We start from the raw sequence: 250,304 nt of genomic DNA, 5'->3' as shown, positions 1-250,304 counted from the left end.
AAAGATTCAAGCAAAATGTTTACAGATTTAAAAATCAAAGGACTAAAGAACTAGTAAATTCATATTTTTTTTGTAGAGCTTTAGTGGTTTTTTTTTAAATTTATATAAACTATATCTTTTTGGTCTTCTATATTCCATATGACTGAAGATCAAAGAATTTAAATTTGATTAGAAAACTTGCAAACATATGGCGGCAAAATAATTTCACGTTGAATCTGGAATATAATAAATATGAATATTGGAAAACTAACACCTATCTTAGAGATGAATATATATTTCGCACATTATATTGCTCATTTTATATCCGTATATATGTTGACATTTGCATTGTGCCCTAAACTAAATTTTCGGAGAACTCACCAGCCAACTGGCCAACTAACTTGGCATGACCCTCAGCAAATGTAAATGTTTAATATATCTATCACATCTATCTATATAAATGCTGCTAATTTAAACACCAAAAATTCCCAATAACTTGTATATGTACATATAGACAGCCGAAAACTAAGGTCAGATCTGACTGGCTCTTGTTGGCTGTTGGCTACCGTTTGTGCATTGTTGTTGGACGCTGCCAATAAAGTTATTAACTCAATTTTTCTCTGGTTGCCGTTATTCCATCAATATATTTTTCTCTTTCTGCTTTTGGTCATTTAAATAAACAAAAACAACAAAATATTGGCTGCATTAATATCTGGCTGTTAACATGGCAAATCGTTCAGAAATATTTCATCATTGTATGCACATATTTTGTATAATTTATTTTCTGTTTATGCCGCAGCGCATTGAACTAAAAACATCAAGTATACGCAGCGTGGGCCTCGCCAAAAAAAAATTCTCAAAATTTTGCGAACGCTAATTAGCGCAGCAGAATGCATCAATGCATGGGTCGGATTGGATGAATTGTGCCTAAAACTATTGTAAGCATATATATTATATAAGTATACAACAATTTATCTATCTATGTGCATATTTTCATTTGGTTATAAAACAAAAGGCTGAAAATTCATAAAGATTGGCTATACAATAGATTGAGATATTAAAGTCTTGTAGTTTTTGTTGAATAAATGTATAAACAAGAGGTGGAACCTTTTAACTTTTGATTTAAAAAATTTGCTTGAATTATATAGTTTAAATTTTATACTTGGAGAAACACAAGAAATAAAGTTGTATTGGAAAAACCAAATATTTTCATATTTTGAATTTGGTTGGGAAAAAATAATTTAGTTTGGGAAATAATATTGACAAAAATTCTGTATATTCAAACAAGTTCTCTTTTTCTAAATTGTTATCCTAATTCTTGTGAATTCCCAATACGTGAATGAGAAAGTTTTTATTATAAGCCCCGATACGCAAATGTTTGAAATTGATGCATTGTTTTATGCCAAATACGTTGATAAATAAAATCTCTGACGCAATAAAAAAATATTTGCCACTTTGAATTCGTATATCAAATGGGGCTTATGTTAGTGCTGGGTCAAACCGCTCAATCTGATGAACCAGTTTACACACTCACTTCTTTTCCAAGAGTGAACCAGTTCACTTACCTATCTGTTAACTTGTTCACTGAATTGTTCATTTACTATTACTATTTCTCAATCAGTTGTTTAGTAATGATATCGTCTTAGAATCTATGTATGTATATATTTTATCCAGTTGCGGAGAGCTCTCTGTCCTTTCACTTTTGAGTGGTTTATACAGAACAAGAACATACAAAAAAGCCAAGGAGAATAGACAGGAAACTATTAAACTATTGAGTAATTAACCCAGTGAATAATTGAACAAGTGAATAAAAGAACAAAAGACGATTCCTTGCCATCAACTGAAAATCGAGTTAGTAAAAAACAACTGAACAATTAAACTAATAACTGACTGACCCGGTGGGTAAATGAACCAGTGAGTATGTGAACAAATGAGTCAACGAACAGTTTAACAATCGAGTCAGTGCAGAAGAAATAAGTAAATGAGTTAAACTGAACAAGTTTAGTGACCATTTCACTTATTCATTTAAAGGAGTTGCTCATTTTTGGCCACTCACTCCCTCACTGACCCAACCTAGAGTTAGTTTAAGCTTTCAAGTGTATTAAATATCCAATACTCTTTTGGTTTTAAGTGAAAATTTTTATTGGTTAATATTGGTATTAAGTGAAAATGCTTTTATTTCGGTAATCCAATATGCCGAATAAAGTGAACTTTGTTGGCGTTGTAGCCTAACCAATATCAGTTTACGAGTTGGTTGCCATGAAGACTACTTTTTCTGTTGTCTACCCCGGTTGTTGGGCCTTTCTGTAAATTACACAGAACGTGTGCATCCGTTCCACGTCGTCACAATCAAACCGTTCGACTAAAATTCAATCCCATTATCTGCAATTCTTCTTTTTTTTTTCTGGCACATGTGCCAGTCAAGGTCACACGCGTAAGAGAGCCAACCGAAAGCAAAAAACAAAAAACAACGAAACACAAAAAAACAAGCTAAAAGCCAAGCCTTAAAATCCAGAAATGACGATTGTGCCGAGAGAGCACTTCAATGACGATGACGAAGACAACACAGCCAAGATGATGATAATGTTGATGATGATGAAGACGAATGAAGATTATCAAGTTGCTGATGCTGAATGCCGTGAAGAGGAGAGCAAGTGGGCAAAGTGGTAGCAATTGAGCGCATAGTTGGCCAACCACTTGTTGTTGTTGTTATTAGTACATTTTGGTGTCTCTTTGTGTTTGTGTCACTGGTGTTTTTTTTTTTATTATTGTAAAGGCCATTGTTTGTGGCCAAAATGTACATGCAATGAAAGAGTCACGCCAAAGGTCGCCGCCGATTCCCTTAAAATAATAATAAATAAACAGAAATTTTTAGACAGTTTTGGCGTGGCGAAGTTTAATTACCCTTGTGAATTTTATTACCTCTAATTGTATGGAGAATTGGCCACAAAGTTTCTTTAAGTTTACGCCAAAACTACCTTAGACATTTTATCTTATTCTCTGATTGACCATTTCATTTTGTAAAATTTATTTTAAAAAATAGAACGGTAATGAATAGTTTAAAATTTTGATATCAATACAAAACCTTTAAATTTTAATACTGATTTTAGGTTTTTTCAAAAGACTTGTGATCAATAATTTGGAAGTACATAAATTATAATCATCATCTAAGTGTCTTGCATTGAGTACAAATAAATTTTTATATTTTGGAAATCAAAGAACTATTTGATTCCCAATATCTAGAGCAGCAAACATATATTTTCGTACATATGTAGATCAACAAATAGATCATTCCACTTTTTTTGTGTCTTTTTTCGATGAACATATTATATAGCATTTATATCTGTTTCGGTTAGTCTCCCAAATCAGTCGTTTATTATTTCGAAAAATTAATACAAATAACCCAAATATTGTATTATAATCTGCGTTATATGGATAATATAGTAATAGGTAGTTGATTTTTATAAAAAATAAATAATAAATAATCTAAAACTTAAATAATTTTAACATGTAGGTAGGTAATGTCAAAAATTCTTGAATTTATCTCGGCCAACAACGATAAAGGCTGATTTCAAGTCAATATACCCTTTACGATAAGCAAAACAGGGTATAACAACAAACAATAAAAGAGGCACAGACAACGAGGGAGTGGGAGAGAGAGAGAGAGAAAGAGAGTAAGAGAGAAGTAGAGCGAGTGAAAAGAAAGAGCGAGAGAGTTCAAGACATTAAAATTCAAGACAAGTCAACAACAAGAGACCAAAAGACCCAAGAGTAGGAGTATCGATAACAAGAAAGAAACAAAAGCAAAAAAAATATATACAAATCAAAAACAAAATGGAAAAAAAAAAACAAAAGACCCAAGATAAGCGAATTACAAATGAACATTGCAAATGCTGATAAGACGAATATCAAAAAAAGTTTACATATTGGACCAAAAGTTTGAGAATGCGAAAGATCTGGAAAGGGAATTGGCATTGATTGGATTGATTATACCAAAGGGGAGCATTTATAATTGGCTGCTTTCAAGTCAAATCACGCATTTCGCACCACGTTTTCTTAGAATATTGCAAAGATTTTGTACTGTTCAAAAGTTAAAAGTACTTTTTTATCACAAATCATACTAAAAATAAAAAAAATTGTGTTTGTCTGTGTGTGTGTGTGTGTTAATATTTTAACAAGCTTATGCTACATTTTGCTAGTGGCTAAAAAAAACCTGTCCGTCTGGCTTGTTTGCAGCATTTTATTGGTTTCGGATTCCCCGAATTTTGTATGAATCATCATCATGATTGTGGCTCTACAAGTCAATTATATCTCACAGATACAAATATAACTATGTGATACCATTTCGTGAGGTGTGCGCCCATGCGGAAATTCGCTACTAAATATGGAGCTTATGATCCATGAGAGCAAGAGAGAGAGAGAGAGATAACAAAGGGGTAAGAGACAGTGTTACACATGGAGAACGACGGAGCGGGAGAGCCAGTCCATACCATTTCCAGTCACTTTTCATTACATCACAATTTCCCTCATGCCGCAACTGAACCAAAATGCAGATGCCGAGTTCCGCATGCAACATTCAAGTTGTCCAGTTGATCAACAAGTTGAACTGTCTTCCAAGGTTGCCCACAGCCTCTCCCCCATATGCAATTGCACAACTAATTGTAAGAGAGCTAGAGAAAAAGGAGAGAGAGAGATACTGAATAAAGTTTTATGGCTAGAAACTTTAGCCACATACAAGTGAAATTAAACAAGTGTGTCTATAAAGAGCTGACAATTAATTAATTAATATGCCAGCGATTTGTCATTGTCGTTGTCGTCGTCTCAGTCTTGGTTGTGGCTGTCATCATCGTCACTATCGACGCCATTGCCTGGAAATTGCATACAATTTTTCCAGTTTCTGCTGGCAGCCTCTGAGATATTTAGTTGAATCTACATGTTGTATGTAGATGTGCATGGGATGAGTAAAGCTGTAAAGCTGGCACGAACGACTGACTAATTGTTGTTGTGCTGCGTATGTATGTATGCCATATTTCAAAACCCACTCACATTATATAAAGCACACAAATACTTACCTACATACGCATACAAACTAATACTTAAATATTTTAAGAACAAAATATTTCTATCTTAATGTTTAGTTCTTATATGTATAAAGCTGTAATTCAGAGAAACAAAACTAATTAATATTTCAAGAGTTTAAGGAGCTTTATAAGTGTGACAATTGAATTATTGAGGTGTGTAAGCAATTTGATGACTTGGCCATAAAGTGTTTGAAGGAAATATTTTAAACGTCATTTACTTTAAGCTTTAATCTTAGATTCATATTATTTGTCTCTGTAAAGGCCGCTAAGTAGGTAAAAGGGACAATAAATCAGAAGACGCAGTAGGTAAAAAATATTTAAATCTTGAAATAGTTTTTATTGAAAAAAAAAAACCTTTTACCAAAAGAAAGAGAGGGAAATAGTTGGGCTGTTGAGAACACCTCTTTAAAAAAAAAAACACCTTAATTGCAGGGCAATTTAATTCACTATCTTTCATAGTTCAAATGTAGTTATACTTTAGTGTGAGTTAGTGGGGTAAAGTAACGTCAAGCAGAGAGACCAAAAAAATACATACAAAATTTAATTTTTCAATTGGACCCTGGGGCCAAATTGAAAATTTGTGGTATGCAGTTAATCTAAGTTTTACTAGATCTAAAACTTGTTCTTTGAGTGCAAAAGTTTACGATCAATTTTACAAATTTTGAAAATGTGTCTTCTTTTTTTTGCCGGGTCCGAATTTGGGGGCTTTTTATTAAAACCCATTTAAAAAAAACCCATTAGAGATATGCCCACGAAATTTACAGAACATCATCTCAATAGAGTAACCAATTAAACGTTATAAATTAACATATCAAAACTTTTCACTAACATTAAAAAACAATCGAATGAATTCAGAAGTTAAGGTCAAAAAAAAATGTATTCAAATTTTTTGATATATCAAAACTTTTCACTAACATTAAAAAACAATCGAATGAAATCAGAATTTAAGGTCAAAAAACAATGTATACAAATTTTTTGCCGCCACTGTATGTATAAGTATAGCATTTTTGTACTTTGGACAATTCGTATATGTTTTATATATTCCGATCGGCTGAGTTTTAACAAATGTTGTGGGTACAGTTAGAAGATTCAATACAAAGTTTCGTATCAATAGTTCAAAAACTAAAAGAATAACTTTGGATAGAAACAGACAGATAAATAGACAAAATTGACTCTAATCAATTCCATTAAACGCTTAGCAAAAGTACGAAATAGAGAAAATAATAGTTTATAACAATAGTATTTCAAATCTAGCAAATTTAAGTTTGTTTTATGGGTTTAAAATGTTTTTAACCTATAAGGGAAGTACCCCAGGGATATAACAATCGAAAGGGATTGCCGAGTACCTTGTGTTTAACATTTTGAATTTTAAAGTATCAGAAGACCTATATTGGCTTTAGAACTTAAAAGAGAATAAAGGAGGCTACAGCAAGTCCAATTTGCTATCGTCAATTGCCGCCGCGTTAATATCAGATTGGACCCAAATTCAGGGATGAGCTGAAACCTGACTTTGGTTGATGCGGGCGAAAAAGTAAGAAGAGTAAAAGAAAACATCCAAAGATACTCATGAGATAATAACTAACGCCTACAAGGGATTCTTCCAGCATGCAAAACCTTTCCTGAATCTGATGCCTCAATTTCTATTTTTTCTAGTCGTTTTATTTCTAAGCTCATATTCACCTTAATGTAAGACAAATTTTGTTCAATTATAATTACAAAGAACTACTGCAAATAGACTTCTCTGTAACTTGAACCCACTGTCATTATTACATTACACTAAGGTAAATAGCCAAAGGCCTTAATAACTGGCGCCATAATATGCCAAATTTTAGTTAAATTTTCTTGTGAAATTAAATGAACAGCTAGAAGGAGAAATTTGCCCAATATTTACACTTTGGCAGTTTTGATGAACCCACAGGGCGTATTAAAATATTTATTTTTCTACAGGACTTGCACTTTATCATCGCCCCGAGTCGAAAAACATATTTCCAAGTGCCTAACAAACCACGCAACTTGAATTTACATTAGTCTGATGAATTATTATATCAATTAATTTGAAATTACTTGACACAGGGCGTTATTTTGGGTGGGTTATGGAACCACACGAAGAGGGTGGACCTATTGGACCCAATCGCTTTCAATCGCTTCTTAAACCCATTTGGTTTAGCTTCTGCGCAGAGTCCTGAAAGTTGACTACGATTCAATACAAAGTTCATGTGCAAAACTAATTAGTCCATTATGTAGCTACTAAATTGTTTTCATTTTGTGTGGTAACAACAGATTAGGTAAATGGCATGCAGCTATAAATAAACCAAAGTTTGAAAAGTAATTACAAACCGGTTCATGGGAAATCATTTTAGAATTAATCACTCTAAGCTTTTGTTAATAATCCAGTTAACGTAAGATATCTTCTTTGGGGGTTTTAAAGTTTGAAGCTTTAATATAGATGGAATGCAATTTTTTTATCGTTCTATTAAAAATAAAGTAAGTAAGTCGTCTCGCCGACTTGGGTATACCATACACCAGTAAAGCAAATATTTCAACTTTATTAAACAAATGCATTTTCACATGCTTCTTACAAGCATATCTTAGTATCTCGCTCACTCAATCATTTTATTTTGCTAGATATTAGTATTAAATTTAAGTGTGCCAAATTTGATTGCATAAGGTAAAAAAATACGGGAGATAATCAAGTTTTTCAATGTACGGGGGCGGAAAAGGGCGTGGCAAAATTTGTATACATACAAAATGTGTGCATTTACCAAGCGAATATACATACCAAATATGGTGTCTCTAGCTGGAATAGTTTTTGAGATAAACGCTTTTTTTTAATTGCGGGGGCGGAAAGGGGCGTGGCAAAAATTTGAAATAAACTTGATCACTCTACATACTACACGAGTCTACATACCAAATTTGGTGACTCTAGCTCTTACAGTCTCCGAGATCTAGGTGTTCATACGGACAGACGGACAGACGGACAGACGGACGGACGGACGGACAGACGGACATGGCTAGATCGACTCGGTTGTTGGTCCTGATCAAGAATATATATACTTTGTGGGGACAAAAATTCGCCAACAGGCAATAAATCAGAAGACGCAGTAGGTAAAAAATATTTAAATCTTGAAATAGTTTTTATTGAAAAAAAAAACCCTTTTACCAAAAGAAAGAGAGGGAAATAGTTGGGCTGTTGAGAACACCTCTTTAAAAAAAAACACCTTATTTGCAGGGCAATTTAATTCCACTAACTTTCATAGTTCAAATGTAGTTATACTTTAGTGTGAGTTAGTGGGGTAAAGTAACGTCAGAGCAGAGAGACCAAAAAAATACATACAAAATTGAATTTTTCAATTGGCTCCAAAATGGACCCTGGGGCCAAATTGAAAATTTGTGGTATGCAGTTTATCTAAGTTTTACTAGATCTAAAACTTGTTCTTTGAGTGCAAAGGTGTACGATGAATTTTACAAATTTTGAAAATGTGTCTTTTTTTTTTTTGCCGGGTCCGAATTTGGGGGCTTTTTATCAAAACCCATTTTAAAAGAAACCCATTAGAGATATGCCCACGAAATTTACAGAACATCATCTCAATAGAATAACCAATTAAACGTTATAAATTAACATATCAAAACTTTTCACTAACATTAAAAAACATTTCTTTTTTGTGGGTATAGAATCTTTTTTGGACCAAAAATGTTTCAACTCATTCGAAAATTTTTGGAAAATTTAGTAAAGGAAGTATTATAGCCAAAGTTAAAGTTTATTTCTGTTTATTTCTTTGAAATGTATTGGTCCTTTTTATTCATTGTTTTTAACTTTATAAATTAAGGAAATTTCACCCAATAAAAATGCTATTAAAGTCTTATTTCCTGAAAAAACATTGAGCAAATAATACTTATGAATTTCTAAGAATGCTCATGCCTTCGGACTGGATTGTGGTTCATTCAATATTTTAAAATTCAACCCTTTTAGTTCCGGGTAAAAATACTCAAATGCCTTCCACACCACTGCCTATTCCTAATACTGTTTAATTATATATCTAAAATTGTTTTAAATGTTTCGATTTTTTCCATATTATTGCATTCTATATTTGTAATGAATTTTTCTGCTGGCATTCAAGAGAATACGTGGAAAAATACATTCTAAGAATATAGAACTTAGAACTGATTGCAAAGAGTTAAAGGTTCTTAGAAGTTAAGGCGCACGCCTTAATTTTATGACAGATTCAATCTGACATATCAAATTTTATTAAAAATGTAAATCTTAAAACCGCAAAGCGAGTCGTCATCGTTTTGTATGACGCTAACTTCGATGAGATTTATTCAAATGAGCGATTAATTACTTTTTCCCAAGACGTAAGCATTATGTTGATCATAGTATGTATAATTAGGTTGGATTGATCCATTTTGGGAAAAGCCCATTTCGCCGATCAATGTAATAAAAATATATTTCAAATACTATTCAATGGAGATGGAATGGCCCAATTATTTATGCCTCTGGGGTGTTTGGAGTTTTGTAATAAACAAACACAAAACATACACAAATCACACGGCAAAGAGTCGTCATTATTTATAGATGTCTATATTCCAGAACTCACCCGAAACTAAAATTTCTTCTTTTTTTCTTTTCTGGCCGCAAGTATTGCTACAATATTTATTGAATAGTATGTGTTTGTTCGTTTAAATATTTTTTTTTTTCGATTTCGTAATATTTTCTCTCGTACCGCAGCACACAGCACAATAAATAAACACACTTCAATTTCGATACGATTTCAAATTTCCAATTGCATTTTCGAATATTTTTTCATTCAATTTGCCAACGTTTCGTTACGAAGCCTCCTGTTTGTTTCAGTTTCCTTTCTTTAGCCGAGGAAAGAACCGCTTGCCCACAGCGTCTAACCGTTAATGAAGTCGTATCAATCCGTTTGCCCACAACAATTTTGGCAAAGGCTCCCAACAAACAACATTGTCGTAGGGCAAGAAGCTTTCACTTGTTTTGTTCACTGCGCAAACTCAGTAAGGAAAACTGTGTGTTTTCCTCGTCTATGGTGAAAAGCTCAAATTCAAAAATAATAATGAAAATCAAACAAGAAAAAACACTAAACATTTGGCGCCCAATGTGGCGTGAAGAGTTCACTAGCCGCAAGCATTTTTCTTAGCAATTGAGCCGTATGTATATAATCAAATGGATCCTTTTCTGCCTCTCTGTCTATCTCTGTGTGTGTGTGTGTGTGTATGGGAACACACCGGATGTGAATGAGCAAAGGCCATTCATATGATGAAGGGATGGGAGGGATATGAGCTAAATGACAACGACAGGATATTGTTGCTGTTGCTTTGAACTCTTATTGCCAATTTGATTTCATGGGCTTTAAATTTTTTCTTTTTACGTCCACAGTAATCATAACCAATTAGACTATTTCCATAAAAAATTATGTCATTTGTATGCCCTAAAAATGGGTTATTTGGATTCCAATTGATTTCCAATACTATATACAGTGGCGGTCACGTATTTAAGACGTTTTTTTTTTTTTTTAGTTCTAATTTTCTCGGCTCCTAAATAACTTAATCGAATAATTTTTTCTGTAATTTGTTGGTTATTGTGTTCAGATTATGAACCGTAAAAATGGTCTTCATAGTTTAATCCGTTTTTTTCACAGGTGCATTTGAACAAAGAGAAGTCCTTTTTTTGGGGGGCATTTATTTAAGACGTTTTTTCCAAAATCTTAAATATTGAAGATAGACGTTTGAAATCTTCGAAGAAGTTGAAGATCTAGCAAAACTAAGATAAACTGCATACCACTAATTTTGGATTTAGCCCCAACTTTCAATTTGGGGCCAATTGAAAATCTGAATTTTGTATGAAAATTTTTGGTCCTTTGGGCGAGTCCATTTTACGACACTAATTCATACTAAAGTACTTTTTTCTTGAACTACGAAAGAAAGTAAATTGAATTTCCCGTCGAATGACATATTTTTCATTAAAATCGAATAAAAATTAGATAGTTTTTTTTGCCTATCAATATGAGACATTTTATGCAAAACTGCCCTTCTATTCTCCGTCTCTTTCTTTTTATGGGTATGACCTTTTCCGCTGTTTAGGTAAAAGGAATTTTGACTGCAATTGAACTCACAGGTAGTAACAACTCGGGCAAATATTAAAAACACTTAAATTTTTTTCATACTTGTTTAATAGTAAGTAGTAATCTTTGCCCGAGTGGTTACTACCTGTGAGTTCAATATTATTCGATTAAGTTATTTAGGAGCCGAGAAAATTAGAACTAAAAAAAAAAAACGTCTTAAATTCATGACCGCCACTGTATATGTAAGTATAATAAAAGCGCACTTTAAGAAAAGGGGTACAAGTTTTAAAAAAATGTTGAAAACTGCTGAAACAAAAATTAATATTCATAATTAATTAATTATAATTAACAGAGCTTTCTAATTTCCTATAGAATTATAATTTAGAAATATAGAATAATTTACTATTATATTATTATAGAATAACCAAATCTGTAGGAAATAAGGAATTATTGTTAATCGTCGTTCTATAATCGGTCAAGTAGATTTTTATTCGATCATTTTCAAATCGCAACTTAATATCCAATTAGTTTTTTATATCTCACACCCAGAGTGAGAAGTTTCTCAAAATAACAATTACATTACTTTTAAAGGATTTGGCAAATTCTTTCCCCATTTTCAAGGGTACACCTTTACTTACTTAATAAAGAGTCATTTTTTTTTGCGATAAAAAATTGCCAAACATACATTGGTAAATTCTCAAAAATTCTTAAAAACCATGAAATTTGTGAATTTGTTTGTAACAATTTTCGAGAGTTATGTCTTCTCTTAATGTTTTGATTATCACTCGATTTTAAATTGAAATGTATGTTCGACAAATTGTGAAGTTTAACTCAAAAATCTATAAAAGCAGCAAAGTAATACCCATAAATCTTTATATCATCATGCTCCTATCTAGTTAATTCTTGGAGTAGTTTAAAAATGTATGTCTTTACTTCCAAGTTAAAAAAGATTATACGGCTCTGATTAAAATTTTAAAAACTTAATTTTTGATCTTTTTTGAATGTTTTTTTTCCAAAAATCGTATAATTTGCAAGCGTTATATAACGTTTTTAAATATGCTAAATTGCAATTTAATCGAAATATAACTTTTTTTTTGAAATGGATAAGAAATTGACCAACAGTTTGACAGATTTCATAAATATTCATCTCGGTAAATTAGAGAATTAAAAGAAATCTTTATAAATTAAATGATGAAATAAAAGTCAAATTTTTGCTGGTCAGTTTAACAATTTAATAGTGTAACAAATTATTCAAATTTACGCCAATAAAACTAAACAAAACAATAATTCAAATATAGAAACGAAAAATGAGTACAGAGACATCATCTATAGCAGGGGGAGCGCTCTTGGTGGGACGGGGGGGTTTCCTGCTGACCAGCAAATGTGTCACAAATCACAAAAGATTGAAATGGTTTTGAAGGGTTATATTATCTCCGTGGTACAAGGTGCCTATCGGAAACGTCGTGGAGTCCCTGGAAGAATTAGGTGAGCAACAAAGTATAACATATCCATTATGTGAACCTGATACGTTTGACTCTCGTTCAAGTAGCGTCGAATCCTTTGACCCACAGTGGCAGCAAAGCAGCTCTGAACTGTTCTCAATGCTTGGGTCCTTTGCTTTAAATCGGCATCAATAACGGCAATTTTTCCCAAATACTTCTTTTTCTGCTGTTGCAATGCAAGTTTGCCACGTTCTACATCTTTTTCTAACATCGATATTCTTTCTGATAGGTTTTCATTATGGTCGGTCACTATATCCAAATTACCCCTTACGATTCTCAACTCAAGTTTGTGCTGTTCTACCAGTTCTAACAAATCGGCATTCTCATTTAAAACATCCTTATAATCACGTTTGACTCGGGTCATTTGCTCCAACAGGACACGCTGCTGACTGTTGGCTAGGACCAGATCCTTTTGTGTGGTCTCCAGAACTTGTTGTAAATTTTCATTTTCAATTTTTACGGAAGCCAAATCTTCAATTAATTGTGTCTTCTCTTTCTTGGTTAGTTGAAATAGACTATTAAGATCATCATATAAAGCTTTTTGGTTGGCATTGTCCTTTTGGGCTTGCAATAATTGATTGTTAAGCATTTCATTGGAACGCTCGTTCATAGCGAACATCACATTGGTCAAATGCAATTTGTTTCGGGTCTTAACGAACTGAAATAGGCGAATGAAAATGTAAAACAATTCTTTTAAATGGTATTAGGGTTTTAAGGGAAAGAGAGGTCAGGTCATCTTCGACTATAAATGTTTACCCTTAGGCATGGCTTATTTATATAAATTTTCCAATAATAGAGAAGAGTTAACTACAAATACTCACGCCACGTTTTTGAATTTCCACTTGCTCAGAAAGTAGACGCACTTGATCTCGTTGACGACGACAATAGTACAACAATAGAGTATTAAAGATGCGCAAGTTGCCCGGACGCATGAAACGATCACGCCCAATCTTATGAAGCGTTTGCACTTCACAAACCTCACGGGCCTGACAGATCAAATCTGCTTCCTTTAGCAGCATAATGGTTAACGAATTCGATGACCCACCATTACCATCCCCAGCATGGGAATTGGGTAAACGTGAAACCATCTGACCATTGTAACTACGAAGTGCCTCCTTAAAATCTATCTGAGAGAGAGATTTACGCGAACGATAACACACAGATAGACATGGTATTGCGTTATCTTTAATGGCATTGTTAGCCACAGGCTTGCCCTTTGTATCATCATTGGTTGGTAAAAGAGTATAGCTTACAGACCCTCCATCAGATGAGAAATTGGTGGTCAGTGAATTATCAGATGAAGATGGCGTTAGTAGAATGGCCTTGGGTTTGTTTCTGGCCAACTGCAACTGCTTGTTCTTGTTCTCGTTCTCCTTGCCGGCAGAACTAGAAAAAAGTATATTATCGAATATGCTCTTACCAAACCTCATGGGAAAAACCTCACCTCAGGACTGTCTTCTTCTGAACACGCTGACTGAAACTAGACGGCTTCTTCAGTTGCTGTCCGACAATCAGTGGCTTGTTATAGGCAGCACGTGGCGAATTGTTTTTATGTGAAAGTACTCCACTGGACTTGAAGTCCTTTTGGCGTATACGTGGACTTTTTAACGGCATTTTTTGTTCACTGTTTTTATAAACCAAATTTTTTATGAAAGTAAAATGTTGAAAAAAAAGGAATTACAAATAACTGATTTTTGGATTTCTTTTTATTTTATTTTTTTTTTTTATTCTTTTACGTTTTGATCAGAGAAATAAGATTTTAAGACTGAAATCTAGTCGACAATTTTTACTGATGTGGGAAAACTAAAATGTAAAGGTTAAAGCACAGCCTACTAAAAGTTCAATAAATGGAAATCTTTGGATACCATTTTTTTGTTTAGAGAATTTCGAAACAATCGCTCAGTTTTAGATATGACAATGAAATATTTAAAATATTCTTTATAAGTAAAAAAGGCTTAAAAATGCCTCATTTTTTGTTTCTAAATGAAATATATTACTGTGTTGAAAGTAATTGTTAGCACTTTCAAATAGTAAAATTTAAATATTTAGTTAAGGATTTAAAAGTTTACATTTTAAAGCTTCTTATGTATATTTGTAACAAAATCTCAGGGCTGCAAGCCATTCATTGAAATCACGGATGCAATCAAAAGCAAACAGACGTTATTTGTTTTGAAAATTAATAAAGTATTAACGTGTATCGCAAATCTGAGTCCTTAAAGTCTATAATGTAGAGTCCAGCACGTAGAGATTATTGATAATTCAACTCGAGGTCAAAAGCTTTACCTAAAATATCTCAACTAAGTATGGATTTTAAAGTGCGATCTTTAATCAATTAAAAAATATTTCGAAAATAGCCATAGAAATTGTTAAATGGTCAAACACTGAAGATAATAAAAGATCAGAAACTTACACTTAGCAAATTATCTTTTGCAGCTGAAATTGATTTTGAATCCTACGATTTTTTTATTATGTACATATTTTCAGTACCCGACTAGCAAACTCGACGGGCCCCGCCTATTTATGTGCCCCGCGCTGTGTGAGCAAAAAAGCTGTAAAAATGAGTTTCGATCACTGAATGGTTAGTGTATTGTTTTTTTATTTACCAAAATACGGCCTGGACAAAATTTAGCTTAACAAAATTCTGAAAAAATCTTTAAAACTTTTAAGTTTGTAAATCTGTAGTTTTACAATATTTTAAACGAGTTTCAAAAGTCATATCTTTTTTCAATGCTTTTTAATTCAATTTTTAATCAAAGTGTAATCCAATAAATTCCTTTTATTTTAAATGTAAATACCAATAAACTCTAATTTCATAAAGCCCAAATTTAATCAATTTGTTTGAAATTTAAAAAATGCATGTCTTTATTTTAAACTTAGTGGTTTCAATGTGCAATAAGATCAGGAAGACTAAATTTTTGACAATTTCGGGAAAAAAATATTTTTTTTTTGAAGTCGAGTCGAAAATCTGCAAGTTTGTTTTTGAGTATATTTTAAAGTGTACTAAATTCTGATTTAATTGATGTACAACTTTTTGAAATTAGGGCTGAACAAAAACAAGATTGACCAAAAATTGATGTTTGAAATTTTAAAAATCGAAATATTTTCAACTCATTTTTGGCCAACTTACATTCGTGTCTTGACTGAAAAGTAAATTTTATAATTCATATTAAAGTCACGAAAATATATGTATATTTTTGTGTGTTTTTTTTTATAGCTACAGGCGCCGCGCTGACTTAATCCGGCACTGTATATTTTCTCAATTATCTGAAAAAATATCTTTAACAAAATCATGGTAAACATGCATACTTCTAAAACGATTAATTTATTTATAGTTAAACCTAAAAACACACATATTACAATTTGCATAAAACAGAATTAAAATCAAACTAACAACCATTTGTTTTATTTTTTTGTTTTGTTTTTTGCTGACGACCAAGTCCGAGATAAGATTTAAGTTTTCAGTTTTATGTCGATATTGATAGATTTGATATTTGCAGATCTTCAGAATTGAGTCGCAACATTTGCTGATCCTCGGAATTGATGCGTACCAATTGCTCGCTGTCAAAGCTAAGCAAATTACTGATCGTTGGACCATTCTCTGTGTTGTTATTGACATTATTGGTGTTGCTGCTGTCGTATTGCTGCATGGGCGTGGGATGTTGCTGCTGCTGTTGTAGCTGTTGCTGTTGCTGCTGCTGCAGATTTTGTTGAGTTTGCTGTGGGTAAACAAGGTATTTGAGCATTAGAAGAATTAGTTTCAATTGAAATGTTAAAGTCAAAGTCTTACCAAATGATTTGTGGTTAAATTCCATTGCAAATTATTAGCAGCACCTGCACCAGAAGTTAACAGATTGTGCATTGTAAAGGGGTTATTGAGATTGCTTATATTGTTGCCATTATTGCTGCTGACAGCATTGTTGGGAGCTGCCGTTGTACCAGTAGCAACAGCAACAGCAGCCGCAGCAGCAGCAGGTGAGAATTTAGTCTCCCAATGGGCAGGATTACCAGCATTGGCAAAAGGATTGGCATGGAATTGCAGAGACTGTTGCTGTTGTTGGTGTTGATGCTGCTGCTGCTGTTGTTGTTGCTGCTGCTGTTGATGTTGCTGCTGCTGCTGTTGTTGTTGTTGTTGCTGCTGCTGCTGTTGATGTTGCTGTTGTTGAGCCATCACTTGCTGGGCAAATGGATTGTAGTTCTGTCCCATTTCCAGATTGCCTCCAGCAGCATATTGTTGTCGTTGTTGTTGTTGCTGCTGCTGCTGCTGTTGTTGTTGCTGCTGCTGTTGTGTATGATTTGGCGACATGAGCTGGGGATTTGTGGGCGTTGGTGCTGCTCCTGCTACCTGCATGTTGTAGGGCGATGGTGTGCTATTCTGATTATAGTTGCTCGATGGCGACAACGGCTGAGGTGAAGGTGTCAGCTCCGGCGGAGCTCTATATAAGCCAAATGGCTGAGGTGAGGTATCTGTGTAAGAAGAAACGTTCACAAATCCCTTAACTCCACGACAACTTTGTAAACTGATGGCCAGTACTTACCTCTGGGTTCGGTTTTAATGGGCGGAATATTTTGCGCATTCCAACAATTCATGTTATTCTGTCCTAGTTAGGCAAACAAACAAAATATTTGGTTAATAAGCAGTAAAAAATAATAATGAATGCAAATTAAATATTAATATTAAAGAACAAGCCCACAGCAATAACAAATAACAAAAACACAAAAACAAAATAGGGTTTAAAAGATAAAACTTCAAAAAACAAGCAAATACATAAATAAAGAAATTATTCAAAAATTATTTTAGTCATGCCATAATTTTTTTTTTTTTTCAAACTTACGTTTTTAAAATCTAACACCTTAATAGAAAACAAAAACTCTTCTGCAAATAATTTTTTACTTTTTTCTTTTTATTGTACTACATTTTTTTAAATATATATATGTATATATTTGTTTTTTATAAAATTTTATCAACAATTTAATTGAGATTGCTTGTTTGTTTTTTTCTTTGGTTTGTTGTTTTATAAAAATATCAAATTTTTCGCATTTTATAAATTTTTTTAGTAGAAAAGACGACATTTTTTTTTCTTTTTTGGTGGACAACAATTTTTAATACATACATATATTGTATGTATGTATTTATACTAATTTATATAAGTTTTGTGCATATTATTTCGTTATTTATTTTTATTCGTTTGCATTGGCTCTAACATTTTCTAATAGTCTATTCGATACGAGTATTCGTATTTAGGTATATTTACGAATATAAATATTATGTATGTATGTATGTATTTATTTATGTATATATAGGTAGGTAGATCAGCTGATTTGTAATTGTTGTGCAAGTACAAATATAAGTTGATGTCTTCAAATGTGGGTTTAAAACGGCTGCTGGAAAAAAACCCTAAATAGCAGCAGCAGTTTGACAAAGTTTCTTTTGGAGGGATTTGGGCCCTTGGGTGTTAAACCCAAAAAAAAACAAAACAAAAACCTTTAATAAGGTTTTTTAAGGGGCAGCAAAAAGAGTTCATAATACAAAATTTTCAATGATTGAATCCTCTTAATAAACCACCACCACCATCATATAAAACACTTGACGCCAGACACACACACACACAGAGAGAGAAAAACAACAGTAGAACCATCACCATTTAGATAATATATAAAAGTCCAAGTCTAGAAATGCAAAATGAGGGAAAAAATGTCCCCCAAAAGTATGTAATAGGCAATTGAAAAACCAAATTGTCCTAAGTCCTGTGAATAAAAAATGCCATTTAAAGACAAATTTTTATCGAAAGGACACTTGGGCATTTCCTGTACAACAAATTGCATACTTTAGGGGTATTATTTACCTCATTTTATATCCCTAGATTCGCCATTTATATAGGTAGGTAAACCAGGAAAAAAATCAATGAAAACTTACTACTATCCTGATGATCATTCTGTAATTGTTGTTTCTGCTGTTGTTGCAGTAATAAGTGCATGGGATCACCGCCAGTCTTTTGACGTTTTCGCCTCAAATGTGCTGGATCTATAAAAAACAAATTTGTTTCGATCAAATAGTTTGCTTGGTATTTTATTACCCAAACGTTAGCGCAAAAGTCTTGCCAATACAACAATTAAATAAAAAAAAATATTTGATTCAGCATAGACTTTTCCACTTTTAAGTACACAAATTTCGAGAGTGTCCTTTAATGTTTTTAATGGACCTCATGACAAATTTCAGCAAAATGCTGTATAGAAAAACAATTTCTTATTTTTTTCCTTTTTTAAGTTTTTGCGATGGTTACAACTTTGATTTACACCGCTTACAAATTACCAAATACCAATATGTTTGGATCTAAAATCAAATACAAATACAATTGATTGTGAGGAGAGCCTCCACTCTAAAAAGGACTCTCCCAGGTCTGGGACTCTTTTGGTTCCAGGATGGAGATTTTCTACTCCAAATATTACAACAAATTCCATTTGGTTTCCTAATGCAGTCGTTGGATTACTCGTAACAAAAATTTAAAAGTAATAGGGAGTTAATCAAATTCGATGGCCTTTTCGTTGCGAGGGCCTAGTTAATTTTGTTGGCCGCCGCTAAACGCTTGGCCACCTCATCGGGTGTTAAAATCTCTCCAGCATCTACTGGAGCATAATACGCAGAGTTCTCATCAAATTCACTGGCCGTTGCCTGGGGTGGAACACTTGTGTACAGGGCAAAGTGTTCCGCTTCGGTAAGATCTAAATTGGGATCCAATTTAACATTGAAATGCGCTTCAATGGAGTTAACCAAATTGTGTAAACTCTGACGATCGGCAATGGCCACCAGTTCCATGCCGCCCTCGCTAATGGGTATATCAGCGAGCTGGAGAGCCGATGCAGTGCGTCTATCTAGATTCCCACCCAAGGTAATCGTACTTGAATTCGAATATGCCTCGTTTGGTTGATGATGCGGCAAACTGTTGGCACTGTCACCCTTCAATGGTATGTGAACAACATCGGCATTCAGATAGCCGGGTCTTTTGCCTGACACACTGCTAACACTCCGACCAACAGGTTTGCCTGTCTTTACGGAGCCAGGTTTTTTGCCACTTTTAACAGGACTGGTATTGAGAGATTTATTGGATTGCTGCAAGGCTTGAGCTCCTGAAGACTTGGTTGAGCGGACTGAGGAACGTAATGGATCTTGCGAGTTAAAAGAGCGTACACTGGCCTCAGTGCCAGGGGCATCCAATTGTACACAACTTTTACTGTTTTGACTCAAATCGGGTTTACTCTTTCTCCGATTAAAGATTTTCGAAAAGAAACCAGGTTTCTTCTGTCGTGGTAGAGTATTAAAATTTGGATTCTTCTCTTTGGTGGCACTCGGAGCAGGTGGCAGACGCTTTGTTGGCGCCGTCAGTTCCGACAACCGAGGATGTATTACGGGCGGCGGCAGGCGAGATTTCTCACGTGGTGGCGGGACAATGACCTCATCATTGCCATTTGCCTCAATGGAACGATTCTCGGCATTGCTATCCTGCTTACGCAATCTTTTCGGAGGCAAAGGAGGCACCTTCTCTCCCTCGGAACGAGTGGAGTTTAACAAGTTCTCATTGACCTTTTGGGAATTAATCTCAACAGGATCATAGTGCTGAGCATCTTCCGGAGCACATTGTGACATTGGTGGCGTTGGTGGCATAATATCATCCATTGGTATAATAACAGGATTCTTAAAAGCAATTTGCAAACTTGTATAGGTTGCGGCATCATCAAAACTCTCCTCCACTTGAAGTGGTGGACGTTTATCCAAACTATCCAATTCATTTTGTATGGTATTTCTATAGGTATCTCTTTGGATTTTGTAATCTGTATAGATTTCATCCAATTCGGCCACTTGTTCGAGAAGTTCATTTAATGTTTTATCCTCATCCGTAATCTCCAGTTGAGATTCCTCGACAACAGCATCCACAGCATCGTTTTGACCATCCACAGCGGGAGGGCTTGGCTCATGTGGTTGCTGTTCGAATTCACTGGATTTCATCCATTCGTTGATTTTATCATTTGCCGACAAGGGACGTGGTTCCAGCTGTTGCTCCAAATCAAGTTGCTCCAACTCACGCACTTTTTCATCAATTATAATGTCAATTTCTTTCTCTTGCTCTGAACGCACTCGTTCTGCTTCCGCTTCTTCCTCGGCATCGGCATCGGCATCGGCTGCCTCCATATCGGCAGGAATATGATCAACTACGGACATTTCCTCTTGCTCTTGCAACTCTAATCCCTGGAATTCCTTTTCTTGCAGCTCCAGTTCTTTCTCTATTTCTGTGACCGGCAACTCTGGCAATTGGTGATCATAGTTCTCCACAAGTTGCGGTGTATCTAAATCAATGACCTCAATTCTTGGCGCCTCTCGCTTAGTATCCAATGAAAGTATTTGCTGAAATATATCTTCATCCGGCTTACGCTTCAGATGACGATGCAGATTCCAGAACGTATGTTTACCTGAATCCAATGGCACATATTCAAAGGGTAATGCCTCGCTGGTAACACCATCCGATGGCCGACGCAGCTGAATGAACACCTATATTATACAAATAAAGAAATGGTTCACTCTAACATGTTGTAAAGAAATATGTAAAGTAAATATATACCTTGGCCGGTTCCGTAATCTCAATCGAATGATATCGCGGGGTCTTGAATGTTATGGCAGTCTGCTTATGGACATCTGTGTGTTGAAAATCACCGAAAGCCTCCCAAACGCTCTGTCCGTTCTTCTCCTCAAAGAAACGCACTGAGATATCCTCTTTGGCCACCTTTTCGCATAGCAAAATGATTTGTGTATTGCCCAAAACACTTGCCGAGCAACTGCACAAACGGCAAATGACCAGATCGGACATGGCCTTCTTATCGAAGATGGGTTCAGATACAACCGGAGGCAGGGGCGATGTGAAACGACCCTTCTGTTCGCTCTCCATAAATACTTGAAAGCACAAGCGAACCGAGTTCAAATCAATACTTGAGGGCTGGAAACGATGCGAGAAGCCAGCTAAAAGAAACGAAGTCCAAAATTAGAATAGAAATGAATTATAAAATTTCCTACTTACTCTTAAACGGATCGACTCGTATCTCTTCTCGTGCCTTGAGCGCTGCTTCAATATCCTTTTTCTTAACACATTGTATACCCAAATTACTGAATACAGCTCGCATTGTCTCGCTATTTATCTCCAGTGTGCAGACTCCCTTCTTACAGCCTTCCTTGCCAACAAGATTGTGCGGATGAGGACTAAATTAATCAAAAAATTAGAAAAAGTATTAAATTAATCTTTCAATAGTTTGTTTAAAAAAAATCTCACCGATATGGCGTGTCCTTTGTGACACAAGAGACCACCACAACGGCGCGTCCCTTGTAGCCGACAATTTCTATGGTTGGATAAGTTTTGTTCTCGGGAGTGGAATTAACACCGGGTATGGAACCAGCCGAACGTCCCTCGCACTCATAACGAAAACGCAAAGCCTTGCCAGCTGGCTGCTCTGTGATCTTTACATAGGGTTTCTTTCGCACATTCTTGGCAGACTGTGATAATTGCTGCGATTGCTGTGATTGCTGCTGCTGCTGCTGCGGGGGCTGGGGCAGACCATTATAGTTAAGGGTCTGGCCATCAGGTCCAGGGCCAGCAGCGCCCACATTACTTTGATTTGGAAACATTTCGAGAGCAAAATATCAACTGAAAAATATAGAAAAAGAAAATCGTTTTTGAAATGGATATGACAATTTCAATTATATCTTTTATATTATTATTTTCTCTTTTAGTATTCACCCTATTAATATATAATTTAATTTATATAATTTTTACTTGATTTGCATTTTTAGATATTGAAGGTTTTTTATTGTAATATTTTTAAAATACATTGATGATATTTGTTTGCTGAAACGAAAAATGACTGAATTGTGATTGAAAGTTTCTTTCAATTTTTTTCACTTGCTTAAATTCTTGACAATCTATTTATGACGAAAAGTCTTTTTAGTTGCTCGCCAAATGATGACGATGACTGCATTATACCAAAAATAATACCACAAAGTATTTACACAAATATATCTATATATGTATATGTATGTACATACATGTGCTGTACTTTGATTTAATTTCTGCAAAATATAGTCTCGTTAGTTTAGGCATAACAAAAAATATACGTATGCATATGCTTACAGTAAAGGCTCGCCAAATAGAACCGCTTTGTATTAAACATTTAAAAAAAGGTTTTCACTTTTGAACCTTTTTTGATTCAAAAATAAATGGATAAGCAATAGGTTTTAGTGACGAATCCTGGAGAAAGTAGTTGAGGGAAATTTCCTTTCACAATAGAATCAATATATTGCCGCTTAAACTGCTGAAATTTCAATATTTCAGTTCTATTTTTGACATAACTGCTTTGAACCTCTAAAATCTATTTTAATTTTATACAATTTTGATTTCATAAATTCTTTTAATTGATAACAAAATCACCTGAAAAAAACTCTAAAACATGACTTCTTTAAATTGGTAACAAATTCGTTATATTTATCTTAATCGGAATATACATCTCTATATGTTTAGATGATTGGTTTTTCCTTTTTACATTTCTTTCCATATATTGATTTCGCCTTTTCTTCCAGTACAGATCCTTACAAACTTATGTAGAATTTCCGCAATTCTGGATATAAAATGATTTCATCTGACGATTCCATATAATGTCACATCTAAACCTAAAGGTATTCGCTTTATATTTTCTTTTTATATTTTTATATGTACATACATACATATATAGCGGAGGATGATGCACGAATTGCACGAGACTATGACTAAATCAACGCACCGATCCGTCACAAGTCCAGCGATCAAATAAAACAAAATAATGAAAAGCACTCTCTTCTCTTGGGCGCATCAGACACGATGATGGCCACCCAACTTGTGATGAGTGGGAAGGGGAGAAACAATTTTTGCCCATTTCGGGGGTAATTAAAAGTATATATCAAAAGTCCATTGCAATCGATGGATGCATTTGGAACACATGTTAGCTGCGTCTGGCCAGGTCTAGTCCGGTCGAGCCACAATACCTCCGGACGCGCATTTAAAAATAACATTTTGCGTAACTCGCAACAGCTCTGGGAGTATGTTTTTCTCTATGGTCCATCAGTTAATACATATATGCATACATATAGACACAAAAGTACATATGTACAACATATATATGTATATATATGTAGTTCGTTTCTCGACAAAACTGGCCACCTCAAAGCTTTTATTTTATATCAACGATTCCATACGCCACAAAATTGGCGTTTTATCAATGATCGAGCAACAATTCTGGTCCGCTTTTTGTTGGAAGACTAAGTAGCTCTATGACCTCAGACTTTCAATTTTTGTCAACGTCTAGACATTGGTCTGCCATTAAAATAATATACGTCAATGGCTGCCGAAAGACAACAAAAATGACCAAGACCATGTCTTGGTCTGCAATAGTCTACTACGGCATGGGGTAGAAAATACATATAAATAAAAAAAAAAACAAGCAAGAGTATCAGACTTTGCCAATGTTTGGAAATTATATTGAGAAGAGCTAGCAAAATAAAAATAAAATTTTGATACATAATTGATCCTTTAGAATCTTTCAAAAGATTGAATTCGTTGAGCCCAAAATATGGAATTTTATCAAACTGTCAAAATTACATCTCTTAACAGTTACCAAAATACAAAATTTTTCGAATTTTGATTAGCAACCAATACATAACTTCGTGAATTAGCTATAATACTTTATTTTTCATTTTGATTAGGTTAAGTAAATGTACTTTTTCTACTATTCTACTATTTTCAATATCTAAACATAAACTATTTTAATATCTAAGAAAAAGAACTTATATTTTCTCTGATTTTTTATATAGATCCAGTATATGTACTGAAATATATCCAAATATTTATATATGTATAATTTTGCTTCAAATTCCATTTCTTTTAACTTTGCAAATTTTTGTTAAACCTATGAATATATGTACATATATGAGATGTCTATATAAAATTAATATACATATGAGTCATACACTTAAACAAATTTTAAAAAAATGACGTGGATCTTGTTTAAATAAGATTACTAATCGAAACGGAAACTTATATCCTCTTATATGCATATTATTTGGAATATATTTTCTCCAGTACCTAGACTAAAAACCCGATGGATATTTAAAATTCTAATTAGTTTTGTTAAACTGAACAAAGTTAAACGAATATTATTCTTTTTAAACGGATTTGAAGACTTCAGAAATAAATATTTGATTATAATTCAAGTGCAAATTCAAAAAAAGAAAATGCTTGGGATTTTTCCAAAATCAACTTTGGGATAAATGAGATCGTGTTTTATATTTTTAGGGTATTTCCTTGAATGTTTGGCTGACGAATTAATTATCAAACAGATTTGCATATTGCAAAGATCGCAATGAATAAATAAACATTCAAGGGAATACCCTTTTATTGCCAAGTTTATGTAGTAACTAAATATATTAATCTGCAATCTGAAATAAGTACAACACTAAATGTATAGAAATATATATGGAAATATATAAGAATATTGAAATAGATAAATCATCATATATTGAAATTACTGTCAGATGTCAGTTGATGTTGTCTTTTTCATTTTTTGATCATCAATTAGAAATAAAATCACAATATTTGAACATTGCGTGTGTTGTTTTTAATCATATCAAACAGTTTTAAGGCTCATATATGTGTATAACAAGCAGACTTTATAAATTAATCAACTGAAAACAAGACTATTTTTGGCAAAACTTTTCGAACAAACACACACACATACACATACACAGATAAGTCAAGTTGGTGCCACTACCAATAATTCATTTTCATTTCACAGTTTTTGGCAAAAAAAAACAGCAGCTAGCAGGTTAGAACCACAAAATTTTGCACGTCATACCAAATGTGCCTGTCATTTTTCGAAAAATGTTGGGCAAAAAGAAATTTCAATTTCAAAATCATTGAACGAAAGTATTACATCACTGTATAAAATATATATTACTTTAATTTTATTAAAAAGTGAAATTGAATTGTTTATAGAATTTATAAGAAATAAATTATTTGTTTTCTACAAAAAGTTGTTATCAACTTTCTTTCGAAATGACTTTTTTTGACCCACAGCGATCTCTTTCAAAGAAATTTTGTTTTTATATATGTATAAATTATTCCATTTTAGTTTTAAAATAATTACCAGAGAATTTATATTTTATTTTGTCAATTATTATTGCCACTAACAAATACACAATAAATATTACACACACACATACACATGCAAAGACAATGTGTCAGTTTTCACCGGTTCACACAGGTCCGGAAAAAAATATATATATTCTATATATAGGGTTTAATGTATTGGTATTTGTATAATATGTATATTTATATATATGTATATATATTTTCACTATATTAACGCGTTGTCTGATAATTTTTCTTGATCGTACGCACACGTCTAGAGCTCTCGCCTAACGGCTGAACACTGAATCGGATATATATTTTCATTTTCGAAAATAAAAGTTTTTATCAACGCTAAAGCGAAAAAGTTTTGTCATCGAATGAATATAAAGAAGCTTTCTTCTATTTTTGTTTTTCACATTTTTCACATTATTTTATTATTCTTTTATAATTTTTATTTCTTAAATATATATCTTTTATGCAAAATAATACAAACTTGTGTATATATAATATAAACATATATACGAGAACCTATCTCGTATATATTTATTGCTTGCTTTCAAAGAATTTGCTCAATTTTTGCAGTTGTCCCAATTTTTCAGGGAAAATTGAAAAAAAAAACCTATATGTAGTCTGTACACTGAAAGAAATGGAGACTTAATAAAACTAATTTTTACACTAACTTATGTTTTATAACATATTTAAAATTATTTTTAAGTCAAATCGTAAGTTTTAAATATTGTTTATTTGAATATAATTAAAAAAAAAATAAAATATTTATTTACTATTTCACCTAGTTAGTTCCTCTTTAACATTTTCTTGTGTATTCGTAAACTAAACGAGTGTTATACCATATAAAAGAAAATGAAAATTTAATTATTGATGTCAATAAACTTTGTACAGAAACTTGTGTAAATAGCCAAATGTTAGATCGATATAAAAGATCTTGGCACGTGGTTCACCAAAAATCAATAAAACTATATCGTAAAAAAAAAGTATTCATCAAAAATGGTAAAGGGTTAAAGAACTTTCTGCAAGTCAACATATTAAAGCAAACATATAAGCACTTAAATACACAATATCTGTAAAGATTTTTCAAAACAATCAATGCGAATATATATACATATGTATATACACAGAGAGCAAGTATATAATCACATACATACGTATATAAATTCCAAATGTTGACTCACAATGCTTCAGAAATAATTCACAAATTCATTCAACAAAATCAAGAAAACACAAAACAATAATTTGTCTAAGCCAATTCTATACGAAATATGTATATCCAAACAAACAAGAATAAAAAGAGATATTAAGGTAAAAATTGCAGGCAAAGGTAAACGTTAGATGAATGCATTTAATTGAAGGTTGTTTATTTTCAAAGCATCTGGCTTATAATGGCATTTCCGTTCAACATTTTCCGAACAATAACACGACATTTGTCAATCTTTTCTTTGCCTTCAGGTTGTTGGTTCTTTTCGCACTGAGTTTTCTTTTAATTTTCTTGGCGCCAGTTCATAATTGTACGAATGTGCAAAGACGATAAAAATGTATAAACAAAAATGTATATTATGAAAACATATTTCCAAGAAATTCATGAGTCATTTTCAGATATTTGGATATGCTAGGAATGCGCTCGTGTGCCCAAAAATGAAAAGCAAAAACGAATCATTCACAAAACGCGTGTTTCCTGTGGTTCTTGAATGAAAAATTATTCAGCAGATATAATCTTAAGTTAATGCAGTAATCATAATAAATGATCTCCGATGGCAATATTTATCAATCAAGTTATGTATGTAGGTCAGTTATCCCAAGTGATCTAATTATCAAATCGAAAAAAAAAGTTTTCTTTTTCCTAATGAAATTTTCGATATAAATTTTAAGAACCTTTTCATGCAGTTTTTTGCTTTAAACTTAAGAATTTTGAAATCAATTCGACTACAAGACATTGCGATAGGTAGAAATATGCCCCCTGAAGTATGCAAAATGAATTCAACAAATCGATTAAAACAATTTGATTTAAGTTTTAACACAATTTAAAAATTAAAAAATCATTTGATGCACTTTGTAAACTGTAATTAAAATTTAAATTGTTTTGTTTGGCATTCCAGGAGGACAAATATCGTTCTTTTGGGAAAAAATTTACCTCATTCCCTTTCCCTTAAAACTTTAAAAGTGCATACTTTTGGGAACACATTTTTCCATTTTAATCTCCAATCTTTGTCAAATTTTAAGTAAAATCCATAAATTTGAAATCTATTTTTATAAAATTTACAGAAGTTTACTGAATTTAGTCGGTTAGCAACATACAGTTTGAGAATTATGGGAATAGAGTATGATAAATATAGAAATATGTGGGAAATTTACAGTTTCTTTGCTTGACACATAAAATTAAATATTTTCCGTTTGAATTCCAATTGGTGTTTTTTCAAACACTTGGTCAACTTGGTCATTCAGTGGGGATTCTATTAATAGTAATTGCTTTTACGTATATAGATATAAAGCCTAGTAGATAAGCTACCGTATAACTAGATATGGTTCTAAATGCGTATAACATTTTGACTGATAGTACAAACCTACATATATAGTAGATATATATACATATATGTAAATACTAAATCGATGATAAGAAATTGGGCAATGATAACGTCAATTGAAATGCAATCGCCAAAAATTATAAAGACAAATATTTGATAAATTGTTACCTAAAATATCAAAAAATTAATAATAATAATAAAAATGCAAACCATAAAATTGATTAATGAAAGTATTCACTTCAGATAGTTATCGGCTGTTGAAGAGCTCTTTCAGGCCAAAACATTTCATTTAAACATTTAATAGTATGCAAATTTTATACAATTTCCACTCTAACTAGTTATTTCTTCTCTCCTCTTCTCCAATTTTATTTATTTTTTTTCTTTTTTGGCGCCAGCACAACAAATTAAGATTAAGATCAACATCAAAGTGGAAGCAAATTCTTGAAAGATTTTGCCTAGAATGAAAACAAGTTCTAACTAGTCGAGGAGTTGGTTAAAACAACAACAAAAGATCGAGACGGCGCCAATGGATGAAATTTTTTTTAACGATTATTGGCGTCAAACAATTTACAGCTTAAATAAAACACAATAAAAATTTTATGCTGACAAATCGATGGAACTAGCTCCAAATTGATAAAGCAATGACTACTAGTCTCAAGAAATCGAAATACCATTTCGATTATACTAAAAATGCAATTGAGATCATTTTTGAGTAACTGGAAAATCACTTGAGATATAAGTTGAAATTTGTCACTAGCCAAACGGATTGAGTAAGCGATAAAAGGATAACGAATTAATCACAAAATATCTGAACATTATATCACTCATGATTCATAGTTATATGCATAACATTATGAATACATAATGTTTGTAGACCAACGAAAAAAAAAAAACACATTTTTATCAATTAGAGTTCAATCTATAAATTACATGAACACGTACTTCATATCTTATCTATAAGATCCCAATTCTATATACAAAGCACTATATAGTGTAGATATTTTATTTTTGCTATCACCTTAAGTACTGCCATTTCACATGCGCGACTGGGTATTAAATACAATTTAATATTATATATAGGTATATATCTGATGATTGATGTTTTCCAATGGCTAGAGAAGGGGGCTGGCGAATGTGTCTATCAGACCTTGATTTTAGCATATTGGGAAAGTTCCAAGAATGTTGGTTCCCCTATTGACTTGGCCTTTAGATCTCCCTCTCTCTCTCTCTCTCTCTCTCTAATGTTAACTATTTTTTTTTATTATTTATTTATATAAATACGTATGTATGTATATAACTTGCACACACTTATAGTTTTGATGACTTGCGAAATTTGCACATTTTTACGTTATTCTTGTTGTTGCTACTTTTTAACACAAAGTTTAAATATTGAATATGAGTCAGCAGCAAAAGTAGCAGCCGGTTTTTGCATTTTACAGGCACCTCGAATTAGCCTTAAAAAAGCCTGTTCATAATTACCTGCAATTTAAACTCAAGCACCAGACTAAGCCATGACTAAATAGTTTTATATAATTTATTTAATTTCATTATTATTTTTCAACTTTGTTTTCACAAAATACCAAAACAAAATATTTATTAATATGCTTTATATATACTTTTATTTATTAATTAAGTTTGTTCGTTGGTTCGCACATAAAATAAACCGCACTCGCGAATAAAATAATAATACATTTAAATGAAAGTTTTCCCGACGACAACACAACCGTTAGCACATCGAGTCGATCTTAGAATGAATTGAAATTGGGAATTCTAGACATATTTTTGACTAGCCCAACGAACTGCAAGTATTTGCCGACCGCGTATTGAAGAAGCTAGAGCTTTTTATACCCAGTAGTCGAAGACACTAAACACTGGGTATATTGGATAACACGCAAAAATTTGCAACATTCATATCAACGTACATATCATACACTCAACAGGGTTTGGTTCATCAATTCAAAACAACAACTGGGAATAATGAATATTTTGTAGAGTATACCTAACACATTAACTTTCTAATGGGCATCTCAAAGTCGGCTATTTTTGGTTAATCTGTCAAAACAAATAAAAAAAAAAAATGTTGTTACTTTCTTCTTTTCCCCAACTCTTGTCTGGGCTCTCGTGCCGAGAACTTACAGAACAGGCACAAGTTGAACAACAACAAACCACACTCAGCCCATGTACACAGGTGTTTTAGTTATTGTTTCAGTTTATCGTTTAATGCAAACGGTAGATTATTTAATACGCATTTATAGAGGGTGGGGGGTAAAAAAGGCGGCAAATACTCACCATATACAAATGCTACAGGCCCACATGTACACGATATATAGTAAGCTTTTTACCCGGCTATTACACTGCAATCAATTTTATGGTAAAAACACCACAAGATAACTAAGAATCGATACTGACTTTTGGGTTTTCCATATTAAATGCAGAATTTGATTAAGTTTTGAGTAAGCCCAACATATACATACATACATATGGAAAATGACTCACACAATCATCAATGAATATTTAAATTCAGACAAGTCAAATAGAAACAATGCAAATTACACTGACATTGTTATAGTAATGTCGAATATTCTCCTCCGAAAGATTAAGATTTATAATATACTTTTTTAATTCACAAAACTTATGAATTACAAATTCAAAAATAAATTTCAATTATTTTTAACTCACAAGGAAAGAAAAACAATAACAACATTTTTAATTATTTAACACCAAAGTGAACTCATATTTTTGAATTACTTTTACGAACAAATTTAAAATTTTAGAGAAGTAAAACCCTAAATTTAGTGGTGAATCGTGCTGAATAGTGGTGCAAATGTGGTTAGTAGAGGTGAAAATGGTTATTTTGGCTCCTTGGTTTTAGGTAAATTGGAAAATCTATTATAGATATTCAAAATCTAGCAATGTTTATTATAAAGAAAAATTAAAAACGATTTTAAGAATCGTTTTTAGCAGAAGATTTCCCTAAATTTTGTTTACTTAATCGTATACAAATAAAAGAGTTTATTTTTTTCAAGAAGTAAGTTTTCAAAACAAACAAAAAATTATGTATCACTAAATAATACATTAAATTAAACAATTTAATGCGGCACTTGAAAATTTTCTGCAAATTTTAAAACTATTTATGTGAAATCTTAGTTACTTATGAATGTATTTTCAACTCACCTTAATCAAAGAGTTTATTAAACTATTTTTGTGTAGGCATCGAGTGTTGTATATTTTTGTATTTAAATATTTTTCAAATCACCTAAAAATAGCACTTGGTATTAAATTTTTGTATTTTTCACGTTTTTCACTAAACAATTTTTTTTAGTTGATAAACCAGTAAGTAAGAAAAAAAAATTGTGGGCCGTTATGTAAATAAGTTGAACAATAATAATAATATAAGCAACAGCAACAAACTAACGATTAAATAAAATAATCAATTTATATATATATATATATACATATATATAGGATATAATAGTACAACACAAGTATTACAGAAACTGGTTTTGTTAATTATTTATTATTATTTACTATATATTTTAAGAAATGTTTTAATAGTTTAGCTCAATTTTCTTTGATTTTCGCGCAGACGCGTGGTGCTTAGAAGGAATAATGCGATAATCGAAATTCCATAAATTGTTATGTGGATTATGCTGGAGGAGGGGGAGGAGATGAAGGGGCTGGCAAGTAAGTAAGGTAAGAAACCGAGTTGTTGTTGGTTTATATTTCTATGTTGTTTTATTTTTTTTTTCTAGACGAAAGCGAGAGCCAGATAATACAGAGAGTATGTGTTAGTGTGTGGGAGCATAAGAAAGAAATAGAGGGAGAGAGAGAGAAAGAGATAAATAACGTAAGTGAGATAGAAAGAGGGAGAGAGGTGGCCAAAAGTGAGCGCGCGCGCTTTTATAATGACGTCTGGATTTCTTATGGGGAATTCCGGGCTTTATAAGCTATACATATATGCGATCATCAACATCATCATTGAGGCGTTCCAGCGTTTTGTTTTTATTGAAACAGTGGCGGCGGACTTAATTTATTATAATGGCATTTTCTAACTCTTTCTCCTCGAACTCCACTCCACTACACTTCACCTAGCAAAACCAACAACCACATGGCTAAATTACAAAATACTCAATGCCTTTTTGGTGTAATCTAATCGAACAAAAATTGTGAGCATTGTAAAAATAATTTCGTTGGTTGTGTGTGTGTGTGTGTGTGTGTGTCTGGTGAAACCTTTGAGCCAATGACAATTTCAATTTTTTATGCACCTTTTTTTTTACTTTTCCATTTTATTTTTATTTTTTATCTAGCATGCACAAGACACAGGTTTTGCACTTGAGAGAGTCTGTTTGGGGAAGGAGAGAAAAGAGGCAGATAGAGAGAGAGAGAGAGCTTTTTATTCACGCGCGTATGATTATATATTATACTTTTTTTTCAAGAAAAAAAGGTTAAATAAAACTAAAAAACACAAACACACACATACGAATAAAGTTAACGACTTTCGTTAGCGATCGACCCGATCACGATGCCAGCATATAGAAGACTAAACGATACCGACTAACAAATAACAAAAAAAAAACAAAAAAAAAACAACAAAAACAACAAAACACGTTCATATCGTAGACGCCATTTCAGAAAAAAGATTACCGCAGAAAATAAAAAGAGCTTTTCAGCTTGAAGTTTTAACCAAAAGCACTTGAAGCGAGGCTTAAGAGACCGAGAGAGAGCGAGAGAGAGATCGACAAAATCTTAAGAGCGACTTAATGACGTCACAAAACTCATGAATCTGAGCTGAGTCACGTCCTCAAGACAATGAACGCCATTGTTTAAGTAAAGTCATACATAATTTCTTACAGTGTGACAATTGTAAGTGACTCATATTGGGGAAAAGCTCTTTTTCCGCCGCTTTTATGAATGAAAATGTTGAATTGTTGTTGTTTTTTTTATTGTGACCCCACTACGACTACTACCACACAATACACCCCACACCACCCGCTGCGGATTTCTACTAGTGGCGAGGCCTGATTCAGCACAAGAATTCCTGGAAAAGGATACCATCATGCAACGGCATTTGTTGTGGCATTAATTTCCACTTTTGACATAACCCCGGAGGAGCATGTAACTTGTGACTCACATGGCTCCCGCAATTTGCTTTCACTTTTTTCGCCTGAACTCTGACATTAAGGATGCCAAAATTTCACGGAATTGAAAAGTGAAATTATCTAACAGACAAGCTGCTGATTCATATACATAGCCCAGAGCTATTTGATAAGGGGGGAATTAGTTGGAATAACTTAATTGATAGATAAATTATGATTTTCATTGAATATTCCAAATTTACTAGTGAAAAATCATTGACCAAGTGGAAATTATAGAAGGACTATATTGTAAACGAATTTGCTAGAAGTTTAGCTTATTATAATATATAAATAATAAATTACCCATTTTTGTGACAATCCCAAATAAAAATAAAGGGATTCTTCAATTGATTTCTAGGATCAATAGTTTTTATGGAAAATATATTATGATGAAATTTGTCACAATCATAACCAAATATATTAAATCGAAATAACATTAATCAATAAAAATATCAAAGAAGCTAACATCGGCTATGCCGAAGTTTATATACCCTTGCAGTCCTTGGTAATAATAATTTTACATGTTCAAAATTGGGTATCTGCAACTCAATTCATCAATATACAAACAAAACAATTTTACTCTATATTTTACAATTTGTTCTTCTTCTTCACTTATTCCCAAAGCAAAGCAACGCACGCATACACATACAGTTCATGTAGCGTTGCGTCTGTGTGTGTTATATTTATCCGATCACATTCATATTTTGGGATCTGGGGTTTTATATCCAATATTATCACATATGTAAATTTCATAGCATACTCCGATTTTTATGAAAATGTTTCTTCTAGTTCTTCGTGAGCTATATGATATAGTGGTCCGATCCTGATGGTTTTCATACTTTATTTTTCCCGGGTAATAAAAAACCCCGAAAAACGGCTGAGTAAAACGCATTCGCACAGACGGACAGACGGACATGGCTATATCAACTCAGCTTCTCGTGCTGATCAAGAATATATATACTTTATGAGGTCGGAAACGTCTCCTTCTGTACGTTACAAACATCTGACCAATTTTATAATACCCTCTAGAAGGGTATAAAAATATTACAAAGATGTCCCAATACTTTGAAAAATTCGTTTGGTATACCAATTCCAGGAAAAAAAATATAAAATTTATCTTCTTCAAGGAAGCCAATAAAATAAGTTATAAAAAATTTTCCAATATGTGTGTACAATGTACATGGATACTTTTGGGAAATCTTTACCAAATAAATAGAAATTATGTCAACAGAAATTCCGAAAACAATATGAAATCCAAAATGCCCCAATAACACGAATTAAACATTGCTTAAACGATAACAGCAAAAACAACATGAAATTATAGTCGAGACATCGATCAAACAGGGCAAACCATATCCAAACCATCACACAAGAACTAAAGAATTAGCCAATCGGATTGGACTTGCTGGTGAAATCACGCGATATTCGTCCAGTACTTACTTTCCTGGTTTTCCATAATGACTAAGTCTTTAAGTTTGACCCTGATGGGTAGAAGGATGCCACCCTAAGCACATATACAAAAAGCCGACACGTGCTGGGCATGTTCATATACATACATATACAAACAAACAGAAGACTACTACCTTATATACATATGTACATATGTACATACTACCTGCCGACATATCGATTTTCCGGTTTTGTTTTTGTTTTTACCTGTCGTGCTTAAACTCTTTGAACTTCCTGTGACACGTGTCCTTGACGTTGGCAAATCGTTTCTTTTGGTGGGCGTTCAATGTGAAGGTGAAAATCCCTGTAAATGTAAAATGAATGGACGGACTCCTTTCGACAGGGAATCATTAAAACTTAATTTTCAGAAATAGTACCTTATTCACTTTTTTCTATATGTTAAAAATCTTAAAAAAGTAAAAATATAATAAAATAGAAAAACATACACAACTACTTAAGTATTTACATGGATTGTAAAGGGTTTGGCTGCAGTCGACCAAAAAGAATCTTTTTCGCTTTCTTCGAAAACCTTGATTCCTTTTGCAATGGTTAACCAGTCGTTTGGTGGTGCGTGCAATTTTCTACTTAACCCCGAATGACCTTGGTAAGTTCTTCGTATTTGTTGTTGTTGAAATAGCAATCATTTGATCCTTGACATAATGAAAACAATAGTGTACATTGATTTAAATTTCACACAACGATTTGATAAAGTCATGAACGTTAGCTAAGAAATTTCACTGTTTTTTTAAGCACACAAACTTAATAACAAGTACATTATATTTCTGGCTCTAATATCTAAAAATTGCAGGTTTTCTTTTTTTTTTTTTTACTAACATTCTACAAAAAACAAAAGACGTTTGGTATACAGACCCTAGGACAATATGGAGCCGTTCCATGGTAATGGATTGTGCCCACAAAATGAGGGTTACACACCACAGCAACAACAACAACAAGAACAGGTAATGGTTGTTGGAAACTGTCTACTGAAGCCGCAGATACGCCCAGTGGTATGGCAATCTACGCCAGAGACAGCGGCCAGCATGAAGGTCTTCACATCGGTCATGTTACGTGCTTGGCGCCAAAGACGAGAGGATGTTAGGCAATTACGGGAAGTGGTAGAAGGTCTTCAGAGAAAAGTAAGTAGGATTCTTTTCAATTTGTATTTCTAATATGAATTGATATTTTATTTTAGTCAATGGAATCTAAAAATCAACTTCATGTTTATGCCACATTAATGCGCGTCGAACAAAAACGTAATAGTGAACTGCAATTGCAATTAAGACAGTCCCACTTGAGTATCACTGAAGTGCGTGCGTCCTGTGCGAGCCTAACAACATCTGTTTTAACTCTGACAGCTGATAAAATGCATCTACAGCAAGAACTAGATATACGCCAAAAGGAGGTGAGTACTTTTAGGAAGGAATGTTGTTTTTTGCAGTCGCTTACAGGGGGATTTATGGAATAGGTCCATGTCCGGCTGTCCATCTGCCTGTTTCTTAGCAAATCTGTTCGAATTGTTAAACCATTATTAAAAAAGTATTTAAGCATTAAGTATAGGTGAAGGTAGAAAGAAGGTTTTTTATATTTCTTTGTATTTTGTATTTGGTCTAAGGGGCGTGGTTAAGACGTCTGATTTGACCAAGAAGATAGATAGAAAATTAATATTTTCAATGTAAATTTTTTGTTTTGTAGCACGACCAAATGCAAAAAGTTGCAAATCAAACAAAAAACAATCTTTTTGATTCTCTTATGGAGCAACGCAATCTTCACAATGAATTGGCCAAGGAACAACGAAATAGTCACCGTTTACAGTACGAGAACAAACAACTTTTAGATGAAGTTATGAAAATACCAAATATGAATAATGAATTTAAACAATTAGAGGATAAATATAAACTGGATTTGCAGCAAAAAGACGAAATGCTGAACACACTGCAACAAAATCTTGAGGAGAGACTGCAAGAAGTCATTAGGTAATGAAGATCATAATTACTTTGTATTGTCAGCTAATTCAATTTGATATCTTTTAGCAAAAACAATGAGCTGGACCAGCTACGCGATAAAGAGCGCGAGTTGACCGCAAAAATCGCTGAGCTCCTCCAACAAATTGAGGGTCTTCAGTCCTCGAATTGCAATTTTATGAGTGTTGCAACAAACACCAGCAGCAGCATCATACAGTTCTTTCCATTTGAACAGTATCGACTCGTTTGGGGACAATTCCGCAATTATACATCAAACGTTTGGTGTTTGTGCTCCATTTACTTGTTTCCCAAAATGCATAAAAATGCTATAAAGCAGTGAGAAAACCCCACAGAAAAACAGACATACATACTAACATACGTAAATATGTATATGCTAGCTATCATTTGTATAAAATATTAGTAAATTTTTTTCTAAAAATGTGTAATAATAATAAAAAATTTTTGCAAAAGAATGGGCAAATTGCTCGGCAATGCCGCGTACATGGAAGTGTTCTGAACAGCAAATATATTACGAAAATCCGAAGCTAAGCTACAAAGTTACTTAACCAAGAAATTTTGAAAATGGCTGACTTGGGCAACTGCCGTTGGCTTCAACATCTAGCGGCGCCCCCGCGGCCCTCCGCCCCCAACTCCAATCTATACGCATTCCAATCAGAGATTGATCGAAATTCGCGAGACGGAGCCGGAAGTAGTGGGTTTGTGGGTGGGAAAGCTATTTGCATGACCGTGCGTCTCTTGCCCATACGACCCGTCGTCGATGGGCAAAGGCATCGGAAAGCCAATCGGAAAGCATGTCGCCACAGCAATGCCAGGCAAATTACTGGGAAACAACAGGTGTGTGTGACGGAGGGTCGGCACTGAGCAGATCTGATAAACAGACAGATAGAACTATCCGCATATCGATCAAATGCACAGAGCAATCACAGAATACACTTCCGAGATACAAGCAAATGCGGCCCGCATATAAATGCACCATCTGCTGAATAGCAACTTGAGAATCATAAGCGCAAGTGGACGAGCAAGCGAAGCAAAATACATACAACGCAATAGCAACGGCATCAGCAACATCAACGGGGGTAGGTTTTCTTGTTGTTGTTTGTACTTTGCTGCGATTCGCCTGTGTTTAAAGTTGCAGTTAAAGTCGGAAACCAAAAAAAACCAACAAAGAAACATAAAATATTGAAAAAAAATTAAATAAAAAATTTAATTTAAAAAATTAATGTAAAAAAACTTTTCTTTTTTTTCGCCTGCCTGCCGTGGGATTTGAACCACTGCACAAATTCGTTAAAGCAACTGGCAAAATGTATAAGTTTCTTACCAACTCAATCATCTTTATTAAACTAAAATTATATCTTTTCAATACTTAAAGAAATGTTTGGTTTCTACAAAAAAGAGGGCGTGGTGTAAAAAAATATGTAAATGTATCTGTAGACATTAATTTTCACTATCATGAATAATTTTCCATTTCAATTACATATATAACTTACCTATTATTATTTGAATTATATAAGTTATATAAGTATAGTTAGGTAAGTACCTATTATTGAAAAAAAATATAACAATAAGTTACAACAAAAGAATGGGCGCGGTTAAAAAAAGGGTGCGTAAATTTTATTTATAAAACAAAAATTTTAAAATTGTATTTTAAAATTTAGTAATAAATATTTTAAAATATAAAATCTAATAATAAAAACTTAAATTAAAATGATTTTAATATTTTAATACGATATACAAATTTAAAAAAAAAAACTACAAAAATAAAATATATAAAAATATTTTTTTTATTTACAACATTTTATTTCTTAAAGTCAACTGAATTTATTTTCTTTCATATATTTTATTTCTTGCAAATTGCATGTTAATTTATTGTTAGAATGGGATTTCAAAATAATATTTAATATTATTTTTTTTTGTCTAGTTTTCTTTTGAAGTGAATTAAAACTTGGTTTTATATTTTATTTGAAATTTATATTTTTAAACAAATTTGTAAATATGTATATGCACTAAAATATAAATAAAAACAAAAAAAATATTGCGATATATTTAAATACATATGTATGTATGTATGTATATGCATATGATATTAATTAAATAAGGATTTGATTTAAAATTTAAATATTAAAACTGGTTAATATTTATATCTTTGCAGAGGGTCAGATGTCTGTAAGGCACACAAGGATTCGTTCCCACCTTTTAAAGTATATATGTTCTTTGTCAGCATGAGAATCTAAATCGATGTCAGTCTGTGCAAATCAATTTTACTCCTATCATCTTAATAGCTATTGGGATGAAACTTGATATTTAAGCTACCTGTGACCCGGGTAAGACAAAGTTAGAAAAGCGTCAAGATCGGACCACTATATCATAAAGGTTTTTAGGAAAAAGTTAGAGTATCCCCATGAAATTTACTAATTTGAGGGATGGTTTGGAACGTTTTGTCTGTGCATTGATGTATTGAGTTACAGAAAAAGAACATGTACAAATATTATGGTCAAGGACTGCAAAGCTGTAAAAACTTCGGCACACCCGAAGTTATCATCTTTTGTATTTTTAAGATTAATTTCATGTAAAATTTTATTGAATTTAAAAGATAGTTTTGTTTGAGATGATACTTTAAAAATCGTTTTTTTTTTGCGACTTTTACATTTATTTTGTTATTAAAAAATTTATGTTTCTCAACGATTTTTGGATGGTTTTGAAATTTTATTGACTTTTAGCGCCCACTTCTTCAAAGCAAGGGAATCGACTCTATACTATACAATACACCTATACCTCGCCTAATTATTTTTTACACGTATTCGTTCTAACTCGGTTTCCAAAATAAAAAATTAATAAATTAAATTTGATGATGTACATAGATCTGTCAATACTACATGGTATTCTGTCCTAATGTAAATCCGCGATGAAGAGAATTTTTACCAAAACATCCAAAACTCTGTTAATGCAGAGGAAAAGCCAATGTACACATTTTTTTTTAATGGACAACATTTTTTGTTTTACTTATTTCGATATGTTTTATGACTTAAATGATTCTTTTATTAGCTTCTTATTAACTGTATTAAGAAATTATCAATTTTGTTGACACTTTACACGGTTTTTCCACATTAAAATTTTTTTCACTTTACACGGTTTTGTCAAGAACGGATCTACCGTGTAAAGCGAGGTGCAGGTGTATATAGTGTACTATAAATCAACCGTATCTGTTCTGCATCAGCAATTAACATTAAGCCTTAACAAACTGTGAGAAAATTAAATTGACAACCATTTATAAATTATTATTTTAAACCAAATAAAAACATTTTTGTCAATTTGTAATGCAAAATAATATATTTATAGATATAAATTGTTGGCAATTCAATTCTTTTTAGTCTCTCTTAAGGGCATAGAGTGGATGCATACAAATAAATCCATATTTAGCGGTACAATACTGATCGTACCATAAATAATTTCCTGTATGGATAGCAAGACAACTGACATTATCTTTATGAGGTCTTTTGGGGTGCCAATTGGAATATGTAAACGCTTCACCACTGTCGACCCAGTAAAAAAAATATGGATTATGGTCTTTCATGGCCAGGTCAGAACCACCCAACCATAACCATGTATTTGCATCTGTAATAACAGCAAATCCATTCATTTAATTTCATTAAAGGATGAAGAATTTATAATCCTACTTACTGGCATTTGACTTTTTAATGAAATTGATCAGTTGTGTTTGCTGCGATGCATCGTGAATGGTCGCCAAAATTAGACCATGTTTCTTGCATTGCCGGTCAGCCTCAAAGAATAACTTTTTGTGGTTGGATAATAAATAAAGTTCGCTATATGAACTAAAAACTTTAGGTTCAGCCCCATAAGTGTCTTCCTTTCCAAACACAATAAAAATCGGGGAAAAAAGTAACACAACTCGAAATATCATTGTATGTACGTATTAAATTCAACTTTGTAATGAATACTTTAAGTTCGATCGGTGCATCTTAAATACTTCTTCAAGTTAGGTACTTAAAGAACGAATTGTGTGAATAATTCGATTTTACGGAATGCCTTTTTATTATTTAGAATTAACATTAAAACTTAACGAAGTGTGACAAAATTAAATTGCCAATTTATAAATTATTATTATTTTTATTTTGTATTATTATTTTAAACCAAATAAAGACATTTTTGTCAATTCGTAATGCAAAATAATAATTTATAAATTGTTGGCAATTCAATTCTTTTTAGTCTCTCTTAAGGGCATAGAGTGGACACCACTTTGTGGGTCCCAATTGGAATAAGAATGTATTTGCATCTGTTATAACAGCAAATCCATTCATTACTCAATTCATCTCACTGGCCTTTGACTTTTTAATGAAATTAATCATGTGTTTTTGCTGCGAAACATTGTTAATAGTGCACAAAATTAGACCATGCCTTTTGCATTCCCGTTTTGCATTAAAGAAATATTTACGGTTGTTGGAAAATAAGTACCAAAAATCCTAAGTTACACGGTAGATCCTGACAAAAAAGTATGAAGAAAACAAATTTAATGTGGAAAACCCGTGTAAAGCGAAAAAGAGTATAAATACGATTTTTAAGACATTCATTGAACTTGAAAATATTAACTGTATAAAGAGTTAATAAGATAAAATATCAAAGAAGCTAACATCGGCTATGCCGACGTTTATATACCCTTGCCTTCGTTGGTAATAATAATTTTACATGTTCAAAATTTGTTTTCTGCAACTCAATTCATCAATATACAAACAAAACAATTTTACTCTCTATTTTACAATTTGTTCTTCTTCTTCACTTATTCCCAAAGCAAAGCAACGCACGCATACACATACAGTTCATGTAGCGTTGCGTCTGTGTGTGTTATATTTATCCGATCACATTCATATTTTGGGATCTGGGGTTTTATATCCAATATTATCACATATGTAAATTTCATAGCATACTCCGATTTTTATGAAAATGTTTCTTCTAGTTCTTCTAGAGCTATATGATATAGTGGTCCGATCCTTATGGTTTTCATACTTTATTTTTCCCGGGTAATAAAAAACCCCGAAAAAAAATTTCAGCCCGATAGCTCTTAAGACGGCTGAGTAAAACGCATACGCACAGACGGACGGACAGACGGACATGGCTATATCGACTCAGCTTCTCATGCTGATCAAGAATATATATACTTTATGGGGTCGGAAACGTCTCCTTTTGTGCGTTACAAACATCTGACCAATTTTATAATACCCTCTGCAAGGGTATAAAAACAATTTTTAAATTTATATCTATATAATGTTTATAAATGAAACCTCTTTTTCATCTTTATATATGTATAATTTATCCAAAATTTTCAACAATATTATAAAACGTGAAAAACAAGTTAAGCCCTTTATAAGTAAATACATATAAAACTTAAAATTTTCTTTTTACAACGATGGAATAAGGTTGGAAAGTCTAAATGACAAACATATTAAAAAAAAACTAAACACGCCTAAAAGTACGCCAAGTATTTATACTTTGTCAAGTTAATGCATTTAAATTTGGGTTAGTTCAACGTTTAGAGACTACCAGCCTGCAAGCCAAAGACATTTTTCATAGGGCCGAATTTAAAAAACTGTATACCCAGGCCTAGCTACTTTTAAAAATGTGTTTGCTAAAAAGTTTTTGCTTAAAAGTAACCACAATTCGCTAAACTGATTTTGCTTTTGTGTGGCCCTTCTTCTATGTAGGAAAATCCAGCCCTGCTTCGACATAAAAATATATGCTTGATCATTCTCAAACGACTCTTGTGGAAAAAAAAAAAAAACTGAAATAATAATTATTTGAAAAAAATTAGACCAAAACATGGCATTTATAGTAATTGATCGCATAGTCTTTCCGCTCATCTAGTTTATTGAAATCATTTAATCCCACATGTCCATTCGCTTCAAAACAATGCTATTCAAATGATCAAATCCAAAAAAAAAACAAAAAAAAAAAAAAAAAAACTGGTTGGTTAAGCGTCTCTCTAGCACAAATTCGGTCAAAACTAGTCAAAGCCAACACATAAGAAAGTCTATGCTTGTCTATGATTTAGCTTTTCTACAATTTCTGCGGTCACGATTTTGGACTCTTGGCTCTTTTATTGTTTGTGAATCTTTTGACCAGGCGCCCACAAAGAAATCAAGCAAAATAGAAAGAGTTCCCCGTAGAGCCAAAACGCTGAGGTTCATTTCAGTCTCTGTTGTGACTTCAGCCCAATCGGACGTCGAGACTCGCGGCAAACAAAAAAAATTAATAAATAAAGTTTCTATAAATACATGTGTACATGGCGAAAAGTATAGAGAAATCCAAGTGAATTACATTTCAAATACAGAGAGTGAAGAGTTAAGTGAACAATATCATTATTTTCTTATGCAAATCACATAGCCTTCCATAAAAGGTATAAAATTTGTGCCAAGTGTCTTAAACAGCAATTCCATTCTACGCATGCGCATTTTAAAATATAAAATCTAATAATAAAAACTTAAATTAAAATGATTTTAATATTTTAATACGATATACAAATTTAAAAAAAAAAACTACAAAAATAAAATATATAAAAATATTTTTTTTATTTACAACATTTTATTTCTTAAAGTCAACTGAATTTATTTTCTTTCATATATTTTATTTCTTGCAAATTGCATGTTAATTTATTGTTAGAATGGGATTTCAAAATAATATTTAATATTATTTTTTTTTGTCTAGTTTTCTTTTGAAGTGAATTAAAACTTGGTTTTATATTTTATTTGAAATTTATATTTTTAAACAAATTTGTAAATATGTATATGCACTAAAATATAAATAAAAACAAAAAAAATATTGCGATATATTTAAATACATATGTATGTATGTATGTATATGCATATGATATTAATTAAATAAGGATTTGATTTAAAATTTAAATATTAAAACTGGTTAATATTTATATCTTTGCAGAGGGTCAGATGTCTGTAAGGCACACAAGGATTCGTTCCCACCTTTTAAAGTATATATGTTCTTTGTCAGCATGAGAATCTAAATCGATGTCAGTCTGTGCAAATCAATTTTACTCCTATCATCTTAATAGCTATTGGGATGAAACTTGATATTTAAGCTACCTGTGACCCGGGTAAGACAAAGTTAGAAAAGCGTCAAGATCGGACCACTATATCATAAAGGTTTTTAGGAAAAAGTTAGAGTATCCCCATGAAATTTACTAATTTGAGGGATGGTTTGGAACGTTTTGTCTGTGCATTGATGTATTGAGTTACAGAAAAAGAACATGTACAAATATTATGGTCAAGGACTGCAAAGCTGTAAAAACTTCGGCACACCCGAAGTTATCATCTTTTGTATTTTTAAGATTAATTTCATGTAAAATTTTATTGAATTTAAAAGATAGTTTTGTTTGAGATGATACTTTAAAAATCGTTTTTTTTTGCGACTTTTACATTTATTTTGTTATTAAAAAATTTATGTTTCTCAACGATTTTTGGATGGTTTTGAAATTTTATTGACTTTTAGCGCCCACTTCTTCAAAGCAAGGGAATCGACTCTATACTATACAATACACCTATACCTCGCCTAATTATTTTTTACACGTATTCGTTCTAACTCGGTTTCCAAAATAAAAAATTAATAAATTAAATTTGATGATGTACATAGATCTGTCAATACTACATGGTATTCTGTCCTAATGTAAATCCGCGATGAAGAGAATTTTTACCAAAACATCCAAAACTCTGTTAATGCAGAGGAAAAGCCAATGTACACATTTTTTTTTAATGGACAACATTTTTTGTTTTACTTATTTCGATATGTTTTATGACTTAAATGATTCTTTTATTAGCTTCTTATTAACTGTATTAAGAAATTATCAATTTTGTTGACACTTTACACGGTTTTTCCACATTAAAATTTTTTTCACTTTACACGGTTTTGTCAAGAACGGATCTACCGTGTAAAGCGAGGTGCAGGTGTATATAGTGTACTATAAATCAACCGTATCTGTTCTGCATCAGCAATTAACATTAAGCCTTAACAAACTGTGAGAAAATTAAATTGACAACCATTTATAAATTATTATTTTAAACCAAATAAAAACATTTTTGTCAATTTGTAATGCAAAATAATATATTTATAGATATAAATTGTTGGCAATTCAATTCTTTTTAGTCTCTCTTAAGGGCATAGAGTGGATGCATACAAATAAATCCATATTTAGCGGTACAATACTGATCGTACCATAAATAATTTCCTGTATGGATAGCAAGACAACTGACATTATCTTTATGAGGTCTTTTGGGGTGCCAATTGGAATATGTAAACGCTTCACCACTGTCGACCCAGTAAAAAAAATATGGATTATGGTCTTTCATGGCCAGGTCAGAACCACCCAACCATAACCATGTATTTGCATCTGTAATAACAGCAAATCCATTCATTTAATTTCATTAAAGGATGAAGAATTTATAATCCTACTTACTGGCATTTGACTTTTTAATGAAATTGATCAGTTGTGTTTGCTGCGATGCATCGTGAATGGTCGCCAAAATTAGACCATGTTTCTTGCATTGCCGGTCAGCCTCAAAGAATAACTTTTTGTGGTTGGATAATAAATAAAGTTCGCTATATGAACTAAAAACTTTAGGTTCAGCCCCATAAGTGTCTTCCTTTCCAAACACAATAAAAATCGGGGAAAAAAGTAACACAACTCGAAATATCATTGTATGTACGTATTAAATTCAACTTTGTAATGAATACTTTAAGTTCGATCGGTGCATCTTAAATACTTCTTCAAGTTAGGTACTTAAAGAACGAATTGTGTGAATAATTCGATTTTACGGAATGCCTTTTTATTATTTAGAATTAACATTAAAACTTAACGAAGTGTGACAAAATTAAATTGCCAATTTATAAATTATTATTATTTTTATTTTGTATTATTATTTTAAACCAAATAAAGACATTTTTGTCAATTCGTAATGCAAAATAATAATTTATAAATTGTTGGCAATTCAATTCTTTTTAGTCTCTCTTAAGGGCATAGAGTGGACACCACTTTGTGGGTCCCAATTGGAATAAGAATGTATTTGCATCTGTTATAACAGCAAATCCATTCATTACTCAATTCATCTCACTGGCCTTTGACTTTTTAATGAAATTAATCATGTGTTTTTGCTGCGAAACATTGTTAATAGTGCACAAAATTAGACCATGCCTTTTGCATTCCCGTTTTGCATTAAAGAAATATTTACGGTTGTTGGAAAATAAGTACCAAAAATCCTAAGTTACACGGTAGATCCTGACAAAAAAGTATGAAGAAAACAAATTTAATGTGGAAAACCCGTGTAAAGCGAAAAAGAGTATAAATACGATTTTTAAGACATTCATTGAACTTGAAAATATTAACTGTATAAAGAGTTAATAAGATAAAATATCAAAGAAGCTAACATCGGCTATGCCGACGTTTATATACCCTTGCCTTCGTTGGTAATAATAATTTTACATGTTCAAAATTTGTTTTCTGCAACTCAATTCATCAATATACAAACAAAACAATTTTACTCTCTATTTTACAATTTGTTCTTCTTCTTCACTTATTCCCAAAGCAAAGCAACGCACGCATACACATACAGTTCATGTAGCGTTGCGTCTGTGTGTGTTATATTTATCCGATCACATTCATATTTTGGGATCTGGGGTTTTATATCCAATATTATCACATATGTAAATTTCATAGCATACTCCGATTTTTATGAAAATGTTTCTTCTAGTTCTTCTAGAGCTATATGATATAGTGGTCCGATCCTTATGGTTTTCATACTTTATTTTTCCCGGGTAATAAAAAACCCCGAAAAAAAATTTCAGCCCGATAGCTCTTAAGACGGCTGAGTAAAACGCATACGCACAGACGGACGGACAGACGGACATGGCTATATCGACTCAGCTTCTCATGCTGATCAAGAATATATATACTTTATGGGGTCGGAAACGTCTCCTTTTGTGCGTTACAAACATCTGACCAATTTTATAATACCCTCTGCAAGGGTATAAAAACAATTTTTAAATTTATATCTATATAATGTTTATAAATGAAACCTCTTTTTCATCTTTATATATGTATAATTTATCCAAAATTTTCAACAATATTATAAAACGTGAAAAACAAGTTAAGCCCTTTATAAGTAAATACATATAAAACTTAAAATTTTCTTTTTACAACGATGGAATAAGGTTGGAAAGTCTAAATGACAAACATATTAAAAAAAAACTAAACACGCCTAAAAGTACGCCAAGTATTTATACTTTGTCAAGTTAATGCATTTAAATTTGGGTTAGTTCAACGTTTAGAGACTACCAGCCTGCAAGCCAAAGACATTTTTCATAGGGCCGAATTTAAAAAACTGTATACCCAGGCCTAGCTACTTTTAAAAATGTGTTTGCTAAAAAGTTTTTGCTTAAAAGTAACCACAATTCGCTAAACTGATTTTGCTTTTGTGTGGCCCTTCTTCTATGTAGGAAAATCCAGCCCTGCTTCGACATAAAAATATATGCTTGATCATTCTCAAACGACTCTTGTGGAAAAAAAAAAAAAACTGAAATAATAATTATTTGAAAAAAATTAGACCAAAACATGGCATTTATAGTAATTGATCGCATAGTCTTTCCGCTCATCTAGTTTATTGAAATCATTTAATCCCACATGTCCATTCGCTTCAAAACAATGCTATTCAAATGATCAAATCCAAAAAAAAAACAAAAAAAAAAAAAAAAAAACTGGTTGGTTAAGCGTCTCTCTAGCACAAATTCGGTCAAAACTAGTCAAAGCCAACACATAAGAAAGTCTATGCTTGTCTATGATTTAGCTTTTCTACAATTTCTGCGGTCACGATTTTGGACTCTTGGCTCTTTTATTGTTTGTGAATCTTTTGACCAGGCGCCCACAAAGAAATCAAGCAAAATAGAAAGAGTTCCCCGTAGAGCCAAAACGCTGAGGTTCATTTCAGTCTCTGTTGTGACTTCAGCCCAATCGGACGTCGAGACTCGCGGCAAACAAAAAAAATTAATAAATAAAGTTTCTATAAATACATGTGTACATGGCGAAAAGTATAGAGAAATCCAAGTGAATTACATTTCAAATACAGAGAGTGAAGAGTTAAGTGAACAATATCATTATTTTCTTATGCAAATCACATAGCCTTCCATAAAAGGTATAAAATTTGTGCCAAGTGTCTTAAACAGCAATTCCATTCTACGCATGCGCATTTTAAAATATAAAATCTAATAATAAAAACTTAAATTAAAATGATTTTAATATTTTAATACGATATACAAATTTAAAAAAAAAAACTACAAAAATAAAATATATAAAAATATTTTTTTTATTTACAACATTTTATTTCTTAAAGTCAACTGAATTTATTTTCTTTCATATATTTTATTTCTTGCAAATTGCATGTTAATTTATTGTTAGAATGGGATTTCAAAATAATATTTAATATTATTTTTTTTTGTCTAGTTTTCTTTTGAAGTGAATTAAAACTTGGTTTTATATTTTATTTGAAATTTATATTTTTAAACAAATTTGTAAATATGTATATGCACTAAAATATAAATAAAAACAAAAAAAATATTGCGATATATTTAAATACATATGTATGTATGTATGTATATGCATATGATATTAATTAAATAAGGATTTGATTTAAAATTTAAATATTAAAACTGGTTAATATTTATATCTTTGCAGAGGGTCAGATGTCTGTAAGGCACACAAGGATTCGTTCCCACCTTTTAAAGTATATATGTTCTTTGTCAGCATGAGAATCTAAATCGATGTCAGTCTGTGCAAATCAATTTTACTCCTATCATCTTAATAGCTATTGGGATGAAACTTGATATTTAAGCTACCTGTGACCCGGGTAAGACAAAGTTAGAAAAGCGTCAAGATCGGACCACTATATCATAAAGGTTTTTAGGAAAAAGTTAGAGTATCCCCATGAAATTTACTAATTTGAGGGATGGTTTGGAACGTTTTGTCTGTGCATTGATGTATTGAGTTACAGAAAAAGAACATGTACAAATATTATGGTCAAGGACTGCAAAGCTGTAAAAACTTCGGCACACCCGAAGTTATCATCTTTTGTATTTTTAAGATTAATTTCATGTAAAATTTTATTGAATTTAAAAGATAGTTTTGTTTGAGATGATACTTTAAAAATCGTTTTTTTTTGCGACTTTTACATTTATTTTGTTATTAAAAAATTTATGTTTCTCAACGATTTTTGGATGGTTTTGAAATTTTATTGACTTTTAGCGCCCACTTCTTCAAAGCAAGGGAATCGACTCTATACTATACAATACACCTATACCTCGCCTAATTATTTTTTACACGTATTCGTTCTAACTCGGTTTCCAAAATAAAAAATTAATAAATTAAATTTGATGATGTACATAGATCTGTCAATACTACATGGTATTCTGTCCTAATGTAAATCCGCGATGAAGAGAATTTTTACCAAAACATCCAAAACTCTGTTAATGCAGAGGAAAAGCCAATGTACACATTTTTTTTTAATGGACAACATTTTTTGTTTTACTTATTTCGATATGTTTTATGACTTAAATGATTCTTTTATTAGCTTCTTATTAACTGTATTAAGAAATTATCAATTTTGTTGACACTTTACACGGTTTTTCCACATTAAAATTTTTTTCACTTTACACGGTTTTGTCAAGAACGGATCTACCGTGTAAAGCGAGGTGCAGGTGTATATAGTGTACTATAAATCAACCGTATCTGTTCTGCATCAGCAATTAACATTAAGCCTTAACAAACTGTGAGAAAATTAAATTGACAACCATTTATAAATTATTATTTTAAACCAAATAAAAACATTTTTGTCAATTTGTAATGCAAAATAATATATTTATAGATATAAATTGTTGGCAATTCAATTCTTTTTAGTCTCTCTTAAGGGCATAGAGTGGATGCATACAAATAAATCCATATTTAGCGGTACAATACTGATCGTACCATAAATAATTTCCTGTATGGATAGCAAGACAACTGACATTATCTTTATGAGGTCTTTTGGGGTGCCAATTGGAATATGTAAACGCTTCACCACTGTCGACCCAGTAAAAAAAATATGGATTATGGTCTTTCATGGCCAGGTCAGAACCACCCAACCATAACCATGTATTTGCATCTGTAATAACAGCAAATCCATTCATTTAATTTCATTAAAGGATGAAGAATTTATAATCCTACTTACTGGCATTTGACTTTTTAATGAAATTGATCAGTTGTGTTTGCTGCGATGCATCGTGAATGGTCGCCAAAATTAGACCATGTTTCTTGCATTGCCGGTCAGCCTCAAAGAATAACTTTTTGTGGTTGGATAATAAATAAAGTTCGCTATATGAACTAAAAACTTTAGGTTCAGCCCCATAAGTGTCTTCCTTTCCAAACACAATAAAAATCGGGGAAAAAAGTAACACAACTCGAAATATCATTGTATGTACGTATTAAATTCAACTTTGTAATGAATACTTTAAGTTCGATCGGTGCATCTTAAATACTTCTTCAAGTTAGGTACTTAAAGAACGAATTGTGTGAATAATTCGATTTTACGGAATGCCTTTTTATTATTTAGAATTAACATTAAAACTTAACGAAGTGTGACAAAATTAAATTGCCAATTTATAAATTATTATTATTTTTATTTTGTATTATTATTTTAAACCAAATAAAGACATTTTTGTCAATTCGTAATGCAAAATAATAATTTATAAATTGTTGGCAATTCAATTCTTTTTAGTCTCTCTTAAGGGCATAGAGTGGACACCACTTTGTGGGTCCCAATTGGAATAAGAATGTATTTGCATCTGTTATAACAGCAAATCCATTCATTACTCAATTCATCTCACTGGCCTTTGACTTTTTAATGAAATTAATCATGTGTTTTTGCTGCGAAACATTGTTAATAGTGCACAAAATTAGACCATGCCTTTTGCATTCCCGTTTTGCATTAAAGAAATATTTACGGTTGTTGGAAAATAAGTACCAAAAATCCTAAGTTACACGGTAGATCCTGACAAAAAAGTATGAAGAAAACAAATTTAATGTGGAAAACCCGTGTAAAGCGAAAAAGAGTATAAATACGATTTTTAAGACATTCATTGAACTTGAAAATATTAACTGTATAAAGAGTTAATAAGATAAAATATCAAAGAAGCTAACATCGGCTATGCCGACGTTTATATACCCTTGCCTTCGTTGGTAATAATAATTTTACATGTTCAAAATTTGTTTTCTGCAACTCAATTCATCAATATACAAACAAAACAATTTTACTCTCTATTTTACAATTTGTTCTTCTTCTTCACTTATTCCCAAAGCAAAGCAACGCACGCATACACATACAGTTCATGTAGCGTTGCGTCTGTGTGTGTTATATTTATCCGATCACATTCATATTTTGGGATCTGGGGTTTTATATCCAATATTATCACATATGTAAATTTCATAGCATACTCCGATTTTTATGAAAATGTTTCTTCTAGTTCTTCTAGAGCTATATGATATAGTGGTCCGATCCTTATGGTTTTCATACTTTATTTTTCCCGGGTAATAAAAAACCCCGAAAAAAAATTTCAGCCCGATAGCTCTTAAGACGGCTGAGTAAAACGCATACGCACAGACGGACGGACAGACGGACATGGCTATATCGACTCAGCTTCTCATGCTGATCAAGAATATATATACTTTATGGGGTCGGAAACGTCTCCTTTTGTGCGTTACAAACATCTGACCAATTTTATAATACCCTCTGCAAGGGTATAAAAACAATTTTTAAATTTATATCTATATAATGTTTATAAATGAAACCTCTTTTTCATCTTTATATATGTATAATTTATCCAAAATTTTCAACAATATTATAAAACGTGAAAAACAAGTTAAGCCCTTTATAAGTAAATACATATAAAACTTAAAATTTTCTTTTTACAACGATGGAATAAGGTTGGAAAGTCTAAATGACAAACATATTAAAAAAAAACTAAACACGCCTAAAAGTACGCCAAGTATTTATACTTTGTCAAGTTAATGCATTTAAATTTGGGTTAGTTCAACGTTTAGAGACTACCAGCCTGCAAGCCAAAGACATTTTTCATAGGGCCGAATTTAAACCAGAGGGCCGGGGCTAACTTCGACCGCGTCAAAGTTTGTATACCCTTGCAACTTTTTTGGTAACTCTTTCCTTACCTATAGCCATCAAAGTGGAAAAACGTTTTATCTAAAAAGGCTAATGTTTGCGACCAGCAATCGTAGCATAGGAAATAACGAAGTTATTGGACAAAGTCACTGTTTTCCACCGATCGTTCCTATGGGAGCTATATGATATAGTTACCCGATCCTTATCAAATTTGGCACAGTCATTAACAGATATATTAAACTAACAAATGTTTAATTTGAAAGCAATCGCGTCAAAAGTAACGAAGTTATTCACCAAAGTCACTGTTTTCGAAAGATCGTTCCTATGGAAGCTATATGATATAGTCACCCGATCTTGATCAAATTTGGCATAGTCGTTTATATGTGTAATTAACTTACCAATATTAAATTCCATGACAATAGCTCAGAAAATAACGAAGTTATTAAGAAAAGTCACTGTTCGTGACTTTGCCATTTGTATGGGAGCTATATGATATAGTGATCCGATCCGGCTGAATCCGAGATATACAACGCCTGCAGTATATACAAGCCTACATGCAAAATTTCAGCTCTGTAGCTCTTACGGTCTAGGAGGAGTTTGCGTTGATCCAGACGGACGGACAGACGGACGGACGGACGGACGGACGGACGGACGGACGGACGGACGGACATGGCTCTTTGAACTCGTCTCGTCGTGCTGACCAAGAATATATATACTTTATATGGTCGGAAATGCTTCCTTCTATGCGTTGCACACTTCTGACCAAAATTAATATACCCTTTTTGCAAGGGTATAAAAACTGTATACCCAGGCCTAGCTACTTTTAAAAATGTGTTTGCTAAAAAGTTTTTGCTTAAAAGTAACCACAATTCGCTAAACTGATTTTGCTTTTGTGTGGCCCTTCTTCTATGTAGGAAAATCCAGCCCTGCTTCGACATAAAAATATATGCTTGATCATTCTCAAACGACTCTTGTGGAAAAAAAAAAAAAACTGAAATAATAATTATTTGAAAAAAATTAGACCAAAACATGGCATTTATAGTAATTGATCGCATAGTCTTTCCGCTCATCTAGTTTATTGAAATCATTTAATCCCACATGTCCATTCGCTTCAAAACAATGCTATTCAAATGATCAAATCCAAAAAAAAAACAAAAAAAAAAAAAAAAAAACTGGTTGGTTAAGCGTCTCTCTAGCACAAATTCGGTCAAAACTAGTCAAAGCCAACACATAAGAAAGTCTATGCTTGTCTATGATTTAGCTTTTCTACAATTTCTGCGGTCACGATTTTGGACTCTTGGCTCTTTTATTGTTTGTGAATCTTTTGACCAGGCGCCCACAAAGAAATCAAGCAAAATAGAAAGAGTTCCCCGTAGAGCCAAAACGCTGAGGTTCATTTCAGTCTCTGTTGTGACTTCAGCCCAATCGGACGTCGAGACTCGCGGCAAACAAAAAAAATTAATAAATAAAGTTTCTATAAATACATGTGTACATGGCGAAAAGTATAGAGAAATCCAAGTGAATTACATTTCAAATACAGAGAGTGAAGAGTTAAGTGAACAATATCATTATTTTCTTATGCAAATCACATAGCCTTCCATAAAAGGTATAAAATTTGTGCCAAGTGTCTTAAACAGCAATTCCATTCTACGCATGCGCAGAGCATACAAAATAGAAACCGCCTCTCGAGTCTCGCACGTGTGTCTTAACGATCTACAATTATGACCGCCTCACCTGGACTTCTCCACATGGATCAGCCTCTGCGTGCTTTCTATCAATTTTTCTTGGATTTGCTAATATTCACATTTAAATCACTGTTTTACATACTGGAATCGTTATACCACACAATATTACCACAGCGCTTTAGAAAGTTGAAGGTAAAATAAAAAAAAAATATACATATATATATAAAACAAAGAAAACTCACTCAGATGTGGAAAATATTTTCAGCACAATAAGAAAACAAATTGATGTATCTATATAATTATAAATTAGGGCTTAAATTGATCATGAACTGTTTGACTTTCAAGATCTGATGATGTTGTGCCATTTTTTTTTCAACTACCTTGTCACCCCATCCATCAAAAAAAACAAACTCTGGCTTTAATTTTTTATTGTGTAATCAAGGAGAAAAAACTATGACAACCAGCGCTAAAATCACAAGTATCTTTATGTGGGCTACTGCCAGAAGGCCTCTTTTTTACCCGTTTCAGTTGAGTTTTGTTTTTGCATTTTTGGCAATAATTTAAAAAACTTTAATGAGCCACACGAGCTTGAGTTTGACTTTTGTTTTGTTTTCTTTTTTTTTCTCATTTTTTTTTTTTATGGTTATAAAAACACAAAAAAGAAAAAAACATTGAAAATCAGCAATCAACCTATGAAAACAAAAAACTTTAATGAATTGAAAACCAACAGCAATTAAGTTTAAGAAATATAATGAAAATACAAAATGTTTGCATTTTAAATAAATCAGAAATTGCTGAAAAAAAAATTGTAAATCTTTGTTAGTAGAGGATTATATATAGATCTTTTTCAATGAACATTCGAATGATAGAAATTCTAAAAGATTAAGTAATAATTTTATGTAGCATGTATGTTTGGAAAATTTAATCATTTTTTAAATTACAAAACAGTATTTACCTTGAACCGCTTCTTATCTTATATATACAATTTTTACATACATATGTACATATCTTTTAATTTCGAACAATTTTTTCTATTACTAGTAATTCTTAGTTCAGATCCTCGTTCTACTCATCCAGAATTGCATATACATTTGTATATCCACTTATGTATGTATGTTCTGAGATATCATAACCAACAAAAGATACATATGTTTTCTAAGAGAGCCAAACAATATAAAATAGCAAAAACGCGAAATTTTTTGTATCTTAGAATAAACCAAAATATGTAGCTATTACTTTTGGTGTCCCAAATAAAACGGCGACTTAAAATCGATGTCTGTATCAAACAGTTTTAAAGCCAATATCTCTTTAATCACAAACATTTGGTCAGTAAATGATATCTTACCCAGAAGGCCTTTCAAAGAATCATAGTATATTTGGTCGAAAGTTTCATCTATATCCTAAAGCAAATGAAATTAAAAATAGTAAAAATTTTTTAGCTTTAAAAACCTAATTTTTACTGATTTTCTAGACCCGTATAATAAGTAGACGAAGCAAATATTATTTGGTATTGTACATTTTCTTTTTTTTTTTTTTTTTGGCTGTTAACTTTCCAATCCAATTTGTTTTTCTTACTACTTTTTTTTATTTCCCATGTTACAGTTGTAAACTTTTCGTGATTTTTAATGAACTTTACATAAACAATGTTGCTGACAAAAGATCAGCTTTGTTTTGATACGCCCCGATGGGTCTCACACGTTCACACGCCTGTCCGGATGGTCCATGGATGGATGGTCAATAGTTTATGAATGAGTGGAATGAATGCTGCCTTTTTTATTTGCTCTTACTGTTTGCTGTTTGTTCGAAGACGTCATTTATAATGTGGTTTATGGATAGTACTTAAGCTACCGCCCAAACACTTGAAACTCTGCAAATATTTATCAAATATTTTGGATGAAATACATTTTGAGGATTTCAATTATTCAATGAGCCCATGAGATGATTATGACATTGAAATTTAGTTAACAATAAAGTTAATGAATTTAAATGTATAACTATTTATGTATAGTGGGTTATTGATCCAAGAAATAATTTCCCTCAACTGTGACAGACAAGTTTTCCGGTATGCGTTGCTCTTTTTCATTTGTCACGCTTCGCAGGGAAAACTTAATGATCGTATCTGAATCTGGCTAACTATATACATACATACATATATTGAAGGAAATACATAAATTACACCCTGCTTAATAGCAACTCTCGATAGATTCATGAAACTAATATGCTCTCTGTTCAACACTGAAGGGGCTAAACAACTTGAACTTGATTGAACTTTATGTTATTGTGTCTTGGATCCCCATCACAGAAATGGCAAAAGTTTTGCCACATCCAAACATTTTTTATGATTGTCCAACATCATTATGTTGCAATTTGGTTTTCATTTTTGGCAGGGGAAATAATTATAAAAAGCATAAAAATGCATACAAACATACAGACATGTGTATATACATTGCCATATCTAAAGCTATTATTATGTATATGTATGCAAAATAGTTACATTTGGATTAGACCTTGTTGCAGATGTTGGATAAATGTGTGCGTCTGTGTTAACACAACGAAAAGTAAAAGCGTAATAAAAATATCTTCAACACTCAGGGCTTTACATGCGACTAGTAAAAGCTGTTTTATATAATTGTTAAAAAATAGGTATATATTATTAGATTACATTTGTTTATTATTTATTTTGTGACTGATTTATTTATGAATTAATACGCCTAGATTTGAATACGCCCATTAAGGCTCTCTACCTATGATTGGAAAATTATAAAACACTTTGGTTTTTAAATATATATTACACTCCAAAATTAATCTAGGGTTTTCGAATGAAATTGACTAGTTGGGAATTTCCCAGGAACGTAATTCAACTTCGCTTAAGTTTGTTAGATACTTCAGTTTTCAATCTTCGAATCTGAAACATTGACGAAATCATTATCAAATGAGAACCAGGAAACCTGCACAACTCTATTTCAAATTTTCTTCTATGAAGGATTTCTTAATTTTAATTGGAAGCCTTGAGAATAGATTTGAACTATGAATTATGTTTGTTTTTTTAATTTAACTGAGCTATTTTGATAGTTTTGTCCATTAAAAGTATGTTCAAAATATTTGCCAGTGGCAACAATTGGCAAAATTTTGATGAAAAAATTGAATTTTCCCTTTATCAAGAAGGTACTATATTACCTTAGGTTTATAAAGTCTCAGCTGTGTTGCTAAACATCTTTATTCATTTATAGTTTATATTTTGAATTATCAACTGCGGTGCGCCTCAAAAATGCAGACAGATTTGAAACCAGTTTAGCCCAATAAATGTCCCACATATTTCAAAATGTAAATTTTAAGCCAACAACTTTGGTTCACCACAAGTATTACAAAACGATATTTGAATATGTTTAACATAAGTTACTAGTTAAATGTATATCTATTTTAACTTTATGGAATAAAGCTTAAACCATACTTAGGATCTGTTATTTTCTATCTAAATAATATCTCTATTACATAATTTTCAGAACGTATCGGGTCAGGTGGTGCTTATAACTGGTGGCGGAGGGGGAGTTGGTCGTTTGATAGCTCTGAATTTTGCTCGGCTGGAGGCACGTATTGTCATCTGGGATATCAATCACGAAGGTAATTCACATAGTAATGCTAATTGCTAATAGGGAGTTCCTTAACCCCTATTAGCAGTAGGTGAAAGTTGTTACATTTACAATTTAATTAACCAAGCGTTGAAAATATTCCATTTGTTGTCATCAGCTATCAAGACGACGTCGGATTTGTTGGCCAAACATGGCTATAATAACTGCAAAGGTTATGTCGTGGATATATCTGACCGAGAGCAGATCTATCAGAGAGCCGCCCAGGTTATTGAAGATGTAGGTCACGTGGATATATTAATAAATAATGCTGGCATTGTTTCCTGCAAACCATTTTGGGAGCAACACGATCGTGTCGTACAGAATACGTACAACATAAATATCATTTCGCACTATTGGACAGTTAAAGCCTTTCTGCCGCATATGATGAGTGTGAATCGCGGTCATATTGTCACAGTGGGATCGGTTACGGGTATGCTGGGTACATACGGTTGCAGTGATTACGCAGCCACAAAATATGCCTGTATTGGTTTCCATGAGAGTCTGTTGACTGATCTCAAGGCCCATGGTTATGACCAAATACAGATGAGCTTAATTTGTCCATACTACATCAATACGGGCATGTTTGCTGGCGTACGGCCACGGATGATGCCCATGCTGGAACCTCAATATGTGGCCGATCGCATTGAGCAGGCGGTGCTTTGCAATGAAGTTTGGTGTGTTCTTCCCAATTCCATACGTCTGTTAACTCCACTGAAATGGTAAATAAAATTTTACCAAAGTTTAAAGACTTCATTGATTATTGATATTCGCTTTTTCAATTCCAGTTTATTGCCAGCCAAGATGTGCTGGGAGCTGATGTCACGTGTAATACGTGGCCCAGAGTCCATGATGTTATTCCAGGGACGAGGACGTGTAGCTGCTGGCTAAACCCGCCTCCCAGGATTTACATTTTTCATTTGAAAATTAGTTTTTAAGTTAATTTTTAAGTCTTTTAACTATGTTGATAAGAGTTAATTAAATGTTCAATTTCATGTTAATCCCTCACAGTGGTCTGTTGATAGTAATGTGGAGCCAATTCCGTTAGCCATTCCTTTTTAATTACCGTCAAAAGGTTCATAAACAACTTGGTTGTCTGCAATAGCTCGCCGTAGACCACATATTGGGCCTGGGGCAAGGTATACAATGTAGAATTGGGATGTATTGCCAATTCCGTGCCACTACTGATTTGCCTATAGACGCCCGAATGATGCAAATAGGCTACTTGGGTGAAGAATCCAGCTGTTATACATTTGCACACCATTTCCACATCTCCTTTGCAAGAGAAGATGGGTATGCCATACTTTTTCTGGGAAAGGCGAATTAGCTGATCTCTCAATTCGCAGGCACGTTTCAGATTGCGATAAATCAAATAATATTGACCGCAGAACTCCTTGGTCATGCCATCCTCCACAAACGCCGTATAGACATTAAGCATTGTAATGAGATCTCCTTCGGCCACTTCAAAATGTCGATGGGCAATGCGTCCACTCTGTTGGGCAGCCGCCGAGGGTGGCCGCGAGAATATGGACTGAACTTGGAGCATTGCTATGATGGTTATAATCTCTTCGGAGCAACCCATTTGGCCAGATATGTATAGCATTTTTGATATCATGGCTGTGAATGGGAGTTCTGCCATAAGGTAACCCACAGGCTTGGTTAACTGACCCTGCTCATCAATTGAATCGAGGGCATACAATGTTTCTAATGACGCCAATAAATTTTTCGCCGGTGGCGGTGAAGGAAAATCAAAACGTAAGATATTTCCAATGCCTAGAGCTTTCAACTGAAGTACGACTCCACTCATTTCACTGCGTCGCATCTCAGGCGGTTGACGTGCAGCCAGGCCCTCATAATCCTCTTTTGTAAACAATCTGTAAACCTTTCCAGGTCGCATGCGGCCAGCACGTCCAGCTCGCTGCACAGCCGATGCCTTGCTAACGGGTACTACAACTAAACTATCACTGCAGGTCGTTGGATTGTACCATTTGACCTTGACATAGCCACAATCAATCACATAAACAATCCCAGGAATCGTTATAGATGTCTCTGCTATATTGGTGGCCACGACAACTTTGCGCACTCCCTTTGGAGGAGTAAAGAAAACGGCCAATTGATCTGTGCTACTCATGCTTCCATACATTGGCAAAACTTTAAGATTGTCTTGATCTGAGCTTGCTATATATTCTTTAAGTAAATCTAAAGCTTCCAAAACTTCCTCTTGACCAGTCAGAAATGCTAAAATATCTCCAGGTGGCTCTCGCTGATGCAATTTCCATATAGTTTCAACAGTTTCTTTAACATAATCTGCACAGGGCTCGTTAAGATAAAAATTGCTAACTGGATGCATGCGTCCTTCAATGGTAAGCTTAACACTTACTTCTTTGCCTGCTCCTGGCCAGTTGAAGAATTCGCTAAAGAAACTGGCATCAATTGTGGCAGAGCTTATAATCAATTTTAAATCATTGCGCTTCTTTAGAATTTTTTTCAACAAACCCAAGACCATATCAGTAAGCATGTTTCGCTCATGTGCCTCATCAACTATAATCACCCCGTATTGAGTTAGCAATGGATCTCCTAGGAGTTCACGCAGCAAAATTCCCTCGGTCATGAATTTGATTTTTGTGTCTGTGGAGACACGTTCCAGAAAGCGCACCACATAGCCCACTGTGTCACCGACAAGTTCACCACGCTCCTGAGCCACACGATTGGCTAAAGTGACCTAAAAGTTTCAGAAACATATTACAAAATCATGAGATCATTATGAGATTAGGTATAACAAAGCGATTCTCTTACCGTCGAAACTCGCCTTGGCTCCGTGATACCAATTAATCCTTTTGTGTGCCAACCAAATTCATACAAATACTGTGGTACTTGAGTGCTCTTTCCACTGCAAAATATCGTACATAAATACTTTAAATATACATTAAGGTAACCTTATGGTTTTAATTACCTGCCCGTCTCTCCGACTAATATGACTACCCGATACTGTTCTAGGCAATAAAGAATTTGATCCCGATACTGACGAATAGGCAATTTCTCACGCTGAATTAGGAATTTTAAATAGAACACGTATTTATGTATAGTTCATCCACGAATGAGAGGATTGTTTTTTTGTTTACCTGCTCCAAAATTCCCAGATTGTGATTGGAATTAAAAACAAATGTAGAGGCTTGCTGATCACCTCCTACGTTATCCGATATGGCATCATCTGTATCTGGCTTAATGAATTTGGGCTTAAATGTAGCCATTTCTAGATATAAATAAAATATTAATATAGACTGCCGGGGTTTGTTTACGTTTTCCTTTTAGTTCTGGAACTAACTTCGATAGCCAAACCACAATTTATCGATTTATTTTAAGTGTTACCATGCCATCGAACAATATTTTTAACTGAAGCGCAGTGTTTAAAATATATTGTAGAGGTACATAGATGAAATTGTATATCATTTGATTGTGAGAATCGTGACACTAAACAATATCCAGGTTTAAAAACAAAACGTTGCCTAATAAGATCAAAGAATAAAGATAATTGAAAACTTTTTAACTCTGATCAGTTTTTCTTTCTGTTATGTAAATTCTGTTTCTATATTGAAAATATTTACAAGGAGTATTCAAACAAATAACATTGTTGGGATAGGCCTATTGTTAAATCAAACAAAAAAGATCAATTTAATAATTAGCACGTATAATGAAATCATATATGCATGTCTAAATTTTGATTTATTTAGATTTTTAAACTATGATACACAACAGTTTTTTCAAGTGGCCAGCGTGATGAATTCTCTTCAAAAACCTAAATGGTTATATTTTAATAGTTTTGATTTGATAACATAAGTGCAAACACATGTAGCTTTCAAACCACAACAGGAACGATAACATAAGTGCAAACCACAGGTTATAGGCTTAATACAAAGTGACTTCTATTTTAATTTTGGCAATAATAATTAACTACCAATTAACTTTTAAGTCACCGCCACAAATATTGCTTTGAAAAATATAAGATATTAACTACAGTTTTTTTATAATTTTGTAAGTTGTATATAAATTAACTAATTTATTTTAAGGTCAAGTGATTTTAACAACTATAAAAAAATAAACATTTAAAATAAAACCAAAAATGTTTAATCTTTGAAATAAGCTAATCGAACCACTTTACGCGATAAGAGCTATCAACAATTGTAGTATAAATATTGCTATATATATAGATTAGAACCGAGTCTCGTGAGTACTGCAGTTTCTTTCGAGGGGGTGTCCACTACTGATTCTTGGAACACACAAGTTCAAGTTTAAATTAAAAAAAAAGAAACCTAAAATAAATAAAATGCTTGTGATGTATTTTATCGTGTTCATAGTCCTGCTTAGTCAGGACACAGTTTTCAATTTGTGTTCTGCCCAAACTGGGCCAGTGGTTAATACTACAATTGGCCGTATTGAAGGCACCATAATGGAAAGTTTTCAAGGCAAAAGCATATATGCGTTTCGTGGTATACCATAAGCCCAGCCACCAATTGGAAATCTAAGATTTGCTGCCCCACAACCCATTGAGCAATTTGAATATGAAATTTTTCAAGCCACCGCCGATTCAGCAATATGTCCACAACCACTTCCATATTTCAATATGGATGAGGATTGCCTAACATTAAATGTTTATACAAAGGATTTTGATGCCAAATTACCAGTTATTGTCTATATACATGGCGGGGCTAATGTTCTGGGCAGTGGCAGCAGCGTTTATGGAGCAGGACCTCAATATTTAATGGATCATGATGTTGTCTATGTGGCCTTTAATTATCGATTGGGTGCTTTGGGTTATCTAAGAACCTCTGGTGATAATGTGAAAGGCAATTTTGGTTATTTAGATCAATTGTTGGTTCTAAAATGGGTTAACGAGCATATTGCCAATTTTGGTGGTGATCCCGACAATGTTACCATTATGGGCATGAGTGCCGGCTCAATAGCTGTCAGTCTTCACTTGGCTTCGCCATTATCGAAAAATTTATTCCATCGTGCCATATTGATGAGTGGTTCGGCAACAAATCATTTTGCCAATGATAATGCATATTGGACACGAAAGTTGGCCAGAGAAATCTCGTGTCCCATGTATGATCCTGAAGATGTAGTTGAATGTTTGCGTGGTGTTACCTGGGAGAAAATAATTGAGATTTGTGGTAGATGGGAGCCATACAGTCTTGTTAATCAAAAATGGATATATGAAATTGATGATTATTTTATGCCCGAACATCCTACGGCTCTCATAGAAAAGGGAGAATTTAATCGTGTCCCGCTTTTAGTTTCATTTGCGAAAAATGAACTCGACTATTTAGTAAATTGTAAGTGCTAGATAAATAGACATTAAACAAAAAAATGTAATATTAAATATTTTATTTGTTATTTTCACTTTAGATCATTTAGATTATCCATTACTTCTTGATGATTTTAATGTTAATTTTGTTGAATATGCTCCGGAAATGTTTATCTTTGACTACAATTTGACTAGGAGTCAAAAGTTAAAGGACTTTTATTTAGGCAACAATCTGACACAATTTAATAATGAAAATATTGAAGATTTGGGAAGAATCTTTTCGGATGCCATTTTAGGACATGGTATTTATCGTCTTGTGCAATTGGCTAGAAAATATACCGATGTCTATTACACTCGGATTGATTATGTCGGCCAGCTTAGTACGATGGCTCCTTTAACGGAGGATAATGTCTACAAGGGCGTGGCACATGGCGATGATTTGCAATATGTTATGCCCAGTTTTCTTGAATTGATGCCAACAAACGGTTCCGATGTATTCATGATGGAACGTCTAACAGAATGGTTTACCAATTTCGCCAAAACTGGGTAAGATCCAATAAAAGTTAATTGTTATTATGTAAGACCTTAAAAGTTTTCTAGACATTTAAAACTAAAAGCAAATAAGGCAATTTCTTTTGGAGTTAGTTAATATAATTGTGGACCTTATTCAGGATTAGCAAATACTAAGAAGATTTTTATTCACTGAAAAATTAATTTAATATTTATTCATTCAGCAAAACTCAATTCAGAAGAAAAAAGGTAAATTAAAAAAAAAATTTTAATTAAAAATTTCCGAAAATTTTTAAAAATTTCAAACTTTGCAAATCTTGAACTTAGCCAAATTTAAAATGTTTTTCGAATAACTCATTTTAATGCTTTGAAATTCAATTTTGAATTATTATGTAATTCACGTTAATTAACAATTTTTTTTTTCAAGCAAAACGAATAACGCCAATGAAAAACAAATAATGCTGATTGTATTAAGCTCTAAAATTTAGTACATTTTTTAGAGTATTTGAAAAATTAATTAATAATTTCTTTCAATCTGGACTGAAATCTCGAGAATAACTTCTTTTTTCATTTACGCAAAAAATTTTCCTTTTTTTTTCCAATTTTCATTCATGTTCCAAATTCGACGTTGAGAATGCATTTTCTAACTTCTAAAACACCGCGTTAGCTTAATCTGTCACTGCTTATTCAATCAAATTATTATTATTATTATTTAAAACGTTTTTTCTTCCTTTAGATCACCAGTATCGAGTTCTGAGAACTGGCCACCATGCAATTCTACAGTCATGAATCTTCTTTACAATGATGTCAACACCACATTGGGTCTACCAGCCTATACGGATCGCTATGAGCTCTGGGATGAACTCTTTCCCACGCCGGGCAGTGCAAAGGGAGGTGCAACTAATTTAAGTGTCAGCCAACTTAGCGTATTTATGATTGCCATAGCAACAGGTGTGACCTCTTGGCTAATGTCAATTAATTAACCAATCTTTCCTTTACAACAGGCTTTACTTTTCTTGGGATATTGGGTTTTGACAGTTTAAAGTTTTGGGATATTAAGCTTTAATAAATGTTTATTTAAGTGGAAATAGTTTTAACATAAATATATAAATATTTATACAATTGCTTTTAAGGCCTGTTCAAAATAATCGACCATCATTGGATAGACTTCATCATATTGCTGAATATTTTTACGTCGAGCATTATCTCTATATCTTTGCAATGCTCCCGATATTAATTCTAATTTTTCCCGTTCCGCTGTATGCCCATCTAACCATTCAACAAGACGTTCATTTGACCAATTTGCTGTGGTATGTGGTGATTGCAAGTCAGACCCGGCATGACCAAAAAGTAAAAGGAGTATAATGTAACTGGGTACTAGAGAATCTTCGCCAACTGTTTGCTTGATTAACTCTTCAGGCGTTTGAACAATTAGCAAGGACATGGCACGCAAAAGTCGTGAGGGTTTGCCAAGTTCAGCAAGATTTTGGCAAATCGGTTTAAGCGCCAACTCCATGTGCTGGCAATCCTGTTTAAGGCGTTGCCTTCCTGCGCCACTCACCGGACGAATGATACAAATATTATGTAAAAAGAGTTCAATACATCGATTAGCCAACTCATGACCGCATTTGTTGATCATTTCTTTGTCATCGAACAGGTCAATGTGATGCACCCAACAGCGACTAATGAATTCCTGAAAAAAGAGATAGATTATACAACTTGTTTCAACTTTAGTATAAAAGGAAGCCCCTGTGGTGGGAGTACCTGTAGTTCTTTCATGTACATTGAGGAACCCGTTGTAGGTAATCTTTCTGTATTAAGACCCGGCTCTCTATGCATACTTAATAAAATTATACTAATGGTCGTTATAATAGATTCCATTATTTGTTGAAGTATTGTGCCAATCAATAAATCAGCCTGCTCCAGAGAACGGGCAATATTCTCTTTACTCTCTCCAGGAGTCTTTTCGAATTGCAACTGCAAATCACTTAGCATGCGACGCACTGAATCCTTGTAGTAGTATAACACATTAGCCAATTGGGTATTCTGTTGTTGCTGTAGGTTGGGCAAATCAACAACTTGCTTCGAATCTGCACCCAATTTAATTTGTGCCTCCAATTTAGTGCACAACTCTTTGCCACAGGCAATGAAAACATTGGCTATGGCATTGCTCAGACGTGTATCAATTAAGGCAGCACTTAATTCCGTCGAAGCAACGCGTATGAAATTATCCACTGTCTCATTACCAGGAAGGTCTACACCAGCTAGGCAAGCCTTCATATTTTGAGCACATTTACCCACATAGCCGACCTCCAGAGGGGCAAACAGTTCATTATCAAATTGAAATTCAAAGTTTAAACGCTGCTCCAAGCCTCGAGCTGATGTCAGGAGCTTTGATAGACCCTCCTGAAGAGTTTGCTGGACATGTTGGGGGCATTCATCGAATGATTTCCGCAAAAGTTGTTGTACACGCTGCCAAAAGCGCTGGGGAATACATTGTTCCGATGACACCGATGTATAGCCAAATTGGTTGATTTGCTCTAGAGATGCTTTTAACAAATTTATTTGAGTGCAAGTCTCAAAGAACTCATCGTAGAGAAGCCAATGCAAAGACTTCCAGAATTTAGCGCGAAAATTTTGTGTAGTCGTTAACTGAGGCGCCTTGCCCGGTCCACGGGTGGCAGACGCCTTAACAGCGGCTATTCCGCCATGTGTGGGGGACTTATTTAGCACCGAAATATCATTACCAGCAAAGCATTCTTTCAGCGATTGCTCCATATCCGTTAAAAAAGTCGTCAGCAAATTATCAAGTGATTTCTCCAAGGTATTAAAATTTATAAAGATCTGCATATAAGTAAAGGAAGGGACATCACAGTCAAGTAACCCAGAGATTAAATAAGTTAAAATTACCTTTAGAGCATTCACCACTTGATTTTGATTTCTTTCCTGCAAACCGGTAACCAATTGCATTTGCGTAAGATTTCGTATTTTCTGTCCGGAGTTGATTACATAGGTTCGCTCCTGCTGTATAAACTCAATGTCCTTTAAGTCCTTGTCCTCGATTAGTTGTCCCAGCTCAAAATGAAGCTCAGCCTGTCGCAGGACATCTTTGGTATTCTTCAATTTGGCCGTCAGGGTAAGCAGCGTGCCAGCGGAACGTAGTAAATGGCTAACATCGTGCAGACGACCTAGCACCTGAGTTTGATTCTCCACCAATTGATATTGTGTATCCACTTGATGCTTCAGCCTATGACCGGTGGCCCGAACTCTTTGAACATCCTCGGCCAGAGTGTTAATACAGGAATCAAAGCGCCCGGCATGCGTGGCCTGTTGAAGAAGCGCACCATGTTTGTCACGCACCTGTTGATGCAATTCATCTGTGGTGTTTTGCAAACGCTTTGACAGCTCCTGTATTTGCTGGCCAATAGTGAGACCCTCTGCCATGGACATGGCCAAATTGAAGTCGTCATCATCTGGTGATACTGTTTCCGAACCAGTTGCTTTTGAATCATTTGTGACCATTGCGATGCTGGAAATGTTGAAGCCTAGCTAAGAAAAAATTTCAGTAGAGATTGTATGTAGAATAGTTAATTACATGAACATTTTTTAAATTAAATTAGATCAACGAATAAAATTACCACGAATCAGAAGCCAAAACAAATGTCAGTGTTGCCAACTCTTCAGAGGGCTTGAATACGCGGAAAAGAGCCAAGCTGGCAACACTGTTCGATTATCGATAACCAAATACTACCAAAAAAAAATATGCTCATCACTTTATCAGCTGTTTAAGATTTGTTTTGTTTAAAAGTGTCTGAAAATAAGAAAGAAAAACATTTTTCATGTCGGACAATATACACAAGTATTTCAATGACTTGGTACAGAAGTAGGTTAACGTTATCCATAAACCACACCCTTATATCCAGGTTTTCAAGCTTGCTTTATCGTATCTGAAATGTTTGTTCTTTCAAGGGTCAGTGGCCTGTATGTCATCCAGATAACGGATCGTGATGGTGTGCCCATCCTACAGGCCAGCCAAGAGAATATAGATTTTGCCCTAATGCCATCAATTATACCAACATTCACCACAGCCTGTGATCAGGCCAGCAAGCTGGGTCTGGGTAGAAATAAGACAATTATCTCAATGTATTCCAAATATCAGGTGGTCCAGATGATCAAATTGCCATTGATTGTTACATTTGTGGGAGCTGAAAATTGTAATACCGGTCATATTTTGGCTTTGGAGTCTCAGATGGATGAATATCTAGAGGATATAAAAACGGCAGTTACTGAGGCATGAGGCAGCCGTCGTCTTACATAGAATGTAAAATTTATAAATTTGTATAAATTTTTTGTTTAAAAATACTAAATACGCTTTATTTAAATTGAAACTGATTCTTTTTCATTTCTTGATTTTAGTTGTTGCTTAAATGCAATTTACATACACTGTTATTATATTAACAACAAAATCTTCTGCTCCTTTCCACATACATGTGAGGGAATGATCTCGACTTTCAAAAACAAATTAGAAATTATTTTAAACAATTCTCTTTTACGACTAAGAATAAACATCAAAACTTCTCAATCCCCACAATCTTGAGTGCCGAATGATCTCAGAGTTCGTCGTGCAAATTCTCATCCTGAGCTTGCTGGAAAGCTTCGTTATCACAGGCAGCCGGAGTTTCAAATTCGAAATAATATTCACACCGATTTGGCTCACTGACGGCAGTTACTCGTGATTCCAGGGCACAAGTAATATGGATAATGGCTGAACGTTGCGGTCCATTCCAGCAACCGGCGCCATTGGCATACCTTTGAGTGGAATATTTGTTGTTACCCTCACCAATCCATTGATCCCAACGACCCAATGTGGTTTCTGCACCGCCATTGCGTGGCTTTTGGGATGCTCGATCAAATGGACAGAGAGTGTAAATATATTCACGATCCTCGAATGCATGACATTCACCATCGAGTACCGCCCACTCCTCATGTAAACCATAATCCTTACCGCTTTGCTCATCAATTTCCTTAACCTCTTGTTTAATTTCACGTATAGTCCGATCCACTTCTTCAAAGGCATTTCGCGCTTCATTGGCCTGCTCGATCAGTCGCTGGGTCTCGGGGTCATAGACTGGCGGACTAGCATTTTCAGCATCGGGTTGAGCTTCACCCACACCCACATCAGGCTCTTCGTCATCGTATTGATCTTCGTCACCTTCCTCATCGGCTTCATCACTATCAATGGCAGGCTCGTGGTCAGCATGTTCTAGATGAAGTTGAGAAATACGTAGAAGTTAGAAAAAAAATCTTCTCAATTGCTAAGATTTTTACCCTCGCTTGGTTGTGGCTCCCTTTGCTCCTCTGTTGTTGGAATTGCAACACCTTCTGTGGTTGCCTCTATGTGCTCATCCTCCTCAGGAGCTTGGGGTGGTTGGAAAAGACCTTCGGCCAGCATTTTTAGTGGTTTGATACGTGGCCAAGTCAACGTTACAAATGCATCTAGATCGACACGATCACGTTCATCCAGGAAGTATTTGGCTTCTTCCACGGTAACCACACCATTGCGATCACGATCTAGATTCATGTCAACCATTAGTTCAGTGACCTCCACAAAGCCATCTTTATTGGCATCGTATCGCACAAAACTCAACGAAGCTTCCTGTCGCATTTGCTGGGGCTCTTCCTCGGCATGCGCCGTCTCTGCGTCCAATTCTCGTTGCTGCTCTTTGAAGGTGTCAATGGCTTCGCTTTCAAGTGCTTCTGCATTGAGTTTTAGTTGTTCCTTTTCCGACTTAAGTTGCTCCTGCTCCAAGATTCGTTTCTCCAAATCGGCACGACGTGCTTCACGTTCCAACTTTAGTTTATTGCCTTGGGCAATCATCTCTTTGCGTTTCTCGGTACCACGCTTATGGAGTTCGGCGTCCTGTCTACGCTGAGCAGCCGCTGCGGCTCCCAATACGGAACAAGTGTTGGGGCAGCCACGTGCATCCAATTCATCGCTGCCATCGCAGCAATCACATATGCCATCCTGCACTCGTGAGCTTGGAATAATCATCGGCTGATGACCCTTATTGATACAATAGAACTGGCCCTTGGCGCAGGCTGATGTGCCCGGTTCATCCGAACCATCGGCGCAATCACAATAATCATCATTGATGTGTGTAAATTTGATGGTCCTACTGCCATCTAAGCATGTCCAGGAGTTATCTCCGCCGCGAGGCTGATACAAAGGCGCCATTGCCAGCGAAACTCCGCGCGGACGTGGGACATCTCCAGCTAAACATTGATTAACTATTAACGCTAATAATACTAATAAAAATGTTTGCACTTGAATCATATTTCACTTTTGGTCCTAACTGTAAACGTCTCTTCCTGCTCTGTAAGGTTTTCTTCGACAGCTTTTGGCAGTTTCTAATTACGTGGAATTTGCTAGGAATTTCATTCGTTGTCGAATGCCGGCGTAGAGATGGGCAAAAACCCCAACCGTACAACTGTAATCGTTATCGAAAACAGAGGGCCGGACTCAATTTGTCCATGCCGAAGCTTGTATTCCCTTCCAAAATATCTGCTAGGATTGGTTTTGCATTTGAGCCAAGTGCATGGTCAGGAATGACGTTTTTATATTTATTTATTTTAATCTTAAATTTTATTAAATTGTTGTATTTAATGATTTAAAGTTAAATTCCCTTAAAGAAAAAAATTATTTGTTTATATTCTTGAATCAAATCAAAATTCATTTAAAAAAAATGAAATAAAACACGGCTGCCCATCCACTAATTTGAATCCTGGCTGCCCTCTTGCATTGAGCCAAATGGACGGGCATGGCTATATGAACCCGCCTTCTGCTGTTCAAGATAATATCGGTGGGAAACTCCTCACCAAGAGAGCCATACGCCTTTTTGAAGAGTATAAAAATGTCTATCGTTCTATTATGGAACGAACATGTTGGGAAAAGAGCAGTTATTAAAAATTAAATTAAATTTTAATGGGAAAGAATGTACAAAGGAAACCATTGATTGCATTCAATGCATTTATTTTTTGTTTTACTTTTATGCAAACTTATTCTAATTAAAGCTATCCATGATCCGTGTGCATATTGCAGCTAGAGCTTCCGTTGTTGGATTTTTCATTGCCGTTATATCCTCTCCAGAATCACAGGCCTTGGCGATGAGCGGATCTAAGGGCAGGGAGCCCAAAAGTGGCACTTCCATTTCGGTACACATTGCCGCTGCACCGCCAGTTTTGGCAGGAAAGATTTCTGAGCTATTACCGCAATGGCCGCACCGAAAACTGCTCATATTTTCCACAACACCGACTATGGGAATGCCCTGCTTCTTGCAAAAGTTGATTTCTTTTCGCACATCTAACAATGCCACCTCTTGTGGTGTTGTCACAATTATGGCACGCACCGAATTGGGTATTTCGTCATTCTTTAGATATGAAACCACCGACAAATGCTCATCCGAGGTGCCTGGTGGTGTGTCCAAAAGCAACAGATCTAAGTTACCCCAATCAACTTCGCTTAAAAACTGGCGAATCATTCCATTCTTTTTGGGGCCACGCCATATAATGGCATCGTCAACAGAACCTAAAAGAAATCCAATAGACATCAGACAGACATTATCATCAATTCCAACCGGTGACCAGCCAGAGCCTGACTGATGGACATTCTCGCCAACTGCTCCCAGAAGTCGGGGCTGTGATGGACCACAAATGTCAATATCCAGAACACCAAAATTATTATCCGGACAACTTCGGGCCAGATAACGGGTCAATAGTGTGGTCACTGTGCTTTTGCCCACGCCTCCCTTGCCGGAGAGTATCAGTAATTTGTGTTTAACGTCCTTTAGAGCAGCGGCCACTAAAGCTTTGCCGGGATCCTCAAGTTTTTTATTTGGATCACTGCAAATACTTTGATTGGGGCAACCGGCACAGGCGCTAACTCGCCCAGCCTGTTCACTCTCTACGCCAGGACAATGTTCAGGTGGTGCTTCCATAGCTGATTAAATATTACGATTGTGAAATATTCGACAGAGCAGCTGATAAATGGAACGGAGATGCCAACTTGTTGTAATTCTTGCAAATTATTTATAGAGATGAAATCGTGAGCGAGGACGCATCTAGAAAATAAAACACATTCCTGACGTTTTGATTTTTGGAAATTAGTTTTAATTTTCTCTGCTCGTAAAAGGAAAGGAAAAATTTTGCTAAGGGAAAATTTTGTTTTCCGTAAATGTGATCATCTTAGCTTTGGTCATTTTTTGCCTGGCCAAATAATTATGATGGTTTTTCTAAATTCTTCAATATTACAGATAGGCCTATGAACTCTTCTTAGAAGTTGTAGATCTAGCAAAACTAAGACAAACTGGATATTAAAAATATTCAAACCCTTTTTTCCCATTAACGACTATAGAGATTCCAAGATTAACAAAAAAAAAAGCTTGCAATGATATGCAAACATCGGCGCGTCTGAAGTTAACCCCGGCCCTCTGGGTATTATTATTATTATCAGTACCTGGTATTTGAACCCGGACCCTCGTTCTTCAATTGCCTAATTGACTAGGCCACTTATTGTTAGACAATTCATCCTCCGAGGACTACATGTATCGAACATACTTTTTAATATTCAACTGGGAGATGAATGGTCTTAAATTGGGGTCACAGTGATCACTTTAATCACTATGAAAGGGGCTATTTTCAAAAGTATAAAAAAACTAAGGTTCTTATAAATAAGATTTAAATTTTATTACATTCATAAATGGCGTGCAAAATTAATTTTAATAAATGATTCATTTATACCATATACCACGTGACACGCCTAATTAACTTTTAAAAGTTGAAATTTCTGTAACGGATAAAATTAGCATTACAAAACCAACCATTTTTTTCCGAATTATATTTTTTTTTTGCTTTGTTTTTAAAGCAAACAATACTAAGGACTATTACGTTTTAACCAGGTTATCAACACTTTCTTAACATAATATATAGCTAATGATAGTCGATGCTATCCTTTAATGCATTGTATGGATGCATGCATATAAATCTTTTTTTAGCTGACATCGGCCAAGAATACCACATACCATTCCTTATGTCGATGGTTGCGCAGTGGTCCCCTAACTTATAAGGTTGGTTAGGAGGGGCCCAATTGGAAAATGTTATATTTTCGCCGGTATTCGTCCAATAGTAGTAAAACGGTGTATGCGTTTTCATTCCCAGAGCTGAACCACCAATCTAAAAATCATCACTTGGACCTGGAACAATAACACACTTTTTTTTTAAGGTGCAACAAGGAAAATATATGTTACCTACTTAGGGGTAACTTTTTTAAAAACGATGCCAGAAATGTTTGTTGCCTTGGATTTTGAATTGTGGCCAGTAGAAGGCCATGCCTTTTACATATTCTGTCCGCGTTGAAGAAGTCTCTTTCTAAGTTGGAAATCATATATAGTTTGCTGTACAGAGTGAATATTTTAGGTTCTGCTCCAAAACTGGAATAACACGATACACTAAAAATTGGCAAGCAAATTAGTAGATTTTGGAATAACATTATATGTATGTATGTATTAACTTAAATTTTTTAACTAAATACTTAGAGTTGATCGATGCATGTTATATACTAAATTTCTATTGTGTGAATAATCCGATTTTATGGTATACATATTCGATATTATTGGACTGCTAATAATTAATAGTCAAGCGTAGACAATTCTTCAAGCCTTGAAAACCTTGGGACTTTTTGCAAAGGCCTGACTTTTTTTCGATTTCGTAAATTGGAGATACCAAATACCAAATTATATATTCGTTTAAAATTTCCATAAAACAATATGATCCGGGGCATCCAGAAGTATCTCAGCAGCGGGGGTTTTACTTGTGTGGCCCTGGATGACATCAATTTTTTGGTCCCGTAATTGCGGTCCTTATTGGAATTGGAAAACTCCTAACTCCGCATTCGTTCATCACTATCACGCATTCATCACTATCATTAATCGACTATCGAAAGGTGTTGTTATTTTTACGAAAACAGCTGTGAGAGTTGTGTATCATACTGTTAAAGTTTTTTTGTTTTGTATTTTGCGTTTGGTTCAATTGAATTCGTGATGTCAGAGGCTAAAAGCGAAATGTATTACAGTTTACTGGAGTGGTTCAAGACCCTAAATCTAAGCGCAGCCCACAACAATGCCGAAGAATTGGCTGACGGCCTGGCCCTGGCTCAAGCCTTAAATCAATTTGCAGCCGATTTCTTTACTGATTCGTGGCTGGCCAAGATAAAGGCCAGCGCTGTGGGCAGCAATTGGCGCTTACGAATGAGCAATCTGAAAAAAGTTACCCAGTCGCTGTATGACTATTACAGCGAGGTTATGAATTACACTCTAAGTGATTTTGTGAGGCCTGATCTTCAGCTTATAGCCGAAAAATGCGATCAGGTGGAGCTAGAACGTTTGCTACAGCTAGTGCTGGGCTGTGCTGTAAACTGTGCCAAAAAGCAGTCCTACATTACGGAAATCATGGGCCTAGAGGAGGAGCTACAGGCGAATATAATGCGGGCTCTTCAAGAGTTGGAGTCCACTGGACTGGTGGCCGGTGAGAGGAGCCCAAGTAGCAGCGCTAGTGGTGGTGCTGGGAGTGGGGGAGCGGTCAATTCGTTATCCCGTAACTCCCTTAGTGTCAAGGCTTTGCAAGAGGAACGTGATGCAATGGCTCAGAAATGTTTTGAAACCGAGAAGAAAATGCTATTGCTTCTTGATGAGAAAACTAATCTGCAGCAGGAATTGCAAAAAATTCAGCAAGAGTTTGCTCGATTGGAAATTAATACGACGGCCATTGGAGACGATGGCGTTAGCCTAGGACCCGTTCAGGCCGGATCGGTTCGCTTTAACGAGATGCGACGTCAATTAGATCTCTTAAAGGAGGAACTGCTGCAATCGGAGGGAGCACGCGAAGATCTAAAACTGAAAGCCGTGCAACAGGAATCCGATCTAGTGCACATGCAGCAGCGCATTGATGAACTTTTAGTATGTTATTATGGATTATAGAGATTTATTTCATTTTAAGATCTGTTATTGTTTGCCTCTGTAGAAAAGCTCTGCTGAAGTGACCACGCTCAAGGACGAAGTGGACGTCTTGCGTGAATCGAATGATAAACTGAAAATCTGTGAAGCTCAATTGGATACCTATAAAAAGAAATTGGAGGACTACAATGACTTAAAGAAGCAAATAAAAATCCTAGAAGAACGCAGCGCAGACTATGTCCAGCAGAATGCCCAATTCGAGGACGATGCCAAGCGATATGCCAATACAAAGGGACAAATTGAACTTTTTAAAAAAGAAATCCAAGATTTGCATTCCAAGCTTGATATAGAGAGTGGTAAAAATGTCAAATTAGAGTTTGACAACAAGAATCTGGAGAGCAAGAATCTAGCACTGCAGAGGGCAAAGGAAAGTTTAGTCAAGGAACGCGATAATCTACGTGAAACAGTTGATGAGCTTAAATGTGGGCATTTGACAAACAATTCTGGTTTAACAGGCTGCGTCGAAGGTACAACCATGTCAAGGGAATTACAACCGACAGCCATGATGGACAAAATTCAACGACTCGAGGCAGAAAATAAAGCACTGCGTGAGGGTCAGGGCGGCCAGACAGCCTTAGCAGTGAGTTGGCAGCCACTTAATTGTGGATTAAGTTTATAATTAATTGAGATTATGTTGTTACAGCAACTTTTGGATGATGCCAACAAACGATGTGAACATTTACGCGATCAATTGAAGTCAGCGAACGAACGTATACTTTCCCTATCACATGCATCGCAAAGTGATGATCCCATTCTAAAAGAGTAAAATATTAATCATCTACAGTTTTTTTACGAGGACTCGTTTATTTAAAGCTATTCTCTTTCAGAAATGAATTTGCCAAACAAATCAAACAACTAATGGAACTGAATGAACAAAAGAGTAAGTTCCAAAATTATAATTCAAATTTAATTTTACTTAACTTCTCCAAAATTTCTACAAAATATGCATAATTTTTAATCATTTACATTAACAAATTTATTATTAATAGCACTCCAACTAGAAGAAGCTGTTACACAAAATGCATCATATCAGAGCAAAGTCATACAATTGGAAACCAGTCTATCATCACGTGAGCAAGAAATTCTGGCCTGCGATGCCAAGTATCGTAAATGTGTGCAAAAAGCCAAGGAGATAATAAAAAACATTGATCCGCATATAGCAAATGGTATGATAAATATATCTAATAAACAAAATAAAATAACAACAAAATTTTGCAGCCATTGATGCCAGCGCTTTGGAAAAAAATATGGTTGATGTTGTCGATGAGGAATCCAAACCCAAAATGAGTGTAATGGAAGAGCAATTGATGACGACGGCGTTCTATAGATTGGGTGTTAATGCTCAACGTGATGCTGTTGATTCTAAATTGGCTATACTGATGGGTTCGGGACAAACATTTCTGGCACGTCAAAGACAATCGGCGCCGCGTAAATCACTAAGTGCAATGAAATCAAAGTAAAAACCAATTCTCACAATCGAAAGTCGATAAAGAATAGAAAACAAAATTGATATTTTATCAATTGACACAATAATTTATTCGTTATATGCAATTAAACATGTATTATTTATAAGACAAATATACATATATCATTATATGTACATGTGAGTAATATAAACACTTTTTACCAAAATAAATTTAAAATTTCAGTTAATTAAATTAAATAATTATTTTGTTAAAAAAAATTATAAAAAAATATGTTGGTAAAACAAAGTCTTAGAATTGAAATGATTGAAGTAATCTTAATTAGTGAAATTGTTTCCTTTTCTTTGATATTTAAAGATCACTTCTTATTGTAAAGACTTCTTTGGTACCCAGTAGTATCAACCTATATAATGATACTCCACATATGTAGACACAAATCAGATACAAAATATTTAACATTTTTTTTTTTTTTAGTTTGGAATTTAATTCATACACATTTAACGCAGAGTTTTGTTCATGTTAGCGGGGAAAATTGTGGGGAAACGTGGGGAGATGTACAATGTCTTAGTCTTAGACAATAAATACAAATTAAATACTCTTATAATTCTAACAAAGCTAACAATTGCATTGCTTGCTGTGCTTCCATATGAACATAAGGATTGGGATTAGGATTTTAATATACCTATATATAAAAAAGTATTGCATAGGTTTTGGGGTTTTTAACTGATACCAACATTTAACATCTGACGCAGCAAATAATGCATTTGTTAGCCAGAAATTCTACCACATATAAGTACATACATATACAAATTTATTGATAAGAGTCTCTTAGGCCTTGGCACAAAATGGAAAATGCATTATAGAGAGAATTTTCCGATATTCGAATCTATATTCGATACCGAATTGTAGTCTCTAAAAAGATTTTTTTTTAAATTTATTTATTAACTTTTTTTTTCGAGGGTTTGTGTTTTGAGAATAGCGCCGGGTTTTTTCTTAGTAGACGATCAATTATAACAATTAAATATATAGTATTATACACACAAAAAACAGTTCCATCTGGCTGCCAGTTATGATGGAGTGTTTTGGGATCATTGAGGCTTACCAATAAATCTTGGCCCAGCTTTACCATGGCCGCCACATGCTCTCATCTTGGCCGACTCCGGCTGCCTGGGCTTGAGCCAGGTACTGATACTCCTCCTCCGCTTGGCGTTGGCGCAACGCCTGTCGTGCTGCACTGCTCGTCTGGGGTCTTGGCGAGGCCTCTATAATCTCATTCTCGTTTGAGCCAATGCCGCTCTCGGAGCGGGGTGATGACTGTTGTGTGGCCATGGCTGCCGTTACGGACTTCAATTCAGAGACAGAAACTCCCGAACTGGCCACCGATGCGGGACGCTCTGTCTGCTGGACAACTGTGGCAAGACCGCCAGCTCCTGCCGATGCAGCCACTGCCATACTGTTTGCATAGGCAGCGGCCGCTGCGGCTGCTACATGTGCTGCCTCCAGACCGCCGGGAAAATTGGGGCTTAGTTTGCCTGCCAAATGGGGTTGGACACGCTGCAACTCTATCAGACGCTCAAAATCTGTACGTGTGGCAATTGGATCGACCAGTGGTTGGGCACTAAGGCCAAGAGCCGCTGCCAATTGGACGTAGTGTGGCGGCAGCACCAAAACACCATTAGATCCATCCGTTTGACTTTGGACCTTAAGCTGTTGCTTATATTGTTCCAGGACATTGGCACACAATTTACTCCGATCATCCTCATAGGCAAGATCGGAAGCAACAGCAGCAGTAGCTGTAGGAGCAGTCGTAGTGGTTGGTATGGCCACAGGTGGTGATTGCGGTGGATTGTGTGCTTGTGTTTGTATGGTCTGCTGGCCACGATTGTTGTTCTCATCCTGCGGGGCTGGTGTTGTGGAGGGTAGCACACATTGGTCAGTATTGACAGTGCTAACTACTCCACCGGGACCAATAAGTTTAAGGCCTTTACTATAGTCCAAGGGATTGGAATCTTGACTACTGTAATCCAGTGAATGCTCATCCTGTTGTGTTCCCTTTCCTTTTGGTACTGGCAACTGAACTGAAACTTGGGCAGAGCTGGAATTGTTCATGTCATAGCAACTACTACTGCTGGGACTATCTGCAAAATTTGCCGTATTTGTGTGCGGGCAAATTTCCACATCGATTTCGGCTATACACTGATCCAAATGCCTTAGCAGACGTGCCTTGGACCCTGGCTCGGACAACGTTGGCATATTACCCAACGGTGGTGGCTCTGGTGTGGCTAAATAACGTGCTACTTCACGTGCACAATCCGTATATCCGGCTCGATATTTATTTACGCCTGTGACACAGAAATAACAAAAATGTGAAAAGTTAGGTACAAAGTTTCCAAATCTCTCATTATGTGACAACTTACTTGGATCATCGAGATTTCGATGCCGTTGAAAATGTCGTACGGTCAACTCTAAGATATCGGCCTTCTCCAATTTTGTATGCTTGGCCTGGCCATCGCCATTTTTGGCATTCTGATTCTTGGTCGATTCCAAAATGAGAGCCTTCAGTATGGCCAGGCTTTGATTGATGCGTGCACGTCTGCGTTTCTCCATGAGTGGTTTATTTGTACGTTTGCTGATGTCCTGCGATGATGAGGTTACATTTTGTGTGGAGCTCACCAGGCCAATGGATTTTATGCCATTACCGCTGCCATTGGTCGAGCTAGAGGCAGTAAATCCGATGCCTAATTAAAAAGAGAGTAATATCAATTAATTAATTATTGTATATTATCAGTAAGTATTTTATTGAAGTAAGATGATTTGAAAATTTTTAAATTGGTGAAAAGTTTTAAATATTTGGAATACTTTTCTTAACTTTCTTGAACTTTATCTTACTTGTAATGCAATAAATTTGAAATTGAAATTGAATGAAAATTGGGCTTAATAGAAAAATGGTAATTTCAGCTACTTCGATTTGCTATAGATGAGCAGTTTGAAACATATTGTGGCCTAGGTGTTTTTACAATTTTGACAACAATTATTATAAACATATATACGTTTAAACAAAAAAACTTTAACTCATTCTAATTCATTTATTTACTATATTTCTAAGAAATGAAACTAATTATGTAAAAAGAAACTAAAGGTGCAAGAATTTTAATAGAGACCTTTCAGATTTATATTCCTTAATTTTTTTATCTTTAAAAACTTATTCAGCCAACTTATTCCAACAGATTTACATATATGTACAATCTAGAGTCACATAATTTATAATAACTTTTATACGATGTTAACAATTTAATTTTAGCTTAATTAAACATATGTGGGTTTTTTTTTCTCTTAATGAAGAAAAATTTCTCAAGGTTATGCAAAAAAATTCTAATTCTAATTCATTTATTTACTATATTTAAAAAAAAAAAATAATAACGGAAATTTTTTTTTTTCGGGAACACAAATTATTTGTTTTTTGACATTTTTAATAGGAAAAGTATTGAAATAAATAATATATCTTGTTATTTGTTGTTAATATTTATAGTACGATTAAATCTAAGAAATATATGCTCAGAAGTTATAGAATCTTAAGTTGAGGCCTGAAAGGAAGTTCAATATTATCAGTGAGTCCAAGTGATTTTCATCCGTATCAGATCTCATTCTTAATTTTGAGCCAAATTAAGTAATTTTAAATCGCTGGCCTTTTAAAATTTTTGCAAGTTTTCTCATTCATTCTTTAAAATATTTTTATATTATTCTTGAATCAATATAATATTAGCAAAAAGATTCAGCCATAGCTCTAAACTATAAAGTATATTTTCAAAATTTAAAACTAACCCAATCGAATTAACTATAGAAAACAATAAGCTTACAAAATTTAATATTGTTATTTAATTAAAAGATATTTTTATAAATTAGCAGCCAACCATTAAATTGATTTAAGAAACCATATGACAGCAATAAAATTGATTTGACTTTTAATCATTTCGATGTTTAAAAAAAAAAAACAAAAATTTCGCAATTAACTGATGCAATAAAATCAACGCAAAGTGTTTTGAGCGAAATGTTTCAAATTTTTGAATCTTCCTCCTCATAGCCCACAAAAGCATGCTACAGTTTTAATATATTCCACTTGTAAGCATCTAACTAAACTATACACTAATTTTTTAGTCTATAGGCTTCATAATTTACAGTTTAATGCTTATGATTAAATTTAGAATGAAATTTTTTACCCGTTGTTGCTTTATTTTTGGTGTAATCCTTATCACGTTTTGCTGTCATTTTGTCATTTTTACGGAATTCACAAGAATTCGTTGCACTTGGAAGGAAAAATTCGCGTACGGCTAAGTTTACTTAATTAGACGATTTCCACACCATTCAATCGCATTGATCTGAAGAAATTACGTCTTTTTTTGTGTGTTTGCTGGTTAAAATTGTTAAAATTTCCGTACCGTGTTAAAACGTCCGTACGGTTCGAGAATGCACAGCTTACTGAAGTAAGCTCACGGTGAACGTAAATATGAAAGCAACTGCGTCTCTTTTAAGTTTAGTTTCCTCCGTTTAGTTGAATTTTTTTCCCCGTAGAGCGCTGCCGCGTCCGAATGCCTTGTGCAAATTTTTCCGACTGAATCGTTTGGCTTGGTTGGTTGCTGCTGCTGCTGCTGCTGCTGCTGCTGCTGCCAGTGGCACGAGCCACAGCCACGAGGCAAAGACAAAGTTGGCGTTCGCCTTCGCCTTTGCCCGTCATCGTCATTGCTATATGGCGCAGCAGCAACCAAAGCAGATTGGAGTCAACCGACAATAAAAACAACAACAGCAACAACAACAACAACTGTGGCAACGGCGGCAACAGCAACGCCTGGCTGACTGCCTGGCACGTTAATGGTGGTTGTGGTAATGGTTGCCACACAGACATCCACACACACACACATGGACGAACACACGCTAAAGCTTAACGACGACTACGAACAACACAACGGAGGCATGTTGCCAGTGGGTGGGTGGGCGTTGGCTGCGGCAAATGTCAGCCAGCCCAAGCGACAAGCCGACATGCCGCCAGTAGGACAGACAGATGGATGGGACGGACAGACGGACGGAAGGGCGGACGGACGGACAGAGAGACGGCGTGACCGACCATGTCTGGCTTTAGCGCGCACACAAAGTTCACACGTACGCGCGCCCCACACATACACACACACACACACACACACACACACACACACAGACAAACACACAGAGAGCACAAGGATAGTCAACAGACCCCCCTGTACACATACTGGCATACAAATCAATTCGTTTAGGCGCGAATGGCATATACCAGAAAACATTTTGTCAAACACATCAAAATGTTTGTAGATTATAAAATTTCCTGAAATAAGGAAAACCTTGGAAAGCCCATTAAAACTAAAAAGAAGAGGTATGTATCCTTTAGTAACCCTTTAAGAATCCTTAAGAAAAATCCCTTGCTTCCAAAACGATTGTGGAGCAAAATCATGTTTTCTATGAAAGGTGCATTACAAGATCTTAAGGATTATTTATAAAGTTTCGAATTCTGCCGAAGGAATCCAAATAAATAGTTTTGAGTAAGTCTTTAACTTGGAATTTCGATTAATGTTTACATAATAAAAATGCTGCAAAAATGTATTGTAAAGAAATCAATTAAATAAAAGAAAGGGCTAAAAAATATATAATTACTAACTATTTGTATAAAATTGCGGAGGGTATAATAAAATTTATCACTGTTTGTCTGTCTGTTTCTCTTTGAACAAACTTTTTAGTTTTGGAGTTATTGGCTTAGAACTTTGTATATAAGCTTCTTTTTTCTAAAATTCTATTCGTTAAAATTGGAATAATCGGGGTACTATAACGTCTAGAGTTCGGACGAACCAAAAATACTTTTGAGTGCTAACTGCTCAGAATAGAGAATAGACATTAAAAAAGTCTTATAACTCAAGTGTAATGGAAACTTTAAATTAATTTTTTTGTTAGAAATTAATTTAAAAAAATTACTTATTTGTTTGTATTTAGTTTATCTTAAGAAATATTCATTATTTCATAGTATTCTTATAGCCATTTTTGAAACTTGGCATTCATCATGGGTCTTGTTATTAACGAAATCTGTTTTAAATTAGACAAACTAAAAAGAGTTTTCTTAACTAAAGCTAAGCCTATTTTGGAATTTAGCAAAAATGTGTTCACAGATTTTTTTCCCTATAACAATAAACTAGATACATAGATTAACTTGAAAATTGTGTTAATAATTTTGTTTACGTAAACGATACTTAATTGAGTGATTTATATTGTTCACTGGGTTAACTGCGTCAATGCCATCAGCAGGCGAGTTAGCCAGCTTTTTGTTGGTGTTGTTATTGTTGTTGTTGTTGCTGCTACTGCGGGTGGTGTTGGTGGCGACGCCGAGGCTGTTGACTTGGAGTTGGAGTTGTGGGTGAATGGTAGATGGTAGAAAGGAAGGAGAAGGCCAGGAGAGACGCGGAATGGTGGTCGTCGTCAGTGACTTTGCCATTCGGCTGCCCGCATCGAAATCATAACACCAACGAGGCAAAACTTCTGCGACACAGCAGCCAGCAAATGGCAAGAGCACGGACACGGTGGATGGAGAACAAGTAGGAACAGCAGTCATGGCAAATAATAAGCCAGGCGACAGGCAAAGGGCGACGGGGATGACTGTGACCGGGCGGCAGGAGGTGGACCAGACACCAGACGAAGGAAGACAACTGTGACAGCAGCAGCAAGGACTATTAGATAAATACGTTGGGTGATGGTGGCTAAAGGAGGTCCACCATCCTGTGTGTGTGTGTAGTCTCTAGTCGGGGCAGGCAGCGGGATCAAGAGCGAGGCGAAATGGCGTAGGTTGGCAGCTATATCATGGCAACAAAGTTGATGCTAGCAAATTGCGGTGGTTGGATCCATGGCAGCCGGCAGACAAAAGGTTAACCAAGTGTAGAAGGACACATTATCGATATACTTAGCACCAGAAGAGAGTTAAGGAATAGAAAAAAAATATTTTGCAATTGAATATTTCAACAAATTTAGAATTTGGAAGGCAATGGACATACACTCAACACTGACCAAGATTATGAAAATATTGGAAAAATTGGAATGCGACGAGAGTCTCTTCTTGTTCACTTGTTCAGGTGCAATCAGAATCAAGCACGTGTGTCTCTCCGATTTCACATTCAAGCGTTATGCATAGGGCCACGACATGCCCAACAACATGCCCACCCACATCAGCCCCCTTTGGGTTTCTTTTTTTTTTTTTTGGCCCAGCTGCCGTCGCGCTGTCAGCCAAATTACTGAGCTGAACGAATGACTTGAATACTGCCATCTGGAATGGTCGGAGAGATTGCTGAGGGGAGGGGAGATGGTGGCACACACATAAATCGTTTATAGCCACACCGAGACCAGACCACAGGGCCAGGGTAGGGCCAGCGGCAGCTTCGTCATCATCATCATGGCCATCGTTGTCGACGGTAAAAAGCACCAGGCATCAGTTTTACTAAGCTCCAACAAATGGCAGCAGCAAAAACAACTAAAATTCTGCTACTGCCAATGTTTCTGGTCGACTTGATGCCACCCACTCAAGCAAACCAAAGCAACCAATGCTATATAACCATCCGCATCTCATTCAGCCGTACAATGCATACAACCGTGTGGCTACAACTCGGGCATTTAATTTTTGCCCTAGCTGAGTATTCAGTATACACTATATTAGGGGTAAAATATACTTTTTTGATCATTGAAAAACATTAGAAAACTTACTAAGGATCCAAATACTTATACTTACTAAAAACCAAATAAATTATTAATTCAATTCGATGACTTTCCAAATATGTAATTGTTTGATTATTTCATATACAAAAAGTTCTAAAACTAATCCTTCATTTCGTTCATTACTAGACTGTTTTTGGCTCAGTTGCTTATGGTGTTAATTTGAGCAAGGTTTCTGAGTTTCAGACCCAAGTCCAATCCGCCGACTCGGGATCAGGGACAGTCCCGGACAGCTGTGCGAGGTCGTGGCTATCTATTCCAACAACAACATAAGCAAAAAAGGTATTGGTGGCAAAACAGAAATGAAAATCAAACTGCAAAACAAAACAACAACTGAGGAGAAAAACAAAAAAAAAAAGAAAAAACAAGAAAAACAAAAAAACAAACGGCACAGACCTTACCAAGAAAAACCCCACAGGAAAAGCTTCGGAAGTGCGCTCACTACCGCAACGAAAATGGGTGGCATAGGCAAAATGGCAGGAGAAATAGAATGGCAGGTTGTGTGTGTGTGTGTGTGTGTGTGTTTGTTGCCAACTAGCGACGTGCGGTCGAGGGAGTGGCCCGACACGACCTGCTTCAGCTCCTATGGCTCTATGGGCACCAACTCTAACTCCAGCTCCTGACGGTTGTCGGCTAAAGAGAGAAAAATGACTAAATCAAAGGAAGTGCGCCACACTGTGCGGTGTAAAAGCACGTACAATACACATGCCATCGTCTGCCTCCTTCCTCCCACTTGCCATTGCCACTGACAGTGCCGGAGTGTGTTTCAACGTCTGTGTATATGTTTATGGGTGTGTGTGTGTCTGTGTGATTGTGTGTGTGGATCGTTCCGTTGCATGCAGCTCTGTGTGTCCTGGCGCGTGCTACGTAGACCGACAGCATAGTGGCATGTACACCCCACAAAAATAGACTAAACGAATTTGGTTTGACATCAGTAAAGGATAAAAAAAATATATATATACATATATATAAACTTAGTTAAGGATCAGGCAATAAGAAGAAAACATAGTTTCATAAGCATAGTTAGCAAGCTTTAAATGTTTTTAAATGTACCTTTTGTACTATAAAGTCAAAAGAAAACGTTGAAAAACTAATTAAAACATATTTTTGATGACTTTTGACTTTTCCTTTGTTTCTTTGTAGAGCCTCTAAAATGTTCGTCTATAAACTTTGACCTTCGGAAAAAGCGACTAATTTAAAAATCACAACTATACTCGTTTTTCGAATGCATATCAAAAATTTCAATAGATGTTTTGTTCCAAACATAATGCTACCCTGGCATCCTACTTCCATATAATCCATCCGACATTTGTAAAGATTCCAATAAACTTCTCTTTAATTTCTTCCCATCTTTCATAAACTATATACAAGTGATTTGGTTTAATTCTAACTAGGAACTAAATTTAACTCCTGAGAATATATTAGTGAATTATAAGTGTATAGTCTTATAGTTTTTCGAATGAACTTTCTGGCTTATTTTATCTCCCATTTCACCATTTCATTTATTCATTTTGTCTCTCTGGATTTTTTTTACAAATTTTTTCGTTACTATTTGTCGGGTGGGTGCCACATGGAGCACAAAACGTTGCCGAGTCAGAGTCTGAGACCCGCAATGTGGCAGAGGGCAAACAGAAGCAGTGGTGTGAAAAAAATTGAAATTTGCGTGAGTGCTCCAACTGTGGCAAAGGCAAGCCTCGTAGCGCTTGGCTGCCTTCCAATCCTTCCTCCATATCTCTTTCTCTCTCTGTATGTGTGGGTCTTTGTGTGTGTGTGTGTGTGTGTGTGTGGGCGTCGTTTGCACTTCAATGCTAATGTTGGCTTGGCAGCGACGTCGTCTGTCGTCGACATTTTGTGTTCAGAGGCAGGACCAGGGCGCGTGTCGCTTGTTCGTTTTGGGGCATTTTTCGGTAACTTGGTGAATGGAAAGGGGGCATTGAGGGGAGCGAAAAGGCAGGAAGAACTGGATTCGTTGAGTGGGTCGGTTGAGTTGCTTGTTGTTGGGTGCTTGTCAACAATGGGCCCGCTACTGCTGCTACTGCTGCTTCTGCTGCACAGTTGGCAAGTAACTTGAGTGCCATGGCCCGCAAAAGTAGGCAACGTATTTTTTGCCATGCTTTTTTTATACTTTTTGCCTTTTTCACTTTTTGTGCTGCAATTCCTGAAATTACTGCAACTTGGGGGAATAGTTGAGAATTTTTTGGCATGACTATATTTAGTTGCAAATTGCAATGATTAAAGCTCTCCAGGTTTTATCTAACAGACTGAATTTTGCAACCAATGTGAATTATGGCTTTAAAAAAAAAAGGTTGGATAACCATTTTTTTTATCCCCAAACTGTGTAAATTGTGTAATGACGACAAGTGGCAAAAGTTTTTTGCTCTGGCTTTCGTCCTTTTTCGTGTACGTGTGTTTGTGTGTGTCGGTGTGTGTGGGTGTGTGTGTTTGTGAATCATGTTTTTAAATGCTGACTGCGTTGCCATTTGACGCCTGCTGCGTCCTCGTCGACTTTTCTCCCCTTTTGCGCGTCAATGACTTCAGCCGCCTGCGGCTCTCCCCCTTTCTCTCTCTCATTCTGTCTCCCCCACATGTCAAGAGCTACCCATTCTCTACCTTTCCACAGATGACCCACCAGCCACATTTCTCATATACAACTTTTGCCGCATTAAATTTAACGCAGAAAGCACGCGCCGGTGCTGGCGGCATCGAGCCAAAGCCAAAGCCAAAAACGAAAGCCATGCCCGAAAAAAGTCTGCTGGGGCCGCGCACTTTTGGGTTTTTGGGACCAAAGTGCGGACTAAAGTCGTTGTCTGACACCCGGACCCAGCAAATCCGATCCCCCCCTCGTCAGCCAACGGCCCCGCCCGTCTACCTTTCAACTTTGGAATAAGCGTGACCTGACGCTTGAAATGCTTTTTCCGTTGCTGCCTACGCATTGGGGATCGGAGGATTGGCAATGGGGTGCTGAGTTTGAGTTGGAGTTGATGGGCGCCAGTGGCTCGTCAGTCATCAAGGCTGTTTTGTGGTCGTTGTTTGCTTGAATTGGTGTGGGGAAATTGTGGGGTCTACTTGCTGTCTGCTGCCTGTGGGTAAATACATACATAAGTATGTATGAGTGCGGGTGTGCGAATGCGTGTGTGTCTGTGTGTATGTGTCTGGATTAAATGTGCATGTATTTGTATTCGTCGTAGCAACCTAAAAAGGTATAACTGACGAGCAAAAGAAATATTTTATGGTTTCACTCTTCGCACTTCGACGTCCCGCTCTTTGTCCACACACACACACACACATTCACCTTTACTCTAGTGTTTTTATTTTCGTTTTCCCCGCTTATCCATATTGATTCTACGGTTTGTGCAACCTTGTGTTGGTATCAGCAAGTGGACTTAAATACAAATTTCAGACATCAAAGTATAAATTATTGTACAACCCACTTACTATGCATAAATATAACTAAATAACATCAACTGCTATTAGTTATAGAAAAAAAAATGTTTAAATAATCTATTTAGTTGATATCGAATGATCCGTTTCTAATGAATATCCACAAATTGTTAGTTACTTCTCAAAAACTCGGGACTTCTTATGAATTCACTTAATAGTTCGGATTAAGCACAGAGTGAATTATCACCTGTTCCTGTCTATGGGGAACGATTGCGATATACCCATGAACTATTATATATTTGTTTGACTCAAACACGCAATTTCGAAACGTCGTAGTCCCAAGATGAATATCATAAAGGATCTGCCTTTGCATGGAGAACCAATAAACTGGTTAAAAGTTTAGGATTCGTTATTCTCACAACTCGTTGGAAACTCAATCTTTTTAAGTTCAAGTCCCAACTTAGTTGGCGGTTTCCTACGAAGAAGCTATACTGAAAGGTTGTGTGTTCCATCAAGATTATTAAATTTTTCTTTTCCAGTTTGGAGTAACTCAAGTACTTTAGAAAACTCTCCACATAGTAAAATAGATATGTGTCTGTATATATATTCAAGATTCTCTAGGTATGTAGAAACTTGGTTAGTAAATTTAATGATTTCTTTCTTTTTAAATAATAAATAAAAAAGGGCACCAAATAATTTAGTGTTTTAAAAAGTCAACAAAAGTCAAAAACTCCAAGTTCAGAAAAAAAAATCATACATTTTTATTCAAATGATATATAGATAAAGATAACAAACAAAATTGAATTAATAAGTTTTATTATAAGGATTAATATTTACAAGGATATCTAAGAAGCAAAGCTTTACTCCTGTTTATTTGGGGATGTCCTGCTAATATGTAGTATATAGTATTTCTTAGTTTTATCCCCTTACATCATGTAAGTAATTTTTGACCAATCTCGAATTGTCTCTTTTTCCGTTGCTATGTTCGTTTTTCATCTATGATCGCTGCTTATTCGTTGGTCCTAGCTTAGAGAAATTGTCAATTTGCTTTACAAATATAGAAGATAAATGATCACATAAGATTTAAGACATAAACAAATTGATCAAAAAGACTTAATCTCAGGACTCGAAAAAGAAAATTGGTTTCTGCTAAATAAAATTGAATTATAGGTCCTTGTTTATAATACTCTTTTTTTCTGACTACACGGTTTATCATAATTTATTATTTAGAGATTTTTATAATTTAAAATCTTGTCAGCTAAGTCTAATTGTTTCCAAACAATAAAATGAGAGTGATTCGCAAAAGATGTCCCCATCTCTATAAAACAGAATCATTGGAATTACAATGAAGTTCAATCTCAGTGCATTGCCATCCCTTATAAATGAAGCCTTAGGAATCAACTATATTAGATACATTTTGGTTTCACAGGCTATAAAACACATTTGTTACAGCTTAAGTTGCTAAAACGGGAAATGCATTGGTCTACAACTTAAAGTTTGCCTTCAATTCGAGCACAAATCTGCAAACAGTCGCACATCCTGTGGTTGGAATGGCGGGTGACGCAGATGGCGATGAAGGAGGAGGCGGAGACGCCGTTTCGTCCTTCTTCTTTTGCCATTAATTGGTGGCGTGTTAGGAAGTTAAGCTCTTGCTGCTTTCTGCTCCTGTTGGCATTACGCCTGGAGCAAGATAAAGAGATGGAGATGGAGTGGCAAGCCTGGCGAGTGTAATACATTGGCAAACAAACACACAAGCACACACACACACACACACACACACACAGAGTCAAACTCACGCACAAACAACTGGCAAACAGCACGCTAAATGTACATTCAGCTGTCTGCCGCTGACGCCACTTAAATACATGCGCATACAAAATACAACGAAAGCAACAACAACAACAACAACTACAACGGCATTGGCAGCGGATGCACAGTGTCACAAAATACAGACAAATTTTTACAAGAAGACGATTATTTGCTCTCTAATGTATGCTATAGACAGGCGAAAAATTAAATTCGTGTCTATAATAAATAAACAACTATTGTAAAGTTTTTAAAATGCATTGTCAATTGTCATCGACATTGTTTATAGAGTATATCAATACCTAAAAGATATTTAAAAGTTTTTTTTGTTCTTATAATAATAATAACACAGGCCGACATTTTTGAGGTCATAAAAAAGTGTTTTAAGTTCAATAGCTCTCTTATAGTAATTTGGGGATGCTAATCACGGCCCTGCACTTAGTTTTTCTCCATCACGTCAGGAGTTGGAAAAAAATATGCGTTGGAATTATTCCAAATGACCTCATTTGCAATATTGCAATATAAACAAATTATTATACAAAAACATTATTATTTTAACCTATTAATATATAAGGCATGATTTAAAAGCAATTTACAAAATATCAAAGAAGTGTTTCTTTGTTATAATGTATAATACATGTCTTACACTTTGGATATAGTTGTAGAATGAGTAAAATTTGAACCATAATGTATGCTATAGGAATTCGAAGAGCTTCGCTTTTTAATTTTAAAGAATTATTGGAATGCATCTAGCAAATTGTTTCTTCGTAATCTTTCCAAACAAGAGCTGGTTTTCTTAAACAGGATATTCTAAAATTTGTTAAAAATTAAAAAAAAAAACAATTTTTAACTTTCTATAGTATACTTTTTGATGCCTAATTTTCAACACCAGATCCCCTGATTTTACAAAATCTGGATATTAAAAAAAAAACGAATTTGTAAGGAAAATCTCTTAAGTTAATTTCACCAAAAATCATGTCGGCCTGTGTAATAAATACATTAAAAATCTTATACCAAACTTAGTTCTTAATGAAGTGATACGACTTCTCTGAAAAAGTACTTCAGTACAAGAGACTGTCATTGCTTTACATCTCGCTTAGAGGCAAAAAAAAAGTATAACAACTTAAAGGTTTATAAGAAAATAATATCCTTAAAAATGGACAATGGTGTTTTTAATGATATTAATCGAAAATGGAAAATCAGCATTATTATGTTAAATTATGACTTCAATTATTTCTATTCTTAATAAAACTCAAGTTTCCATCCAGTAAACGAATTGATCTATTGTTGCCCCCATCACAAAGAAATTGTTACAATTTAACTTGCAATCTGATATATCTTACTGATAATATTTAAATGCCTGCATTAACCGAAACTACATTTACCTATAAACATATATACTATATATAATAATTTAGATATTACCCGATTTGGTCTTTAACTAATTTTTTCCTACACCATTGCAGACATCAGCTATCAGCATCATCATCCGTGGCCGTGGTCTAGAGAGTCTGGCCTCATCTGAAATTCTGCTTAATGAAGCAACGACAGCGTTTCCTGCTTCAGCCAATTTAGTGTGAGTATGTAATTCTTTAGCCATTACGGATACGACCCGGTGCTCATTCCAATAGCAACAGAAGCAGCAGGAGCACCTGTGACAAGCAGCAGTCAGGCCATGAGGCAGATGGGTTGAATGTGAAGGATGAGCACGTGGATAAAAAGTTACGCACACACACAAAAAAAAAAAAAGAAACAACAAAAAAAGAAAAGAAGGAAAAATAATGCCCAAAGAGATGCCCAATCACAAGCAGAACTCCCCACCGCATACATAAGCCACCTGCCTGCTTTCAACGTTTATCTGTGTTGCTATCGCCCTCCATCCTCCAACCTGTTTTTCCTTCTCCTCTTCTTGGCCTTCCCACACCTATTTTTCCGCATTTGCCACCAACTCCCAGTTCTGCCATCATTTCCGTCGACGCTCCAGCACTTTGGCAACAAAATGTCCCGCAATTACCACTGAGGCCACCACCACATCCACATCTAACGAAGCCGATGATGATTCCTATGACAATTTTCTATAGCTGCCAAGTGGCAACCAGAAGCAGAACCAGAATCACAACCATACCGAGAGCCACACCATCTCTTCACCATCTAAATCCAACTAACAATCAGACATTGCCACTGCCATTCGTTCGAGAGGGTAAGGGAGGTGCCGTTGGGGACTGGACGGTTGTCGGGTTGTCGGTCCGTCCCCAGATGTCCGTTGTCCAACTGTTTTGCTCCGCACCAGGCCGTTATCATGTCTCCAGTTTCAAAGTTTTCTCATGTAACCAGCCAAGCGGTCGAGGGGTGGGAGGTCTGATGGGTCTGAAGAGAACAGACGGTCGTACGTAACGGATGAATAAGCGGACGTGGCAACCCATCGCAGTGCCCCGCCACTGCGGCTAAAAAGCCATACTATGCCAGGCCACATGCCATGCCAAAGGCAACCAGAACCAGCCACATCTCCACAGCTCCAATGGAATGCCTAGTACAATAGCAACAATTTGGTATGTTTGTGCAGGGAAATCGACTTTTAGATACCTTTTATTTGTACATATTTTTTGTGAGGCGATCATCACATATATAGGAAATTTAGATCTTGAAGTTAAACAAGGATACAAAACCTGTTTCTCTTTCTTTTCTTTTCGGCATAATATCAGTATTTTTTTAACTGGGGCAGACATCAAACTAATTTTTTAAAACTTTAATTGCATTTTAAGTATCAAAATTAAAATTAGCGTGGCTAAAAAAAATATTCAATTAAATGGTCGAAAACAAATCTTCGAAACTATATTAGTTTTGAAATTGTAGAATATTAAATAGAATTTTATGCTCAAAGCCTTGGCTTAATTATTTAAACAATTGGAAAAAAAATTATAGATATAATTTTCAAATTAACACTGAATTGTTTGAATAAAAATTGATAAATTACCCAACAAAAAGTTAAAAAAAAAAACATAATAAGTAATCATAAAGCAGACTTTGACTTGAATTATTTGACTTAAACTTCTTTTTTAAAATATATTTTTTAACGTTCATAATAGGTTTACTTAAATACATAAGTTAATGTTAAATAAAGCCTTAAAAAAAAAAAATTGTACAGATTTTTCAAAATAAGCAATTTATATCAAGCAATATGACTTGTTTTTTTTTTATTGTCAATAAATTTTGTAAGCTTTAAGAGTACACAGAAAACAAAAACATATTGAAAAATAAATAAAGTTTAGTTTATAATGGCCCGGACAACTGTAAATTGAAAAGTATTAACATTTTCGTGAAATATCACGAAATTTTATTTACGCCAGCAACTATTGCTCTCGAAATGCAGGGTACAAGGGTACCAGGCAGCAACATCCAGCAATGGCAACTAGACGACACTTGCCAAACACCATGGATGGATATGGAGAGCACAAATCCCATACTTGTACACACCCACAGCCACAGCCTAGCTCATACCCATAACCATTCCCCATCCTCCACACGCCCACACCACAAACAATAAAGAGCAAGCTCAGTCGACCTCCTGCTCCACGTTTTCCTTCTCCTCCTCCTCCTCCTCCTCGTCTCCCATCTACTCCGATTCCACCGATGCCACCGACACGACCTTTGTGTGCAAAATCAGCCAACTCAAACGCAAGCTGCCGCCGCCTGTTCGTCTGGCATCCGTTTGGGTTTGGGTTTTTTGTCGGTGGTTGGAGTTGGCTGCAATTATTCCGTTAGTGTTGGGGTCGCCTGCCACACTCTGCCACTCAATGTTCCCCCATCAAACCCCGACCCCCCAACTCAACCCTTGTCTGTCCAAACTCAGCAAAAGGCGCGTCCGTCGCATCGCTCGTTACTCACACCAACAAGTGCAGCTGCTGTTTTCCTTTGGGGGTCTTGCCTGACTGACTGCCTGGCTGGCTGGTTGGCTGTCGTCCTGTTGCCATTGCTGTTTTTGTCGACACTTTTTCACGGTTTGCTCGCTTGGTTGCTCTTTCGTGCGTTGCCGTTGCCGTTGCTGTTGCTGCTGCCTCCCTACATTCCACCAGCAGCAAGTTCCACTTGCTTGTTTTTCCTTCAGGGTGCGGGCTCGTTCGTTCGTTGAGCTTTGGCTTCGTCCTTTTTCCTTTTTTCCTTTTTTTTGTTTTTTGCCAGAAAATCAAAACACACGTCTCGGCGTGTGGCGCACATCTGCATGGAATTTCTAAAGTACGTGCTATGGACGGTTACGGCTATGGATACGGCAAACGGCGAACGGCTACGGCTACATTGCCAGTTGCCATCCTCTGTTGCCGTTTCTACAACCGGCAACTTTACTGTCCTGGGCACACATATTCATGGATTACATAGCTACCATCGGTGCTACCAGCAACCAATCCCTGGCCCCTCCCCTCCCTTCCCCGCCCCACCGCACCATCACGACCATGTTGCCTTGCCGTCGTCGGTTGTCTGTTTGTATGTTTGCCGTGGCGGCATGACGGCGAGAACGTGAACCGTGAACAAGCAGAAGGTTTAGTGAAAAGCAACACTGCAAAAAAAAAAGAAAAAAATCTACAAAAAAAAAAAAATAAAAATAAAAACAAAATAGAGATGAACCAATTGTCGAAATACACTTGAAGAAATGTGTTAAGAGGCTATCGAAATTCTGCATTTATATACCTTGTACAAGTTTTCTACATAGTTGGAAAAATTAATTTGAATAACTGAGTGCTGAAATTTTTAGTTTTCTGTTATTGAAAGTTTTACTTCTTATAAATTATTAAATTTAATTTCTCTAGTTCTCTAGTGTTTGATTTAAATTTCGTTCGAAAATTTTAAAGCTTAACCTAACAGCTTTATCATTTTTCGTATATCTTAAGGAAAATTTTTTTATATTGAAACAGTTTAAGATATTTTCTTATATACCTACCAGTGCCACGATTTCCTCAATAAATACTTTTCTAAGAATAGATTGGAAATCGAAATTATAAATTTTGTAAGTAGAAATTGTATAGGTAAATAAAAATAAAAATTTTATAAGTAGGCATAATAATCAAAATTATAAAAATTTTATAAAATGTCTTATGTATCTAATAAAAGGCAAAATATGTTAACTAAAGTATTATACTTCACTTTGATATAAATTGATATATAGATTATAAACTTTTAATTTGGAAAATGACTAATCTGTTACCGTTTTAGCTTTTAAAGAAATTTAAAATGCATATCTACATGCTTTCTATTCCGTTTCTATTTAAAATTATTTTCCTAGTTTCGTTTTGAAATCGTTTGCCATTAAGTAATATCTAAACCGACTTGCGTTTGATTCCGATTTAGAAGCAGAAACGGTCCATTGAACTTTTCGAGTTTACTTATTAAAAACAAAGATTCATTTAAAATAGAAATATAATTTAAATTTATTTCAAGGGTGCCAGATTAAAATTGCTACAATTTTAATTTTTTTTACTTATTGGTATTTATAATTTTCCCTTGTACAATTTCTAAATACATTTGAAGATAAATCACAGAAATAGTTTGGCTTACTATAGTTTGGGCTGTAAAATTCAATTATTTTCTGATTGTGATTATAACTACAATTCATTTGTTCATTTTTGGATTTAAAAATTTACTTAATTTGTTCTCTATATTTAAATGATTAGTAAAGTAACTTACTTACATTTATGTAGTTACTTATTGTTTAGATGTTAAAAATTAAATGAGATTTTTTTAGTCTTTTGGTAAAAAAAAACAAATTTTTTTTAAAATAGTAGACATAACGAAATTCTATTTCAAAAATTTTGTAATTCATTTTAACTATAGATGTTGCTGTATTTACTATAATAGTCATCTAAGATATGCCTTCGCTTTATTAAATTTTTTCTTCACTGTGTACAAGTATTTTAGATTCAGACGTTCAGGCAGTGTGCGGTGCTCAAGCTTGTCGTATAATTTCTTGCTTCACACAGCAAGTCTAACACGCACACAGACACACACGCACACACACACACACACACACACACTCACACACAGGCGTGTAGATTCAGGGCGCACATTTTAACACTCTCAACAATAAACAGCATGTCACTTAGCTCAAACTTCAAAAAGTGCGCCACAGTCTGCGGCAGTGAGCGAAAGAACGAACGAACGAACGCTTGTGCTGTAGCTGGATTTAAGTATAGAGTGAGACGACGACGACGATGATGATGGTGGTGGTGGTGGTGGTGGTGGTTGGAGGACTAAAAGGACCAGGAGCTGGAGAACAGTCACCGACATCGTTATGCGAATGCCGCCAGCATGCTTCCGTGCGCTGTGCCAAACTTTTTTTTTTTTATTTGTCGTTGTCGCCGACATCGTTGTCCGTGGCGGTGGCGGTGGCGACGGTGGCAATTGTGGGGTGGTGTTGACGGTGGTGGCGTTGTTGGTGGCGGAATTTCGCCTGACAACGAGACGGCGGCAACGTCAAAGTTCTTGCTTTGCGTGGGTGTGTGGAGAGTGCCAAAACGAGTCGAGGTCGTTGATGGGTGCTGGGCGATAATAAACAGACTCAGACCCTCATCCTCAACAGCCACACAGCCACCCAACCATCCAAACCATCCAGCCACACACCAAGTTAAGTCGCTGTGAAACGGCATGAAAAAGGCGCAGCTTGAAGTGAAGTGTGTGTCTGATAGGCGGCAATGTCAGGCACAGACAGTTGCAGGACTTGCTACGCTTGTTGATATTGTCACACTGTGGAATTACCCGTAAGAGGATCGAATATAGTCATAAGACCCATGAAACTGTTAAGTCGGTACGAACCAGACTCAATAAAGCATTGAGAATCTTTGTTAGCATACTCAATAGATAAATATTTGAGGTATCGATTTGAAGTCGTTCCTTATTATAGGATGTTCTATCTGAAAATGGTGAATTTTAGCTTGACCTAAGAAGATTTAATTATCTTAGAGATAATTTTATAAAACAGCATATTTTTTTCTTAAAAATATGCTAAAAATCATTAAAATTTGTTCATCGATTTCAAACGCTACAGAATGTCCCCAAAAAGTATGCTATATTTTAACTAAACAAACATTAAAGATATGTATGTTTATTTTTTCTTTTTCTCCAACTAATTCCCACTGTACCTGTAAGCGTTTTGATTGTCATGGCAATTCGAAAGCATTTGTCGGTCTTCTTGCCCCGCGCCACTGTGGCAAGTCAAACCAGACAGAGAACTCCATCTCCATCTGCAGCTCTCTAACTCTCATTTTACAGGGGCAGCAGCCACTTGCCACATTTGGCTTTCTGCCAGGACCAGATCCAAAACTCTTATACAGCTGCCAGTGTTAGAGGGTGACGGTGCAAGGGCGGATTGCCGGTTGCCAGTTGTTGTGAGGGTTGTGGTTGTGGGTATGGGTGTGGGTGTGGCAGTCGCAACCGACAGCACACTAAAAATGCGACGTGCGAGATTATCGTGTCGCTTGCCGCCGTACCAACATACAGACACACTCTCACACACACACACACTCACACGCATATACACGGTATACACTTCACTTCGCTGTTGTTGGTGTTTTTGTGGCTGGGCACGTCCTCGGTCCCAATCCCCGTAGTTACCGACACCGTCGTCACCATCACCATCAGGCCGCACAAGTTACTGGCACTGCCACTGGCACTAAAGGCAACTGCTGACTGCTACTTATGGCGTTGATGATGGCACAACCACAACAAAAACAATAGTCATGCCAAAAAAAGACAAATGATCGAATAAGTAATATCTAAGGAAAAATCATATTCTTTTAGATTTTTAAATACTGAACAGACACACAATGCACATAAAAACCAAAATGCAGAACTAACAACAAATCAATATCTAGAATCTAGAGTTATTTTAATAGAAATCAACTTGCAGTAGGTCTCAAAATTTTATCATAGTTGCCGCGGGAAATGAGGGAAATTTTCTCCCAAAAGAATTCGATTTTACATACAATAAAGTGTAGGAAAATGCTACGAAAAAAAAAATTTTTTTGAAAATATTCAACACTTTCAGCCTATTGCCTATTGCTTATTTGCCCCATTTCTCAGTCCTATATCCGCCTATGTGATTAAAAGATTCTTAAAACACAGTTAAGAAATCGAATTTCAAGGAAATTTCAGACAAACCTTGCATTTAAGCCTTATTTGTGCTGTCTTTGAAATAATATTGTTGTAAAGAGGTTTTTTTTACCAGAATATTAATATTTTACAAAAGTATTCCAGAGAAAAAGATTCAAGATATTTATAAACGAATTTATATTTAGTTTTAATAAATTCACTTTATCAGCAAATGTCGGAGAGCGTTATTATTGCGTTTTTATTTGTTCAAAAATCGGTAGTTAATAGTTTTTAAAAAGTCCGAAGGCAATATATTTCAAATTAGATCAGAAAGAAACGATTTTTATTTCTTCTTTCTTATAAATGGGCTCTGAAAGAAATAATTTGTTTCTACCTATTATGTCCTTACATAAAGACAAAAATTTGACAAAAAGTTAACATTTTTGCAATTCCAATGAAATAAAACCCTAAGCTTTTAAATAAAAAATTGAACATTTAAATAAGAAATGAAAAAATGTGTCCCATAACATCCTGACTTCTATAAGAGATTTTGTTTTTAAGGTATCAAGATTTGATTCCATATCCCAGATTTTTGATACTTTAGGACAAAAACTTTAAAAAACCAACCAGCTATTATTTTATAAACAAATCTTTTTCAAATTCCTCTTTTTTTTAAATAGGTTCTGACAAAAGGATATATATTCTGTCAATTTAAAATCAGTGTTTTTCGAGGACATAAAGATCAAAAATTTAAAAACTAAATTAAATATAAATCAAACTAAATTAAATATAGGTATATTCCTATTCAGTTGAGGAGTCAAACAAAAAAATTTCGTGGATCGTTTTTAATGTCCTAGGAGGAGCTTCTTTTTTTGAAAAATCTTTTGTTGTAGGAAGGAAAAAAAAAGACTTACATATGTCAATAATCTTTTTAGTCTCACCATTTATAGGTTGTTTGTTATGATACTAAAGGTAATAGACGTATTTTAACATTTGGTTCGCCAAGTTTGACAAAATTGATCTTGACGCTTTTAAAATGGGTCTTCATTTCTAGTTGTGAATAAATACTTCAATTGGATGAAGAAGAAATAGTTGTCAAATGTAAGTAAAGCCTCTGAGAAACCTCTGATTCACTTTCCTTTTATATCTCTGTTTCTCCGTAGTCTAATATACTTTGTGACGTTGCCATTCTTGGTCCTAAAAGTATGCAGCGTGCGCACGCGAGGATAACGACACGACGACGGACAAGGATAAGAGAGAGAAGGTGGGCGACTATGACGGCGACGACGACAACAAGCACGACTCTATGTGTATGTGTGTGTGTTGATGCGTGGGCGTGGGGATTGGGTGAAAAACTCGAGAGTTGGAGTGGTGGTTGGGGGGGAATTTGCTGGGTTGGGGGCTTCTGTGTGTGTGTGTGTGTGCGACTAATTGGGTGAGAGAATGTGGGCGCTTAAATTGGTTTCGTGCTTTCGTGTGATGCGTGCGGAGGCGTGTAATGCTCACTGTGTGTGGTGTGTGTGTATGTGTGTGTGTGTGTGTGTGGGCATGAGTGTGTGTGCAGGCGACAGGCGGCTCTCGTGGTCGTTGTTGTTGTTGGCATGAATGCTTGATGGCGTGACGGCAGCCGGTTGTTGCCAGCAATTGGAACGAACTCAAAAAGGACGTAACGCAGGACCACGACAATGGCAACCAACGACTACGACGACAAAAAAAAAGAGAAAAAAATACGTACACAATTTGTGTCGCCTGGTCGGGAATTTTATTTTACGTTTTTTCCTTCACAATTTTTGCGTTTGTTGTATTGCTTCTGCTGATGTTTCTGTTGCTGTGTTTGGGATTTGCGCGGGAGCTCGTGCAAGGACTCTTCACCACACGGCCTCATGTCACTGCCACCCAACAGCCGACTGAGTGGATGGATGAATGCCACCACCAAGTCGACTCCATCTTCAGTCCAATTGCGCCAGCTTGTTTATGTCATATGGTTTATGTTGCCCGCATGATGTGCACTGCGCACTTTTTAACCGACCCCCGGAATGACTCTCAGTTAGTGATATGCGTTTTGTGCGATAATAGGTAGATGGCGGCAGGGGAGGTGGGAGGCGTAGTTGTTGGAATTACGAGTTCCTGGGTCTTCTAACGCCTTTTGCGACACCTAAAAACGCACTGTTCAATAAACGTTCATATATATATATATATATGTACATGTAGTTTGCATCTATTTAAATACGTATTTACGGAATCAAACTTACTTGCCTTTACTAACAAATCTATTTGATTGGGCAGACGTACGTCTGGCTTGATCTAGAAGGGCATTATTTTGTATCAATATAACCATATGATCATTCTCAGCCGCCACCATTAGTTCATTTCTGCGAGTACGCAATCTTAAGTAACTAAGATCATCACCTGGCTCCACGTCACGTATCATGCTGCGTGCCATTTTAATCAATGGCGTCATCTTGCCAGCATATTTTTGGCTAGACATAACATCCATCGAGGTGCGAATAGGTATACCCTCACCATTGACAAGTATCGCCCCTTCAGCTCCTGGTAATTTGAGTAAACGTTCAAACATGTCTTCAATATCGGACGACATTATAATTATCACAAGTAAAACAAAATGATTTCAGAAATTTTGAATTTTAATTTCTACTTAACTACTGCGTCAGTTGCCAATTTGAAGAGTTTTTCAAAGTCTGCCAAATATAATATATGCATATAAATTTAGTTACGAATAAGTTTCATATAATTTGATTCAAACAGAATCCAGTTGAATTTTGAAATGGAGGGGCTACAAATAGTTTATGTAGTCTGAAAATAAAAGTTCACAGAAGTTAAATTTAAGGTAAATTGTGCAAGGCTCAGAAAAAGAAAATCTTTCTTAAATAGATTTTTTTCTTTATCAAAAAGACACACAATACTGTGTTGATTATTATAAAATATTAAAGTTTGTCGATTCAATATTTCTTTGCTTCAATCACATATTCTTCGGTTTGGATTATCGGCCAAACATTTTTGTTTGGACTTTTCTGTTTATAATATTTGTTAAATGCAACAATTAACTAGTTTCTAAAGTAGTTTAAGACAAACAGGAATTTCCTTGTTTCTTACAAAATGATATGAAATATTAAGAGGAAATGTCCATATTATATTTACTTATTTATGTAAGATTGTGCTATAATTTGATACCAATTGGTTTAACCATTGTTGATAGGATGGGGTTCCTCTTAATCAGTGGCCAATCTAGGAAAAGTGTTATAAGGTTATACAGGTCATTATAGGCGTGGAAAAGGATGTGGTCGAAACCCAGTTTTAAATATCAAAATTATAGCAACTTAAGAAATAAGTAAGAAGTCCTTTCTTCCTCATAAGAAGTCATTTCTTCCTCATACGTATGCATTTTTTAAAGTGCAGGTAAAAATGTATTATAAAATATAATTGTTAACTATGAACCAAACTATTTCTTACAAGTTCTAGCAACTAAGGCCTTAGGTTTCGTTTATGTTTAGATTTCGGAAACAATTTAATATCTATGTATGTTTGTTTGTATTTGGAGACTATTGCTCTACTTTATATATTACCAAAAATGTATTTAAAATTATTCGAGTTTGTGTAACGTTAATAATAACAATTAGGGAAAACAGATTCATACCCATCTTTGACATTTGCTGATACTGCAAATTCAGTTCATTAACCAGAAATCAAAGGAGGTGGCAAAACAAAAATGAAATCAATATTTTGATGGGGAGAACCTCATACAGACTTTAAGAAGGAATATATCTAAGTGGGACTGCAAATTCAGCAGCAGGAACAGGCTTCTTAGGTTTCTCAACTCTAAAGCGTTTCCATAAAACTATTTCAAAAGCGTTATTCGAAGTGTGAGCACTGAAACTGGGATAAAGGCAATGCTGCTAGAGGTTTCGTTACTTTAACCCCCAATTGCAGCTGCGGGCGGATATTCACACTGAACTTACATACATTCATCGCATGCATGCATGTACAAGGATTTTCGCACTCCTTGTTGGACGTTATCCTTGTTGCCGTCACACGCTTGACTACTACATGCTATGCCCGCCCCTTAGCCACCCTAAACGGGTCGCCACCCCCACCCTCATACCCAGGCTACATGCCTACACGGCAAATATACAACTCTCACTCCCGTGTCCTGTGTATAAGTGTGTGTATGTGTGTGTGTGTGTGTGCGGCCCTGGGCAATCATTTCAGGCAGCATGCTGCGGTGTCGGCGCCAAACCCCACAGACACGACTCTTGGTGGGGGTCACGTAAATAGCGTTGAATTACAGCCTGACAAACGGAGCGTTGAAGTCTCGAACTTAAAAGTTACGTCTGCACAGCCATCGGTCTCAGCATGAGTTATCAACACACGTACATGCCCACACCCACTCCCACGCCCACGCCCACAGCACAGCATAGCAAGGCTGTTGTGCATCATTTATAAGCCGGTCTAGGCCACAGATTGTCTCGGCATCTCGATTCGAGTCGACTGTGCACGCAACGATGCTGATGATGAGCACACCATCATCAGCAAAAACTTTATGACTGTTCATGGTTTGGGTGTCACGTGCTCATCGATGCTGGCACTGGCGATTGTCCCGCCTCGTCATCCCCATTCGACTGCAGACTGATTTGGTCTTGTATAATTCATGTACCGCGCTAGCTATTCGAGTGCAGAGCAATTTATTCAATAATTTGTCGTAAAAGCTTATCATCCGATACACTTATGAGAACTGTTCCAATACTAGATTCGTTGACTTGAAAAGTTTTAGTTTTCATTTATAAATGTTAACTATATTACTACTATTAATTCAATAGGTCAATCAATTACCTATATGGTAAGAGCCTTTTTGTGTTATATTATACTATTTTATCAAAAGAAATGTTTAATTTCTATTCACAACCCTTAATTAAATGTGCCAAATATGCAATGCATCATTTCTATCATTGAAACTTTATGTTTCTTGCCTATCCCAGGGGATCCATTTCACAAGTCATATAAAGTGCCAAATGTACAATTTATGACCATGATAAAGTAGTTATTTTCAATCCATAACAATTGTATTTAGTTTGCTAATATTACTTATGTTTGTAGACTTAAACTTTATCAAATAATCACATAAACAGTCATTTGACCACATGTCTTATGGTACAAATAAAATGATCAGCATCAAAGCAGGAATAGTTATGTTCCACCGATATCATAAAGTCCAAAATGTTGCTAAAAAATGAAAATACAAGGTGAAGTCTTTAAATTTAATGAAAAGGTCTATCCTAGGGTCAAGCTTATACTAACTTCAATTCAGAGTCCCTTATGTGGAAAAATACCCTCAACGGAGAGATTAGTTTTGATGGCCTTTAGAACTGCCTGTTGCTTGGCATCCAATATCTTTGGTCTGGCTGAATACGATTTGAGTCTTTTAACCCGACTGTGTGCGTGTTCTTCCGTATACGTTTACATAACGATTTGGAATGCTATCGGGTGCTTATCCTTTAGCCAATAGTGGGCCTCAATTATTCCACTGTGATATTCCACAGGTAATTTCAGTGAAGGATGCCTTAATCTTGTTAAGAAATGCAACCACACTGGCCATTGCAAAAGCCATACTAAAAAACTCAATACACCCAATACCTTCTGGGTCTTTAAGAATCTGTTTTACCAGCAGAGGAACAATGCCCTGTAAAAAAAATGTGCAATAAGACAATCTGACATGGCTTATAAAAATTTTAAGCAAGTGTTTTGAAGAAAGTTAAGATTTAAAAAGAATAATAAAAAGATGTAGATTTAGATATGTTTACGTGTAATTTATCCGTTTATCAAAATTAACATTAATTTTAATATTTACAGGTATTTATAAACATTTTTGACTTACCTCTCTTTTTTTCTCTGCAGCCGCATGAACAGCTTTGAAAAATAATTTTTTTTAAATTTAGAACTGTTAGTGAAACTGGTAAACTTAATTAAGTTACACGAATAATTCAATTTAATATATTTAAAGTTTAATTTTCAGAAATTAATTTGGACAAACCAAAATGCAAAATTACAAAATAGCGCCAACTTGCGTGGGGTGATGCCAACTTGTTTAAAAAATCAGCTGTTGTTGCGGTAAGGTATTTTTCAGCTAAAAAATACTGCAAAATGGCTAAATCTAGCTATTTTACACATATAATGGGACCTTAGCCTATAATGGTATTTTACCGTGCACGTGTTTTTTGTAAAACGTTTTATTCGTTGAAATTCTGCCCTCAGTGAAGCAACAAGCCGAGAGGTTGCATTTAAATTTGTTCAAATAAACCCGAATAAAAAGCATTAATAATAACCAACATGGTAAGTAGATAAACCTAATTGCCGAATGCAATGAATTAACTTCTAAAATTTGGTTTAGAGCGAGGAAGTGAACCCGAAAGCATTCCCTTTGGCCGATGCACAATTGACTGGCAAGATAATGCACTTGCTGCAGCAGGCCCTCAACTACAATCAGTTGCGGAAGGGAGCCAATGAAGCCACCAAGACTCTGAATCGTGGCCTGGCTGATATTGTGGTCCTGGCAGGTGACACCGAGCCCATCGAGATTCTGCTCCACTTGCCCTTGTTGTGCGAGGACAAGAATGTGCCGTATGTTTTTGTGCGCTCGAAACAGGCTTTGGGACGCGCCTGCGGTGTCTCCCGACCCATTGTGGCTTGCTCGGTTACCACCAACGAGGGTAGCCAGCTGAAGTCGCAGATTACCTCCATACAGCAGGAAATTGAAAGGCTGTTAGTTTAAGGACAAAAGTGTGTACAAATTTATAACAAAAATATATAAGAGACGAAACTTTATACAAATACTAAATGGAGTTCCATTCTTTTGTAATTTTTATATAAAATGTAGTCATATTTGTATTAATTATGAGTCTAAACTTGATTGAAAAGTTGATTCATATCATGAGAGCTACAAGGTCGAGAATTGTATGTCAAAGACAAAATCAATCAACATTAAAAATATACCATTAAATGAAACCCCATCTAAAGCACTATTAGGATGTTCCCGATGTAAATTTCTTAATCAATCTAAGGACAACTCTAACAATAGCTCCAGTCTAAAGTTCTGTTTAGAAAATATTTTCTAAATCTCATAAAAGAGAGTGTCACATATCCAGTAAGGACACCTCTTGAACCATACTCTTTGTTTAAGACGCTCTCCAACCAACCCATGTTGCTGGGATGAGAATTTAAAGGGAAGAAGAATATTTAAGCAGACAGTTTTATTTAAATTTTTGTACGATTTAATGTAATAGAATGTAATTTACACTAATAATCAAATTATCCTTTTTAACGAGTCAAAAAGAGCCAAGGATGAGCAAAGTAATCCATCAATCTTTAATTTCATAAATTTATTTCTGTATTTTCAAGTTAGAAAAATTTAACTTAAAATCTCGAGAACTAAATTGTGATGTTTATGAAAAATCAAGTCGAAATTAAATTTTTCAAAATATCTGGCATTAAACACTGCCATTTTAATATACGATAAATTGCCTTATTATTGACATACAACTTTTTTAAATCGGTGAGAAAATACAGTCTAAAATAAAAGTCAGATTTAGGAAAAATATATCATACACACTACATATGCAAAACTACAAAACAACGTTAATCGCGAGTAGAAAATATATATATAAAAGAATTGATAATGACAATGATATTTCTTTAAACGATTCACCTTTGATGCTCTACAGGTTCAAAGTAGTAAAAAAGATAAAACCAGAGGGCCGGCGCTAACTTCGACCGCGTCAAAGTTTGTATACCCTTGCAATTTTTTTGGTAACTCTTTCCTTACCTATAGCCATCAAAGTGGAAAAACGTTTTATCTAAAAAAGCTGTTTCCGAAAGAACGGCCTACAATCTTAGCATAGCAAATAACGACGATATTGATCAAAGTCACTGTTTTCCACCGATCGTTCCTATGGGAGCTATATGATATAGTTACCCGATCTTTATCAAATTCGGCACAGACATTAATAGATATATAAAACTAACAAATATTTAATTTGAAAGCAATCACTTTAAAAATAACGAAGTTATTGACAAAAGTCACTGTTTTCGACCGATCGTTCCTATGGGAGCTATATGATATAGTCACCCGATCTTGATCAAATTTGGCATAGTCGTTTATATGTGTAATTAACTCACCAATATTAAATTTCACGACAATAGCTCAGAAAATAACGAAATATTGAGAAAAGTCACTGTTCGTGACTTTGCCATTTGTATGGGAGCTATATGATATAGTGGTCCGATCCGGCTGAATCCGAGATATACAACGCCTGCAGTATATACAAGCCTTCATGCAAAATTTCAACTCTGTAGCTCTAACGGTCTAGGAGGAGTTTGCGTTGATCCAGACGGACGGACAGACGGACAGACGGACGGACGGACGGACATGGCTATATGAACTCGTCTCGTCATGCTGATCAAGAATATATATACTTTATATGGTCGGAGATGCTTCCTTCTATGCGTTGCACACTTCTGACCAAAATTAATATACCCTTTTTGCAAGGGTATAAAAATCAAGTTCAGTACTACAAGTATTCAAAACAAATTGAAATCCGTTTTCGGTATTTCAGAACTAATAAAAATATTTAAAACAAAGATGTGTGAGTAAATAAAAAAGTGTAAAGAAAGTTTACCTCATGCACAAATAAAACACTTGCTAATTTTGAATTTGAATTTTGAAAATATAAAATAAATAAATGTTAACGGTTTTAATAATGTTATAATTTAAATTACTGCACTGTTTATTACCAAACTCATTCAAGAATTCTATAAAATCATATTTTAAAAAGTTTCTTACTATTTGGCCATTCCAGAATAGTTGAGAAAATTAAATTTTATTTTTTGTTAGGTGCTTGAGGATATGTTAATCTAATATGGACCTAGAGTACTTGAATGAAAATATATATCAATACATAGGGGGTCCAATTTTTAAAGTTTAAATTAAGATTGTTTTAAGGGGGTATTTCCTAAGACCTATTTACTTAAAGATAAGAATTAGAAACTTATTTTGTTTACCAAATTAATAGATTTAATCAATAATTGCACATTTCGAATAGATAGCTCGAGTATGTATTTGAATTTTTTCGCCCATTCAGATATTTGGCAAGTGTCTTACCTGATATGATATGATAGGAGGAGGAGCTGTGTGTGTGCCGCCTATATAAGAACCCGCATAAAGTAGAGTGAACTTTAGTAGAAATACGAAATGAAAACTTTCCTTGTACTAACTCTGGCGATTGCCGCCGTTTCTGCTGGAACAATCAAGCAGAAAACGATTCATCCCAAGGATCAGACGAGCAAAATCGAGGGAAGGATTACCAATGGCTATCCCGCCTACGAGGGTAAGGCCCCCTATACAGTTGGTTTGGGCTTCTCGAGCAATGGAGCTGGTTGGTGGTGCGGAGGTTCCATTATTGCCAGCGATTGGGTCCTAACTGCTGCCCATTGCACGAACAATGGAGAACGCGTGATTGTCTATTACGGAGCCACCTGGCGTACCGATGCCCAGTTCACTCACACTGTCAGCGGCAGCGACTTTATCCAAAGTCCCGATTGGCCCAATGTGAATGGCAATGATATTGCTCTGATTCGTACTCCTCATGTGGATTTCTATTCCATGGTCAACAAGGTGGAGTTGCCAAGCTTTAATGACCGTTACAACATGTACGCTGGCTGGTGGGCGGTGGCCTGCGGATGGGGTGGCATTTACGATGGCAGCCCACAGCCCGATTGGCTGCAGTGCGTCGACTTGCAGATCATTAGCAACGAGCAGTGCTCTCAGACTTACGGCACTCAACCTGAGGCAATTCTTTGTGTGGCCACTCCTGATGGCAAATCCACTTGCAGTGGTGATTCTGGTGGCCCATTGGTCTTGCAGGATGATGCTAAATTGGTTGGTGTCACTTCCTGGGTATCTGGTAATGGTTGCCAATCTGGTGATCCTTCTGGTTTTACCAGAGTTACTTCCCACCTTGAATGGATCCGTGATAACACTGGAATTGCTTACTATTAAATGACATTGAGATAAATAAAATAAAAGTGAATAATTAAAACTAGTAGGCCAATTTTGGGATACTAGCTGAAGTTGAAACATTTTCGAATTTCAAAATTCCGTTTAATATATATTTTCTACAAATGAACCGTTAAGCAATGAAAATAGAGAGGCAAATATCGTCCTCATGTGGCGTCTGCACCTGCCACACAAAGACAATCGACGGGCATTTGGTTGTTAAAGAGAGCCAGTCCAATGTGAAGGAAGTGGAAACCATCTACAGACGCAGGCTACGCAACGATGTGCGTCCGGTTCGTGCTGCCAAATACCAGGACTCCGGCTATTCCCTTAAGCGTCCGAATCTTGCCTATTCGAGCAATCGACCAAAATGTGGGTGAGTATGCGTCATCCTTAGATCATCCATAAATTCTATCCATACTATCAGACGTAGATTCGGTGGGGATATTCGCTGTGAAGAAATTATAGCTGCTATATTGTTTGTGATAATGGCTTTTATGGTCCCTCTGGGTCTATATTTAATTAGACGTTACAATCGTACATTTTCATATGGTGCTGGAGGATGTCTATCGACTTTTTTGACTTACGATGATTGCCAGATTCTGAGCTAAAGCGAAATCCAAAAGCTACTAACTCTTAAGGAAGAAAATATATTTAAAGCGAAGATTCCATAAATATAAGATAAAATTAATTCTACATTACAACACATTTAAAACATCCATGATCGAGGCTCTTAAGGGACTCTGCTGAATCCCAATGTGTCAGTAAAGCGTGTGGAAAGGAGTAAAGATTTTTGTATTCATCCACAATGTAATCCATTGAAGGTCGTTTGAACTTGTCTTTTTGCCAGCATTGCTCTAATAGATCCAATAAACCCTGCGGGCAGTCGGCCATCAATCCTCCATTGTCTCCCATTACGGGTCCTTCTTCTATTATTGAAAAATGAGTTAAGGTTGTTACAAATGCTTAAAGTTTATTTTTCCGATTTTCTTTTTATTGTACTCACCGCTAATAAAGATATTTGCAAATCCAATGAAGGGTTCATCATCTGGTTCTTCACGCGTCAGTATTTCGTTCATGGTGATGGCCCAGCTATAGACATCGCTTTTGTAGGTGGGATAAACCTGTTGAATGGGTCTTGACATTACTTTTGCATTCTATAAATTGTAGTATCTTACATCTGGTGCTCGATACCAATTGATACGGTCTCGTGTCGTTTCAAGTGCATAAAATGATTCAAAGTTGCCGATCTTTAAGAGTCGACAATTTGAAAATAGAAAGACATTATTGGGTCTTATGTCACCATGTCTAATGTCCATGGAATACAAGTAGTTAATGCCCTAAAAACGAAACAAGTTATAATGTATGATTTTGTAATAATTGTATATATTTACCTCAGCTAATTGAAGACCCCAATGAATGGCTAAAGATAACGAATATTCTGGCTGCCATGCTCCATGCAAGAAATTGTGCAATGATCCATTTTCGGCATATTCCATGTGTATATAAATAACATTTTCAATTGTACTATAGCCATAAATAGCAATAACATTCACATGATTAAGTTGGGACAGATTATTGATTTCGTCCATAGTTTTTGTCTTATTGTTATATCTATGACATCTTTTCACAGCTATTAGTTTGTCTTGCCAGAAATGTTTATGCACAATGTCAGAACCTACTTGAGGCATCTGAAATTCTTCGTCGTTATTTGGAATCAAAGTTTTGGTATTCAATATCATTTGGCTTATAATAGTTTTTATTGTCGGTCGCTGTGCTGCTTTTTGTTCTGAACACTTTTGAATTAAAACTTTAAGTTCCTGCGGACAGTCGATTTGATTATCAAATAATAATTTTTGATCTACAACAAATATAAATAAGCATTATGTTCTTTTTAAATAAACGGCTGAAATAATTGTTTACCTCTTAGCGGTTCTTTTCGCGACAGGACTTCCCACATAATAAATCCCCAACTATAGACGTCGCTCTTCTCTGTGCTTACATTTTCTTTAAAAACCTTTAAAAATATAAATTTAAATAAAATTATTTACATTTTAATATGCTTCAGTTAGTCGATTATAGTCTATATAGTACTAAAAATTACCTTTTCAAGAATTTCCCTTTCAGATTTTACAAATTATTATGGTACTTACTTTTTCTTAGCTTATTAATCTAACAATCATATATTTCTATAATCCAATTTATATATGATTGGATTAAATGATTAGTTATTTTTGTATATACCTCTGGTGCTATGTGGACTGAATGTAATTTTTTTGATTTCATCGGCAAACTGAGTTTCAAAAGTTGCCCTCCTCTGGATATTAGAATATTTCGTGAATTTACATTTGCATGTATTATGGAAATGGGTCTCATATCATGTAAATAGGCCATACCCTTAAAGAATAAAGTATCAGTAACATAATGTTTAATACATAAACTAATTACTTACATTCGCAATTTGAATGCCCCAGTCTAGGGCAAGTTTATTTGAATAATTGTATTGCATCGGTCCGTGCAAGAACTCATGTAACGATCCATTTTCGGCATATTCCAGAAGTAAATTAAGTGTTCCATCGTGAAGTGTAACGCCAAATAATGATGTCACATTGATATGATGTACAGATGATAGACTAATAAGCTGTTTTTTAACGCTCATTGGATCCACAGTATAATAAATTTGCTTCAAGGCTATTATTTTATCGCGGAAAAAGGCTTTGCGTACATTTCCGGTTGAACCGTAACCAAGTTTCTGAATAAAAATGTATGTTAAAGTATATACATTATGATTTTCTTGTTTACCTTGCCAAGCTGTAATTCTGTAAAGGGAACTTCTTCTAGAGTCGACAGGGTACCCAGTTTTGAAGAACTACTGGAAATGATTCTTTTAAGACTAATGGCTGCTTGTCTCATGGTAAATCTCTCGTTGATTGACCTAACTCTACATTTAGAGATCAATACTTTTACAGCTTCTGGAGTTCCTTCTAGCATACAATCCAAGGGAGGTGCAACATCTAGAAACAAACACATATTTCATTTTTGTAAATTAAATGGATGTTGTCTTACTATAGATTGGTTTTTGTAGTGTGAGAAGTTCCGAAAATGTTGTTGCCCAACTATAAACATCCATTTTCTCAGTATATACCCCATTTTCGATTGCCTCAGGTGCCGTATAACCAATTAGCATTCGATTATTATGAAAAGCCGAGTCCAGATTATCAATCTTTAGTGTGCGTCCTCCTCTCGAGATTAATATTTTTCCCGGCCTAATATGCCCATGTATTATACCCTTGGGCATCAGACCATGTAAAAAGGCAATGCCCTTATATTGATATTGTATTAATCATCTCAAAAATCATGTCTCGGATATACGTACTTCTGCTATTTGCAGACCCCAGTTAAGGGCAACTTGCCATGAATAATGCGCTGGCGTTCTTTTATTATGAAGATAATTGTGCAATGAACCATTCTCGGCGTACTCCATAATAAGGTATGCGTCTGTCTTTTGAAGTATGAAATCATAAATCTTGATTATATTATCATGATTCACATCAATTAATGTCTGAACAGATTGATTCCAAGTTGCGACATCTTGGAATCTGGAAAACTTCCTAACTGCAGCCCAGCGATCTCCATAAAACGCTTTGTAGACGATTCCAAACTTTCCGGGTCCAAGTCGCTAAAAGTGCATATTAGTTATACATTAGGTAGATATTTTAAAGACTTTTTATTTGATAAAAACTCTTTAGACTGCATTTCCTGATAATTTTACCTCGGTTAGTAAGTTCTCCTTAAAGGCTTGTGTTCTGCTTGCTCTGTCCATACTTCGATGACTGAATTGAATATAAGTACACGATCTATATATATTTAATCTTATCAATGATTACAATATTGACATTGGAAGAAATTTAGTTTATTATGAACAATGCAATTTATTTGTTCGCTTATGTTTAAGCATTGAGCGCAAAAAACACTTAATTGTTATTTGCGAGCTATGATATTAAATCTTAGCAATGATTAAAATATTGACATTGGAAGAAGTTTACATTTCTTCTCTTCTGCTATGTTTGAGCCATGCAAAATTGTGGCAATGCCCATCTCAAAAACTGATAAATTAGTTGCTGTAAGTCTTCAATCATGCCATTCTTTATTAATTTAATTTTTTTAACTTAAAAATAAGCGTAATTAATTAAAATACAGAAAACTTAATATTTTGGATTCAAATTAATTATTATATATACGTTTTAATTTAACTTTTGGTCTCAATTGAAGTTAGAGAGGTTACAGTAAAACCTGCCGTAAGAGAACACCTTTGTGCTTTACATCTATGGGTGGGTGTCCTGAAGGTTATTTTCTTGAAAAAATTAAACGTTGGAACCAAAAAAATGTTCATCTATGGTAGGTGTTCGATTATCAAAGGCGTTGGCAAGGAGAGCCAAAACAATAAGTACTAAAAAAAATAAGAAGCTAATACCAAGAAATATGGTTTCTTACATGAATTTATAGACCTCACTGTAAAGATTGGGTTTTTATAGCATAGGGTGAAATGGTGTATTAAAGTCGACAAAGTGTGTGTAACAGACAGAAGGAAGCTTTTCCGACCCCATAAAGTATATTTGCTTTACTGGTGTATGGTATACCCAAGTCGGCGAGACGACTTACTTATTTCATTTTTTTTTATACTTATGGTATATTAAAAAAAGTTAATAGATTTTTCAAAATTGAAAACATGTTTTATATGTGTTTCATCGAATTTAATCATTGTCCAAGTCTGGATAGATTTTAGATATTTATATAAAAAAAAAAAAAATTTCCAATTATTCTTGTCTCAACTCTGATTCACTTCAGTGCGGATAATTTCATTTAAATTCGCAAAATTAAGATGCAAAATAATTTATCAGTATATACGTACATATATATATCTTATAGAGCTTAGAGAAAAAAAGTGTCAACAGTTATTTAGGAGCTATGATATCTATATATCAGGTGTTTCAGAGAAATCGATAACCGACATTTCTTTTGGTAGATTTCAAAAACAATCTGCCTCAAAATCTTTACAGATTTCTGTGACACACATGTATAATTGAATCTGTAATCTTATACATATCTGTTGAATCAACTAAAATTCATACTTTCATATTAATGATTAAATTAAAAGTGTATAAATAATGAGTGACTGTTTGTTTTTGTCTTTTTTCTTAAGCATCGTTTACCATATTTTGGCAAAAAACATATTTTTGGGCACTCTTCCGGCAATTACCAAAAGTCTCAAAAGTTTTGTAACATTTGAAATTTGATCGCTTGTAACTTCATAAATATATACTTAATACACTTAATGTAGGAATCAAAAAATTCCTATTTGAATGCATCTTTATATTATTATATATACTTCGTTAGCTTCTTGTAAATTGTAAGGAAAAATGAAATGTCTTAAAGATGGTATCGAGTGACTGTTCTTGAAATGTATGTATATCATAAAAATACCTTGCGATTCTTTGAATCTGATTTTCGGAAGCATGCTTAAATTAAATTGCTAATGCTTACTATCTAATTTTTTAAGGATATCCGTTTTTTGTAATTGAGTAGTTAACAACTGTTGTATTGTTGATCGATGCAATGGAAACCATAGCGACTTAGTGGAGCCATACCCAAGGCAACTTCACTTGATATAGGATTATCACGAAATTGCTTACTGAATACTTTAGATATTTGTTGAATACTTGTTGCCATTTTGTCATTCATTAGCCGATCTAATAATTTGCTTTGTAAAATGGCCATTTTAGCTAGATAAATGACTTGGCCTGACGATAAGGGTCGGCCAGTAAAATCCTGGCGGGATAAGGTGGTCTGAAACACACAAAACCACTGTCAATCAGATATGTAAAATTACCCTTGTTACAACTTACGCCTAATAGCTCCTCGCAGAGGAGTTCATTTAATGGCAATTCAAAAACCATTGATATGGCCTCGGCTAGGGTGCAGGGCTTGTTGTCCTGTCGTGCTAAGCAAGTGGCCACAAATGTATCTGTAGTTCCATTCAATTCGAGACTGTGTCGATAATACAGTTGGTCAGCGATGCGATGACCATAGTGGACTACCTTCTTTGGGCTGTCCGCCGTCAATATGTGAGCCAAGTCTGGGAAAATGGCACCCAGGGATAAAATGTCGAAAACATATGCCTGTTGGTCGGTGGCTATAGTCAATACAGAAGCAGCTCGATGTCGGCCATAGAAACTCGGCTCCATAACTATTGAGATTCTTGTCTCATTTGATATGTCTTTCAAAGCCTTGTGGTAGGCAGCATCTGCTTGGTAAATGTACACAATCTTCTCTAGCTGTCGGTTTAATAAATTTAATTCTTGCGGCAATAATGGATATTGCAGGAGTGTCCATTCTGGCGGGTCCTCGTTTGCTGAATGAAAGGAACACTCACTATCCGTATCATCCATGGTTATGCTACATAAAATATGAAATTATTACAATAAATGAAAAAATAAACAAAACAAAAAAATTTACCGCTATGGACTTCAAATTTCGTAATAATTAAAATATTCTATTTTCTTACGTTGCTCGCAAATGATGGTCCTAAGTGTTACGTTTATTGCGTTATCTCGTCAGCTGTGATGTGGCAAACGTTTACCAACACTGTCAGTCACACTAAATTAAAGCAAATGGAGTATTTATTTGGTTAGGCGAGTTAAATCTTCGATTTTGGTTATATTTTTGCTTTTGAAACAGAGCAAAGCGTTGACCCATCCACGAATTCATAATATCTACGCTCAACCAAAACTTTTTCATTTAATCGCCGCGGTGGACCACACGATCCTTGCCCGCTACTATGGTCACCTGGCCGCCAACAACTATAAATCCTTTACATATAAAAAGCCTTGGCCTAACTATACAATTGAAGACTACTCTTGATCAAATCGGTTTAATCCATTGATCACAAAAGAGGTTCACAATCGAAACGCTTCACCACCAATGACAAAAATGCATACGAATTTTGTTGGCCAGAGAGACGAAGATCTGCTATCTCCTAGAAACAAGTGACAAAAATCGAAATTTTAAAAAGAAAATCATAATATACAACAGATAAACAAAAGGGAAAATTCATAAATCTACTAAATATTTGAAGCTGGAGAAAAATGAAATTGCTGGGAAAGTATGTGGACAAGGGGATGCAGGGGTAAGTTACATGACCTTGTAATGTAATCAATCAGCATAATGGACAATCCATTCCAGCACTGTGACCCTCATGCCCGAAGAGTCGGAGGATATGTGGCATGCTTACAATTTAATATCGGAAGGTGATAGTGTGCGAAGCACAACAATCCGTAAGGTTCAGAATGAGACGGCCACCGGATCTTCGACCAGCAGTCGAGTCCGCACCACTTTAACCATTGCCGTGGAGGGTATTGACTTTGATACTCAGGCCTGTGTGCTTCGCCTCAAGGGACGCAATATCGAGGAGAACCAGTATGTCAAAATGGGTGCCTATCACACATTGGATCTTGAGTTAAATCGCAAATTTGAATTGAGAAAACCAGAATGGGATACCATAGCGCTGGAACGCATTGAGATGGCCTGTGATCCTAGTCAATCGGCTGATGTGGCTGCTGTTGTCATGCAGGAGGGTTTGGCTCATGTTTGCCTCATAACGGCCAGCATGACATTGGTGCGAAGCAAAATTGAAGTCTCTATTCCTCGTAAACGCAAGGGCAGTGTCCAGCAGCACGAGAAGGGTTTGGCCAAGTTCTATGAGCAAGTGATGCAGAGCATTCTGCGTCATGTCAACTTTGATGTCGTTAAATGTGTGCTTATCGCATCGCCGGGATTCGTGAGGGATCAATTCTACGAGTATATGTTTCAGCAGGCCATCAAAATGGATTACAAACTATTGCTGGATAATAAAAGTAAATTTATGCTGGTACATGCTTCATCTGGCTTCAAGCACTCCCTCAAAGGTGAGTTCATAGAGAGTCTGAACATTTTTTGCAATTTTGCATTCCTCTCGAATTAGACAAAGAGTTTTGATCTTAATTAACTTGTCTTTCTTTACAGAGGTCCTACAAGAGCCTGCCGTTGTGGCCAAAATGTCCGATACCAAAGCCGCTGGCGAAGTGAAGGCCCTGGAACAATTCTATATGATGCTGCAATGTGAACCAGCTAAGGCTTTCTATGGCAAGAAGCATATCTTGCGCGCCGCCGAGTCTCAGGCCATAGAAACTTTGCTCATTTCTGATAATTTATTTAGGTAAGTTAACAACAACAACACAAAACCCCATGGAAACCAATTGGCGACCGAACATTCTATCAATTTATTAGCTATTCGCAATTGTACATCAAGTTCAATCAAGCAGAAAGATCAAGAGCACGGTCGTTGACAGTGCCAAACCTTCAACTTCAACCGAATTGCCTTTAAGTATTGCGACAGTTCTTTATATTTATTTTTTTTTGCTTTACGCTCTTTTTGTATTATTTTTTATTGCCATGTGTAGAGCATCCGTTGTGTGTGAGGGGCTATAAAGTTTGAGGTTCATTTGTTTTCAAATTCATTTAGCAACAGCGTTTCAAAGTGTTACGTATGACATTTTCAAACTCAAGGTTTATAACTGAAAGTAAATATCTATCCTAAATGTATATTGATTTAGCCAATGAGAGACGTATATATTAATTTGAATATATATTATATTCATTGCATTATTAGCATTAGACAAATATTGTAGTGGCTCAACGTTGAAAATTTAAATTGAGCCAATAGTTTTTTGCCTTACTGTATTCATTTTTTGCATGTTGAGCTTGGATTAAGTAGACTAAACCAAATAAATCCATTTCCTTTTTTGTGCTTTGTTGTAAATTAGTTAAAATTGCTAATTAGTTGAAGTTGCTTATATTATTATCTTATTGTTCAAATTAACCAAAACAATATTTAGATTAAATCGTTTCAATAAGGTAAACTCTTTTATCTTTGTTTGACCCACTTTCATATATAATTGAAGATTTTTTAATATGCTCATCTAAAAAAATCGTTCAAAACTTGTTTAATATAGGGAGAGTGTCCTTTTGTTTCTAAGAAAAGTATTTCAGGATGGAATTATCTTTTACAATAACTAGACTGTAGACTTAGCGACCCTCTAATTTGATTTCAAACCTTTTATATATTTCATTGGGTTCATTTCACATGTCCAATCCATTTTGGAATTAGCAGTATCTTATGCTGAAACAGTAATCTTAGGTGACTTTTTCTTCCGTAGTGCAGTGGGTCTTGAAACATCTTTTATATGGCTTTGAAATTTTGCATAGTTTTAGCCATTTTGCGAGAATCACGTTCAAAAGGTATTTTGATTGCCGACAAGTATGGCAGCAGATACGTGTGCGACGAGCGCCTCATGATCAAGGTTGTCTCTCTGTATCATAGGCCCCCCATTTTTGGCTGATTTATCTAGTCTGCTCTCTGATCTCCATTTTGATTCGTTTACCATTTTAATGAGCTGCTGAAATTCCAGTGAGAACATTCAGTTTATCGTCTGCTTCTGTTTTGTTTTGATTCTATTTTATTTACTTAGAGTATTAACTTAAATGCTAGAAATTGTTCTCTTCTTTCTCTTTTCCTTTTTTTGTTTTAGCACATTTAATCAGTCAGAATATGTTGTGTTTTGTTTGGAGGTTCTTGGGAGGGCTCCCTTCAATGTCGACGTCAACAATCAGAAACTATTCAGATCATGTATTGACTTTGTTGACATTGTCTTGCCTTTATCTCGACATTTTTGATTGCTGTGTTTGGGGAGGAAGAAGCAAAAAAGACAAAACATGAATAGAAGAAAAGAAACGAACAAATTTGTCTGACTTACCCTTTGATTCTTGTTTGCTCATTGTAAAGATTTTTCTGTTGTTTTTGCTGGACCAATGCGTCATGTTCATTATTATCATCAACATGATTATCATTAACATTATGTTCTCCACATCTTCTTCGTCGGTTATTGCTTTTCTCCATTTGTTCCCTTTGCCAGATACGTTTGTTGTAATCGCTTAACGTTTCTCTTAATGGCAATAAACGGCTTGGACTGCCGCAAGATGATGACGATCTGGAGGAGGAGAAGTAGGCAGAGGTAGTCCAGCATTTGCTGTAGACTTTTTGCTCAAACATTGCCACATCGGCTGCTGTATGGTCTCCACTGCGATATTGTGGATAGCCCACATCCGAAATGGTATAGTCAGGCTCTATTGTATACATCTTCTTCTCGGTGGCTCAGTGTGCGGTTAATTGGCTGGCCAACGCGGCACTTCAATAGGAACTAAAGTTGAAAGAGAGTTGACATTTAGTTAATTTTAATATTCTTGTTTTTTATTTACTTTAAATCTCTTTACTGGCATTCTTGATTGCTTTGAACACTTCAAAGAATTTGTTTTACTTCAAACAAGCTTTTTTCTTTTGTTTCTTATCAGCTTGTATATGTATTTGGTTTTTAAATCTTATAAATGAATTGTTTCACATTGATAATGAATTCTTGGTTTATATAATATGAGATTAGATAAAGAAGTTAATACTTGTATTATAATAGTGAAACGAACACAGAGATAAATTTTTAGATGAATTATAATTAATATTTGCAAAATTTTTTTACGATTTTGTTTATTTAAATACAATACATTTTAAAAATGATTTCCCACTTCAGTAGCAAAGAAATTTCTAAGAGAGTCTTAACTCAAATAAAAAACAGATAGATAATATTATATTATAAGATAATTATCATATTCAATAATCTTATAAAGTATAGAAAAAAACCCATGAAGATGAAATATTTATGCTTATTCTGTTATGCTTTATAATTTTCATCCAATTCATTTCCAACTTCGCTATATGTATAAGGAAATATAAAGAAATTACCTCAATAATTGCAAAACAATTAATTAATCTTCTAAAAAGACAAACCAATAAACAACACTCCCATAATGCTAAATATAGATAGATATATAGACCCAAGCCCTTTCACTTCTTGCTCAATTCATTGAACTGACTGAATACAAAAACAAAACTTTCACAATAATACAATACAAACAAGTAAAAAAAAAATACATTTGTATATGCAATAAACAATTGTCTTCAATAAATTTACATGCAAAGCTAGCCGGCCAGCTGCAATGGGGCAACCCGTTGAGACTAGTGAAAAACGTGTACGAATGTGCCCTAAAATTGTTGTACAAAAACAACGACAAGAAGACTAGAAAAACTGGTTGCACATGATAAATATATAGAGAGAAAGACAGAAGCATGAGGCATGAGAGAACGAACCAGTCCAGAGACGTTAAAGAAAACTATAAGTTGGCACAAAGTCGATTATGTACATGCATACATATATAAAGACATATGTATGGAACCTGGATCCAGAAAACATCAAGCGGAAAGTGGGGGGCCTGAGTGAGAGTGCTCTAAGCGTTTCCATAAACGGTGCGATTTAATAAATTAAAATTCTTTATTCTGCTGTTGTTGTTGTTGTTCGCCCACACACGCACAAACACATTAAGAATTTCTGTATATATTTTTTTGTAATTATAGCACAGAAATCTGAAAGAAATGTTCAGATAGATTCTTGTATCTGCTTTAGAGTTACCAATTCTAGGCATTCCATCAAAAGTTTCAAGTAAGGCAAAAACAGAGATCTTTCTATGTATCTTTCTATCCATTCATCGACACGCCAACTAAATGAAACGAAACCAAAAATCCAAAACAAAAAAATTGAGTATATAGTATAGTCAGAAAAAAAAGTTGCCATGAATATATGTACATTGCATGTGAACTAAATGACTGGCGGACGAATTCAAATGGCTTTGCAAATTGATAGGCGTGTGAAGGAGTCTTTGTGTATACACAAACCCAAAGATATTCAATAGACGAGGGTTACCTTTATAGTTTATCCAACGATCACTGAAATATGTTTTGCTTTTACCATATTGATTTTCTTAAACAAATCCTCTACAAACATTAATAATAGGTATACAAACAAACAATATTTTGTTTGGGTTTCTTACACTAAAATCAGTTGCCCATTTATCCAGGAAACACTATACTCGTCTATAGTGCTCTATCTATTTGGTTTGAAATTACAATATCTTTGCTTCAAACTTATTAGTTATAAAAAAGATACCCATTTGGGTTTTGGAAGAAAGTTATGTCATGTGGAATACATTTTTTATGGCTAGCCTTTAGTATTCGTGGAAAATATTTATCAGAAATTACATGTTTTAAGGTCTTTCTTAAGTTCAAAGTCTTATTTAAATAATGACAACTAATGTTATTAATTTAAGACGTGAGACTTTTCAAACTCTTCATTTAGCCCTACAAAACATAGAAAGATCTGTTGAAGAATAACAAAAAGTTCATTGACTTGCTATATCTTTCAGATACTTGGCAGTATGTATCTCTAAGGGTATATTCCACATTATTTTGAATGAGAGTATACGAATGTCGTTCAAGCATTTAAATTATATCGCTTTCTGTTGACTGTATGTATTAAGGTTGGGTTTTTGTTTGGCTTTTTAGACACATGCATATTGTATGACGATATCTGTGAATGTGTGGTTAAACGTGCTGAGTTGGCAACTTTTTGATCACAAGGTTGAAGAAATGATTCGAAAGCAATAAAAAAAAAGCAATGATAATTAAAAGAGAAATTATATATTTAAAAAGAGGAGGTTTTTATTTAAATTAGAGTGTCAGGTTTTAAGTATAAATATCAATAAAAGGAGCATTCTGGTTTTATATTTAACAGTCTGACAAATTTCTCCAGTTTTAAAAGTAACTATAATAATACAAAGTTGCCTTTTGTAATTTTTTGAAAGTTTAAGAACATATTCCCCCCATGTTTATACCGTAGTAAAATTGTTAAAATATTTTTGGCTTAATGTAATTTCAAAGGTCCTAACAATACTGGTTTGCCCTTAAGAAAAAAAGTTAAAAAACACTTATAAAATGTTCAAATGTTGAAAACTTTTTAATAATTAGTTAGTTGCTTGCTTTGAAATGAAATACTCAAAATATTCCGATATTGGCAAGAATTGTTAATTTATATAAACTATATTTAATACTAAAACCGGCTTCCTGTTTTAATAAACATTTTGTTTATATATAACAAAAGATTTAGGCTAAACATACTAATCAAATGTGCTAATCCTATTAAAGAAGAATTCTCTTCAGGAATGGTTTATTTTCCCATAGACTAACTTCTCCATAGAAGTCAAAAGTATATGGAAAATAATGCCAAATAAATCCCAAACCTCGCCAATATTTATTTTTCGCTTTATTGCTTTACACTTTGGTTATCTGCCCTTTTTCTGTAAGTTATTTCATGAAGGTGGGATTTTGGTTTTGTATATTCCCAATAAAATAAGTACAAAGTATCTGAGAGCTATTCACACAGAACCGAGATATTTGCATTGTATTGTAATTATAACTGGCATGAGAATAAAAGCTAAGAAACACAAAGTTCCCCACATTTCGCCTCTGTCTCTATCTCTCTCTCTCTCTGTCTTGGCACATTCCACATAATGTGGGACAATCGCACATTTCGCGCGACTTTTAGTATAATACATATGCATATATAATAAGCACATGTAGAAGTCAAAGTATTTGAAAGATAAGCATGTGGAGCACGGCAAGAAGAGGTTCATGTTGGGGGAACTTGAGAATAGGTTGATAGTTAATTACACATATAATATACATATACATTTCTAAGTGTATATTAACTGATATCTTTGACGGAATAAAGTTGGGGGCCCGGTGGGTCCCACTCTCATTCTTTCATTCGTCCATGACTCTGGGTCGGAGGCCTCCACAGAAAGGGGCCTCGACGTCGTCGTCGTCTACGGTTGGCAAGTGCACGCTAATTCCATTATAACAATTGATTTCATTGTGCAATCATTGCCAGACAGACGGACGGACGTCGGGTCGACTACAATGATGACAACCTTTGCGGTTAATTGATGAACAACAATAACAAAAAAAAACAGAAAAAAAACCAACACACAATATATGATACACCACAGGTAAAAGATACGGATACAGATACAGATCTGTTTTGAATTGCATTCCTCTAAGCTGAATCACAGTATCCATAGCCTTAATGCGGGATTTTCCTCTTTTTGCTATATAATTTTTGACAATTTGTCGTTCAACTTTCACTTTGTGTTTTGCCACACGCACCTTTTGGTTGTTGTTGTTATTTTGTTGTGTGCACTCTCTTTTGAGGTTTCTTGAAACCGAATTGTATGAAATTTTTGTTTTGAATTTCAATTCTTGTGCGTTTCCCCTATTCATATGATACACAAAAACGTTCGCACCGCAAGAAAGCCGCTTTGCAACTGAATTCTACACAAGCCCCCAAGACGACGACGTGGTCTCCAATCTATCTCTCTCTATGAGTAGCCCCATACGCTCTCTCTCTCTCTCTGTTTCTCTCTCTTGATAACTGCACGTGCTGTGGATCCCCATCCACATTCAATTCATACTCTTGCCCGATCGACATATTTCTCTTTTGTTTTGTTTTTTCAACTCTTTTCATCTTGTCAATAAAAATGTTAATTCAATTGCAATCTTTTGTGGCTGTACCTACCTGAATATTTTGTTGATGAAAAGGTTTTTGAACTGATTTGTACTTCACCTTACACGAATGTACCTGAAATATTCCACATCTCTTGGATATAAAGTCATAGTCATCTAACCTTTTCGTAATGCCATGATGATGAGAACCCACAATTTCCAGTTAAACACCTTGACAACTTGTGCATTATAGATTAACAATATATCAATATATAAAATGTATATATGCATATTTATTCAGTGCCATGATTAAGCACTTTGCAATTTATGAATTGTGAATCGTGTTACTTGAAATGAATCGTAATAGATATTAATTAATTCGTATATTTGTATGTACCCACTGTATGAAATGTTATATAGGTAATTGCAAAATATTTGAGTGCCTAACCGTTTTGGATTTGTCATCATTTGAAACTGTTAAATATTGTTGCGAAAGTGTTGAAAAAGAAAGATTAAAATTATTGCACAATGTAATAAAAATATTTATTAATTTATTTTAATAGATAACCATTAATTGACACACACAGTTTTTATATTAAAAAGTTATCCACAGTAATTTCCTAAAACAAGAAATAAAGTTCATATTTTTGTTTGAATTATATTAAATAAGTTGTCTTCAAGTTTAACAAGTTTTTGAAAATTCGTCTTTTGCTATTCCGTAACATGGCCAAATGTTATCCGATTTTCGAAAATAATATCACATTATAATGATTTTAATGCTTAATTTTAAATTGGAATGTTAGTTGCTCTAATTATTAAATTATCTTTTCCAGTGTAACAAAAAAATGCTTATCAACAGCAAATATTCCAATAAAACTTAATTTCATAAAGCCCCAATTTTCGCTTTATTTTGAAGTTCGAATAATGTCTTTTAATCTGCATTAAAATCTCAAAACTCTATTTCTTTTTAAATTTACGCAAAATATAATAATATTCGCAAAATATAATAATACTTTTTAAAAATAGGATAGAAATTAATTTTTTCAAATATCCAAGTGGTTGATGCCATATAAAATATGCCAAATTGCAATTTATTTTAGGTATAAATTTTTGAATAAATTGTTTGACTTTTTAATTAGAAATTAATCAAAATACTGTCTTAAAAGAAGTCGGATTAATCAAGAATTTGTTGAACTATATTTTAACTATATTTTATTTTATTAAATGATAAAGAAAATTTTGAGTTTGAAGAATGAAATCGTTCTTTTGGTCTATACTTTTTAACTTTCACGAATATCTTATAAAGCTTAGATTTTATTTATTAAAATAAATGAAAATTATTAAGTCTTATTATTGTGTATATAACTTTAAGTTTTCTTCAAACACAGACTAGATTCCTATATTTTAGCTATATTTACAAACATTTAGGTTGAAGTCTTTGTGTGTATAAACTTTGCAGTTTTTAAACAGAATCCTAAAATGGCTTCAAAGTCCTTTAGTCGAAAGATTTAAACAGTTTTCATTCATTTTTACAGCTTACAATGATAGTAATACATTTAACTTCATATTTATAATTAATTTATTTAATTTCAGATGCCAAGACGTTAATCTCAGGAAAGAATATGTTAACTTGGTTGAATCAGTGCGCGATGCTGGAGGTGAAGTAAAAATCTTTTCCAGCATGCATATCTCAGGAGAACGTGAGTAGTCCAAAAAGCCATACATATGTTCATAAAGAACCCCATTGAAATACTCGAAAATGACTCACCATGAAGTTAAGAATAGAATATTTTTATAGAAATCCTATTTGAAGTTGTGTCTACAAATGAAAAGTCAAAGATATTTTTTCTTTGCGTTGTTGCAATTTTCCTATGCTCAATTTTAATTTTAATTTTTCATTTCTCTCCTGTCGCCCCGCTGTCTAATGACCTCGTTAAATATTCTATTTTTAAATGGCTCGCACTGCATTTGCACTCACATGTGGGGGTGCCTATATAGATATATCTTTTTTGTGGAATCTCCTACCAAAATACAAAGTCCAAAATGTTGACGAAGAAAAAAAAATAAAAACAAAGATTTACAAATTTGAAAAATTGCCAAAAAAAAACACTTTCATTTTCATTTACAATTTAATGTTAATTAAAATTACATTTGCCCACTTTTTCGGAATGTTTGTATGTGTGTGTGTGTGTGTGTGTGTGTGTGTGTGTGTGTGTGTGTGTGTGATGTGTATGTTTTCCCCATTTAAATGCTTTAAATAACCATGCATTTTCTTGGCAAATGAGTCATACGAGTTTTCACTTTCAATGTTTGTAAATGGGTCGATGCAAATTTGTTGTTTCTTTTTTATTGTTAAACATTTGCAGAAAGACTATCTCAACACTTCTCAATTGATTTACTCACATTAATTGCTTTATTTGCAGTTTATATTGTTATTTTCTTAACTTCTCAAGTACCTCTTATTGTTCAATTACTTATATAAATAATTCAGCTAAAAGGGGCATAGACATCAAGTTACTACACCATAAATCACTGAATTGCCACACATACTCTCTTTAAAACCAAGAGCTGCAGGGTATAGTAATCATTTTCAACCATCTATAACCTGGCCTGACCATAAAAACATTAAGCAATTAGTATTCAAATTATTATTTTCCATTTTTCTTTTGTAAATTGAATGTGAAGTTCAAAAACTGAGTCAACGCCTAGAACAAAACCCGTGAGCCTTGGCCACTGACTCCTACGTCGCTCTAAAGCTGCCATCGCCAATCTATACTATATCTATACAAACTATACAGAAAAAAAAACACAAATCAAAGTGCATTGATTTGGCCTTGAAGTCAGCTAGAGTTCTAAGAAAAGACCGGATATTTTAATTGAGCAATGAAAACCAAAAACCAAAAGTTCACAACAAAACTCATTTCATGTTTAATTAAATAAAAAAGTTACTGAACATAACTACCAACCAATACATTTTACTCAAAAGAATAAAAATGTAGAAAATTTCTTAGAAATAATATGAATTTGTATAAAAATTTATTTCAAATTTTATATACTTTGGTGCTTAAATCTTAAAATTCTTGCAATTTTATAATTGAATTTTCTGAAATTGTAGCCAATCCTTGGTAAAAAAATACACATAAAAGTTATCTCTAATAAATCCTAATGCAAAGAGGTTATTAAACTAATTTTAATAAAGTAAAAAACTAATATTTTGTTTTTAATTTTTCTCCAGAACTTGCTCAACTCACTGGAATAGCGGCTCTTTTGCGTTTCCCCATGCCCGAACTGGAGGATAGCGATGATGAGGATGATGAAAATGGAGCAGTGGGTGGCCATCATAATGACAGCGATAGCGATTAAGTGGATTTCAATGTGTTTCTTTTTTTTTAAATAATTTTTTGGGCATTTTTTATACTACAAACGATACTTGGACTTATTAACTTAACTAGCGAACGTGCGAGACTCTGGCATTAGCAGAGCTAAAACCAATGTATAAATATATATATTAAAGTACCAACATAGATAATAAGTAGATACTTTGACAGACTTGGACTGTGGCAGGGCATATACAATAAAATATACAGAAAAGAAACTAATTTTTTTTACAATTATTCTTCATGGTGACTATACATAAATAGTTAACAAAAATGAAAAGAATCATAATAATAATGAATAAAATTAAGGAATGCATCAACTAGGTCATTTACATTAAAAGAAATTCTAAATAAATTTGTATTGCAAAAATGATTTTTAAATATTGACAGTCTAAACAATTTGCTTTTTTTGCTGTTGACAGCTAAGAGTTTTGTTGGAATTATTCATTGTTTATTCATTTAAATTGTAAATGCTACAACCATTTTTAATTGTTCATTTTTATAAAAAATAAATCTTATAATTAAACTGTCAAGATATTGTATAAAACGAATACCGTGTGCTATATTAATCTTACAAATGATGTTGCTGATGCCTTAAAATAGAAACAAAGACAGAAATGATTTAATAGTTTATACACAAATATGAATTTTTTCATCAAAGATTAGTTTGCTAGGAGGAAATTATGGGACTATGCATTTTATAAACGAAATATTACTTACTGTTTGTAGTCACAAGAGCAAGTATATCGGCAAACTCGAGAAATCAGGAAATAAATATTTTATACTGAGAAATTTTGTCTTATATGTATCTTCTCTATGAGTGAAAGAACATAACTTGATAATATTTAAATTCTGTACATTACAAGTCCAATGTAAGTTTCACAAAATAATCATTACTTCAATAACAAAATTAATAACCAACTGAAAATTACATATTGAGAAAATATTTATTTGTTTAGGTAACTATAATTAAAGATAAGCCGAACAGCACTTACTTATTTTAAATTCCCGCCACAGATTCTAACGTTAATTGCAACAGATGGCGCCACAAAAATTTGCTCAAAAAGTGAGTAAAAAGTGAGCCGGAAGTGCTAAGGTCTGAGTAAAAAGTGAGCGCCAATAAAGTTTAAAGTAGAAAGATCTTTACGAAAATTTTGTTGGCTTTATCTTTAGATATTTATTTTATTCCATTACGTAGAAAATAATACAAATACATAATACAAATTTAAGAAGATTTACATATTAAAAGGTTCGAAGGGGGAATTTTTTGGTAAGTAAAAATTCAATCATCTTTTGCTTTGAGTTAATTAACAATACCCTTCATTTATACGAACAGTTAGCTAAATCTTTGTTTCAAACTAAATCTTCGTAATCGGCAGCTTCATTTGCCAAACAATTTAAGACAAAGTTGCTAAATTTGGCTTTTTTACCTTTATGCATATAAATCTAGTATTGACTAGTTATATAAATTCAAATCGAAATCGCTTGTTTATATAAAAGTAGGGAAAACTCACCTAATTGGTTCTGCAACTGGTCTTTTCAGCCTCCTCATCCACATCATTATTATCATCATCTATATCGTTAGACAATTTCTTTTGCTGTTCCTCAAACTCGGCCAATTGATTACATTCTTTTTGATATGGACCCGGCACCAGTTTATATAACAGCGAAAGTTTTGTCTGAAACGTGTACACTTTCGAAATGGCAAAATAGCCAACTAAACTGACCTTACCTAAGGTTATCTTTTTTCACCGCTCTTCATTCATGTTTTACCTTTTGCAGTGAAAAGTGATCTTCTAATTTGCATTTTTGATTGTTACAGGCCCCGTGCTGGCCTAATCCGGCACTGAGTTCATCTCTAATATGATTGAAGAGTTCGGCTATACGTAACTTTGATAATTGGTATTAGTATTCAAAAAATAATAACAATTGTTTATGCATTCGGATAACTCATTTTTATTAAATCTGTTTTTATTGTTTTAGTTTGTTGTTGGTTTTGTTTTCATACGTAGGTATTTTTGTATTTGAGAAAATAACATACAGTCTAAGTTTTGTTGTATTATATATAATATTCGTTATATATTTTTTAGTTAGTTTGAACATTAACTTTGTGTTTGCTTTTGTTTTTTGTTTTTTTTTTTATTATTTTTTGCTGCAATTTACTGCTTATCGATAACAAAAGTTTTATTAAACGGCCATTTTGTTTACTGTTATTCGTTTGCTGCGGCTCTGCTACGACTCGGCTATGTAACGGTTCATTTTTTATTTGAATTCTTGCCGTGTTTAGAGTATATATGTTTGTATGTGGGTGTGTGTGTGTGTGTGTGTTGTAATGTGATGTAGTTTGGTGTATTGACTTTGTATATTTCACCTAAATAACTAGTTAACATTTGGTTATTTTTTCGTTCTGGTTTTATCATTAATTCGTTATTTGTTGTTTTGCCTTTTTTGATTTAACTTTTTTTGTGTTGTTCCTTTCCTTCAAAATGCTCGAGTTTTATAATATATATATATGTATGTATAATTTTATATAACATTTTTATATATGTTTGTTTGTATATATATATATTTATTGTTAGTGTGTGTGTGTGTAATGGTAGAAATTGACTATTTATTTGATTTGCTTGCAGTTTTTTTGATGATCCATGATGGGGGAACGAAATGATATTGTTTGCTTGAATTGTATAAAATCTAGATCTGTTTATAAAGTAATTTGGGTTTACTGTGTCGTTTTATATATGGTATATATATATATATATATATGTATATATAATCCATCATATTCATTTTCCATCAACAAAATGATTATATTTTTGTACAATCTTATGTGCTAAAAGCGTATCAGTTATTAAAATTAATATATCTCATTTTTATTTATTTTCATTATCCACTTTTTGTTTTTTTGTTATCATATTTCATTGTTGGTATTAACTTTTCGATATTCGTACAAAACAAAATTGAGAAAAAACCAAATGCCCTTTTTTTCCACAAAATTTAACTAAAAAACATAAGAAAACGAATTTTCCATAATTTTTCATTTGTTGGTGGGTAATGAATATTGTATTACACACGACGGCTGTCTCTATATGTATATATATAGTATAACTATATTTATATATAAGTATATATGTATGTATTTCATTTTTAAAAAAATTATAATAATAAACATTTTTCTATAAAATCTTGTTAAATTAGTCTACCAATATGTTAACTATTACTTTTTTTGTTTTTTGTTTTCTTACCGTTGTTTTTTTTTTTTTTTTTTGCTTTTATTTTATTGTGATCTTTAATAGAAAAAAAGCGAATAAAATATTTATTTCGTTTTTTTGTTTTTATATATATATTTTTTTTGTTGGAAATAAAAGCAAGCAATTATTGTTTTTTGCTTTTGCAACGGACGCAACTGGACCAATTGAAATTTTTAACAAGTTGTATTTTTGTTACTAAAGAGCATATATAATATTTTATATATATTTTTATGTATATATACTTTAATTTATACGTATGCAAGGATGTATGTGTGAATGTTTTGTTTTGAGAATTAGTAGTTTGATTTTTTTGGTACTTGTTTAAGAGTTAGTTAAAGCTGAAATTAATGTTTATGTGGTTAGTAGTTCGTTTCTTTATAGTTGCAGTTGCAGTTGTATTCGATTGTTGTTGTAGATGATTGATTGACTTGACTTCAAAGAGTTCCAGAGATCAGATATAAACTAGAACTCTAGAAAATGTTTATGTGTTTGCTAATTTCATAAATATACTAATATCTTTAACTAGTTTATATTTAGTTTTTTGTAGAACTAAAAGCTAAATAATAAGGCCAAATCATATCGAATTTTTACTTTTAATACTTACTGCACTCTGTGGGCTGTAAATTTCAATAGAATTTTGTTACTCAAATGTTCACAAGAAATCAAAAGGTCAAATGATGTCAACAATTTAATCAACTCTGATTTCTATATATAGAGAAAGGGAGATATTCTTCATTACATGAGAAAAAAATGAATTCAAGAATGGGTTTGAAATATTATAGAAAGTTATATGCCATAACCATTGAATGTTATAGTGATCCGACTAGTTAAGGACTAGTTTGTGTACTTACAGACAGATGGACAATGATTAATCCTATAAAGGTTCCAATGGTTACTTAGCATTATTGGCATAAGCTTTGAACCGTTTCGTATATCTAAATTTGAAAAACTAAACTAAGAAATGCTTTTCTGCTAGAATTCATTAAACGATTTCAAAGGATATTCTAAGAACTCTGCAAGGCAAACTTCTATACATTCGTATATAGTAAACATATATTTATAAAAAAACTGCCCAATGTCACATCGATCTAATTAAAGAAAACCACTAATTGTGAGTCATAAATAACTCAAAGCTATTGACCCCAAGCCCAGATATTGCCATAGGTTAGGGTCTGATAAAGTGAACGATGATAAACTCCTCGCGGTTTTTTTAATTCCGAATAATTCAGAAGCTTATCATTGAATTTCTTATGTAATGAATTATTATATTATTATGTGAAGAAAGTCAGAGAAAAGGTTATTGACATCAGAAGAAAGCCTTTTAATCTATGTGTGGAAAGATAAAATTAGCAGACACAAGAATTGTACGCGATGAAAATTTTGTTGTTTTGTTTTTTTTTTTAGTTGTTTTTTTTTTAAGTTTACTTTTTCACTTTAATTTGAAACAATGATTTCGTTTTTATTTTTATATTCAAGTTAAATATTTCATAAAGTATATATAGTATTACTATCTTTATTAGTTGTTGTTGTTGTTTTCATTCATTATTATTTTTATTATGTTTACGCTTCTTTGTTTTTTGTTTTGTTTGTTTGTATGTTATTCTGAAGGTTTTCGCATTTTTAAGTTTCTTTACTAATTTCTCAACAATTTTATTTTATTTTTTAATATGTTTTTTGTTTTTTTGTGTTACGCAATTATTCAACTTGTTAAAAATCTATAACCATAACAATTTCATATATATATATATATTCTTTTTTTTATTTTCTGGTATATATAATCTTATTTAGTTTTTTTGTTTTTTTATCTTTCTTTCAATTTTTTGCTTCAAAGCGAGACTTCTTTCTTCACTACGGGCCACTCGACATTTTGTTTTGTGTGCGTTTTTGAAGAGAAATAGAGACGATGTTTTGGTTTTGTTATTTTTTAAGATTTGTTGAGTATGATAATGGAAATTGTCTAGATACTTGTTCTATTATATATTTAAACTTTTGTTTTGCTGTTTTTGTTTTTGATTTTGTTTTATAAAATGTTAACAGACGCTTTACAATTTGTACTGCGCTCTAAGTACATACATATATTTTCGGTATATTGAAGTGTCTCAACTTGGATGTTCCTCTATATTTTGTCTCACTTGTTTACAATTAGATTGGATTAGAAGAGATTTTGTTTATATGTTTTGGTATTTATGGAGGATTAAAAGGTCGCGATATGTGGTGTATGATGGTGTTTGTTTGTGTATATGTTGTATGTGTGTGTATGTGTTTGTGGGTGAAGGAAAAGATACTTTTTAGTTTTTGTTAGTACGAGTGCTTGAATGCTTTTTTTTGTTAATGTTCTAAGTAATATTAGAGCTAAATTTTTTTTTGTTTTGTTTTCTTTTTTTGGTTTTTAAATAGGTATTTGGAAGAGTATTATTTTATCGTTTTAGTTTTGTTAGTTAGTTTAACATAGTACAGCTTGTATAAAAGTTTAAGCTACAATTTTCATTTTGTTTTTTTTTTTTTTTGTTTTTAGTTAGTTTCTGGTTGTTTTTTGTTGTTATTCATTTTCTGGTTGCTGCTTTTGCTTTTTGGAAGTTTTGTTTCGTTTTGTTTTGTTAAAGCCTTGGCCATTCAGAGGGGTGGCCATCTAACTATTCGTAAAGTTTGCCGAGAAAAGGAGTTTGTTTTGCTTGGATGCAGTTTGGGTTAATAGCTTGTTATTTTTTGTATGATCTACAGTCAGTTTTTGGTATTGTATTTAAACTTGAACTAAAAGTTGCTGAAATTTTAAAAAACCTTTGGAATGGAAATTTGTCAGTATTTATTTCCTTAACAAAATAGCCCTAGCTACTGTTTGTTCTGACATATTGAAATACATATTGAAATTAGAACCAAGAGCATAAAGGTCAATATTGACTTGTTTTGACAAATTCAGTTAGTTTTTGCCATGTTTTACCAATTGAAATGCACAAGTTTTCAACAATTGTTGTCATTGGCATTAACTTTTTCCACAATTCTAGCTGTCGGGGTGTGACCACCCTGCGTATACGTAATTATTGGCTGACAAGCCTGTAGTTCATTTGATTAAGAATTTGAATGACTCGCATACGTATGTATGAACCTTTGCTTCTATGTTTTTTTCTTCTAAGATTTCATTGACAATTTTCCCAGCGAGAATGGAAACAATTTGCTTAGAACATACTCGAATTTGAAGTTCAAGTTTGTTAAGAATATTAGTTAGATTTTTTATGTAAGATGTATGCAATGTTAGTATGTAGACTTCTGAAGTACGTACGTATGTATGTAGGTGTGTATGATTATTGTAGTCGTTGTTATGTAAAAATGCCTTGTGGTTAAATTTACATAATGTCGCCTTTTATTTAACTTTGCTTTGCTTCTTCTTAATGGTTTTTTTTTTGTTTGTTGTTTCTTGGTGTTTTCTGTTAATTTGTCAGCTATAGGGTTTTTGGTTTTTTTTTTGCCTTTTGGTATATCCATTTATATTTGCCTATAATATATATATATATATATGTATATAATATGTGCAATATCATGCACTGCACCCATGGGGTGTAAGAGCAGCCACTTTATATAGGTTTCATTTTCGTTCGTTCGTTTTGAATGTGTTTTGTTTTTGTATTTTTTTTTCTTTTGGATTATCTCGATCCTTTCATTAATTACATATATGTATATATATTTAAATTCCCGCCACAGATTCTAACGTTAATTGCAACAGATGGCGCCACAAAAATTTGCTCAAAAAGTGAGTAAAAAGTGAGCCGGAAGTGCTAAGGTCTGAGTAAAAAGTGAGCGCCAATAAAGTTTAAAGTAGAAAGATCTTTACGAAAATTTTGTTGGCTTTATCTTTAGATATTTATTTTATTCCATTACGTAGAAAATAATACAAATACATAATACAAATTTAAGAAGATTTACATATTAAAAGGTTCGAAGGGGGAATTTTTTGGTAAGTAAAAATTCAATCATCTTTTGCTTTGAGTTAATTAACAATACCCTTCATTTATACGAACAGTTAGCTAAATCTTTGTTTCAAACTAAATCTTCGTAATCGGCAGCTTCATTTGCCAAACAATTTAAGACAAAGTTGCTAAATTTGGCTTTTTTACCTTTATGCATATAAATCTAGTATTGACTAGTTATATAAATTCAAATCGAAATCGCTTGTTTATATAAAAGTAGGGAAAACTCACCTAATTGGTTCTGCAACTGGTCTTTTCAGCCTCCTCATCCACATCATTATTATCATCATCTATATCGTTAGACAATTTCTTTTGCTGTTCCTCAAACTCGGCCAATTGATTACATTCTTTTTGATATGGACCCGGCACCAGTTTATATAACAGCGAAAGTTTTGTCTGAAACGTGTACACTTTCGAAATGGCAAAATAGCCAACTAAACTGACCTTACCTAAGGTTATCTTTTTTCACCGCTCTTCATTCATGTTTTACCTTTTGCAGTGAAAAGTGATCTTCTAATTTGCATTTTTGATTGTTACAGGCCCCGTGCTGGCCTAATCCGGCACTGAGTTCATCTCTAATATGATTGAAGAGTTCGGCTATACGTAACTTTGATAATTGGTATTAGTATTCAAAAAATAATAACAATTGTTTATGCATTCGGATAACTCATTTTTATTAAATCTGTTTTTATTGTTTTAGTTTGTTGTTGGTTTTGTTTTCATACGTAGGTATTTTTGTATTTGAGAAAATAACATACAGTCTAAGTTTTGTTGTATTATATATAATATTCGTTATATATTTTTTAGTTAGTTTGAACATTAACTTTGTGTTTGCTTTTGTTTTTTGTTTTTTTTTTTATTATTTTTTGCTGCAATTTACTGCTTATCGATAACAAAAGTTTTATTAAACGGCCATTTTGTTTACTGTTATTCGTTTGCTGCGGCTCTGCTACGACTCGGCTATGTAACGGTTCATTTTTTATTTGAATTCTTGCCGTGTTTAGAGTATATATGTTTGTATGTGGGTGTGTGTGTGTGTGTGTGTTGTAATGTGATGTAGTTTGGTGTATTGACTTTGTATATTTCACCTAAATAACTAGTTAACATTTGGTTATTTTTTCGTTCTGGTTTTATCATTAATTCGTTATTTGTTGTTTTGCCTTTTTTGATTTAACTTTTTTTGTGTTGTTCCTTTCCTTCAAAATGCTCGAGTTTTATAATATATATATATGTATGTATAATTTTATATAACATTTTTATATATGTTTGTTTGTATATATATATATTTATTGTTAGTGTGTGTGTGTGTAATGGTAGAAATTGACTATTTATTTGATTTGCTTGCAGTTTTTTTGATGATCCATGATGGGGGAACGAAATGATATTGTTTGCTTGAATTGTATAAAATCTAGATCTGTTTATAAAGTAATTTGGGTTTACTGTGTCGTTTTATATATGGTATATATATATATATATATGTATATATAATCCATCATATTCATTTTCCATCAACAAAATGATTATATTTTTGTACAATCTTATGTGCTAAAAGCGTATCAGTTATTAAAATTAATATATCTCATTTTTATTTATTTTCATTATCCACTTTTTGTTTTTTTGTTATCATATTTCATTGTTGGTATTAACTTTTCGATATTCGTACAAAACAAAATTGAGAAAAAACCAAATGCCCTTTTTTTCCACAAAATTTAACTAAAAAACATAAGAAAACGAATTTTCCATAATTTTTCATTTGTTGGTGGGTAATGAATATTGTGTTACACACGACGGCTGTCTCTATATGTATATATATAGTATAACTATATTTATATATAAGTATATATGTATGTATTTCATTTTTAAAAAAATTATAATAATAAACATTTTTCTATAAAATCTTGTTAAATTAGTCTACCAATATGTTAACTATTACTTTTTTTGTTTTTTGTTTTCTTACCGTTGTTTTTTTTTTTTTTTTGCTTTTATTTTATTGTGATCTTTAATAGAAAAAAAGCGAATAAAATATTTATTTCGTTTTTTTGTTTTTATATATATATTTTTTTTGTTGGAAATAAAAGCAAGCAATTATTGTTTTTTGCTTTTGCAACGGACGCAACTGGACCAATTGAAATTTTTAACAAGTTGTATTTTTGTTACTAAAGAGCATATATAATATTTTATATATATTTTTATGTATATATACTTTAATTTATACGTATGCAAGGATGTATGTGTGAATGTTTTGTTTTGAGAATTAGTAGTTTGATTTTTTTGGTACTTGTTTAAGAGTTAGTTAAAGCTGAAATTAATGTTTATGTGGTTAGTAGTTCGTTTCTTTATAGTTGCAGTTGCAGTTGTATTCGATTGTTGTTGTAGATGATTGATTGACTTGACTTCAAAGAGTTCCAGAGATCAGATATAAACTAGAACTCTAGAAAATGTTTATGTGTTTGCTAATTTCATAAATATACTAATATCTTTAACTAGTTTATATTTAGTTTTTTGTAGAACTAAAAGCTAAATAATAAGGCCAAATCATATCGAATTTTTACTTTTAATACTTACTGCACTCTGTGGGCTGTAAATTTCAATAGAATTTTGTTACTCAAATGTTCACAAGAAATCAAAAGGTCAAATGATGTCAACAATTTAATCAACTCTGATTTCTATATATAGAGAAAGGGAGATATTCTTCATTACATGAGAAAAAAATGAATTCAAGAATGGGTTTGAAATATTATAGAAAGTTATATGCCATAACCATTGAATGTTATAGTGATCCGACTAGTTAAGGACTAGTTTGTGTACTTACAGACAGATGGACAATGATTAATCCTATAAAGGTTCCAATGGTTACTTAGCATTATTGGCATAAGCTTTGAACCGTTTCGTATATCTAAATTTGAAAAACTAAACTAAGAAATGCTTTTCTGCTAGAATTCATTAAACGATTTCAAAGGATATTCTAAGAACTCTGCAAGGCAAACTTCTATACATTCGTATATAGTAAACATATATTTATAAAAAAACTGCCCAATGTCACATCGATCTAATTAAAGAAAACCACTAATTGTGAGTCATAAATAACTCAAAGCTATTGACCCCAAGCCCAGATATTGCCATAGGTTAGGGTCTGATAAAGTGAACGATGATAAACTCCTCGCGGTTTTTTTAATTCCGAATAATTCAGAAGCTTATCATTGAATTTCTTATGTAATGAATTATTATATTATTATGTGAAGAAAGTCAGAGAAAAGGTTATTGACATCAGAAGAAAGCCTTTTAATCTATGTGTGGAAAGATAAAATTAGCAGACACAAGAATTGTACGCGATGAAAATTTTGTTGTTTTGTTTTTTTTTTTAGTTGTTTTTTTTTTAAGTTTACTTTTTCACTTTAATTTGAAACAATGATTTCGTTTTTATTTTTATATTCAAGTTAAATATTTCATAAAGTATATATAGTATTACTATCTTTATTAGTTGTTGTTGTTGTTTTCATTCATTATTATTTTTATTATGTTTACGCTTCTTTGTTTTTTTGTTTTGTTTGTTTGTATGTTATTCTGAAGGTTTTCGCATTTTTAAGTTTCTTTACTAATTTCTCAACAATTTTATTTTATTTTTTAATATGTTTTTTGTTTTTTTGTGTTACGCAATTATTCAACTTGTTAAAAATCTATAACCATAACAATTTCATATATATATATATATTCTTTTTTTTATTTTCTGGTATATATAATCTTATTTAGTTTTTTTGTTTTTTTATCTTTCTTTCAATTTTTTGCTTCAAAGCGAGACTTCTTTCTTCACTACGGGCCACTCGACATTTTGTTTTGTGTGCGTTTTTGAAGAGAAATAGAGACGATGTTTTGGTTTTGTTATTTTTTAAGATTTGTTGAGTATGATAATGGAAATTGTCTAGATACTTGTTCTATTATATATTTAAACTTTTGTTTTGCTGTTTTTGTTTTTGATTTTGTTTTATAAAATGTTAACAGACGCTTTACAATTTGTACTGCGCTCTAAGTACATACATATATTTTCGGTATATTGAAGTGTCTCAACTTGGATGTTCCTCTATATTTTGTCTCACTTGTTTACAATTAGATTGGATTAGAAGAGATTTTGTTTATATGTTTTGGTATTTATGGAGGATTAAAAGGTCGCGATATGTGGTGTATGATGGTGTTTGTTTGTGTATATGTTGTATGTGTGTGTATGTGTTTGTGGGTGAAGGAAAAGATACTTTTTAGTTTTTGTTAGTACGAGTGCTTGAATGCTTTTTTTTGTTAATGTTCTAAGTAATATTAGAGCTAAATTTTTTTTTGTTTTGTTTTCTTTTTTTGGTTTTTAAATAGGTATTTGGAAGAGTATTATTTTATCGTTTTAGTTTTGTTAGTTAGTTTAACATAGTACAGCTTGTATAAAAGTTTAAGCTACAATTTTCATTTTGTTTTTTTTTTTTTTGTTTTTAGTTAGTTTCTGGTTTTTTTTTGTTGTTCATTTTCTGGTTGCTGCTTTTGCTTTTTGGAAGTTTTGTTTCGTTTTGTTTTGTTAAAGCCTTGGCCATTCAGAGGGGTGGCCATCTAACTATTCGTAAAGTTTGCCGAGAAAAGGAGTTTGTTTTGCTTGGATGCAGTTTGGGTTAATAGCTTGTTATTTTTTGTATGATCTACAGTCAGTTTTTGGTATTGTATTTAAACTTGAACTAAAAGTTGCTGAAATTTTAAAAAACCTTTGGAATGGAAATTTGTCAGTATTTATTTCCTTAACAAAATAGCCCTAGCTACTGTTTGTTCTGACATATTGAAATATGTATTGAAATTAGAACCAAGAGCATAAAGGTCAATATTGACTTGTTTTGACAAATTCAGTTAGTTTTTGCCATGTTTTACCAATTGAAATGCACAAGTTTTCAACAATTGTTGTCATTGGCATTAACTTTTTCCACAAGTCTAGCTGTCGGGGTGTGACCACCCTGCGTATACGTAATTATTGGCTGACAAGCCTGTAGTTCATTTGATTAAGAATTTGAATGACTCGCATACGTATGTATGAACCTTTGCTTCTATGTTTTTTTCTTCTAAGATTTCATTGACAATTTTCCCAGCGAGAATGGAAACAATTTGCTTAGAACATACTCGAATTTGAAGTTCAAGTTTGTTAAGAATATTAGTTAGATTTTTTATGTAAGATGTATGCAATGTTAGTATGTAGACTTCTGAAGTACGTACGTATGTATGTAGGTGTGTATGTTTATTGTAGTCGTTGTTATGTAAAAATGCCTTGTGGTTAAATTTACATAATGTCGCCTTTTATTTAACTTTGCTTTGCTTCTTCTTAATGGTTTTTTTTTTGTTTGTTGTTTCTTGGTGTTTTCTGTTAATTTGTCAGCTATAGGGTTTTTGGTTTTTTTTTTGCCTTTTGGTATATCCATTTATATTTGCCTATAATATATATATATATATATGTATATAATATGTGCAATATCATGCACTGCACCCATGGGGTGTAAGAGCAGCCACTTTATATAGGTTTCATTTTCGTTCGTTCGTTTTGAATGTGTTTTGTTTTTGTATTTTTTTTTCTTTTGGATTATCTCGATCCTTTCATTAATTACATATATGTATATATATATATATATATTCGTTATATATTTGTTGTACATATAGTATATGTTTGTATGCATTTAATGGCTTCAGGACTAGACTATACAACTGCTTGGCTAACTTGACTCTCCATTATTAATTTTAGATTTTGTTTTTCACTTGTTTGGTTTTTCTTTTTGTTGCAAAACTTTTCCATCTTGGCCGTGCTTGAATATACAGTTTATATATAAAGTTTATGTCACTGCCTCTAGTTCTCATAATGTTTATGTTCTCATTTTTTCTCTCTTTTTTTATTTTTTTCGTTTGTTGTAATAAAAATTATTGCTTTCTGTTCTATGTGTTTTTGTTGTTGTTGTTGTTGTTTTTGTGTGTGTGTGTCTGTGTTATGTCGTTTCCTTAACTTGCATTTTGCGAGCCATTTGCAAACGTTTTTGTGGTTTTTTTTTTTTGGTTTCATATCCTTTTTGAATACAATTTGCCTACTTAAGTTATATATAGTTGCATACGTGGTTTATACATATATAAAATATATATATATATATATATATATAGTTGAATGTTTTGCATTTTTTTTGTTGTCTTTCTTGTTGTTGTTGCGGCCACTTTAATAGTTTTTGAAAAAATTGCATGTTCGTTTCTAAATAAAGAGTTAGTGGTGTATGTATGTGTGTGTGTGTGTGTGTGTGTGTGTGTTTGGTTATATGCTCATATTTATATAGGAAAGGGTTGGGGGATTTGGAAAAGAATTAATCATTCAGCAAAAAGTATACATATATCTGAAATTATTTGAATTTTTTCTTCATATTTGTTTGTAATATTTTGTTGTTTTTTTCTCATTTAGTAGTCTATCATAATTTTTTTCAATTGAAATAACTGCAAGAATAATCATAATCATAATTATAAAGGGTCTTCGTAATGGTGATAAAGTTTCATTTACTCCCATTTTTTTTTTCTGTAGGGCAAATGCTTTAGCAAAATGTTTTGGTTTTGGTTTTGGTTTTACATCGTATTGAGTATAATTGTAGCTTATTTGAAAGTTTGTTTTTGTTGTTAATTTAATAAGTATGCAAATTATCACTTAATCAATATATATATATATATATATATGTATATATATATATATATAGGTCGAATATATAGTTGGTATGCCATGTAAGTGTGTGCGTGTGTGTGAGGGAATTTTGGTTTTCATTTAAATATATATATATATAGGTACTATATATTTAATATAATATAAGTTGTAAAAACTAGAGATTTTAGGCTCTTAGATAAAGCTTTGGTTTGTTTTGGATATTCGTTTTCGTTTTCTTTTATTTTTTTTAAATATATATATATATATAATATAGATTAAGTTTTTTGTTCCTTTTCATTTTGGGTTTTTTTCGTTTTTCTTTTTTAGAGCAAGCAAATGAAAATACTTTTATATTTTGTTTTTGTATAGGAAAGCGAGAAAAGTAATCGAAACATTAGGTCCAAGATATGTGAGTTTAGCTCATTGAGTTAATATAATCTTAGATCTCAATAATTTTCAAAGAAATTCCATCTTTAAAATCGGATTTTTGGTATTTAATCGTACTCAAAATCAAAAGAAACTAAAAAGGTTTAGATATGAGACAAAAGTTAGAGGAAAGTTTTGAACAAATTGATTAAACACTTTTATTTTCTTTAAATTGTGGTATCAAAAAATTAAATATATTTTTTTTTTTAAATTCATGTCTAGTTTTTGAAGAAGTTTCTACACTTAATTGAAAATTGAATGAATAATTGAATTCTGAATATCCTCGAATTTTTTTTTTCGACTTTTTCTCAATGAGCTAACTCTTAATTTAACAGATTCTTCAAAAAGATATTGAAATTATTATCTTATATACAAAATGGTTAAAAGTGCTTGTCAGTGCCCAGTTAATTAAGTTGTTTAAATAAGTAAAGTAATTTAGTTTTGGGAAGCCATTTTGTTGATTTAACGCTTTTAGTTAATATAATTCATAAATAGAGTATAAGTTTCATTTGGTTTGTTAGTTTTGTTTTGTTAAAGATTCATACATAGTTCTTAGATAGGGCGAAAGTTAAAGTGAAAGTTAGGAGTTAGAGGGAGAGAAAGAGATAGAGCTTAAAAAGCTGCGGCTAAACAACAATTTCTTTTTGGTATTCAATTTTTTGTTTTTTTTTTTCTTGTAAAGTAAATGTCTTTTTTTTTAATATTTTTTTTTGGTTTTTTTTTGGTTTAGAAAAAGAAACGTTGCACTAACTAACTCGCTTTAAACGTTAAGTTTTGTTTGTTCATGTTTTGTGTGTGTGTGTTTATGTATATGTGTTTCTGGCTGTGTGTGTGTGTGTGTGTGTGTGTGTGTGTGTGTGTGTGAGAGTGTATTTACTTTAACAATTCGATTATTTAGCTTTTTTTTTAGTCCATTGTTAATTATATTGTTGTTTTTTCGCATTAGTTTTTCTCTTTTTCTTTGGGTTTTTGTTAATATAATTTTTAGCTAATTTTGGTTGGTTGAGTTTTTGCTTGATTCAAACATTTGTTTTTCGGTTTTTTTCTTTCGGTTCTTGTTAATGGCTTTTGTCTTTGGACGATCGCTTTTTACACTGGACAAGTTATCAAATCATATTCAAACATCAGCGATACGGCAACAAAGACAAAATATAACAGAAACATGGTAAAGCCCAAACCCTTGTTCATGCGCCAACGGAAACAGGCAATCGACATCACCACAAATACGAGCATCATAAACAAGATGGTAATGGAACAGACCATGCCCACCGAGTTAACCTCAACTGGAGCATCATAGATAATGCCATAGAGTAGCCAGGGTATAGGTAATCTAATATTCAAAGTAGATTAATAACTTATCAGTCAACTTCAATTTCAATTGGGTAGATTCTATAGATAACCAACTTACCCCACAGTCACATCGAAGATGTTGCTACCCACTGAACTGGATACGGCCATATCACCAAAACCTTTTCGTGCCACAATCACCGAAGTTATTAAATCCGGAATGGATGTGCCCGCTGCCAAGAATGTCAGACCCATGACCTAATGATGATGATGATGGAAGTATTCAAAAATTTAGTTATTAATCATAAAGAATGTATGATAAATTGTTTAAAATTTAGTCATTTTTCTAACGATAACCAGAAAAATCTATCCATCTAAAAGTATTTTTTCGCGTATATTTTATATGTATACTAAATACATTCGATTTTATTCTTTATAACCTTTCTTAAGTTAAGGTTTTAAATTCGAGATTAATGCATTAAAAGAGTTTTTGAAACTATTATTATCTCCTATCTACTATTATTATTTCCAGTAAATATTTTCAAGTCAGTATATTGATCGATCAAAATATTAACTACTCATTACAATAATTTTATTGTAAACAGCTCAATTAATTTGGGACAAAGTATAAAAAATAATTCATTGAAATTTTTATTCATTTAATATTTAAATTTTTCCGTTCGAAATGCAAAAAGGACTTTTATGCAAATTTTTTTCTATTTAAAGCAAGAAAAATATATTTATATATTTTGGTAATATAGATTTTTTAATTATTAAAGTTTGTGGAATCATTGAGAAAAAATCAGAAAAAATTCAGATGGATATCCAATCGCATATAGACTACTTATGATCTGATAAAGCTTTACATGATCCAATAAAAAGAACAAACTGTAAAATTGATACGGTTGAGTTGAGAAGACCGTAACCGTACTGTGTGCGGATCCTTGACAGAAGAGAACTAAGCAATGAGATAAGTATCAACGATTTTCATTGCAAAATAAATATAAAAAATACGTGCTTTTTGGAATTATTTTATTCATTAATTTTGATTTATAGAGGAGAATCTATATCTTTAAAAATGTCGAGTCTGGTTTTGGTGGTTTTCGTTGATTTAGTTCATTTAAAAATTAAAAATATTGCATTTATGTACTTACCTCTGGCGGTATGCGAGCTGTATCACCGGCCACATTGGCCCACCATACCATGAGATATGAGAAGGCAGCTATCCAAACAATGGAACCAATGAAGGTGACCGGAAAGAAACGTTTGCCACGCGGTGTACGTGTATCGGGCAATGTTAGCCACATGGGGACCAGGAGAGGTGCCACCAGGACATAAGTCAAACGCTTACGTGCCGTATCCGGCCAGGCCATGCTCAATGGCTCCGGTTCATCTTCGATTTCAGGAGCCTTTAGCATTTAGTTTAGTTGGTGGTATTGGGAGGGGGTAGAAGAGTATGCATATTAAAACTCTACAATTCGATGAAAATTTTCTTTATTTTTTTATAATTGTTTTCGATTTGAAATTTTATTATATTCTTAATTGATTTATACAATAAATATATGGTAAGCGTAATATTTTATAGAATATATATGTATTGTTTAGTTAATTAAATATATGTATATAGGAAAAATATTTAGTTAAAATGTGAGTGTTTGAAAGTGTTTTTGATTGTAATTTGTTGCTGAGTTTTTATAGTTTAGTTTGTCTCCAAAAAAAACCAACAACTGAGTGAGTGAGTGGTGATTGAGAGAAACAGATAGAGAGAGAGAGAGAGAGAGAGAGAGAGAGAGTGAAAGAGAATGTGAGAGTGAGAGTGTATGAGACTGAATTTCTGTTTCGATCTTTGCCTTAAAAATGAAATGCAATATAAAGGTAATGTGTTTATTATGTATAATCATGTTAATGATCCGATATGTAAATGATTAATATTGATTTTTGTCTCGATTCTGTTCAAGATTTGCGCACTCTCCCAAAGGCGTTTCTGTCTGTTTGGTTTAAAAAAGAATTGTGTTTTGGTTTTTTTTTTTTTGTTGCGTATTTTTGGTGGCCAGAGTAAATACATATAGTAAAAGACATAGATAACAACAAATAAAAGAATTTACGAAATAAAAATATGTTTTATTTCGAAAAAAACATCATAATGCACTTACTTTCTAGTTTTATATCATACAAATATATGGAAGTATTACTGAAGGGTGCTAGTTTTGAAACGTGCAAAGAAGAGAGAGTGATAGGTAGTAGATGGTAGATCTCTTATCATTACAAAGATATGATCAATTTATTGTACATAGTCCAACATGCTCATTTAATTATACACAACAAAAGGAGACTCGTTCAACATACATACACACACACACAAACAGACTCACACACTCACACTCAAGAGATGCGTTGGCAACTAAAATCCAAAAAAAAAAGAGATTTGAATATTGAAAGTAAAGTTAAGAAAGGTAAGAAATTTAGTTTTTAATCTATTTAGTTAATCTAAAATCTACAATTATATAGTCAGTTAAGCGGCACTAAAAGCTTTTTTTCTCAGTGTGTGTGTGTGCGTAAGTGTGGTGAGTCTGTTAGTGAGTATGATTTTGCAAAAGCTTCTTATATATAGATTAAATATATAAAAATCTTTATTTAAATGTCTTTTGCGGTTACTGTGGCTCACTTCTAGGGCAGTGGCTAATAGGTATCAGTCATCAGTAAAATGATCGTATTTCCTTTTGCTATTTCAGCGGAATTCTACATTTGTCATAGACCAAAGAAAAAGTCTTTTAAAAAATCAGATTTTTATACCCTTGCAAAAAAGGTATATTAATTTTGGTCAGAAGTGTGCAACGCATAGAAGGAAGCATCTCTGACCATATAAAGTATACATATTCTTGATCAGCATGACGAGACGAGTTCATATAGCCATATCCGTCCGTCCGTCCGTCCGTCCGTCTGTCCGTCTGACCGTCTGTCCGTCTGTCCGTCCGTCTGGATCAACGCAAACTCCTCCTAGACCGTAAGAGCTACAGAGTTGAAATTTTGCATGTAGGCTTGTATATACTGCAGGCGTTGTATATCTCGGATTCAGCCGGATCGGACCACTATATCATATAGCGCCCATACAAAGCGCAAAGTCACGAACAAAGACTTTTCTCAATAACTTCATTATTTTTTGAGCTATTGTCATGAAATTTAATATTGGTGTGTTAATTACACATAAACGACTGTGCCAAATTTGATCAAGATCGGGTGACTGTATCATATAGCTCCCATAGGAACGATCTTTCCAAAACAGTGACTTTTGTCAATAACTTCGTTACTTTTGACGCGATTGCTTTCAAATTAAACATTAAATATATCTGTTAATGACTGTGCCGAATTTGATAAAGATCGGGTGACTATATCATATAGCTCCCATAGGAACGATCGGTGGAAAACAGTGACTTTGATGAATATCTTAGTTTTTCCTATGCTAAGATTGTAGGCTGTTCTTTCGCAAACATTAGCCTTTTTAGATAAAACGTTTTTCCACTTTGATGGCTATAAGCAAGGAAAAAGTTACCAAAAAAGTTGCAAGGGTATACAAACTTTGACGCGGTCGAAGTTAGCCCCGGCCCTCTGGTTTATTTTGAATAAAGAATGGAAATTGAATTTAGAAAATTATTAAATTGTCAAAATTGCTCTGGTGAATGTTTGCTACAATAAATCCAAGATCCCTTTAGATTTACTATTAAGTAATTGGTCAATTTCAATTATGGATTAGATTAAAGGGTACAGTAATTGTAATTAATGCAATAAGTTAAGTTAATAAGCAAAAAGTTTCCATTTGTGGCTAGGCTGATACATATGTTAAGCATTATTGGAAATCGAAAACGTAAATTGCCCAATCTAATAAAATGGATTGTGTTTTTATAATTATACTTAACCTTGTAAGGCCCTTAATGAATTCTATAATTGAATGATGAGTAATTTAATCTTTAAACAATTAAGATTTTCCCGTACGTGTCTTTCAAAAGAAGAAGGTTGAATAAGATAATGTTATTTGGCGAATTATTGAGGCATCTCTGTTATTAACTGCTATATTAAGGATTAGAGTTCTCTAGCCTTTAAATACTGCACTTAAAGATATTCCTTTCAAATAGCAAATAATACAATAGGAACAATAAGTCCAAGAGTCTGTTGTTTTTTTTTTAATAATCGGCAAATACTGAGTTTGAAATCTATTTTTTATCAATTCTGCAAAAAATTATTTAGTTTGAATATTCCCATATCTAAAATATATAAGTTTTCATTTATCTCATAACATTTCCATCATTATAGGAAACATCCTAACATTATATGTATGTAATGTAATTAGTTTACCTGGTCCACCGTGCGTATACGTTATAAAAACATTGTATGTTTTTCATTTAAGAACTATAACCTAATATCTACCGAATCATATTTGTATGGAACTCTACAGTCCGCATTATCTCTGATTAAAGTGAATGGGTCGCTGACTTCTGTTAAACTTTATAGAAACTGTGCCATTTAGTTTGTCCCCAAGATCCAATGGTACCTCAAGATAAATAGATCTATCTATTAAATGTACTTCTAAACCAATTGCCACTGCCCTAAAGTTATATTTTCACAATTGAAATCAATTGTGCTCCTTTTATGCGCTATTTAACTAGATTTTTCTTTAAATGCATGAAAAGTTCGTGTATAAAGAAAGAAAAAAATTATAATAGTTTAATTTGTATGCAATATACACTATAAAAACTGAAAAAAACTGAAGATAGACAGAGAAACTGTTAGCGATAAATAGCGAGAGATCGATAGATAGATAGTTAGATGTAGAGAGTGAAAGACAGAGAGATAGACAGAGAGAGAGAGAAGAGAGAAAGCAATAAAAAAATTGTTTATGAAACTAACTTTGATGCTAAATTTGCGTGTCTGAATTTTGACCCTCTGCTCAATCCAGCTAGGACGTCGACCACTTAACGATGGCTTTTAAATTGGATTTGAATTTGAATTGAAGAGAATTAGGTATTTATATATATATATATTGATATATTGATTTGATTTGCCATAATATCCTTACAATATTTCTGCAGTAGATAGTTGAAATAAATATATATTATAGTTTTTTGGGCTTGTTAAACAAATTAAACTTTTCGAGATAATCAGAATATAGAATTATATTTATATATATATAATAGAAGAAGGATAGATAGATAGAGAGAGATAGACAGAGATTACGGTGTTGAAGAAGTGGAAGATATAGTGTTGGAGGATTCTTGGTTGTTTTTTTTTTTTTTTTTTTTTGGGAAGATCACATTACAAAACACATAGAGCGGGGAAGAGGGTATTAAAACACAAGAAACAAATTTGTTTTTTTTTTTTTGTTATTTTGAAGTAAAATTAGAAAGAAGAGAGTTTGGTTTTGATTTTGGTTTTTACTCAGGCCCAACTCGGAAATTAGTATTTTTCCTTATATATTTGAATTTCAATTTTTTTTCTTGTTTTGTGAGTCGAATTCGAAATGTTCAGATTGCGCTACGCCTTAGAATTTTGATCGTTTTGCTTTGTTAACTTTTTCCATGATTGATAAAACAAAAAGATATAACAATAAATATGTTTACACAGAGATATATGAATATATATATGAGGAGTGAAATCAAAATGCTGCTGTTGATATTTGCTGCTGCTGCTGCCGGCCAAAAGCCAATTGTGCTTGCGCCTATGCATAAAAATGTAAGTTTAAAACAAAAAAAAAAATCAACAAAAAGTACACATATAAAATGTCAACAATTACGTTATTACAATAATGCTGTTAAATGTGGGGTGTGTTTATTTAAATATTTAATTTTTTTTGCCCTATTGTTGGTGGGGCGCAGCAATTTGATGTTGTCGTTGTTGTTGTTATGGTGGAATGAAACTATGAGAAAGAACTATGAAAATGACTTCATCGCATCGCATTAGTGAAATATGAATAGAAATTATTATTCATTCGATTTTAACACTAGTTTTTGCAAAAAAGTTTAAGACACAAAGCAAATGTATTCGCCAAATGGGTCTGCAGGACAATAAACTGAGTTAACAAAAAAATAAAGAGTGTCAAATCGGTGAACCGACATTTAAAATACCCTGTACCGAATAATAAAATCATTCTTTAAAAACACAAAAATTTTAATTTTTAAAATTTTTATTTGTTTTTGAACTTCTTGTAGACGGAAGATTATCTTTCTGAAGAGTTAGGTCCACTAAATAAGTTTTTAAAACATTACATGAACAATGGAATTTTAGATATCATTATAAATTTTTGGAATTTTAAATCGAAATTGCTTCTAGCTATACCTACAAAAGTTAACTCCTTTTGGGCATATACATACATATAAAGTACTTTGGGTACAGAGCATAAAAATATTCTAAAAAAAAAACTAAAAAAAAAAGAAAAATTATACAATAATTTTTACTATTCCGAATTATCTCTTCTTATTTTTATTATTTATAATTTTTTTATTTGGTTTTTGGGGGGCAAGACAATACACACACATAGAATATGGAGAGAGAGAGAGAGAGAGAGGCAGATAGAGAGAGAAAGAGATAGAATGTGAGAGGGAATAGGAGCACAGATGAAAAGATGTGGATATGTAAAAAAGAAAACATAAAATAGAGCCTTTAGGTGGAAGTGAATGGTTTTCTTTTTCATCAGGTGGAAAATTCATATGGGTAAAGTTTGGTTTGAAAACACAAAAAAAAAAAAAAATCATCATATTAAGTCACACATAAACGTTGCATAAACACACAGAATTTTCGATTGTTTTTTGGTTTTGGTTTCGTTTCAGTTTCTTTTTTTCTTTTTTAACTGCCTACACATTGAAAAACTGAGCTGTGGTTGGGGTAGTAAACCAAAAAAAAACAAGAGAAATAAAGAATTTACAACAATTTCGGAGATAACGTTAATACATCAAAACGAAAAATAGGTTAAAACAAAGGGTAAAAGGAACATATACATACATTACGTATATTTAGTTAGTTACTTATATAGAATACACGATATTCGCTTCAGACGCTTAGATTCACAGTTCAAACGTTTTGGAAAACATATATTTATATATATAATCAATCCGTAGGTCAAATCAATCAAATTTGTTGTTGTTGTTGTTGTTGCAATGCCACAAGATACATGCCCAAAAGTAAACATAGAATATTGAAAATATTGTGTTTTGGGGGAAGGGAAAAAAATTTTTGTGAATTCAAGGCGCTTGAACTGTATGCTAAACGAGGTAAATACTTCTGAAGAACACATTGAAATCAAACCTACCATTTCTGTTTACGGTATTCAGTTAAAAACAATTTACGATATATAATTAATTTGTATTTTTTTGCTCTTTTTGCAGATGTAACAATTTTCAAACTTTCATTTATAAAAATGTTTATGAAATTTGCAAAGAGTTTGGATTAAGAGAACTCTTAGATTAAATTGGAAACTAATTTTGCAAACTAAACAACTTTTCTATTATTATTCTTTTATTAAGTTTATAAAGCAAATTTGTGATACTTCAAATCGTATTTTATCTATCTTTACTTCCACTTACATATATCTTAAGAATGATTCAAAGGAAGCTTGGAATTCATTCTTGTGAATAAAACTTATCTATTTAAAGTCAGCTTCAGTTGGATATGAATCAACTATACCAAAGGTCGATGCTTTGTATATCTTGTTTTGAAATCCGATATTTATATACTTAATTACTTACTTACAGGCTTTATTTGCCGTAATCAGTTTTGTTAAAAAGATTTAACGTTTTATAAAATTGCTAGAATTAGGATCAGTCATATATAATATTAAAAATTTTGCACAGCTGATTTTAAGTTTGCTTTAAAAAATATTTGTATACATCATGCGTTTTTGTTTTTAATATACAACATTATTATTATTTATATATCGTAAATTGATAAGGATTGGTTTTCATTTACAATTTTCAGTTTAGAAACCTGTGTGTTTACATTGAAAGTTACGACATTCAGTCAGCAGAAATCGTTAACTATATAATTTACTGAAAAACTCACAAAAAAAAAAAGAAAAAAAAAAAACCCAATGATTACTCAACGTTTACTTAAGAGTTACTCTAACCGGTAACGGTCTGGTTTCGGTTACATATTCTGTTGAATTTCGTCTATCGGTTGTATGAGAAATGCAGCGCATTGTGTGTGACATACTTATAATTTACTTTCATCAAATTTTTTAAACAATAAAAGGTAACATAAAACTTTTTTTTTTTTAGATTATAATGAAATCATGCCTAAAAAAGAAAATTTGAAATAGAAAAGAAAAACAAATCATGAGCCAATCAATCATCATTAGCAGATTTCAATCAATAGATTTTAGATATACGTATTTCAAGATAAACCCTGGCAATTATGGTAAACAAAGTAGATTTTGCAACTTACCGAATCGAGTGTTGTATCGATATTGCCATTGGGACGATCGGCCAACGTTGTCTCCTTTAGATTGATTTTGACATGATTTGCCGCTGAGGTAGTGGCTCCACCCCGCTGCGGTTTTGTGGCATCCAGTAGGACCTTAAGCGACGCAATGGCATGCAACTGAGTTGCCTTCTCGTCGACTTTGCCTGGAACATCATCTTTTGTCATTGTAATTTGTGTGTTTGTTCGTATTTTGAGGAAGGTGTTTTTTTTTCGATTTTTTTTTTTGTTATAATTTGCAATAAACAATGCAGTACACAGAAGTGTGTGTGTGTGTTTGTGTGAGTAGTTAGTTGAGTGTGTTTAAAGTAGAGTAGAGTAGCGGTGTATCGTTTTGTTATGTTGTTGTTGTTGTTGTTGTGGCACACAACGAATTGTGGGTGTTTGAGAACGCAAAATCCAAGAGTGTGTGTGTGTAGTTTTTTTATATAGATATTTTTTGTATAGTTTTTGTATTTTTTTATTGTATTTTTTTTTTTTGCGAAAAATCAAATGAAAAAAAAGTAGAAAAAAGAAAAGAATAAAATTGCATCGATTAAAAATGAGAAAAAACGAATTAACCCAGTTTTTAATTGGTTTTTTTTTCTTCATTTTTCATATTGTTTTTTTTTTTTGTTTTTTTTTTTTTTTTTACAAACAAATTATAGCAAGGTAAATGCCCTTTGTGAAAGGGGGTATTGGAATAAATATTTGAAAATATTTTATACAAAATGTTAGATGTCAGTTGCGAAATAGCATTATTTTTTTTTTGGTTTCTTGGAGGTTGTTTAAATAGTTAGAGACTAGACTAGAATAGTTAATAGAATGAATAGATCAAATTTTGGGGATGCTTAAGCATAGATAGGTTACAGACTGACAGATAGCAAGAGGCAGATAGAGATAGAGAGAGAAATAGAGATAAAGAGAGAGAGAGAGAGAGAGAGAGAGGGAGAGACAAAGGACGGTGGGAGACAGAGACAGAAATAGAGAGAGAGAGGGAGTCTTATTTTGAAGCAGCAAAGTTTTTAAGAGTGTGAGGTTTTTGGATAATTGAAGCTGAAGACGGGCATTACTAAGCTACTACAAGCTAAGTATTAACTAAATTATATAGTTAGAGTAACTAATCTAGTAATTCACTACAAATATTTACCGTGTCAGAGTCACATGGCTATTTGGTCTAACTTTTTTTTTTTTCGTTTAATTTGAGCGTGAACTTGTGTTTTGCACTTTTCAGTTTTGATTTTAATGCAATATGCTTTGGGGGAACGGACTTTTGAGGGGGTTTAATTTTTTATTTTATTGTTTTTTTCTTTGTATATTTTTTTTTTTGGTTTTTTTTTGTTGTCAATGTGGCATGAAGTACACGTTTTGAATATACATATAAGAATTTTGAATGGGCAGGGTAGTAGTCTGACTATGCAGCTATACACAGAACTATGTTTTACATATACATATATATATAGGGCCCCTTGCTAACAAATTTGTTTTCTTTTTTTTTTGGCATATACACATATATATATATACATATGTGAGTGTGTAAACATACATATAGTATATACAATACATACAGGACTTAGAATGTAACTTAGCTTAATATATATATGTATGTACATTAATGTATGTATGTGTTTATATATTTGAGATTCTTTTAAACTAAATTCAATGCTAAGAACATGCCCCTCTTATCAAAAACTGACCAAATGCGATTCAAAATAAAATTATACATACAAAGATGAGTAGATATTATGTATGAGAATGCGTTTTCTAATTTTAAAATTAATAAAGTTAATAAATATTTACCATTTTAGCAGTATATATTTAAAGCAATTTTTTACTTAAAATTTCTTGACGTTATTTTAACAATTGAAGTATTCGTGAATTCTAGTTCAAGTGAACTGAAAACAATGAAATTTAGGTAATATAAATATTGGGAGAATAAATTTCTATAATCAGAACTTAAAACAGTGTCTCTCGCCCATTAAAATAGGGCGTATCTATAAAGATGAATCATACTGTAGTTTTAAATTGTAGTACAGATGATATAATTAGATCAGTTAAACTGCACCTAAATGAGATATATTTCGCTATTCGTCGAATTCCTGAGGAGTTATGATCAGTTCAGATCGTTTTATCAATTCAGAGAGTAGAGTTGACCTAATTGATCTTTATCTGATAAATCAACTTATATTTGAGTCTCTAAGATAGTTACTTTGTACCAGTCGAAGTACGAAATTAGACGATAGTTTAAGAAGTTCTCAAGATTATAGTTTAATACATAATTTTTATCATTCAAATCATTTTATAACTCTAATGAGATTGACAAATATCAAGATTAAGAAAATTTATGAAAAGATAACGCATTTTCTTATTCTAGTGAGACGTTTTGATGAGAATTCTTGCCAAATGATTCATTCAATGTGCAAATTGAAACGAAGAAACTCGTTTCAAAGACTAGAACCAATTGATATCGATTTTTAATTAGCCAATTTTGTTTTCTTTCTCAGACAAACCAGTATCAGTTGGCATTCAAGATCATTGTAATCAAAAAACTTGCACAATCTCATGCATAAATGATTACGAGTATTTCCGTTTAGTACAGCGGATTTCCACTTCTTTTTTTTTTAAACGCACCCCAAAAACACAATTCCCACACACTAACATAATAGCAACAATAATCACAACAACAACAATTCTAATAAATAAAAAAATTGTTATTTAAACAATACATATTATAATATGTAAACATTCCAATCATATAAGCAATATCGTATATATATAAAGTTAATAGAGACCTATGCAAAAAGCAGCCTGTTCGACGAGTCTTAAGTCAACGTCAAATGCTCATGCTGGCAACCTGCAAATAACTTGTAACTATTAAGTACTATAACTACGTATAAACTGCTTAATAAGTAGTATTTTTGTATTTAGTCGCTTACGACCTAAGCTCTAGGCCAATTTTGAACAGCATTTTGTTTTTTTTTGTCTCTGTCAATTGTACTAGTTAGTTGCTAAAATAATTACAATTAACACATACAACATTTAAACGCATTGATTAATATGTATATATACATAGAGATAAATGATTGGAAGTATGTATGTACATACATACATACTCGATTTGAACATTTATCAATAATTTATCTCTATTTTGTCACGCGTCAAACTTTTGACTTGAACTTCCAAACGAATGCAATTAACAATTTTTATATACAATTATTTATAAGACTATTATATAAACTGAACTGCTCAAAGAAGAATTCTAAGAATTTATTAATAATTTGTTTTTGTTTCTTGTAAAATATATAACACATATGTATGTATATATATATATATATATATATTTAGTAAAATGTAACTCCAAACTGACATTGAACAACATAAAATATTTTCGTTATTTTTGTTTATTTTCTTTTTATTTTTTTGTTTGTTTTTTTTTCAATTTTCTTTTTCTTCCATTTGTTTTGCAAAATAAATTGAAAAAAAAAGCAAAGAAAAGCAAAATGAATTCATAATTGGCAGCAAATTAGAAACGACTAAAATAATAAGAAAAAAAACACTGTTTGAGTTGTGTGAGTTTTGTGTTGGGTTTTTTAATTGTTTGCAATAAAAGCTAAAAGAAATTATGTGACAATGTGTCAATAAACAATAAAGTAACAAAAAAAAGAAGAAAAAATTATCGGTTGACTTGATTGCAAGTTGAATACCCTATAAAATGTTACAGCCCAGCTGTGATTAATAGGTCTTATGAGTCTGTATAAATATTTGGTTTAGTTGTCAATTCAGCTCTGTCTTTAATTTTCAATAAAGTAAAGTATTTGGTTTTTAGAATTATTGATATACATTTTTTACTTATTATATTTTGTGGCTTAAAATTCGGTAATTACACTTACATTTAGAATTCTACTAGAACTCTAGTGTTGTAAGCTTTGCTTATCATTCTTTGCTCTATTTAGCTGTAATTCGCAACTAGTTCTATCGTTGCAGTTTAGGTATGGTTATTGCAATTTAAGAGTCTTTAGAAAAGTTGCTTGTTAAGTAAACTTGTCGCTTCTTTATATAGCTATACCGTAAACCTGCGTATATTTTTGACTGTTCTTTTTTGTTTTGAGTAAAACTGACCTCACGGTTACCATTTCTGAGTTATTTCAAGTTTTATTACAATTTTAAAATGGTAATGTCTAATCAAATTTATTAATTTTTTATTCTATTATCACATATTTTATTTATCCCTTATGTTAATTGTATAATCAAATTTAATAATTTTCCCCTGGACAGATCTTAAATAAAGAATAAAGAGTGATAAAAAAAAATTATTTTTTATTCGTGCTTTATTTCCTCGAATAAGGTATTTAGGTTAAAGTTAATGTTTTAAGAATTGTTTTGCTCAATTTATTTGCATTTAGATGGCAAAGAACAATTTATAAGAAATTCCTTAATGAGAGAAAGTCTTAACTTAGACTAATTGATGTGTATTAATTCATCAACTTGTAAGCATCTTCCTAAACCTAATACCACTTTTGAAGCACTGCTCTTTCTTTAAAATAGTGTATAGGTTAACAATTTTAAAAACGATTTACACGTTCGATAAAAACAAGCTCATAAAGTTCATATATGTAGATATACATATGTTAATACATATATATGATTTGTATACCAAAGAGAAAAATACTTGAATGTTATCAAGAAGCTCTGTTAAATACAATATTTTAAATATTTTATAAATAGAAAATGTTTCTGCTAGAAATTTGTAGCTGTGAATCCTAATAATATGATTTTTTTTTATATTATAGACTTTTTAACTTGAAAAGCTCAAAAATGTTGTGTTATTTTTAAACAGAACTATCTTTAACTTGTAAAGCATTTAAGGGTTCGAACATATGCATAATTATATACACATATGTAATTTTATGGACCAGAATCTCAATCTAGTTTAATGCATTGCTTCTTATCTTCCCTTAAGTAAAAAGCATAAGACTAGATATAGTCAAAGATTGCGTTAATACGGAAGAAATCTAACATGAGAATATATTGCGATTGAAACAAAACTAACAAATCTAACATAAAGTATTGAATGTTAGATATAATATATAAAGTATTGAGTGTTTGATGTAATTGATTACACAAAAACTGGAATAAAATCTTTAACATAATATACAATCTAACATGAACATTTTGGGATATACCCTTAAACTGTTGAATCGTTAAAACTTTCAAATAGTTCATTAAGCTTCATTTTTCAACCTTTTAAATACATATGTAAAGAAGTTTGACCATTCGACAGATTACGTTAATATCCAAATTGTTAAAAATATTTACAAATATATATGTACATCTTTATAATACATATATACAATTCTACACGATCACTTTTATTGAACTGAACTACCCGAAAAAAAGTTGAGGTAGTCCCCCGAGGTATGTAGTACAAGAATTTTAACACTTTGTACTTTGCAAAAAAACTAAAAACCTTGGTCATGGGTGTTTCTCGGTGTGTGTGTGTGTGTGTGTTTGAGTGTTTGAGTGTGTCGCGGTTAGCGACTAAAGTCGTTCCGTCCCTGGCTGGTTTCATTAGGTGTGTATGGGCCATTGCCGTGGCAACAGCCCCCTTGCCCATACATATTTATGTATGTACCGACTTTGGTATATAGACAACTTCTAACTATGTGCCTAATACATAATAAATCAATGCGAGCACGTCCAAAAGGCAGGCAAGTTGAGGGACGAATGAGGTGAAAAACTGGTGAACTGGCTCAACCATCAACCAAACAATACTAGCAAAAACAACAACAACAAAAAATTGAAAGCAGAGAAAAACGGAAAACCTCTGGGAGTAGGGCCGCCTGTCAATTCCCGGCTGCTCTAGACAACGTCACTCAGTCTGGGCCTAGCGTGTTAATTAGATAAGTGGCATCAAGGTCACCATTAACCAAGGAGAACAAAAAAAAAAGAAAGAAAAACAAAATGAAAATGGCAAACAAAAATAGAAATCCAAAAGGATAAAATAAAAGATAAAAAGTAAGTAACTTTTTCGGCTTGCAAGTCAAACATCCAATTTTAAATGAACACAGAATATACACAGAGTTAAATTTTTAGTTTTTTTGTTTTTTTTTTTAAATGAACGCAAAGTTAAAATTGTTTTTTTTTTTGAAACAAAGTTAGGTATATAGTTAGTTAGTAGAGTAGAGTAGTTGGTATAGTATTGTTTTTTTTTTTTTTTTTTTTTTTTTAACTTTATACATTATAGAGAGGGATATTCGGGTTTTTGTGGGATGTAAGCGTGGGATGAGGGACTTAAGTTGGAATGGAGCGGATGGTTAGATACAGGTTGGGTGGGGGGAGCAGGTTACATGGAGATTACATTTTTTTTTCATCAGTTTGTTAGTTTCTTTTTTTTTTTTGGTTCTTTTTCTTGTGCAAAACACACAGTGACAACAACTCAACGAACTTACCATCGTGTAGAGGATCTATCGTGTGTATCATTAGCTGTAATAGGCCATGACGGAATTTTGCACCGGTCTGTGTACTACCCGAAGTGCCACCACCGCTATTACCTGTAGCGCCAGCAGCATTACTCGAACCGGGCGGACCAGAGCGGGTCTCGCTGGCGGCACGCGATGTCACCGAGCCGCCCGGCTGTGTGGCCATTGATGTTTCCGATGAGTTGGCCGCATTACCCTGAAGTGGAAGGAAGAACCAAGATGGACGGGTGGTACGGTTACGGTAACGGTTACGGATACGGTTAAGACGGTTTATTATGTTGAGGGAGAATTACGGTATTTTTTTTGTTTGTTTGTTTGGAAAGAGCGGTGTTTATGTTTTTTGGGTAAGCGATGTTTACGGGTTGAGATTTTGTTTTTTTTGTTTTTTTTTTTCGAGAAAAAGGTGAAAAGAAGAAGAAGAAAAGTTTATTATTGCAATTTGTTTTGTAATTTACAGTTTTTGTGTAGTTTTTGTTGTTGTTTGTTGCTCTTTGTTGTTGTAGCTGTTATTGTTGTATTTGATGTTGTTGTATTTTGTATTGTATTAACTTAAATACTAATCGAATTGTTAAGTGCAAGTTAGTTGGGAGCCAATATTGAACAAAAAAAATATATGAAATAAAAACAAACAAAAAATTATCAAAGCTTTTCGACAAAAAACTCAAAATCTTTTATTATTCAATGCAATGTTAAGAAATAAAAAATATGCGTTTTTTTTTTTGTTTTTTTTTTTCATAATAACCACAATGACTAAGTTTTTGAATTACTAGAGACATTTACATAGATCAGTATAATACAATAGTTCTCTTTCGTTCTCAATTACCAGATGAACTGATTCAGATCATAGATCTTGAAATTGATTCTAAACTTATGTATTAGGGATATCAAAAAATTGAAACAAGCTAGATAAAGACAGAATATTGAAGTACTTGAGAGTTCCTGACATATGACCAAGAGATGTAGTATATATACTGCAGTATTATAGTGTAATATTTGTTTTGGCCTTAAAAATCAAATTCATTGTTTTTAAATCATATCAAGGATGGGTTTAAAAACCAAAACTTTCATTTGAATTACTATATCGATTCTTTCCTTAACATTTAGTTGAGAGAACATTTTCAAAAGTCAGTTAAGGTTGGAAAATTTAATTTTGGTGCAACAATTATAAACAATTCAGGTGGTGCCATTCATTTACTGGTCTATATACAATAGATAAGGATTGTTTTATGCATTTTTGAACTGAACTTTTCAAATCACACACACATTTTTCTGTGGTCTTTACAAGTAGTGAATCAAGAACTAAAAAATTGATTGATGATAAACTTAAAATCAAAATACATGAAAATATATTTTTTGTTTTGATTTAAATTTACTTTTTGTATTTTTTTTTGTTTTTCTTTTTTTTTTTTTTTGTACATACAAGCTTTATGTATAATGAATAAAATATATATATACATATATAAAAATATATATTTCATTATTTGAAATTTTTTCTTTTATGTTTATTTATTTTGTCAAAAGCGCAGTGGGAAGTTTTGTTGTATTTCATTTTTGCCTTCACTATTATTTAAAACACAAAACATATAATAAAAAAGAAAATAGAAATAAAAATAAAAACAAAATAAACGATACCAAAGAAGAAAATAAACACCAAAAAACACTAAACGATATATATTTAATTATTTGTTTCGAAAAATAATATGACAATGAATCGCTTATCAATATTATTAATACTAATAAAGCACAGGCATATCAACTGGAAGGGGCGGAGGGGGAAATAAATGCTTGAAAGTGCGTAAGAAAAACGTAGACTAAATGCAAATGCGAGTAAATGGATGACTAATATGGATATTACATATGATAGTTGTATTAAAACTTACAGTAAATATATTACGAGTATTATTATAAATAAACAAATGCGTGGAAACAAGTTTCATTCAAGAAACGCTCAACTAGGACAAGTGTAGGGCGAAGTCAAGATCAGAAAACTACATAACCGCCGCCTAACACAAAACTCGCTTATAGCGAATTAGCAATTGGCTCGTGCCCAGGTGAACTACCTCATGGCTGATTATAAATGCTAATTAATGCCCCACCACTAAACCACCGATCGCCGTGTTGCTGTTTATTTGTTATGTTTTTTCCAGATTGATCGAGTGGCTAATAGAGACTCGTAACATGGTTTTTTATAGTGATTAAGAAACTCTCATTCATAACTCACTCGTTTCGAATACCATAAATAAATATTAATAACTTCAAGTCTTAAAGAAAGAGGGGGAGAGAGAGATCTAAAAGATATGCCTACTCATTCTATTTGTCATAGGAAAAACATTTTTTTTTTTATTTATTCTTTACAATTGAATAAGTGTATAAAAAATTGTTATTCAACAGTTTTCAAATACTAACAAAATGTTTAAAAAAAAGTTCAAAAAATGTTTAAAGTTAATGGTCCAAAAGTCCAAAAGCAACAACAAGAATTATCTTTCTGATTTTTAATTTATCTCAGAGAATCTTTATTTAAATAAAATTGATCAATTGGCATTTGCTTTAAACATTTTTGTTTTTGGGCAAAGAAAGTGACAAAATTTGAAATTCGAAAGCAGTTAAAAACTTGATTTAATTTAAGTTTTTAAAAACAACTTCTGTGTCTGAAGAAATATTTGAAAAATTTTCTTAGTAAGCTAATTGGTTTTGATTTTGAATTCCAACAAAGGCAATAGCTTGTTAATTTTATACATGGAAATTAAAATTTTTAATAGGCTTAAAAATTTATAAGCTTAGAAATTTATTACTTTACTTGGGAGAGAGAGGGTAAGAAAGAGAGAGAGAGAGATTGCTTGTTAATCGAAATGTTAAAACTGTCAAGAATATCCAGGTACATTTCTTGATTGACGTTTACATTTATAATTAACCACAATTAATGTTAGACTTAAAAATCATTTTTAATGTGTATGAAATCATACGAAAAGCATTTTTTAATATCGAAAAGAGAGACCAATTTACGTTTACTTTACACAAAAAACGAAAACGCTTAAATCACATAATGAATTATTTAAGCTTGAATGAATCATTTTCTACAATTTCAACAAAAAAAAAACAGCACAAAAAAAAACAAATTTCGCCAGGTCGAGACGAGAGGTTCGAGACGTTTTACCAAATGATCTAAGACATGCAAATTGCAAAAATCAACAACAACAACAACTACAAATGAACCTGACCTGGACAGAGACTTCCACATCCACCTTACACGTTTCACTCAAACTCAATTTGTCACTCAACCTGTTTCAAAATGCAATCGACCCCAACACAATAACTGGGCAGTCCCCAACCCCCTCTCCTTTTCCATCGAAATAAAACAAAATAAAAACCAGTTCCAAGAAATAGCCCAGTTATTCCTGGGATTCGACGTCGACTACTACCGATATTACTACTACGATATTACTACTACTACTACGACTTTGTTTACACCTTTTATGCATAATGATTTGATAAAAAATATATTATACGACAAATCGAGAATTTCAAAGAGATTGAGATGCCTTTGACTCAGAGGCGAGGCAAGGCGAGACTGAAGCCAAGCTTTAGTAGAGACTGTTGAGTCGGGGCTGCAGCGAGCGACCGAATCATTGTGGTTTGAGTGTTAAGTTTCCATTTGTATGCCGATTTTTATAAATAGCAGCGGTAATGCGCTGTTTGCACATCATTTAGTTACGAATCTTGTATACGACACGACATCAGCTTGGGGCCACGGCGTGAATTGCTCCAAACATAATACCCTAATCGAACACCATAAATACAAACAAATCGACGAGCGAGAAAGACAGAAAACATGTTTCAAAAAAGGATTATCGAATTGTTTACACTACTCTTCTATTGGCTAATCATAATGCCATTTATATATAATTATTGTCAAGAAGAAAAATGGATTAAATGGGATATGAACACATTGTTTACATCAGTTTCGGATCATGCTACATTTGTGTTATTCCTAATTGCGGGCTATGTGGTATTCTATCGTATTGTCATATTCATATATATGAAAATGAAAGTGTTTGACGGCAAAATGTGGAATAATATGAAAAATGCCAAAAATCCCAAGGATCCTGAGGCAATGTATGCCGATAAAACGCATTACAAGGCTGTTTCAGTTGAGGAATTGGATACAGTGGATGGTAGGACAAAAAAGAAGATGGCCCAACCAAAGATGATCCGGACCATCAGTCATCCGTTATTGGTCGAAAAGGATTTGGCTGCCATACACATAAAGCATGAGACTCGTCCCCTGCATAGTGCCACATTACCGAGATTGCAGCAACTGAAAGCAAGTCCCAGTCCAAGTTTAAGGAGTGCCCCACCTGTACCCAAGACGCCAGGAGTGGCACGTAAACTTAGTCCCGGTGTCATAATGTCTCCCGATGTCCTTTTGCACACCAAATAGAGAATATCGCCAGCATTGCGAGTATCAAGTATTATATATAAGCTACAATCCAAAGAACTGAAACAAATTCGAAATCGGTTTCCAAGTATATTCAAAAAATATTTTGGGAAATGTATTAGATCGTAAACACAAATTCATAGTCAAATAATTCTTACATGGTTCTTTCTGTAACAGCAAGAAACCATTTAGTGAGCTAGCTAATTGTGATTAAGTTCATACTAGAAAATGTTATCTATATGTAACTATTTATTACATCTTATTATCTCAAGTATGTTATTAATACTTTGTATTTATAAAAATAAAAAACTCTGAAAAAATTAAAAAAAAAAATATTGTGTAGCTGATTTAATTTGATTTGATTTGATTTGATTTTGAAATTCTTCACAATTTCAAAAAACTATGAAATAAAGGTAAATAATTTTCAAGAAAGTACTTTCGCTTTGATTTCAAAATCGTGATCTAAGAGAAAAATTGTTTGTCGTAGGCGTCAGCACGACTAAAAAAGGCGAAACAGGTTTTCAACAGGTGTTTGAATTCCGAATACATTTACAGATTGATTTATTAAAGAATTTAAATACTAGAAACATATATGAAACGGTACTAGCTTTAAATTCACATTTATAATGATTTTTAATAAAGATAAACATATGAAATTATCTGCATTTTGATTGCATTTAGATGCAAATTAACGAAGATGCGCCAGAGTTGGACCATGAAGTCATTGAAATCCATAATGGTTAGATAATTTTTTAAAATATCTGATTATATTTCATGGCAATTAGGTCTGAAAATCTAAATTTTTTTTTATGTAGATATTGTAGAAAAGACTAGTCTTGTGAATGCTGAGACAGAATTGGAGATAATTCAAATTGAGTTAACAAAAATAATGAAGAACATTTTTGGGAATTTGTACGATTTGTCAAAATATTTTTTAAATATTTTTTACATCAATATTTCTGTAGAAGCTCCTTGAATTTAAACTAGCCATCAAATGGGAATCCTTTCTAATATTTTTGTTAATTCCAAGTATTATTTTTATCGTTTAAAACTAATATTGAAACTTCAAGTTGACTTTAAAGGAGTTGAAGTACACATAAAAAGTGAAAGATAACTTTAAAATTTATATTTAACAAGCTTTTCAGTGAGTTCTTAAATATTTTGCCCAGGGAAGTTTTCGAATTCCAATTAGCATTAGAATGAAAATCTATTTCGGTATGCTGTAATGCTAATATACCATGAGCAGATAACAAAATAAACTTTAATCTTCAACATTTCAAATATACCGTTGAAGAATTGTTTGAAATGTTGAAACAATTATTTTCGTTTAATCTATTTATATTGCATACTTAAGTTGATGCCTATAAAAAAATGCCATGGAAAAAAGCAAAATGAAAGGCAAGTATTCTCTACTTTAGTATGGAAATCACCAAAAAGGTAATCTCTACACATGCATTGGGGGCTCGTCTCATTCTCATTCAGTTTCAGATTCAGTTACATATACATACGAAAATTTAGATACAGATAAATTTTACAAGTTCTCTCCCGCTCTCAATCTCGATTCTTGTTCTCATGGCAAATGGCATGCTGACTACTTTTGGGTTCTGTTTTGTACTGGCTAAATATCGCAAAATGAAACTAAAAAAACACACTACAGATGGGTGCATTAATTTTAATTATTTAAATTTTGTTTCTTTTTATTCTCTGACTGACATGCATAGTATATAATGTGTGTGTGTGTGTTTCTGTGTGTATTTATGTGTCATTGTTTATATAATATGTATGTAGTTTTAAAAACAAGTTAAAAGACGCATAGCAAATAAAATATGTGATCAACAGATTAATCAAAGCTTAAATACTAAAAAAAAAAAAAGAAGAACCAAACAAAATAATCTGAAAAAATTAACGAAAAAAGAGAATAATGAATTGAACTAGAGAAATTGATAGGAAAAATAGCTAAATATCTTTAAAAAAAAGGTGGTAAGTTAGTAAATAGGTAAATAGGTGAGATAAAGCTATACAGACTAACCAGTTTTGAGAAATTATCGAGAAAAGTATTTAAAATTTATGTTTAGCACTATGATGAAATGTATCCAAACCAAATTGAACTTTAGTTTATCTAAAACTATTTGAAAATCCCTTATGTATTTGGTTCTTCTACAATTTATTTGAATGTTTTAGGTAGATTTTTGCCCTAAGATATATTTTCTACAAGCTAAGATTATTTTCTAAAACGTTTAAAGGTTATGAAAACCTAGAATTATATTATTTTTTTAAAAATAAAAACTTCAGAAAAGTAAGCACCCATTAAAGGTGTAACTTTTGTTTTTTTTTTCTTAACCTTTGAAACAAATATTTCATTGTATTGAAGAAATTGTTGAAAATATGTCATTGTAAGCTTCTGAAACCTGCCCAAAACACTTAAATTAAATATTTATTGTTTGCAAATTGTTGACTAAATAGCAGTTTATGTATACATTTATTATTTCTATATGCAATTAGTTAGTTAACTAGCATTCTAATTAGTCATAGGTACACATTTCTAGCATAGTATTTAAAAGTTATATCTCATTTTGAGTTACATGTTCTAAAACGAAAAACCAATATACACTTTCGTTTAAATACATGTTTAGACTGATCTTGTTAGCAATTTAATTGTAGGTATATATGAGCTGCATATATTTTAATTTTAGCTATTCAGTTTGAACTACAGGTTAGAGATCAGTCTTCTGGTTTATGCTTTAGAATCATAAATTAAAATTCCAGACTACTCAATTGAGTAGAAGAATAGTGTATATGCACATTCTTGAGTTAGTATAACAATGACATTTATTCAATACAGAGTTTTCTATATATGTATATACATATATATGACTTTTGCATATTGCCACTAACTAAGTGGTCTGCAAACTTAATTTGTAGTTCTAAAGATGTTAAACTGTGATTATATGCTAAATATGTTTAACCAAATAATAAGCTAAACTATACTATTTTATCAAATGATTTAAGCTAATACTCATCTATTAGCTAAATTAATTAATTGATAGGAATTGCAAATTATGATGAAACCTGATATGCTTTTTATGCTATATTCACCTGTTCAACACACAAGTGTGAAATTGGTCTGAAAACTTGACCTAAATAGTTAAATGACGCAAAATTAATGTCAAATTGTTTAATAGTTTGAGTGTGGCGAGGGGGGAAACTTTTTATTTACCCATTTTATAGTATTTTCCATTTGAGTAGCTTTGAGATTCCCATTGAGAACTCAATTTTATACCGGTTTGTAATATCCGGTTTAGAAAACTCAAAGATTGGAATAGAAATTATGTGTTTAAAAAGCAATTGTCAATCATATATAATATAAACTTGGCCACTAGTCACAAGTCCCGCTGGACTCGAAATATCACTCACAATCTCAGAGGTGAAATCTGAGTCGGCTTGGACCATCTCACGATCATCATCATCATCATTGTCTCGGGTTGATCGCAAGTCAATGTCAAAATGTGTTAGTCATGCAGGTTTCATCAACAAATGCAATAATAAAATCAGCATGACAGCAGGCAACCCCCTTAGTCATGCCAACTAAACACCTGCTAACTGGTTAGTCTGAAGCTTGAAAATGGTGATGGAAGTGCAAAAATGGTGGAAAAATACTGTGGTGAAGTGGGGCGGTGGTGAAAGTGAGGGCGGGGATGGATTTGATTGGTTTTTCATAAAGGATAAGAAGAAAATACAAAAACGAAAATCAAAACGAAATTTGTCCATGGCAAAGGATCTTTTTCTTTGTTTCGTTTCATTTCTTTGCAAATTTTGCTTTCTCTTTTACGATTTTCTTGATTTACGTTTTTTGTACTTGTTTTTTTTTTTTTTTTGAATTGAATTGAATTAAATTTCTTTTTGAGAGAGAGATTTTTGATTTTTTTTTTTTTTTGTTTGCAAAAAAACTTCCCAACTACTTACTGCTGGCATAAGTTGATCTGTACTTCTGACGCGAGTCACCTTGTTTTTGGTAATCATCTTCTTGACGCACTGCTCCACCTGAACGTTCCACTTCATGAAGGCCACATAGGCAATATAGATGGTGAAGAGTATGAGGGCCTCCCACCAATAGATGCGATTGTCGCGAAAAAAGTAGATCAATACCAGCAGGCTGATGCTATAGAATGAGCAATCGCGAAATAGGGGCCACCATGTCAACGAAAGCACCGTCTTTGAGAATAGCGCACACATGCCAATCACAAAAAGGATGTTGAAGACAGCCGAACCAACGATCGTACCAATGCCAACATCATCGAACGACACGAAAACGCCAATGACACTTGTGAAGAGCTCGGGGGCACTGCCACCCGCGGCCATAAAAGTTGCGCCGGCAACATCGTCAGTGATGCCGAGCTTTTCAATGATTACGTCAAGGGAAGGCACGAAGAATTCATCGCAGACAATTGCCAGCGCCACAAACATATAGATGACACCAATGATATGCAGGATGACAGCGCCGTTCTCAAGCTGTTCTTTTGTGAAAAGATCTTTTGGAAATAGCGGCGTTTTCGTGATGGTCGAATTATCGTTGTGCGTGTCTGCAAAAGAAAAAAAAACACATATGGAATTTAATTATAGATATATATTGAATGCATTTTTTAAATCATATTCAAAACTTATTTAAAAATATTGTATGTTTTAACATTTTTGATACTCAGGGATCAGTCCCTGAATCCTGATTCGAATTATATTGTATAATTTTATTTAAACCTTAATATCAAAAATTCATGTTACAAAATTTATTTTCAAAACTTTGGAAAGCTATTGCTTTTTCAAAATTCAATCTGTTATTCATAAAGTTTTAAAACGTTATTTCCATTTGAAATACGATAATTGCTTTGATCGATATATAAAGACGAAAACGGAGGAAAATAAATTTGAAAGCACATAACAATTTTCAAAATTCAATTAGATTCATTTCATTCATTCATTTTTTAATCATTTCAAAATATGTAGTTTCATAAGCTGAAGAGCCTGACTTCTTAAGATAAGCAAACAATTGTTGAAATGTTCTTATACCACTTCGTTTATATATGTGTGTTAAATCAAATAATTTTGGAATATTTTGATAATATATAATATATTTTTGCTATAACTTCACGTTTATTAAAGAATTCGAACAACAATAGCTAAGATTGATCTTAAAGGTTATCTTATTAAGCATAATCTCTTAATAGTAATTTGATTTTTGGCATCTAAAGAACGAAATAATATTTAGTTTTATTCAGTAAGTAATAATTATTATTAAATAAAGTATTGTTCCTAAAAGTTCAATTTATATTGAGATATTTCAAATTAACTATCTAAAATTTTGTAACTGGACGTTTTCAAACTGCATAAAAGGTACGGAAGCTAAATTGTCTATATGTGACATTAAGGTAGACAAATTTCTGATTATGAATATGGAAAAATATTTGTAAATCTTTATTTTTAAACCCAGTCACGTGGTTTTTAGAATCATAAAATAATTTTTTATTCCAAAGTTATAAATATTATTGCTTCTTTATGTAAGTGTTTAATATGTTTGTCATTTAAACAGTTAGAAATTTTGACCTTTATGAAAATAATTCCCCAAGCGTCATTTCTGGCAATTATAATTCCTCATCCTCAATTCTCAGTTAAGTACAGACTATGACTATTTAGCTTCGACCTTTTGTGATATTATAAACGTTGGTGAATCTCACTTATGTACGTAGTAAATACTCCTCATTGCAGGCGGCACCTTTTAGCGTTTACCGATTTTCACGACAATTATCTGCAAATTATGCAGTACACCTTGCCAGCAATTAACAAATTGCACTTATTTACAATTGCAACTCCCCATGATGATGTAGATGACGATGGTAAATGTTTATCATTAATTTGCACTATGAGCAATCATTTTGGCGCGTGTGCCAAAACAAATAATTGAAGCGGTTGTAAATCGCTAGCGGCACTTTTTGAATCAGTCTGTAAATGATTCTCATTGACTGATTCATATGAATACATATGTCTGTTGGTTCAATGAAATGTCACAATTATCGGTTGCCCAAAAGGAAAAGGAAACAGATTATGCATTATGTTGCATCATTGAACTAGGTAGCCCCAATTGATTGACTCATTTAGCGGTTCATTCTAAACCCGATATGTTAAAATCATCAAACCAATTTGCATGGAGTTAACAGAGCTCTGGGTCCGTGCTGCTGGACACACCCACTCAATGAAAATTATGTGGGTAGGTACATTTCTAAGTTCTTCCAAGGAAGGGTATTGAGGGGCAGAAGAATGAGGAGAGTAGATACTTTTATATAACAGCATGAAGCGTGTACTCAACGCCTATTATGAATCACATGTCAAATGCTTAATAAGTGACGACGCGTCGTCGACGATTGGACGAAGGTGAGTTTTGTATTGAATTTCGTTATAGACACTCAAAACACGTCCGGCTTGAACGTTCATTGAATAACCTACACCTAATACTGGATTTAAATTCTTCGCTTTGTTTGTTTGAATATCAAACTGGAACATCATTACTTATATACATAATATCTTTAAACGAAGAAAATTGCCATATGATGACTAAACATAACAAGGGGATTAGTCATGACAAGTCTATGATAATTAAAGGATATTGAACTAATAGATAGTTTTTATCTCTGGCTCTTTGTTTACCCCAAAAACCATCCTCCACTCATCTTAAAGATTTCATTGACTCATTAGACATGTGGATAATAAGTGAAAGTTAGCGTATATCTAATTAAATAGCCATAAGTACTTGATTAAATATGATTCATTTGATGCGTAGTCATTCTATTATCAACCACTTTTCTCTAAAAATAAAGCGTTAAAAGTAACACAAAACAGAAAGATTTAAAAATTCTCATTACTTATTTGTAAAATAATTTGTGTCATGGTTACAAATATAAAAATAACCTATTTAATTGCTCAAAATAGTCATATTAAAAGTAATTATTTGCCAAGACCAAGATAAGCAATAGAATTTGATGGAAGAAGGCCTTCTAATTGTTACAAATTGATAATGAAATTGTTAGAGCTGCTTTCAAGGTAGGTAACCAAAAGTAATGAGTGTACTAGTAAATATGATTTGCAACATTATTGCTTATTACTTTTATTTATTATTTATTTGTTTTTTTTTCTTCTTTTTTGTATTTCAGTTTTGTGGTAGTCCTATGTGGGCGTCTGTCTGACAGAACCACAAGGTAAACATATAGACATATGGACTGACGAAACCAGTTTTCTTTTTCGAGTGCCAATCGAAATGGCACGAGCAAATTCTACTGAGCGTTTGCAATGCATACACAAAGCCGAAGAGAACCGCCAGCTCAGAAGTCTTCTAGAGCATAACCTCGGGTTAGAGATGGCACAAAAATCAAGAGATCTTGACACAGAATATCTTACAATATATAATACTAATTTTATAGTTTTAAAAATAGCCAAGACAATCTAAACTATCTAAGTCTACAAATTTTCTGGGGCTTTATAATCAGTTTGGAAAAAAATTTGATTTTAAATACTGTATTCATAGGGAGAGAGGTTTATAATAACATATTTTTGATTAAAAAATAACGAAAGCAAAATTTGTTTTATAATAATTTGTTAATAACAAATTTCTTTACCTTCCAAGACTAACTAAACAAACATATTTATACCCTATAAAAGGGTCCGTCAGTTATCCGTCTGTGCAAACTAGACTTCCAGTTTTTGAGCTTTTAATGTGAAACTAAGTACTTAAATGTCAAAATCGGAGCAATCCGAGAAATATAATATATAAAAATTGGTCGAGCTAAACGTACTAAAATTGGGAAAGAGACAACTAATCAATATTATTTGGAGAATAAAGGCAGTAAGTAGTATAATGTTTAGACACAGAAAGAGTGCTTACAATATAAAGATATTGTCATAAAAACGTTCGTAAACTTTGTCTTTTTTTGCACTAGAAGTAAAACAATAAAGTGTATCTCAAAATAGTTCCGAAAAATTCGCAAAGAAAACTGGCAAAAGTCGTTGAAAGCCGAGATAAATTTTCTTTTACATTGACAGTTCTTTAAAAACAAAAAAAATGTTAATTCTAGACATTATGAACATTATAAACCTCATTCGTCTCATCGCTAAGAAGTGCACAAATCAGTTTCATAAAGAGACCAATCACAGCGACGTAGTCAGTGGACGGAAGACTCTCGTTTGATGCGTCATACAGCGCGTTTGTTTACGGAGCACAAACACACGTACCGTGTACATTCTACATCAGAGAACAAAAACCACTGAAACCAGAGAGAACAAAGCCACAAAATACTCGTCTGTCGCATACACAATCAGTTGCAAAGTGGAACTCAATGCGCCCAGATAGATCATGGCAGCAGCCGCAATCGCCCCAAACCAGAGCCAGGAGCTCTTCATCAGCCGTGCCAGCATTCAACTGCAATTGACGCCATCCGCCCATCAGGTTCATAATCGTTGTCAGAATCAGATATACGAGTGGCGAACACAGGTCACCACACCATCGCCAGTAGCCAACGATTTGGCAAACGAAACGGCAGTCAAATGCATTAAGACTGCTGCCACCTCCTCCGCCGCCGCCACGCCCAAATATTATACGCCTCCACGTATTCAAGGCAACGAAGCAAAGCGACGGAATTTACCCCAAACTTTGGCAAACTTCTTCGAAGTGGAGCGCCATGAAAGTGCCTGGAATCGCGTGACAAAACGAGCCCCAAATCCACCTCAACAACAACAAAAACAACCACAACAAAAAGAAGACAAAAGCAGTAAGCGAAAATAAGGAATTGGAGCATAATCGATTAATATTAACCCATCAAATGCCAAAAGTTATCAACAAATTTGCTTGGCTGACCTTATTTGATTTTCTCGTTTTAAGAAAGTGAAATCTGTTTTATATATTTTTTGTCTATTCAAATAAAAAGTATTAATATGTATATGTGTATATATAGTGACTACAATTCTGTTCTTATCTTTTTGGGGTGTGGTTACTTATGAATTCATACACTGAATCATACGAGAAGTACTAGCAATACAAACAAATTTTTAAGCTTTTATTACTATGCAATGTTTGTTTGCTTATAAGCTATAAATTTTAAAGGTTATTTTTAACTGATAATATATTAGATGGGCTTGTTAAGGGTTGTTTAAGTTAAATAAAATTCAATGGCAAAATATTAAGATACAATTCCCAACTAGTTTTAGCCTTACAGTAATGCTATGGAATTCTAAAGTGGCTAGCCTTTCACTTCTCTTGCTGTTACAATATTTAACTTTAGGACTCAATCGAAAGGATGTAAAATAATGGTTATTGTAGGCAAAAATTCATATTTTTACCACCAAATAATCCACCGATGCCCTAATTAGTCAATTACAGTCCATAATGCTTAGAAGAAGTGAAGTATTACTAAATATTTCATAAAATATATACCAAATAAATGTGGTTCATTGTTTTGCAAGTAATGACAATGCCAAGTTTAGATCAATTACGATAAATTTGACTTATCTTCTAACACTACATTCGATCAATACCATAGATGTTACAGACTCGAAGTTCAAAGACAGAAAATCTGTCACTTTAAGGACCTTCATTAAAGCTCTTTAACCTTTGAGCTTTACTAATGGGTAAAGGGTAATTAAACGCTGATAAAATATTATACGTATATATCCAAAAAAGAAAAAAAAAAGTAAAGCTTAGCGGAAAAAGAACAGAAATGTTGGTTTGCTTGTGCTATTTAGCTTTTATATTTGCCCTTTTTCTTGGTGTTTTGCGACGTCATCAATGTGCATAAATCACGGCTGAACAAACGCACAAAATTACACGGACCCTGAGGCCTACCAAGAGCGGAGCAGAGCGAGAGCAGTACAAACGTTTCGCCATGACCGGAAGTTCATTATGGGGGCTCAGCTCACAGGGCACACAAAGCGGAAACTAAAACGAACCTACCCAGCCCTAAGCAGAGACGCTATATATACTATATACATATACATATGTATGTATGTATGTATGTCGATAGTAGCCGCCGCATGCTTTCACGCTTTTTGAAAGCAGCTGCTAATTTATCAGAGAGACAGCGCGCTTTGGCACCAGCAAAAGTTTCAAGGTAGCTGCCAAATCGATTAGCTTACCAAAAAAAAAAAAGAAAAAAAAAAAAAGAACTAAATGAGAAAAAAAGAAGACTAAAAGAGAGAAAAAATAGACGATAACGAAAAAACGTGCAATGCACATGCAAGGCCTGGCCAGGGTTGTCAAGTGGCTGTTGAATCAATGCATCGACTGTCATACCCATCATCATTATCATCATCATCGTCATCATCATCAACAACTGGCGCATTGTGAATGGCAAACCCACTCAAAAGATTGCCCGTATAAAGTTTATCATGCCCATAAGTAACCATAAGAGCAGCTGTGCTCTAGTCTAGCATGAAGGTTGCTGGCAACCCTTAACCTTTTTGTCTTTTGTATTTTCCTGAGTAAAAGTTATCACTTGCCATAACTTGGCATAGTTTTTGGAGTAGGCTGCATTTTAATCAAGCCTCTCCATTCCCTGCGGGAATTTAGCAGTATTTTTGGTACTTTATGTAACTGTGGCTGTGGGTGTGGGTGTGTATGTGTGTCTGTAAGTGACTAACGTTTCCCATGTGCTTGACCCAATTACCTAAAGGCCAACACCAAAAAAAAAAAAAAACCCCTAACTAGAAAACTTCTCTGCAAAATGTTAATCAGCTAAAAACATAACCATATAAAAATATGGCCAAAATTTTAACACATTCACCTCACATTAAACTAACAAATTTTCATGGATGGTTGGAAAAAATTAAAATTACACAAAACTTTAAAGTTAATTAAATATTTATAACTTGAGAAACTTGAACGAACTTTGTGTGTTTGGCCGTAATTTAAAGAGAGACTTTTAATAAGTAATTGGGTGAAAGAAAACGAAAAAAATGTACTAAAAGTTTATAAAAAGTTTCACCGACATGCAATCATGCATCTTATGACACGTGCTGCAATTGTAATAAACAATTGTTCATAAAACGAATATTCACGTATTCCCCCCAATGATTCAGATGAGCTTTTTTCATGATTATTCTAATTAAGATTCTTCTTAAAACCGCAAAATTATGACTCTCGTTGTAGTCATAGTGAGAATATATATATCATTTGGTATTCTAGGACTATCACAAATTGAAATTGGTTGGAAATTGAAACCTTACACAGAATTTTAGAAACAAGTGTGAAATTTACACTTATGTCATGAAATATAAATGTAATTTAAAATTACATTCAAAAGTTTTATACACAATTGCAAATTGTGCTAAATTTCCTTATACTCGAGGCTATATAAGTATATATTTTACAGATTTCTCACTCGACAGACTGTTTTTAGCTGAGATTGCTCTTAGGTTTCTCTATTTATATGAATCTCTTCAAAATGGAATAAAAGAGAAAGCTAATAATTTGAAATTAAATTGAAGTTATGTGAGTTTTCAGATTCTGAATAAAATCTAGGTTCAAATCAGGTTTAAATTTCCAAGCAAAGCCGTCTTTGTTTATGTGTAAAATTAAGTTTTGAATAATGGTTTCAAAAATTACTAAAACAGATTAGTGATCATAAGAAGCAATAAAAATATTAAGAAGTGCGTTCTCGTACACACTCAGAACTTAAGAGCACCATTTGAAGAGAAACTTATTGAATGAAGTACTTATTTCATTGCTTTTGGAATTTTTAGTTACTCTTTTGCTATATTCATATACAAATAATGCCTAAAAGAAATTATATAATCGTCTAACTATCGTGAATGCCCACATTTAATGTCCAGGACTGACTAGCTGACCTTACTAAGATCAGTCATTAAAAGCCTTCAGAATCTATTTTCAAATTTCATTGGATTTTTTTTTTTTGATTGATTGTATGTAGCTTGAAATGGTATACATTTTTAAGTTTAGACTTATTAAATGTCTATTCAGCTGAGATTTAACGTAATATTAGAAATTATTTTGTACAAAAATGCAATAGAAAAATATTAAATAAGTATGCCCTTACTGGAAAACTATACAACTATATACTTATACCATACTACATATACTATGATCTCCAAAATTCTGAACCTAGAAATAAGAAACCCAACCATATCAAACGTATTCTTGGCTTACGACAAAATAAATGCTGAAGAAGCTCAAAACAATACGTCTTGACTAAAAAACTATTCAATGGTAGTGAAATTAGCATTTTAACCATGGACCATGTAGAGTCAATTGTTATGTTAATTATAAAAGAAACTTTAACTGATAAATTTAAAATAAAACGAAGCTTTTTGCAGCAGTTCAAAGTTTTTTCAACTCTAGTTTATTAATTTGAGAGTAGGTTATTTTTAGTTTCTTGAAATCTTTGTTATATTTTGAGAATACGGTTCGTGACATAACAATTAAACACAAAAGGATTAAGCCCAAAAAGGCAGCATTTGATTTATTTCGACCATTGACAAATTGCAGAATTGCATTAAAATTGATACTTGTAACCAGTTTAATTTGTCTTTATCAGAAATATTTTATAAATGTTTTGAACTCAATCCGTTAGCCACCCTCTTTTTTTAATTTTTGGAAAGCAAATAAATTTGATTCCTTTCTGTAAACAATGACAAATATTTCCACTTTTTCATTCATTCATTGAATCATTTATGGCTTGCTTTACAAGTTTGTTCAACTTTTTACAATAAATGTAAATTTTGCGTGAACGTGAACTATTTCAATAATACTCGTTTATCTGGGCTAAATTCGATAAACAAAATGAAACCTCGTCAGAAGTTGGATGTACGTGTAGAGAAATATCTAAGCTAAAGCTATTTGTGACGTCTGTCAGAAATAGAAAAAAACCAGATGCAAATGCATATATCCGATAACCGGTTATACAAATCGATCACAAACCCCCGCAAGATATTTTCATGAATCATATACACAGAAACAGGGTGACAATACAAAACAATACAGTAAAACCCAAAAAAAAAACCTCTTTATGATGAATCATATAACTGTTTAAAACACACAAAAAAAAAAATTTTAGTATTGGCTAAGAACGAGAAATCACCTGAAAGTGATTTCCTGACTGAGTCAGCTCTTTAAATCGAGGCTTTTAAATCAAAAGAAAAAAGTGAAAACGAAAATGAAAATGAATTAAAATTAATGTCAGAAAAGGGGCAATTAGTTTTGGCCACGAGGAACATGAAGCCAGAAGGCACACAGACATCGGTGGGCGGGTAAAGAATGTCAATAATTAAAAGGCGGCCAAATGTTGTCATTTTCAGGACCTAACCCTAACAGAAACGACTTCCTGCCCACACACACACACACATACTAACCGAGCACACTAGGCACACACACGAATGAGTTGTGTTGGTTTTCTCGTTTTGGTTTTTAGCATGCAAGTCACACGTCCTTGCCAGGAGTTTGTTGTTGTTGTTGTTTTTGTTCTTGTTGGCATTTTGATTTATCGATTTAAATTTTTGTGTTTAAGTCAATGTGCGTGCCGGGGTTTTCCTCTTCTCGATATTTTCTTTTTGGCTTTTCTCAATCATTTTTCAAAAAGAATAATACTACTTCATATGTGTATGTGTGTGTGTGTGTGCATTTATGTGTGTTTGTACTTTTTTCTTATTTTTTTTTTGGCCGCCTGCCGTTTAGGTCGAGGTCTTTTATATTACATTTTTTTTTTGTATTTTTTTCAGGGTCTGCTTTCACCCACTCAGAACCCACATACACAGACGAACACTCACACACACACACACACGCACACATAAAGAACGTTGAGAGCTTGAAAACTGTTAACGACGTTTGCGTGTGCCTTCTATACACACACACACACATACTCTCACACTCACACATGCTGTTATAACCCAGATGTGTGTTTTTCGTATGTTTGTGTTGCGCGCTCGCAATTTGGGTCGATGGTAAAATGGAAAAGCCAAAAGCAAAGCAAAAGTAGAAAAAAAAAAGAAAAACGTATACCCAACAACAACAAGAACAACAACAGCAGCTTTTCCAACAAAGGTCGTTGAAGAGAAGACCAGTGCACATTTATATAAATATACACACAAAAACCTGAACACAAGCTGACTCTGAATTATACGATACGATATATGTATGTACATATATATATACAAATGTATGTGTGTATATGTGTGGGTACCAACGCGGGTTCTGTCTACATTATTTGGTTTCGTTTCGTATACATATATATATATATATATATATATATTCTCTATTTTTTTCTTGTTGTTGTTCTTCCTTCCTTTTTCTCTACTTTTGCTCTGGTTTCATGTTAATTGCTCGTAGCGTCGCTTGTTCCAGCAATCTGCGTTAATTTTAAAGCTTGATTTACAGACTACAACTACTAGTCCTTGTTACTATAGTTGTCGTTGGTGGTGCTGGTGGTGGATGTGCTTCGCTTCGCTGTGGTTGTTATTGCAACTGCAATTTGCGCCCAAAAGCACACAGCACATTTTTTCCGCTGCATGTGTGTCGTGAGCTCCAATTTTTCTTGTTCTCCTTTTTATGGATGAGTGTGTGTGTGTATGAGGTAAGCGAGGTATGTTTGTACCGAAAATTGAATAATATAGCACACAGTAGACTTATGTGCTTCACGTACACCATGCAGTATAGATGCAGGTACCTTCTTAAAGAATTGCTTGATTGGAACTCTGGTAAAAGCAAATACACAGATAAAATCTGTGATGAATTTGTAGGTACTAAAATGAAACTGACGTTGCTATGAATTCCAACAAAATATCTTGGCTATAGGATTACAGACTTCCATAAACAATGTTTTTACTTACTTTCTGACTAACTATGATGTAAGAAAATGCAAAAAATCAAAGCACAACAAATCATCTTATGGTCTCTTGGATCTAACAGAATCTAACATACAATTTTCTACAAACCAATTTAAGAAATCTTTGATTCTTAGATAGATTAAATTAAATAAATTAAGTTTCAAATGAGCATTTCCAAACATATCTTCAAATATATTATTTCACAGGAGAATATTTTAAGAAATGAGGAAAAGAAGCTAAAAAAAGTATGCAATGGTTTAAAAAACAAATTATTATTTCAACAAATTTGTAACTTGAAAACTATAATAAATGTTTGCTAAGAGAATTATGTTTTATTCATAAAACATTACAAAATTTCTTTATTTGCTTAAAAATAATATTTATTGTCTACCTTAGGGAGCAAGTTTCTACACATTTCCGCCATTAATCATTTCAATACAAATACATTTTTAAATAACCGATTTTATTTGTTATTTACTTCAAAATGAAGCTAGCATATTGGAAATATTCAACCTATCTAACACTTTGTAGTATTTTAAAAATGTTTAAGGTACAAGTAAAGTCCATACCAACAATTCGTCAAGCCAATCCCCATTTTGGTTTTGTTTCTTTTTGTTGGCCAGCTATTTTGGCATTTGTGAACTTGTGTGTGTGTATAGGTATATATGTTTGTAGGTGTCCATTGGACAGACGGGAACACGGCAACAGCAGCCAGAGACAGAGACAGCTCAGTTGAGTCATTAAAATGAGAAATGGCTCTAGGGCCTTAGCACGCCTAAGCAAACAGTGTGCAATGGTTGGGTTTAATTGTTGGCCAAAATGTGAGTGCAACACACACGGGAATCAAACACACATAAACAGCAAAAAAAGCAAAAAAAAAAAGAAGGATGAAAAAACAAAGGTAAAATATGGGTACTCAGAAGCTTGACTTTTGCCTGATGGGGCTGAGAAATGCACATCACACATTTAGACAGACTGTAAGGCACTCATCTGTGTGTTCGTGTGTGTGTGTGTGTGTGTGTGTGTAAGTGCACTTTGCACTACCTTCACTTATGCTAGCTTATTTATGTTCCATCCAATATTACGTATACGCAATTTATGTGCCTTGCGGCTTTAGTGGTTGATCAGACATAAACTAATTATGTGGCAACATTAGCCTGTGTGTAACAACACAAATTTTAATTAAAACCATAGATTGCAGTTAAAATATGATTTATTTGCCACATATTAGATTTAAATAACTTAATAATTAGTTAACATTCGATCGAACTAAAATAAACTGCAATCTGAAAATTGTATTGCAATTAAATTTTCAATTTTCTAGATAATCTATAAAAGGAGACAGAGTATTGCATTGCATTGATTCATTATTTATTGAAATGCAATGTCTCCAAGACGAAATAAGAGCAATCAAATTGGGGAAAATTGCTCAGATGATTTGCTTCGACAGACTCAAAGATGCTGTCGATAATTTATTCAAGAATTTTAAATATTGACATATCTTTCAGAGTTGTGGACATGTGTTGAGTCAAGTTGAGATGGATTCTGCTTGCTTGACATTCTATTTTAGTTATTTTTAAATGAAACAGAAGCTTGCTACACTTTATAATAGATTTTCAATCTTTTTTATTCGAAGAAATGCCAATTGTTATTAAAATTGTAAGTCGTGGGCTATTGTTAATTGCCAGTGCTTGTCAAAAATAGTTAGTTTGATAGTTTATAACTATATCCTATACTGATAATACTAATATTATAATCGATTAGGAATATTCATTTTAGAAAGCTTGTAAAAACTAAGCAATTACACGGCTTACATCCATTTGGATAACTAATTTTTTGAGATTATTTGATATTTTGGACAATGCATTTCTCTAACATGAAAAGGTAACACTTAACAACAGAAATCGTAAAACACAACTAAGATCTGTAATATATAATTAACATCATAATAAAATGTAATATAATAAATTACTAGAAAATGCTTATAAAGGTTAAACTGTTAATCCTTAGCATATAATTCTCACAAATGAAATGTAGGTAAATCTCAAAATTAAGGGAATAAATCATCAAATGAAAAATAAAACCGCATAGAAACTTGAGTTCTTCTAGCTCAGATTAATAGCCCCAAGGTCATCCACAATCATTTGTATAAGAACTTGTACTGAATACTTAAATCGAATGCTAGAAACTCGTGTAATTGTACAGAAAACGTAAAATTAAGAGGGTAAGCGATAAGGTTTACCAAAGGAATTTGTTGGTAATTAAAATATTTAGGAGTATTAAAAATGTCTTAAAATATCTAATGAAATATAATACTTGGAAATGCAATTTACATAAATAGATGTTGTTAACGTAGGCAAAACGTATTTCAAAGTAAACCCACGGAATCGATTTCGAAGAATTAAATTATGAAAATGAAAGAAAAAAACTATATTTTGCGACTTTAAGCAAATGTTTATGTATTAATTTTTATTTGAAACAAAGATTAAAATATAATAAATTACTCTTTTATTTATTTTGCAAGTAATTAATAAGTTTTCGTCTTGTCCATAATAACAAATTATAAAAAATTATAAGCAAATAATTAAAAGGTTCAGAAATAATTTTGATGTTAATAAATTTTGTTTAATTTGGAATTTTGAAAAAACAATAAAAAAAATGTGTATATTTTTTTTTATTTATATAAATCAAATTAGACAATGTTGCTAGTTAGAGCTCGGCATTTTTTGAGTAAGACTTTAATTTCCTTTCAATTATTTTCTTAGCAGACACCTACGAGATGTTTTAAAATTAATTTGAACACCCTTTCGCACAAAACGCCAAGGATGTAAAATGGGAGAAAATTGATATTTAAAGTATTCGTAATGGAAGGGAGAGTTTATTCAACTATAAATAACTTTTAAAATGTGTTATATTTCAACCAAATTGCAGTGAACTATTTTAGTAACTTAAGCCTTTTTTTAATTTCTTACAAAACATAAAAGTTTTTCACAATTTATTATAATCGAACTCTTTAGACTATACACTGTATATTTTAGAGGCAAGTTTGACCCACTTCATATCATTACAAATCTAGATTCATATAGAACTTCTCGTCTCTAAAATTAATTGTCTAATGTTAGTATTGCATATTTTTTCCATTTATAAATAAATTTGTTCTGTCAAATTTATCATCCTAAAGACACATTTACCATAAGACACATAACGAAAATCTTTAAGAATAATTTGTATTTTTTTCGCTCTCAAACAATTTGAGATTACTTTAAGCCAATCAATGAAAAATGTTGATATCACTTGAATTGAAAGTAATTGCGTTTGCCTTCGCTTTGGCAAATATAAATCAAGAACCCTTGTATTGAAATCCCAATGCTTAGTGCTTCATTTACATAAATACAAATGTCATTAGCCCGACTTACCATTGATACCACGTTGATTGGCCATATTATCCTCGTCCGGGCCATGAGCTGCATTCAAATTCATCTCCTCCTCGTCAAACATTTGCTCCTCGGACTGAAAGGGATATAGCAATTCGGCTTCATCCTCATTCGATGTTTGTTGCGATGGTTCCACTTGATAAGTGGGCGGGGCGCCACCACCACCACCACCGCCAGCACCACCGGCAACTCCAGCAATATTATTGTGGTTATTATTACTTGTATTGGGCTGATGTTTGGCTGATTTTGGTTTAGCTGAATCGACACCAATTTCTTGTGGATTCAATAGGCAAAATATTAAGAAAATGCCTAACATTGCAGGCTGCAGGCAACATCGGCGACGACTACGACGACGACGGCAACAGCAGGATGATGAGGAGTTGGAATTGGAGGAGGGAGAAGCCGTAATTTTGTTTGCTGTTGCCTCTGTCGCTGTTGTTGTTCTTATTTGTGTTGTTGTTGTTGTGGCATTTAATGTTAATAATACTAAGCGTTTGAAAATATTTACACTTTGTTTGACAATTAGCATTGCAGTATTTGAAGAGGATTGCTGTTGCGTTTGCTCTGTTGGCTGTTGTTGGTGTGTGTTAGCAGTTAATGTTGCTGCTGGCACTAATTGGCAACATTTTGCATCCTCCATAGTGGATCGTAGGCGACCGCGTCGTCGACGACTATTGAAATCTATCGTTGTCGATTTGTTAATTATATTTTTGGCCAACATATTGTTTAACTGGCTGCGCGATGTCAATGTCGATGCCGTTACCGTTGACGTTGCCGTTGCCGATGCCATAATGGCCGATGTTGCTGATGTGTCTTTAGCTAAATCGGCTAAATTTTTGTTGTTGTCGTCGTTGTTGTTGTTGTTGTTGCTGTAGTTGTTGACAACAACAACATTCCATTGCTGTTGCTCTTTTTGTTCTGGTTCGAATTGTTTTTGTGGTTGTTCGTTTTGTTGTTGTTGTTCTTGTTGTTGCTCTGGTTTGCTGCATGTTGTTAGCTGCAACATTGGACCCGTTGAAGTGTTTTTGGTGTTGTTGCTGTTGTTGTTGCTGTTGTTTGATCTTGTTTGTAATTATTATTATTATGATTATTATTATATATTTCTTGCAAAAAACCGTTTGTTGTCGTTGTACGAGTTTTGTTTTCTTTCTTTTTTCACTTGGTTGCCGTTGTTGTTGTTGTCGAAGGGTTGTTGAGGATTTCAATTAATTTCTTTATCACACAAAAATTTATATATACACTATACATAAATAACAATTAACACTTGAATAGAATGAGAGACAACATTGCTGTTGTTGTTGTTGTTGCTTTTGTTTTCGACATTGGATGCCGCATTTTTTTATTTTTGTTTTTGGATTTTGTATTTAAATTGAAATGTATCCTTTATTTTTTTTTTGGGGTTTCTTTTTTCGTTTTTAGTCACGGCTTAAAGTGGCCTATACCATTGCGGTTGCCATTGCTGGCGTTGTTGGCCATTTGTGTCAGCACATCAAGCGTGTGTCTGTGTTCTATGTGTAACTGTGTGCGTGTGTTGGAAAATTTTTCCCTGAGTAGCTAGAACTGCCAGCAGCAGTAGAAGCAGCAGCACCAGCAGCAGCAGGAGCAGTAGCAGCAATATCAGTTAGTAGCACCAGCAGGACCACGTTGCTCACTCGTCTAAGGTTAGGCGAGTAGTAAAAAAGTTGCCTCCTTCTAGGCTAGACTTCACATGCAGCATTCTAGACTGGAATGCCGAAGGATAGCCATAAAAACGCTGGAAACGCTGCTTTTATGGCGCAAATTGAAAAAGTCACCGCGTGATACACAGACACACACACACACACAGAGAGAGAGAGAGCAAGCGAGTGTGTGTGTGTGAGAGAAATGTTGCTTATCCTTGTTGTAGTTGTTTGCTTGGTTTTTGGCCTGCGCTTGCGTTGCCTTTGTTTACATTTTTGTAGATTTTTCGTAGTCAAAACTGTAAAGAGTAAAGAAAAATTTCAAAATAAAATTAATTATTAATTAAATATGGTAAAACTTATAAGAATTCTTAAAGATGGACTCTAGATATATGAGTTTAACGTGCGCCAAGTGCTAGCTTACTCTCTTTATCCTTATGCTCTTACAGTCTGAGAGAGAAATTTCTCTCACTTTTTATAGTTTCTCTTTTGCTCTCTTACTCTTATCCTTTCTCTCTCTCTTCTATTGCCGCTTATCTCTAACGCCTTATCGCGTTTTTTTTTTGTTGCTTTCCTTTTCTCTGGCTTGTTTGTTGTTTTAGCTTACGCTTACAATTTTTACTTTCATTTAGATTTTGGTTTTATATTGTAACTCTGCCTTACTTTGGCTCCCTCCATCCCACTGTCTCTCTCCTTCGGGTTTTGCCTTGGCTTTCACCTCTCTTTCGTTCTCCCTATTTCTGATGTCCTTTTGTATGTCGCTCTCAATGTCTGTCTCCTTCTTTTTTTATGGCTCCTGACTCCTGGCTATATGCGGTTATGTTCATTGTTATGCTTTGAGTAGCTCCTGCTAATCCTCCCCCTCGCCCTCACCCCACCCCAGATCTCCTGCCATTTTTTTTCTTCTTCTTTTTTTTTTTGTTGTTGTTATTTTTAGCCATAGGCCAAAGTTTAGCCAAGAATTCAACTGTGTGGCATTGTTATTAATTATGTGTTTTTTTTCTTCTTTTTTTTGCTGTTTTTCTGTAACCAAATTGCGTAACATTTCAGTATGCTAACACATTGACTATGTGTGTGTGTCTGTGTGTGTTTGTGTGTGTGTAAGTATCTGTTGTTTTCATTTGCTTTACATAATTGCATCATAAAATTGATTAAAACTCGACAGGATGACAAACAGGAGGGGTCGGATCGGTCACCTAATACCTTTTTCCTAGCTTGAGACTTGGCTATTTTGGTTACACAGGACAGGCGTCCTAGTGGGTGGGCGATGTGTATGTGTGTGTGTGTGTGTGCTGAATTAGGTTTGCCATGTTACATGAGAAGTTTGGCAACTATCTAAGTACGTATTTTAATTAATTAATTTTACAAACTTCTCAACTTTACATGCTAAAAGTTTTCACGCCCCAAATCAAATTTAAATAACGAGAGAACAGTTTATGAAATTTTTGAAAACTTATGTGATGCATTTAAAACGAAATGATTAGTTTTAATCATATGAAAAGTAGTGGAAATTGTACAATTAGTAACTGGAAACATTTGAGAAAGGTCTTCAAATTTCAAGTTCAATTTGTAATAAACTATATGATGGTCTAAATAAAAAAAAAGCATTGACAATAAATTAAATGTTTGTTAATAAAACATATTATAAGGAAAATAGTTCTAGCAAAAGGATTTTCCCATTTTATTATTTTTTTTAAATTTTTAGAAAAACAACTTAAAACTTAAACTCAAGGTAAAATTGACTACAGGTTTAAAATGTGTAAATCATAAATAATTTGTAATGAAATAAATTTTGAATATTTATTTCCAATCATCTGCCTAAGTTGTTTAATATTTTGAACATTGGCTAGTACAATCAATTTGTAAAATCACCAAATGCTCAAAGTCAGTTGTCCAAAAAATAGAAAAAAAAAATTACAAAAACTTATGAAAATCTATAAAGTAAATTACAACTTGAAATAATCATATAAAAAAAAATTACAAAAACTTGTGAAAATCTATAAAGTAAACTACAACTTGAAATAATCGTATAAAATTGTCTATTAACTATAAAACTATTGACTAACTAATGACAATGCAAGAAAAACTTAAATATTTCAATAATGATGAAAAACCCATAGCCCATCGCCCATAGAATTATTGTCTACCTATTTAAGCTAATGTCTAAAATTCAGATTAGATTATTTATATTTGCAATAGTTTGAGATAACAGGCAACATTGAATTTAAGGCATTTTAAGGCAACAAGATACTCCAAAATATATATATTTCTTATATCTTTGGTAGAAATTTCACATTAAAACAAGTTGAGAATATTTTAAAGCATTATTTGCTAAACTATATTTTGTTCTATAAAAACAAACAAGCATATGATATTTTAGAAACAAAAAGTAAAATTAAGACAATAATATTGAATCTTATGTATTAAATATTTACATCAGATTTGTCTTTAATTCTTCGTTTTTGTTATCAAGTTGATATAAGATAGTCATATAAGATAGACACCTACAATAAAGACTTTTATAATTTCTTTTTGAAAATAAAATTTACTAAGTTATTAAATATTATTCAAACTCCTAAGGCTTAAAGCTTTCTTATGTTTTGGAATAAAAATGATAAAAAAAAACTCATATCTTCAAAACAAAAATAATTTTACTTTTAAAGTAATTTGCTGCATTATTCTTTATAAAATTGCTTCAATTATTTATTTTAATTTAGTTTAAAGAAGATTATATCAAATTAAATCTTTCAAATTGTGAATTTCTTAAAGTCTTTGCAATACAAAGACAAAATAATGAATATTTTTTAAAACACTGTGACTACAATGTTTGATTTAAATGATTGTATGTTTAATTTTTGTTGCATTTAAGACAATTTAATAAATTTTAATTAGAATTCAAGATTTGGCAATTTAATTTATGTAATGACACGCTCAAATAATTCGAGCAGGAAACGGAAACATGTTCCACTTTTTCCTTCGCTCTTTGGCGGCCCCAAAAAGTATGCAATCTTTTTGGTCTGATCTACCATGGCGAAACATTAAGCTGCAAAAACTTGTTCGCTGTTCCTTGTTATAAAAGTTTCTTTAACTTTCAGGGATAATTATTATATCATTTGCAGGACGAACTTTAAAAAAAAAAACAACAACAACAAAGAAATTTGTAGCCAAAAAATGGGGCGGTGCCACTTTAACGACTCGTTTGGGTTTTCTGTCGCACCTCTTGGCCCCTCACCCCCCACTCTATGGCTAAGTGTTAAATTTTTGTTCGTCTTAACCAGGCAAAAAAGTTTCTTGCAGCAAAAAAAGAAAAGAAATATATGTATATACATATATACATATATAAAGAAAAGAATGAAGGAAAGAAACGAAAGCGACGTTTTGACCCCTTTATGGAAAAGGCCTCAAGCACGAGAAACACACGTATACTCACACTCATATTATGACAAACATACACACAAAGCATACAAAAAAAAAAAGTTTTTCCTGCAACGTTTTACCCTCCCTTGCTCCCTTCACTGTCAGTTTTTATTGCTTGATTATATAAAAATTGCCTTTGCCTTGCATTTGACTTGAAATATTTTAAGCTCCATTTTGTCTACAAAATTTGCTAAGCTTAATATTTTCTTTAAATTGGTTTAATTTGCTTTTAGTGGTTTTGGTTTTTGTATTCCATTTCCTTTGATTTTATATAAAGCTAAGTTTTCTGCACACACACACAACACACACTCACACAAACACACAATTAGAGAAATTTTTGCGGAGCAGTTTTTCTTTTCTTTTTTTTTTTCTGTAGGATATTTCTGCTATTTTGTTTGAACGTTTAAACGAACCGTCCGCTTGTTGGTCCTGCGAGGATGTTGTCAGCGCAGCGCACGAAAACGTTTTGGAGCCTGCCAGCAGGCCATCACGAGTCCTGGGGCCAGCCAGCCAAGCATTAGACGCGAAGCCAATGGAAGTGCCCGATGAGAGACGAACAGCAGCGACGAAGAGACAAAAGAGAGCCTATGTATGCGAATGCGAAAGAATGTGAATTCCAGCTTGATTCCGTTTTAGTTACTTGTCCATTTTGCACAACTCATCCGTGTAGAAGGAGTTCAACCTACTCTCATTTCTGGCTTCAATGGAAGGACCTAGCCTTTGTTGTTTTAATTTATAATTAATTAATTTATTATATGGCATATATTTACATTAGGCGCAATGCAAACAATTCTCTAGAGAAAGTGAAACAGAGAAAGAGAAAGAGAGAGCACATTCGTTTGGATGTTTGCTTGTGTGTGTGTATTTTCAACCAACTTCCAGTTTATAGCATACTTTTCGGGGCATCACTGAGAGAGAGGTTCTCTCTCTCTTTTGTTATATCTCTCTCCCAGGTAGTCCAGTCGCAAACAAACAGCAAAAGGAAAAGTCAGAAAAAAACTTTTCTGCATGACGAACCCACACTCGCAAACACACACACTTATTCAGACACAACACACTTACACACACACACATATACACACTCATTTACAACACTCGCTCGTAACACTCATACACACATACTCCACGCACAATTGTATTTTGATTATGCCCGGTTTGGTACGCCGCATAGCTCAGATATTTCTACGCACAACAATGCCACGGTTTTCGCCGTTTTGTCCTCAACCTCCTTCCTCCCTTACCCCATCGTCATGCCACCGCATCCCATCCCATCCCACTAGCCACATTGATAGCACACTTTCTCCTTCTTTTATATCCCACCAGTTTTTGCCATATTAAATATTTATAGAAACAAAAAAGCGAGAAATACAAATACATATATGCTTAACAAATACCAGATATATGTATATGTATGAGAAACAACAAAGACTTTCTATAGACTCTATATATAGTTTAGAAATTTATATGTCCAAATTTGACCTTTACATGTGGAAAAAAGGCAATATCAATGTCATTTCAATATGATGATAAATTAAATTAGAAAATGCTTTGCAAGCCATCACACAGAACAGATTCAATCCCCATGTTAGTACATATAATATTATTTATAGCCAATTCCTTGAAATCAATAGACAATCACAAATCACTTTAATCAGTCTCTAGTTAGTTGTCTTTAACATTTTCAAAAGATTTCCTAAGAGAGTATTGGCAGAGAAACGATTTGCCATGACTGCCGCGTTAGAGAACGAGTTTAGATGGAACAAAATCTCTGCTCGATTAGGCTGCTTTTATTGGTAGATAACTACATACATAGATGGATAGTGAGATATCTGCAGAGAAAAGTTATAGTTAAGATGCCGCAGTTCATAAGTTTTAAGTAAAATTTATCCCAATTAGTTAGAACTTATTATTTAAGATAATCTCTTTTTATTAGATGGTAATTAACATCAAATTCTTTCCTTAAGTCTCAAATGCAAACCATTTTCAGATTTTAGTGTTAAGACAGCTGACAAAATGGGATCATATTTATGGCGGTTTGCCTCACGTTTCTGTCGTTCAGAATGAGGTAGGCCTAAATATGTATTCAGATAGCCATCCTTTGACTCAAGTTCTGCAACGGCTGGCAGAACCTTAAATGTACGTATTACTTTTGAGATGGCTGTTTTAATTTCCAAAAGAGCAAACTTTTGTCCAATACAATTTCGGGGACCAGCACTAAAGGGAACATATTCAAATGGTCCTGGTTTCTCCTCTTCAAAACGTTCAGGTCTGAAAAGATGAGGTTCCTTGAAAACGCGATCATTATAGCCCAACAAAACGATGGCTACATTCAAGGTGGTATGTTTGGGTACAAGAGTGCCATCTGCAATAAAAACCAATAAATGTTTGAAAACTAAATTCATTTTTTCCTGGATGACTTACTTATCATATACTCCTTATCGGTAAAGCGGCCAATTATGGGAACACTGGGGTAGACACGTTGGGCTTCCTTAATGAATAGATCTAGATATTTCATTTGATTGATTTCTTTATAAGTGGCATCACGTTGCATATTATCGCCCATAATCTGACATTGTTCCTCATAAAGTTTTTGCTGAATATCCTGATGTCTAGAAAGTAGATAACCAGCAAAGGCTACACCTGAAGTGGTTGTATCATGACCTTCAAACATAAATGTTGAGACCTCCTCATAGATTTCCTGCTGATTCAAAGGTCGTCCATCTATAGTTGACGATAGAAGAGTATCCAGAAAAGCCATTTTCTTCCTGCTCATCGAAAGATCATCTGTTTGATGTCCGGTTTGTGAAACAGAATTACGTAGACTTTGTATACGCTTCTCTATAATATCATATGTGAAATTTTTCAGTGTCTTGAGTGTTTTCTGATAAACTGCATATTCAGGCAGAAACGAGTAAATTGTGTGCGATCGCTTAAAAGGATGGAAAGCCCGCATATTCGTCATGTAGCACATACTTGAACAAAAGAATATTCAAAATTAAAATTTAATCCCCCAAAATTGGAAAACTAATTGCAACTTACTCTTTAAAAGCCTGTACAATATTCGAATCGCGTTCTTCCATGGCATTAATGGATACACCCATGGCTGTGTCACATATAACATCCAATGTCAGATAATGGGCTTGATCTTGAAAATCAAATATTGAATCATTGGCAGCCGCTTTCTTCAGTTGTTCAATAAACTTCGTGGAATTCTCATTCATCACTTGATGGAAATCTTGTAGGATATTGAAATGGAATGAGGGAGTTATCATCTTACGATGCTTATGCCATTTGATGCCATGACTTGTCAGTAGACCGAAACCCAGCCATGGTTTCAATAACTGATACACTGAAGACTTTTGAATCAACTCTTGGCTATTCAAAATGTACTGCAAATGACCAAGACTTAATTAGATGAATACTATGTCGTATTATTTAACTTACCTCCAAATGTTTGGGATTTGTAACTATTATACCAGAATTATAGCCAATCCAATAGGCATAATTATCCTTGCCGTAATCAATCCACCATTCAAAGAATTTCTCAAGAATTTCTATTTGAGTAAAGTCAGTACAAGATATATTTATTTTTAAAAACAAAGTATAATTTTCATTTTGCTAACCTACTGGAGTTTTGCCCAATTTGTGGGCATTACCCAAAACTGGCACAGTTGGTGGCCCATTGATCGTTTTCATAATGCGTCTCTTTCTAACAACACTAAGTTCAAAGTACAAAATGATCAGAGACGGCAAAGCCAGTAAAAAAAACAAGACAAACCACATTTCTTTGTATTTTTTTTTTCTTTCTCGACACTACCGTCTACGGCAACAAGACAATTGTGAATGAGCTGAGGTGTCTCTTTTTGGCTTAAATACAACATCAAACAGATTAAAGTCCATTGATAATAAGAGAGAATGTTTCCCCTGTAGAACAAGACCAAAGTCTTGAACTGTTTGCTTTAGATTGTAGATGCAATTGTATAAGCAAAAAATAAAATATAATCCGACAAATTTACAACCAATTACGTCTCAAATTTTATTTATTTCATCAGCATTTCGTGAATATTAAATCCCATCAAGCCAGAAAGTATGCTATACATTATGCTATAAGAAGCGTTGGCAAAACTTTTAGTTCTTTGAGATATTATTACCAGTTCATAAAGGAAGTTAACTCTTCAGTTATGAGGACGAAGTTAGATAAATAAAAAACTCAGATCAAATAACCGATCAATTATTCTCCCTCCATGCTGCTTATTTAATATTTACGTCTATGATTGGTGAATATTATAATACAAATTACATAAAATGTGTATACTTTGCACTGAGATAGAGAAAATCAATCAAAATTCTGTTTGTAAACAATCCACAGCTAATTATCATTCACTTAACCTGTTTTTTGTTTTTCCTCATAGTACTTTGTGCCGTGAAATGCATTTTTTTTTTTGCCGTTTCCAGCTAATTGGAAAACTTTGAGTCAAAGTTCATGTTGACGAGCCCCTCGATTTGATTTGATTCGATTTGATTCAGTTTAATCATGAAATGACGAATCGCTAGCATTGGCTGCTATCAGCTGAGTCTAGACAACAAGAGGCCAAATATTATCTGACGAGCCCCCCTTTTCGAACGTTTACATATGTATTTATGTACTTTTATGATTATTAATAATAATTGTAAACATTATCTCACCTGTAGGTGTATTGCCTATGCGATGGGCATTACCAAAAACTGGCACAGTTGGTGGACCATTAAATTTTTTGAGGATACGCCTTCTCTTATAAACACTAAGTTCAAAGTACAACACGACAAAGGCGGGTAATATTAGCACAATGAAAAGCAAAAACCACATTTTAACTTTAGTTTATACTCTTTACTAACTAAAAGCAAATTAATTAATCGATTCCAAATCAAATGTCTGCTCTCCGTGACCAGAAAATCGTATATGCTACAAAATGTACAGTCGACTAGGGCCTTAAATAGAAATCGTAGATCAGATTGTAGATGATTAAAATGAAAATTAAAAGTTAATGAATTTTTCATACTCTAGCTTCATTTGTGAATTTGAATAAAACAAAATAATATTGACTGAATTTTAATTATATTGTTTACAGGTTTATTACTGATTACAGATATTACAGATTTATTAGAAGTTAAAAAATTAAGAAAATTCATTAATAATAAAACACATTCTAATTTTATACTTATAGATTGATTTATAGATTGATTTACATAAAAAAATACAAGATTAGGACTTGTAATCTATAAACATTTTCGACGATTTGTTTTGCATTTAATTTTTTGTAAAGAAATTTCATAAAATAAAATTGTTCGAATATTAAGAATTTAAGAAGAAAAGATTTCAGTTTTAATTTTATTTATTTTTATGAGAAGCTTTGAAAAAACTGTGAAACTCCATTTTAAGGTTAAGACGTATAAAAACGTATTTGAAAAAGTTTAAAAAACATTAATTTAAATAGAATGCCAACAAATAAACTCTGTAAGTGTATTTTTTAAAGATAAAGTCTTAAAAGGTTATTGTAAAATGTATAACAAAATAAACTCTTGAGACACCAAGATGTAGGAAAACCTTTTTAGACAGGTTTAAAATAGATGAAAAAGAGCATTTTTCATTCGTTTTAACCCCATGCCTTAAAAAGACAACATTTCTTCTTTTTTGTTTTGTTTGATTTCTTGTTTTATGAACCTGCACGAGACTGTCTGGCAAATGTAGGTGGACTTTGCACCTGTTTTTACTTTATTTTATCTGTAGACAATGCCAGACAATATATGTATGTATTAATCACGATAGACACATTTTATTAGTGTATAATTTCATATCAGTAGCAAGCAAAGGGGCTCGCCATTACGGATTAGCTTAGATGTTGACCCATTTATGAAATTATATGGGGACTAAACGGATTTATCATAAGCACATAAAATTATAACAAAAATTAAATCCACCCAACTCTGTATTAAAAGCAGAAAATAAAATAAGGTAACTTTAGGGCTGGAACCAAAGCATACAAAATTTATTCTAAATAAATATTAATATTTAAAGCTAATAAAACAAATAAACTTTTATTCTGTTGAAATGCAAACATATACATTAATATTGCAAACATTGTTGATTGACACTTTTAAATTATTTATATTCAACAATAAACGAAATGCAATGTGTTTAGTTTATTAATTATTTACAAATATTTATCTATACAAAGACATTATAAAACATAAATTTCATTTATTAAATACAAATACAAGTGTATTCTTTATGTAAATTGCATTAAATGTCTTAAATAAAAATATTGCATACTCTTAGGCAAATATTTCATTCCAATAAAAAGTTTTGCTATAAAATTTTATTGAAATTTGGGCGACATAAATTGGCTTAGGAAATGTGAAATTATTTAACTTTTCTATGAATTGTTATTGCTGCTTACATTGTGTAGCTTTATTATGACTTTTGTTAAATTAAAATGTGAATGAAGACTTATTAAATTATTAAAGCGTTAAGAGCAAAAGGATTAAAAATTATTTTTATGAAATATAAAAAAACTAAAGTCAACAATAGTATTTGTTTTGATACTACTTTATTTATTTCTGTAATTAATCAAGCACATTAATACCTAGATCTTTTAAAAATTTTGATGTCTTAATTTTACAGTTGCATAGAGTTTTTTAACCCAAAATTTGATTGAAAAATAAATTGTCACAAACACTTAAGACTACACAATATAGCCTACAGCTTCATCTTTATTTCAAATATTTTTGCTTTTTCAATGCCTCAAACCATATGCAAAAAGAAACTCTTACTCTATGTCCACTCGAATTGAATATTGAACATACCTAACCTGCTTAGACTTAAAGCAAAGCCTACTTTACGGCTTAAATTTAAAGGCAAATAAATGTTTTGCTTGTTTAAAATGTGAATTGAAATTGAAGAATTTATTGGCCTTATCTAAAACCATAAATTTAGTTTAAATGGTTTGAATTAAATAAATTTGATAATCAATTTCAGATATGTGAGATTTCGAAGCACACGAAATAAATATGTTTGGCAGCAAATTTAATGCAAATTAAACTTAATATTACATTCATCTCTGTATAAATTGCATATTTTATGCACCGATTTGCCAAATAGTCAAAGAGCAAACAACTCAATTTAAATTAATCCTAATAACTCATTTGTTTGAAATGGTTATTCATTTAAGATGACTCTAATTTATTTACCATAATCTCCATCATTTTTCTATTTCAATTTAAAGAGCAAAATATGCAAAAACCAAACAAAAAAATTATTTCCCATTATTTGCACAACTTTGCGAGTTAAATTTTTGGGTGAAACATGAAAAAAGAAAAATTATTTCTTAGGCTTCTGCTTCTAATAGGCATTTTATATCATTTATTTTATGCACAGTCTCATAATAAAAATGCCAAAATATATCATTTGTAATTATAGTTTGTGGGCATGAGGCTAAGAACAGAAAAGAATCCCAGAAGAGAAAAGAAACAAAAACCCGAAAGAATTTGCCTGCACTTGTCAGGATAAAACGGCAAATGATAAAGATATGATGGCTCAGTTTCAGGCACAGCAAAACAAATGATTCAAGTCAACTGTGTCCACATATAACAAAAGAGTTATATAACAATAGATGTATGTATGTATATATATATAACCAACCCCCCCAAATCCAATCCCTTCTCAATAGCAGAGAAGACTGAATGCTTAATAAAGCATATAATATGAGTATTAATCAAATGTGGCGCATTGACTTTTCATTTGCCGCCGTATGGACGTGGATGTGTGTTGATGCTGAGGCTAAAAGAATAAGTAGAAATGTATAGGGGGAAATAGAGATTGGAGTGCAGGGAGTGAAAGAGGTGGAACTACAATAAATCACAAGTGGGTAAAAGTTTTTCGCTTTTATGCCATTTGTTTCGGTAATTCGCTTGACAACTCAATGCTGTTTAATGCCCAAACTTATAACTGGCGAAAAATTTTAATGAATGACGTCGTCATCATCATCATCATCATAAGCAACATAAGCATCATCATCATCGCCATCATCATTGCCAGTTGGCAAGGACTCAGCCTTTTAGCCAAGGCCGAATACGAATGAAGAGCTGGAGGGTTAAACAATTTCAATGAACTTTGATAAATCGCTGTGTGGCAAGTCGAGGGCATTTCGGAATACAGTTCGGCATTCTACTTGGTTGAACTTCCTATTTCCTATTACCCATTTGGCCATTTTGCTGATTTTTATTTTTAGTCACTCTCCACCACCAATCGCCGAAATATTTCTCTTCCTCTCTCTCTCTCTTTCTCATTCCCCTTCCTCACCATCATCATCTCTTGATATGCCACGCGGGGCTAATGTTCAGTGATTATGTAAATTGTTTTTCTCATTCATAGCCATTACAACAGCTTCCTATGATTAGACTAATATTTTTAGGCATCGATTGAGTTCTATTAAAAGTTGACTTTTATTTCACTTTTTCGCCCTTAAAATTAGTCTTTAGTAGGATTATATGGGACATTTATTTTTTTCAGCCCAAATTGACTGACAAAAATAAAACGTTATCTTCTTTGTTCTCACAACTAAAACAAAAATCTAAATATTTACGAGGCAAATTTGCCAAGACAAGTTTTCAAATCGTTTTCGAATAATGGTTTTATTTGGCAAACTTTTACTTCAAATCATTTATACTTCTTTGTTTTTTAACTAGTTGTTTTAAGGCTTGAAAATTTTACTTTAAGATTAAATCCAAATAATTTAAACCTCTCCTAGGGCTATGACTAATCTTTGTTTTCATCATGTTGGACAAATGAAATGTGTGTCTGTATGTGGTCTTAGTTCTATACCCCTAACAGCAGGGGAACAAACTGTCTGGCTTTTATAATAACATTTATTTAAATTAGAGAATTATTCCCCAAAGAACAAAAAGAAAAATGAAAAGAAGAAGAAAAGTGGGTTTTGTTCTTTTTTTATGTCAATCTTTTCTTGTTTATTAGCAAACATTATATACCCAACCATAAGAGACCCACGAAAACCACACAAATCCTTGCCTTAAAGCAAACAGTTAAAAACATAAAAGAAAAAAAAAACAAAAGTAATGCAAAATGATAGTCATACAATTAACCAAGGTCTGACTGTCTGCCATGTTTAATGCATTTTGCCCTAAAAACAAAGAAAAAAATGGTAAGAAAAACAACAACGGGAAAAGACAAGAAAAGGAATTAAAAAGAAGTAAACATTGCGCATACGCCACGGTGTGCGCACGCAATCCTGCATAAAATGTTTAGCACACGTTTTAAGATATATACACACACACACACACACACTCATACAGATAGACAAAGATAGCGTAATAGATGAAGATGTGAAAGAAAACCGCGTTTACTGGCCACTTAAAGAGGAACTCCCATGAGCAAAACCATGGGAAGTCCCTTCCCCAAGGGGATCACAAGAACTATGCAAAAGGCTAAAAACACAAATACTTAGGGCAAAACCTCCTCTCTCTCTCTAACTGTATGGCTCGCTCTTGCCATCGACCATAAAAAGCTATATAGAATGTTGCAATCAGTTAATTTAAGTGCAGGCCAGGCCAATAGCAGCAGCAGCAGCAACCGAAAACAAAAAACAAAAAGAAAAGAAAAATGGAAATTTCAATGTGCATATATAAACAAACACGCACAGAAAGAGAAACTTGGGTAAGATTGCCTCAGGCTCATATATATATACACACACACACATATACAGTGGGGCACACACCCACACATACAGGCACAAGTGGCTACTAATGCAAATAATTTACATGTAGGCAAAATGTGGGTGGCAACGTCAGCACCGAGGCAGACAAAGAGGCGAAATGTCGTCAACAAACACACACAAAAAAAAATATAAGAAAAAGAAAAATAAGAAAAGAAGAAGAAAAAGGAAAAAGAAAGAAAGAAATAATAATAAAATAAAAGAAACGCAAGCGAGAAAAAGAAAGAGAGAGTGTGAGAAAGCGAAGGCAAGTTAGAGAAGAGGTGGTGAGAAGAAAGAAATGTAAAAGGACATTATGCGTCTTTTCACATTTGAGAAAAGGACAAATTTGTAAGGACAAGTGTAAGTGAAGGAAGCGGTAACAAACACAAACACACAAACGCACTCACACACACACAAGCAAAAACAAAGACAAATACAAAATGTATGTATGTATGTATATTATATAGAAAATATTTAGAGGTCCTTATTCTTTAAGATGTTGTGTCGAGGGAAAATCAATGCGTTTCGGCCACATGAGAAATCAAACATAAAAACTGCAATCAAATAAATCAATAATTGAATTGAATTATTGTAAAGAAATCCTGTCCATCCTGGCCAGTTGGCATTAAGAGCCCAAAGCAAACATCAGGCAGACCAATTCGTTGGAATTTTGCTTAACTTAATAAATTATACGTTAAACTTTCACTTATAAGTTTAAAATGCTCAAAAGTTGTGTAACGCGAAAATGGAAACTCTGTCGAATTCAGATTCAATTAAAGACATGAATGTCGCTTTTTAGCCACTCTGAATTTTAATCTGAGTTCAGCAGAGGTTTCATTTTCACGTTATTTTAAAATTCCACCATATTTACTTAAATGAACCACTTTGCACGTATTTTAGTTATTTAATATATGTATGATATGTTCGCCATAAAAGATATTCAGACGTTTGTGATACGTATATGTTAATATATCCCTATTATTTACCAACAATTTGCCTGATCTGGATAAATTAGCGTTTATCTCATTTTTATAGTATTCTTTGTGGGAATATTATTCTATGTAAAACTTTGTAAGTTTTCATAGGGATGGTTTTTTAAAGAGCTCTTGTAATTTTAGTTCTTAAGGTAGCTCTACTATTCCTTTTAATAAAAGCCACACTATTCAAAACGTAGAAAGTTGTGTCTGACCTTTTTAAAATAATGATACACATATAAAAACTTGTTCAAAAACCGGTGAAGGTTAGCGGTAATGTGTTGTGATGATAGGAAAATATCGGAAAATTCATGGATAAATACATAATATGGAAATATCAAAAAATAAATTCAAAAATATTTAACAAATGGATAACAAAAATATGTCGTTTTTCGAGTTGATTCAAATTCAAAAGAGATTAGGCACAAAAAAATAATTTAATTGTGTTGAATGATGACACATTGAAAACATATAGCTGTGAGAAAATGTTTTTATAAATAATAAAATAAATACCTCCTGAAATTTGCCGCTTCTCCACAATCTGCCGACCTAGAGGGTATCTGTCCATAATGTTAATTGAAGACTGCAAAGGCTTGTTGATAAAGTGTTGGATCAATTTTATATAACTTCTTCATTATGACATGGTAACAAAGAAGAGTTTATGGATAGTAACTGATGGCTCTCTTCTTTACATGAATTAATATTCTATTAATAATGAAAAAAAATAAAAATACATGTATTTCGATAAGTAGGAATACAAATGCAACCAATACATGTATAGATAGATATGTATGTAAATTCGTCTTGTTCAATTTCCCGTCCACCCAATCTATAACCAAACAATTCACTTTTCAGCCTACAAGTATGCAATATTTATTCACTTAAACTAGAGTGTCAATGGTCAAATCGTCACACATATGCATAAAGAACAAACACTTTTAAACAGAAATAAAAATACCGAGATCAAAACCGAAATCTGGTGGTGGGGAGAGGGAGAAAAAACAAACAAAAACAAAAACGAGAAAGGAAAAACGGAAAAACTGACAGAGTTTTTCACAATATTCGCGGCAAATCGCGGACCACGATGGCAAGCAATAGCAAGATGGCATGGTGGCGTCGGCGTTGGCGCGTGGAGGTAATTGAAGTGACGTTTATGAATGTCATCCGTCAAGCACTCAAGGACATTTACATACACACACACACACACAGACACACGCAAGCTCACCAGTGACACAGAGGGACACGCGTGGGGCGTTTGGTGGCTTGACAGATGCGCGCTTACACAGATTTTTTTTTTTTTGCTGTTTTGTATGTGTGCGTGCGTACGTGTGTGTGTGTGTATAGACCAATATACATACATACACAAAAACACACCAATACAGAGAAAAACACAAGTCACATGGCGCATACGCCGCTTTTGTCCTTTCTGAAAGATGTGTGTGCGTGTGTGTGTGTCCCTGTGTTTGTGTGTATGAAACAATTTAAAAATAAATACGAGAAACTAGCGCAGAAAGTGGCGGCTTCGGCAACGTCGTCTATCGTTGAGCTCGGGTAGAAGGAGCCAACAGAGAATACACTATACATATATATACGAGGGCTGAGTGATAGATTGAAAGTAAGTCGCTAGTTGAAGTCCACGCTTACTGAGTAGAGGGATCATCATCATTATTATCATCATCCATACATACATACATACATATACGGACATCCGTATGTACATTTATTGTATAAGAAAATTCAACAAAACAAATGTTTGCTGAAATAAATTGGCAAACACTTTTCGTATGAGATAAATGTATGTATGTATGTGTGTATGTACATATATGTTGTCTGTCATATATCATTGTCGCCAGGGTTTGTATGCCGATGACATGTTAAAAGCTGGCAGTTGACGCGATATCAAACATTTAATTCATTTCTTAAATGAACCAAATAAATATTATCTAATGTTACTTCCGAAAAGCAAAAGTTTAGTCCATCTTGTCAGATTAGAATCGAGATATATCTCAAAGTACTACCAAAGTATTATATACCATTCATTCAATTAAAATCATTTATTTCCGAAAATGTATTGATTGATGTACTTGTGTCTATACTGGCCATCCATCCATGTATTTGCCCAGTTTGAGGAACATAAATATAATTTGATTTCATACAAAAATGCTTTATTCGAAGGGGAACTTAATTCTAATTCTTGGTGCAAGAAAGATCGATATAAAAGGATACAAAAGATGCATATAAAAACCGAAAACTCAATTGTCCACAAATGGAATTCTGTTGTGAAATTAATATTAATTTTACTGGATATTCAACTTTTTCTAAAGACTTAAGTAAATACTTGTAAATGTAAGTACTTAAGTAGGTACTATAAATTTTTATAATTTTGGATAATTTATAATTTATAATTTAATTCATAATTTACTTTTAACCAACTCTTACTATGAGCAACTTAAAATAATATATGAATATATTAAAATGGTTGACTAACACTATTTTAAAACAAAATAAAGTTAGATATTTGGAAAAATTAATTTCGACTCGATTTTTGAAATATGTCATGATAAGTGAATGAATCATGATAAGTTATGAAAAAATCATTATTTTCTGTGAAAATTGACTAAAAAATTAGTTCTTGAGATTTTAATGCAGACTGAAAGACATTTCTATAACTTGAACATGAATTTTTCAGATACTATAAAAAAAAAAACTTTCGCTAAATTGGAGCTTTATGAAATTAAGGTTGATTGGAATACTATGTTCTTTATTGGTATTTTTTTTCTCGCGTTTATTGAAAATTAAACTGAAAAAGCATTAAAATAAGACATTACTTTCGAAAATCGATTAAAATTTGGTAAAATTATAGATTTGCAAAGTTATAAGTAAGGAAATTCCCTAAAGATAATGAAGTAACCTCATCTAATGATTATCTACTAAAGATCATGAGGTCATGAGGGGTTCTAGTATCTCCGACTTTCAGGGATAAATCCGCAAAGCACTCTACACTTTGGAACTGCCCCAATCGAAACGGACGGATATAAAGCAGTCTTACTAGTCTTTTTCCTTTCCCCTTTACTAAAATAAATGTAAATTTAATAACATTATTAATTTCTTTTCTACCACAGTGTTTATAAGAAAAATATTAAATTAATTCAGCTTATTCTAGGAATAAGCATTAATTTAGGAAGATCAAATGCAGCTAAAAGTAAGTTTAAAGTAGACTTCTCTACTTTAGTATTAATTGCATATTGAATTAAGTCAATTTTAAACTATAAAATATGCATTAATACTAAAGTAGAGAAGTTAATTAATACTAATTAACATTTATTCGCCGTAGATGTTCTTTCAAAGCTACTAAATAATGGTTTAATGAAGAAATACCTAGCACAAGTCTTTTATTAGTTGTTGTTTGGAAATTTTTTGTTTCATTTTTTGTAATTTAAACAACTAAACTATTTTTATGTATTATCTTCGAAGGAAATATTTTTAACATCCTTCAAAATATATCTTAGTAAAGGAATCTAGGAAAGAAAAACTTATGATATCACCCACGCAAGAAACCTTTCATTAGAATTTTTTCTTCTTCTTGAGACACAGCATCAAATACATAGAAAACTTTATACACACACTAATAAGTGTGTGTGTGTGCGTATGTGTACACATATACAAACAAAGCAGCTTGTATGTATTTGGTGGCAGGCAACCCACTTGGCTTGTCTACTAATTAAAATGCATGCAATAACCTGAAGCCTTTGTTGCCACATTGTTGTTGTCGAGGTTGCCAGTTATTGTTGATGTGGTTGTTGTTGTTGTTGTAGTCCCTTCTATGCGTAGAAGGACGACTGAGACTCATACGCAACGTTGACAATTTGCACAAAGTGCTTAGAGTGAAAGAGAGAGTGTGATAAAGAGAGAGAAAGAGAGAGGCAGTAAGACGAAAGATTCTTTTTCTTCTTCTCTATATTTTAAAGGTAAAGAGCACAAGCAGTCCTATGCTATACCTATTGATAGACTTATGTCTACTTACATTTTTAATTGTCCATCAAAGCCATTGACTATTTATGGAACAAAAGGATTTGTGAAAATGTCCTTGCATATGGCTCAGAGCAACTAAGATTGCAGGCAACTGCATGGCGTCGGGGGGCTTGGCATGGGGAACTTTGATGGGGCTCCTATGGACGTATGAGGCAGGGTGTTGGCATTGTATGCCATCTGCATATTTAATGACATTTGGCTATGGCTTACGCGCACTATGTTATTTCAAAAGCCATCGCACTGGCAGTAGCAACAACAGCAGCAGCAGCAGCAGCAGCGACAGCAACAGTTGCCTCACGTGTTGCAGAAATGTGCAGCAAACAAAACAAACGAAAAAAACAAAGAAAAACATACAAATTAATGCAAATTTGCATAATAAATAAACACAATAAACGGTAGCAACTCGCAGACCGGACAAAAGCGCTGTGAATATTGTCAGGAGCGGATTATAAATTTATCTTCTTTTCGTTTGTTGTTGTCATACTTTTGTATATTTCAAAAAAACAAATCAAACTTCACGTTTCAGCCAACTGCAGGTCAATCTTCCAAAGAATTGAATCAAAAATTGTGAGATATTTTAAATATATTTTGTAACATTTGTTCTAGTAATTCCATTCAGACCAAGAATGAACATACTCCAAAAGCAAATGAGCAGCAACACATGAAGGGGAGTCAAAGTTGCCCAAGCAGCGGCGCCAGCGGGCCCAACTATTCCATCCGCCACCCAAAGATCTGCAGCCGGTGACAAACCAAAATGGAAAGCCTGCTCCTCCTGTCCCGAGACTAAGCGAGCACGTGATCAATGTATTGTGGAACGTGGAGAGGAGAATTGCACGACATTGATTGAGGCCCACAAGAAATGCATGCGCGATGCCAGGTTCAACATCTAAAGGAATCAAGTGTCTAACAGCACAGCCGCCCATTATAAGGAACTGCTTTCTTTTTCTTGTTGTATCTCATACCATAGATGTAGTCTTAAATTGAATACCAACCAAAATCAAAAAACAAAATATGTTAAAAAAAATATGTTAAAAAAATCAAAAAAAAAATTTATAAAAAAGAAAACTCATCGACTGCTGAGTAAGTAAATAAATAAATTACTAAAATAAAAATCGAAGCGACTTATACACATTAAATTTAATAAAATCTTGATATGTATATTAAAAGTATTATATTTTGATTCCTTAAAGACAATGTAACTATTCTGAGTACATAATACAGAATAATTTTAACTGACAAAGAAAATTTATACAATAAATATTAAGTATACGCATGGTGTCCTATCTAATCTTACGATATAGATTAGATTGTTCGTTTTAATAAGAGAAACCATGAAGATTATTAAACATTATTGTCCTCAGAATGTTTGTCCTCAGAAATATTAAACATTATTTTCTTTACCATATACATATTTACATTTACATTTATATATTTATTATAAGTAATAAATTTATAGAAAACATGAAAGTTACGTTTACAAAATAGCTTTGAATAATAAATTGATTTTATTATTTGTTGCCTTGTCATAAGTTACAGTAAAAATAATGTTTTTGTGATTTCTAATCTCACTTCTTGTATTTAAATTTAACTTTAGTTCCTTCGATTATTTCCCTCTTGTTCCTATCCCAAAGAAAATCAAAGTTAAAACGAAGAACAAGCGAATCATACGATATTTGATTTCGAATATTTTCCAAATTCCAGAAAGTGAATCAGCTCGAAATTCGAAAACTCGTAAACTGAAAGAAAATTAAGTATTTGCGAGACAAAATAATTTACGCTATATTTCAAGTGCTCGACATTTAATGTTAAGTGCTAGCTAAATAAATAACACTCATTAACTTAAAAAGATGTTTAAGCGACATATAAGAACAGTTAAGAACACTCTACAATAATTTTGTCTACTTACTTTATATCTTTTAGCTAGCTTTTGAATAGTAAAACAGCAAATAAAAAATATATTAACTTATTTTTATATACTTTTCTTTATAAGATTATCTTAACATCACCCATTAAAGTTAAGTATTTCTTGAAATTTGTCCTCAGAATGTTCTATATAAATATTTCAATGCATTGAATCCCTAAATACATCATAAGCTTACCCTCACAACTGGGAAAATCTGGTCCTGTGTACTCAAGTAGTCGCATGTGTCGGAATTTGCGTGACTAACAACAAATGTGCTCGGCTTTCTAGCTTTTTAACTTTAGTTGTTATTGTTTTTGTTGCTTCTGTTTGTTGTTGTGTTGCTCACTTTGCAATTCACGCAATAAATATTACATGTGAGTGAGAAAGAAGAAGAGAGAAATGAGTGCCAGTCAGTATAATTTATATATTCCACTGATATAGTTCTTTTTTCAGAAGACTTAATTACACCCGGTGGCTTTTTTTTTGCTCAACAAATTGAATTATTAAAACGCAAAGCAAACTTTATAAATTTACAAAATCTTTGTCTGTTATTTTTTAATCTTTAGTTTAGCAACTAAATATTAGTTTTGTTACGATAAAACTTTAAACTAAACTGTCAAAACTTCATTCAAACGAAAGTTTTGTCCTTGGTAAAGTTTTTCTAAATCAGCACTGATACAATTCAAAAGTATGGACAACTTGACGCAAACATGAATGGGACAAAAAAAACGCCGAAAAATAGTTGACTTATATTATATTTCAGTCTTGTTTTCACATAACAAATATCAACATTGAAACTGGTCTTCTTTTTGTAGTAAATAAAAGCATAATGAAAATTTGCCTAATTTAATAATCGATGGACCTTTCTGATCTCACCATTGCAAAAACAACTTATATTATAAATTTATATTCACTATTAAGTCGAACTAAGTTGGGTATGTTGCAGCTAAAGATGGAAGTTTAATTTTCATTGTTTCAATAGCTTTGAAATTAAATACAAAGAAATATCAAAAAAGGAAAAAATAAAGCTTCATTCTTCACCATGAAGAAAGATAAGATAGAATTTTTGAAGCTAATCAAAACTGGGCTTAGCTTGAGGCTTGGGGTGAATACATAAATTGTATGATAAAATATTACTTTTCTTAAATTTGAGTCCTCTACTTCAACTTTATCGAGATGATAAACTTAATATTCCAATATCTAGTGCTAAATAAAAGTGTAAAGTCCAAAATAATGGTCCGTTAATCGACTTATCAGTGATTACATATCATTAAGTGTTCTAAAGATTTTATATTATATAGTAGAAATGCGATGTTGATCGCCTAAGAGAGATTTTGAGATTTAGGTTACTAAACTCAAGATGGCAATTTCATTCCTAAGAGTTCTTGTAAGAAAAACTAAAAGAGAACTTTAGCAAGTGACAATTCAAATCCCTGATATCTATATTGTTATATATTGTTATCTATCAAATATTATTTGTGACTGGGCTAAGTTTTGCAGAAAATATATTTTTTAATTAATAATTATACCTAAGAAAGTTTGCAGATAAATTAACCCAACTACATTGAAATCAAAGCCACTAAAATGGTACACAACAAATTTTTGCTGATCTTTCCAAAAAAAAAAAACCATAGATGACTATGCACCTCCATTTTGCAGTCTAATATATATGGACACTCAAAGTTCAGCCAAGGCAACGGTGCGTATTGATTACAAAGATAATTCCAGTAGGTTCCCCTCATGAAATTGAATCGACTGTTGATCAGTTCCCAGCACCGCAAAGAATTAAACAAACGATTTTCGCAAATGGCGATCCATTACACGCATTAGTCATTACCCTAACGGCACCGTTCAAAACAATTATTGGCCACATGCATTATTAAATGATAACCTTGAAAAACGGAGACGTTGTTTATTGTTTATTTTGTTTGCAAAATGATATAATTACAATACCAAGTCCAATTTTGGATGGAGCGCCAAAAGTGGTCAAAACACGTTAGACGAGGCAAGGCAAAGCAAAGTAAATTTTATTTTTGTCTTTTTTTTTGCGCAAAGAAAGCACTAAAACCGGTTAAATTGAACTTGACCCAGCTGGAACATATATGCATAAAGTTACGCTGACTTTTAACCCATATACTTACTTACTATTTGGCAAATCAAATATCAAAACAAGCAGAGCAAAAAGAATAAGAAAATGTTTTCGCGTATTAAGTAATTGTTTATAAACAAAATTCTTAAATAGAACAACAACAAGAACAGCTGATATTTACACGTACAAATCACTTGCTTCCGCGAGAGCTAGAGAGAGAAAGAGAGAGCTTTATATACTATAATATATGTATATAGTTTTATTTTGCTATGATCGGATCGTCAGATCGCCGGGGCCAAAGCTTTTGCGTGCCAAAATGAGCTTTTTCAACTCAATCAATGCGGCACGTCTAAGCTAGTTTTAGTTTTAGTTTGACAATTTACGCATAGACAAGCGAACCATTCCAAAAAAAATGTAAAAAATAAAAACCGGTGTGTCTTCAAATTTCATTTCATTTCACATTCAATTTATTTTGGAAAAAACAAAAACAAATCTGTGAAAAACTCGCCACGACATGACTGACTTTCGTTTCACGCTGAGGAAAAATTCATTCAACTTGTTTCACACACAATGAAATAATCAAAGTGTCGGGGCTAGTCTCGAATGTGCCACAGTTTCTATACCCTGCAATTTTGAGTGGTCATCTGAGTTTAAATAAATCATCTTAAAGTGCAAATAAACTAGTGTTTTTTGTGATTCAATTTCTTCATATGATTCAGTGATCTGTAAAATACAAGTGACTGTTTGCTACTGAATTAAACACTTTACTGGTATGAGGATGGGAAACTTTTGTTGCATTTATTTCATAATTTGTTTTTGCCTCTATACAGAGTAATGACTTTTTTAATACAAACAAAACTTTAAATATAATTTCTATCCAAAAATCAAGCTTGTATTTATTTGGCATTTTTATCTATCCCAAAAACAAGCTAATCTATAATCTACAAATAGAAATAAAACACAAACTAATCTTAACTAAAGTTTTAACTGAGAAAGTCATAGTTATGCGACATGTGTCAATATATACATACATATACACATTATATACAAATATACCTATTCAAATCAATTCCTAATTAAAAAAGTTTGTTAACTTTCTAAAGTATTACACATACTTATCACAATGCCTTTCAAGTTTAATATACTTTTCATTTAAGTTAGGGTATTTAACAAAAAAAATGTGAAAATGTTAAGACCTTGCCCAATATAAGAGCAACGGAAAAACTACCACCAATTGAACATTTTCATTCATTCAGCTTTAAAAAGTTTTGTTTTAGTTGCCATAATCAATTGAGCTGTGAAACATTTGTTATTTATTTCTTTTTTTGTTTGCATTTAGCTTTTAACGAGCTCAGCTTAAAATATTATGACAAATAAATTGAATCAGCATTTTTGTTTAATGTAAACACCTTTAGGTAATCAATTAAAATATTTACACAAATACGTCAGTGGAATTTATAGTTTATTGACCCATAGATTGAATGATCAGGCCATCAAGAGATGAATTCACACAGTTGGTTAGTTGTTCGAACTTTAATTATGATGACATGATCTTTGATAATTAATATATCGCACATGACAATTTTGATGTTTTTAGAATGGTTGACAATTAAAATCGGAATAAGTTGATCACGTTTTTGGACTTGACTAAAATTGTGGAATGAAATGTGAACAGCGGAAGTAGGAAATAATTATTTTATTTAGCAACATGTTTTAATGGTATAGAAAATTCAAAGATATTTTTCTGTTGATGCCTATTACATCATTAAACGATTGAAAAGATATTTCACACATACATGTGTATGTACTTATATAGGTGTCTCATATACTCGTCGTGCTATATTCGCAAAGATTCTTAGCAATTCTCAGAAATGAAGCAGCTGAGGTCACCTTTGCACATTTGGCGCGAGGGCTAACTTTTTGTCGTAAAGAAATTCGAGTTAAAAGTTGCGATATATAAAGAAAATAGTTTAGAAAGTAAAAAAAATTTTGAACTGTTAAGCATAAAAAGAATATAGTTATAATGTTATTGTGGAATATTTTTGTACATTTTTAAGTTGAAGAATCCGCCGAAGCTGGAAAAAATTCTTATTTTATAACATTTTTACACTGTTCTTACTTTAGTTTAACATATGTACATACATATATTAGACGCGCCAAATTAGTTATGTTTTACAGTAGACGAATACTTTTGTAACTAACATATATACATATATTTATATCAATACCATATAGAATTTTAATTTGGCATACTCTGACCTTTTACATTTACTTTAAGTTCATTAAAACTGAGTTTCGATGAATATTTCGAAATTATGCGCAAAATTTGGTCATTATACTTTGGACTCAATTTAATTTAAGTTTCGGTTGTTTTTTTTTATTAAATTTTACATAAGTTATTTACATTATAAGAACTGATACACTTCGAGACCACCAGGAATGAAAATATTAAAAGATCTTGATTATCTCGCTTTTACTAGAGAGCTGAAATCTTTTTAAAAAATGTTGTCTAGTGAAAAATTTTGATCATTGATCCAATATTTCATATAATAAATATAAGTTAATATAAGTTTCCACTTTGTTTTGTAATATTTTATTAAATTTCATATATTTTATTTACGTTATAAGAACTTTTACCGTCTGAGACCACCAGGAGTAAAAAAATGTTGATTATTTATCCAATATTTCATATAATAAATACTTCAAGTTTATATTATTTACAATTAAATAGTCCTATCTAATAAAAATATCGTATATTAGATGGAATATTTAAATTAAACTGTGGACCTAAAGCTTGCTTTAATTTTTTTGCCGTTTAAAACGTTCTCCAAAAATTATTTTCTGGAAAACTATAATCGTCTATTGCACAACTTCATTGTGATTACAAAAAAGAATTAAATTTTTATAATTACGTATTTTAATTGATACTCTTAGTCTTAGTCATCCAATTAAATATTTGAAATTAGATATATTTTAAGAAATTAACGAAGTGTGAACTGTTTTTAAGAAGATTTCAGTTTATAAATATAGAATTATAATAATCTAAAGCCCAAAAACAAAAAATGTTAATTGACTTGCATGAAATAATACAGCGAATTTTTAATCTTCTCAGATGAAAAACAAAAATAATGAGATATCATTATTTTTGTATCATAACTGCTGAGAAAACTTTTTATACGAAATATAGAAACACCTAAGTGATACCTTTTACATTCAACCAATTTGAATTGCCCCCCTAATAATTTTAAACAATGATTAGAAAGAAGAAATTTTTAATGCCTTATCATGTTTTTTTCTTCTAATGTACAAGTAGTTATTGATAAGTAAAACTATTTTAGTACCCCTTTCCACATATCAGAACCAAAGATCGTTTGATAACTGATAGCTTATAATAGATGGCAATTAAATGGTTTAATTTATTGTACAACATATTCTTGATATTCTTGTGGCACTTGAATTGATTTACTCACAAGAAGCTATATACATAAGACAATCAAAAATACCCATTGCTTGATATATAATACTAAATACTAAACCTTTCTCATTTTACTTACAGTTGAATACCCTCTTCTCTCTTCATTCATTCACACTCAAACTGGACAAGTCCAAAAAGTTCACATTGACGTCACTTTTTATATTTTTTGTTCGAGCTCGAGCCGGTAAAACGAATTCTAATCAGCGGACATACAAATTATATAGTATATAGTATACCTACCTATATACAATATATACAAGTACAAGTATAGATTTCCTGACATAGAGACCTTTGTGCCCTTGAAGAAGAAAGGAAACGGCACGCGCCATCATTTATTACAAATTGCCATAGAATGAAGGAAAATCCTTAAGTTAGATCTATGAATGATTTGAAATCGGGCAAGAGCCAAGGAGATTTATTACGCATAATTAATAATAAACAATATATTTGCGTACCTCTATATAGTATAAACACTTGAAGTGCAATGCATGAATGATTAAATGTCAGAGACATATACACGCCTATATGTATGCTATATTTGTATATATATACATATATCAATATATAAAAGAGACCCCACCAATAATCATGACTTATCAGTGAACACAAAAAAACAAAAACCAATGTATAAAACAATTGTGAAAACAAAAGTGTAAGTGAAATCAAAGCAAGCGCGCGTGTTATAACTATTTTCAACACAAATACACACACACACACACACGCACACGCAGGCACACCATCAAAGTAAAGTAATAATAAAAACCAGCAAAAATTATTAATACAACAAAGTAAAAAATAATTCGCAGTTTAGTATCAATTCGTAAGGCTAACTGAACAGGCCGTGGTCGTAGGGTGGTGTTTGTGTCTGGTGTAAATTAAAATTGATTGCAATTGGCCAAACGTTGTGTAAAGTGGGTCAGTTGGTTGTAATTTTTTGGAGGTCCCAGCCCACTCCACTTCAACACTGCAGCAAAGTTTGTTCCGCTGCTCAACTCTAAGCTCAAAAAAAATTATTATTGCAAAATGTTGCACAAACTGTTAATGCAATGGCCAAAAGCACAAGCCAACTACAACGATAGCAACACCAGCAACACCGGCAACACAAACAGTAGCAGCAGCCGCAACAACAACAACAACAACAACAACATTAACAATAACTGCAAATCAGTTTTGTTACTACTTTTGCTCTTACTACTCCTCAGCTGGCAAATCAAGTCCGCGGATGGCCATAAAGTGACGGTAAGAGCAAGTTTCTTAAAGTTGTTGCAAGTTGTTCAACCAGCCAATGTAGTAAAAATATTTAACAAATCTACGCAATATTTTCGTGTTTATTTTTTGTGTTACTTTTTTGAATTAAATTAAGCAATTGTTTGGTTTGTTGGGCAAATATTTCGCTTAACAAGTTTGAATTATGAAAAAGTCTTTGACAAAGTGAGTTTATTCAGTTTTAGAAGTTGCAGTCATTTGAACTAAATTGGCATGATAGAGGTCACTGATCCATTAAGTTAACAATTTACTATACTAAAACTAGACAGGTATTTTTTTAGTTTTGAATTACTAATTAAAAGGGTTTATTACTTTTTATCTATGTTAATAGCAAATCTATGTTGTAGCAAATCTAGTTACCACCATAATAATCGATGTTAAGATATTTCAGACGCATCTGACCTCAGCTACAATAGTTACATATATAACTAAAATACCCTAAGAGTTCTTTAAATTGATTGTTGTATAGAATAATTTTGAAGAACTAAGATAATGTACTTAATGAATTTAAGATTTTTGGGCTACCATATCTAAACTGTTTCTTAAAATTTTCAAATATGAAAAACAAGTGAGATATGAATTTACTTACTTTACTTTTATTTCGTCTAACAGACCAAAAAAAAAAACAAATTTGTCGATGCATTTCATTAGAAAAACTTGTTCATGGCCTAAGATTTAAAATAGACCTTGAGGTTTTTGAATAATGACATTAGTTTTAAAAAAATGTTTTCCTACCAAAATATATATTTCTGTTTTCTTTAAGTTTAAAATTTTACAAAAATTGTTGAAAAATAAGAATGCGTAATATATGGAAATTTTTCTGTTCTGCTTAGAAACACACAATAAAAAATTATTCATAAGTATTCCACACTTTTCCATTACGTTAGCTACTAAAGATTTGATGACCATTTTACTTTACTATTTACTCTATCTAGAAGTTTTTGAAAAAAAAACCATTGGATTTTATTTAGATTTATATTTTAAACATGACGATTTCCAGATCGACTCTGAATTTATATACCAATTATGGTTTAAATTAGGTTCGTCTAACAAATACTAATATTAAATAGATTCTTTAAGTAGTTTTCAAAAATTTTTAAATACGTATTATCAAAATAAAATTAAAACTGTCTTGACAATTCAAAGTCCAAACATTGACCAAAGCTAAGATCAAAAAGAGGAAGAAGAACTGTTTCCCTTTACAGGGAATGATGATGAGAACTAACAAAATATTTGAATAAGTTTAAATATTAAACTGTATTTTTTTTCTAATATAATAGACATGATAATTCGTTTATTTTTCATAATAGTACTTTTTTGAATTGCAAACCGGATATTCCCTTCTTAATTACTACTTCTTAAGTTAGTTCAACAAAGTTTGTTTGTTTAAGTCATTCGAAATTACCATGCACAGAATATTCCCACAGTGACAATGACACTTGAAATTAAGTATTTAAAATTCTTATCGCCTATTGAGGAACATGTGTCAGACTGCAGTAGTCTGCAATTTAATAAAATTACCTTTTTTATTTTGTATGATAAGATATTAAGTACTTACTCAGCAGTTGCTGCAAGAAAACAACAAAAGAAACAAAAAAAAAACGGGGAAATATCATCGATTTTAAATGTTCAGGGCATAATTAATCTGACGAATTTGTCATATTTTTTTATTGTTATAGTTCAAAGATTATTTGGCCAACAAAGAACTGAATGAATTGTTTGTGGGAAAGCAAAGTAGCCAGGTAAAAATGGCGACTTGGCAACGGATAAGATAGGAACTAAAGACTTCAGATCTTAAGTAGTCATTCAGTTGTAAGATTTGCAATTTAGATGTATAATCACATTGAGTGTTAAATGAAGAGAACTAGAGATTAGAAAGGGATATTTCCTTTAGAACAAAGGAAGTTAATAAGCATAAAAAACGAGATGAAATGTTTCTAGAACGAATTGATTAATTTTGAAGACCTCAACCCACAGATAAGAGTACTTCTAATTAATAATGTCAGATTAATTCAAGTGTAATCTAACCATAACTACGCAGATTATTATATAAGAGATTCAGTTCCAGGCCAATGTAGATCATTATGAATACTAATTAGTGATATTATTAATATAAAATTGTTCAGCCGTACGAAAGATAGACACACCCATTTACAATCAAATGATATCACACACACAATCAACACACACCTGATCGATGTCATGCATATAAAACTAACAAAACATTAATTTTTTATCAATTTTGGCGTATGACATGTGGTTAAACCATTTCTAAGCAATACATAATTGATAAACAGTGGAAAAAACTTGCGCGTCATATACTACAGATTACCTCCTATGTATATATACATAGAGAGAGGTGTATATATGTATATAAACATAAATTGCTTCCGTTCGTGCGCATGATTAGCAAAGCAAAAAAAAGTTCTTATTTTTATGTATATGTATATATGTTATATGGGGGCCACGTATATGTAGTATATGGCAATAGCGATCACCCCATCAGATGCCGATCATCAAAAGCCACGACAACTAACTATCAGCATTGTTGTCCCGCTTTCCCCTTACATTTGATAAGAAGTGTTGACCATTAGCCCTCTCCTTTCCAATGCTAATCGCAAAAAGAAAAGTTTGCCAAAAAAAAAGTCATAGTCATGATTTAAATGTACTTAGTATTAGTTAGAAATCGAACATACTTCAAATACACAAAATTTGTCTTCGTAATGTTATTACTTTATTACCAAAACTTTTTATATGTTTTATACCTACTTATCTATATTTATCTATATCTCTTAGATTCAATTTCCTTCCTTATATATTTGACTATTTCTGTCCTCTTCGATTCAGATAAAATGATTTTATTAGCAAAGTCATTGAGAGCTAATATTAAAAAATATTATGATAGCCAATCTTATTTGATAATCGCATACGTTTTTCGTAAGAACTTGAATTATCATACATGTGTATACTTCATTAGATATGATCTAATTGACTGAACAGTTAAATATACTCTTGATTTGCAGGGTATAGAAAAAAAAATAATACCAAAACAAAAGATTATTACTCTTCGCCCACGACATGCGCCGATTCTAAAGTTTAATCGTCTTCGTTTGCTGTTCTCGGCTATGACGCGCCCTATGTGATTGGACTTTGGCCCAAAGCGTCGTCGCTGGCAATCGTTAATGCTTTGTTCTTTTCTTTTTTGCCATTATCGCTGCGATAGAAAATGTCAAATTGGACAAAAGCTTATTTCTCAAGATATCAATGCAAATGAAATTTTGATAGATTTGCTAAAACATGAAGAAAGGAAACTAGCAAAACTTATTTGTTTTTATTCTTACAAATTTGAAATCTGTAGGTTTATTAGTAAAAATCATACGTTTCTTCTATTTAACAAATCTTAATCGTTTCGAATCACTTATATATCCACACTTTTAAGGGTTAAAAGGTTTAAGGCTTACATTTCAAGTGATTCATATGGTTTAATCAGTTACAATTTAAATCCTCACACAATTAAAAGAGAAGGAAGCTTTGGAAATAAATTACATATAGCATTTACATATTTTGTACTGAAGAAAAATCTTATTGTCCAGCCTTATCAATGTAATTTTCCATTAGAAAGTTGTTAAAAATTTTGGAAACAAAGTCAGTATTGACGTTTTCAAAAGAATTAGAAAAAAAAACTTTGAGCATCGAATTTTGGTTTGTTTAATGTTTTATATTCTTTATTTTCCAATTCTGGGTTAGAAAAGTTTTTTAAACTGTCTTTTACTTAGATTGTGAAAGCTATGACCTTTTCTTAACTGTTTTTTTATCGTTTTAATGGGAGATGTTTAATAAACGTCTCCGAATGAGACACACCTAATTTTTTAATGATTTCATTAACTAAAATAAATTAACTAATATACTAAACTTCTTAATTTGCTTCGCGACATATTAGCCCGTATTAAAATACACAACTTTGACCCATAACACGTTTTAGCATTTAATAACAAACATTTAAAAATTATGTGAATCCAACAAAAAAGAAAAAATTACTCATAATTAAAAAATGCTAAAAAATGAGATTAAAAGCAGAGAAATGCAGATCTTTTTGATACGGCAAGTTCTTAAAAAAAAAGTCTAAAAGATTCAGATTTTGGAGCGCTATAAGCTTTTTAGAATAGTGCTACTATTAAATCGTACAGACTATTACTATAGTAATAAATTATCTAAGATAAAATTCATAACCATTTGTTAATACATGAAATTTATTTATTATTATTTATTTTGGATACATTTTGATTTATAAAAATGTTATAACAATCTTCTTTTTTCATACCTTTTCCAGGCATCTCTCATAACGAATCACAATTATCCAGTTGAGGAGCATACGGTCCATACACCGGACGATTATATACTTACCATCTATCGCATTCCCACATCACCGAAACGTCAACAGTTGAATGAAACTCTTGGACAGAAAAAACCTGTTGTTTTCCTACAACATGGCATATTGTGTGCCTCTGATGATTGGATTATCAATGGACCAGAAACCTCGTTGGCCTACATGTTTGCCGATGCCGGCTATGATGTTTGGTTAGGCAATGCCCGTGGTAATACCTATTCGCGCCAACATAAGAGTTTACATCCAGACACCTCAGATTTTTGGAAATTCAGTTGGCATGAGATTGGTGTCTATGATTTGGCAGCAATGCTGGACTACAGCCTGTCGGAGAGTAATCAGACATCGTTGCATTTTGTGGCCCATTCACAGGGAACAACAACTTTCTTTGTGCTAATGTCCTCGCTGCCGTGGTACAATGAAAAAGTGCGATCGGTGCATTTATTGGCCCCCATTGCCTATATGAGATATCATTCATTTATTTTATCCAAATTGGGTGGAATTTTCTTAGGATCCCCATCCTTTCTCAGCTGGGTGCTAGGCAGCATGGAACTTTTGCCAATCACGAAGGTTCAGAAACTGATGTGTGAGCATGTCTGCTCGGAGGGATCGATGTTTAAGTTCCTGTGTAAGGGTCTACTCGATTTCATCGGTGGTTGGGGTACAAGACATTTGAATCATGTAAGTATAGAAATTTTGATTCTAACTATGATCAAACTGATACTAAATATTCATTGCAATTTCAGACTCTTTTAACAGATGTGTGTGAAACGCATCCGGCAGGTGCCTCAACTAGTCAAATTATTCACTACCTCCAGTTATATACATCCGGAGATTTTCGGCAGTATGATCATGGCAAGGAGCTGAATGAGATCATCTATCAACAGTCCACACCACCATCATATAATGTACAGAATATTCACAGTTGTGTTCATATGTACTATAGCGATAATGATTATATGTCGGCAGTGGAAGATGTTGAATATTTGGCCTCACAATTACCGTGTGCCGATCTGTATCGTATACCCTTCGATGATTGGAATCATTATGACTTTTTATGGTCAAATAATGTTAAAGAAGTTATAAATAATAGGATAATAGATCAAATCCATAGATATGACTTAGAGCACGCAACGGGATTGAGTTTCTAATTAACTAATGTAGGAGAGAGAGTGCGCCAACAATGTGAACAATTTTAGCCAAATTATATAGAAAGTACTTTTAATTCTAATTGTTGTATATGTAAATACTTAAGTGTAAATAATCTGTAGTTAGCAATTGTTTTTTTTGGAAAATGAGCCTATGCGTGATATTAATGTTTACTTGGTAGTTAATAGATTTTAAGCTTGCCTAAGGTTTGTGAAATGCTTTAACGAATTTCTATTTACATAAATATTTTTTATGCTTTGCAAATATAATCAAGTCAATATATTTTTTTAAAAAAGACCGCCAATTCATTTCCATGGCAGCCCTGGGTATGGGCTCTCTTTCTCTCTCACCCACTCAATGCAGTGAGAGAAAAAAACGCCATGTTTGTTCTGCCTATCGACCAGGGTGTCGTTTCTACCCCCGCAATAGAGTGAAAAAAATTTGTGTCTGCTGTCACGGCCTAATTTTTTTATAATTTTTTAAAGTGTATATGCAATTTATTAATTTTTTTCACAGTGCCGCCATACAACAACAAACCCATTATATTTGTGTCAAGTGTACGCGCATTTAAAATGCATCAAAGACAACAAAAACAAAAGCACACCGACTGCAATAATTTTGTGACTGCAAAGCCAATGACATTTGCAATTGATTGTGTTTGATTCTCATCAGAGGATAAAAAACGCAAAACAAAAAAAAAACAAAACGAATTTAAATTAAGCAAAATGGGTAGGTCGAGAAGGAAAATCTATAAATTTACAAATGATAAGCGGATTTTGTACCCCTTTTGGGTCTTGCGATTTCCTCATCGCCCTCCCTCAATGAACAATCGCTTGATATTAAACAGGGCTAACGACATGGCATTTTAGCGGGATAATTTTGAGTGTTTCAAGAATGGGACAAATTCCTTGAATTTCACATTCAATATATAGCAATAAGATTCTTGAAAAAGATATTTTTTCAACAAATTGATTATTAGTAGTATGAAATTTTTTTAATTGATAATTAATTGCTCTATAATTATAAAAATTCTTGACTAAAAAAGGCTAGATTCAATGAAACTGGCTAAGAATTTAATCTGTCATCCCTGGTAACAAAAACACTTAACCAATTGGCATTTGTTTACTTTTTTTACGTTCTACCATCAGCTTCAGATGCAAAATCTACGACAATGTCCAACAATGTCGCAAAAATGTTGGTAGAGATCACCACAGATGGCATACCCAAGCTCCATTGTCCTGTGTGTAACAAAGCACTCGTTTCTCTGGCCGGCTATGTGAAGCATGTAAAGAAACACGAACCACCCGGAGGATTCCAATGTCGGTACTGTGAAGTCTGCTACTGCCATGAGGATCTACTGCAGGATCATGTCAAGGCGGAACATCACGATGTCGCCGCTAGCCAGGATGGAGAACGTAAAACTTATGTGTGCAATAAATGTGGGGCAGAGTACAAGTATTTGGAGTCCTACAAAAGACACTGCAATAAGTGTGGCCCCAACAAGCGGACAACTAAAAACAATGAGAAAACTGAGGTATTAGAATGCTTTTCAATTGTATTTGATTTAGATCCTGAACCAAAATCTGTTTTTTTTTTGTTTAGGAGGAAACTCCAAGTGCAGGAAGCAGCAACTCAATAAGACAAGTTGAATGTAAATTCTGTTCGACACGTTTCTCTTGCTCGTCAAATCTGATAAAGCATCAACGCAGTCGTCCGGATACATGTGGGCAGGAAATATTTCAAGCAAACCGAAAAAGTTGTAAGTGATGGTTTGTTTAGTTACTAAAAACAACAAATGGATAACCTTCATTTCTTAAAGTTATTGATATGGAAGACACAGATGGTTCAAACTCCAAGAAGAAAAAACCCGCCCCACAACGACGTGGTAGAAAAATAGAACCTTCCACATCAGATCAAGAATTCATAAGTGAATCGCCGCCAGGTAAGAGATTATTACTTTTTCGTCAAAAATGATCTAAAGGAATTAACCTTTGAACTTTATAAATTTTAAAGATACCGATAGCGACGACGATATACCCTTGGCAAGTCGTCGAAAACCTCAAATTCAAACGGCGATTCAGGCGCAGGCGCTTAAACAAGAAGATGGACTCTCCGATTCAACAGAGGAATGCCCAGACTTCGATCCAGCGAATAGTGATGATGAACAGGATGTAATACAATTCCTTCCCTTGCCTGCGCCCGCCATGGAGGTGAAAGAGGAGGCAGTCGATGAAGATGGCGAATTTGATTATCCCGATGCCAGTTTATTTGTGAAAGCAGAGAGTGCAGCGGATATATTTAGCAATGAAAAGGACAAATTGTTAGATGTTTTGCTTAGCACCGATGAGGGTGATGGTCTGAAGCCATTTGAGAGTCTAAAGGTTGAACATGCTGGTGGTGGCGGAATCCTAGATGAGATAGCTACAGTCCCATTGACCGAACACTTGGAAACCGAATTGATTGAAGAAGATGTTCTCGATGTACGAGTGGATAAAACAAAGCGAGCCGGCCGAGCGGCAAAAAATAATCAAAATGAAAAACCAAAACGAAAATATCGCAAGAGAAACGCTGCAAAGTCGCCAAGTTCTGATGAAGACGATGAGATGAATTCGTCACCAACACCTACTAAACGGGTGGCGAAAATATCGAAAAAAGAACTCAAAGAACGCCTGAAAATGATGAATAAGGTGGAGAAATCATGGAAATGTCCACACTGTGTGAAAATCTATCATATACGTAAACCCTATGAGAAGCACTTGAGAGACGATCATAAACTGAATGAAGATGATATCAAGGATATATTTAAGGATGTGGACACCAATGCCAAACTGGATGAAGAAGTCTTCAAATGCAAAATCTGTAGTAAAATCTATTTGGTTGAAAAGAGACTAGAGACGCATATGAAGGTCCATGGAGAAGATGGAAGTTTGACCTTTAAATGTCCATGCTATTGCAATCTTTTCTTTGCCAGCAAAGAATTGGCCACCGAACATGCTCATCAGCAGCACAAGGAGCTGCTCTATTGTGAGAAATGCGATAAATATATGACCGGACACGATAGTCTCAAGAATCATGAAAAGAATTTCCACTCCAAAAAGGAGCCAAGAAACTTGCCAAGGAATTTGATATGCGATAAATGTGGTAAGAAATTTAGCGGCCGCACTTCTCTCTCAGATCATGTGCGTTCGGATTGCGGGCGATTGCCTCTATATCAGTGTTCCGAGTGCGGCAAACGTTTATCTACTGCTGGCATACTAAAAACCCACATGTTGCTTCACCAAGCAGAGACGCCGTATCAGTGCGATAAATGTGGCAAAACGTTCAAAGTCAAAGCACAATATAAATCGCATCTTAAGACGCGACACACCGACTACAAACCCTATAAATGCCATCTCTGTCCCAAGGAGTATCCGTATCGGGAGAGTTTGCTCACTCACATGACTGTCCATACGGGCATAAAGCGATTCCTTTGCAATAATTGTGGCAAACGGTTCACATGCATCTCCAATCTGCAGGCACATCGAAAGGTTCATGCCGATACTTGCGGACAGTTGCCCCTCAATGCCAAGGCTACGCAGTATATGGGCGTGCAGAGGGGTAAATTGTTGATGGGCGCCAAGCCAGAAGCTGGTATGGAATATGAGGAAACCAAGACTTTGATTGCACAGGAAGTAATTGATCGGGATATGCCAATGGCTCAGGAATTGAATTTTCCCTCGGATGGATCAACACCATTGGCCACAGTTCCCCTAAATTATGCCTCATCGCATCTGGTGCAGCCTATTGTGTTTCAAACGATGCAAGCCAAAGTCAGGCGAGAGGATTAGATTTCCAATTTATACATATATTAGTTTATGGTTTTTTTAATTTTTTTTAAATTTACAAATACTTTTTAGAAATAAACTTAACAGATAAATGAAAACCTTTGCACATAGTTTATTTTACGAGAAAACCTGATGACAACTTATGCTTAGAAACTACAAAATCTTTATTCTTATCCAAGTTTAATTTAATCTAAAATATGGTTGTTGATATCGTCCTATGGGCATGCGACCTTTAGTACGTAATCGACGCACTGCCTCACGTATAAATTTGGGCTGCAAGGCACCCGACTCACCTTGTGCTTCCATCACATCCAAGGCCTCCTCTACCACTTCCCCGACAAAGACTTTGGCTATGCCGGACATGGCTATGACCACATTCTGGGATACAGAGCAACCGGTGATGGTTTGCATTAAACGCTTAACAGCAGCCTTGGGAAATGCCGAACGACGATACATTTCATAGCGATCGAGTTGTTCCTCTGTAAAGTTGGACACCAAGACTCTGTGTGGCAAAAAGAGTATTAGATGGATAAATGGGATAATGAACTATTAACTTACTGCATACGTTCGCGTTCCTCTTCCTCTAGCTCTTTTTTTGTTTTTAATTTCTTGCTCGCGGGTTCACCTGAATCGTTTTCTCCATCTGTTGTTTTGTTAGCCTCTCCTTCAGTCTCCTTGTCCTTTTCCTTGGTATCTTCTTCATTGTCGTTTGTATCACTCTCGCTGGTTTTTCGGTCTTCAGTGGTTGTGTTAAAGAATTTGAGATCTACATCGTCACTGTCACTAAGAGAATTGTTTTTCTGTTGCGTGGGAAAGAGAATTTGATCCATTTGATTGTGTTTTTCTATAAATTATATTATAAACAAAAGTGTGACCAAAACATTTTACTGAAGGGCTGCACTGCACGAATTCACTTTGACGTTGTTACCAACACTGCACTTTGTACATTACTGTGACCCACGAAAATATATCATTTGAGAAAGTTTTAGAATATATAGACACTACAAGAAATGTAAAAATTTAGATTTAGAATTTAATTTCCTATAATTCATACGCTCTTTGCTTCTTACTTTTTAAATATATTTGTGTGGAAAAAAAATATATATATACATTCTTAGTCACAGTGAAGCGGGCATTGTGAAATTAATCAACACTGTTTTCCGTCTGTGGATACCTCGTGTTTTTATTCTTTCATATTTTTGCAAGCGGAAAGTTCGCTTTTGATTTCGGTTAAACTTCAATTCGGTACATTATACAATTTGCCACCATGTCCGCAGTCGCAACAGAAACACTTATTGCAGAGCCAACTGTAGCCGCTAATGTAGAATCCACCGATGAAGTAAAAAAAGTTAAAAAGCCAAAGCCGAACAACAAGAAATTGCGACAAGGTGAATGACCGAATGAAATGCAACAATTATCAGTGGGTTAACCTTTTGTTCTATTTCACAATTTTACAACAGAGGCGGCAGCCAAAAAAGCCACCGAAGGCGGCACCGATGGCGATGACCAAACAGAGCCAGCAACAAATGGAGTACCGGCTCAGCAAGCCGGCCAACCGAAGAAGAAGCCAAACAATAAGGGCGGCAAAAAATCTGGACAAACAGATCCACCCACTATACCAATTTCCAAGCTCTTCCCTAATGGAAACTATCCCGAAGGTGAGATAGTGGAACATCCTACACCCAAGGACTTACCGGATGATCGCACAGCCAGAGATCGTTTTACTTCCGAAGAGAAACGTGCATTGGATCGCATGAATACGGATATTTATCAGGAGTTGCGTCAAGCTGCCGAGGCCCATCGTCAGACACGTCAGTATATGCAGCGTTACATTAAGCCGGGTATGACCATGATTCAGATCTGTGAAGAACTGGAGAACACAGCCCGTCGTCTGATTGGAGAGAATGGCCTGGATGCTGGTTTGGCCTTCCCCACTGGTTGCTCTCTAAATCATTGTGCTGCTCATTATACACCCAATGCTGGAGACACAACCGTTCTTCAGTACGATGATGTGTGCAAAATTGATTTTGGTACTCACATCAAGGGACGGATCATTGACTGTGCCTTCACTTTGACCTTTAATAACAAATACGATAAGCTGCTCCAGGCCGTCAAAGAGGCCACAAATACAGGCATCAAGGAGGCTGGTATTGATGTGCGTCTATGCGATATTGGTGCAGCCATTCAAGAAGTAATGGAATCATATGAATTGGAGCTAGATGGCAAAACTTATCCCATCAAGGCCATACGTAATCTGAATGGTCATTCGATAAGCCCGTACCGTAAGCAAAAAAATTAGAAGACTTTGAACTAGCAATCAAAGCAAATTCTGACTTCCATTTTACTATTTCCTCTTCTAGGCATTCATGCTGGCAAAACGGTGCCCATTGTCAAAGGCGGTGAGTCTACACGGATGGAGGAGGATGAATTCTATGCCATTGAAACCTTTGGCTCCACTGGCCGTGGTCTCGTTCACGATGATATGGACTGTTCGCATTATATGAAGAACTTTGAGGTGCCATTTGTTCCATTGCGTTTGCAATCATCGAAACAATTGTTGGGCACCATCAATAAGCATTTTGGCACTTTAGCCTTTTGCAAACGTTGGCTGGACCGTGCGGGTGCCACTAAATATCAAATGGCTCTCAAGGATCTATGCGATAAAGGTATTGTCGAAGCCTATCCACCATTGTGCGATATCAAGGGCTGTTATACCGCTCAATATGAGCACACGATTATGTTGCGTCCCACATGCAAAGAAATTGTCTCCCGTGGCGATGATTATTAAGCATTAAATGATGGACATAAAAAAGATGAAGCGAGTGAGTGAGTGAGAGACACAAGAGAGAAACAAACAACAACAAGAATACCCTTTTTGGATCACAATTTGTAGCTTGCATTATATAAAAGTTTTTGATATATATATATAAATAAGTTCATTCAATTGTTGATTTATTATTTCGATGATGCGATTTCAATACACACACATACCTACATATATGAGTATAAACATTTAAATCTTGAATTATTGTTAATGGGAGAAAAAAACTATTTCAACTTCTTGTTTCAAAGATGCAAAATCAACAAAAGGTTAGAGAAATGGTCTTAGAAAACATTTCAGATAACTGATAAATGATTTATAGAACTTTGTATGACTTAACTATTGATTGCTAAGGAAAGGTTTTAATTTACGTATGTCTAAACTATTGATTATTAAGAAAAAGTTTATTATTTTCCAACGATTTAGTGAAACTTTCAATATTTTGAAACTAAAAAATTTGTGTAATTTCATCTCAAATTCTTTTACATATTAGATTCAATTTCAAATGTATTTTTGAGTGTAGCTTTTGCTTAATTTTTTTCAAATTCATTTATTATATTGGATTCAATTTCAAATCTGTTTTTGAGTAGGGTTTATGAACCATGCAGATCTATCTACCTTCCTCTATCAGTTTCTATAATGTGTATAAATTCAACTAAAATTCTTTTACATACATATTATCTTCCATTTCAAATGTGTTTTATATAGTATAGTTTATAACTTATTGTATTATCTATGAGTTTTAATAGCCTTCATTTGAAACATTTTGATTGCTTCTATATATGTTGCATTTCTTGTAGATTTAAAGGATATTTTAGTCCCTTTGGTACTACTTCTTGCCAGTATAATAAGTTCGTGGGCAATAAGGACTTATTTATGAATACTTTTTTACTATGAAACGCTCTGAAAATGTAAACAAACCATTTGCCCGTTAGATAATAGACAATTTCTATATAACTAACAATGCTGAAACCATACATCAGAGAAAGAATGCCACCAAAACGATCTGAAATCAAAAGAAAATTATTAATTATTAAACATAAAATATAAATTAGTTAAGTTAAACCCAACTTAATAGAACTACCCAAGTGCTGACAATTTCCGTTTTCGTTTCTTGAGCGAAGCGCAATTTAAAATAGAGTTTTATAATGGCCAAAGGACGCTTGTTGGTCAAGCCTTTCCTAAAAATATTTTAAACTTATAGACATAATGAAATAGATTTATTATATTTTTAGACTTACAATAATCCTGTTAGATAACCCGTGGGTCGTATTATATTTCTTAAAGGTGCAACATTGCTGGTTATATCAAAGGAAACGCCATCACAGGTGGGCAAACATTGTTCGCATTGCCGTTGGGCTGCTTGATCGATTCCATCATCTACATAGGAAAACTCATTGTAACCATACCAGATCTTTTTCCACTTCATGAGGCATGGCAAATCGGGTAGAGTGCAAAATTTTAAATTAATAGCACTACCAGCCATGGGCGGTGAGACACAACCGCAATGATTCAACATGCTTTCCACCCGACAAAACAAGAGACACTCATCCAAGGAGTAATAGGATCTGGATAAATAGATGAAAAGGTATTAAGAAACGTTTTACAAGTTATAAGCCATTGACTTACTGGTTCAAAAGGTGTCTACCCTCTTCGGGATAATAGCAATAACGCGTTTGTGGCGATATATGACGTAATGATTCGCTGGCATCAAAGAATTTAGGTTGTATGGGTATTTCCACAATTGTATTATGATCAACCAAAATTTCACCCAACGCTGTCGACTGTACAGAAGCGTAATCCTCTTGGGGAAAAATTTTAAGCTAAAATGAAACCCAAATGGGTTATTTAAAGCCCTGTAAGACTACTTTTTTATTAAAGTACTCTTTAAATATTCTAAATACGTGGTATATTTAATATTGAATGTAAACAAATAGAAAACAAAAAATTATTTACCCACTCAGCATTTGAAAGATTGTTTTACTAGAAATCACCTTGTTAAAAAAATGATTATATTATTATATATATTATATTATATTATTAAAAATCGACAGCTATTTAAACTATGACACTTGAATAAGTCATTGATTTTGAAACGCATCACACATGATTAATACATAAAACAAGTCGAGTATGATTAAAAAAATTACTCAAAAAGAAGTCGAAATTAATGAATAAAAGATAAGCAATCAGTGCCAAAAAAATTAGAAATAAAAGAAAAGTTTTTGGTGTTATTATTAGAATTAGAAAGATCACTTTCAAAGTAAATGTTAGAACATGAATGAAAACGAAACCGTTTAAACATAATTCGCAAAAATTATGATTTTTATTTTTGAGTTTTCAAACATAAATTTTTGCTTAATCTGCCTTTTTTTCAGACTGTATTTCGCAAATTTCTTACTGATTTTAAAAAGTTGTATGTCAATTAAGTGGGAATTAAATTTAAAAAGACATTAGACATTTGATTTTAATGCAGTCTAAAAATTTGACGTGCAAATAAGGCAAGCATGTTTCAAATACTCAACTAGCATTAGCAAGATTTACAGGTTCACCTATCGAATGCTCACTGTACTTAGTGGAATGCATAAATATTATTACAAACACATTGCATGCATTTTCGGTAATATGACTGCTCTTGAGTGCATGGGACTGGACATTGCTGAGTCGGCATGTGAACATAATACGTCCTCTCTCCCGAGGCGACTCCTTTATACACATATTTGTAAACAAATAATATAAAAGAAATATATTATAGACGGATATAATACCCGCCGCGACCGTGACAAGTAGAGGCATATAGGAGGAACATTTCAACTAAATTTGGAAACTACAAAGAATCAAGAACAACGAGAGAGAGAGTTATGGCTCGAGGGGGAGTTCAGAATAAAATAAAAAAAGAATAGCTCAGCTAAAGTGGCTGCTATTTGCAAATCAAACACCACTCCCTAGGCCAACTGCCCAAAAATTACAAGAAGAGCTTGACTTCTTTAATTTAAACCTTAAACAAAGAAAGCTAATAACTCCCGCTCACTCAGAAATAAGGACAATAAAAACTATATTTACTAAAACAACACCTCCTCCTCCCAAAGAACTACCGAAAAAACGAAAAGAGTGCCCTACAGACTGCCCGGGTCCTTTGGAAAGCGCATTCTGCCTATACACATGCACAAGGAAAACTGGTACGATAACCGGTACCGGTACCGCCTGAGTTCATCGGCCCAGGACAACAGCAGCTGAGACAACAAGCATGAAAGGCAGGCCGCCTTTTACGCCAACGAGGGACCATCAGCGAGCCAACCTGGCGACGACCAGCTGATGCAGAGAAGGAAGACAACACATCCAAAAAAATAAAAAATATTAATTTTTAAATTTATGTATATGAAAACTTTAAATTTTTGTTAAGTTAGAACTATATTCCGTTTAGAACTATATTTTGGCAAATTTGGGCTGGAGCAATTTCTAATCCTGCTGAATGGGTAATTCGTCTTTGTTGTTTCATTCCATTAAAATTTCTCTTTAAACTGAATAATTAAACATTCGGAAGAACAAGATTTATCTTTCAAAAGCTGGATTTGCCCATTCGATGTGTTTTAGGGGTAGACTAGCTCAATCAAAGGCTCTAATCTCAATTAATAGGTAAACTTACCTGAAAGGCATTATTGCTCAAGTAAGTATAGGTATATTCGTCCTCCGGCATATCTTGTAACACAAATTGAACACTATTCAATATGGAATTGGATTCAAAGACCACATTGGGTACAGCTGACATTTCTGCATCATCCTCAGCACGCTGAGCTCTGAAAATAGGTAATCTAAGTATTTCAACTACACTCAATTCCAACCAAAACATACTCAATCCGGGAGTAACTGCGTCTGTGATAGTTAAATATGCAGCACACACTAGTCGATGTGGGACGTTTGATAAACAATTGGCTGGTATTCACGGGGGCACCAAAGACAATGCCTCTGATTACCAGTTCACTGCAATCGGGTGATAAGTGACGCAAGATATCCCGCACCGAGTACTCAGTATCATTGTAATAGCTGGAGAGTAGCCAATGGAGTTGTGTTAACTCCAAGTTATCCAACTGGGGTTCATCGTGTGGATTTAAATAGAATTCAGTGAGTACAAGTAAACGTTGAGCCATGTCGTCGGCATTTAGGGCCAACTGCGGGGAGTCACTAGAATTTATCGCCTGTTGTTGTTGTTGTTGATAGCTAAAAGGAGTGGAAAAATTAGTATGCCAAAGTTGTTCAATCAAGTGAGTATAAATAGCCCATACCGAGAAGGCAATTAATTTAGTCTTGAATATGAAGTTACTAAAGTTGTTTCTACTATTTGTCATTATTGAACTAAGTGTTGGCTTAAGTGCACATCGGAGTTTTCTAAATTATCGTGTTTATCGCCTGAAACCCAATAAGCCAGAACAATTGGAAAGTTTAAAATCTTTGGAAGTGCGCCATGAAGAAGTTTTCTTTCTCGATCATTTGAAATTGGGCTTATTAAATGTTGTAGTAGCTCCAGAATTTAATGAAAATTTTCTCGACTTTCTTCAAAATGAAAAAATTAGTTACGATTTAATTGATAAGAATGCCCAGGCCAGTTTGGACTTGGATATTGAACCCATAGCGGATGCCAATCGTCGGAGTGATGATTACAGTTGGTCAGAGTATCATGAATTGAACGATACCTATCTATGGCTACAAAATACAGCAGGAAAATATCCAAATGTGGCAACTGTGTTTAAGGCAGGCGAAAGCTATGAAGGACGTGATCTTTTGGGACTTAAAATTGATCATAAGGGCGAGGGAGATAGACAAGCCATCTTTCTGGAAGCTGGAATGCATGCCAGAGAGTGGATTAGTCCGGCAACATCTACATTTTTCATCAATGAACTTTTGACCTCGCAAAATCCCGAGATTATGAATTTGGCCAAGTCCTATGTGTGGTATATTTTGCCACATGCCAATCCCGACGGTTATGTCTACACACATTCTACAGTAAGTTGCCTTTTCTATTCTTTAACTCCTAAATTTTCATTTCCCATTTGTGTTTTTAGAACCGTTTGTGGCGCAAGACACGTAGTCCACAGGCAAACAATTGCTATGGCACCGATCCGAATCGTAACTGGGCCTTTCATTGGCGGGAAATTGGAGCCAGCGATGAGCCATGCTCGGAATCCTATGCTGGACCCAAGGCATTCTCCGAAAAGGAAACAGAAACTCTAGCCCAATATCTACAATCGTTGCCTGAGCCCGTTTTCATGTACCTATCACTGCATTCCTTTTCACAATTATTACTTTATCCTTATGGGCATACATCGACTTTGCCAGAAAATCATAAGGATTTGGAATATATCTTTAGATCTGCTGTTCAGGGAATGAAACGACGCTTTGGCACACGTTACACTGGTGGCAATGTCTATGATGCCATTTATCCAGCTGCTGGTTCTAGCATGGATTGGGCTTATGGCGTATTGAAAGTGAAATACTCATTCTGCTATGAGTTGCGACCATCGGGTTATAGTTTCTGGACGGGATTCCGTTTACCCGCATCACAGATTATACCCACTGGCCAGGAGACAACCGATGCTTTGGTAGAAATGATTAAGGCAGCTAGAACTTTAAAAAAATAATTTCAGATACATACATAAAGTATTCAATCTTTGGCAATGAAATTAAATTTTGGTCTTACTTATTACTAATAATGCCTTTTTACGAATAAACATTTTAAAAAATCAACCGATTCTTTTAGAAGGTTTCAATTATTTAAACACCTAAAAAATTTTTCGAACGTCTTGGAAGAAAATTTACTATTAATCAACTTATCTCCTGTATTTTTTGTACTTTACGGCATTACGATTTAGTAAATAACAGTCACATATATGTTGGAAATATCAATCAAGTTTTTGATGGTCCTTTGTTCTTTAAGTTCTGAGAAGCTATTTTTTCACAAATTTTTATTTTTATGTTTTATTTGAAGTCGGAGGATAATATAAATAGAGAGGAAATAGAGACACAGGACTGGATTTAGAGAAGGATCTTCACCAGTGAGGGGTTCACAAAAGAAAAATGACTTGGATAAACGGTGAGATTTTGTTGACTTCTGGGGCTGGCATTTGTATTTACTTCTGGAGTATATATTTTTTTGAAAATATCAATAAAAACTGGTCAGAAATGATCTTTTTTTGGCTTTTCACCAACAAAATTTGTTTTGTGGATATCTGCTTACCTATTTCGTATGAATCCTGACAATTGATCTATGAGAATTTAAAGAGTCTGTGGAGAATAGAAATCACTCTTATCACCCAAAGATTAAGAAGATAAGAAATCAAACGTAGGCAAAATCGTAGACTTTGTATTTTAGTCCTGAGTTTTTGCTCTTGATTAAGTGATTGGGAAATTTTCAAAAGATTTGCTAATCTTAAGATAGATTGTAAAAGTAAATTCATAAGAAATTGCCCTATCATTGTAGTGTCTAAAAAAAAAACGCAATCACATGGAAGTAGATTGTCTCTTGATAAAGTTTCTTATAAAAACTAGTAGTTCCTATGATCATATAATAAAATCTAATTAAGAAAAGAACTTGAAAAGTACTCGAATGCCTCTTTAGAAAAATAGTGAATATGCATCTGATAAGATGGAAATTATATAAGTATTATTGGTTTATAACCAGGGTCTTAAAGATTTTTTTTACTATATCTTTGGCTAGACCTTGTCTATTTTTTGAATGAGACGATTATTAGCTGTGATTTACAATTGAAAAGTTCAGTAAGACCCCAGAGATAACTTCTTATATTTATAATATAGCCTAAAATGACAAAGTAACTAGTGGGCAATAAATTAGATTCGGTTAATTGGCTTATCGCCGATGTGTGCAGCATTTGCTTATCATAGAGCAGTAAATTGGTATAAAAGCATGTTGACAAGTTCGTTAAGAGCTCATACGTACTACCAACGGCAGTCATGTCGCTGAATAAGTCTCTAGTTTTGGCCCTTTTGGGTCTTCTGTTCGTGGTTGCCGGTGGACAAGCGGAACGTGCTCGCTATGATAATTACCGTGCCTACAAGGTGAATACCGACAATGCCCAGCAATTGGCTGTACTCAAGGATTTGGAGAGTTCCAGTGATTCTATAATTTTCCTTGATGGTGTTCACATTGTTGGAGCCGATGTCCAAATAGTTGTGGCCCCCCACAAGGTGCCCGATCTATTGGACATTTTGGGAAAATCAGAAATCAAATATGAACTGGTGACCAAGGATTTGCAGACATATCTGGATGAGACTGACGAGAAGGTGGCCATTAAGGGACGTGCCGTTAGCGACTACAACTGGGCTCAGTACTACGAATTGGATGATACCTACACCTGGTTGCAATATCTGGCTGCCAATAATCCCGGAGTGGTTACCCTAATTGAGGGTGGCAAATCCTATCAGGGACGTTCGATTTTGGGTGTGCAGATTGCCAAGGGTGGCAGCAACAAGCCAGGTATTTTCCTAGAGGCTGGCATACATGCGCGTGAATGGATTGCCCCAGCTGCAGCCACCTATATCATCAATCAACTTTTGACCTCCACCGATGCCAACGTTAAGGCATTGGCTGAGAACTATGTCTGGTATATTATGCCTCATGCCAATCCCGATGGTTATGTTTACACCCATACCACTGATCGTTTGTGGCGTAAGACTCGTACACCCTATGGTAGCTGTTATGGTGCCGATCCCAACCGTAACTGGGCCTTCCATTGGAATGAAGTGGGTGCCAGTAGCAATGCTTGCTCCGATACCTATGCTGGTCCATCGGCCTTCTCGGAAATCGAAACATTGTCGCTATCTAAGTACATTGCCTCGCTCAAGGGCAAAATTCAATTGTACATCTCCCTACACGCCTACTCCCAGTACTTGTTGTATCCCTATGGACACACCTCCGATTTGCCCGACAATGTGGCCGATTTCCAGAAGGTATTCGATGCCTCAATTGCTGCTGTTAACAAACGCTATGGCACCAAGTACACTGGTGGAAATATCTATGATGCTATCTATCCAGCTGCTGGAGCTAGTGTCGATTGGGCTTATGGTGAACAGGATGTGCGCATGTCCTTCTGCTATGAATTGCGTCCATCTTCCAATTCTATTCTAACTGGTTTCAGGCTGCCAGCTGAACAAATTATTCCTGCCAGCGAAGAGCTCTTGGATTCTATCATTGCCATGGCCGGTGAGGTCAAGACTTTGGGATATTTCGATTAAATTAAAATCAATCAATACTTACATTTTGATGGCATAACTCTTGAGTAGACTTTTACTTATTTTATTTGCTGTACAAACACCAATAGCCGGAAATGGGCTATTCGATACATGAACCAAATTGGGTGACATGTGTATTTCAGTTGGTTGCACTAGATACTCCTGTGTGAGATTCACAATAATAATGTGAGTCCATATCACAATAACAGCCAGAAAGATTAACCAAAGTGTTCTACAAATTGTTTAATTTTTTTTTTTAGCCACTTTTATTGCCATTTTTGTTTGGTTTTCTTACTTTGCATAGCGTACAGGTGATTGATAAACCAAAAGTTGCAAACCATTAATATAACTTTTACTTAAAAACTCTTTGAACAAACGACGATGAGTCTCCATTTTAGATTGAATCCCTTGTGAATCAAAGTTCTGTCTCTTTATACCTTTCTTCAGGGCTCATCAATCACTGCAAAGGCAACTACTCCCGATTAATATAGTTAAATACGGGACGAAATGTCAGAAAATAGATGAACTCAAATGCCGTCACAATACTGAAACCCATTATTAAGCCCAATAGGCCGCCAAATGAAGCTGTCAAAAAAATGACGAAGAAAACGATATGATTAAATATGTCATTATCATGGAAAGACATTAGCTTACCCAAAGCTGATAGCCAATTTTGAAAAATATCTGTGCGATATCTAGTACTCATCAGATCGCTGAAGAAAACATGCAACAATATGCTATCCGTCTGATTGCTAAAATACTATTGTTAGTTTATTAAATTTTAGATTATTATTTTAGTTACCTATTGGTTATTCTACTAAACGAGTAACTCATATCAAGTCTACCCATAGTACTCTCCGAGACATAATGATTTGATTGACAATCGGGCAGACAATCACAAGGAAAGTGACTAGTTTGACGTACTATCGATAGTGATAAATTCAAATTTGCCAAGGCATGCGAAAAGAGTCCTGAAAATAGAGTAAATAGAGTGACTTTGATTAAATTTGTCAGATCAGAATCGATGTATGTATATTCTTGCTATTTTGTTCAAAATGAAAATTGTTTTGCGTTTTATGCCTTGTTTTATGTCACAAATACTTAAACTTTAAGCTCTGTTTCCATAGGTTTCGTTTTAAATGTTAAACGATTTATATTAAAAAAAAATTTGGAAACAACATTAGGTCTAAATTTATTTTGTGTTAAACTTAAATTCTATCTAGTTATCTTGCTAAATTAGCAAAACGTTTAAAATTTGTAACATCAGTTCATTGTTTTCTAGTTTTTAAACAATTCTTTCATTAAACATTAAAAATTTTATTATTTATCAATTAAAGAATACCTACATTCCCAGACAATCTTAACAATCCTTAAGGTAATTCTTACTTAGTGTCAAAATTCTCAATTCTCATATTAAGATATAATCTAAAAATAAGAAAATTAAACCTTCTAACTATTGCATAGTGAATTGTTTATTCTAACTATTCTATATTTTGTATAAAATTTCTGTTCTTGTTCTCGATTTGAACATAGTTTTCAAATCGTAAGTCGTTAACAAGTATAATTTGTTTTCGAAAGTAAATGAGAAAGGTTATGAATTTTACTTTTGTCACAATAATAACCGCAGTTAATGTTTTTTAAATTAATATGATTCTAATCTACACAAACTAAAGTAAAATACAACTACATCTATAGAACAAATAATTTTAATTTTTTTGTTTGCCTGCTTGAGGTCTATAAATGAACATATTAAATCTCCAATTTACTTTCGAATGACTATTTTTAAGGTCATATATTTATTTGCTTTAAAGATTTGTATGAAAGATTTATACAAAAATATATGACTGTTGGAAAAGTCAAATGCTTCAAGAGTTTATATGTTATTTGTTTCGAAGTCAAAGAACAAAAATAGATTTCGGTTGCGACAAATTCGAGAAAGAAATCGGGCTTCCCATTAATGTTATAAAATCCCTAATTTATCTCAAGTTATATTTGTCCCAGTTAAATACTCACTTTTGCTGTGTATTAAACAATTTGCATCTGCTATTCCGCAGACCTTCATGCTGCCATTATTGGTTACATAGGATGGAACACAGCCACATCGTTTGAGGGTCATGGTCACTCGGCACTCGAACATGCAATTGATAAAGGAATAACGTCTAAGGCCAATTAAAGTTCGTTCACTGCCAAAGAGACAATTTCTTTCCGCCAGATCCATGCGCCGTATATCACTGGTTGCATAAGTAGATTCCGGATTGATTCTCACAAAACTCTCACGAGTCGATGTAACAACTTTAGTCTCGGAATTTTCATCGGGAAAATTGTAAGCATCATGGATGAGCAAACGAAAACCATAGCCACTGAAAAAGGTGCCATAATATTCCGAGGTCATGGGATTCAATAGGACCGAAAGACCAGTGGGATACCCACAACCAGTGACACGATAAGGACGTTTCGGCACTTGATAGGCAATTTTTCTAATTACAAAGCAATTAATTATTCAACTTTTTGAAAGTAAATTTTGTGACTTACTCGGGAAAATTGTTATTTTGGGCGGCAAAGTAATTAAAGCTACAGCATTGTCCCTCCATGGTCTCAATGCGTTGAAAGAGACTATCGCAACGTGAACTTATGCCCTTCCAAATGCAACGAGTGATCATATCTATACAATCTGGCGATAGTTCACGGGTCAATTGAGACAGTGTAAGATTATTGAATGTTAATATCTTTTCATAGATCTCCAATGTACGATTACTAACAATGTGATCAACGGGTAAGAGTGTGGTATTGAATAATTTATGCACATGCATTTTGGTCACATTCGGGGGTAAACGACTGTAGAGGAAAAAGGATGTGAAACAGAGTGAAGTTTCAAAGATTCAAGTTCAACTTACATTCTTTCAAAAAGTCCAGTGGCCTTAGTTTTTGATATTTTGTTGAAATTGCAAATGGTAACAGCTGGAAATGGTATGTTCCAAGTGGGAAAATGTGAACTTTCAATTACCGTGACTGTCGGAGTTTCACGATTCGAATACCAAGATACAATCACCAAGACAATTGAGGTAATAATGGCCAGAAAGACCACGAGAATCCAAAACCAACGTTCATACCGACTTATATCCTGACGTGTTATATAATTAAAGCCATGCAACGAAGTTGTCTGACAATAATTACGTAAGTTCTCTCTGAACCATTTGTTGGCTTGATGTAGATATTGCAGAGGTCTCTTATGTCTTCTCGATGGTACTTCTCTAGGATTCTGATCAATTGGAGCTGTACTTGTAGTGCTGGAAGCAAGTTGTTCGGCCTGAACTTGACGTAAATCGAATATACGTCGCTTTTTGAATGCCATATTCTTAGTCTATTTTCATTGATTCACCAGCAACGACTGACAACTGAAAATCCACTTTGACTTTGGACAATTAGTCGCACCTAATTAGGTTGAACTAATGGCCCTACTTGGGTCTTAGTTCTTCTAGCTAGTTGCAGACGATACCGTATTTGTTGCCTAGTTAACCAATTACAAGTGGGTCGCACACATGTAAAGAATATTAGTTCGAATACCGAAACAAAACTGCAGCCCATAAATAGTCCGGTTATACCGCCAATATTGCCTACCGTCAATGAATGACAAGTAGATATTAAATGGTTAACATGTAAAAAAACAAAGGTCATTAGTAACAGGATATAAATAAAGGAATGGACTGACTCTACTTGCCTATGAACTGCAACCAATTCTCAGAGACATCCAAACGTATCTGCTCAGCAATGGGTGAATCGTAGTAGGCATGAACAAGAACCTTTTTTGATGAATTAGAGCTGCCAATGAAAATTATATATCCAGCATAATGATGTACATTGTACATGACTTTGAATAGAAATACCTACCCAGTGTCATTATAATTATACATTCTTCTGACATCAGGTTGTATTACATAGCGATAAAAGTCACAAGGTGGCAGACAATTGCACAGATAACTTCCACTGTCTTTGTCTATAATCTCTCCAGCCAGATCAGTGGCTTAAATAGAGTTTTTTTTAGAGTCATCAGAGATTAATCAATTGTTTTACTCACCATGTAATTGCAAACACTTCAATTGCTCCACTTGACATACTGGCCACTCGCTTCGACGAGGTAAATGTGAAGGCAAACAGCCACAAATCTCATAGATTCGTTCACTGCGACACTCGGCCAGACAATTAATTTGTCTATAAACATCAAAATGGAACAATTGCCGCTCGTCTTTTAGATAACAGCGACGCTTGTCTAAAGGTAAACTTCTTAATTGACTTCCAGAGTGAGTGCCAAAGACTTTGATCATAAGATGTGTTTCTGAACCGCTGGGAACATAAAACCTTTGTGTGGCATCATTCACCACTGCCAGCGATTCATGTACCAAGATCTCAAAACCAGATGAGGCAAAATTAACATTACCATAATCTTCAGTTTGAGGATCTAGGAGAAGACTCAAACCCTTGGCGGAACCATGGTGTGAGGTATAGATTGGTAGAGATTGTTTGCTAAAGGAACAACAAATTCTTTGTTCCTGCGTCCAAACCGAATGCAATAGGGTATGGCAAATCTTTGCATCTCCTTCCCATTTACAATTTACAATTTGTTCACAAATCTTCGGAGAAAGTTCTTCCAATAATTGGGTCCAATTCAGATTAGTCATGTTTACTAAGCTAAACCCACGAATTCCACGCAAAGTTTCCTCCGTCACATTTGATTCTCGTGCTTTCTTTAATAAACTCTTTTTGGATATTCTATTCATATTGCATATGGTTACAGCTGGAAAGGGCATCTCTGATGTGGGTATCATCATGCTCTCTATAAATCGTATTGTCGGCTTATCCTGATTAATCATTAGCAACATTGTGATTACAATGATAGACATTAGAACCGCCAGGCATATGACACACCACCATAAAATCCGTTGCCATGTCCTGGCCCCAACAAATATATGAAAGCCATGTATACTGGCCATTTCGGAATAGATTTCGAAACCAGTTTTACGTTTGCACAAACCATCATCCTGGCGAGCCCTCAAAAAGTGAAGGAACTTAGGCAAACGTACTTGACATAATCTTTTCCAACATCCCAAAATTATTGACTCCAAAAATGTGAAGAATCTTAAATTTCTATTGTCTATTGGCATTGGGAAATATTGAAGTCGTTCGGTTTTTTTGGGTTTCAGATAGTTTTCAAAATTAATTGCATAAATTTGATTCGCTTCCAATTCCTTAGCATGTGTTGCCATGTCTGAAAAATTCGTAGAAATATTGAAATATATTTATGGATGACTGTGGAAATTTGATAAAGCTGAATATTTAGTAAAATTATAGATACATACAGTGGCGGCCAAAAATTTGACACCTTAAATTCTGATTTTATTTGATTGTTATTTAATGTTAATGTTATAATATGTTAGTTTATAGCGTTCAATTGGTCATTCTATTGAGACGATGGGCGTATCTCTAACGGTTTTTTTTAGAAATGAATTTTGATAAAAAGCCCCAAAATTCAGACCCGGCAAAAAAAAAATGACACATTTTTAAATCTTGTAAAATTGAATGTACGCCTTTTTACCACAAATTGTCAATTTGGCCCCATTGTCCAATTTGGAGCCAATTAAAAAATTCAATTTTGGAGGTATGTATTTTTTTGGTCTTCCTGTTTGGCGTCACTTTACGCCACTAGCTCACTCTAACACTTGAACTATGAAAGATAGTGAATTAATTTTCCCGTCGAATGAAGTATTGTTCATCAAAATCGGATTGAAAATAGATAGACTTCGTGGGACCCTGGGGCCAAAATTGACAATTTGTGGTATGCAGTTTATCTAATTTTTACTGGACCTAAACCCATCGTTTCTAGCATTAGTTTTTTCTCAAATTGTAATCATTTTTTTAAAAATTATTAAAAAAAATTTCGCTTTTCCATATTTTTAGTCACTTTTCAGTTCTTGAATTTTTATTTCTCACTTTAAATTGCTTTTTATCGGAAAAAATGAAAACACGGATATTCTCTACTAAATATATTAGATGACACAATTTTGGAGTTTTTAGTGAAAACTTTTTGACTTGTAGTCAATGATTTAAAGTTCCGGAAAAACATTGTTAACAGAGTAATCCAATCAACTATTTTCAACCTTGGGTTATCAGAAATTTTTAGTACTCTAACCTTCTTAATCACTTGGTATTTGTCGCTCTAGTAACTAGAAATTTATGGTTAATCTGCTTTATATATACCCCCAAAAAAAGGTCATTGCTGCTAATTTGATTGAAAACCACGCCCAAATCTTGTTGAGCCTTTATCAGAGAATCCAATTGACTGACCTTTCCTGAGCGATAAATTGGAAGAAGCTTGTCAATGAAAATGTTGAAAATATACTACCTACTATCAAACCAAATGAAACCATGAATTTTTATGCAACCTTGACCTACGAATAAAATTGTTATTGCTTCTGTTTTCAGTTTTACGAGGATGTACTGTATGGCTGAATAAAAAATATCAAAGTCACGAACTGATGCATTTGGTTCAGTTAATCAATAATTTATTGTGCCTCTGTCATGCTTTTGTTTATAAGTTTGTCAGCTGATTTCTATTTGTGATTTGTCAAGATTTTTAATCAGCCATTAAATGTGTCGAGATCATTATTTGATAAGACACATTTAAAAGAAATCAAAATTAAATCTAATCTTTTTTTTTTAGAAAACTTCAATAATATAGTCAGTTGTTTTTAATGCAAACGATATTTCTAATTTTTGTTCAGTATCAGCCTTTGTCAAGGCAGACATGTACTTGTAATAAACAGATAATACTACTATTGACCGATAAATCGTTATAGCAGGTGCCTCGAAATTAGCTACTCTTCTACAATCTAATTTTTCTGCCAAGAAATTTATTTTGAAAATTATAAAAATCAAACTACAGTATGCAAATAATTAGTTAAACAAATCATAGAACATTTAACAATTTTTGACTATCATTTCCAAATACTTTTATATTTTAAACAATATTTTATTCATTTTTTGAATTTTTGCAAATTTTTCCCTTAAATATTAAGCACATTATGATGATTTCTAACACATTACGTTGAACTTACGAATTTAGAGAATAATTAAGTTGAGATGTAAATATAATTTATAATTTATAATTTACTCGAAAATTAAATTGAAACAATGTCAATGTAACGGTCGCACAGTGCCGCCGTTATTTCTTTGTGTAGCGCCTCCTAGCGTATAAAAATGAACACCGCACGACGGCGACACAGAGCATTTATTTGAATTTTGTTTGTTTAGAAATTCCAACGTTTTTCCTATTTATTGATTACTAAATAAACTTTATGGTGTTCTTTCTTATTTTTTAACATTCAAGAAAATTGATAAACCGTAAAATCTTTGTTTTTTTTTGCGTTATCCGTAAAAATCTAGTACTAGTGTAATATCTAGTAAAGTTTTGCACATATAATATATCTTGATTAAGTATATATGATTTATATTCCATATCGTTAAAAGCTCTACTCATTCTTTAATAAAATCTTTTTATATAAAATGTGTCATATGACATCGATACTGTAAAATTTGTAAGTTAAATATTGCATTGAACATTTAAATTTACCAATAAATTTATAAATCGAATTTTTAAATAATGTAGGAACAAATAAATGCAATGTATTTATGGCATGAAGTTAAAATTTTTTTTTTTTATTCGCATAAAGTTAATTTAAAAACACTTATATTAAAGCACTTTGAGTCTATAACAATGAATATATTACATTAAGCTAAGATAGTTTTATATACATAAGTAATACGTACTTTGTAAGGAGTTTTCCATCCCTGTCCATTATTTCGCAGATGACGATTGAAGACTCACCCAATGAACCCTTCTACGGCTTTGCTTTTTGACGGTACTTTTGCATGGCATTAGTTTTATTTGTTTTTCATCCAATTTAATCATTTTTCAAGTCTGGATAGATTTTAAATATACTTAACAAAACAAAATTTTTCCTTTTAACTCCTATTCTCATCTAATCATTGATATGGTGAGTATAGTTTTTTCAGGGATATGTTCTTAGGTGTAATATAATTCCTTACCTTTGGATTACGGATGAAATTCAAGCTTCAAAAGTTACTCACACAGTAAAATAATTCTCATAAAAAAATTTAACTAAAAAAATTGATTTCAAGAAATTATAACATTAACCTTTAGCTGTTAATCTCCAAATATACAAAAAATGAACATTATAGATCTACTTAATTAATGCCAGCCACCTTTTTATTGACATCAATCTAAAGCGAATTCTCACATATTTAGCTTTCAACCCATAATGGTCACAATCAGATGAAATTAAATCCATCAAAGCGATGACCATCTCAGCAGGTGATGGAAACGACACCCTCAATATGTGAAGCTTGCGCCACAATTCTATTTTAAACTTCTTTCACATGGAAGTGGATCAGCACCCTGAGGGCATTGTGCTGCACTGATGTAACCCCCAAGTTCCCACTGCGCCCTCTCAAATTTGAAGCAGGCAAAAGTGCCTTTCGTGGTTGTTCAGTTGAGCGTTGACCCAAGCCCAAGCCAAAGGAAAAGGCAAAGCCAAAGCCAAAGTGTGCCCGCCATTTGCTATTGATACATGCTTTTGTCAGCCGTGGGGCTTCAATTAACTTATGTCAATATTGGTGTAAGCCAACAACTTGGAAAAATGGTGGGTAATAATTTTTTTTGCTTTTTATTCGCATTCGTCGCCAGGAGGACCATCACCTTTTGCTTGCTTTTCTTGAAAACTCAAATCGTTTTTCTTTCATTTTCATTCATTGACGGATATCGACATAGGCCGATAGATAGTCAAGAAGGACACCCACCCCCAAAAATGACTGTAAGTGTATGTGTGTGTGTGTACACTGTCTACATCTCCGACTCTCTTCATATGACTATCTGTCCCTGTCTGGCATTTACGGTTATGAATAATTTATGTCAGCGCCCAATCATAAAGCGAGGCGGAAAGTTATGCACGAAATACTTTCAATATTGCCAGACACGCCCAGGGTGGTGTTGCCACCCCCCAGTCAAACTCACCCAACCCACAATATCCCATCATTCCCACGCAAGAGAACTCCAATACATGCATAAATACATAAATTCATATATATTGATAATAATCCTTAAAAGAACACATCACAATCTGTGAATGTGTAAAAGAAGGTCGAGCCACATGCACCACTGCCATAGGCCCTCATATGGTTATAACGTCGTGCCACATATATCAAATAGAAAATGAACAACAGCATTAAAATAATGCACAACCACAGCAGAATACTTATTTTCGATGAACTTCTCTCCGAGGATACTCCCGTATAGTCTTGGGCTTTTTCCATACGGGTCCTGTGACCACATTCACAGCAACGCACTTGATTCAGTAACTTGACCATCTCCTCTCGTCGTAAATCCTTGGACCTCTTTAAAGTCTGGCATAGGTCGTTCATCACCTCCTGTACATCACACATTTTTCGGCTATTTTACTATTTTTTTTTCCTTTATACTTTATAAGAAATATATAAATTACAATTATTGTGACTGTTCACACTTGACAACAAATACTTTCTGATTGAAGTTTTTATTTTACCAACCAAGTAAGAAATTTAGTTATTTTATCGATTTTAAAACTTTTTAGACTGGGTCCTTAGTTTACAAAAAAAGCTTCGAGAAGATATTAAAAAAGTGGTCAATGTTTCTAACTAGTTCTAGTTTTTTAGTTTCGATCAAAATAAATAGTGCCAACCAGATTGCCAATATCAATAAATCTAAAGGAACACTCGGTGAAAAACAGTGACTTTTATCAATAGCTTCATTACTCTCTAAGCGATTGTTATATAAATTCATATTTAACATTCTTGTACTTATATACATATGTATGTATGCTGCTGCCATAGAAACTGAAGGTTCAATAAGGCTTTTGGTCAGAAAAACTTGATCATCCCATGAAAAAATGTATTTTTCTTACCAAAAAAGTAACAAACAAACAAAATTTGTATTTTCGATTTTGTCTCTAACATCCTTTACATTTAATGCCATTTAGGAACAACAACATCAATTCCTTTCTTCCATTAAAGATAGAGATGTTCAATCTTGGAAACTTTTTTACACTGATTAAAAATTATTATTTTTCATAAATTTAATAATTATCTTGACTGCATAAAAAAAAATCTAATATTTGCCAACCATATAACACACTCTTAACTCTGTTTTGGGCAAGGTTTAATTGAGATTAAAAGAAGATACATATTTGATTTGTCAGCGCCCCAAGGTATGCAACAAATAGCAAAAACCATAGAATATATGACACTGATTAACACCAAATTTAATTTCTTTGATGGTCAGTTGTTTCTTTTTTACTAATCTGTTTTCTTTTTTCCTATTGACAATAAATGTTCAAAATATCCACAGATTCGGCGACTCAAAAAACGAAAAAGGAATGCGAGCAAGTGCAGCTGGTGGGGTCAATAGCGGAAGCATTTGCTTGATTTCCCAGGCCCAGAGACAGAGACAGAGACAAAAAGTAAGAGAGAGGATAAGAAAGAGAGGGATATAGTGGTAAACAGTGGTGACAAGATACAAATTATGACAATGTATGGATTTGCATGATGCTTGGCAACACATTGAAATGCATTCAACTTTACGTAACGCGGCTCAATTAGTGCGGTTCAGCGGTTTCCAATGCAGCTTCAGTTTCAACTTTACCCCTCAGAAACCCAACCAAACCAACCAACCTCGGTTGGAATGCTGTCACCATTGTGGACCCACATTCATTTCAATCTCTCAGTTGTCGGTTTTCCTGAGTATCAGCCGCTCGTTGCCGGCTTTATGTCAACTTCTTACACGCTTATTCACACCTGAGCACAAAACGCCACGACACGCCATGCCACGCCCCGCTGCCAGTTTGTGCTGCCTGACAAGTTCTGAATATATGTTGTAAATTTCTATATAGTATTTGTATTTATGGCATCGTCTGGCTTTATTTGGCCCAAAGGCCTTTCTTTTATTTTCAAAAGCACTGCATATTTGGGGGCACTGAAGCATTCACTCATTAAGCTGAAAAATGCAACATTTCGACTTTTGGTGAATGAGTTCTATGAATCTAGTATTTTATTAATTAGTTTCATGTGGCTTTTAAAGTGAAAAAAGGTGTTGCTTTATGACATGACATCCTTGTGGATTCTTTTGGATCTATTATAATATTTTTCAAAATATATGAATTATACACAAAGAGAAACGAAATTTACTTATTAATATTGCTTTAATTTTTCTAAACAGTTTATGGCTTAAAGAAGTTCAAACAGGTAAATGTACTTGATTAAATTCTATAGATAGACTAGGCGAGAATATATCAAATTTTGGAAAAGTTTGAATTGAAATGTAGAACTTAAATACTTAATACTTCTGACTAACTTCTTCAACAAATGAACCTTTTTTTGTTAGGCTTTTAATAATATATATTACACTATATAAAAAAATATATTTACCATTTTCCACAATAATTGCAAAACACTTAATAAATATTTGATAAAAAATTAATTGAGTAATTAGCATTAGTTAATGAATAAGTGAAAAAAAAAACAAACAAGTACTGAAATTTAGTATTAATAAGAAGAATGGCAGCTTTATAGAGAAGAACTCAACCTTATAAGTAATAATTAAACTGAATATTTGCTTTTCGATACAAATATGGAACTGTTATCGATATTTTCCCACCACTATGGTCAAACAATTAAACAATTAAAGCTTAAAATTTCTGCACCAAGTAGATACAATTGCAAAATCATTTTTGCTCCTTCTTTTGATTTTTGAAAATAATATTGAGCTACTATGGTACATTATCGATAATTTGACATCACTAGGAGGTACTATTCATATTTAGAATTTTTATGTAATTTCAATTGCCACTTATGTTTTTTCGCTCAGTGTACTAACAGCATTACTCATTCCTGTTTTTTATGAAAAAAGGTGTTTATAAAAAGGAAACTATTTGTATAGATACAAGTGTTTGGTATTATGATATCCTACCCTCGTGAATGTCTAGCCATTGAGCTAGCTCTATCTACACATACACATACATAGCCAAGATAGGACACTCTGGCGCACCCACACTCGAAGGATAAACTGGCAACGGGGTTGTCACCTCGACAATTAACGAAACAATTACTAACCAGAATGTTGTTGTCGACAAGAAGATGTTGGCTGAAGGGCAGGGGCGGGGCGAGGGTGGCATCCAAGCCCGTGCGAAGCGAGCGTTGTTAAGTGTTTTTGCCAGCGCATTGTTGGCGCAGCAAAAGATACACTTACATGCCCATATAACCATTAAGAGTGATGTCGATGTCTTGTAATTGAAAAGAAAATGCAGCTTTAGCTTTTTAAAAAATTATAATCACACAATATTGCGCAAGAGCATGAAGAAGAAGAAGAAGAAGCAGAAGTAGATGATGATGGCAAACTCATTGTCAGATACAAAGCTGATAGGTCACAACATTAAGCCGAGAGATGAGAGCAGCTCAAGCACCAACAATGTGTTTCGTCCAGCTGTCCTTTCTCTTCTCAGTGCAAGAGAGGGCGAGCAATAGAGAGAGGGGGAGAGTAAGAGATATCACTTAAGAACGTAATCATATCCGGAAGAGATTACGCTGCAATTTATGCTCAAATGAGGACAACGACGAGGTCTACAAGGATAAGCAACTGGGGTTTGGGTTTGGGGCAAACCCCATTGTTCTTTATTGTAGGTGATAAGCGCGCAGTCCTTGTTGCAATCTTTTTTTCTTCTACTTGCTCCTTATTCTTTCGATTTGCACCATCGTTAAACAATGGAATTGGATTATTATTCGGTGTTCAAGTACTCTAAATGATGGCAAGACACACTTTTAATAGACTCGAGGAAAAGGTTATATTGATTTTGAAAATGCCCATAAAAATATATTGCATGAAAAGAAAATCTAAATTACATACAATATGCGATTGATAAGAATAACAAATGCATTTTTCGAGTAATAAAATATTGAAATATGAAATATTTTTTCAATTAAATAACTTGCCCTATTCCAAACTCAGTCCAAATTCAAGAACACCTTTCATTCCCCTACTCCAACTCGACAAACATTTCGTTATTCTTATTCGCTTGCTAGTTACCTTTGCACAATTTGAAGGCGTTGCCCCAGATAAAAGTTATTGATATTCAAAATGAAATAATATTCAAATACAATGTACACAACAACAAAAAATATTAAGAACAGTTATGGCGTGTTCACAAATTGTTTACGCTGCATAAACAATTTGTATAATATAAACAAGATTTAGTAATAAAAAATGGCATCTTATTGTGGATGGAGAAAAGATGTTGACAAACTCCATTACCATTGTTAAGCTAAAGTTATTATCATAACTGCTGATATATGACAAAATAAGTATGTATATCTAATATTTCAAAATGGTTAATTTACTGATTGAATACTTTGATAAAGAACAGAAATTTACGGTTGAAAATGTGTTCCTTGGAAATATATGGATGTTGTGGTAAGAAAGAGATATACATAAATAAAAATCATATGTCTCTATATAAATTAGAAGTGTGTTCTACTTGTTAACCAAATGAATACCTTATATACCGTATATCTTTGCATAAAATTAAAACACAAAACAAAGAGGACTTCTGAGAAACTTTGAGTTTTTTTTTTTGTTTGGCACGAATTAAATGAAATTAAGGGTTTATAGTTCATTTCAACCAAAAAGTTATTTGAATAACACAACTATATAACTCGCCATTGTTGTGCATGTGAGTATTAAGCGAATACAACATTTTTTCGAAAATTTTGCGTTTGTTTATTTTTATTTATTAACATCGTTTAAAGATAAATGTCTTTTGCATTACAATATAACAAAAATATTCATAGAATAGCCAACATTCATACACTAACAATTTCGAATAACACAGCATACCCATCAAAACAAGTAAGATAGAGTTGGTATCATATAATAAATCCGAAATAACTACAAATGAATTCCTTAGTAAAATAATAATAAAGACCTTAGTATTCAATGAATTGCTTATGAATATGTTTTGAATCACTTCAAGCATTAAATTTTTAAGGCTTTTAAGTTAATAGTGTTATACATATGTATGTTTTTTGAATAAATTCCAAGAACCACGTGAATATATTTTGTTGTTTTATTCTCTATAGATCTGTTAAAGTAGGTTAAAAAAAACAGGAATATATTAAAAAAAAACTGTTGGTCTTTATGTTCTATGAAAAAGTACATTTGTCCTTATTTATGCTATTAGTTTCTAGATACCATTCAATTATTGATAATGCTATATAAAACCTTGAAAACATAAAGATGAATCATTTATCGTAGTTATCATGCTAATATTTCAAATATTTTACATACAAATGTGTCCATATATTACCAATTGTTGCCACCAACCATTAAATAATATGATAAGTTAAACTTCCGCGAGAATCAACGGGAATTAATTAGCTTAATTAATGTCATCCGGCCAAATAAAAGCCAAAATCTCTACACAAAGTTGACCAAATAAAGGGCCAAGGCGTCATACATAAGCGAGTTGAAAAGTGGCGAATTATCGAAATCAATCTACATAAAATGGGATGACACCCACAGTGACGATGATGAAGTTTATGATGATGATGATGGTGGTAATGGTGGCCTTCAATTAGCCAAATAAGTCAGTTTTGTGTCAATGGGATGGGTGGCAAGTTGGTTAGATACATAGATGGATGGATGGATGGATGAATGGATGGTCGACCTATGGCGAAAGGCCACTCATCTCGTCGCTTAGGCGTATATAAGGCAAACATCAAAGTGAATCAGACATCAGTGGACAATATGACAACAAGTGAAGGACCATTCACATTCATCACATTCAATTTGGGGGTTGGCCTTCGACTTCCGTTTCCAACATCTCCAACATCATTCCAACGAGTATATTATGATAGGAATCAACGCATCTCACCCGGGTTCAAAAGAACGCCGCAAGGCAGTGTCAAAAGTCAGCCAAAATCGGGCACAAGTTTTCTTTTGTAAAAAAACAAACTGTCATCTGACTGCTGCATGGCTGATAGGTTGATGGGTTGGCCTAGTGATTTGGCTGGGGAGTTCATAGGTTGAGAGGGGTGGTGAAGGCGACTGTGTGTTGTCAGTGGGCGGTGTGCTTAAGCATATGCTAAGAGCCCACTGCAAGCGGATAAATTCAAAAGGATCCTTGCATGCTCGTATACCGATTTCTATTTGCATAAAATCGCTGTTTGATTTCGCTTTTCGTTCCCATTTGATTTGATTTCATTTGAATTATTCATATACGCCCTAGCAATACAAATGTCAACTGAAGTGGCAACACATGCGTCGTTTGTTTTTTTCTTCTTTTGTCTTCTTTTCTTTTTGCATAAGGACATTATAAATTTCTTATTAAATTGAACAAATTCAATATACTATTATATCAATTTGGTTTGACTAAAAATATATATGTACACACACATATCTATTTGTACATATGTCTTTCCCCCAATTTTCAAAAAGTTTGATAATCACAGTATATTTTAAAATCACAATATTGAAAATTGTATAAGTCCAAAGATCACAAATTATGTACCTAATAAATCATTTTTTTTATCACTTCAAAAGGCTTAAAAAAGTTTGTAAGATATTTATATATGTACATGAGATGGTTTAATATTATTTTGTTTACTTATAGTGAGGGGAAAATCATATGCCAAAGGTAGTTAGTTATAAATTGATAATCGATCAGATTAATAATCGATTCTTACTAATAGTCTCACACTTTTTGGGAAGGGCAAGTGGGCAAAATATATAACAAAATTATCAATGAAAAACCTAACAACTAATTTTTAATCCTAGAAGTTAAAAAAAAAAAAAAAACAAACCATATTACTTCAAGATTTCGCATATCAATTTTCGAAAAATTACTGAAATTTGTTTTGAGAACACTTAAACATTGCAAAGACTTAAAGTGTATGAATTATTATTGGAATTAGACTAAATTTATGAAACATGTTCGGTTTTACGAATTCTCTATTATAGTATCTACTTTCGTTCCGAAGTCTAAAATTCAAATCGTAGGCTCCAGAAAATGTTGTGGTACAGTTCCAAGTAAATCAGTTGATGTCAAGTAAATCTAATCTATAATAGTGTTCTGTCCCGAATTTTGACTTGCTTTTGGGACTTCTTCTACGGTTAAACTCACAATTAGATTGCTGATTTTGTTTTAAGTATACATTGTAAGTAAACATATTGTTTAAAATTAAAGAGTGTCCACTCTAATGCCTAGATATTGACATCATTGCTACAAAATGGTATTTCCCAAGAATCGTTTATAATAAATGTCAATAAATTATCATAGTTTACATTAAAAAATAACCTACATAAAAAGGTTGTATTTTGTGTCAATCTTTGGCAGTTTAATTTATTAATCAATCCTTAGTTGTTTTTTTACGCTCCATTTACGAGATTCTTTGTTAACAAAAATTTTGAGATCATTAAATGTAACAAAATATAAAATAAAACTATTAAAAATTAAGCAAATTTTTCCTTCTTAACAGCAGCTTTCTCTCGTCCATTGAGAAACTTTCTAATCGACACCATAAGATGTTAAGATACTTAACTAGAAAATAGATTCTGATTAAAATTCAGTAAACATATAGAAAATGTTATTATTACTCATATTTTTTGAGTTGGAAATGTATCACTCTTTTCTTTGCTCTTCTTTTCTATCATAAGATTTTAAAGAGTTCCATTAAACAGATTTATAAACTCTTTACTAAATAAATTTCTAATTTAGCGATAAAATGCAAGCTAATAGTTAAAATTATTCATTATATTTTTTTAACTTACTGCTCTCATAAAGTATTTATTAATCAACCGATTTGATTGATGGTTTGTATTTCATTTAAAAAATTCGGTATTCGATAGAGTCAAACTGCTTCTCTGGTTTTAGATTAATTGAGCTCAAAATTCTTTTGTCTAACTGTTACATATCCTGTGGCGGGCGAATGCGTCTGCTGTACTCAACGACGCTTCTGTTGCATTTTTATGAGCAACCTTAAGTGCAGACTAGACTTTAGTCCTCACATCGGCACAGACTTCTCTTGGTATGGCACAACAACAGTCTCTCAGTGTCTCGCAGTCCATAGAGCTCCTTCCATCTCAGTCATTTTTCCAGCAGATCAAAGCGATATGCAAATAGTCGTTGGCGTGTGCTCTCTAGTCCTTGCCACCTGCGGAGTTTTACGTTTGAGTGGGTATAAACAAAAAAAAAAAACAAGCTCGCCACTAATTAAGTTGCAAATGTCATGCGCTTCCCCTCAGAACGGAAACCGAATCTGACTCTAAATCTGGGCATGAGTTGACAGCTCAGCAGTTTATGGTGGGTGGTGAGGGGGCGGGTAGTGAGGACCATTGAAGAGACTCTTGGGTAATGCAGCAATAATTGTTTTCATTAGGAATGCGTTGCATTTATTTGCATTTTTAAATTGGACAAAAGTCATAAATAAGTTGCTCAGTTATTTGCATATGTGTAGAAAGGATATCCCCCAGTTATCCTAGCTGGCAAAATGTTTACCCCACCCACTCTAGAAAAAAATGAAAAGTTTACCACATAAAAAATTTCATAATTGAAGAATTGATTTATTGCTTAAACACTATCAATAATATCACTTAAGTGCTAAACAAATTTTCAATGATAATTTCATTTAAAATACGCCTAGTACATCATTTTTTTGTGTGTTTTGTTTTTTTTTTTCATTTCATACAATAAATAATAATTTACATACATCGTTATGTGTTTGCTAAAACTTCAATCTTCAATCCCTTAGCGAATTCAAACAATTCTCAATGCAATGTTAATAATAATAATTAGATTCCAATCTATTATATATACATATAATTCGTGTATATGTATATTTATATTTGTAGTGCACTCGAAGGATCTTTGTAGTATTGTCTACATAGATCTCAGTGCATATTTTATGTTTTTTTTTTTGGGGCTAGCACATTTAGATCTAACTAGTTAATATATAGTTTTAATTCCTATATGGCTAGTATATCTAAAGAAATCCAACATTTATAAGTATATACGGAACAATGCATATATATATATGTATATATATAAGTAGTATATACAATTCTTGCTCTAAATTCGATTGTTAGAATCACACAACACACATTAACCTATTGCTTAGATAAAACTATAGACTAATTTTCAAGATCAAGATCAAGGACTTAAAATTGGTTCATAGTTTGGGGCGGGGGGGACCTGGCATTTGCGGGAGGTTATTGGTGGTGGGGTATTGCACAATTTGAAACCATTTGTTTGGCGTGTTGAGTGGTGTGGGGGAGTGGGGAGCGTTTGGGGAGTTCGTCTAGAAGAGACCGTTAAGTGCCCTCACAGCACTGCTGAGAGCCGTACAGTTCAACTCTGGAGAATCAGAGACTCCTCGTCCACTGGACGATGGTGATTCATTATCCTGGGATTGCGTTTGATGGGTTGCAGCGGCTGCCGCTGCCACAAATTGCAGTCAGTCGATAAGTAAATCACTTTTTGCAGTGATCGTTGGCATTGTTGTTGCTGCTGCTGGTGTTGTTGCTGTTGTTGGCATTGTTGTAGTGGCTCCTGCTGCTGCGTTCGAGCTGCTTAAATTATCCGCATAGTATCGCTGTCAAAATACTTTTGCTATAAATGGAACATTCTCCAAAGCAGCCGCCGATAAACGTTGCTGTTGTTGCTGGTGGTTAGGTGCCTGTTGCTGGGGTGGCTGAGCGGGATGTGTTAGCTGCAGAAAGGCCGAGGCCGATGCTGAACCACCCGGATATTCACCGTGTAATCCTGCTGGTACTGGCACTGGCACATGATGAAAACCCGGCGTCTGATACTGATGACTACGTGGCCAGGCAGGATTGCTAGTCTCACCACTGGACAAGGGTGGCGTCGTTACATTAATCGGTGGCGATAGACTTCCCGACGACGAATCCGGCGTCAACTGACTGGCCTGACTAAAGCTGGAGAGGGGTTCGCGACGTGTATACTCCCGCCTGCGCTCATAGGCCGGCGGCAGATCATCGTCCAGACTATCACCGCCCAGTTCATGCAATTTCCTCATGTGCTTCTTCAGATCAAAGTTGCGACAGAATCCCTTGGCACACACCCGGCAGGTGTAGGGTTTCTTGTCATTGTGTGTGTGCATGTGGAAGGTTAGATTGTAGATTTGATGGAAGGCCTTGTTGCAGATGCTACATTTGTAGGCCTTTTCGCCACTGTGCGTCAGTTTGTGATTCTTGTAGTTGCCCTTCTGATGGAATCCCTTGCCGCAGTACTCGCAAACGAATGGCTTGTAACCAGCATGGATGCGAGCATGGGTATTCAGGGTGGAGGAGCGATTGAAAGCCTTGCCACAGGTCTGACATTTATGCGGTTTCTCCGAGGTGTGTATAATCTTATGGCGACACAGGGTGGAGGCCTGCCGAAAGCCCTTGCCGCAGACTTTGCAAACAAACGGACGAGCTCCAGTGTGGACGGGCATGTGACGTGTTAGATTGTAATGGGCATTGAACACCTTACCGCATTCCAGGCACGAGAAGGTCTTGGGCTTGCCACCATTCGCCGAACCTGGACTGCTGTCCTCAATGGATCCATGAGGGGAAGGTGAACGTGAACGGGGAACGGATGTCGATGGCGCTGAAGGTGGCGGTGGGGTTACTTCTCCTTGCTCTTGCGGCGATCGCTTCCTCTTCAGACTCGGATGCTGTTGTGAACTAGAGTGTTGTGGTGTTCGTTGACTGACTGGTGACTTCTCAAGGCTTTGCTGCATAACCGGAGCTTGCTGTTGGGATTGAGCGACTGCCGCTGCAGCAGCTGCTGCTGCCAAAGGATGTCCCAGATTGCGACGAAGTGTCTGCGAATGATGCAAACTGGCATTCAGGGAGGCAGTGAAACTACTCAAATGTGCGGCACTGGCCAAAGTTTGTTGCTGAGCCGTCAGAGCGGCATATTGGGCAGCCGCAGCGGCACACATCAGTTGATTTGGTGCATAATAGAGCAAAGGATATTGCGAAAGCAACTCCTGATGCCTGGAGCTGACAAATTGCTGGACAGCCGAAGCCGAAGTCGATGATGAAACCGCCGATGAAGCCGCCGCTGCAGCCGATAACGCTGCTGATGTGGATGATGATCCTGGCACATATTTCTTAAAGGCCGAATCATAGTTAACCGAGGTGGGTGAATGCTCCACATTGGTCACTTCAATGGGACTGCAAGAGCGCTCAGAATCGGCATCAATATCGGCATCTTCCTCCTCTTCCTCGAGTACGGTTGGGGCTGGTGGCAGAATTGTTGTTACTGTTGTCGCTGCGGTGGGCTTATTGTCCGGTTCCATTATTTTGGCAATGGAAAATTTAAGTGGACAGGCACGTTTAGCATTTGTCTCGTTGTTATTCATTGTGCTGGATTGATCGCTCGATGCGGTTTCCATAATGGGACTCTTCGATGGCGGCATCATTGCAATAACACCCGCTGGACTACACGGTTGCATGCCACGCGGACTCTGTAAAAGAGATTGAATGAAAATTCTTTTGTTAGTTGCATGTATGCAAAATAAGCAACGGGTTATCAATTAATCTAAAACATATTTATCCATTGTAAGTAGAATTCGATATATGCCTGATCAGTCAAGTGCAAATAATGCGACCTAATACAAACAAACTCAGCGGCAGCTACCCCCAAAAAGCATCCATGGCAGGGGCGGGGCGTGCTCCCAACGGCAGGACATTTTTATTAACGATTATTCAAACGCAATCAGCGGGTTGCAATTAAAACAAAACCGCAAAAAATAAAAAAAAAAACTTTCTCAGTTTTAACGATTGATTTAAAAAAAAATTTCTTATTTGCGGTTTTTTTTTTGTTGTTTATGTGATTTTTAACCCGTGCTTGCTATTGCCAAAATACACACTCGACTAGGCCCAAACAATGCATCCTTTAATCGCACTCACACACAATCCTTTAACTGAATCCTTTAGCATATTGCCAAAAATCATCATTATTTGCCATCGATCATAATACAAACATGAATATATTTTTTGGCGCGGGTCTTTCCATTTGGCTTTTATTTGCAAATCATTAAATCGTTCACACTTGGCTGCAAGTGTAAAGTCTCCGTCTCCATCTTCCCTGTGTGTTCTCAAGTGTTCCTAATGTGCGACATCCGCTCTGACTACATCCTCTGACTCACTCTCCGTTCCATCTCCTTCATCTCCTTCTCCTACTGGCAAGGCGGCGATGCATGCAATGCCGTTTTTAATTAACTTGATTTGACGCTTGAGTAAGTTAACTTGACGGAAAGCATTCTTACTCACATCGTATGTGAATAGTTTCTGCGGTTCACCAACTGGGTTTCAGTTCCTTAATTTTATTAAATCTCACTGAAGAACTTTTCTTGTTTTGGGGGGCTGGATAACTTTTACACGCTGGCCCAGGGTCGCACATTCAATTGCAACTATTTAGTGTTCGAGGGTTAGTCTTGAGTTGGACTAAAATACCCATTGAATTTATGCTGGTGTTTTCGAGGGCCACTTGTAAGTTCTTCTGAAGAGTGTTAAGTTAAATAAGCTACTAGAATTATACCTTATATAAAAAAGTGACCTAAAGTGCTTAGGCATCAAAATTATATCAGAGTTGTGTTCTCGCTTTAAAAATTTGAAACATTGTTCTAGTTTTTATAAGTTTTTCTTAGCTTCATTTGGCTTGATCTTCTAAACAGAATGTTTAGATTTCTAAAATGGTTCCTGCTCTTCTTAATTAAGCATTATATTTTAAAATCAACAGATTGCAACTAAATTTTTTCAAATTTTAGATAATGAATGAAGTTTAAAATCAATTAGGAATCTTTTTAAAAATGCAATTGAATAATTATTACAAAATATTGTCGCTTGCCATTACAATTTTTTTTAAATTTTATAGATTTTCTTGAATTTTAATAAAACTTTAGACTTTTTGATTGACAAAACTGAAAAGTAATCTGAAGTGTTTGAAAAATTCGAGAGCAGAATACCTTTGTAAACTTTAATTTAAATATTTTTGTCCACTAAAAAAAACCGCCGAAATATTCATTATACTAAAGTTTCGAATAGATCAAAAACCTTTGTCATAATTATGAAACAAAATCTCAGCAATATTCACATATTTAAAGCTTAATTCATAGTTTTGAGTAATTTATCTAAATTTTTACTTAATATTATTAAAACGAAAACTCATTTTTCAAAAACTTTTTAGAGAACTTGTAGTCAAAACTTGAATAGACCTGTACTCTAGAGAAATTTTATATTAGAAGCATATTTCTATCTAAAAAAAACTTTGAAATCGATTGAATTTCTCAAAAAGTTATACAAAATTTATAAACTTTTAACAAATTTGAAGAGTTTGCTTTAAAAAGCTTTTGTAGCTCATACTTTTCTCAAATAAATTACTTCAAAACACATTTCAAAACAGAGCATATTTAAGTAGTTAATTACTCAATTACAACGACAAATTTAAGCACGGCTTGTAATTGAAAATTCACAATATGAATATGAAAATTGAGACCTCAAAAGATATTGTTTCCTTTCAAACTTTTAACACGAAATTAAATTGCATTCAGTTAAAGATTTCTTTCAAAATTTTTCCGTCGGACAATTAAAAATTTAAAGTTAATTCTAATTGATAGTTCTAGGTAAGTATTTTGTTATACGTACAAAGTAGACCATATTTAGGCACTGCCTATTTGTATCCAAATTATCTGCTAGGCAGTTTGAAGTTGGGAAATATATTTTTCTTTTATCACAAGTTGAGCACAATTTGACAATTTTTAAATATTTTCAAATATATATTTCAAATTTCACTTGTTAGTCACTTTGGTGTTTTTTTTTTTTTTATAATGGTTCTGTTTGTTTCGTAAAAATTTCACATAGATTTCTTTTAAGGTTGGCTTCAGCGCACTACGCACTACGTTCAGCACAGGATAAGCGACCGAAGCGGAATGATGGCAAATACAGCACGACGCAGGCCTTAAGAAATATAGAAAGGAGGACCGACTGAGGACTGGCAAGGATACAAGCAAGTAAGGGTTGGTTTTCGCTCGCACATCAACCCCTAATACGTGTGTGTGAGTGTGAGAGAAAGAGAGAGACGGCTCGACAGCCATGCCACAGTGAGACAGGCAA

The 250,304-nt window shown here is 33.5% G+C and overlaps 36 protein-coding genes, 7 long non-coding RNA genes and 1 pseudogene across 59 annotated transcripts; 19 read left to right on the top strand and 25 right to left on the bottom strand.

Moving 5' to 3' along the window:
- Nucleotides 1-12,348: 12,348 nt before the first annotated feature.
- On the bottom strand, nt 12,349-14,305 carry LOC6651963. The gene is made up of 4 exons (XM_002074381.4): nt 14,087-14,305; nt 13,464-14,028; nt 12,669-13,300; nt 12,349-12,612 (listed from the first exon to the last, which is right to left on the bottom strand). The coding sequence occupies exons 1-4, from the start codon at nt 14,254-14,256 to the stop codon at nt 12,534-12,536; spliced, it is 1,446 nt and encodes a 481-aa protein (XP_002074417.2). The 5' UTR covers nt 14,257-14,305; the 3' UTR covers nt 12,349-12,533.
- A 1,640-nt stretch (nt 14,306-15,945) lies between these two features.
- Nucleotides 15,946-32,914, bottom strand: LOC6651964 (embryonic polarity protein dorsal). Its single transcript, XM_023180980.2, has 10 exons — nt 32,856-32,914; nt 31,550-31,631; nt 21,957-22,328; nt 21,708-21,886; nt 21,255-21,649; nt 21,106-21,184; nt 18,557-18,664; nt 17,178-17,240; nt 16,430-17,106; nt 15,946-16,358 (listed from the first exon to the last, which is right to left on the bottom strand). The coding sequence occupies exons 3-10, from the start codon at nt 22,307-22,309 to the stop codon at nt 16,107-16,109; spliced, it is 2,106 nt and encodes a 701-aa protein (XP_023036748.1). The 5' UTR covers nt 22,310-22,328; nt 31,550-31,631; nt 32,856-32,914; the 3' UTR covers nt 15,946-16,106.
- LOC124460335 (embryonic polarity protein dorsal-like) lies at nt 18,600-21,099 on the bottom strand. Its single transcript, XM_047010901.1, has one exon. The coding sequence runs from the start codon at nt 20,855-20,857 to the stop codon at nt 19,196-19,198; it is 1,662 nt and encodes a 553-aa protein (XP_046866857.1). The 5' UTR covers nt 20,858-21,099; the 3' UTR covers nt 18,600-19,195.
- A 2,742-nt stretch (nt 32,915-35,656) lies between the features above and the next one.
- On the top strand, nt 35,657-37,421 carry LOC6651965 (interaptin). Its single transcript, XM_023180981.2, has 4 exons — nt 35,657-36,095; nt 36,152-36,361; nt 36,652-36,932; nt 36,990-37,421. The coding sequence occupies exons 1-4, from the start codon at nt 35,841-35,843 to the stop codon at nt 37,258-37,260; spliced, it is 1,017 nt and encodes a 338-aa protein (XP_023036749.1). The 5' UTR covers nt 35,657-35,840; the 3' UTR covers nt 37,261-37,421.
- A 1,673-nt stretch (nt 37,422-39,094) lies between these two features.
- LOC124460203 lies at nt 39,095-39,552 on the top strand. The gene is made up of 2 exons (XR_006954140.1): nt 39,095-39,262; nt 39,320-39,552. It is a non-coding gene; the product is annotated as an uncharacterized LOC124460203 (long non-coding RNA).
- Nucleotides 39,553-40,249: 697 nt separating this feature from the next.
- Nucleotides 40,250-41,038, bottom strand: LOC124460202. Its single transcript, XR_006954139.1, has 2 exons — nt 40,620-41,038; nt 40,250-40,553 (listed from the first exon to the last, which is right to left on the bottom strand). It is a non-coding gene; the product is annotated as an uncharacterized LOC124460202 (long non-coding RNA).
- Nucleotides 41,039-42,887: 1,849 nt separating this feature from the next.
- Nucleotides 42,888-44,348, top strand: LOC124460312. Of its 2 annotated transcripts, none has more exons than XR_006954246.1 (2): nt 42,888-43,291; nt 43,887-44,348. It is a non-coding gene; the product is annotated as an uncharacterized LOC124460312 (long non-coding RNA). The 2 variants fall into 2 exon arrangements; XR_006954247.1 differs by having other exon boundaries at nt 43,291-43,347.
- A 696-nt stretch (nt 44,349-45,044) lies between these two features.
- Nucleotides 45,045-45,833, bottom strand: LOC124460311. The gene is made up of 2 exons (XR_006954245.1): nt 45,415-45,833; nt 45,045-45,348 (listed from the first exon to the last, which is right to left on the bottom strand). It is a non-coding gene; the product is annotated as an uncharacterized LOC124460311 (long non-coding RNA).
- Nucleotides 45,834-47,682: 1,849 nt separating this feature from the next.
- Nucleotides 47,683-49,143, top strand: LOC124460308. 2 transcript variants are annotated; one of them, XR_006954242.1, is made up of 2 exons: nt 47,683-48,086; nt 48,682-49,143. It is a non-coding gene; the product is annotated as an uncharacterized LOC124460308 (long non-coding RNA). The 2 variants fall into 2 exon arrangements; XR_006954243.1 differs by having other exon boundaries at nt 48,086-48,142.
- Nucleotides 49,144-49,839: 696 nt separating this feature from the next.
- On the bottom strand, nt 49,840-50,628 carry LOC124460307. The gene is made up of 2 exons (XR_006954241.1): nt 50,210-50,628; nt 49,840-50,143 (listed from the first exon to the last, which is right to left on the bottom strand). It is a non-coding gene; the product is annotated as an uncharacterized LOC124460307 (long non-coding RNA).
- Nucleotides 50,629-53,329: 2,701 nt separating this feature from the next.
- Nucleotides 53,330-58,355, top strand: LOC6643745 (short-chain dehydrogenase/reductase family 16C member 6). The gene is made up of 4 exons (XM_002067097.3): nt 53,330-54,030; nt 57,342-57,459; nt 57,586-58,186; nt 58,253-58,355. The coding sequence occupies exons 1-4, from the start codon at nt 53,875-53,877 to the stop codon at nt 58,353-58,355; spliced, it is 978 nt and encodes a 325-aa protein (XP_002067133.1). The 5' UTR covers nt 53,330-53,874.
- Nucleotides 58,228-60,770, bottom strand: LOC6643744 (probable ATP-dependent RNA helicase DHX35). The gene is made up of 4 exons (XM_002067096.3): nt 60,587-60,770; nt 60,418-60,509; nt 60,261-60,354; nt 58,228-60,186 (listed from the first exon to the last, which is right to left on the bottom strand). Exons 1-4 carry the CDS (start codon nt 60,713-60,715, stop codon nt 58,462-58,464), a joined length of 2,040 nt encoding a protein of 679 aa, XP_002067132.1. The 5' UTR covers nt 60,716-60,770; the 3' UTR covers nt 58,228-58,461.
- A 979-nt stretch (nt 60,771-61,749) lies between these two features.
- LOC6643743 (juvenile hormone esterase) lies at nt 61,750-64,360 on the top strand. The gene is given in 3 exon segments (XM_002067095.4): nt 61,750-62,797; nt 62,871-63,315; nt 64,016-64,360. Coding segments are annotated over 3 exon segments (1,701 nt in total). The 5' UTR covers nt 61,750-61,788; the 3' UTR covers nt 64,263-64,360.
- On the bottom strand, nt 64,355-66,977 carry LOC6643742 (conserved oligomeric Golgi complex subunit 5). 2 transcript variants are annotated; one of them, XM_047010809.1, is made up of 4 exons: nt 66,918-66,977; nt 66,190-66,828; nt 65,044-66,123; nt 64,355-64,972 (listed from the first exon to the last, which is right to left on the bottom strand). In XM_047010809.1, the coding sequence occupies exons 2-4, from the start codon at nt 66,799-66,801 to the stop codon at nt 64,394-64,396; spliced, it is 2,271 nt and encodes a 756-aa protein (XP_046866765.1). In that variant the 5' UTR covers nt 66,802-66,828; nt 66,918-66,977; the 3' UTR covers nt 64,355-64,393. The 2 variants fall into 2 exon arrangements, with proteins under 2 accessions (XP_046866765.1, XP_023032301.1); XM_023176533.2 differs by having other exon boundaries at nt 66,190-66,824; nt 66,918-66,970.
- Nucleotides 66,978-67,060: 83 nt separating this feature from the next.
- LOC6643755 (ragulator complex protein LAMTOR3 homolog) lies at nt 67,061-67,647 on the top strand. The gene is made up of 2 exons (XM_002067093.4): nt 67,061-67,162; nt 67,249-67,647. Exons 1-2 carry the CDS (start codon nt 67,119-67,121, stop codon nt 67,574-67,576), a joined length of 372 nt encoding a protein of 123 aa, XP_002067129.1. The 5' UTR covers nt 67,061-67,118; the 3' UTR covers nt 67,577-67,647.
- Nucleotides 67,625-69,753, bottom strand: LOC6643754 (glucosidase 2 subunit beta). Its single transcript, XM_002067092.4, has 2 exons — nt 68,608-69,753; nt 67,625-68,542 (listed from the first exon to the last, which is right to left on the bottom strand). The coding sequence occupies exons 1-2, from the start codon at nt 69,611-69,613 to the stop codon at nt 67,890-67,892; spliced, it is 1,659 nt and encodes a 552-aa protein (XP_002067128.1). The 5' UTR covers nt 69,614-69,753; the 3' UTR covers nt 67,625-67,889.
- Nucleotides 69,754-70,288: 535 nt separating this feature from the next.
- On the bottom strand, nt 70,289-71,337 carry LOC6643753 (cytosolic Fe-S cluster assembly factor NUBP1 homolog). The gene has a single exon (XM_002067091.3). It carries the CDS (start codon nt 71,271-71,273, stop codon nt 70,341-70,343), a length of 933 nt encoding a protein of 310 aa, XP_002067127.1. The 5' UTR covers nt 71,274-71,337; the 3' UTR covers nt 70,289-70,340.
- A 1,045-nt stretch (nt 71,338-72,382) lies between these two features.
- Nucleotides 72,383-72,928, bottom strand: LOC124460189. The gene is made up of 2 exons (XR_006954127.1): nt 72,586-72,928; nt 72,383-72,527 (listed from the first exon to the last, which is right to left on the bottom strand). It is a non-coding gene; the product is annotated as an uncharacterized LOC124460189 (long non-coding RNA).
- A 350-nt stretch (nt 72,929-73,278) lies between these two features.
- LOC6643752 (protein hook) lies at nt 73,279-75,941 on the top strand. The gene is made up of 6 exons (XM_002067090.4): nt 73,279-74,288; nt 74,353-74,925; nt 74,989-75,107; nt 75,173-75,225; nt 75,335-75,511; nt 75,564-75,941. The coding sequence occupies exons 1-6, from the start codon at nt 73,374-73,376 to the stop codon at nt 75,803-75,805; spliced, it is 2,079 nt and encodes a 692-aa protein (XP_002067126.2). The 5' UTR covers nt 73,279-73,373; the 3' UTR covers nt 75,806-75,941.
- Nucleotides 75,942-76,063: 122 nt separating this feature from the next.
- On the bottom strand, nt 76,064-80,380 carry LOC6643751 (protein hairy). Of its 2 annotated transcripts, none has more exons than XM_002067089.4 (3): nt 79,987-80,380; nt 78,187-78,507; nt 76,064-78,111 (listed from the first exon to the last, which is right to left on the bottom strand). In XM_002067089.4, exons 1-3 carry the CDS (start codon nt 80,033-80,035, stop codon nt 76,892-76,894), a joined length of 1,590 nt encoding a protein of 529 aa, XP_002067125.2. In that variant the 5' UTR covers nt 80,036-80,380; the 3' UTR covers nt 76,064-76,891. The 2 variants fall into 2 exon arrangements, with proteins under 2 accessions (XP_002067125.2, XP_046866774.1); XM_047010818.1 differs by lacking the exon at nt 79,987-80,380 and adding an exon at nt 78,659-78,697 and having other exon boundaries at nt 76,065-78,111.
- Nucleotides 80,381-98,533: 18,153 nt separating this feature from the next.
- Nucleotides 98,534-99,523, bottom strand: LOC6643750 (dynein light chain roadblock-type 1). 4 transcript variants are annotated; one of them, XM_023176750.2, is made up of 2 exons: nt 99,058-99,523; nt 98,534-98,960 (listed from the first exon to the last, which is right to left on the bottom strand). In XM_023176750.2, the coding sequence occupies exons 1-2, from the start codon at nt 99,402-99,404 to the stop codon at nt 98,942-98,944; spliced, it is 366 nt and encodes a 121-aa protein (XP_023032518.1). In that variant the 5' UTR covers nt 99,405-99,523; the 3' UTR covers nt 98,534-98,941. The 4 variants fall into 4 exon arrangements, with proteins under 4 accessions (XP_023032518.1, XP_023032519.1, XP_046866629.1 ...); XM_023176751.2 differs by having other exon boundaries at nt 98,534-98,971; nt 99,062-99,523; XM_047010673.1 differs by having other exon boundaries at nt 99,062-99,523.
- Nucleotides 99,524-101,866: 2,343 nt separating this feature from the next.
- Nucleotides 101,867-103,149, bottom strand: LOC111518824 (annotated as a pseudogene).
- Nucleotides 103,036-103,655, top strand: LOC6643749 (NHP2-like protein 1 homolog). Its single transcript, XM_002067087.4, has 2 exons — nt 103,036-103,150; nt 103,209-103,655. Exons 1-2 carry the CDS (start codon nt 103,148-103,150, stop codon nt 103,587-103,589), a joined length of 384 nt encoding a protein of 127 aa, XP_002067123.1. The 5' UTR covers nt 103,036-103,147; the 3' UTR covers nt 103,590-103,655.
- Nucleotides 103,656-106,041: 2,386 nt separating this feature from the next.
- LOC6643904 (serine protease 1) lies at nt 106,042-106,883 on the top strand. Its single transcript, XM_002067086.3, has one exon. The coding sequence runs from the start codon at nt 106,065-106,067 to the stop codon at nt 106,869-106,871; it is 807 nt and encodes a 268-aa protein (XP_002067122.2). The 5' UTR covers nt 106,042-106,064; the 3' UTR covers nt 106,872-106,883.
- Nucleotides 106,884-106,934: 51 nt separating this feature from the next.
- Nucleotides 106,935-107,564, top strand: LOC26529888. 2 transcript variants are annotated; one of them, XM_023176624.2, is made up of 2 exons: nt 106,935-107,240; nt 107,296-107,361. In XM_023176624.2, the coding sequence occupies exons 1-2, from the start codon at nt 107,009-107,011 to the stop codon at nt 107,334-107,336; spliced, it is 273 nt and encodes a 90-aa protein (XP_023032392.1). In that variant the 5' UTR covers nt 106,935-107,008; the 3' UTR covers nt 107,337-107,361. The 2 variants fall into 2 exon arrangements, with proteins under 2 accessions (XP_023032392.1, XP_015033595.2); XM_015178109.3 differs by having other exon boundaries at nt 106,941-107,244; nt 107,296-107,564.
- Nucleotides 107,499-110,691, bottom strand: LOC6643903 (tyrosine-protein kinase JAK1-like). Its single transcript, XM_023176705.1, has 11 exons — nt 110,641-110,691; nt 110,245-110,547; nt 109,935-110,190; nt 109,671-109,882; nt 109,321-109,620; nt 109,113-109,265; nt 108,792-108,885; nt 108,263-108,729; nt 108,047-108,208; nt 107,875-107,992; nt 107,499-107,797 (listed from the first exon to the last, which is right to left on the bottom strand). Exons 1-11 carry the CDS (start codon nt 110,689-110,691, stop codon nt 107,562-107,564), a joined length of 2,352 nt encoding a protein of 783 aa, XP_023032473.1. The 3' UTR covers nt 107,499-107,561.
- Nucleotides 110,692-111,745: 1,054 nt separating this feature from the next.
- LOC111518835 (protein Exd1 homolog) lies at nt 111,746-113,440 on the bottom strand. Its single transcript, XM_023176753.2, has 3 exons — nt 113,385-113,440; nt 112,775-113,324; nt 111,746-112,715 (listed from the first exon to the last, which is right to left on the bottom strand). Exons 2-3 carry the CDS (start codon nt 113,315-113,317, stop codon nt 112,455-112,457), a joined length of 804 nt encoding a protein of 267 aa, XP_023032521.1. The 5' UTR covers nt 113,318-113,324; nt 113,385-113,440; the 3' UTR covers nt 111,746-112,454.
- Nucleotides 113,441-113,512: 72 nt separating this feature from the next.
- Nucleotides 113,513-124,999, top strand: LOC6643902 (protein pelota). Its single transcript, XM_002067084.4, has 5 exons — nt 113,513-114,054; nt 114,111-114,832; nt 114,930-115,122; nt 122,998-123,104; nt 124,640-124,999. Exons 1-5 carry the CDS (start codon nt 114,014-114,016, stop codon nt 124,765-124,767), a joined length of 1,191 nt encoding a protein of 396 aa, XP_002067120.1. The 5' UTR covers nt 113,513-114,013; the 3' UTR covers nt 124,768-124,999.
- On the bottom strand, nt 116,400-121,214 carry LOC26530016. The gene is made up of 3 exons (XM_015178117.3): nt 121,069-121,214; nt 116,720-117,163; nt 116,400-116,642 (listed from the first exon to the last, which is right to left on the bottom strand). Exons 2-3 carry the CDS (start codon nt 117,100-117,102, stop codon nt 116,573-116,575), a joined length of 453 nt encoding a protein of 150 aa, XP_015033603.2. The 5' UTR covers nt 117,103-117,163; nt 121,069-121,214; the 3' UTR covers nt 116,400-116,572.
- Nucleotides 125,000-140,066: 15,067 nt separating the features above from the next.
- Nucleotides 140,067-179,095, bottom strand: LOC6643899 (sodium/potassium/calcium exchanger Nckx30C). 8 transcript variants are annotated; one of them, XM_023176636.2, is made up of 8 exons: nt 178,027-179,095; nt 163,706-164,322; nt 155,278-155,503; nt 148,814-149,007; nt 145,289-145,363; nt 141,541-141,795; nt 140,508-140,644; nt 140,067-140,429 (listed from the first exon to the last, which is right to left on the bottom strand). In XM_023176636.2, exons 1-8 carry the CDS (start codon nt 179,048-179,050, stop codon nt 140,189-140,191), a joined length of 2,769 nt encoding a protein of 922 aa, XP_023032404.1. In that variant the 5' UTR covers nt 179,051-179,095; the 3' UTR covers nt 140,067-140,188. The 8 variants fall into 8 exon arrangements, with proteins under 8 accessions (XP_023032404.1, XP_015033539.2, XP_015033537.2 ...); XM_015178053.3 differs by having other exon boundaries at nt 148,814-148,995; XM_015178051.3 differs by having other exon boundaries at nt 155,380-155,503.
- On the top strand, nt 159,007-160,259 carry LOC6643901. The gene has a single exon (XM_002067083.4). It carries the CDS (start codon nt 159,137-159,139, stop codon nt 159,743-159,745), a length of 609 nt encoding a protein of 202 aa, XP_002067119.1. The 5' UTR covers nt 159,007-159,136; the 3' UTR covers nt 159,746-160,259.
- On the top strand, nt 168,085-168,717 carry LOC6643900. The gene has a single exon (XM_002067082.4). The coding sequence runs from the start codon at nt 168,135-168,137 to the stop codon at nt 168,561-168,563; it is 429 nt and encodes a 142-aa protein (XP_002067118.1). The 5' UTR covers nt 168,085-168,134; the 3' UTR covers nt 168,564-168,717.
- A 5,933-nt stretch (nt 179,096-185,028) lies between the features above and the next one.
- LOC6643898 (cytochrome P450 4e3) lies at nt 185,029-187,965 on the bottom strand. Of its 2 annotated transcripts, none has more exons than XM_002067080.4 (5): nt 187,806-187,965; nt 186,564-186,673; nt 186,159-186,508; nt 185,541-186,091; nt 185,029-185,481 (listed from the first exon to the last, which is right to left on the bottom strand). In XM_002067080.4, exons 1-5 carry the CDS (start codon nt 187,963-187,965, stop codon nt 185,066-185,068), a joined length of 1,587 nt encoding a protein of 528 aa, XP_002067116.2. In that variant the 3' UTR covers nt 185,029-185,065. The 2 variants fall into 2 exon arrangements, with proteins under 2 accessions (XP_002067116.2, XP_023032381.1); XM_023176613.2 differs by lacking the exon at nt 187,806-187,965 and adding an exon at nt 186,743-186,903.
- Nucleotides 187,966-206,098: 18,133 nt separating this feature from the next.
- Nucleotides 206,099-212,367, top strand: LOC6643933 (lipase 3). Its single transcript, XM_023176606.2, has 3 exons — nt 206,099-206,580; nt 210,938-211,672; nt 211,738-212,367. Exons 1-3 carry the CDS (start codon nt 206,365-206,367, stop codon nt 212,140-212,142), a joined length of 1,356 nt encoding a protein of 451 aa, XP_023032374.1. The 5' UTR covers nt 206,099-206,364; the 3' UTR covers nt 212,143-212,367.
- Nucleotides 212,368-212,649: 282 nt separating this feature from the next.
- Nucleotides 212,650-216,062, top strand: LOC6643932 (oocyte zinc finger protein XlCOF7.1). The gene is made up of 5 exons (XM_023176541.2): nt 212,650-212,869; nt 213,289-213,674; nt 213,743-213,899; nt 213,960-214,082; nt 214,154-216,062. Exons 1-5 carry the CDS (start codon nt 212,866-212,868, stop codon nt 215,965-215,967), a joined length of 2,484 nt encoding a protein of 827 aa, XP_023032309.2. The 5' UTR covers nt 212,650-212,865; the 3' UTR covers nt 215,968-216,062.
- LOC6643931 (transcription initiation factor TFIID subunit 11) lies at nt 216,057-216,935 on the bottom strand. The gene is made up of 2 exons (XM_002067077.3): nt 216,523-216,935; nt 216,057-216,466 (listed from the first exon to the last, which is right to left on the bottom strand). The coding sequence occupies exons 1-2, from the start codon at nt 216,792-216,794 to the stop codon at nt 216,145-216,147; spliced, it is 594 nt and encodes a 197-aa protein (XP_002067113.1). The 5' UTR covers nt 216,795-216,935; the 3' UTR covers nt 216,057-216,144.
- Nucleotides 216,936-217,116: 181 nt separating this feature from the next.
- LOC6643930 (methionine aminopeptidase 2) lies at nt 217,117-218,908 on the top strand. Its single transcript, XM_002067076.4, has 3 exons — nt 217,117-217,352; nt 217,425-218,246; nt 218,325-218,908. Exons 1-3 carry the CDS (start codon nt 217,232-217,234, stop codon nt 218,750-218,752), a joined length of 1,371 nt encoding a protein of 456 aa, XP_002067112.1. The 5' UTR covers nt 217,117-217,231; the 3' UTR covers nt 218,753-218,908.
- Nucleotides 218,909-219,342: 434 nt separating this feature from the next.
- On the bottom strand, nt 219,343-227,479 carry LOC6643929 (sodium channel protein Nach; the record flags this gene model as incomplete). Its single annotated transcript, XM_047010432.1, has 8 exons — nt 219,343-219,791; nt 219,857-219,966; nt 220,027-220,353; nt 220,415-220,608; nt 222,432-222,582; nt 222,638-223,003; nt 227,055-227,261; nt 227,325-227,479. Coding segments are annotated over 8 exons (1,740 nt in total), but the record flags the coding sequence as incomplete, so codon positions are not given.
- LOC6643928 (zinc carboxypeptidase A 1) lies at nt 223,094-224,527 on the top strand. The gene is made up of 2 exons (XM_002067074.4): nt 223,094-223,786; nt 223,846-224,527. The coding sequence occupies exons 1-2, from the start codon at nt 223,097-223,099 to the stop codon at nt 224,419-224,421; spliced, it is 1,266 nt and encodes a 421-aa protein (XP_002067110.3). The 5' UTR covers nt 223,094-223,096; the 3' UTR covers nt 224,422-224,527.
- On the top strand, nt 225,743-227,069 carry LOC6643927 (zinc carboxypeptidase A 1). The gene has a single exon (XM_002067073.4). It carries the CDS (start codon nt 225,752-225,754, stop codon nt 227,030-227,032), a length of 1,281 nt encoding a protein of 426 aa, XP_002067109.1. The 5' UTR covers nt 225,743-225,751; the 3' UTR covers nt 227,033-227,069.
- LOC6644232 (sodium channel protein Nach) lies at nt 227,465-230,442 on the bottom strand. The gene is made up of 6 exons (XM_002067071.3): nt 229,924-230,442; nt 229,562-229,864; nt 229,043-229,506; nt 227,832-228,000; nt 227,684-227,781; nt 227,465-227,614 (listed from the first exon to the last, which is right to left on the bottom strand). The coding sequence occupies exons 1-6, from the start codon at nt 230,379-230,381 to the stop codon at nt 227,502-227,504; spliced, it is 1,605 nt and encodes a 534-aa protein (XP_002067107.1). The 5' UTR covers nt 230,382-230,442; the 3' UTR covers nt 227,465-227,501.
- On the bottom strand, nt 230,436-232,188 carry LOC6644231 (pickpocket protein 11). Its single transcript, XM_002067070.3, has 4 exons — nt 231,105-232,188; nt 230,918-231,050; nt 230,748-230,848; nt 230,436-230,643 (listed from the first exon to the last, which is right to left on the bottom strand). Exons 1-4 carry the CDS (start codon nt 232,186-232,188, stop codon nt 230,462-230,464), a joined length of 1,500 nt encoding a protein of 499 aa, XP_002067106.2. The 3' UTR covers nt 230,436-230,461.
- A 3,973-nt stretch (nt 232,189-236,161) lies between these two features.
- LOC6644230 lies at nt 236,162-236,646 on the bottom strand. Its single transcript, XM_002067069.4, has one exon. The coding sequence runs from the start codon at nt 236,540-236,542 to the stop codon at nt 236,201-236,203; it is 342 nt and encodes a 113-aa protein (XP_002067105.1). The 5' UTR covers nt 236,543-236,646; the 3' UTR covers nt 236,162-236,200.
- An 8,355-nt stretch (nt 236,647-245,001) lies between these two features.
- Nucleotides 245,002-249,928, bottom strand: LOC6644229 (fez family zinc finger protein erm). Its single transcript, XM_002067068.4, has 2 exons — nt 249,837-249,928; nt 245,002-247,654 (listed from the first exon to the last, which is right to left on the bottom strand). Exons 1-2 carry the CDS (start codon nt 249,846-249,848, stop codon nt 245,774-245,776), a joined length of 1,893 nt encoding a protein of 630 aa, XP_002067104.3. The 5' UTR covers nt 249,849-249,928; the 3' UTR covers nt 245,002-245,773.
- Nucleotides 249,929-250,304: the final 376 nt, after the last annotated feature.

The sequence above is a fragment of the Drosophila willistoni genome (genome assembly GCF_018902025.1).
Source record: "Drosophila willistoni isolate 14030-0811.24 chromosome 2R unlocalized genomic scaffold, UCI_dwil_1.1 Seg167, whole genome shotgun sequence".
NCBI lineage: Eukaryota > Metazoa > Arthropoda > Insecta > Diptera > Drosophilidae > Drosophila > Drosophila willistoni.
The sequence above is the reverse complement of the archived record's forward strand: the minus strand, read 5'-3'. Positions and strand labels throughout refer to the sequence as shown.

Coding starts and splice junctions, on each gene's coding strand:
- LOC6651963 (XM_002074381.4), bottom strand. CDS start 14,256: ATGCCGTTAAAAAGTCCACGTATACGCCAAAAGGACTTCAAGTCCAGT. Junction 13,301..13,463: donor TGGAAATTCAAAAACGTGGC/GTGAGTATTTGT, acceptor CGCCTATTTCAG/TTCGTTAAGACCCGAAACAA. Junction 12,613..12,668: donor TACTTGAACGAGAGTCAAAC/GTATCAGGTTCA, acceptor TAATTCTTCCAG/GGACTCCACGACGTTTCCGA.
- LOC124460335 (XM_047010901.1), bottom strand. CDS start 20,857: ATGTCCGTAGTTGATCATATTCCTGCCGATATGGAGGCAGCCGATGCC.
- LOC6651964 (XM_023180980.2), bottom strand. CDS start 22,309: ATGTTTCCAAATCAAAGTAATGTGGGCGCTGCTGGCCCTGGACCTGAT. Junction 21,650..21,707: donor ACGAGTCGATCCGTTTAAGA/GTAAGTAGGAAA, acceptor CGTTTCTTTTAG/CTGGCTTCTCGCATCGTTTC. Junction 18,665..21,105: donor ATATGTGCCATTGGATTCAG/GTAAACATACGT, acceptor TGTTTTTTATAG/ATCCAGCACATTTGAGGCGA.
- LOC6651965 (XM_023180981.2), top strand. CDS start 35,841: ATGGAGCCGTTCCATGGTAATGGATTGTGCCCACAAAATGAGGGTTAC. Junction 36,096..36,151: donor TAGAAGGTCTTCAGAGAAAA/GTAAGTAGGATT, acceptor ATTTTATTTTAG/TCAATGGAATCTAAAAATCA. Junction 36,933..36,989: donor AGACTGCAAGAAGTCATTAG/GTAATGAAGATC, acceptor GATATCTTTTAG/CAAAAACAATGAGCTGGACC.
- LOC6643745 (XM_002067097.3), top strand. CDS start 53,875: ATGACCGCCTCACCTGGACTTCTCCACATGGATCAGCCTCTGCGTGCT. Junction 57,460..57,585: donor CTGGGATATCAATCACGAAG/GTAATTCACATA, acceptor TGTTGTCATCAG/CTATCAAGACGACGTCGGAT. Junction 58,187..58,252: donor CTGTTAACTCCACTGAAATG/GTAAATAAAATT, acceptor TTTCAATTCCAG/TTTATTGCCAGCCAAGATGT.
- LOC6643744 (XM_002067096.3), bottom strand. CDS start 60,715: ATGGCTACATTTAAGCCCAAATTCATTAAGCCAGATACAGATGATGCC. Junction 60,355..60,417: donor TTAGTCGGAGAGACGGGCAG/GTAATTAAAACC, acceptor GATATTTTGCAG/TGGAAAGAGCACTCAAGTAC. Junction 60,187..60,260: donor AGCCAAGGCGAGTTTCGACG/GTAAGAGAATCG, acceptor TGAAACTTTTAG/GTCACTTTAGCCAATCGTGT.
- LOC6643742 (XM_047010809.1), bottom strand. CDS start 66,801: ATGGTCACAAATGATTCAAAAGCAACTGGTTCGGAAACAGTATCACCA. Junction 66,124..66,189: donor AAGTGGTGAATGCTCTAAAG/GTAATTTTAACT, acceptor ACTTATATGCAG/ATCTTTATAAATTTTAATAC. Junction 64,973..65,043: donor TGTACATGAAAGAACTACAG/GTACTCCCACCA, acceptor CTCTTTTTTCAG/GAATTCATTAGTCGCTGTTG.
- LOC6643755 (XM_002067093.4), top strand. CDS start 67,119: ATGTCGGACAATATACACAAGTATTTCAATGACTTGGTACAGAA. Junction 67,163..67,248: donor TTCAATGACTTGGTACAGAA/GTAGGTTAACGT, acceptor TGTTCTTTCAAG/GGTCAGTGGCCTGTATGTCA.
- LOC6643754 (XM_002067092.4), bottom strand. CDS start 69,613: ATGATTCAAGTGCAAACATTTTTATTAGTATTATTAGCGTTAATAGTT. Junction 68,543..68,607: donor GGAGCCACAACCAAGCGAGG/GTAAAAATCTTA, acceptor AACTTCATCTAG/AACATGCTGACCACGAGCCT.
- LOC6643753 (XM_002067091.3), bottom strand. CDS start 71,273: ATGGAAGCACCACCTGAACATTGTCCTGGCGTAGAGAGTGAACAGGCT.
- LOC6643752 (XM_002067090.4), top strand. CDS start 73,374: ATGTCAGAGGCTAAAAGCGAAATGTATTACAGTTTACTGGAGTGGTTC. Junction 74,289..74,352: donor AGCGCATTGATGAACTTTTA/GTATGTTATTAT, acceptor TTGCCTCTGTAG/AAAAGCTCTGCTGAAGTGAC. Junction 75,108..75,172: donor GATGATCCCATTCTAAAAGA/GTAAAATATTAA, acceptor ATTCTCTTTCAG/AAATGAATTTGCCAAACAAA.
- LOC6643751 (XM_002067089.4), bottom strand. CDS start 80,035: ATGACAGCAAAACGTGATAAGGATTACACCAAAAATAAAGCAACAACG. Junction 78,508..79,986: donor CAAAAATAAAGCAACAACGG/GTAAAAAATTTC, acceptor CTTTTTAATTAG/GCATCGGATTTACTGCCTCT. Junction 78,112..78,186: donor TCGAAATCTCGATGATCCAA/GTAAGTTGTCAC, acceptor TCTGTGTCACAG/GCGTAAATAAATATCGAGCC.
- LOC6643750 (XM_002067088.3), bottom strand. CDS start 99,404: ATGTCGTCCGATATTGAAGACATGTTTGAACGTTTACTCAAATTACCA. Junction 98,972..99,057: donor AGATTTGTTAGTAAAGGCAA/GTAAGTTTGATT, acceptor TTTATTGAACAG/TGCGTTTTTAGGTGTCGCAA.
- LOC6643904 (XM_002067086.3), top strand. CDS start 106,065: ATGAAAACTTTCCTTGTACTAACTCTGGCGATTGCCGCCGTTTCTGCT.
- LOC26529888 (XM_015178109.3), top strand. CDS start 107,009: ATGAAAATAGAGAGGCAAATATCGTCCTCATGTGGCGTCTGCACCTGC. Junction 107,245..107,295: donor AGCAATCGACCAAAATGTGG/GTGAGTATGCGT, acceptor CCATACTATCAG/ACGTAGATTCGGTGGGGATA.
- LOC6643903 (XM_023176705.1), bottom strand. CDS start 110,691: ATGGACAGAGCAAGCAGAACACAAGCCTTTAAGGAGAACTTACTAACC. Junction 110,548..110,640: donor AGGAGAACTTACTAACCGAG/GTAAAATTATCA, acceptor ATGCACTTTTAG/CGACTTGGACCCGGAAAGTT. Junction 107,993..108,046: donor ATTGGTATCGAGCACCAGAT/GTAAGATACTAC, acceptor CCCATTCAACAG/GTTTATCCCACCTACAAAAG.
- LOC111518835 (XM_023176753.2), bottom strand. CDS start 113,317: ATGGATGATACGGATAGTGAGTGTTCCTTTCATTCAGCAAACGAGGAC. Junction 112,716..112,774: donor TCTGCGAGGAGCTATTAGGC/GTAAGTTGTAAC, acceptor TGTGTGTTTCAG/ACCACCTTATCCCGCCAGGA.
- LOC6643902 (XM_002067084.4), top strand. CDS start 114,014: ATGAAATTGCTGGGAAAGTATGTGGACAAGGGGATGCAGGG. Junction 114,055..114,110: donor GTGGACAAGGGGATGCAGGG/GTAAGTTACATG, acceptor AATCCATTCCAG/CACTGTGACCCTCATGCCCG. Junction 115,123..122,997: donor ATTTCTGATAATTTATTTAG/GTAAGTTAACAA, acceptor ATTTAATTTCAG/ATGCCAAGACGTTAATCTCA.
- LOC26530016 (XM_015178117.3), bottom strand. CDS start 117,102: ATGTATACAATAGAGCCTGACTATACCATTTCGGATGTGGGCTATCCA. Junction 116,643..116,719: donor GAGCAAACAAGAATCAAAGG/GTAAGTCAGACA, acceptor CCCCAAACACAG/CAATCAAAAATGTCGAGATA.
- LOC6643901 (XM_002067083.4), top strand. CDS start 159,137: ATGTTTCAAAAAAGGATTATCGAATTGTTTACACTACTCTTCTATTGG.
- LOC6643900 (XM_002067082.4), top strand. CDS start 168,135: ATGGCAGCAGCCGCAATCGCCCCAAACCAGAGCCAGGAGCTCTTCATC.
- LOC6643899 (XM_023176636.2), bottom strand. CDS start 179,050: ATGTTGCAGCTAACAACATGCAGCAAACCAGAGCAACAACAAGAACAA. Junction 155,504..163,705: donor CAGATCAACTTATGCCAGCA/GTAAGTAGTTGG, acceptor CTTCCACTTCAG/GGTAATGCGGCCAACTCATC. Junction 149,008..155,277: donor GATAGATCCTCTACACGATG/GTAAGTTCGTTG, acceptor CAATGACAAAAG/ATGATGTTCCAGGCAAAGTC.
- LOC6643898 (XM_002067080.4), bottom strand. CDS start 187,965: ATGTGGTTTTTGCTTTTCATTGTGCTAATATTACCCGCCTTTGTCGTG. Junction 186,674..187,805: donor CATAGGCAATACACCTACAG/GTGAGATAATGT, acceptor TTACTCAAATAG/AAATTCTTGAGAAATTCTTT. Junction 185,482..185,540: donor CGATAAGGAGTATATGATAA/GTAAGTCATCCA, acceptor TTTTTATTGCAG/ATGGCACTCTTGTACCCAAA.
- LOC6643933 (XM_023176606.2), top strand. CDS start 206,365: ATGTTGCACAAACTGTTAATGCAATGGCCAAAAGCACAAGCCAACTAC. Junction 206,581..210,937: donor CGGATGGCCATAAAGTGACG/GTAAGAGCAAGT, acceptor TACCTTTTCCAG/GCATCTCTCATAACGAATCA. Junction 211,673..211,737: donor GTACAAGACATTTGAATCAT/GTAAGTATAGAA, acceptor TTGCAATTTCAG/ACTCTTTTAACAGATGTGTG.
- LOC6643932 (XM_023176541.2), top strand. Junction 213,900..213,959: donor TCAAGCAAACCGAAAAAGTT/GTAAGTGATGGT, acceptor CATTTCTTAAAG/TTATTGATATGGAAGACACA. Junction 214,083..214,153: donor CATAAGTGAATCGCCGCCAG/GTAAGAGATTAT, acceptor TAAATTTTAAAG/ATACCGATAGCGACGACGAT.
- LOC6643931 (XM_002067077.3), bottom strand. CDS start 216,794: ATGGATCAAATTCTCTTTCCCACGCAACAGAAAAACAATTCTCTTAGT. Junction 216,467..216,522: donor GAGGAACGCGAACGTATGCA/GTAAGTTAATAG, acceptor TTTGCCACACAG/AGTCTTGGTGTCCAACTTTA.
- LOC6643930 (XM_002067076.4), top strand. CDS start 217,232: ATGTCCGCAGTCGCAACAGAAACACTTATTGCAGAGCCAACTGTAGCC. Junction 217,353..217,424: donor CAACAAGAAATTGCGACAAG/GTGAATGACCGA, acceptor ATTTTACAACAG/AGGCGGCAGCCAAAAAAGCC. Junction 218,247..218,324: donor TCATTCGATAAGCCCGTACC/GTAAGCAAAAAA, acceptor TTCCTCTTCTAG/GCATTCATGCTGGCAAAACG.
- LOC6643928 (XM_002067074.4), top strand. CDS start 223,097: ATGAAGTTACTAAAGTTGTTTCTACTATTTGTCATTATTGAACTAAGT. Junction 223,787..223,845: donor ATGTCTACACACATTCTACA/GTAAGTTGCCTT, acceptor TTGTGTTTTTAG/AACCGTTTGTGGCGCAAGAC.
- LOC6643927 (XM_002067073.4), top strand. CDS start 225,752: ATGTCGCTGAATAAGTCTCTAGTTTTGGCCCTTTTGGGTCTTCTGTTC.
- LOC6644232 (XM_002067071.3), bottom strand. CDS start 230,381: ATGGCATTCAAAAAGCGACGTATATTCGATTTACGTCAAGTTCAGGCC. Junction 229,865..229,923: donor ACTGGACTTTTTGAAAGAAT/GTAAGTTGAACT, acceptor TTTCCTCTACAG/TCGTTTACCCCCGAATGTGA. Junction 227,782..227,831: donor TTTAGTAGAATAACCAATAG/GTAACTAAAATA, acceptor ATAGTATTTTAG/CAATCAGACGGATAGCATAT.
- LOC6644231 (XM_002067070.3), bottom strand. CDS start 232,188: ATGCCAATAGACAATAGAAATTTAAGATTCTTCACATTTTTGGAGTCA. Junction 231,051..231,104: donor GAAGTGTTTGCAATTACATG/GTGAGTAAAACA, acceptor ACTCTATTTAAG/CCACTGATCTGGCTGGAGAG. Junction 230,644..230,747: donor GAATTGGTTGCAGTTCATAG/GCAAGTAGAGTC, acceptor CATTGACGGTAG/GCAATATTGGCGGTATAACC.
- LOC6644230 (XM_002067069.4), bottom strand. CDS start 236,542: ATGTGTGATGTACAGGAGGTGATGAACGACCTATGCCAGACTTTAAAG.